This window comes from Pelophylax lessonae (genome assembly GCF_965119305.1).
Source record: "Pelophylax lessonae genome assembly, chromosome: 3".
Classification (NCBI taxonomy): Eukaryota; Metazoa; Chordata; class Amphibia; order Anura; family Ranidae; genus Pelophylax; species Pelophylax lessonae.
The window spans coordinates 319,635,223-319,923,580 of record NC_138770.1 but is presented as its reverse complement, the minus strand read 5'-3'; the positions used below and the strand labels follow the sequence as shown (position 1 = coordinate 319,923,580).

Below are 288,358 nucleotides of genomic sequence, written 5' to 3'. Positions count from 1 at the left end.
AGCTGAAGCCAGCGCGATCCTCTTCTGCGTCCTCTTCCGTCCTCTTCGGTCCCACGATGCACTGCACCGGCCCCGCCGTCACTTCCGGGGCTGCAGAGTCATCCCTGCACAGCTTCTGGGCATGCCCAGAAGCTGTTTAGCAAGGTATGACACGCCTGCACCAGAACTGACGTCGGGGCCGGTGCAGGTGTATTGATTCCTGGGAGCGATGACGTTCAGCTCCCAGGAATCATTGCAAGCCAGGAAGTGACGACGGGCCGTGGCTGCAGAGGGAGGAAGAGGAAGTAAGGTGAGTACATTTTCTTCTAAAACAAGGTAAGTAAAAAAAAAAAAAATTGCGATTATCCATTTGTTTTTCAGGTGACCCGGAGCAAGAAGATGGACGGAAGTTACATTTTAGGGTGGAACTCCACTTTAATTTTCAGATCCTCTGAGATGGGATCTAGATCTGCACATACATTAAATTCTCTCTCTCCAGTGTCTTTCCTCCCTCTTGGTCTCCTTATATCTTTTTTAAATTATTTTCATAGATTTTTTTTTTCCAAGTTCATTGATTTTTTTATTTAAATTTTTATCTATGTATACTATCATTGTGTAGTTTGTGGATATTAAGTGGCACATACATGGGTCTCCTTAGTATATACTACAATTGACTCAACCAATTAGGACAATGAATGGGTGGAGCCTGTGATATGTAGGGTCACTATAAATTTCAAAGTTTTGTGTCTAAATGTAGTCATGACTAAGGCCTCATAGGCTGAAACACGTCAACTGATCTTATCAGCAGTTGTGTTCTGTGGTTCCTGAATAAAGATGAAGATTTTTTAAGAGCAGCTACCGGTGTGCAGATCATCTTTCTACATATGCACACAGTTAAACGGCTGTAGATCGGGCACCCGGGAGCTCTTTTATTAGTGAGCTGTATGGGTAGTAGAACTTCTGTTTGCATATGCTCTTATAGGCAGAAAAAAAATACCCACAAGCTCACGTTTTTGAGAGGAGCTTTCAAGCAGAAAGGACAACTAAGTGCCCAAAAAAGCGCAAAAAAAGTTTGAAAAAAGCATGAAAAAGTGCAAAAAAATCAATAACGCTAAAAACTGCAGGAAAAATAGGAGAAATTAGCTGAGGGATGAGTTTGTGAGAGGAGCTTTCGAGCAGAAAGGACGCCTATGTGCCCAAAAAAGCGCAAAAAAGTGTGAAAAAGCATGAAAAAGCACAAAAAAAGTCAATTAAGCTTGAAAATGCATAAAAAATAGGAGAAATTAGCTGAGGGATGAGCTTGTGAAAAAAAAAATGCTTCAGCTCAAAAAAGCTCAAAGAAGCTCAATAAAAATGTGCAAAAGAGCACAAAGTACAAGCTTCTTCAAGCTTAACATGTCTTTACATAGAACGTTCTGTGTGTGAAATACAACAAAGAATCTCCAATAGATCTGTTTGGGAAAGCCATTGCTGAATTACAAACAGGGGTTCTCGGATTGCCAAGTTATTGAAAAAAGGTGGGGGGCAGACTGGCAATTTACAGCAATGCTTGAATGAAAAACTAAAAAAGCAAGCAGGTAGGGTGTACTTCTTCTTGTATGTGTCTAAAGGTTTAATTTTCGCCCTGTATTTCTATGGTCTTATACAGTGCCTTGCGAAAGTATGCGGCCCCCTTGAATTTTGCGACCTTTTGCCACATTTCAGGCTTCAAACATAAAGATATAAAACTGTAATTTTTTGTGAAGAATCAACAACAAGTGGGACACAATCATGAAGTGGAATGAAATTTATTGGATATTTCAAACTTTGTTAACAAATAAAAAACTGAAAAATTGGGCGTGCAAAATTATTCTGCCTCTTTACTTTCAGTGCAGCAAACTCTCTCCAGAAGTTCAGTGAGGATCTCTGAATGATCCAATGTTGACCTAAATGACTAATGATGATAAATAGAATCCACCTGTGTGTAATCAAGTCTCCGTATAAATGCACCTGCACTGTGATAGTCTCAGAGGTCCGTTTAAAGCGCAGAGAGCATCATGAAGAACAAGGAACACACCAGGCAGGTCCGAGATACTGTTGTGGAGAAGTTTAAAGCCGGATTTGGATACAAAAAGATTTCCCAAGCTTCAAACATCCCAAGGAGCACTGTGCAAGCGATATATTGAAATGGAAGGAGTATCAGACCACTGCAAATCTACGAAGACCTAGCCGTCCCTCTAAACTTTCTGCTCATACAAGGAGAAGACTGATCAGAGATGCAGCCAAGAGACCCATGATCACTCTGGATGAACTGCAGAGATCTACAGCTGAGGTGGGAGACTCTGTCCATAGGACAACAATCAGTCGTATACTACACAAATCTGGCCTTTATGGAAGAGTGGCAAGAAGAAAGCCATTTCTTAAAGATATCCATAAAAAGTGTTGTTTAAAGTTTGCCACAGGCCACCTGGGAGACACACCAAACATGTGGAAGAAGGTGCTCTGGTCAGATGAAACCAAAATCAAACTTTTTGGCAACAATGCAAAACGTTATGTTTGGCGTAAAAGCAACACAGCTCATCACCCTGAACACACCATCCCCACTGTCAAACATGGTGGTGGCAGCATCATGGTTTGGGCCTGCTTTTCTTCAGCAGGGACAGGGAAGATGGTTAAAATTGATGGGAAGATGGATGGAGCCAAATACAGGACCATTCTGAAAGAAAACCTGATGGAGTCTGCAAAAGACCTGAGACAGGGACGGAGATTTGTCTTCCAACAAGACAATGATCCAAAACATAAAGCAAAATCTACAATGGAATGGTTCACAAATAAACATATCCAGGTGTTAGACTAGCCAAGTCAAAGTCCAGACCTGAATCCAATCGAGAATCTGTGGAAAGAACTGAAAACTGCTGTTCACAAACGCTCTCCATCCAACCTCATTGAGCTCGAGCTGTTTTGTAAGGAGGAATGGGCAAAAATTTCAGTCTCTCGATGTGCAAAACTGATAGAGACACACCCCAAGCGACTTACAGCTGTAATCGCAGCAAAAGGTGGCGCTACAAAGTATTAACTTAAGGGGGCTGAATAATTTTGCATGCCCAATTTTCAGTTTTTTATTTGTTAAAAAAGTTTGAAATGTCCAATAAATTTCAATCCACTTCATGATTGTGTCCCACTTGTTGATTCTTCTCAAAAAATTACAGTTTTATATCTTTATGTTTGAAGCCTGAAACGTGGCAAAAGGTTAAAAAGTTCAAGGGGGCCGAATACTTTCGCAAGGCATTGTAAATACACTGTATTTCATAAGGGGGTTTGAGATGTTGAATAGGTACACAGTCATTTATTTTCGCTGTGATTAGTAAGACCAGTTTAAAAGGAAAGGCATTTTTTTTTTTTTATCAGATAACAATGTATGTTTTTTCATTAAAATTTTCCTTTTTTGTCAAAGCTTTTAGGTCTGCCTGTGGTATGATACATAAAAGAATGTATTAAAGCAGTGTTATGGTTATGGCAACCAGTTATTACTATTATTTTGTGTTATTAGTGTATATGGGTACTTTGTATTATTCATGGAAGTGTACAAAACAGACTGTATAATTCCGCTCTGTTTCCAAACAATGATTGGGACAGTCTGGACTTGTTCTGCTCTTGTTAGTGCTCCTCTGTAGCTTTTGTTCATTAGGTAGTTCAGATCATTTGAAGAAAGATTATACCTCCATCAAGGCTTATATCTTCCTGAAGGGGATGCAGTCATACCAGTTAATGTTGGTAAAACAGCTGTCATTCATGTTTATAATAATGGTATTATGTCCAGGTGTACAAATACAAGATATCAAAATTTTCCAGAGCACATTTATTTTGTCATGGGAGTATAATTCAGTGGATCTAACACGTTCATATTGATGGGAATGAACTTTTTGAAATAGTGAACAGAAAAAATAGGGTGGCTTTTGAATCGGTTTACAAATTGACCTAAATAGTTTTAAACACTAGAGAAGATTTAAAGGAGTCTCCTGCTAGTCATACACCGCTAAATGATCAATTCCCCTATCCAAGCTAAACAGCAGGGATGGAGGAATCCCTATTGCTAGCTGTTTTATTCAGTTAAAGCTAAAGTGTCCAAAGATGGTCACATTTGAAGTGAACGTTTCTGCTATTAATGTCCTTTGTATGTGCATTCAAATGGGTAGACTATACAGTAATCCCCCCTCCATCGCGGGGGTTACGTTCCGGACCCACCCGCGAAAAGTGAAAATCCACGAAATAGAAAGACCCTATTTAAATACACCCTAGGCATGTTTTGTTAACTTTTTAATAGCATTTAAAGGTCTTTAAACAAACGTTTAAGCAATAAAAACACATAAAAGATAGAGAGAGAGCAAGAGCATTGTAAAAACACAAAACTATTGTGCTAACAGTACAGTACTGTATACTGTACAGTAGTAAAAAAATACTGTACAACTGCACTGTACTGTACAGTATAGAGAGAGAGCAAGAGCATTGTAAAAACACAACTACTGTACTGTATTGTGCTAACAGTACAGTACTGTACTGTGTACTGTACAGTAGTAAAAAAAAGAGTACTGTACAGTACTGTATAGAGAGAGAGCAAGAGCATTGTAAAAACACAAAACTATTGTGCTAAAAGTACAGTACTGTATAATGTACAGTAGTAAATAAGAGTACTGTACAGTATTTGTACAGTACTGTACTGTACTCAGCAGAAAAGAAGATGACGATAAGCAGCAAATAAGAGCAGCTACTGTCCTTTTGAAGGCGCAGGTTCAGCAGGCGCTTCATTTGGTGTAGGTGGGTTGTCTTCTTGCTGCTCCATGACCTCCACTTCTACATCAGAGGTGCCTGTGGAGGTACTTGGGGTGGATGTGGCCTTCTTCTGTTTTGTGAAGAACATAGTTATAGGCAGTTGCTGGGCGTGTTTCTTCTTTTGGGCGAGGAGGTTCTTGTACACCTGAATGCCTCCATCAATGCTGTTTTGGAACTGCAGTGAACGAACCATGTCAGGATCCCAATCAGCTAACATCTGTTTCAGGTCATTGGCCGTACGCATGACCCTGCCAAGGCGCTCAATTGACAAGCCTTCCTCTTCTTCCTCCCCCTCATGTTCCTCCATTTCCTCCTCACTCGCTGACTTGGTGAGTTCTGTCAGATCCTCATCGGTTAGTGGAGCTGAATGGGTTTCAATTAGGTAATTGACATCGTCCTGGGTCATATCCTGAAAACCTTCACCTCCTAGCAACTTCGCCAGCCTAATTGATTTGTCCACAGCTGAATGATGAACTTCGTCAGGAGAGAACCCTTCATATTCATGAATAATTTCTGGCCAAAGCTTCTTCCAACAGGCATGCAGGGTCTCCTTCTTCATCTCCTTGAGGGCCTTTTGTATGTTCTCCAGACAAGTTGCAATGGTGTAATTATGCCAGTAGTTCTTCAAATTGAAATTATCATCATTGTTCATGGATTCAACAAGATGATTCAAGGAGTTGCGAGTGTACAGAGCCTTGAATGCTCGTATCACACCCTGGTCCATAGGTTGAATTAAAGACGTGGTGTTGGGTGGAAGGAACTCAACTTGCACTCCTTCGTACGATAGATCCATGGCATGGCCACCTGCATTATCCATCAGCAGAAGCACTTTAAAATCAAGGCCAAGTTCGGCAAGGTAGACCTTGACGGCTGGGATGAAACAATTATGGAACCACTCAGTTGTGAGGCGTTTAGTCATCCAAGCCTTAGGGTTATGCATCCAATAGACTGGTAGCTGGTTCTTGTTTTTATGCTTCAATGCTCTGGGGTTCTTGGCCTTGTAGATCAGGGCTGGCTTGATCATAAACCCAGCAGCATTTCCACACATAACCAAGGTTACTCTGTCCTTATAAGCCTTGAATCCAGGGGCTCGGGCTTCCTCCTTCATGATGTAAGTCCGTTTGGGCATTCTCTTCCAGAACAAGCCGGTCTCATCCATATTAAAGACTTGCTCTGGTTTGTACCCACCCTCCTCGATGAAACTCTTGAAGGTCTCATTGGTGTACCTTTCAGCAGCTTCTTTGTCGGCAGATGCAGCTTCACCTTGCAATGAAACACTCTTCAACTGATAGCGTTTCTGGAAGCGGTCAAACCACCCCTTGCTGGCAGAAAAGTCTCCTGATGAAGATGTACCTGTACTAGAAGTAGAAGGCTGATCAGGATTGTCGTTGTCTGACTGTTCGGCTGCTGCAGAGCCTTCTTCAGAGCCTCCTTCATTGGCAAAAGTGTCGTACAGCTTCTTTGCCTGTGTCCTGATGATGTTACCATCCAATGTGATGCTTTTTTTTCTGCAATCTTGGATCCAAATGGCCAATGCAGTTTCCATCCTAACAATGGTTTTATTGCGGGAAGAAACAACTCTTTTTGCAGCTTGGTTTATGGACAGTGCAGCAGTTGCCCTGATATTCTTGTCATCCTTTTTGATGTATCGAATCGTTGATTCATTCATACCATAATGGCGGGCTACAGCAGCATAACTCTGTCCTTCCTTTATCATATCAAGAAGTTTCACCTTCTCCTGAATTGTAAGGAACTTCCTCTTCTGTTTTGGCTCGCCAGAAGCCTTAGCCTTAGATGATGGGCGTTTGGGTGGCATTCTTGCGGGCATTCTTGCTTGTAGTTGGCAAAGGAGCACGGAGCACATCTGCACATGCTCCGAATCGCGTTACCGCCCCCTCTAACGTCACCGCGCTCGGTGCGGTCCACGAGCGAGGCATGCGTTCCACCACAGCCTCGCTCTGATTCTCTCATTCACCGCTACATAACCGCAAAATGGCGAAATATTACCGCGATATCCGAATTAATGGGTCCTAATTAGAATAGCGCGAATTACCGGGACCGTAATATCCGAATTAATGGGTCCTAATTAAAATAGCGCGAATTACCGGGACCGTAAAAACTGAACCGCGATGGAGCGGGGGATTACTGTATAGATATATAGGTAAATAGACTATATAGGTAAAGCTCGTTTAGCTGTACCTCTCCTTTGGATCGCAGGAGTGCAGTTCGTTTTGCACTCCTGTGACCCGTTTTCAGCAGAGAGCAGTCTGAATCTGCTGACGTTACAGATGTCATTCCAGGCACCACGTCATCACGACCACCGGAGATGGGATCCGCAAGGTGCCTGGACCAACACCTGGCTCAGCCTCTCAGTGAGCCACTGAGAGCCTGAGCCGGCCACTCCCCGCCCCTCCACAGCCCAGCGCTCCAATGAGTGAGGAGGGGGCAGATCAGAGAGCTACTGTTGGTGATCAAGGGGTTAAATGTAAGCCTAGGGGAGAGATTCTAACTGTGGGGGGGTTGGGCTTGTGAAATGATCACAGAGACATGCGATCCTATATAGCAGGATCACATAGTGTCTGCGATCATTGCAGGCAGAAGGACGGACGGCTGTGTTTACATCAGCCGTCCGTCCTTCTCTGTCAGCAGGGAGAGATCGAGGGTGTCAGGCGGCAATCGGAGTTGCCTGACTCATGTGCCAGCTTCCCCGCTACTCTCCAGAGCGAGAGCCGTACATGTACGGGGTTTTGCCCAGGAGCGGCTGCCTGCCACAGTACATCTGCGGCGGGCAGTCGTCTAGTGGTTAAAGTGGTTGCAAACGCTTACATATACCTAGAAAAATTAGTAGCCTAAGGTGATACACCGAGATTAAATAAATCCTCCTAAATCAGTTGTACCAGTTTATCTGCAGCCATCTCTCCTCTACAGCTACTCAAAGTACAGAATTGATACAGCTTGCCTGAGCTTTCAGAAATCAGGGGGCTTCAGTGAGAGCTGATTGGAGGAAAGTGACACCCTTTGTGAGATGGGGGCCCTTCACACAATCTACAGGAATGGAGCTGAAGTTCTCAATCACAGGCAGTGTGCTGGAGCTCCCTATCCCGTCACCTTTTTTTCTTTTGGTATCAGAAAAACTTGTCAGAAACGACTCATGCTGATATCAAAGGAAGGAGGCAGCAGACAGAAATGACACTTGTTACAAGATAATTGGACAAGCTAAAGTTTGAAGCTGACTGGCTACCATGCACAGCTGTACCAGATTTTGAGTGCTCCAGGTTTAGTAGATTTCCTCCTTAATCCTGTGGATTGAGACAAGACACACTATAGAGAGATATGCTTTTTATTCATTTTTCATGTCAGAGGTTTACAACCACTTTAAATAGAAAAATAGGTGCACCAGCTTCACAAGAAGCACATTCACAAGTCAGCTAACTCGAGTGTTTTGGGATGCCCAATATACTCAAGGTTTTATCGTGATAGAAAATGACTAGCACTATGTATAAATCAGGCCATACTGCCACATGTCTATTACTATCAGTAATAGCTATTCTATCTGGCATAAGAAGTAAAGGAGACATCCTCTCTACCAGATTTTCTTGTTAGAATATAAACGAATGCATTCATGAATTATTTTCTAAATTAATTAGAAACTAAGACTTGAGCCAGGAACTGCAGCCTTGACGTTCTTGCACATGGTTTCCAAGCTAAGGTACACCAACCCACTGCTCAAAATCACTTACTTGCTCCAAAAGTGAACATGTGATATGCTTAAACTTCGAAAAGCTACAGGTTCACTGAACTGCCACCCACCCCATCTGCAGATACTGTCCTCTGCAACTCATTTAGTAGCTGAACATGAAGAGAAATATCTGGTACTTTTAAAAATGGGGAGCACGTGACTCTCTACCCTTCCTCCTTTTGGGTGATAGCACTGGTGTTTGACGATTTGCAGCTAAGTCACCCAGCACTGTTACATAAATGCAGGGAGAGAGTCTTTAGACCTGTATAAGCTCCATTAGCTCTTCACTCCACATAATTAATTGAAGTAGTGGGGGAAATTAAATGAAAGGTATGTGGAGATGGGGAGAGCCACAGTTAAACAGATGTAGTACCCTCCTAGATAGATTACTAAGATGTTAGGTAAATTGTTTTTTTTTTTTTTTTGTTCCTCTGTAATCAGTGGAGCAGAGCAGCTATTGATTGCTTTGGGCTGTTCTAGATCTCACAGACTGCAGGATTGATTGTTTCTCCCTGCATTCTAGTGGCTTCTGGAACATAGTGGGTGGGAAAGTTGAATGAACAGCTTAAATATTTATTCTGCTTCAGCCAGTCCCTGGGGAGGTGTGCTCAGTAAGTGGCTGGAGAGGCATATAAATAGGCTGAGCTTTAGAACTGCAGAGTCTATCCATTTGGAGGGATTCCACCTGCAGCAGTTCTGATTCAAGCTGATATTCATAAAGGTCCCGGCTGTGGCATACCTGGGTGACCTATTTCTAAATGAAGCTAAGGATCTGGTCTGGAGAGCTCACTGAAGAGTGCCCTGTAGAAGTTGGAAAGGGTCTAGTTGTCCTGTGGCATTGTGGGCAATAACTTCTCCCTCACTGAAGAGTGTCTGGTGGATACTGAAAGGAGGTTTCCTGCTAACCTGTGACCAGACTTGTATAAAGTACTCAAAATTTCTACTTGAGTAAAAGTACAAGTGCTCGATCAAAAAGTCACTTGAGTAGAAGTGGAAGTGCTCGCAGAAAAAGTTACTTAAGTAGAAGTACTAAAGTATTCAACATTTTTTTTACTTAAGTATTGCAAGTAGTTTTTTCAAAAAATTTGCTACTTAAGTACTAAAAGTAAAAAGTACCAGTAGTTTTGAAAAAAAAATTATACTCAAGTACTGAAAGTAGAAGTACAAGTACTGTGTTATGTAGTTATTAAAGAAAGAAGTCAAAAGTTTGAACATCATATTGTTTTTTATTATTTCAAATGATTTATTCAAATGATTAACCTAAAGGACAATCACAATTCCTTAGGCTGTAACTTTTTGTAAACAAAAAACAGATAAAGTATGTCCCTCCCTTCCCCTTTTAAAGCATCCACCTTTTAAAGCCATGGGTGGTCTCCTTCCTGAGCTTCCTCACTCTCACAGCCAGGCAGATCACTTGAAGTTGAAGGGCCAGGGGTGGAAGGTAGTGTTTGTGGTTCGTCCATCTTTTCAGCTGATCAAAAGGCAGAACAGGAGCATGCGCAGTCTTCTTAATCGCGGTTTGATTTGATTTGCTCAATTGATGATGATGTGCCAGGCCAGTCTCATCAAACCTACAACGCTTAAAGTGAAAAATGCATCAAAAACTACTAACAAAGTGGCTGTGCTAAAAATGCTAATAAAGTGCCTGCAATTATATATATATATTCTTCTTGTATTCAAAATTATCGCCCACAGTATCAAAAATAAAGTGACATGTCTGTGCTAAATGCAGTGCAAATTATTCCCACAATGTAAATGTAATTCATATAAAATATATATGACAATACCACAATAAAATAAGTTGTGATTGTGAATAAGTTAGGTGCAAGTTTAAGTGTGTAAACTAAACTTTATAACGAAAAGTCCATAACTGAATTCCAGTGTGCAATCTAAGAAGTGCTTGTCACTTGCTGTCAGATGCTTCCACCTTTCTTCTGTGATCTGCTCAAGTAAAGTGGTGGACTGGATAGCCTCTCTCTCTGCCTCTCACCTTAGTAGCACTGGCACTGCACTGGTTCAAAAAGCTGTCTATATTATTTTCCTTATAAGAACTTGTCAGAACATGCTTCCACCACCTGTCCTTCACACTAGTAGCGCTCATTTGCTTTGCTCAAGTCAAGTGCCACTGCCAGTGGCCACTGCAGTGCAGGCACAGCCGCACAGGCAGAGGCAGGCTGCAGGAAGCACAGGCACCACCACAACACAACACTTATGGTCCATGGACCATGGATGGTCGGATAATCATCATAGCCGTCAGTCTCACTCTTCTTGGTTCAAAAAAGCCACCCATGACCCGTGTGTATATAATATATTAATATTTTAGATTGATTATTTGATTCTCAAATGGCACATTTGCCATGGCAAAGATTAGGCCCTCTCCACGGTCCACCTCACTCACCTCATAGAGAAGAAGATGAGATAACAAAGAAAATGCTCAGAGTCCTGCTCCTGCGTCCCGCCGCCCGTGTCACAACTCCTCTCAGTAAGTGCCCTAAGGGGTGGAGTCTGAGTGACACACAACACGCAAGAGGCAGAGACCTCGAGCGGGAAGACGGCAGCATGGCTCCTCCTGTGCGGTCTTAACTTGATGATCATGACAGTGATTCCGCAGGCCGCGGCACGAGCGAGGCTGTGGGATTGATTGAATTGAGCTGTGCTGCCTACTGCTACACGCTACCTACTACTAAATTGTGAGTCAGTATATTTTATTTCATTTTTATATATAAAAGCGGTATTGTTGAGCACTACTAGCCACTAGATCTCCTGGCTGTCACTTTGTCACATGTTGGGGAATCACAGCGGCTCGGCTCCAGAAGTGGCGGGTGTCCCCGTCATCCTGCCAGGGCCGCCAAGAAGTTCATCAACTAATCTTAAGTTATTAATATCTTATGAGGAGAGGACCAATGGGATTGAGAATTGAAATAATTAAATATATATGGCTTTTTGAACCAGTGCAGTCAGTGCCACAGTGCCACCCAGACGCTATCCACCAGTGCCACCACCATTAAGTGTGTTGGTTCGGTCACTCGAGCACTGAAGGAGGTGGAAGCATCTGACAAGTGAAGTGACACTTTAGATTTGCACACTGGAATTCATTTATGGACTTTTCGTTATAGATAGGTTTACACACTTCAACTTGTTGCACGCACCTGACCTAACTTATTTCATAACTTATTTTATTGTGATTTATTGTCATATTTTATATGAATTGAATTTACTGTTACATTGTGGGAATAATTATTTTCACTGCATTTAGGCTTTAACACATTCATGTCACTTTATTTTTGATACTGTGTGGAGTGTGGGCAGGGCACTGGGGGCAACGATGATATATCGATTGCACAGGCACTTTATTCGCACAGCCAAGTTGTGTTTGTTAGTAGTTTCTTGATGCACTTTAAGCACTGTATCACCATTTATTTGTTTGTTTCATATTTTCTTTTTATTGGAAAGATTTGGTATAGCAGCTTTTATTATACACAGCCTTTATTTTCGTATGCGCTGATTTACAAATGACATTATACACATTTTTTTGAGCTTTATGCAACCTGCCATCTACTGTTCTGGCAGTGGTATTTTTTTAAAAGTAACGAGTAACTATGCAGCACAAAAAAAAAATACTTGAGTAGAAGTATCGAAATCATCAAAAAAATGTAGTGAAGTAAAAGTAGAAGTAGGAGAAAAAAATTATACTCTAGGAAAGTACAGATACCGCATTTCGGTACTTAAGTACAGTACTTAAGTAGTTCTACTTCGTTACTATACATCTCTGCCTGTGACATTGTGAGTGCGGACCTGAGCTCCAGACCCCAGTGACTGAATGCTGGTGTCCTTCAGGTGAGAATGCCAGTGGTGATTCTGGCTGAGACCGTCCTCCCAAGGTCTCAGTTCTGGCTATCTTACTTTGCTCCTGGTGTAAAGACTTTTCAGAGAAGCTTAGCAAAGTGTAGTGTGTCCTCCTGTTTCACATGGTGCCTCTGCAGTATCCCATACCACACTATACTCTCTTCAAGTTTATTCAGCAATAAATACATAAATATATCCACTAGACTGTTTATTGAGCCAGAGTGCAGGGCTGCTATTAGAAATCACAGGGCCCCATACAGCCTGCCTGACAGGGCCCCCCTTCCCATGTCCGAAAGTGACTGAGGACATTGTAACAGGAAGTCAGCTAAATCTGGGAATGTAGTCACAGGAAGGAGATACATTTCTACCTGATTTAGAAAGTCCATTAATTAATTTAGGGTGTTGGCTACAGAGCTAGCCAGCAGGAAGTTGAAAGGCCTTCACCTGTTCAGAATGAGGAGATCAAGGACTCTATAATTTGTCCAGAGAAAATCTATTGACTGCTGCCTCCAGAAGCTGTGTCCTGAAGCCATGTGGGCTGGGAGCAGGAGGACAGTCAGCGTGTGCCTCCCGACAGGATGTGTGGGCCTGGGAGAAGACCCCCCGGAGTGATGTGTGCCCGGGACGGTAACCAAGAGTGAAGACGTCTCAAAGGTGAGAAGACGAAGTGTTGTTGATGTGAAAGAAAACAAAGGGACATGTTCAATGGACAATGTTTGTGCTGTGTGAAAAGCAAACAAATGGACATTTGAGTGTCTGCTGTAGGATCAGCAGTGTCGGCCCAACAGTAGGTTGGGAAGACTTCTTAGGTAGGTTCCAGCGTTAGAAGGTAGCCGCCCACAGAGGCAAGGATTTATTTTGTTTTATTTTATTTTGATGTTTTTGCTGCATGCACTTGTTTGAAGAATAAACCTGTTGTTTGCAAGCACTTTTGGGCTATTTCTCTGTGAAAACGCACCCCCCAAGGAGTCATCTACACCCGCCACCGAGCTAATCCCTCACATATGGTGGAGGTATGCAGTGGGCAGAAGCAGCAAGATCCCTGCAAGGAAGTGCAAATGTTTGATGAACTTTGTCTGGTGCATGAGATTGCACAATCTATGTGTGCAGGAGAGAAGATCCTGACAGAAAAAAAAAAAAAAAAAAAGTGTTTTAAAGAGACAGCGGTCTCAAAATTATTTGATGAACTTTGTTGTGTCTGGTGCAAGTGACTGCACAAACTGTGTGTGCAGGAAAAGAGATCCTGCAAGAGAGAGAAAAACTACATGTGTTGAAGAGACAGTGGTCTGAAAATTGTTTGCTGGACTGTGAAAAATTTGTTTGTGGAGTTATTGAAGATGGGGCGGTCCAAACGCCTGAAAAATGCAAAGATAGATGAAATGAGAGACCGGATTCTATGGATGGAGGGGATGTTGCCGTCTGAACCAGCCCCATCCATGCCTAAAGAGAGTCTACTAAAGAGGAAGGTTGTTGTCCCTAGCAACACTGATGAAACTGCTATGGAGACGCAGTGTGCTCAGATGAAAAGTAAGCTCAAAATGGAGGAGATGTTGAAACATCTGATTATATCAAATGCAGCTCAACAGCAAGCAAATGCAGCTCAACAGCAGGCAAATGCGGATTTTCAGCAGAGCTTTGCAGCTCAACAAAAGGCTCATCAAGAGAGCATGGCAGGCTGGAAACAGAGACGCCAGCAGCCAATGGAGGCCATCGGTTTGGAGGAAACCGAGTATGTGTGCAGGGCTGAGTTGGATGCCTTGCAACGGAAAATGGAAGAAAAGGAACAAGCCTTGGAATTGCTTAAAATGGAGCATAGAAACTTGCAGGAAATGAATGAACTACTCAAGTCTCATGTGTTACAGTGGGAAGAATCCACTGCTCTTCTTTTGGTCGAGTTGCAAAAACGCAGAGAGACTATAATGGAGAAAGATACCATCCTCATGGAAAAGGAAAGTGAAATTCAGACTTTGCAGAAGCAAAGTATGGCTGATATGTTGGAGTTGCGTAATCAGCTGAAAAAAAGTCTTCAGTCTTTGGGAGCTACAAAAATAGACCTGCAGGAGTCGCAGGAACAGAATGTTGCTCTGGAAGCGACATTGTCTCTCAGCGACAAAGAGAAAAGTGAAAGAGAGGCTAAATTACTGAGTACTGTGTATGAGCTCACTACTTTGAGCAATGTGGTAGATGAATGGCGTGCGGACTGTGAAAGTTGGAAAGGGGAAGCCCAACGTGTCCAGCAGCAGTTAAAGGAGAAAGAAGCCTGTGTGGCAGAATTACAATCTCATTCCCAGAAACTAGCCAATGAGGTGAAGGCTCTTATGCAGGGAAAAGGAGATTGTGAACATAAGAGGGAAAAAGTAGAGGCACAGCTTCTGGAATCGCAAGTCAAGGTGTCAGAAGGTGACCGATTGTGTGCTAAGCTGTCAGAGAAGGCAAACCGACTGCAGGTTGAGTTGGACAATGTTACAAATCAGCTTTCTCAAGCAGACAGCAAATCTAGAGAAATTGCGGAAGATTTTTCTATCTTGGAATCGCAGCTGCAAGACACGCAGGAACTCTTACAGGAAGAGAGGTGTCAAAGGCTGAGTTTTAGCACAAAGCTCAAACAAATGGAAGATGAGAAAAATGGCTTCCTGGAACAATTAAAAGAGGAGGCGGAAGCAAAGAAAAACCTATCAGAGCAAGTCGCAACATTGCAAGCTCAGATAGCGGATATGAAAAAACGCATGGAAGAAAGCGTTGGTTCATTACAGTGTGTTGAAGATGTGAAAAAGAAGTTTGATCAGATGCTTGGTGAAGAGAAGACTGTGTCTGCAAAATATGCAGAAGAACGCGCACGTGCAGAAACGGAGGTGCGTGATAACGAGAGCAAAGCCCTGTTCTTGGCTCGCTCTTTGGAGGAAGCTCTAGAGTGTAAGGCTGAACTAGAAAGTGTTAAACAGCTGCGTACAGAAATGGAAGAATTGGTCAGCTCCAAGGATGATGTTGTGAAAAGCGTTCAGGAGCTAGAAAAGTCTAAGCGAGCCTTAGAACAGCAAGTAGAAGAGATGAAGATTCCGTTGCAGGAACTGGAAGAGGAATTCCAGGCAACAGAGGATCTGTCCCAAAGAGGGGATAGTGTGCCTGATGCAGTTTTTAAAAGGATCAGTGTTTTGGGGTCTGTCCTGAGTGAGCCTCAGAAATGTGACGACATGTGGCTTGAATCACCCCTTTGGAATAAACCGTTCCTTCAAAAACTTCAAGCATTGGAAAATGTATCATTAGAACTTCAGCAAACAAAGGAGCTGAGTAAGAAATGTGGTGATTTCTCAGTTCAGGCTGAAAACCTAGTGGAGAAAACTAAGGCTGTTGGTGAAAACGTGAAGCAAATGAATAAGTGCCTTTCAGGGAGTGTTTCCAAAATGGAACTGGTGAAAGACGGGTGGCAGAAGTTTGATCGTGATCTTGAGATGCATTCCATGTGGAATTCAGATAGAGAAAAAGAACTAGGTGACCTTGAGCGGTCAAATAGTTCAGCAGAAAGTGCATTGAAGAAACCTGTAAAAGAATGTGTTGCAGTTCCATGCTTCTTCACTGATGCAGAGAGGAGGTCTATAATGGATACCACCCAGATCGCTGGGTTCAACTGTGTTGTTGCCTTTGACCCCTATGTTGGTGGAAGGAAAGTTGATGATGTTCTGGTTGGCTACTTCTGTGAAGAGTTTGGCAAGAAATATAAACTGAATATCAAATCAAGTAGTAGGCCTTTACTGCGACTCGCTCAGGAGGGCGAAAAGTTTAAGAAGTTGATGAGTGCAAATGCTTCAGATCTGCCTATGAATATGAAATGTTTGAATGATATTGATATCTCTGGGAAAAGGAACAGGGGTCACTTTGAAGAAATGTGTGACAGCCTGTTGTCTCAATTGGAAAATCCTCTGCACAGCATCTTAGAGCAAGCAAAGCTCAAGAAGGAAGATCATTCCCTTTTACAACAAAAAGTCAATGATTGTGTACAGCTGTATGGAGAGGCAACTCAAGTCACAGAGGGATGTCAAGAGTCCCTACTTGGAACAAAGCTTAGTGAAGCAAAGGTTCTCAAAGTTTTGTGGAAAACATTTATGGATTGCAGAGAGAGGCGTCTTAAGAATGTTGAAGACATTAAGACTAGCCCAATTGAGTTGCCTATGGATCACGGTCCTCCATGGTGGATTGGACAGACGGTTATGAGGGACAAGCTGTCTGACATTTATGAGAAAGCTGTCAATGAAGATGACAGAAACGAGAAGGAGCAAAATGATGCCAAAAATGCAGTTGAAGAATGTGTATATGAGATGAGAGACAAACTGTGTGGCATTTATGAGAAATCTGTCAATGAAGATGACAAAACAGTTTCATCCGGAAGCTTGAGGATAATAGGAGGCTTATCAGTGAGTCAGCAGTGCCTGACACATGCGTGCCTGGAAATATGTGTCCCAACCCTAGGGTTGAAACAAGAGGGGGGGGTATGTAACAGGAAGTCAGCTAAATCTGGGAATGTAGTCACAGGAAGGAGATACATTTCTACCTGATTTAGAAAGTCCATTAATTAATTTAGGGTGTTGGCTACAGAGCTAGCCAGCAGGAAGTTGAAAGGCCTTCACCTGTTCAGAATGAGGAGATCAAGGACTCTATAATTTGTCCAGAGAAAATCTATTGACTGCTGCCTCCAGAAGCTGTGTCCTGAAGCCATGTGGGCTGGGAGCAGGAGGACAGTCAGCGTGTGCCTCCCGACAGGATGTGTGGGCCTGGGAGAAGACCCCCCGGAGTGATGTGTGCCCGGGACGGTAACCAAGAGTGAAGACGTCTCAAAGGTGAGAAGACGAAGTGTTGTTGATGTGAAAGAAAACAAAGGGACATGTTCAATGGACAATGTTTGTGCTGTGTGAAAAGCAAACAAATGGACATTTGAGTGTCTGCTGTAGGATCAGCAGTGTCGGCCCAACAGTAGGTTGGGAAGACTTCTTAGGTAGGTTCCAGCGTTAGAAGGTAGCCGCCCACAGAGGCAAGGATTTATTTTGTTTTATTTTATTTTGATGTTTTTGCTGCATGCACTTGTTTGAAGAATAAACCTGTTGTTTGCAAGCACTTTTGGGCTATTTCTCTGTGAAAACGCACCCCCCAAGGAGTCATCTACACCCGCCACCGAGCTAATCCCTCACAACATAGATTTATCAGTCCCTTTCTCTGTAGCCTCAGCTGCAAAGATGAATGAATAGGAAGCACTCCCAGACTTCCTGCTCATTCACAAACTGAAGCATAATAAATACAGTTTACTATGATTCACTGATGAATGGGCACATGAGTGACTGGTAATGATCGTTCACTGTGTTCATTCAGGAAAGAAAGGGGTCAGTAAATTACATATTTACCAGCCCCCCCCCACTCTCCATCTTGAAACACACCCCTGTGTGCCCCCAGTATCTTCCGGTAGGAGAAGAGGGAAGCTGGCAGCACTGCGGGGTAAAAGGGCATACAGGGGGGCCTGGACAGCAGATGAAAGGGGCACATGTTCTACAACCAATCCCCCTGCAGTGCAGCCAGAGGGAGAAAGAAAAGGAGAAGCTTGCAGTGCTGCAGGGGGAGGTAGACAGTGGCGGCCGGTCTATAGGGGGCGCAGGGGCGCCGCCCCCAATCTCCGTGGCCAATAAAAAAAAGGAAGGAAAAAAATACAATTTTTAGCCCTCTAGGGGCGCCGGACTAACTGGTGGCTATGGGGGGGTGGGGTTTTGCACCCCACGTGCTTGAAGCAGACCCGCCGATTGGTGGCCTTCTGGGGGTCATCAAGGAGCAGAGCAATGCGCCCCGACACTCCCCACTTTCTGGATATCCTGGCTGTGATTGGTCCAGTCTCCAGCCTGGACCAATCATGGAGGACATCCCGGGTGACGTCGCGTGGGGGGCGGTGTGTGTGTTAGTCACGCACCGTCCCGACGTCAGAGAAGATGGCAGCGGGCGGCGCGCATGGAGGAAGAACCGAAGAAGACGTCCGTCAGAACGCATGGAGGAAGAAGAAGTCGACTCCCGGGCAGCCAGGGAGTCGGGATGGTGACGGGCGGCGCATGCAGGACGAGGACTCGGAGGAAGAAGACGTCCACGGCAGTGGCACCAGAGGTAAGTGAAGTCTCAGGGGGGGGGGGGGCGCGCACGCATGCACGCTGGTCTCTGCTTTGAAAGGGGCATGTATACTGGTCACTACATTGAAGGGGGCATGTATACTGGTCACTGCATTGAAGGGGGCATGTATACTGGTCACTACATTGAAGGAGGCATGTATACTGGTCACTGCATTGAAGGGGGCATGTATGCTGGTCACTGTGCATTGAAGGGTGCATGTATACTGGTCACTACATTGAAGGGGGCATATATACTGGTCACTACATTGAAGGGGGCATGTATACTGGTCACTACATTGAAGGAGGCATGTATACTGGTCACTGCATTGAAGGGGGCATGTATGCTGGTCACTGTGCATTGAAGGGGGCATGTATACTGGTCACTACATTTAAGGGGGCATGTATACTGGTCACTACATTGAAGGGGGCATGTATACTGGTCACTACATTGAAGGGGGCATGTATACTGGTCACTACATTGAAGGGGGCATGTATGCTGGTCACTACATTGAAGGGGGCATGTATACTGGTCACTACATTGAAGGGGGCATGTATACTGGTCACTACATTGAAGGGGGCATGTATACTGGTCACTACATTGAAGGGGGCATGTATGCTGGTCACTACATTGAAGGGGGCATGTATGCTGGTCACTACATTGAAGGGGGCATGTATGCTGGTCACTACATTGAAGGGGGCATGCATGTTGGTCAATACATTGAAGGGGCATGTATGCTGGTCACTACATTGAAGGGGGCATGTATGCTGGTCACTGCATTGAAAGGGGCATGTATGCTGGTCACTACATTGAAGGGGGCATGTACTCGCGTCACTGCATTGAAAGGGGGCATGTATGCTGGTCACTGCATTGAAAGGGGGCCTCTCCTGTGGGGTTTGTGCTAGGGGGCCTGTACTGTGGGGTTTGTGCTAGGGGGCCTGTACTGTGGGGTTTGTGCTAGGGGGCCTGTACTGTGGGGTTTGTGCTAGGGGATCTGTACTGTGGAGTTTGTGCTAGGGGGTTTGTGCTTGAGGGGTTTGTACGGGGTTTGTGCTTGAGGGGTTTGTGCTGGGGGGGTCTGTACTGTGGGGTTTGTGCCACTCTCAGTCAGTGTATCCCATAATAGGGTGTCTCTCACAGTATATCCCATAATAGGGCCCCTGCTCCCTATTATGGGATATACTAGTACTGATGGACCCCTTAATATGTGATATATTGGGAGAATTTGTTCACGCAAGCAAAATACAGGCGACAAAATGGGTGGAGTCTATAAGGGGTGGGGCTTCTTAGAAATGGGAGGGGTCAAAATGGAAGGGCGGGGTCTTGTGCCCCACCATCTTAAAACTTCACCAGCCGCCACTGGAGGTAGAAGACGATCAGTGTTTGCAATAAGACAGTAGAGCCGGGCCTCCTGCTCAACAGGTGCTTGGGCCCCCCTTTTGAACTGATGGGGCCCAGGCCTTATCAGCAGCCCTGCCATGGTGTATGGACTGTTACTGTGTGCTTGCCTGCCTCTGCACTTTTTGGGAAAGAACCGGTTACACTCAGTGGCTCCTGCGGGGGTAGCGATACACAAACCTGCTGCTGCAGGTACATAGGAAGATGTTTAGGATGGAGAGTGGAGGCAGGAGTCAGTAGATATGTAATTTACTGGCCCCTTCCTTTAGTAAAATGAACAGTGAGTGATTGGTACCAATCGTGCCTGTGTCCATGCATAACTGAAGCAGTTGCAGCGTCCCACTCAGGACACGTGGGAACTGCAAATGTATTACTACTTTGTCATTGCTATATTTTGCAAGTGCATTGCTACATTTGTTAATCCCTGTTCATAGGCTGGTCAAGTGTGCTTCATACTTCCCACCACAAGATGGGGATAGCACCACTTTGGGATATCTATCCCAGCTCAGGTTTATCTGTGGTCAGTGTTCAGTTCAGGAAGTGAGTGTACAGGGAGAAAAGCTCCATGTGAAGGTGACAGAAGGTCAGTCCAGAGAGGGACAAATTGGAACTGCTAAAATCAAAGGGTAAAAGCCACCAAACGGCAGCAAGACCTTTGAGAATAAAGGTGAAGGATTTCTTAGCCACTGGCAATCTCACCAAATTTCCCTGGATTCAAAAGGTACCAGAAGCCAAATCACTTACAAGTAAGCATTATACTGAACCACAGCCTGAGTAAAGACCTACCAAAACCTATTAACAGTGGATCAGCAGAATTCCTCTATTTACCCAGAGACTGTATTCTATCTGGATGTTTATGCTGCAATCAAAACCAGTCACAGTAAAAGTTGTGAGTTGTATCCTACCACTGTCCACCTCATTCTTCACTATTGCTATCACAACTGGTTGTACCACCATTAACGGTACTGGCGTCACGACAAATACCATCAAGGGACCCAGCCACCACAAGCACTCTAAACACCCCTGTCATCACGGGCACCTCAACCACCATCTTGGCTGGCATTTCCCTATCACAGAGCATGCCCCGGAGGATTTCATGCTGTCTTCCTCTTCACTGTGCGACCAGCCCAGGGAGGCTTTCTGCTAACCGTGAGTAAACCGATGAACTGTATTATTTCTGTCTCTCATCGGCCCACCGTGCACCTCACGTGTCACCCCTGTGGTTCTGGCTCGTCGCATAAAAATTTGGCGTCATGAACAGGATCTTAACCCCTGCGCCTTATCTAAAAGACTGTCGCATCAGAATAAGCCCCTTTGCTTTATTGAGAGACTGTTTACTTATTGCATGCTGTGTGGGGCCACAGAACTGTTTAAACTGTTTCAAAGTCGCATGGAATTGTTATCCCAGTTATCAGCATAAAAAATCGCAGCATCCAAAGAGAGGAAATCAGACATTTGTGTGTCAACAAAACTGCTTGCTGTATTTGAATTGACTGTTTCTATTCACTTAAAATGGCTGCCGGAGGCCTTCTTGTTCAAAAATGTCTGCGCCATCACTGTGGATAAGTTAGTGACACTCCCTGAAGAGCGGGAAATTTTGGTGCCACCCATTTATGCAAAATTGTCTGGCCAGCCCGCCTTACCTTTGCTGTGTCAATCCTGGGAGGAGAGTGTGACAAACACACGCCCCAGAAGTCACGAGACTTCGCATGCGAGCAAGAGAAGAGAAAATAATCGCATTGCTTGCCATCCTCCAAGCAGTAATCGCAACCTGTCAGCTGCCTCTACTAACTATAAGGAGCACTAATAGCCGGAACTTTGCCAGAGACCCAAAATCAACATTGCTGCAGCATTGTATTCAGCTGACATTAAATTCTTAAAGGGACATACACCCGCAAGACAGCGGTCGCCCATAGCAACACCGCACAAAAAGTGTCTAAAAACGCATTTGATTTGCCTAACTATAATTCACCTGCTGTCACCATGTCTGTGCAGGAAGATGACGTGTAGCCTGACCTCAGCGGACCCCCTGCAGTAGCCGCAGTAAGTCGCAGTGCAATACCAACCGCTGCAGCACCAAGCTTAATGCCTTTAACCATGCCTTATTATTTTGGGGCCCCCTGGTTCCCACGATATTCTGGAGAAATTCATACTTTAAGGGACTTTAAAGAAAAAATTCTTGCTGTGTTCAGATTGTACCCTGTATCCTCAGAGCAACAGATGGAGATTCTTCTTGCACAATTGGAAGGAGCTGCGCTCAGAGAAGTGAAATCTTGGCCAAGCTCAGAGAGAAAGACCATGGAGCAGATTTTTGAACGTCTCTACACCACCTTTGAACCCAGAACCGTGTCAGAGGTCAAGATGAGGTTCTTCAGCAAGAAACAGCAATCTGGTGAGTCACTCAGAGACTTTGCATTATCTTTGCAGGAAGCCCTTAGAGCTGTTGTCCAAGTAGACCCCCGTGAGGCAGAGAATCAGGACAAAACCCTGAAAGAACAATTTATTGAAGGCGTCAATACAGACAATCTAAAGAGCCAACTAAGAATGTTAGCCGCCCCCAACATCCAGGAGCTACCTTCTTAGATTTTAAAGAATTAGCTATCAGCATACTGGGAAAAAGCCCACCAACAGAACCTGTTAGATCTGTTGAAGTGCCTGTATCACAGCTGGTTACCCCTGCAAAGTCTTTACCTATAGTAAGTCAGGCAACCCAAGCTCCAGTTCCTGACGCAGTTGCCACCTTGACTGAGCAAGTCCATTTCCTGACTAAAAGTCTGGAGAAAGTCCACCAAAAGTTGGAACAATGGGAGAAACCATTAATGCTAGAGGATGAGAAACCTGTGTCCAGAAGACTCTTCCCCTCTAATTATAGAGAGACTTATTCCAGAAATTCTGGCGGACGCCCCCCTGACCACACTAGTACCCCTAAGCGGCCAATCTGCACGTACTGTCACAAACCAGGCCATACAGAAGCAACCTGCTGGCAGTTAAACGGGAAACCCCCGAGGCCAAGGACCACCCCTCGGGAGGTAAACCAATAGGTCCAGAAGATCCCCACTGGATGCCAAGATATGTAGGATCCTGTCCAGAAGTGGCACTTCAAATAAATGGAGTTCCTTTTGTTGCCCTAGTTGACACCGGATCCCAAGTCACCACTATCCAACAAGCAGCCTTTGAAAAATACTGGGATCAAAATCAGCTTACCCAGCCTCCAGAATCCTGGCTGAGTCTCATAGCCAGTAACGGCAAACCCATACCAGTACATGGTTATTGGGAACCTACCATTCAAGTAGGAGGAACTACACTTCCTCGACAAGGCCTTATTGTGGTACGAGTCAGAGACAATAACCCTAACCCTCCAATAGTCCTAGGAATGAATGTCCTCAGGAACTGTTATGTTGAGATGCTAGAAGCCTTGCACCAGTTAGTGCCTACTGCCTCTCCTGATTCTAAGAAGGTGATCCAACAAACCATCCGTGTACTAAATGCGCAACAGAGATTCACCAACGAAAAAGGAGAAATTTGCTGTGCCCGCATCCGGGATAAGCAACCTGTGATCCTCAAACCCAACACAGAAACTCTCTTGTGGTGCCGAGCTGTAGTCGGAATTCAAGGTCAAGACTACCAAGCCCTGGTAGAGCCTGTTGTTTTGGAAGACTATCCTCTAGTTAGAGCTGCAAGGAGCCTAGTAACCGTCTCTGAAGGTAAAGTGCCTATACGACTCCTAAACTTGAGTGATAGCAGTGTAACACTAACAAAACACCGTCCTATCGCACAGCTAATCCAAGTCACTTTTCAAGATGTCATCAGTGTGGCTACAGCTACCACAGAAGAAATTACCAAGAGACAGAACCCACAGGACAAAAATGTAAACACATCCTGGTGGAAAGAACTTCATGTGGGAGATGCTTCCACACCAGCAAACCAAATTGAGGGAGTACTAAAAATTGTGAAGGAGCTTCACCGTGCCTTCAGTAAGCATTCCACAGACTATGGAGAAGTGGATATCATCAAGCACTCCATCCCTACAGGTTCACACCCACCGATCAAGGAAAGATATCAGCCTATACCACCAACTATGTACCAATCCGTAAAGCAAATGATCCAAGAGATGAAGGACTCCAATGTCATTAGAGACAGCCATAGTCCATGGGCTGCACCTCTAGTTCTTGTCCGTAAAAAGGATGGTAACATCAGATTCTGTGTGGATTACAGAAAAATTAACCAAATCACCCACAAGGATGCTTACCCTTTACCACGCATAGAGGAATCTTTGACAGCTTTAGGATCTTCAGCCTACTTCTCTACCCTTGATTTAACCAGTGGATACTGGCAAGTACCAATGGCACCTGAAGATCGTGAGAAGACTGCATTTACCACTCCTATGGGCCTATTTGAGTTCAACTGCATGCCTTTTGGACTTTGCAATGCGCCCGGAACTTTTCAAAGATTAATGGAGCGTTGTTTAGGACACAAAAATTTTGAAACCGTCCTGTTGTACTTAGACTATGTCATCATCTACTCCAAATCTTATGAAGATCACTTGAAACATTTGGCCGAAGTTTTTCAAATCCTCATTAAACATGGACTCAAAGTCAAACCATCTAAGTGCTATCTACTAAAGTCAGAAGTCAAAGATTTCAGAGAAGATAGCCGCAGTCCGAAATTGGCCTACTCCTACTACAGTGAAAGAAGTGAGGAGTTTTCTCAGTTTCGCAGGATACTACAGACGCTTTATTCCTCATTTTGCCCAAATTGCGGGGCCAATACTAGAACTTCTGAGAGGACATCCTAAGAGGTACCAAAAGTCTCCAATACCAGTTGAATGGAACACAGAAAGAGAAATTGCCTTCCAGCTCCTGAAGAAGAAGTTCACAATACCACCAATCCTAGGCTATCCAGATTACCAGCAGCCATTTCATCTTTACACAGATGCTAGTAAGAAAGGTCTGGGAGCTGTCCTGTCGCAAGTACAAGAAGGTAAAGAAAGAGTTATTTCCTACGCTAGTAGATCTCTTAGAGGTACTGAAAGAAACGACCAAAACTATAGTTCCTTCAAATTGGAATTCCTCGCACTCGTGTGGGCTGTTACAGAAAAATTTAAAGATTACCTTGCCGCAACACCATTTGTGGCCTTCACAGATAACAACCCGCTAGCACATCTTAATACCGCTAAGTTGGGAGCATTGGAACAAAGATGGGCCTCACGCCTAGCTAACTACGATTTCACCATAAAATACAGAACAGGAAAAGCAAATGAAAATGCGGATGCATTATCCCGTCTGCCTACCCAAGAAGACCCTACTACACAGGAAGATGTTTGGGAAGAGGTAGAAATGCCAGCTTTTTACAAAAATTTTGCCCAACAAGACATTATCACCATCAAAGGAAGAAAAGTCCTTAACCTTCAACAACAAGTGGATCCAAGATCCCAAGTGGACAAAGAAAGGTGGATCAAGCTGCAAAATGAAAGCAGAGTGTTGGGAGAACTGCAAGATTTCTTCACCAGCGGAAGAACACCTGAAAGAATTTGCAGAAGAAATGCTGATCCAGAATTGTCAAAACTTTGGAGACACAGAAAACATCTCTTCCTACAGAAGGGCCTACTATTAAGAAGAACTTTAGACCCAGTTACCTGGGATCGTCTATACCAAATCTTAATACCACGCCGAGATGCAAGAATCATTCTTGAAATGTATCATGACCAATCAGGACACTTTGGCGTGCAGAAGACAGAAGCCACCATCCGTAGAAGATTCTACTGGATTGGGATGAGAGGAGACATTGAACAGTGGTGTCGAGAATGTTCCACCTGTGCTGTTGGAAGAAATGAAAAACATGATCAAAAAGCACCCTTACATCCCATTGTAAGCCGAACACCGCTAGAAATAGTTGCAATTGACCATGTGAAGCTGGAACCAAGTCGCTCAGGTTACACATACGCCATGACCATCATTGATCATTATACCAAATTTGTTGTAGCTGTACCTGTCAAGGACTTGACTGCTAAAACAACTGCAGATGCCTTCTGGAAACATTTCCTATTGCCATATGGATGCCCAGAAAAAATCCTTACAGATCAGGGATCTGCCTTTGAGTCGCAACTCTTCAAAGAACTGTGTACACTTCACAATTGTCAGAAGATCAGGACCACAGCCTACCACCCCCAAGGGAATGGACTTTGTGAGAAAATGAACCAAACTTTAATTGAGATGTTAAGAGCAGTACCACCTGCTACAAGAAGTGATTGGCCTACTCTATTGCCTCAATTGATGTACACCTACAATAACACCATTCACTGTTCTACTGGGTATACACCTTACTATCTCATGTTTGGCCGACAAGGAAAACTACCTGCTGACCATACTTTGGGCGTACAAGTGCCTGATGCAATCAACCCTCTACCAAAGACTGATTGGGTGAGTGAACACCAAAGACGTCTAATTGATGCACAAGAAATTGTTCAACATCGCATGGAACATGCTCATGAAAAGCAACAAAAAGATTATAACCAATCTGCCAAAGCAGAACCTCTCATAATTGGTGACCATGTGTGGTTAAAAAATGACCATCGCACCAGCAAGTTAGATAGCAAATGGGAGAGAGAACCTTACACCATTACAGCTATTCTCAATCCAGAGACTCATACTTATGAGATCACCAAAGAAAACAAATCACGTGTAGTACATCGCAATCGCCTTAAGTTATGTCTCAAGGAAAGTACTCAAGAAGAAACTCTTCAAGAAGAAGCTGTCCAAGAGGAAACTCAATCCATAGAACCAGAGCCTACAAAATCATCTGATTCAGAGAATCCACTACAGTCTTTTGGAAAAGCATTATTAGACTCTGATCCTTTACAATGGTTCCTTACACCATGGCTCAATATCTTAGTGCCTGCCAAGACCAATACAACCGCACATCAACCAGAGGAGCTATCTCAAGAAGTGTCTACTACAGCTCAAGAGACACCAAGTTCCCTTGAAACAAGGCCTGTAGAAACTCAGCCGCTACGAAGATCTGACAGGACTACAAGAGGACAACCACCTGTCCGTTATAAGGATTTCCTACACCAGCAGTCGAGAAGACAACTACCAGCCCTGCCATCTCATCGTTGAATGCATCCTTACATCGTCTGAAGTTCCAAAGTGAGAAGAAGACGTACTTGTGATGTCATGTTCATTTCCTTTAAAGGACTTTTTAAAAGGACTACTTACCTACTGTTTTGCAACGTTCAAGCCTGCACCCGGAGATGGACTTTCACGTACCTGAGCCTCCGTGCTATTCGTCTGTTGACATTTTCCTGTGCCCAGGGAACGGACTCATACCCTGTGAGCCTCCTGAGATGTTATTTTTGTTTTGTTTTTCCATCTCATCGTGGACTATTCTGGTTTTGCCATACATCACCAGTCTTCAGAGGAAAAACTACACCCCTTTTTGTCACATTTCGTTGTTACCTGAGATATGTTTGCCTAACCCATTTTACTTGCAGATACAAGAAGTACAAGAATGGGGTTATGTTGTTATTTCCTATGCATGCATGCTTTTCCCTTTCTCTTATATCTTACAGGAAGACACAACATCGAGTCAAAAATGTGTCGAGGTCGACACACGTTTTACCATGGGGGTATGCAGCGTCCCACTCAGGACACGTGGGAACTGCAAATGTATTACTACTTTGTCATTGCTATATTTTGCAAGTGCATTGCTACATTTGTTAATCCCTGTTCATAGGCTGGTCAAGTGTGCTTCATACTTCCCACCACAAGATGGGGATAGCACCACTTTGGGATATCTATCCCAGCTCAGGTTTATCTGTGGTCAGTGTTCAGTTCAGGAAGTGAGTGTACAGGGAGAAAAGCTCCATGTGAAGGTGACAGAAGGTCAGTCCAGAGAGGGACAAATTGGAACTGCTAAAATCAAAGGGTAAAAGCCACCAAACGGCAGCAAGACCTTTGAGAATAAAGGTGAAGGATTTCTTAGCCACTGGCAATCTCACCAAATTTCCCTGGATTCAAAAGGTACCAGAAGCCAAATCACTTACAAGTAAGCATTATACTGAACCACAGCCTGAGTAAAGACCTACCAAAACCTATTAACAGTGGATCAGCAGAATTCCTCTATTTACCCAGAGACTGTATTCTATCTGGATGTTTATGCTGCAATCAAAACCAGTCACAGTAAAAGTTGTGAGTTGTATCCTACCACTGTCCACCTCATTCTTCACTATTGCTATCACAACTGGTTGTACCACCATTAACGGTACTGGCGTCACGACAAATACCATCAAGGGACCCAGCCACCACAAGCACTCTAAACACCCCTGTCATCACGGGCACCTCAACCACCATCTTGGCTGGCATTTCCCTATCACAGAGCGTGCCCCGGAGGATTTCGTGCTGTCTTCCTCTTCACTGTGCGACCAGCCCAGGGAGGCTTTCTGCTAACCGTGAGTAAACCGATGAACTGTATTATTTCTGTCTCTCATCGGCCCACCGTGCACCTCACGTGTCACCCCTGTGGTTCTGGCTCGTCGCACAGTCTATCATTTATTCAGGGTCCCAGCTGTGGCATAGCCCTGGCTGTGGTAGTTAATTTGATTTGCACTTGTGACAGACACTTGTCAAGTGCCAACTATGTCTGCTTTTTCTGCCCCTTTCTCAATTTAAAGAAGCTGTACCATCAGTTCCCCAATGAAAAACTCTGTGAATGGAGGACGAGTGGATGAAATAAAGGTCCATCTCCTCCAGTCACAGAATGCTTTTCATCTTTGGAACCATTGATGTATGCAGCCTGTTTTATTAGCGTGTGCACCCCAGAGCACAAACTCACATGTGTAAATATCAGCAAAGCAGTGGACGGTGTCAGTAGGGCAGTGGACGGTGTCTGTAGTTTTTTGTTTTTATAATTTTTGTAATTATTTTTTACCATATTATTTTTTTTACAGTTTTTTTAGGTGCCCCATTTGGGAGCTTTGGTAAAATATCAGGGGTCTAAACAGACCTCTGATGTCTCACTTTTGAGACCAAGAAAAGAATTGAGGACAGAAATTCCCCAGTCCCTTTCTCTGCAGCTTCAGTTGCACTGGACAGTGAAGGAATAGGAAGTGCTCTGTGCTGAGAGACTCCTGTTCATTCACAAACTTTAGTTAAAATGAACACAGGAGCGATCGATACAGATCATTTACTATGAACATTCAGAAAAGGAAGGGGCAAGGAAATGAAATACTTACTGGTCCCCTGTTCACCATCCTGCAACATCCCCCGCAGCGCTAGTGGGAGAAGAGAGAAGGGAAGCTGGCAGCACTGCAGGGGGAAATGGGGGCTCCAGGAAGCAGGGGGAATCGGCCCTGCACAGGATGATTAGGGTGTGCCCAGACACACCTGACACACCCTGGGCGCACGCCTATGGTGGTAACTGATAATATGGCTTCTCTGAATTAAGTATGAGGGTGGAAGGGGTTGACATAGTGGGCACTTGACGAGTACCTATTACAGGTGCAGCTACTCACATTAACCCCTGCAGCACAGAAATATCACTGCTGTGGGGTTATCCGGGGCAGAGAACTTTAGATTTCAACCAAAGACAGCAGCCACTGGCACAGGGGACACTCTTAGTTCGTAAGTTCTGTTTCACTAAAGAAATTTCACTAAACCTCAGCTTTGATGTTTCTGGCTAAGGGTGTATTCACACTGGGCATGGTTGAACTGAGTTCAACACCCCCCCACAGGTTTGTGCTCATACTGTGCCATAAGGAAGCGTTCCCAGGCATGCTTACGTCATTGCCTCTGCCAGACAGACCTCAGTGATCCCTGCTTCTGTGCTCAGTGATCTATGAAGAGTTCTGTGCTCAGGCACGATTTGCATTGAAGCGAACCGTACCAGGCTCTATGTGAACTGTGCCCCTCACCACCTCTTCTAAGTTTTCCCAGGCATACACTCACACCACACAAGCGAACCAGACCAAGGGGGTGAACCGTGCCCAGCTACAGTTAAAACTGCCAGTGTGGGTAAACCCCCCAACAGATGGCAGAGGCAGGCATACATTCAGGTTTCTAATGTATGTTCTTAAAAGAAAAATGTGTTTTCCCTTAAGAAGAAAGATTTGAACCTCACTGTAAATAGATGTACTCTGCTAAAGAATTCATATAAAATGAAATGTGTATATATTTCCTTGCGTCCTGTACTGTAATGTTTTTCTGTGTTAAGTACGGGTCAATGGAATGTAAAGCCTTGAATGGTTTTGCTGCAGTCCTTTCTAGGAGGCCTTTCCAAAGCAAACTGATTAATAAAAAAAAAACAATAATAAAAAAGTCCAGTGTTGAAGGCAGCATTAAAGAAACACTCCCTGCTAACCCCTTCAGGCTACGTTTGGCTGGATTTATCCAACTTGCTCTGCCTTTGTCCTCGGAGAGCAGGGAATGGGTGTCACTCTGTGCTGTGGGTAAAACAGATGGAATTGAGAGATAAAGGACAGGAAGGAAATTAGGAATTGATTCTTTTATCTGATGGGATTCTTACGCATGAAAAGAGATTTTACTACAGAAACGCACAAGTTGCAAAATTCATGGTTGAATTGTAAACGTGCAGTCTAAACAGACCTTAAAAACAAGATTCCAAAGACAAACTAATGGTGTGACAACAAGAGTGGCAGAAAAAGCACCCATTGCCAGGCCCCAGGGCCCTGGAAGCCCATTTATGACTCTGGTTGAAAATATTAAATTCGTGCCTTTGAAACTTTTATGTGCTGTGTTAATCATGTACAGTCTGTAGAAAAATAGTTCCTCAGAACATTATTTTTTGACATCATTGAGTCAAATAATTTTGCCCTTAACCACTTACCCACTGAGCACTTAAAGCAGAGTTCCAGCCTAAACACACTCACCTGTCCAACGGTCCAGCGATGCGGCCGCCCGAAGCCTCGCTCTTCTCCCTTTCTGCTCTGCGGCGCCGGCATCATTGGTGTGGGCACCCGGCTGTGACAGTTTGCGGATTCACAGCCGGGTACGCACTGCGCATGCGCCAGTTGCGCTACGCGTTGTGATTGGCCAGCAATCTTCTGGGACTTCTGACATGTCCCAGAAGATTGCAGGGAGGGAGGGGGAGAGGAGAACTCCAAGCGGAAGTAGGAGCGGGTACATGTCAAAACTAGGTACCCGCTCCCCCCCCCCCCCCCCAAAAAAAAAATTACACGCCAAATGTGGCATGTCAGGGGGTTAGGACTACCTAAAGCGGAAGTTCCACTTTTGGGTGGAACTCCGCTTTAAACCCCCTTTTTAACAAGACCCATTTTCAGCTTTCACTGCTCTCACATTTTGAATGACAATTACTCAGTCATGCAACACTGAAAACACTGTACCCATGTGAAATTATCCTCCTTTTTTTTTACACAAATATAGCTTTCTTTTGGTGGTATTTATTCATCATTGGATTTTTTATTTTTTGCGCTATAAATGAAAAGACTGAAGACTGAAAATCTTGCAAAAAATAGCATTTTCTTTGTTTCGGTTTTAAAATTGAGCAAATTTAGTATTTTTTCTTTATAAATTTTGGCCAAAATGTATACTACTACATATTTTTGGTAAAAATAACCCAAATAAGTATATAATATTTGGTCTTTGTGAAGGTTATAGAGTCTAGAAGCTATGGTGCCAATCGTTGAAAATTGATCACACCTGATGTACATGTTCTTGAGACACTAAGGCCCCTTTTACACAGGGGAGTCCATCGGCAGACTCCGTTTTTCTCAGCGGGGGATCGATCTGCCGATCCCCCCGCTGAGCAAGCGGATGGCAGCTCTGTCTCCACGCTGTGTGTGGAGACAGAGCTGTCAGGTCCCTGCTGATCTCTATGGGGGAATCGGATGGGAATGGACCGTCTGTCCGTTCTCATCCGATCCCATCCGATCTGATCCACTGGCCAGATGGAAAATAGGGTTTCCATCTGTCCAGATTTGTCGGATTTGATCGGATGTCAGCGGACATGTCTCCGCTGACATCAGATGCCCCATAGAGATGCATGGGGCATCCGTTCAAAAAAATGGACAGGCAGATCTGAAAGGTCCGACTGTGTGAAACGGGCCTAACAAGCCAGTTAAGTACAAGTTATTTCTCACACACTGTATAGGCATGCTTGCAACTACACCCCAAAACACATTCTGCTACTCCTCCTGAGTATAGCAATACCACATGTGTGAGACTTTTACACAGCCTGGCCACATACAGAGGCCCAACATACAAGTAGCACCTCCAGGTGTTCTAAGAGCAGAAATTACACATATAATTTCCTGACAACCTATCACACTTTTGAAGGCCCTGGAGCACCAGGACAATGGAAATGCCCACAAAATAACCCCATTTTGGAAAGAAAACACCCCAACACATAATCTAGGTGGCATAATGCATCTTTTGAACATGTAATTTTTTTCCACAAGTTTTTGGAAAATGTGGAAAGAAAATGAAAACGCAGTTGTCCATTTATAAGATATTTCTAACACATAGCATGTACATAGCAAAAATGACACCCCAAAATACATGAGTATGGCAATATCTCATGTGTGAGACTTTTACACAGCCTGGCCACATACAGAAGCCCAACATGCAGGGAGCACTGTCATTTCCTGACTACCCATTACACTTTTGTGAGGCACTGTAGGGCACTGATAAGCACTGTAGTGGCACTGATGTGGCACGGATGAGCATGGATGTTGCATGGTTGTGGAACTGATGAGCACTGATGTGGCATGGAAAAAAAAACTCCTGACTTTACAACCACTTTAAAATTTTGTTCAGATCTGCTATGTAATTGGAATACCGGATGTATTAAAGCGGATCTTCACTATATCTGAGCACCACAAACAAAAGTCACTATTTAATAATTTTTAATATTCAAAGAAAACTCCCCATATCCATCCATGTCTCAATGCTTTATTTTGTTGAGAAATCACTTTGAAAAACTCCCCCCTAGCATTTCTGGCCATGGCCATCTTGAGTAAGGGAAAATGAATCATGTAGCATTTATTTCTTGGAATTCATCTGCCCTTAGCTCAAGCATGCATGCAGGAGTGTGCGCTTAGCTGAGAAAACCCCTCATCCTCTCCTCCCCTCCTGGAGACTCCTGGGATGTATAACATCATTTGCCTGGGCAAGAAACCAGAAAGTAAGTGAAGAAATGTAAAAAAAAAGTCTAAAACAAGTAAATGTGATATAATTTCAAATCTATTTACTAATGCTAGCAGCAGAAGGATTAAAAATAATCAATGTTGATTGGGAGAGTGAAGTTCCACTTTAAATATGGTATTAACCTATTTATGCCTAAGTTTGACATTTTTTTTAATTTGCACATAAAATTTATATGTTACTTAGAGCAGTAGGATATATATAACTCTCGCATCATTACTGTTCTAATATTGGAACAAGATGCAATAATGGGCTAAATATTTTTCATTATAGTATGTATGATTTTTCCTGAATGAAAATCACATTCACAGTTAGGATGGCCCATAAAAGTGCTTGATTTTCTTTCCTACCACCACAGGTTGTTGTGGGGAGCCTTCCGGGCTGCCATAACACTATAATTACTGCTAGTGACTATAGCTGCCGGCAGTAATTGCATGCAAAAATCCGACAGGCTGGTTGCATCCATGTATGGGGAGGATGATTGGGTACAATCATCCTCCCCATACATGGATGAAAATTTGGCCAGTACTTGCAGAACGGCCCAAATTTTAACCCATGTATGGCCTGCTTTCTTTTATTTAGCCAGGAACATATTCCTCTATCCACACAAACCAGGTGGATGGAGGAATTTTCCCACCAGGGCATTTTATAATGACAACTGCACCCGTATCTGTCAGAACACATTGATCGAGAAAAGGTTTCCAACATGTCCCTTCTATAGAAGTCAATCAAGCGATCAACTTCTGTCAAGCAGGGACGGCCACACACTGATCAAAATTTGGCTGGTCCAGCAGGATCCAGTTGATATTCCCTGCAGCCACTGGTCGAGAAAAACACATCCCTAATTGACATCTGGCCGATTGTGGATGGCCATACACTTATTGAAATTTGGCCAGTCCCTGCAGGACCCGCGAGATCTCGATCAGTGTATGGTCAGCTTAAGATTTTTTTTTTTGTTTTTTTTTCCAAGAAGAAATTTCCATCCTAATTCTTTGAACTTTCTCCTCACTATGGTCGAAAATGAGAATTAGAAAATATAATGAATGTTCTGATGTTCTGAAAGTGAAATTTTGGATGCAAACAAATTTCTGCTGGGGTATGGTCAGTTTTATGCTTAAAGCAGAGTTCCAGCCTTTTTTTTTTTTAACTAAAAAACACCCCCAAGATGGTCTCATGTTATCTAATACATTCCGGCATATATACTATATGTGGTCTTTTTTGTTAAATAGTTCTTTAAATAACTCACCTTGACCTCCTTAGCAAAAGCACTCCCATCTTAAGTGCGAGCATCTGAAGCCCGTTTGTTGCTCCTTCCGGGATACGGGGATGCTGGCCACCCAGCATGCTCCTCCCAATCTCGCGCATGTGCAGTGCGTACAAATACCGCAATGCTAGAAGCAAAGGCTGCCCATTAACTCCTGGGATTGATGACACTTATATCGCACAAGCCAACAGGTGGCCAGATATGACATAACTTGCTGTGGCGACGTACAGCGGAAGTGGACCTTTCTAATGGCCAAATAAGGTAAACAGCTTGGAAAAAAAAATTACAATAATTACTGTAAATGTAATTAGCAGTGTGTTGGGGGGGGGGGGGGTGAATTTAAAAAAAGTGGGTGGGACATTGTTAGGCATTCATGAAGATAGCCAAAGCTCCCACCATACCATTATTGATCTCTTATCTTTTATATTACGCCAAAAAAGAAATCCTACTAAAACGGGCCTCACTGACCCCTCCAGGGGTTTCCTCCTGGGAAGCTTTGGTGGATGTGGCCCAACCCACGTATAAAATTACTTATATAAAAAGGGGTTGCCCATAGAAGTATGACAAAGTTTGGTCCCCCTGGACCTCTAGTTAAGGTGTTAATCCGTACTTCATGTAAGCTATAGAGATGAGGTGCACTGGATGGGGTGAAGTATTGGGTGGTCCGACCTCTGTCTCCTTCTCTCCCCCCCCCCCCCGTTCTCCCTCGCCGCCTCCCCTTTCCATTGCACTTCAACCTTGCTGCTGGAAATGTGATCGGTGGGTGTTGCACCTTCTGTGCTATACTGCTGTTTATACTCTTGGTATGATTACTGTGTTTTTCTTGCAATTATATTTTCTTCTTGTATGTTTGCTATTTGCTGGCTATGCCAGGCATTGTACCATGTCATTATGTATGTCTTTATACTGTAATGCAATTGGTTTCAATAAAGCACTCCTGTTTTGTTAAAAAAAAAAAAAAAGTGGGGGAACTTCGCTTTAAATGGAATGTTCTTTTCTCAGAGGTTCATTTAATACATAAGGGACCATAGGAGCTTAGATAATTCCAGTGGCCAGCCATTTTCAGTAGGATAGCAGCTCAAGGTGGTATCTAATGTTCAGGAGCAGACTGCTTCCATTTAAAAGCTTCCTTTATTTTTCTTCGAGCATCAGGTGTAGAAAGCTTTTGTTGTCCAGAGATAACATTTTACAGAATATATGTTGTAACACTTATCTGACTAAATTAACTTTCTTTTTTTTTTTTTTTTTTTTTTTTTTACATTAAAGCATGCTTATTGCATTTTTAAACAAATATCATAAATATGAAAGGAAGCTGGTTCTGATAAATAACAATCAAGTATAGCAATAAACATTTGCATACAAATCTCAATCAAAGTAACAGAACATAGTCTATGAATGATCAGATGAATCATACATAAACAGTATAGTAAAATCTCTGTTTACCCTAATGGGTTCTAGCTGTAAACAGGCGCTAGTCAGTATAATGACAACATTACCAAAAACAGTTCCATAAAATAGAAATAGAGAAGACTGTGAATACTTGATGTTACTAAATTACCAGCTTTTGATGGGAGATTTCTTCTGTTATGACATTTATTGTTCAAATGAATAATGTAGTCTGTCACTTTTGTTGTCTCTCTGCATTTATTTGAATTTGCGGACACCTTTAGTCACTTTGGGAAATGAATGAAGTGTTAACCATTTATTTTCTACGGTATTTCCTGCGACAGCATCACGATTACCACCTTGAGGTCACCAAACGTTTTGAGCAACAAAAATCCTGGTACTTGTGGATGAGTGCCTGGGACAGTGGAGATAAGGAAAGCAGTACAAGTCTCAACATTTACAAACTAAAAACTATTTATTTTGCTTCTTCTGGACACTTTTTGCCATTTGTGACCTAATCGTGCGCAACAACGTTAGGGGCAAGGGAGTGCACAACACATTAAAGTACAGTATATGTGAACTCTCACCTTATAAAACAAGCCATTCAATTTAAAAAAAAAGAAAAAAAAAAAAGAAAGGCAAAACATTTGTGTAATATATATAAAAACCATTATAAATACCTTTTCCTGATGCCAACATGACAGCATACTTGTGATATAACTCCGCCCCTACATCCACCCACAGAACCTGTTTGAATCTATAAAAGGAAATGTAGCACAACCTCCCCCATTTATACGTCTTGAAGGCCATGCTAAATGCCTATGAAGACATCTTCAAAGCAGCAGGGTGGTTTCCACAATGCACCTGCCTCAGGTGCTACAGAGAAGATCCACGGGCTTGTACATCAATGGACTTCGACGGAATAAAGGTCCATTGTAATCGGGTTTGATAACACATTTTAGCCCTCCCTGTTTAGTTCATTATTTATCAAATGTATGCTGCCATTTTGGCATCAGGAAAACGGAAAATTGTATCAAATACTTACCGTAATTTTCCTTTCCTGACACCAATCCATGGCAGCCTACAATCCATGGGAGGTTGCTCTAGATTTTCTTTATAGATTTAAACAGGTCCTGTGGGTGGATATAAAGTGCATACGGAAATTATTCACAGCGTTCACTTTTTCCACATTTTGTTATGTTACAGTCTTATTCCAAAATGTTTTAAATTAAATTTTTTCCTATAATACCCCAATACCCCATAATGACAACGTGAAAAGAGTTTGTTTGAAATCTTTGCAAATTTATTAAAAATAAAAAACGAAAAAAAAATTCCATGTACATAAGTATTCACAGCCTTTGCTTAACCACTTGCCTACTGTGCACTTAAACACCCTTCCCATCCAGGCCAATTTTCAGCTTTCAGCGCTGTCACACTTTGACTGACAATTGCGCGGTCATGCTACACTGTACCCATATGAAATTTTTATCATTTTTTTCACACAAATAGAGCTTTCTTTTGGTGGTATTTAATCATCTCTGGGTTTTTTATTTTTTACAAAAAAAAGAATAAAGACAGAAAATTTTGAGAAAAAAAAAAAAAAGTTTTTCTTATTTTCTGCGAGTAAATTTTGAAAATAAATTTTTCTCCTTCACTGATGTGCGCTGATGAGGCGGCACTGATGGGCACTGATAGGCTGCACTGATGGGCACTGATGAGGTGGCACTTATGAGGTGGCACTTATGGGCACTGATGAGGAGGTACTAATATGCCGCACTGATGAGCACTGATAGGCGGCATTGATAGGCGGCACTGATAGGCGGCACTGATAGGCGGCACTGCTGGGCACTGAGAGGTGGCACTGCTGGGCACTGAGAGGTGGCACTGCTGGGTACTGAGAGGCGGCACTGACGGGCGGCACTGATGGGCACTGAGAGGCGGCACTGATGGGCACTGGCGGATGGCACTGATGGACACTGACGGGTGGCACTGATGAGCACTGATGGGCGGCACTGATGGGCAGCACCATCAGTGCCCATAGTGCTGCCAGTCAGTGCTCATCAGTGCCTAGATGAGCAGGCACTGATGGGCACTGACTGGCAGCACTATGGGCAATGATTGTGGGCATTGATGGGGACACTGATGGCGGGCACTGTTGGGGGCAATTTGTGTATGTTTTTTTACCTTTTAGTAATCAGGGCACTGGTGATCAGTGCCCTGATTACATGTCTCTGTGTCCCTGGCGGCTGACGGCTCCCCCTCCTTCCTCACACTGCAGGCTCTGTGTGAGGAAGGAGCGCCGGCGATGAGAGATGATCTCATATGTTTACATATGAGATCATCTCTCATTGGATGGTCCGATCACGTGGTGAATGGCCGCTGTGATTGGCCATTCACCACGATCTGTGATCGGCTGTGTCCAAGGGACACGGCCGACACAGATTCTCCCCGATGCGCGCTCGCGGGAGTGCACGGGGAGCCTGCTTCTGGGAGGCCGTTTAAAAACGGCCTCCCGAAAATTCGAGTCCGCGCTGCAGCCGTATATAGGCTGTAGCGCGGATGGGATGTAGTTAATGCATTGTTGAAGTAGCTTTGGCACCAATTACAGCCTCAAGTCTTTTTTTCAGTATGATGCTACAAACTTGGCACACCTATTCTTGGGCAGTTTCTCCCATTCTTCTTTGCAGGCCCTCTCAAGCTCCATCAGGTTGGATGAGGAGCGTCGTTGCCCAGCCATTTTCAGATCTCTCCAGAGATGTTCAATCGGGTTCAAGACTGGGCCACTTATGGACATTCACAAAGTTGTCTCATAGCGACTCCTTTATTAGCTTGGCTGTGTGTTTAGGGTCGTTGTCCTGTTGAAAGATGAACCTTTGCCTGTCTGAGGTCCAGAGCACTCTGGAGCAGGCTTTTATCAAGAATGTCTTTGTAAATTGCTGCATTCATCTTTCCCTCGATCCTGACTAGTCTCCCAGTTCTTGCCACTAAAAACATCCCATTAGCATGATGCTGCCACCACCATTCTTCAATATAGGCATGGTATTGGTCAGGTGATGAGCGGTGCCTGGTTTCCTCCAGACATGACACTTGCCATTCAGGTCAAAGAGTTCAATCTTTGTTTCATCAGACCAGAAAATTGTGTTTCTCATGGTCTGAGAGTCCTTCAGGTGCCTTTTGGCAAACTCCAGGTGGGCTGTCATGTCCCTTTTACTGAGGAGTGGCTTTCATCTGGCCAATCTACTATACAGGCCTACAGAGATGGTTGTTCTTCTGGAACATTCTCTTCTCTCCACGGAGAAACAGAGTGACCATCGGGTTCTTGGTCACCTCCCTGACTGAGGCCCTTCTCCCCTGATTGCTCAGTTTGGCTGGGTGGCCCGCTCTAGCAAGAGGTTGGTGGTTCCAAGCTTGTTCCATTTACGGATGATGGAGGCCACTGTGCTCATTGGGACCTTCAATGCTGCAGAACTTTTTCTGTGCCCTTCCCCAGATCTGTGCCCCAATACAATCTACAGTCAATTCTTTGGACTTCATGGCTTGGTTTGTCCTCTGACATTCACTGTTAACCGTGGGACCTTATATAGACAGGTGTGTGCCTTTCCAAATCATGTCCAATCAAGTGAATTTACCACAGGTGGACTCCAATCAAGTTGTAGAAACATCTCAAGCATGATCACTGGAAACTGGATGCACTTGAGCTCAATTTTGAGGATCATGGCAAGGGCTGTGACTACCTATGTACATGTGATTGTTTTCAATTTTTGATTTTAATACATTTTAATATTTAATAAAGATTTCAAAGAAACTTCTTTCAGCTGTAACATAAAATGTGGAAAAATTGAAAAGCTGTGAAAACTTTCAGGATGCACTGTAGGGGCGGAGCTATATCACATGTATGTTGCCATGGATTTGTGTCAGGAAAGGAAAATGACAGCAAGTATTTGATACAATTTTCATTTTTTTTCTTCTTTTTTTATAAGTGATTACATGTCCTCTGTTCTCCGCTGCAAAAAGAGCCCAGAGAACTGGGGGAGGGGACACAGCAGCACACTGGTCTTCCCAGTGAATGGCTGTGCAGGGGGAGCGTGTCAGCACAAGTCTAATCATTGTAGGAGAGCATACTGAGTTCCCAGCACAGCCAGAAAACTGACCACACTGTGCTCTCATGCCTAGTGTGACTAGTTTTTAATAGGAGAGCAGAGGTACAAGGTATTTCACACAAAGGAAGTAATGCAAAGAGAACAGGATACTTTTTCATACAAGTACATGGTACAGAAGGCACATATCAGGAATATGAAATAATGGGGTAACATATTCTTTAAGAACAATCAAAGATTTACCAAACATGACTCCATCTATCCTATCTCTTGTGTAAAAAATATACAAAGTATATTCCATGCGCCAAGGATAATAAATTGTGTATACAAATAACCTAGGTACCTAAAAGTAAATAGATGGAAAAGCAGCTGCTGTAGGATAAAGGGTAGATTGGAAAAGATTGGTCTCATGAGAAGGCCAAATGCAGCGCTTTCTAATGTATAGCACTATCCATACCAACCTCTGTGGTAAGTATAAATAATCAATAAATAAATAGTGGTATAAATAATGGTTATAAAATCAGGTAAACAATTAAAATTAAAATTGATAGATCATCAAAACTTCCAATAAATAATCAAATAAGTGCCATAGTGTGCATAAGTGACTTGGTGAATAATAGATAAAAATTAATAATACATGATAAAGACGAAAAACATATATGGAGTATAAAAAGTCCAGAGTAAACAGTGACTGTGGTGCTCAAATATTAATAAAGTCTTCAGTAAAAGTGAGTCTTCAAATAAGAATTCGAAGGTGCAGGTGCTCAGACGTGATTGGCCGTATCATCGATTCCTTGCCTCGTGTGAGTAAATAGATTGGATCACTTACCGGATCTTGTGGATCCTATATGCCATATGGCATTAGAACCACTCGAGCTTAATAACCCCCTGGGCTGGATTGGTTTCCTCTTTCTAGTCCTATGGGCTGGTACCGGCTCCTATAGGCTCTGAGGTACACGACCAAGTGTGGTGAGGAAAGGGAAAAAAAGGCTCCAGATAGTGTAGTAGTTTTATGATCCATATAGTTTATTACCCATAAATCGTGTTCAAATGCAGTTAAAACATCAAATCCCTGGTGGTCAGCGGTGCGGGCTGCGCGTCCTCCTCGCAGAGTGGCGAGCTAACTTCCGGCTTGCGTTCCACCTAGGTAACGTAATGACGCTATGCGGTCCAAACTGACGCGTTTCGTCACTTCCGGGGACGTCCTCAGAGTTTGGAATGCATAGCGATGAACGGGATAATATAGTGGTAGTTCCGCCCCTATCTCTGCCCTTAATTATGCAGCCGGAAGGAAGAGGAATACGGAGGTGTCCCCACAGACCTAATTGATTCAGTGTATGGCCGATTCACCCTCTAATGTAACCCATGGGTTATAATTTTGTGGTGGGATTACAAAGGTGGATTTACAGCCGCACAATACATGAAAAACAGAATATACTGCGCTTAATCAGACGAACAAAATCAGACCACGATAACAGCTGCCAGCATAAAAAAGTTGTTGTACCCCAACCTCAGACAGAATTAAAACAAAGTATGCAGCGCTTAATACAGTGATCATAAAAATCAATGTTACTACTGATGATATTGCATAATTATAGAGAGTCCATAGAAGAAAGGAGTCCAATAGGAGGTCCAAGATGCGGGTGAGAAGATCAGAATGAATAGCCTCCACCAAACACCAGTAACAGTGGCCTCTTACCAGAAATGTGTGATCCCCATTACAGGGATCTCAGTACACATTGACAGGAAGTCATCTCCTTTCACACTAGGTCAGACCAAATATCACCTCCACAGGAAATGCCTCTAGGTGTATAAAGCCAATCCTCTCATGGACATATTAATGTCACCATCGGCACATGTAAGAAGAAAAAACTCCTCATGGTGCAGTATAGCTTAACACAGGTAATATTTAATGGAAAGAGTCAATAAAACACTCACATTTATAGTAGATAAGCCAGGCATCAAGGTAAATATCCTGAGGGGATCTTGCAAGTAGAATGTGTGATAGCTATAGCCAGATGTAATCCTAGTCTCCCAGCAAAGGAAGGAGGACGCTGCAAGGATGTTACAGGGCAAACAAGGCCAGTCCCCAACCAGTTTCGTCAGAGCGTGACATCATCAGGGGGCGCACAATACATATATTGAGAATATATTAAAACAACTGATCATATTATTACATATAAATAGCAAAAGTATTTGTATAAAGATTAATGATAAATATATAAATATAGAGTTTATGAAAATAATTATAAATTAAAATTGCCCAAGATATACAATTAGAAGAACTAATTAAATATCCCCCCAGAGGCTATTTTAATTTATAATTATTTTCATAAACTCTATATTTATATATTTATCATTAATCTTTTATACAAATCCTTTTGCTATTTATATGTAATAATATGATCAGTTGTTTTAATATATTCTCAATATATGTATTGTGCGGCTGTAAATCCACCTTTGTAATCCCACCACAAAATTATAACCCATGGGTTACATTAGAGAGTGAATCGGCCATACACTGAATCAATTAGGTCTGTGGGGACACCTCCGTATTCCTCTTCCTTTCGGCTGCATAATTAAGGGCGGAGATAGGGGCGGAACTACCACTATATTATCCGGTTCATCGCTATGCATTCCAAACTCTGAGGACGTCACCGGAAGTGATGAAACGCGTCAGTTTGGACCGCATAGCGTCATTACGTCACCTAGGTGGAACGCAAGCCGGAAGTTAGCTCGCCACTCTGCGAGGAGGACGCGCAGCTCGCACCGCTGACCACCAGGGATTTGATGTTTTAACTGCATTTGAACACGATTTATGGGTAATAAACTATATGAATCATAAAACTACTACACTATCTGGAGCCTTTTTTTCCCTTTCCTCACCACACTTGGTTGTGTACCTTGGAGCCTATAGGAGCCGGTACCAGCCCATAGGACTAGAAAGAAGAAACCAATCTAGCCCAGGGGGCTATTTAGCTTGAGTGGTTCTAATGCCATATGGCATATAGGACCCACAAGATCCGGTAAGTGATCCAATCTATTTACTCACACGAGGCAAGGAATACGTGATACGGCCAATCACGTCCGAGCACCTGCACCTTCGAATTCTTATTTGAAGACTCACTTTTACTGAGGACTTTATTAATATTTGAGCACCACAGTCACTGTTTACTCTGGACTTTTATACTCAATATATGTTTTCGTCTTTATCATGTATTATTAATTTTTATCTATTTTTCACCAAGTCACTATGGCACTTATTTGATTATTTATTGGAAGTTTTGATGATCTATCAATTTTAATTGTTTACCTGATTTTATAACCATTATTTATACCACTATTTATTTATTGATTATTTATACTTACCACGGAGGTTGGTATGGATAGTGCTATCCATTAGAAAGCGCTGTATTTGGCCTTCTCATGAGACCAATCTTTTCCTATCCTATCTCTTGTTTGGTAATCTTGATAGCATATAAAGTGGCCATTATGTTGCCTCCCATAGCAAATTTTAGCATGATTTATTTACTTAACCACTTCAATACTGGGCACTTTTACTCCCTTCCTGCCAGAGCCAATTTTCAGCTTTCAGCGCTGTCGCACTTCGAATGACAATTGCGCGGTCATGCCATACTGTACCCAAACAAAGTTTTTATCATTTTGTTCACACAACTAGAGCTTTCTTTTGGTGGTATTTAATCACCACTATGTTTTTTATTCTTTGTGAAATAAACGAAATAAAGACTGAAAATTTACAAGAAAAATTTTTTTTTTTTTTTTCATTTATAAAATTTTGCAAATAAATAAAAGTTCTTAAATTTAGGCCAAAATGTATTCTGCTACATGGTGAAAATAATCCAAATCAGTGTATACTCTTTTGTCTGTAGTAAAATTATAGAGTCCACAATCTATGCCTCCTTTCACACGGCTCGCTCTGTTGGCAGACTCCGTGCTGCTCAGCGGGGGATCGATGCACTGATCCCTGCTGAGCAGGCGGATGACACCTCCCTCTCCGCTCTGTGTGCGGAGTGGGAGGTGTCAGAGCACCGCTGCTCTCTATGGGGAATCGGATGAGATTGGACCGCCTGTCCGCTCTCATCCGATCCCATCAGATCTGATCCCCTGGACGGATGGAAAATAGGGTTTCCATCTGTCCGGATTTCATCTCATTCACTCATGTTATTAGAAATTAAAAGGCAGCAACTACAAATACTGTAGCTGCTAAATTATAACAAATCAGTATTTACCAGAGTGTGGATTCCAGCTCTGTCTTCCCTGGTGCCAATTCTTCACCAGGCTTCGGATCTGCAGCACAGCCAGCTGTGATTTTGTGATGTCTCACACTTTGCTCCTCAAAACCATGCAACACTGTGAGCCTCATGGGATCTGTGACGTGTCCCAGGAGGCTGCGTGCAGAGGTGTGTGTGGGGGGAGGGGGCAGCTAACTTCATCCTTGCCTGAGCAAAGACTAAGGCAGTGGGAGTGGTTGCTGTAAAAACAAAGGTACCTGCTCCCAGGAAAAAAATTAAATTTTTTAGGGGGTTGGGGGGGGGGTATTCTGCTTTAAATGACCACATGACACAAGGGTGGAGCTTATTCAAAAGGCATCATCATTCCTGTGTGCTTGAGGCATAAATATCCAGCCCTGATTGCACAGGGCATCCTTGGCATCCATGGTTTCATTATTGCCTGGTACCAAATGATTAAAATTGTTCAACAATACTATTGTACAAATGGTTGTTTAGAATATTGTCCACCATATTTTCAATTGTTTCCTTATTCAAAACGAAGAATCAAATTAGTGTTGAACTACTGGACAGCCAGACCATCTCATGACCTAAGTCTGTCAGGGCTAGAAATCCTGAGTGTCCTCCAAACTCATCTCCAATATGAACTTTGAAGCCTCACTTTTTATACTCCAGTGGTTTGTTGATGGGGTCATTCCCCATACAGCAGCTTTCATGAGCTGTGTGGTATGAAATACCTCAGTTTGCAGCTCATTGGAGCACAAACAAAAGGCAGAAGTTCAGAGTACAGGTTAGAGGTTAGGGTTGAGCTCAAGTGTGTTCACATACCAGTTCAATCCCACCAGAGCTATTCCTTCATGAAGCTGTCACTGCGGACTGCCACTCATAAGTGGCCGAGGCATTCGTCGCCTGGCAGCCGCATGTATACATGCCTTTTGTATATGTAGCACCCTCTAATGTGCTCAAAGTGTTAGTTTATGACTCACGGTAAGTTATGTGAGTCAGAAATTGGGTCGGGTACTGCAAGTCAGGCTGGATTACTCTACAGAGGCAGGTCTCTGGTACCTCCCTCTGGATTTAGAAGCTGGTAGAAGCTTCTTGAAGTTAATGGGCGGAGACCAGGAGGTTCTGATCTGCATACTTGACAGAAGCTGGCCAATCCCCAGGAAGAAAGTCATGGCAGGGTGGTTATCTCAGCGCTTAAATATGGTGGAGCCATGCCAGCGGGGAAATCAGTCAGGTGGAAGATAGAGTGCTGAGGAGGCTGTTAGTGGTCTTGGAGGGAACCCCTGGGTCTAGAGGGGGCCCTGTCTCCAGGCTGGGCTCGGGCTGGCTTGGAAAGATCCTATCAGCATTAGAGTTTGAGGAGGAAATTAGCCTAAAGAGCAGCAGGGAGCAAAGAGAACATAGTAAGTACATTAGCACACCCAGGGATTCACAAGGGGAGAGACTGCCACATGTAGCAAGCTTTCAGGACATCGCTGTGCTTACCTCTTTATTCCTTGCCCTGGGAGATCTTCGGAGCAGCCAGGTAGGGAGGTAGACATTCAGCCAGGAGGGCAGGGAGTGCCTGCAGACAGTGGAGATGGAGATACTCCTGCAGGCAGTTTTAAGCATGCTGTGCTATTTTTCTAAAGGGGACTAAGAGCTTCTAGTCCTCAAGGGACTTTTGCCACTGATCCTTAAGGACTGAGTGTGTCTAGAAAGGAGAACAGTCTAGGATCCTTACCTTGAACAAAGGAAATTGTTCCCATTCAATGTTTTCAGTCAAGTTGGGCATCCTATAACCCTTCCACCCCATCCAAGTTGATATCCCTAATAAAAACAACAAAACCAAGCCCAGAGACCGATTTCTTGTGTCTGGATGCAAGTGGAAAATGTGTGTTGCCTGGCTTTGCAGGAATAGGGCAGCCAGTTACCAGCACGGGTAGTGCTACATTTACAGTGTGTGCAGCTGTAGGAGGGGGAATGTCTCGGCCACTTTTGATTAGCAGTCCGCAGAGACGGCTTCATAGAGGGATAGCTCAGGTGGGTTCAGCTTAGTATCCAAACATGCCTGAAATCATCCCTTTAAGGCTGGGTTCACATATGTGCAAATTGGATGCGGGTTTCTCCGCATCCAATTTGCATGACATGCGAGTGTAACCGACTCTCAATGGAGCCAGTTCACACAGGTCCGGGGCTGCTGTGGAGCAGATTGCAAAAGGGTCCTGTGCGTGTTTGGGACCAGACCCTAAGCACGAACCCACGTCCGCACATATGTGAACTTACAGATGAGTTAGCAGAATGCCCAGGCCCACCTCTAGTTAGCACCTGTATGACAGTCCTCTGTCTCTCCATGACTGGCAATTTAATCATATTTATCGTAGCCACCCCATTTCCATTAAAAAAATATTGTTCTACTTTTGCTAGCAATGCATGCAAACATTGCTAGCACAGTTGCACAAATGAATAAATGGACAGAGTCCAACAAATCCCTGCGACATTAATTGCAAACATGTTTTAGGCAGTGTTCACACATTATGGTTCATATAACATGGGCTCTCTGTTGTGCATTGTGTAGGGGAGGCGTGATGCGTTGTTACAATGCATCACACTGCTTACTTGTTATAAATGTCATAAAAAAACAATTCCTTCGCTTATACGCTCAACAGCGCATTGTTGTGGTGTGTTGACATGCATTGTGCTACATAAAAATCAAGACTTCCTGCCTTTTTACATAACACACACCAACCCAGTTGTATTATGTAAAAGAAAAACAATTGTTTTCGGTGTATCCTTCTATTGAGCCTGCGATGATCAACGCTGATCAACTCACCTTAACACATCTAAAAGAAACCAGCACTGAGAAAAAAACAGAGACTCCCAATAATAACCTCTTTGCTGGATATCTGACTGTCATGGTTTAGTTAGTCTGCAGATCAGGGGATTTAGAGTAAAGTAGAATTCCTAGTCTACATACTTTTCCGGGTCAATTACTGAATTCATAGCATCAGCGTAACTGCTAGGGATCTAGTATTTTCAAAGGAGAAGTACTCCCCATACATCCTCAGCACAGATTTTCTTCAATCAGTTCTTCAGTCTCTATAAATTACAGTGATAGCTACAATCTTCTGGGTTCTGTTCAGGTTCTATGCAAGCGCCTACCCTACAACACACTGACCACAGATGGTCACTCACTTGGTACCAGTCATTCATAGAACACCTTGTATTTCCTTCAGCGAATACACATGTGCAGTTGCGCTGCACGTCTTCATTGGCCGGCAATCTTCTGGGACCTCTGACAAGTTCCAGATTGCAGGGAGGGAAGGCGACAGGGGAACTTACACTTGGGACGCCGCGGCGGCAAATGTGGCATGTCAGGGGGTTAGGAATACTTAAAGTTGAACTCCGCTTTAACCACTTCAATACAGGGCACACTCTTCCCCTTCCTGCCCAGGCAAATTTTCAGCTTTTAGCACTGTCACACTTTAAAGGACAAGTGCATGATCATGCAACACTGTACCCATATTAAATGTTTATCTTTTATTTTTTTTTTTTAGACAGATAGAGCTTTCTTTTGGTGGTATTTAATCGCCTCTTTATTTTTTATTTTTTGCTGAACAAACAAAAAATTATTGTAAAAAAAGCCTCCATTTGTTATACAATTTTGCAAATACAGTAAGTAATTTTACTTCTTCACTGATGTGTGCTGATGAGGCTGCATTGATAGGCACTGATAAGGCTGCATTGATGGGCACTGATGAGGCTGCACTGATAATCAGCATAAATGTCCCCTGTAACTGGAAAGCTGGTTATTGGCTTTCCTTTCCTCAGACACTGACAGCACTAAGGAAAGGAAATGCTGATAACTGCCATTTGTTTACATGTGATCAGCTGTGATTGGACACAGCTAATCACATAGTAAAGAGCCTACCTTGTTGGCTCTTTAACCTAATGGGTAAAGCGCTGTGTCAGTGGACACGCACGAGCAGCGTGATGCGAAGAACGTCATATTACATCCAGTCAGAATGGTAAAGCCACCTGCTTTAGGCTGGGAGGGAAGTTGTTAATCTATTTTGCATTATTTTGCAATGTATGGATGTTCCTTGTCATACTGATCCTGGTTTGTATTATTGCTTCTAACTTTGCACCTGTTTAGTAAAATGCAAGTTACAAGTACTCCATGTCTGATTATTTGAATGATTATCTATTCTTAAAAAACTTACACAAAGGAAATGTGTGAGCAATTTCATATTGCTTGCAGATAATGTGGAGTGCACTGCCAGCTTTAACCACTTAAGCCCCGGAAGATTTTACCCCCTTCCTGACCAGGGTTTTTTTTGCTATTGTTTTACTGCGTGACTTTAACGGACAATTGCGCGGTCGTGCGACGCTGTACCTAATTTCACGTCCTTTTTTTCCCACAAACAGAGCTTTCTTTTGGTGGTATTTGATCACCTGTGCGATTTTTTGATCATGCGCTATAAACAAAAAAAGAGCGTAAATTTTGCAAAAATAACAATATTTTTCACTTTTTTTTATATGAAATTCCCCCAAAAAAAATGTAAATATCAAAATTTTTTAACATTTTCGGCCAATTTGTTTTATGCTACATATGTTTGGTAAAAAAAATTGCAAAAAGCGTATTTTGATTGGTTTGCGCAAAAGTTATCGCGTTTACTAACAAAGGGAAAGATTTTTGTCATTTTTGGTGTTTTCTTTTTAACGAGTAATGGCGGCGATCTCCGATTTTTTTTTTTTGCGGTACTGCGACATTGCGGCGGACAGATCGGACCCTTGACTGACATTTTTGACACTTTTGGGGTTACCAGTGACATTACTGCAGTAATCAGTGCTATACATATGCACTGTTACTGTAAAAATGACACTGGCAGTGAAGGGGTTAACTGTATTGGAGAGGGAGGGGTTAAGTGTGTCCCAGGGGCGTGTTTCTAACTGTGATGGGACAGGTCTCCTATTGTAAAAACAGAGATCACCGGTTCTACGTAGTAGAACCGTCTGATCTCCATTTTTACACAGGAGAGAATGACAGGCGGCTTGTTTACATAAGCCGCTCTGTCTTTCTCCCGCTCTACCGACGATCGTAGTGTGACCGGCGGACATCGGGTCCGCCGGTCACACGCGCGGACTCCTCCGTGAATGAGCCGGGGCGGGCGTGCGCTCGCCCGCTATTGGCTCAAAAGCCGGTCACAGGCTAGCGACGTAGATCTACGTCACTCTGCCTGGCCGGGGCTGACTGCCGCAGTAAATATACTGTGCGCAGTCGGCAAGCGGTTAAAGTACAACCATTACTGCAGGGTATATGAGCGATCCCTGCACAATGTTGCATACTAAAATAGAATACTTACAGTAGAGTAAACCATGGTAATTTTATCCAGTAAATATCCATGCTCTATGTTACCTCATGTCTTTTAGATTGTAAGCTCTAACGAGCAGGGCCCTCTAGTTCCTTCTGTTTTGAATTGTATTGTAACTGTATTGTCTTCCCTCACATTGTAAAGTGCTGCGCAAACTGTTGGCGCTATATAAATCCTGTATAATAATAATAATGTCCATGTCTTCCACCCTTCCTCTGCTCTCAGTTCAGGATCCTGTACTAAAGTAGTACGATTGATTACATAGTACACCAATCCAGCCATTCACCACGTTCCAAATTCTCTTCCATACGCTTTACCTAATCAGTTGTCAAGTATTTAGGTCTGTAGCTGAGAATTTTGCTTTTCTTCTTTTTTTTTTTTTTTTTATTTCATCTCCCCAAGTCTATTTGTGATCCTTCCCATGAAAGGTTGAAGGATCACAGTACTTATAAATATTTTTTCCCACCCCCCTAGACCAGTGATGGTGAACCTTGGCACCCCTGATGTTTTGGAACTACACTGCTCATGCACTCTGCAGTGTAGTTGAACATCATGGGAAATGTAGTTCCAAAACATTTGGGGTGCCAAGGTTGGCCATCACTGCCCTAGACCTTAACAAGTAATGAACCCTTGCAATGCAAGTATTTTCACTTTTTCCAGAGTAAGGGTCCTTTCACACGGGCGATCAGTTTGTCAGTTTTTCAGGCGGACCTGTTCGGATGCTCCATGCATCCCTATGGGGCGGCGGATGTCAGCGGAGACATGTCTGCTGACACCCGCTGCTATCCGCTTCCGATCCTGTCCGTGAAATCCGGATGGATGGAAACCCTATTTTCCATCCGTCCAGCGGATTGGATGGGATCGGATGAGAATGGACAGGCGGTCCGTTCTTATTTGATTCCACCATAGAGGACAGCAGGGATCTGACAGCTCCGTCTCCGCACACAGAGCGGGGATGGATCTGTTATCCGCCTGCTCAGCGGGAACATTACTGATCTGCACACTTGTACTGGGTCAATATCTCAGTAAAAAAAACCCAGAGAGCTAAAATAATAATTTAGATAATTTTCGAAACAATGACCACCTTCACATTTTCTTTATTGCTGTAATGGCAGCCCAGCACACAATGCAGTATCAACTAAAAGAAACTGCACTACAGCACACCCTAGTGCATTGATGTGATTATGCATGACCTGCAGTGCGTTAGGGTTGCCTAGAAGAAATGCTGGTACATTACATACACTTTTACATACATAGGGGCTTGTTAAAGATCCATTCAAAATGAACGGGCTACCTTAAATAACAGGCATTAGCTGTCAGAGCTTCCGAAGATGTCACACATTGATGACGAAACGCTTCAAGCTGTGACGCACGTAGCCTCATTCTAGTGGTACCTGGAACGCATATCGTACACTACCCGGAAGCTCCGCGTCACAGGTGGACGGACTATCACTGGCGTCCATAGCCGGTTTCTGTGGTAGTGCTTACTGAGCGATTCCTATTATACCTATCTATTTAGCTGTACCACCAATTTTATCTTTTTTGTCGCATTCATATATGTTTTTAAAAATAAATACGGATTTCTAATTTATACTACACTATGAGGAGCGCGATTTTTCTGCCCCACCACATTTACTGACAGGAGCAACCAGGACCACCCGGACACGGATGGATGGGACCCCAGTGGACATCCATCACATAAGCTCTACTGACCCACTTGTCGTAAGGCATTGGGGGTCAACACCTTCTGGTGAGTTTGCATTACCTACACTATATTGCAGCAGCACGGAGGGTGACACCACTATTGCACTGACCGTTTTTTGGACACCATCCCTACAGCTACAGGCTTTGGACTAATTGGACACTTATCACCTTATATCACCAATTATTTCTACCAGTTTTACTTTTTGGACTTTAAGAAAATTTAAAAGTCTACTTTTTACATGCTTATTTTTTACTATATTATTGATGCTAATATAAGACTTTATTTATTTATTTATTTGCACAGTCACTATATGCACTGTTTAAGCACTTTTGTAGGGTATATGTTGAAAGGGTATATGTAATTTACCCAATAGGGATAGGTAGCTGAGAAGTTATCTATCACGGCTTTAAGAGCAACTGTGTTTTTTGCAAACATTTTGATTTAATATACCACCCATCACAGATATTACTAATTTTGTTTTCAGGATATGCGCTGTGGGTAATACTAGTATTAAATTCACTTTTAGTGTAATAGCTTGGCCTAAATCAGCCAGAACTGACAGCAGCCGCTAAATACATGTCAAATACATATAGTGTCCATTCACACTTCTGTAAACTGGGTCCGCATCCGTTCCACAATTTAGCGGAACGTTTACAGACCCATTGATTTTCAAGTAAGTGTCGGCCAGTACAGGCCCCAAAATTTAGCCAACAGGCGTTCACCTGACAGCAAAGAACTTTGTATTCTGTGGCTGGAGGTACATTAGGCATTCACAGGATACAGAAGTAAGTGTCGGCCAGTACAGGCCCCAAAAATTACCCGACAGGCGTTCACCTGACAGCAAAGAACGTTGTATTCTGTGGCTGGAGGTACATTAGGCATACAAAGCATACAGAAGTAAGTGTCGGCCAGTACAGGCCCCAAAAATTAGCCCACAGGCGTTCACCTGACAGCAAAGAACTTTGTATTCTGTGGCTGGAGGTACATTAGGCATTCACAGGATAATTAAGTGTCGGCCATTACAGGCCCCAAAAATTAGCCAACAGGCGTTCAACTGACAGCAAAGAACTTTGTATTCTGTGGCTGGAGGTACATTAGGCATTCACAGGATAAATAAGTGGGAGAGAGGATGAGGAGGGTGCAGAAGAGGAAGGCTGAGTGAGCCACTCAACCAAGTCTGGTGCGTCCTTTGACGTAATCAAACGCACCTTCTGCAACTTCCCACTTTGGCTCTGGCCTACTGCTCCTGCCCTACCCCTATCACCCCTGCAGAAGGGCCTGCCTCTTCCTCTGCCTGTCATTTTTTAAATGACCCTGTGACAAAAGTCTCTAGAGAAGCGCAGTATATGTGGAAGAAGGTATATAACACCCCGCTTCAATCTGTCGTTTTTAGGGGCCACTGGTTTATCACACCAGTTATAATACTTTTTTTCCAGTAACATTTGTCACTGTTTGTAGCAGAGGGAACGCAGCAAAACTGGCAAAATTTCTGCATTACCCAAATACACTATTATGAAAGTATATTGTTATATAACACCCTGTTTCAATCTGTAGTTTTGGGGGGCCACTGGTATATCACACCAGTTATAATACTTTTTTTCCAGTAAGGTTTGTTTCTGTGTGTAGCAGAGGGAATGCAGCAAAACAGAAAAAAAATTCTGCAGTATCCATATACACTATTATGAAAATATATATAACACCCCGCTTCAATCTGTCATTTTTGGGGGGCGACTGGTATATCACACCAGTTATAAAACTTTTTTCTAATTGCGTTTGTCACTCTTTGTAGTTGTAGTATCGCTGCAGAACCGCTCACCAGTCACAATGCTGCACAATACAAATCCACTATAATATGCTTTCTATATTAGAAAGTATATTATAAGTGTATTACACCCCTATATACTGCACACCAAACAATAGTACACCTATACCAGACCTAAAAGGACTTTTGTGGACCTATTAGCTAGCGATTTGTGTCACTAACAGTCTGTCCCTGCTCCACACAGCAACCTCTCCCTACGCTGACAAAAGACAGAATGTAAAATTGCAGCCAGATCAGGTCTATTTATAAGGTAGGGGGTATGTCCATGTGCTGAAATGTCTCAATTGGCTGTCCTCTACCACCTGATGGATGTGTCATGGGTCAAAGTTCTTCACAATGTAAAAGAATATGGCGGTCGCGAATATCGCCATATGTTCGCATGTTCAGCGAACGAGCAAAGTTCGCCGCGAAACGACTGCTGGGCGAACCCGCAAGGCCATCTCTATTGCCGAGTACACACTAGAAGTTTTTTTTTTTAATTCAACCTAGCAGGCTGAACATAAAAGAACAGAAAGACCACCATACTAATTGAAGTTAATGCGGCAATTTCCCCTGCTATGCCTTTGTGTTCTGACAGGGGGACTACGTGTCCGCCAGAACACGCTGATCAGTCATTGGCTGCCAGCATTGATCAGATGCTGGTTTTTCCGATCATTAGACCAGCTTCTACCAGAAAGACAGCTGTACACATTGACCAAATGTCAGCTGGTTTCTGTTGAACCAGCTGATGTCGGCCTATATTTGGCTCCTGTGTAACCAGCGTTAGTTCCCTTCCCTTTAGATTTCATCTTCTACTTGGCTTTTTTCCAGTGTGAGTCTTTTGCCATCTTGATTGGCCAGTGCAGGATGACGTCATTCCTGCACATGCCGGAGAGTCCCTCATCCTGGTACACTGCCACTGTGCTGAAAATGTGAATAGGATTCTGGATAAAATGAGAATCACAATTTTTTGCTTAGAATAAAGATCACGATTCTCGGCGTAACATCATCTTTTACATTATACAAAAAAAAGGGGCTAACTTTACTGTTTCATTTTTTTAAATTCATTAAAGTGTATTTTTTCCTCAAAAAACTGTTTTTGAAAGACTTCTGCGCAAATACAGTGTAAGGTAAAATATTGCATCGATCGCCATTTTATTCTTGGCTACATTCACACCTGAGCGTAGCGTTTTCGCGCGTTTTTTACCGTGATTTTTACCGCGATTTTTACCGCGATTTACAGGCGTTTTTTGTGCAGGCGTTTTTTGATTGAATAGATACCAATGGAAAACGCCTGTAATCTGCCCAAAAAGAAGCTCATGTACTTTTTTGAGCGTTGGGCGTTTTGCTTACAGCGTCAAAACGCTCAGATGTGAACAGGGGCCATTGAAATGAATAGGATTTGTCTTGTTGGGCGTTTTGAGAGCTGATCCTAGAGCAGAAAAACTCCCCAAAACGCCTAGATGTGAACGGAGCCTTAGGGTCTCTGCTAAATAATAAATAAATAAAAATACAGTATCTCACAAAAGTGAGTACATCCCTCACATTTTTGTAAATATTTTATTACATATTTTTGTGAGTGTACAGCTTGTATAACTGTGTAAATTTGCTGTTACCTCAAAATAACTCAACACACAGCCATTAATGTCTAAACCGCTGGCAACAAAAGTGAGTACACCCCTAAGTGACAATGTCCAAATTAGGCCCAATTAGCCATTTTCCCTCCCCGGTGTCATGTGACTCGTTAGTGTTACAAGGTCTTAGGTGGTAATGGGGAGTAGGTGTGTTAAAGTATGTGTTATCGCTCTCACTCTCTCATCCTGGTTACTGGAAGTTCAATATGGCACCTCAATATGGTTCAATATGGCCTAGGCTGTAAGAAGATTGCCAAGACCCAGAAACTGAGCTGCAGCACGGTGGCCAAGACCATACAGCAGTTTAACAGGACAGGTTCCACTCAGAACTGGCCTCGCCATGGTCGACCAAAGAAGTTGAGTGCACGTGCTCGGCATCATATCCAGAGGTTGTCCTTGTGAAATAGACATTTGAGTGCAGCCAGCATTGCTGCAGAGGTTGAAGGGGTGGGTGATCCGCCTGTCAGTGCTCAGACCATACGCCGCACACTGCATCAAGTTGGTCTGCATGGCTGTCGTCCCAATAGGAAGCCTCTTCTAAAGATGATGCACAAGAAAGCGCATAAACAGTTTGCTGAAGACAAGCAGACTAGGGACATGGATTACTGGAACCATGTCCTGTGGTCTGATGAGACCAAGATAAACCTATTTGGTTCAGATGGTGTCAGGCGTGTGTGTAGGCAACCAGGTGAGGAGTACAAAGACAAGTGTGTCTTGCCCACAGTCAAGCATGGTGGTGGGAGTGTCATGGTCTGGGGCTGCATGAGTGCTGCCGACACTGGGGAGCTACAGTGCATTGAGGGAACCATGAATGCCAACATGTACTGTGACATACTGAAGCAGAGCATGATCCTCTCCCTTCAGAGACTGGGCCGCAGGGCAGTATTCCAACATGATAACGACTCCAAACACACCTCCAAGACAGATATTCAAAGGAAAAAGTATGACTGCACTCAGGAGTAGATAAACTTGAAGTGTTTATTCCTATAAACTACAAACACAAGTGCATCACACAGACATGGGACAGGTCCCATGTCTGTGTGATGCACTTGTGTTTCTAGTTTATGGGAATAAACACTTCAAGTTTATCTACTCCTGAGTGCGGTCAAACTTTTTCCTTTGAATATCTGACTACTGGACGGCGGATCCAACCGACACCTGAGTGCTTTGCCTCACCTGAGCGTCTGTTTTCTGTGTTGCTTGTACACCTCCAAGACAACCACAGCCTTGCTAAAGAAGCTGAGAGTAAAGGTGATGGACTGACCAAGCATGTCTACAGACCTAAACCCTATTGAGCATCTGTGGGGCATCCTCAAACATAAGGTGGAGGAGCGCAAGGTCTCTAACATCCACCAGCTCTGTAATGTCATCATGGAGGAGTGGAAGAGGACTCCAGTGGCAACCTGTGATGCTCTGGTGAACTCCATGCTCAAGAGGGTTAAGGCAGTGCTGGAAAATAATGGTGGCCACACAAAATATTGACACTTTGGGCTAAATGTGGATATTTTAACTTAGGGGTGCACTCACTTTTGTTGCCAGCGGTTTAGACATTAATGGCTGTGTGTTGAGTTATTTTGAGGGGACAGCAAATTTACACTGTTATGCAAGCTGTACACTCACTACTTTACATTGTAGTAAAGTGTCATTTTCAAACTGTTGTCACATGAAAAAATATATTAAAATATTTACAAAAATGTGAGGGGTGTACTCACTTTTGCGAGATACTGTGTATATATATATATATATATATATATATATATATATATATATATATATATATATATATAGCGTTTGGCAGTTCTAAGTAATTTTCTAGCAAAAAGTACTCATTTTAACTTTTAAGAAAAAAGTGTCAGAAAAAGACTTACAGTCCTTACAGTCTTTAAGAGGTTAAACGGCCCTACTTTACAAACAAAGGTTAATTCCTTTGATATGAAAGAAGGAAATGATACATTGTAAAGCATTGTGTTTATAGTTATCTAACAGCCTTAACAATGTTGATAAACATTTGATGGAGGCTCTTTTTTTTTTTGACAGCTGTGAGTTAGCAGCAAACAGCTCTGTAAGAATCGAGGAGCCGTTTTAGGCTCGGTTCACATTTATGCTATGCGGGAACGCTGTGAATATGCAGCGTGATCCCGCATCGCATCCGCACATCTGGCAGTTCACACTGCCATATGCAATACGCAGGGGGTGTCAAAAAATGTTAACGACACCCCCAGTTTGATCGCATATCGCAGTGCGATCTGACAGTTTGCACAGGATCGGATCGCACAAGTGTGAACCACTGTGCTATCCGATTCTGAGGCGGCTCAAAAAAAATGCCTCCTGTGCGTGTTTGGTGCGGATGTGCTGTGAATTCAACCATACAAAGTGTATGGCTGAACTCGCATCCTCACAGGAGATCGCATGTAATGAAGGAGCAGTGCGCTCCGAATTTCATGCGATCAGCGCATCCGCACTAATGTGAAAGATCATGAGGGGGGGGGGTGAATCGAGATTGTGATTTTTTAACTATTAATCATGCAGCGCTAGTAAATAGTGCTGCGTATGCACAGCTCTGTTTAAATTCTGCTGTAAAAGTATTTTATTGCAGAGGAAAAATTGTATGTCTCTTCTGCAATAAAGAGCTTGCCTGTTGGAAAAGGAAATTGCTTTTAGGTCCACTTTAAGAGTTTAAAATATACTCCTATTGTGACTGTTTAGACACCCTTTAAACTTTTTCTGTCACTTTTGCAGGACAGTTTACGCTACATGGAAGGAAGTTATTGCATAGAGCTATCCATTATCACTATGCAATCCTCTGCTTCCCCAGCAGAGAGTGCTCCCCTATGCTCTGGCAGTGAACTGTTGTTCAGCATCCTTAACCTATTGCATTGGTTCAGCTTGAATAATTTCCCCCATCCCCTGAGTGCAGCAAATTAGCTTATATATTTACCTTCTTCTTTGATTCAGTGATTTCGTTGTGCGGACTATGTGCACATACAGTATCTCACGAAAGTGAGTACACCCTTTACATTTTTGTAAATATTTTATTATATCTTTTCATGTGACAACACTGAAGAAATGACACTTTGCTACACCCCTAAGTGAAAATGTCCAAATTGGGCCTAATTAGCCATTGTCCCTCCTCTGTGTCACGTGACTCATTAGTGTTACAAGGTCTCAGTTGTCAATGGGGAGCAGATGTGTTAAATTTGGTGTTATCGCTCTCACTCTCTCATACCGGTCACTGGAAGTTCAACATGGCACCTCATGGCAAAGAACTCTCTGAGGATCTGAAAAAAAGAAGTGTTGCTCTACATAAGGATGGCCTAGGCCAGTGATGGCAAACTCTGGCACCCCAGATGTTTTGGAACTACATTTCCCATGATGCTCAACTACACTGCAGGGTGCATGAGCATCGTGGGAACTGTAGTTCCAAAACCTCTGGGGTGCCAAGGTTCGCCATCACTGGCCTAGGCTATAAGAATATTGTCAAGACCCTGAAACTGAGCTGCAGCACAGTGGCCAAGACCATACATAGGTTCAACAAGACAGGTTCCACTCAGAACAGGCCTTGCCATGGTCGACCAAAGAAGTTGAGTGCACATGCTCAGCTTCATATCCAGAGGATGTCTTTGGGTAATAGACGTATGAATGCTGTCAGCATTGCTGCAGAGGTTGAAGGGGTGGGGGGTCAGCCTGTCAGTGCTCAGACCATATGCCACACACTGCATCAAATTGGTCTGCATGGCTGTCGTCCCAGTAGGAAGCCTCTTCCAAAGATGATGCACAAGAAAGCCCACAAACAGTTTGCTGAAGATAAGCAGACTAAGGGCATGGATTACTGGAACCATGTTCTGTGGTCTAATGAGACCAAGATAAACTTATTTGGTTCAGATGGTGCGAAGCGTGTGTGGAGGCAACCAGGTAAGGAGTACAAGGAAAAGTGTGTCTTGCCTACAGTCAAGCATGGTGGTGGGAGTGTCATGGTTTTGGGCTGCATGAGTGCTGCAGGCATTGGGGAGCTACAGTTCATTGAGAGAACCATGAATGCCAACATGTACTGTGACATACTGAAGCAGAGAATGATCCCCTCTCTTCAGAGACTGGGCCACAGGGCAGTATTCTAACATAACAACCCCAAACACACCTCCCAGATGACCACTGTCTTGTAGAAGAAGCTGAGGGTAAAGGTGATGGAGTGACCAAGCATGTCTCCACATCCAAACCTTATTGAGCATCTGTGGGGCATCCTCAAATGGAAGGTGGAGGAGCGCAAGGTCTTTAACATCTACCAGCCCTGTGAAGTCGTCATGGAGGAGTGGAAGAGGACTCCAGTGGCAGCCTGTGAAGCTCTGGTGAACTCTATGTACAAGAGGGTTAAGGCAGTGCTAGAAAATAATGGTGGCCACACAAAATATTGACACTTTGGGCCCAATTTGGACATTGTCACTTAGGGGTGTACTCACTTTTGTTGCCAGCGGGTTAGACATTAATGGCTGTGTGTTGAGTTATTTTGAGGGGACAGCAAATTTATACTGTTATACAAGCTGTACACTCACTACTTTACATTGTAGCAAAGTGTAATTTCTTCAGTGTTGTCACATGAAAAGATACAATAAAATATTTACAAAAATGTGAGGGGTGTACTCACTTTTGTGAGATACTGTATTTTTTACAGTAAAAATGTCCCCACCTTGTCCTTCAATTAGACCTCGGTGACATGTCTATGGTATAAATCATAATCTGTAGAGACTTCAGAAACCTAACATAAGTGTTGTTCCCAGTTTTTATTTTTGTGATCTCACAGTATTTTTTCTTCCTGTCCTGTATTAGCAACACTATAATATGTTTAATAATATTGTCTTATCATTCTTAAATCCCCATTCACACTAAGGCGACCTGTGAGGCGACCTAGTCGCCTCACAGGTCGCCGTAGGTCGCCTTCCATAGGGAAGCTGCGGACCCGTTCTAATAGGAGCGACACAAGTTGCTCCGACTTAGAAAAAAGGTCCGGAGCTTCTTTGGGGCGACCCGGAGCGACCGTCATAAACTTCAATGTTATGAAGTCCGTGCTGGCCGCTCCGAGGTCGCGGCGCGCTGCTCGCACCGCGACCTCGGAACGGGGCCTGACACATTTATTTACTCTACAAAGTCTCAACATATTTTGCAAAACAGTTAGAGCAGGGGAGTAGAACTCAATTTCATTGCGGGCCGCATCAGCATTATGGTTGACCTCAAAGAGCCGTTTGTATCTGTAAGACTATAAAAATTAATCCAGGTCTTTTTTTTCTCCTCAGAGAATAGGTGCAGGAACTCAACCCCCCCCCCCCCTCCTGTCGAACCACATCGAACGATTGGTGTGGCCAAATTGCAGTGGGAGGGGCAATAAATAGCAGGAGTGCATTATGTTCGGAGTTCAGGAATGTGCTATGCACAGAGTGCAGAGTTCAGGGGTGCGTTGTGCACAGGGTGCAGGTTTGAAGACTGTGCTACATACAGAGTGCAGGGTTTAGGGGTGCACTATGCCCAGTGTGCAGACTAGTCCAGCTCACTTTCACAGGCTGTCCTCATCTCACTTCCACCCCTCCTCAGCTCTCACCTCTGCACCTCTCCCCCATTACCCACATCTCCCTCCACAGACCTCATCTGTCCCCCTACCCCCAAATCTTCCTTGCATCACACGTACCCGGCCCAGCTCCTTTTGGCAGCGTAAGCAATCACTGGTCGGCATCTGTGCAGCTGGGCAGAGATGGGGATCACAGTGCAGCTTACTACGTGATGCTCCATCCCACAATGCACTTGCATTCCCATTGTCCCCGCTGTGAGTACAGGGCAGGCAGGGATCTGTTAGAGCCAAAAGAAAAGCTGTCCTGGTAAACACAAAAAGCTTCTGTGTTTACAAGTGACAGTGGTGAGGACGGAGTCAACGGTGAGAGCCAGATGTGACAGAACAGAGCACATTTTGGCTGAAAAAGGCCCTGTGGACAAAAGTCACATGAAATGGCCTGAGGCGACTGATTTGGCCTGCGGGTCTTGTGTTTGACACATGTGAGTTAGAGGAATGGGTAATGCAAAGAGTGCAGGGATCAGCAGTGGGTAACATACAGAGTGCAGGAATGGGTAATGCATAGAGTACAGGGATGAAGAGTGGGTAATATACAGAGCACAAGGATCAGGAGTGGGTAAAGTATGAAGTGCAGAAGTGGGTAATGCAAAGAGTGCAGGGATCAGGAGTGGGTAACATACAGAGTGCAGGAATGGGTAATGCATAGAGTACAGGGATGAAGAGTGGGTAATATACAGAGCACAAGGATCAGGAGTGGGTAAAGCATGAAGTGCAGAAGTGGGTAATGCAAAGAGTGCAGGGATCAGGAGTGGGTAACATACAGAGTGCAGGAATGGGTAATGCATAGAGTACAGGGATGAAGAGTGGGTAATATACAGAGCACAAGGATCAGGAGTGGGTAAAGTATGAAGTGCAGAAGTGGGTAATGCAAAGAGTGCAGGGATCAGGAGTGGGTAACATACAGAGTGCAGGAATGGGTAATGCATAGAGTACAGGGATGAAGAGTGGGTAATATACAGAGCACAAGGATCAGGAGTGGGTAAAGTATGAAGTGCAGAAGTGGGTAATGCAAAGAGTACAGGGATCTGGAGTGGGTAATAGGGATGCACCGAATGTTCGGCGGCCGAACATTATTCGGCCGAAAATAGAAAAAATAGCAATTTCGGTTTTCGGCCGAATAAGTAAAAAGGCCGAATAAATTTGTGCCGAACAATGTCAGCGGCGGTCACTAAATGGCGGGCCGCGTGATGCTTCCGCCCGGACCGCAAGCCCGCTACCTAGGAGTCCTTCAGTCCCCTTCCTCATTGCGGCTCCCTGCTCACACGCCACCGGTGTCCTGTCCGGCCGCAAGTAGGGGGTGTGACGTCACGCGCGCGTCCCGCCCCCTGCTCCTGACTGCAGCTCCTTCACACTAGGTCCAGCGAGCGTGACACTATGTGCACGCCCCGCCCCCCTGTTCGCGGCTTTTGGCTCCGACCTGGCTGCAGTTCAGGTATGTGGAGCACATTTGGGGGAGAATACGGTAGCTGCACAAGCATTAGTGTGCAGACTGGCATATTTTGCCATATGTTGCCACTTGCCATGCTCATTAGAGTGCCCTATAAAGTGCCCCTTAAAAAAAAAAGAAAAAAAATGTGCCCAACAGAGTGCTCCCTTGACATAAAATGTGGCCATCAGCGTGCCCCTTATTTTATGCTAAGGGACATGCTGATGAGCATATTTTATGTTAAGGGGCACTCTGATGGGCATATTTTATGTTAAGGGGCACCCTAATGGACATATTTTATGTTAAGAGCAACGCTGATTTAAATGTTTTGTTTTGCCCATCAGAGTGCCCCCTAACATAAAATATGCCCATCAGCGTGCCCCCTAAAAATTGGCAAAATAAATGGAAAAAATGCGAAACACCGCGTTCAGGGATCAGGAGTGGGTAATATACAGTTTGCAGGGATCAGGAGTGGGTAATATACAGTTTGCAGGCATCAGGAGTAGGTAATATACAGTTTGCAGGGATCAGGAGTGGGTAATATACATAGTGCAGGGATCAGGAGTGGGTAATATACATAGTGCAGGGATCAGGAGTGGGTAATATACAGTTTGCAGGGATCAGGAGTGGGTAATATACATAGTGCAGGGATCAGGAGTGGGTAATATACAGTTTGCAGGGATCAGGAGTGGGTAATATACATAGTGCAGGGATCAGGAGTGGGTAATATACAGTTTGCAGGGATCAGGAGTGGGTAATATACATAGTGCAGGGATCAGGAGTGGGTAATATACAGTTTGCAGGGATCAGGAGTGGGTAATATACATAGTGCAGGGATCAGGAGTGGGTAATATACAGTTTGCAGGGATCAGGAGTGGGTAATATACAGTTTGCAGGGATCAGGAGTGGGTAATATACAGTTTGCAGGCATCAGGAGTGGGTAATATACAGTTTGCAGGGATCAGGAGTGGGTAATATACAGTTTGCAGGGATCAGGAGTGGGTAATATACATAGTGCAGGGATCAGGAGTGGGTAATATACAGTTTGCAGGGATCAGGAGTGGGTAATATACAGTTTGCAGGCATCAGGAGTGGGTAATATACAGTTTGCAGGCATCAGGAGTGGGTAATATACAGTTTGCAGGGATCAGGAGTGGGTAATATACAGTTTGCAGGGATCAGGAGTAGGTAATATACAGTTTGCAGGGATCAGGAGTGGGTAATATACATAGTGCAGGGATCAGGAGTGGGTAATATACAGTTTGCAGGGATCAGGAGTGGGTAATATACAGTTTGCAGGGATCAGGAGTGGGTAATATACAGTTTGCAGGGATCAGGAGTGGGTAATATACAGTTTGCAGGGATCAGGAGTAGGTAATATACAGTTTGCAGGGATCAGGAGTGGGTAATATACATAGTGCAGGGATCAGGAGTGGGTAATATACAGTTTGCAGGGATCAGGAGTGGGTAATATACAGTTTGCAGGGATCAGGAGTGGGTAATATACAGTTTGCAGGGATCAGGAGTGGGTAATATACAGTTTGCAGGGATCAGGAGTAGGTAATATACATAGTGCAGGGATCAGGAGTGGGTAATATACAGTTTGCAGGGATCAGGAGTGGGTAATATACAGAAGGCAGGAGTGTGTGACAGAGTGTAGGGGTCAGGAGTGTGTGACACACAGAGTGCAGGGGCCAGGAGTGTGTGACACACAGAAGGCAGGGGTCAGGAGCGTGTGACACAGAGTGCTGGGGTCAGGAGCGTGTGACACAGAGTGCTGGGGTCAGGAGTGTATGACACACACAGTGCTGGGGTCAGGAGTGTATGATAGACAGAGTGCTGGGGTCAGGAGTGTATGACACACACAGTGCTGGGGTCAGGAGTGTATGACACACAGAGTGCTGGGGTCAGGAGTGTGCGACACACAGAGTGCTGGGGTCAGGAGTGTGCGACATACAGAGTGCTGGGGTCAGGAGTGTGCGACATACAGAGTGCTGGGGTCAGGAGTGTATGACACACAGAGTGCTGGGGTCAGGAGTGTATGACACACAGAGTGTTGGGGTCAGGACTGTATGACACACAGAGTGCTGGGGTCAGGAGTGTATGACACACACAGTGCTGGGGTCAGGAGTGTATGACATACAGAGTGTTGGGGTCAGGAGTGTATGACACACAGTGTGCTGGAGTCAGGAGTGTATGACATACAGAGTGTTGGGTTCAGGAGTGTATGACACACAGTGCTGGGGTCAGGAGTGTATGACACACAGAGTGCTGGGGTCAGGAGTGTGCGACATACAGAGTGCTGGGGTCAGGAGGGTATGACACACAGTGCTGGGGTCAGGAGTGTATGACACACAGAGTGCTGGGGTCAGGAGTGTGCGACATACAGAGTGCTGGGGTCAGGAGGGTATGACACAGAGTGCTGGGGTCAGGAGTGTGCGACATACAGAGTGCTGGGGTCAGGAGTGTGCGACACAGAGTGGTGGGGTCAGGAGTGTGCGACATACAGAGTGCTGGGGTCAGGAGTGTGCGACAGAAGGCAGGGCTCTGGGGCCTGTGTTTACCTGGCTAAGCATTACTAAGCTGAGTATCTAGTATTGCCACCCCAGCCTCCTTGGTGTCCCTGGCTATGAGGGTGGAGGGCTTGCTTCTAATATGTGAATAGTATGGTGTGGGATTTCAGCATTGTGAAGATAATTGTGTTAGAAGAGTTCCCATGCATGTGTACAGGCCGCTTTAGGCTGAGGTGTTGATGTGTGTCGTTGTTCCCCTGCTCTGGGTAGACGTAGATTTGGTGGCCGCTCTATATATAGCTCTAGCCAGCAGCGGGCACCAATGAGGAGGCGCGGTAGCGGATAGGAGAGCAGGGATCGGCGTAGACAGTCCATAGAAGTTTCTCGGTGTAGAGCAGAGTGTGAGTATAGAAGGGAAACAGGACACCTCAGCTCTCCTTCCAATGCCATCCTAGCCCCCCTCCTCCTGTTTACATGTCCTCATTTCATGACCTCCTTTTTGTTTCTCCTCAGATCCCATCAGTGAGGGTCGCCATCTTCCCGGACACAGCATGTAGATGAGGTGAGTGCTGAGCCCTGACCCCCCCCCCCGGCTGTGACGTCACCGGGGTCCCCCTCATTCCATGCATTGTTCTTGTATGTCCTGCTGTTATCATATTCTCATCTCTCCTCCTCCTCCTCTTCTCCCTCCTCCTCCTTTCCCAGCTCACCCCTCCTCCCCAGGACGATGATGATTACTTCCAAGAGAAGTGGAGTGAGCGGTGAAGGTCTCTGGTTTCCAGGATGGAGTTACTGCTGTGCCCTGTATAAAGTGTAACTGTGTGTTGTGTGTGCTGCCTGCACCTCATCATTCCTCCCAGTACACAGGCCAGCCTGGGAGTCCTGCACCATGTGGAAGCTGAACAAGAGCAAAGTTCTCATAGAGGATTCACCTGATGAGGAGAACCACACTCAGCCTGAGCAGCAGGTAATCAATACACTACCATCCTCACTTCATGTCTGCCCACTGCAACTACTACTACACACCGAATAAGGGGGGAGGGACAGTTACAATTCAATACAGGAGGGTCCTGTGCCTGGGAGCTTACAATCTAAAGCCAGATATAATACAGGAGGGTCCTGCGCCTGGGAGCTTACAATCTAAAGCCAGATATAATACAGGAGGGTCCTACTCCTGGGAGCTTACAATCTAAAGTCCGATATAATACAGGAGGGTCCTACTCCTGGGAGCTTACAGTCTAAAGTCAGATATAATACAGGAGGGTCCTGTGCCTGGGAGCTTACAATCTAAAGCCAGATATAATACAAGAGGGTCCTGCGCCTGGGAGCTTACAATCTAAAGCCAGATATAATACAGGAGGGTCCTGCGCCTGGGAGCTTACAATCTAAAGCCAGATATAATACAGGAGGGTCCTACTCCTGGGAGCTTACAATCTAAAGTCAGATATAATACAGGAGGGTCCTGCCCCTGGGAGCTTACAATCTAAAGTCAGATATAATACAGGAGGGTCCTGCCCCTGGGAGCTTACAATCTAAAGCCAGATATAATACAAGAGGGTCCTGCGCCTGGGAGCTTACAATCTAAAGTCAGATATAATACAGGAGGGTCCTACTCCTGGGAGCTTACAATCTAAAGCCAGATATAATACAGGAGGGTCCTACTCCTGGGAGCTTACAATCTAAAGTCAGATATAATACAGTAGGGTCCTGCGCCTGGGAGCTTACAATCTAAAGCCAGATATAATACAGGAGGGTCCTACTCCTGGGAGCTTACAATCTAAAGTCAGATATAATACAGGAGGGTCCTGCCCCTGGGAGCTTACAATCTAAAGTCAGATATAATACAGGAGGGTCCTGCCCCTGGGAGCTTACAATCTAAAGCCAGATATAATACAAGAGGGTCCTGCGCCTGGGAGCTTACAATCTAAAGTCAGATATAATACAGGAGGGTCCTACTCCTGGGAGCTTACAATCTAAAGCCAGATATAATACAGGAGGGTCCTACTCCTGGGAGCTTACAATCTAAAGTCAGATATAATACAGTAGGGTCCTGCGCCTGGGAGCTTACAATCTAAAGCCAGATATAATACAGGAGGGTCCTACTCCTGGGAGCTTACAATCTAAAGTCAGATATAATACAGGAGGGTCCTGCCCCTGGGAGCTTACAATCTAAAGTCAGATATAATACAGGAGGGTCCTGCGCCTGGGAGCTTACAATCTAAAGCCAGATATAATACAAGAGGGTCCTGCGCCTGGGAGCTTACAATCTAAAGTCAGATATAATACAGGAGGGTCCTGCCCCTGGGAGCTTACAATCTAAAGCCAGATATAATACAAGAGGGTCCTGCGCCTGGGAGCTTACAATCTAAAGCATCCTTGTCCCAGAGAACCCCCCCCCCCCCTCCCTTGCTAAAATCCATTGCATAGAAATCAGTGGGGAAAATGCCCCTCACAATGTTGGCCAGTAAGGAGCATGCCTCTTCCTTTCAGTGGTGCTCAGAATGGCACCTTACAGGTCAGTGGTGTCATGCTGCAAGCTCTAAGTGGCATTAGCGCCCAAACAATTTTACCTGTGAGGTCAGTTCGCCACACAGCATTTTTCAGGAACCGGGGCTGTGTTTTTGCGGTACACGTGTAAGGAAGCGCGTTGATTTCAATGAGCTGCTGCCCTCTGCATGACAAACATAGCAAAGTAGCTTGTGCAACTTTTTGGAGTGTGCAGCTTTGTGCAATTTATTTGTTATTTTTTATTTATACAATGCAACAGTCAAATTTTATTTGCATGTTTCCTAAACATAAAATCACGCAATTTTACACACATTCACAATGCAGCCTTAAAGCGGTGTTCGTGCCTGTTCACACCACAAAAACATTCTCCAGATCCATTCCGCATGCATTTCTGCATGCGCAAATTAATGCGTTTCAGAATGCATTCTGGATACTTTTTTTTTTTTTTTACTGTACTGGGGTTCAGTGCTTTTTTTTAATGCTTTCTACTGCATTCCAGTTCTCTGCAGGCAAAAAGCATTATATACTTTTTTTTTTTTTATTTTTGCACTGCAGTGGTGTGAACTATGCCATTGGGACCCATATAACCTATTTTTTTCATGTGTTTTTGATGCTGAAAAAAAAAAAAAAAAAGCACAGCGCTGCATGTGGTGTGAATGGGTCCTTTAAACCCAAAAGCAAACCTTTATTATATTGCTTCTTACCAATTCTCAGATTTGATGGCTGCATTTGTTTTTTTCCTTTTTTAGTCTTTCTCATTTCATCTAGTGATCTGGCCAGTAAGTCTGTTTTTCAACAGGACAAGTTCTCTTGCAGATGTATCAGTTGCAGGAATGGGACAAACGATTCAACACTGGCAGGTGTGCTTACAATATTCAGCTTTTGTTCATGTAAAGCCTTTATCCTAAGAGGAAATACTGCTGTAACTGATTATAAAGTGTGAACTGGACTTCAGCTTCAATTTGTTAGTGTATTTAAATCTGCTCGTACATATAACATTACCCTTCCTTAAAGGGCCGTACACACTATAAGATTTTCTGAAGACTTTTTCCTTCAGATTTACCTTTTCTATGTAGTGCAAGGGCCTGCCAGGTTGCATACAAATTGAAAGGGTTTAGGTTTGACCTCATATTATATGGTTTTGGTAAGTCTGAAGGAAAAAGTCTTCAGAAAATCTTATAGTGTGTATGGCCCATTAGACTGACAATGCTGCTGTCTACTGTGCCTCCTTTTCTCATTCTCCCACAGTTGTGTTTCACTAATACAAGAGGTATTACTAGCCAGATCACCTGGTGAAAAAAGCCTATTACATTTATGGTTTTGGGTTTATTACCACTTTGAGGAAACCCAAGAAAATTCTAGAGCAATTCTGGTTGAGAATGGCTGATGTGAAGGGGGTGTGATGGTGTTTTTTTTTTTTTTTTATTAATCTTTCTCTTAAATGCGATAGCTGTCACCTGAACTTGACTTTTAGAGATCTACCCGAATGGTAGTCATACAGATGGCAATATTCTGCTATTTCACTACAAATCGGTGACCTGGATCAAGGCAATCTGCCACCAATAGTAAAACAAATATCAGGAACTTATTAAAACTAGAGCAGACAGAATCTGGAGCAGCTGTGCATGGCAACCAATCCGCTTATAGTGTTAGCTTTGAAAATAAAAGCTGGAAGCTAATTGGTCATCAGGCACAGTTTCTCTAGATTCTGCCTGCTCCAGTTTTAGGCTCGGTTCACATTTATGCGATGCGGGAAGGCTGCGAATTCGCAGCCTGTTCCCGCATCGCACACGCACCCCCGGCAGTTCACACTGCCATATGCGATACGCTGGGGGTGTCAATGTAATCTTAACGACACCCCCAGTTTGATCGCATATCGCAGTGCGATCGTGCAGTTCGCACAGGATGGGATCGCACAAGTGTGAACCGCTGTGCGATCCGATCCTGATGCGGCTGCAAAAATGCCTCCTGTGCGTGTTTGCACCGGGTGCGATGCGAATTTAGCCATACAAACTGTATGGCTAAACTCGCACCGCACAGCTGATCGCATGTAATGTCGGAGCAGTGCGCTCCGACATTACATGCGAACCCGGCACTCGCACAAATGTGAACCGGGTCTTAGGGTCCATTCACACTAGAAACTGCACATCTACTGCACGTTTTTTCCTTGCACGTATGCATGCATTTGATGCGTGTTATGTGCATCTACATGCAGTTGACATACGTTTTTCTATCTGCATTTGCCCTTTGATGTCACCGCTTTCTTTCACTGGTCTTCTATGTGCACTGTGATGTGTTGCAGTGTGTTTGCATGCATTTTTGTGCGTTTGTGGTGCGGAAAATGCAGTATTCTCTACTTTTTTTTTTTTTTGACTGCACTGCAATAATGTGAACTATGCCCACAGGATTACCTTGATTTTTTTTTTTTTTTTTGATTGTATATGCAGTTGGAGTGCAGTCCAAAATGCAGCCAACTGCATCCCACTGCGTTTGGTGTGACTGTGCCTTAAGTAATTTCTCCCCATAATGTCTTGATACCACGGATGGTGGTAGGTTGCATGATCCATGTGTTGATTCATTTTTTAATCAAGAAAAAGTTAAATTAGTTGTATGACAAACTAGGAGCACACTGGGACTAATCGCAATATAGCTCGTGTGTGTTTCAGTGTGCAGCGCATTAATTGAAGTTCTCTCAGAACACTTTGGTTGGGGTGTAACAAGTTAAATACTGTACATTCATATCAGTCATTGCCCTGAAGGAGCTTCCAATCTAAGCTACCTATCCTCTCGCATAGATACATACTAGGGTCAATTGGGATAGGAGCCAGCTAACCTACCAGCATGTCTGTGGAGTGTGGGAAGAAACCGGAGTAGTCAGAGGCAACCCATGGAAGCATAGGGAGAACATGCAAACTCCATGTAGGTAGTGTTGTGGTTAGGATTTGGTCAGAGGACTCCAATACTGCACCGCAGAAGTGGTGACCAGTAAGCCACAGTGGTCACCAGTTTGGGTCCAATGGCTGTTGGCAGCTTACACAGTTATTCAGGGATGTCTCATGAGTATGACTGACTAGGTACACCCACACTAGAAAAGATCCTTTTGCTTTGTGATACAAGGATTTGATTGCCACCTGGTAATTGGAAACCTGCATAGAATCTACTTGATGACAAGGGTAGAAAGGGGCTCAACACCGCACTCTATATGTTAGAACTACAAGTCTGGAAGTTGCAATAATAGCCAGTATAGAACCACAAATACCAACATTCAGATAGCAAAACACAGCAGGTAATGAACCACGTCTCAACCATGCAATAGAAGCACACCGTATTTATAGAGCTAAAAGTATTGGCACTGCACACAGCAAGTTTTAGGGTACATGCACACAGCTGTTGTGACACTACTGACATTTTCGCAGGATCAGGCTGTGCAGAAAGAAGGTGTGTGTGTGTGTGTGTGTATATGTATATATATATATATATATATATATATATATATATATATATATATATATATATATATATATATATAATATATATACACACACAGTATCTCACGAAAGTGAGTTTGCCCCTCACATTTTTGTAAATATTTTATTATATCTTTTCATGTGACAACACTAACGAAATGACACTTTGCTACAATGTAAAGTAGTGAGTGTACAGCTTGTATAACAGTGTAAATTTACTGTCCCCTCAAAATAACTCAACACACAGCCATTAATGTCTAACCCGCTGGCAACAAAAGTCAGTACACCCCTAAGTGACAATGTCCAAATTGGACCCAATTAGCCATTTTCCCTCCCGGTGTCATGTGACTTGTTAGTTTTACAAGGTCTCAGGTGTGTTAAATTTGGTGTTTTCGCTCTCACTCTCTCATACTGGTCACTGGGAGTTCAACATGGCACCTCATGGCAAAGAACTCTGAGGGTCTGAAAAAAAAGAATTGTTGCTCTACATAAAGATGGCCTAGGCTATAAGAAGATTACGAAGACCCTAAAACTGAGCTGCAGTACGGTGGCCAAGACCATACAGCGGTTAACCAGGACAGGTTCCACTCAGAACAGGCCTCGCCATGCTCAACCAAAGAAGTTGAGTGCACATGCTCAGCATCATATCCAGAGGCTGTCTTTGGGAAATAGAGGTATGAGTGCTGCCAGCATTGCTGCAGAGGTTGAAGGGGGGGGGGGGGTGTCCGCCTGTCAGTGCTCAGACCATACGCCACACACTGCATCAAATTGCTCTGCATGGCTGTGGTCCCAGAAGGAAGCCTCTTCTAAAGATAATGCACAAGAAAGCCTGCAAACAGTTTGCTGAAGACAAGCAGACTAAGGACATGGATTACTGGAACTGTGGTCTGATGAGACCAATGAGACCAAGATAAACCTATTTGGTTCAGATGGTGTCAAGCGTGTGTGGCGGCAACCAGGTGAGGAGTACAAAGACAAGTGTGTCTTGCCTACAGTCAAGCATGGTGGTGAGAGTGTCATGGTCTGGGGCTGCATGAGTGCTGCCGGCACTGGGGAGCTACAGTTCATTGAGGGAACCATGAATGCCAACATGTACTGTGAACACTGAAGCAGAGCATGATCCCCCCCCCCTCCCTCCCACAGGGGCAGTATTCCAACATAACAACCCCAAACACATCTCCAAGACAACCCCTGCATTGCTAAAGAAGCTGAGGGTAAAGGTGATGGACGGGCCAAGCATGTCTCCAGACCTAATCCCTATTGAGCATCTGTGGGGCATCCTCAAACTGAAGGTGGAGGAGCGCAAGGTCTCTAACATTCACCAGCTCCATGATGTCATCATGGAGGAGTGGAAGAGGACTCAAGTGGCAACCTGTGAAGCTCTGGTGGACTCCATGCCCAAGAGGGTTAAGGCAGTGCTGGAAAATAATGGTGGCCACACAAAATATTGACACTTTGGGCCCAATTTGGACATTGTCACTTAGGGGTGTACTCCACTTTTGTTGCCAGCGGTTTAGACATTAATGGCTGTGTGAGTTATTTTGAGGAGACAGCAAATGTGTGTGTATGTGTATATATCTCCTGACATGTTCTGTAAATTGCTTGTATTTACACCTGTTTTAGATGCACAAACCTTTGTAAAGCGAATAGATGCATAAAATTCTACTTCCATTGCATTCAATTTGCATGCATAAGCGCACATAATACATGTATTTATACATGCTTATATGAAAAGATGTGAATTCTGCTGACCTAGGATGCAGATTTTTCTATTTTGATTTTATGAATCTGATTGCAGTGCAGGTTAACTGATCTTCATAGACAGTGCATGACCCTGAAGAAACTAGTAGAACTTAATTTAGGTACTGATTAAAGCGCTGTGTTTTTGGTGGCCATGTGAATGAGCCCTTAACCACTTTACCACCGGAGGATTTTGCTGTCTTATGTCCAGGCCACTTTTTGCAATTCGGCACTGTGAGAATTTAACGGACAATTGCGCGGTCGTGCGACGCCGTACCCAAACTAAATTTACATCCTTTTTTTTTCCCCCCCACAAATAGAGCTTTCTTTTGGTGGTATTTGATCACCTGTGCGATTTTTACTTTTTGCGCTATAAACAAAAAAAGCGTAAATTTTGAAAAAATAACTATTTTTCACATTTTTTTTTTTTTTTTTATATATGAAACTTCCCCCGCCCCCAAAATGTAAAAATATAATTTTTTTTTAATTTTAGGCCAATTTGTTTTCTGCTACCTATGTTTGGTAAAAAAAATCACAATAAGCGTAATTGCGTTTACTAACTAAGGGAAAGATTTCTGTCTTTTTTTTTTTTTTTTTTTTTTTTTTTTTGCGGGACTGCGACATTGCGGCGGACAGATCGGACCCTTGACTGACATTTTTGACACTTTTGGGGGGTACCAGTGACATTACAGTAATCAGTGCTATATATATATATATATATATATGCACTGTTACTGTAAAAATGACACTGCAGGGAAGGGGTTAATTTTATTGGAGAGGGAGGGGTTAATGTATGCCTGGTGCTTACTAACGTGTGGCGGGAGGTGACTGAGTGACACAGGGACAGATCGCATGTTCAGCTATGCTGAACCCTGCAATCTGTCACTGTCTGTCACTTAGGAGATCCGCCCGCTCTGTTTACACAAGCGGGCGGATCTCCAAACTCGATTCCCCGACGATCGGGGAAGAGCAGCGGCGATCGCCACCGCTCCTCCCCTGGCCTGACTCCCGCTGTGAATGAATACAGTGGGAGCGAGCCTCCGGCGGCGTGTGAGCGCCACCCACAAGGGGAGGAGTCCAGCGACGTAGGTCTACGTCACTGGACGATAACTAACCACTTTGCCGCAGTAGAGCTCGAGTGAGCGGTCGGCAAGTGGTTAAACTACAAGTCCCAGCCACACCCACAGGCCCTGTACCAGTAAAATTTGTCTTTATTTTTCAAAACTTTAAATGTACAAAAAAACAGGCCATATTGGCCGATACTGATATGAGATGGCCAAAATATTGGTAACAAAAAACCGATATCGGTCGATCCCTAGTCAGTACTGTTTTAGGTGTTTGGCCACCATAATGGTAACAAAATTCCCATAGAAATCTTGTCCCAGTTTTTTAGAAGCACTACTTCTATCTGCACAGTAAAAATCTGCATGTTCTATTCATTACAAGACATTTATTGCTTTGTGGGCAGTCTAAAAATGATTTTTGTTGTACAAGCTGCCTTTGAAATCGTGCTCATGCACATGGATGCATTTTTTGATACCTGGGACTTCTAGGTGGTGCATACACCTGCTGCCAGCAGAATGTCAACATCAGTGACAGAAATATGTAGCAGCTATGGGCATATCTGAGCAGTACTCATGTACAGATCCGCATGTGTATAGAGATGTATGCTTGAATGTGAACTTTCTGGGTTTGGCGCATATGACCCTGTACAAGAGTACTGCTCACATGTGTGTACAGCTGCTGTATATTTCGGCCTGTCTTGGTTTTGACAGGTTTCTGTCTGTGTGCTGTACACACCACCTGTGACTTCTGAGTAGCTTAATTTGCCCTTCCTTCCCTTTTTTTATGCTGTACAGGCAAATGTCTATGTTCATGTAAAACGTGGACTTTGGTGTGCTCCTTCAGTCAATATTGGTTGAGATTACTTAGTTGTCTTAAGGCTGGTACACACTGGCCGACGAATATTGGTCAGTATCGGCCAGTGTACAGCAGCCTGTTGGACAGAAGCTGGCCTATCGTCTGGCTTCTGTCGAACAAGCATGCTGGAAAACCAACAGCTGATCAGCGCTTGCAGCCAAGGGCTGTGAGCGCACACCAGTGTGTTCTGAATGGCGGCGGGGCTGTCAGAACACAATAGCTTAGCAGGGAGATCGCTGTACTTGCATTGCATAGTACAGTGAGCTCCTTCTTCCTTTTTTTTTTTTTTTTTTGTTCAGCCAACTGGCATTACAGTAGCTCGGCTCATGAATTACTTAGTTGCCCCTGCTCAGCTCACTGGTAGTGTTCCTGGAAATTGATATGTTGCCAGTGACAACAATGATATTCTGCAGTTAAGTTTTTTCCTATATTTTCTCACACATTCTAATTTAGTATGTTTGGCCTTAGTGGTTTCATGCAATAAATGTTGTGATGTCACAAAAGTTACGCAGCAGCTAACGTACTTGTCACGCAGAAGGCTTCTAAGCTCTTTGAATGATCTTGTTGTTGTACAGTTTACAGTGTAAGCAGACTTGTGTATAGTGTTTAGTTAGCTTGGAGTACAACACAGAACATGCTTTGATGCCCCAGGCAGCAAGGGACATGACTTTCCCAGTGTCTCTTATCTTGGGCTGGTAGCTAATGTGTTATCACTTGTATATCAGTCTCAGCAATACTCAGGAGATACACACCACATGGCTGTATTGCTATACAAGCTATTGTTGTGGAGATAATCTTTTGTAAACACACCCAGCAAGTTTAGCAGTCCTATTTTCTTCTGAAACACATTATAAAATATTGGTGTTTTTTGTAGAGGCAGGAAGTGCTTCGTAGTAATGCTACATCATTTATTAGGCCCTGTTCACACCTGATCGGTTTTCAGCTTGTATAACGCTCAGCTCTCAAGCTCAAACGCCCAACAAGCTAAATTCCATTAATTTCAATGGCCCCTGTTCACATCTCAGCGCTCTTGTCGCCTGAAGCAAAATGCCTGAAGCTCAAAAAAAGTACATGAGCTTCTTTTTGGCAGAGAACAAATGTTTTCAGCCCCATAAACTTTAATAGAAACGCTTGACTTGAGCAGAAAAAAAACGCTTAGAAAAATCTCAAATAGCAGCTCTCCACCCCTAACTTCCTTTCCCTCTCCTCCTCCTAGTGCTTTCTATTGGCTAAACAAAAATGCTGTAAAACGCTTGTAACACACGTCTAAATTGTTTTAAAAAAGCTTTAAAAAATGCCTGAAAAACTCAAGTAAATCGATACGCTCAGGTGTGAATGGAGCCTTAGTGTAGGTGTGCTTTTTTCACTGTTTTGTTCTAGACTTGCAATCTTAAAGAGAACCCGTTGGGACCAATGGCATAGTTGTTGCAGCCATTCTTCATGCTCTGAAGAGCTATAATCTTCAATATGCCCACTCTCTGCTGCTTACAACTTTGAATGGGCACCCTAGAGAGTGATGTTGTATAGCTACTATGCTGTGTTTCTTTACTTTTTTTTTTTTTTTTGGTCATGAAATGGTTTCTTTAAAGCGGATTCCTCACTTTAAAAAAACTGCCCTCAGTTGGTAAAAATATGTAGGTTAAAAAAGAACTTGCAGTCTTTCAGTCTTTTTATTTATCATTGCCTTTTTTCATTCTCCCTCTCTTCTGCCTGTGCCCCACACTCCTTTGCTGCCATTTTACCAAAGCAAATGTCATCGGCAGATTCCTTTTTGCCCTGGCCCACTGCTTGTATGTCTGCAAACTGTAATACTGTACATACTTTAGACCAGGCATGTCCAACATGTGGCCCAGAACCACAGGCAAAATGCGGCCCACTGCCCCCTGGAAATTTTATTTTTTTTTTTTGCTGGGGAGGAAGGAAGTCGAGTCGGGGGCACGGCCACAGTGGCTTCCAACTAACTGTAGGCAGAGGCTGCCTCGGAGCCTCTGTCAACGATAGACAGCACATTGGTGACGTCTATCATAGGAGCCGGTCCAGGAGGCAGGACTTCGTATGACAGCGGTCGCCGGGTAAGCAGGAGATCCCTGCTCTGTGTAATCCAGCGGCTCTCCTCTCTCTTCATTGCAGACTGCATTGGATGGGCACGCACTGGTGAGGCTTCATTGGATGGGCACTGATCAGGCTGCATTGGATGGGCACGCACTGGTGAAGCTGCATTGGATGGGCATGCACTAGTGAGGCTGCATTGGATAGTCATGCACTGGTGAGGCTGCATTGGATGGGCACTGATCAGGCTGCATTGGATGGGCATGCACTAGTGAGGCTGCATTGGATGGGCATGCACTAGTGAGGCTGCATTGGATGGGCATGCACTAGTGAGGCTGCATTGGATGGGCATGCACTAGTGAGGCTGCATTGGATGGGCATGCACTAGTGAGGCTGCATTGGATGGGCATGCACTAGTGAGGCTGCATTGGATGGGCATGCCCTAGTGAGGCTGCATTGGATGGGCACTGGTGAGGCTGCATTGGATGGGCACTGGTGAGGCTGCATTGGATGGGCACTGGTGAGGCTGCATTGGATGGGCATGCACTGGTGAGGCTGCACTGGATGGGCACTGATCAGGCTGCATTGGATGGGCACGCACTGGTGAAGCTGCATTGGATGGGCACGCACTAGGCTGCAAGTGCTGTGCGATCTCCCGTCTGCCGCAGGAGACTTAGGATGTCTGCAGTCAGTGACAGGGCCGCTGCTTCCTGTATAGTTCCAGCTCTGTCACAGGCGGAGTGATATTAAATGTACTCCGCCTGTGACAGGAGCCATACAGGAAGCAGTGGCTCTGCTCTCTACTGCAGCCTCTGCTTCCTCCAGCAGTAACCAATGTCATGACCAGCAGTAACCGCCAGCAGTAACCACACCAGCAGTCTGCAAAATAAGTAGAAAAGTTATGTGCATTAGCATGTGTAAATTGTTGCAATATGTTTTTTTTAATAACTAGTTGTGTTTTGTCATAATATGTCATGTCCTTATTCTTACATGTATGAAGGACATGACATTTTCTCAGGTCGCCTTTCAGGACAGCACCTGGAGAGAGAGCGCAGCTCCACCCAATTCACAGGAAACACTGTAAGATAAAAACTCCTCCTCTTCCACCATGCCTCAGTCATTTGTGTTTCCTCCTCCATGGTGGAAGCATTGCAGGAGCTTGGTGGAAGGGCTGCGCTCTCTCCAGGGGGAGAGGAAAAGTTTGATGCCCATTTTTGTTGATGTATATCGAGGACCATCCCAGCTCCCCTCCCTGAGTACAAAGGGGGTACGCTCCGGAGCCACTGACCTCTCTCGCTCAGGGGAGCAGAGACCCTTCGGAAGATCCTTGTCCGGGTGTCGGGGGTCCGCAGTTCGGCTGCTTAACCGGCAGCAGGCGGGGAATCGTTTTTTCGTTTAAATTTCCCGCATTTTTCGGATCCTGATCCCGGGGACGCGTGGCGTCAATTCCGGTGGACGAGACTTCCGGAGGGGCGTGACGGCTCTAGCTCCGGCCGCATTCGCAGGGGTCAGGAGGCAGGTCGAAGGTCGGTGCTTCCGCTTCCGGTCCACAGCGGGGGACGCGGGAAAGCAGCATTTGAATGTACAAACATTTGGAGAGAATCTGTCAGCACGCTGCACCTTTTCTGACATGGAAGAAAGGATTGCAGCATCGGTGGAAGCAGGCACCGCCAGCACCGGCCAGGCTCAGGTAGGAGAGGTACAGTGGTGCCTCTTTCCCTTACTATTGAGCTTTATTGGGTTTTCTGTTTTGCCTCCTTGGGAGTCCTGCCCTGCAGTTACTGAGTATACGGTTCTCGGTCTTGCAGGATATGTGTTTCTGGGAATCTTGTTACTTTTAAAGTGGGTCACTGCTTTGTTAATCACTAGAGTGGTGGTTTTCTTAAATGCTTCATGGGAATTCATGGTGGCTTCTCTGTTTATTAGGTTAAAGCCACAGTGAAAACCAGAGCCCCAACACCAAGAAGGAAGTGTCCTTTGTGTTAAAACCCACTTAAGAGATTCCTGGTGAAACCCCTCTGCAGTTTGCAGTAGTAATTTCTTTGGGTGTGGTCGATGCTCATAGGCATGAGTTCAAGGCCCAACCATGATAACACCTTGTGTGCTCACAGCTGTGTGTCATTATAAAGAGACTGTTCAGCTGAATAGGGAATTTATCCATTTATGGCACCCTATCCTCAGATTACCAAACAATCGGTGCACTTCTAATCACTGTATTAAGTGTTTCAGAGGATGAAAGGGCGAATGTGCTCTTGTTCCTCAAAAAGTTCAGAGTGGCTGAATCCTCTAGATATAAATTGTTAAAGATCTGGGAGCGATTTATTCCACGTTTGAAATGGCTATCCATAATGGAAAGGGTCTTTCCGGGCCATAGGGTCCTTACAGGGTCCTTTGGAAATGAATTGAAGGACCCAGAGGGGTCTCTTTCTTTTCTAAAATCTCTAAAAAGGTTTCCCTTTGAAGGGGATCAGACACATTTGTGGAACACAAAAACCCAGAGGCGGTTTTCTCACAGGTGTCTTGTCGCACGGATGGCATTTGAGGATATGGGGATATTAAAGACGCCATGGATAAAAGGGCAGATTCTATCCTTAAGAAGGCTTGGAATTCTACTACATCCAGCCTAAAGCCGGCCATGGCCTCCACGGTCGTAGCCAGAAATCTAGAGTGGTGGCTCGACCAGCTCAAGGGACATATGGAGGCTGGTGCATCAAGGAAAGATCTCCTGGAGTCTTTCCTGCTGATCCTAAAAGCAGTAAATACATGGCTGAGGCTTCTGCTGAAACGATCATAATGTCTGCCAGGCGGCAGCCCTCGTCAACTCTGCTCGAAGGGCAGTTGGTTGAAAAATTGGTCGGGAGTTTCAGCCTTTAAGGCCAAACTTTGTGGTTTGCCCTTTTCTGGTGACTTGCTTTTGGGCCTGAATTAAAAACAATTCTTTGACAGAACGGCAGATAAAAAGAGCCTTTCCGTCCAAAAATAAATCGATCCCAAGCAAGGGATTTCGTCCTATCCCGCAATCCAACAAAAAGCGTGAACAGGACCAGAGACCCAGATGGGCCTCTCAGAAAGGTAAGGGAAAAAGTGGAATTCTCTTTACCTCCTGACAAGCAGACCCAAAGCAAGTGACAGCTGCCTTCCAGTGGGGGGAAGACTTTTAGGGTTCCTCCCACGGTGAGAAGAAGTGTCCGCAGGCCCCTTTGTAAAGAACGTTGTGGCATAGGGATACTCCTGGAGTTCCTGGAGACTCCTCCAAGCAGATTTTTTGTTACTCTCAAGGGATCCGGAATGTCTTGTCAGCATGGCCGAGTGGTCTAAGGCACCAGACTCAAGAGTTGTTTCTTCACCTTGTGTGGTGAAGCTTCCTCAATCATGTCTCTGTGGCAAGAGCTGATTCAACAGGAAGTACTCTTTCAAGTTCCCAAGGAGTAACAAGGCCGTGGGTTTTTATTCACACATTTTTCTGGTAAGGAAACCCTCAGGCAAGTATCGGATGATCTTGAATCGGAAGATTCTAAACAGATCTATCAGGTACAAACATTTCAGGATGGACACCATCTACTCGGGGACCAAGCTGCTGTTCCCAAACTGCTTTTTGGCATCTCTGGATTTGAGGGTTGCTTATTTACACATTCCAATACATCGAGACTACCAGAAGTTTCTGAGGCTGGCAGTAAATCTGGGGGAATCGGTCTGGCACCTGCAGTTCAGAGTCCTCCCCTTCGGTCTTTCATCCTCTCCCAGGGTGTTCACCAAAGTGATGGCAGACGCCCTAGAGTCTCTGAGGCTGAAGGGTATTTCCACTGTCCCATATCTAGACGATCTGCTAATATTTGCAGAATCCAAAAGCCAGACGTTGGGACACCTTCAGGAGACTCGGGACCACCTCAGGGGTCTGGGGTGGCTCAGGAATGTGGAGAAATCCAGTTTAATTCCATCCTAACAGATAAAACTTCTCGGGTACAGGATAGATTCTGTCGTCCAAAAAAGTCTTCTTACCACAAGAGAAGATAGTGAAGACCCAGAATGCGGGGGCCCGGATGCAAACCAATCATCAGGTTACAGTCAGGTCAGCCATGGCAGTTCTGGGCTTGCTCACAGCTGCTATCCCTGCTGTACAATGGGCAAGGCTACATTCTCGCCTCCTCTAAAGAGACATTTTGCAGAAATGGTCACATCTGGACCCTCTGGAGAAATTTGTCAAAATTTCCACAAAAGCAAAAAGGTCTCTGTGGTGGTGGGGGAATTCCAGAAATCTGGAAGACGGTCTGCAGTGGTCCTTCCATCCGGACAAACTTCTGACCACGAACTCCAGTGCCTGGGGCTGGGGAGCCCACTTAGATGGTCGGACAATGCAAAGGACATGGTCCAAAACAAGGCCAGGAGGTCATCCAACACAGCGGGAGTTGAAAGCCATTTTCCTAGGTCTTTGGTCTTTTCAACAGGCAGTCAAGGGCCATCATGTCCAAGTTCTCTCGGACAACATGACAGTGGTAGCTTACGTGTCAAAACAAGGAGGCACAAGAAGCAGGCTGCTTTTCATATCTGGCAATCCAGCTCTCCTGGGCGGAGAAAAATCTTGCCTCCTTGACAGCTGTTCACCTAAAGGGATCACAAAATCTTCTGGCAGTTTTACTGAGCAGAAGAAAAGTACTGGAATCAGAATGGAGTCTGAACCAGGAAGTATTTTTGGAGATGGTGGAAGCCTGGGGACTTCCCCAGATAGATCTGTTTGTTTGTCAACAGAACGCCAAGGTCCAAAGATTCTTTTCCCTCCACAGGGAAGATCAGGCCTGGGGCTTGGATGCTCTAGCTCATCCATGAGACTTCCCTTTGTCTTATGCATTTCCTCCGTTTCAACTAATCCCATTAGTTCTCAAGAATTTCAGGGAGGAAAAGACAAGTTTAATCCTGATCACACCTTTTTGACCAAAAAGGCCTTGGTTTGCTCCCCTGGTGAATCTGGCCTCACAGCCTCCTTGGAAGCTCCTATCCAGGAGAGATCTACTAACACAGGGGAACCTGATTTATCCGGAGTTTGACCGTCTACAACTGACAGTGTGGTTTCTGAGGAATGCCTCCTAAGAGCCAGAGGCCTGTCGGAAAATGTCATCTCTACCCTTCTCTCCAGTAGAAAGAAGGTGACCAGGGACATTTATATGAAAGTCTGGTAAAAGTATAACTCCTGGTGTTCCAGCAACAGCTTTGAGATTAAAAGTTAGTTTCAGTGCTGAAGTTTCTCCATGAAGGAATGGAGAAAGGACTGGCAGCCAGCACTCTAAAAACGCAAGTGGCGGCTCTTTCAGTTTTTTCGAAAGGACATTGTCCCAAGAGACTTTAATTAGAGAGGCTTCTCTGAAGAATTTGGTTTTGAAAACTATCTTCCTGATAGCTATTACCTCGGCCAGAAGAATTAGTGAAATTCAGGCCCTTTCAGTGTCAGACTCCTTTCTGACATTTTTTTCAGATCGAGTTGTGCTGCGTACAGACCCAGCATTTCTTCCAAAGATTGCTTCATCTTTTCAAGGTCACAAGAAATTGTGTTACCAACCTTCTCCTCAACTCCTAAGAATACTCGTGAGGAATCCTTTCACACATTGAATGTGAGGAGATGTTTGCTTCAGTTCCTCCTCGTAACTAAAGAATTTAAAAAATCAAATGCATTATTTGTTGTCTTCTCGGGATCTCGCATAGGAGAAAAAGCATCTAGGAGCACTCTAGGCAGATGGCTCAGAGGGGCTATTGAGCAAGCTTGTGTAGCTCAAGGTGAAGAACCTCCAGAAGGCATTCTAGCACATTCCACAAGGTCTGTGGCAACCTCATGGGCTGAAAGGGCCGGTGCTTCGCCTGAACAGATCTGCAAGGCAGCTACCTGGTCCAGTTTCTCAACCTTCCTTAGATACTACAGGTTGGACTTGTTGTCAGCTCAGGATCAAGCCTTCGGCAGAAAGGTTCTGCAGGCAGTGGTCCCACCCTAAGTGTAAGTTACTCGCTTATCCTCTCCAGGTGCTGTCCTGAAAGGCGACCTGAGAAAACCTTAGTTACTTACCGGTGACGGTATTTCTAAGAGCCTTTCAGGACAGCAGCAGCTACCCCCCCCTGGTTTTTTGTTTATAATCTTTTGTAAATGTTTAACCTGCGGTAGTTGTTTATGTTCTATTTTTTCCAGCATGTCGGAGGTTACTCTAAATGACATGGTGGAAGAGGAGGAGTTTTTATCTTGCAGTGTTTCCTGTGAATTGGGTGGAGCTGCGCTCTCTCTCCAGGTGCTGTCCTGAAAGGCTCTTAGAAATACCGTCACCGGTAAGTAACTAAGGTTTTCTGGCTGCCTAAGTCACATGTGCTAAGGGTGCAACTATCCCCCAGCATATAACTGTAAATATCCCAGCATGTGCAGTGTTTCTGACTCCTACCACCATGACCACTTCAATCACTGAAGTAGTCATGGTGGTTAGAGTGTTCCTTTAATATCTCTCAGAAGAAGTAAACATCTGTATACTGATTCCATTTCATTTGATCATCCTCTAGTTGTGTTAAATTAGTGGGGGGGGGGGGGGGGGTGGGCGGCGCGGGAAGGGCGCAGCTGCGTTTTATTACTTATATACCTTAACTGTTGTATATATTTTATATGCGGCCCAAGAAAATTTCTCTACACTCAATGTGGCCCAGAGAAGCCAAAAGGTTGGACACCCATGCTTTAGACCAAGCCATGCACCCCATCTTACACATGTGCCATATGACATTACATTCATCTGTTTGGAAAAAAAAAAAAAACTTCCACTGATATCGCAGGGATGGTAGTTTTCTAACAGATTATACTAATTTTGTATGGTGCATGTGCAACATGAGGGGTGTGATTATACAGGATTTGTATAGCACCAACAGTTTATGCAAATCACTTTACAATATAAAGAGGGACAGTATGATTACAGAAGGAATAGGAGGACCCTGCTCATTGAGCTTACTATAATTTATCTACCGAAGACACATTAACCCTGACACGAAGGGCAGCCATACATGAACTGAATTTCCAGTCATGTATGGGCTGGTCGGTTGTACAGAAGTTTGATTTATAAACAGACTTTTTTTTTTTTTTTTTTCTCTTCTACAAAGTCACTGTAAAGATTCATTGCATCCCTTTTTTTTAATTTGTTTTTTTTTTTTTCTTTACAGAAGAGAAAATAATAGTCCTTTCACATAAGCTTTCTAATCAAGTCTGCATTTTCAGTTTTTCAGGCAGGCCAGATCAAAAGCACTGTGTAAGGCCCAGTACACACGATGGGCTGAAAATTTTGGCCAGTGTGTACAGCTGTCTGTCCTACTGAAGCTGGACTAAACAATCAACAGCTTCTGTCAAACACGCATGCTGGAAAACCAGCATTTGATCAGCGCTCTTAGTCAATGGCTGTGAGTGCTGATCAGTGTATTCTAATGGGGGGGGGGGGGGGGGGGGGCAGTCCTGCTGTCCGAATACAATGTTTCAGTGGGAGAGATCGCTGCATCAACATTACTTGTGTTGGTATGGCAATCTGTCAATTTTTTTTTTTTTTTTCTTTCTTTTTTTTTTTTCGTTCAACCTGGAAAAAAAACTTGAAAGTGTGTACCCAGCTTAAGGCTGCCTGTAGAGGAGTTGTTTTTATTATACAGGATTAATATAGCACCAACAGTTTGCGCAGGGCTGTTTTTTCTTTTTTCAGTTTAACCAGCAGGATTACTTTACTATTACTTTATTCCCCTATCCAGGTGCTTGCTGTGAATACGGGGAATCCTCCCCACTGTGCTATTGTACTCTGACAATGGGGGGACTTCTTTGCCATCAGAATTCACTGATCAGCTATAGCCTGCAGCAATGATCAAGCATGGAAAATCTGACAGGGCAGTTGTACAGAAGTCAGTAAATCGACTTCTGTACAACCTCCCTGCCCATACATGGATTGAACATTGGCCGGTCTCTGCAGAATAGGCCAAATTTTGATCCATGTATGGCTGGCTTAAGGCTACGTTCACATGTGGGCGTAGCGGATCGCGGGAAGAATCGCCGCAATCCGAAAATCATTGCAAATCGTGGGACGCCTGTGCGATTTCCGCCTGCTGGATCGCGGTAACATTGCACAAACAGAATCGCGGGACGCATGGCGCCCAAAAAAGGTACAAGAGCTTCTTTTGTGCGTCATGCGTCCCGCAATTCTGTTTGCGCGATGTTACCGCGATTCGGCAGGCGGAAATCGCGGCAACATCGCACAGCGTTTGGGGTGCCATTGCAAATCACGGGCATCGCACAGGCGTCCCTTGCTTTGCAATGATTTCTGGATCGCGGGCAGAATCGCAGTGATTCTGCCCGCGATCCGCTACGCCCACATGTGAACGTAGCCTAAAGGTCACCATACACAATACAATCAGATTGTAGAATGTCTTTACAACCGACCTTTGATCTAGGAATACTATGAAATATGATAACCTGCCTAAACTATCCAAACAATTTGTATCCAATCAGGCAGCCTCTTGTATTACATACTTGTTAGAGATAAAGGATATTGTACTGTCGTATTGTAGTGTGTGGTGAGGTAAATTTATGGAAAGGCAGATGTAACCCAACGTGCATCTAAAAGGGAAAAAAAAATTGGAAAAGGTCTGCATCCTTTTCCCTTTTTCCAGACAAATTGGGACAGTCTATTGTAAACAGATGCCCATAATTTGAACACGGGTCAGGACATTTTTGCTGATAAAATGGAGAAAAAAACTGAGCATGCACAGATGTCTCAAAAGTTCTGCTCTCATCCAGCAGGAGACCTCTGTTCCCAGCTGAATGAACCGGAGAGTGCTCAAGTAAAAATACCCATACAGGGGAGGCTTATCTTGTAATTGGCTATCACAGTCATTGTGTTATCAGTTCCTTGGTCTCCATGCTGGGGGGCATGCGAACGATCGAGCCTGTTGCCAGCAGAAAGGTATGAATATACAGTAGTAGGAAAAGAATTAGCCGCACATCCAGGGATTCCAATAGGTTTCAAATACCTTTATTTCCAAAAGTTGCAAATGATGACACCAAAGACACCAGCATGAAGTCTCGTAGACGCGTTTCACACATACATCTTGTGCTTGATTAAGCACAAGATGTATATGTGAAACGCGTCTAGCACAAGATGTATATGTGAAACGCATCTACGAGACTTCATGCTGGTGTCTTTGGTGTCATCATTTGCAACTTTTGGAAATAAAGGTATTTGAAACCTATTGGAATCCCTGGATGTGCGGCTAATTCTTTTCCTACAAGTGTTCCCACGGAGGCGGGCCGGGGCCAGCACTCTACTGGATATCCTATCTCCTGGCAATCACCACACATTATACACCTGGAGCAGTGTCTTTCCTTTCTTCAGTATTATGAATATACAGTATGTGGCAGCATAGCATAAGGCTTAGTCCATGCTGCCACATATATGCTTATAGCTTGACAGGAGGGGGTTAAAGGGTCACTTTTTAGAAAAAAAAATAAATGCACATTTTTTATTTTTTTGCAGGTAAAAAAAAATGTGCATTTATTAATTTTTTTGTGGTCTGTAAAGCACTGCACCAGCGATTAGCAGATTTCATGCAGATCTGTCAGTGTGTTTGCCTGCACATCGCGTAGGGGCAAGTCGATACATTGACAGGAAAAATTGATGAACTACCACGCCACTCCACAGTGCCGTGGTAGTTCATTGAGAACTACAAGCCGACAGCTGCAAAGGCTGTTGGGGCTTGTAGCTCATTCACACACAGAGCTGTGTGAATGAGCGACGTGTCGTGTGGTCGGTCCCCTGCACTGCTGCCTCGATTTCAAAAAGTGACAACTAGTGCGGGAAACTTTTCCTTCAACTGCTGTCACGGTGAGGGGGGGGGGATCGGGCAGCATTGGGAACATATTACATGTTCCACCCTAATAACGGGTGGAACATGTAACCTGTTCCCAAAGGTAAATGTATCAATTAATGCAACATTTTACAATTAAGGCCCAGCTCCAGGCTACAATCTATACTTCTCCCATCCCCGAAAGCAGGATTTAACTTCTACATTTTAAAGGAGGAGACTTATAATAAGGTGTCTGAAGAAAGGACTGTCTTGCTTTGTTTTTGCTATATGGCAACAATTTGTGTTCTCAAACAAACAAAATATTTGCCAGCCTGCAAACAACTCTATTGGACCTGTCTAACAGTACTGTAAGCGCCGGTTCACACTACCGCGACGCTACTTTAGGTGGCGACCTCCGAGGTCGCAGTGCAAGCAGCGCGCCGCGACCTCGGAGCGGCCGCCACGGACTTCATAACATTGAAGTCTATGGCGGTCGCCTCCTGGTCGCCCCAAAGAAGCTCCGGACCCTTTTTCTAGGTCGGAGCGACTTGTGTCGCTCCTATTAGAACGGGTCCGTAGCTTCCCTATGGGAGGCGACCTGTGAGGCGACCAGGTCGCCTCACATGTCGCCCTAGTGTGAACCGGCACTTAGACAGGGTCAATTGGGTTGTTTTGCAGGCTGGCTGGTAAGTGTGCTGGGAAATAGTTTTTGTGGGTTGCACTTCCATTTGCACCTTGCTGTACAACAATTTGAATTCTGCCTCTGCAATGTGGAAGAAGGAAAGGCATAATTGGATGCAGTGTGACATCACATGTTCTGCTTTTTTGAATTCTTTACATATATTTTGGTCCGCTTATGGCCCCTTTGTCATGGGGCGGACCCCATTTAGCAGACCCGTTTGCTCAGCAGGGGGTTCTCTCCACTGATCCCTGCTGAGCAGGCGGATGACAGCTCCGTGTCCGCTTCGCTAGGCAGAGTGGACACAGCCCCCTCTCCTCTATCGGGGCAGTCAAATGGAATTTGACCGCCTGTCCGTTTTCTATCCGACCTGGTCGCCTGACGAATGGCGAACGTATCCCCATCCGTCTGTTTTTGGCAGTCCAGATCTGATGTCAGTGGACACGTCTGCTAATATCCGATCGGGTCTGCCTGAAAAATAAACAGGTGGACCCGATCGGAACGTTCGTGTAAAAGGGGGTCTTTGTCTTCTGTCGTTCACGCGAGATAAGGCTAGCATCAGATGTATCTGCTTAGTACTTGAGCTTGTGTTCCCCCTTCACAAGTCTGCATGTGTATGTATTGATTGTTCAAAGAACAATGCTTCAGGCCATGTTCACACCTGAGAAATGTGAAGTTTCATCAAAAGTGCTGCAAAGCTCCATACTATGACTTCCATTATATTCCGACTGTGGTGTTGGATTAAGCTTGTCACTCTAAAAAGTATACAAGCTTCTTTTGGGTCAAAGTTGTGCATTTTGGCCCCAATAGGTTTCAATGGAGTGCCTGGAAAAATTGAGCTTAAATGTGTGTTTTTCGTTTACTTTCTTGCTTGGTAACTAGCTTTCAGGTGGGTAAAAACTTCCCCCAAAGCAGGCTATGGTTGCAGGAAAGAAAATAACTAGATTCCCCTATCAATACAGTGCTGGAGGAATCCCTCCCATTGAGCTGTTGTGTTGTCCCTGGAAGGGGGTTGCAAGGAGCTGTCCTTGTTGGGAGAACACAGTGATTACTGCTAGCAGCTATAGCTTCTGGCAATATTTGCATGCTAAAAATCTGGCATGCCATATGTACCCATGGATTGACTTGGATATAATCAGCCTGCCCATAGATGGATCAAATCGTGGCCAGTCCTTGCTGAAACGGCCAAGATTCCATCCATCTATGGTCTGTTTAAGATGCAACACACACATTTCTGTGAAAATGCTCACTTTATCAGAACTAAACTACTCGTGAATATTGCCCATAGCAGGATTGTGTCACTAAACAAAATATCTTAATGAGAAATCTCCATTGGATGCTGTCTGTAATCAGTCTAGGTTCAGTGACACTTTGCAAAGTTAACATATTCTATTACTTTAGTAATACATCAACCCCACTGTATCCTCATTTTGTACCTATTACAGTACATGTGTTTTTTTTTTTTTTTCTCTCCAGGTACAAGACAGTTCAGATGTTGCATAGTGTTATCTTCCAGTTATATGATCATTCACTTTCTAGAGTTTTTTTTCAAGTGGTAGGGCAACAGACCATCTAAAATATAACACTTAAAATGTTATGAGACCAAACTCTGTGCCCGAGGCTCTGCCAGCTATACATATTTTTATACATTCAATTCCAGCATGTCTAAGGTTGGCGCACCCTTATTCATCTTTTCAATTCCAGCATGTCTGCATGACCTGTGTATAATAAACAGAAAACCTATTCCTCTTCAATTCCAGATGTGCAGATTGGGTAGCTTTTGTTTTAGCTTTTGGCTCCCTTTCTAATTAGACGCATTTTACGCCTTGTTGGCTCTGATTTGTTTTGACATCCTGTGATAAGCTAGTAAAAAGCAGAAATGTGAAACGATGCTGCCGATTATAGGTGAAACCCATGAATTTAAATTCAAGCTTTCAAAACCCCTTATGTTATTTTTGACTGGTGTGATGAGCTAGGGTGGTCATACACACCCTAAAAGAATATGCAAAGCCACAGCAATCAGATTTTGTGGGTAAAAAATAGTGAGTTAACATGTACCTATCATGGCACAAATAGTTTTTATCCACAACTGGCCACTTGTGGTTTCATTTCTTGGCCAAATATGAATCCAGTTTACATCCCCTTACATTCTTCTTCTTGCCATAATACAACATGTGACTTTTTGGCTAGGCATTCATGATTTGGGGCTATTCAGTTTAATACTTCCTTTAGCCCCAGGCAAAAGAGAGGGCTTGATAGGCATAATGAAGTCATTTAAGATGCTAAAGCTGGCTATAGACTGTTAGAATCTTAGAAAAGGTTAGAATCTCCCCCAGTTCAGCAGGGATCAACTGAGATTCGAAGTATGGGCAGGTTGAATGTACCCAAGTTGATCAATTGATCGATCAGTCTGTCTGAGTGACTGAGTCAGTGTGTGGAGTGGACTGTCTGTCTGTCACTAGTGCCTCCCCTGGAGCTGGAATCACTGACTGGAGTCTGGACTGGAGTGGAGTCAAGTGTGAGACAACACCACCACCAAACGACCAGGAGCCAAGGCCTGCTGCAACAGCAACAACAGGTAAGGAAAGGGCAGCAGCACAATTTACAAACACAACACCACAGACCACACCACTGTCACCGCTGGGATTTGTGGTTCTGGGTGGCCTCCGGCAGAGCAGTCACTTCTGGCTTAGCAGCAGGCAGGCAGGCCGCAGGCGTAAAAAACGGATAACCGCTACACACTGTCACTGCTAGAAAACATGTGCCATGCCAGTTTGCTTGTTGCATGTGATGTGACAGCCAGGTGCACATTTTCAACGCTGTCACATCACATGTAACAAGCAAACTGGCATGGCACATGTTTTCTAGCAGTGACAGTGTGTAGCTGACTGTTTTTTACGCCTGCGGCCTGCCTGCCTGCTGCTAAGCCAGAAGTGAACAATGCTCTGCCGGAGGCCAGAACGGTTCTTGCCTCCGGAAGAGCATTGTTCACTTCTGGCTTAGCAGCAGGCAGGCAGGCCACAGGCGTAAAAAACAGAAAACAGCTACACACTGTCACTGCTAGAAAACATGTGCCATGCCAGTTTGCTTGTTACATGTGATGTGACAGCGTTGAAAATGTGCACCTGGCTGTCACATCACATGTAACAAGCAAACTGGCATGCCGCATGGCACATGTTTTCTAGCAGCAGTGACAGTGTGTGTGTAGCTGTTTTCAAAACAGCTACACACTGTCACTGCTAGAACATGTGCCATGTAAGGAAAGGGCACAAAAACAAATACAACACCGCTGGGATTTGTGGTTCTGGCCTCCGGCAGAGCATTGTTCACTTCTGGCTTAGCAGCAGGCAGGCCGCAGGCGTAAAAAACAGATAAGTCAGCTACACATTGTCACTGCTAGAAAACATGTGCCATGCGGTATGCCAGTTTGCTTTTTACATGTGATGTGACAGCCAGGTGCAGATTTTCAAGTTGAAAATCTGCACCTGGCTGTCACATCATATGTAACAAGCAAACTGGCATACCGCATGGCACATGTTTTCTAGCAGTGACTGATCTGAGGTGTGATAGTGCAGGAATTGGGGTGATCTGAGGTGTGATAGTGCAGGAATTGGGGCTGATCTGAGGTGTGATAGTGCAGGAATTGGGGCTGATCTGAGGTGTGAAGGTGCAGGAATTGGGGCTGATCTGAGGTGTGAAGGTGCAAAGCTCACTTGATTTCTTACTATTATTCAAGCGGTTTACAGCAGTTACTTTATATGAAGTTGACAGTTGATTTTTATGTATCTGGCACTCCCAATTTCTTTGAAAACACTGTGCCCAAAAAGGTGGTCTACCCCTTGATTAGAGTAACCCTCATCTTGTGCTGCTTCATAATATTTTTAGGACTCAACCATCAAAACAGGATTTAAAGTACCGTATATACTCGAGTATAAGCCGAGTTTTTTCAGCATGTTTTTTCATGCTGAAAATGCACCCCTCGGCTTATACTCGAGTCACTGACTGGAGTGTCTTTTTAAAAATGGCGCCGCTCGGCGCCGACGTGTCACTGCGCATGTGCCGCATGCCCGGAAATAGCCGAACGTGTTCGGCTTTTCCCGAGCATCGGTAGCGCATTTGCGGTGACGTATGGCGGCGCCGGGTGGCGCAATATTTAAATCGAAGACGGCGCCTCACCGACCGGTAAGTGAGGTGCCTCCGCAGCCCCTGTATTTCCTCATGCAGTGCTGCGGGCATGGTACAGGACATTCTCCTGTACCATGCCCGCAGCACTGCATCTCCTGTGCCATGCCTGTACCTACTGTGCCATGCCTGTACTTACTGTGCCATGCCTGTACTTACTGTGCCATGCCTGTACTTACTGTGCCATGCCTGTACTATGCCTGTACCGTGACCGTACTATGACCTGCGCCATCTCCTGTACCATGCCCGCAGCCCCTATTTTGTGTCTCGTGGTGGTCCAGTAGCTGCAGCATTTCCCACCCTAGGCTTATACTCGAGTCAATAAGTTTTCCCACTTTTTTGTGGCAAAAGTAGGGGTCTCGGCTTATATTCGGGTCGGCTTATACTCGAGTATATACGGTAAGACAAAAAAAAAACAGCATCATATGGCAGCTCTGATGTAAATTGGACCCAGTCTGTCAGATTAAACTAAGAAAGGTACCGTAATCGAATCAACACATCCTGGAACATTAAATCCCGTCATCAACCATCCCGACGAACGTCACACCCCCCCCCCCCCCCCCGGGCTGCTCAGTCCAAAATGCCTGGGCCTATTTTTTGTCCCAGTCCGTGCTTGACCCCACAGTTGGATTACCTCCCACTACTTGGACAGGAAGTAAAGGAAAATCTCCCCCTCCCAGATGAAAAACCTGACAAAAAAAGTTTTTTTTTCCTTTTTAGTTCTAGATTTGTTTCTTGCGTACAGCTTTGGGCCATCAGGGTGCCCAAAGGTTCCCCTCTCCTATTACATCAGGGCACCCAGGGTACATTAGGAGGTCAGTAGGAGGAAGTTCCATCCTCCCTACTGCTCCCTCTGAATGCTGGGATGGGAAGTAAGCACTCAGTTGGTTGCTAAAATGCCAGGCGGTCCTAGCAAGGAACCACCAAAGATGTGGGCAGTGGCGGTGGGTGTAGACTTTGTTGGAGAAATAACAGGCTATACCACCCAATAAAAGGGATTGTATACCAGCGCTATGGAGTTGTACTGAATCAGGCTCAAATGGTGGTGTAAGCTGCCTCCAACCTACCTCTGAGGCAGTAAAATAGAAAAAATGCAAAAAAGTTGGACCCGGCGCTACCACTTTAAATCGTGCATGTGCAAATTAGAAAAAGTGCATATAGTGCTAAAGTGCACCCAATAAGATATAAAATATAAAATATATGTATAGTATATAAAGTGCTACGTGCTATTTATGGGCTGTGCTTAGTGTGCCACATTGTAAACATCATATGTTGTACATATAAAGTGCCGAGTGCTGATGATGCCAAGAACCACGTGTAGTGATTAAGGAGACAAATAAACAAGCAAAGTTATGGCGTTGGTGGATGCCCCACCAGAAACACCGCTGCTTACCGCACTCTCTCGGCCAATGCCTCGACACTTCCTGGTCACTAGAATAAAGGATAAGCCTCCATTGCGTAGCATATGTTATGTCAACCAAAATAACGTAGCATCCACTCACAGTTAGGGAGTTCACTTTCAGCTTGAGAGGTGTTCGCCGGACCGCTTCCGCGTTCCACCGGCTCAAACCACCGTTCCCGGAAGTGACGTATTGACGTACACAAACCACGCCCAAGCTGAAAGTGAACTCCCTAACTGTGAGTGGATGCTACGTTATTTTGGTTGACATAACATATGCTACGCAATGGAGGCTTATCCTTTATTCTAGTGACCAGGAAGTGTCGAGGCATTGGCCGAGAGAGTGCGGTAAGCAGCGGTGTTTCTGGTGGGGCATCCACCAACGCCATAACTTTGCTTGTTTATTTGTCTCCTTAATCACTACACGTGGTTCTTGGCATCATCAGCACTCGGCACTTTATATGTACAACATATGATGTTTACAATGTGGCACACTAAGCACAGCCCATAAATAGCACGTAGCACTTTATATACTATACATATATTTTATATTTTATATCTTATTGGGTGCACTTTAGCACTATATGCACTTTTTCTAATTTGCACATGCACGATTTAAAGTGGTAGCGCCGGGTCCAACTTTTTTGCATTTTTTCTATACCACCCAATGCGCAATTAGCTAGCTGCCCTATTCTCTCAGGCAGTTGTCCTGCCCACTGGCGTGGATGGACAGGACAAATACGTGTTCTAAGATAGATACACTGTGGTTTCATCTCTTAGACAGGACTTTTACTTTTTCAAAAGTTTTTAAAATGGCATACAAGTTCAGTTTAAATTTAGTATGTTGAAAATACACAAGTGCAGTGAATAAACATTTGTCCTGGACCATGAAGAAATAATTTTTTTTTCACTGGGTACAATGGAGCTTTTGTCAATGTTCTTGTTGCACTGACAAGCATACAGTATACTTGGTTGTTAGAATAAGAAGATTATGAAATGCAACTTTCAGCCAACAGTGCTTTAAACTTTAGATTTCTCAATGTATAATTGTGCTAATCTTTAAGCCATCTACATTGTGATCTGGACCTGGCTGAGTCTGCCCAAGACCGATAACTCAGATTTGCATTGACATTAATTATCCTGCATCACCAGCAACAATGTCACAGTAACTAAAAAAAAAAAACAGAGACCATTGCTGTTACAAACCCTTTACAGATCAGTGCTCTCTACATTACTGTCCATATTTGTTTTCCACAGCTTGATACATTATATAAAGCCATTGAAGAGGTTACAATAAAGAGATACTCAGCCCCCGTTCACACTAAGGCGACCTGGTCGCCTCACAGGTCACCGTAGGTCGCCTTCCATAGGGAAGCTGTGGACCCGTTCTAATAGGAGCGACACAAGTCGCTCCGACTTAGAAAAAGGGTCCGGAGCTTCTTTCAGGTGACCCGGAGGCGACCGCCATAGACTTCAATGTTATGAAGTCCGTGGCGGCCGCTCCGTGGTCGCGGTGCGAAGTAGCGTCGCGTGTATGTGAACGGGGGCTAAACATGCACTGTTTAAATTACAATATCCCTTCTATGTCTGTATGTGGATGATGGCACTATAATTTTCATTAAATAAGAATCAAAGTACCTTTTTCCTAATCAATATACAGTTATCACATGGCCCAGCTCTTTCCCAGCCTTATTGCAGGGATACATAAACAGGAGGAGTTTCTAGTCCTCTGCTACTGGTCACATATTGAAAATGAAAACGGACCGCCTTTGGAATACAGGGTAAAAATAAATATTTAAAGTGAAAAAAATGATACCGGGATGATGCCTGTAGGTACAGGCATCATCCGGGTATATCCACTGACTGTTTTATACACAGGCGCAATGACATCCACAGGGTAAAAACCTTTTTTTTTTTTTTTTTTTTTTTTTTTTTTGTCTGAATGAAAGCTTCAGCTTGCATTTGATTTTCAACCACTTAGGTTGGGCCAGTTAGGCCTTGTGCACACTGGACATTTTTAATGCTTCTGTTTAGGACATCTGTCCTTGCCACTAAACGCCCTTGCATGTTAGTGTATGTGTCCATGCATGCATGGGCATTTAGCAGAGTTTACAGACAGGATCGTATATAGGAGCAGAAACGTTTTGGCAAACAAAAACGCTTGATGTGTGTAAGAGCCGGTTCACACTGAGGCAGTCCGACTTGCCGGGGCGACCTGTGAAGTCGCGGTGCACAGTGCGCACCGCAACCTCGGAGCGACATGCACGGACTTCATATCATTGAAGTCGATGCAGGTCGCCCCAAAGTAGTACAGGACCCTTTTTCTAAGTCGGAGCGACTTGTGTCGCTCCTATTAGAACGTGTCCTGTGCTAATCTATGACAGGCGACCCACGGCGACTTGTCAGGCGACCAAGTCGCCCCAGTGTGAACCGGCTCTAAATGCGTGTTAATGCTAGGGTCATTTGGCGCTTGAGAATTCATTATTTCAATGGTTAGAATAAATGATTGTTCTGGCCAATAAAAGGAATTAATGCCAAGCGGTTGATGGGCCTAAACACGTTGTGCGCGTTTAGAAGCATCAGGCATTTTTCTGCCAAAACGCTGCTGCCAGGATGAAAGGCGCTTTGGAGAGATGGCCAAACATCCAGTGTGTGCATGAGACCGAAGTAATAGTTAAGCGGTCAATCATGGCTGGATTTGACAGATAGCCTTGCAAAGTATTGCCGGGTATTCTAAAGAATAGACCTTTTATTAATTTATCTTTAAAATTGGTATAATGGGAAACCTTTGTATAAAGATTGCAGGTGATAAGGGGATATTTCAAGACACTTATGTCTTTCAAATTTACCAGGATGTTGGGATATTTTGTGTGTGCTAATAATCCTTTTAATGTTATATAATATATTGTGTTAAAATGGAACTATAGGCCAACTTTTTTTTTTTTTTTTTGGATATAGTAAGGGAGGATTATATACCCTGTCAATTTTTTTTTTTTTTTGGGGGAGATTGCCCTTCACTTCCTGTTCCATAGCCAAAGTGAGAGGAAGTCTTTGCAAATGAAGGGAATCCCTTGGGGACCCCCAGGTCATCAGAACTTTTGTTCCCATTAGGAAAATTTCACCTCCTATTTTTCTGGGGACAACCCAAATTGTGTGATTTTCTTTCACTTTCGTTTTAAAAATTTGAAAGTGGACAAAAAAAGAATAAATCTCCCTAACAGGCACAGACAGCAATTAAAAAACCTAATAGGTGTTCTAATCCATCCCCACTCTATCCAAAGCTAAAAAATAAATCAAATTTGCATTCAGTTATACTTGTCCATGTCATTATCGTTGTAAAAATGTTAAAGGTCAAGAATGCCGTATGCTTGTTCAATATTTTTGATTTTAATATAAAAAAGTACAAAATAAGGGGCTTCAGGTAAGAACATTGGAAACCTATAGGTCCATGTCTCTGAACACTGAAGCATGCAATAACAAATACAGTGCAAAAGAAAAAAGCTTTGTTTGAAGAGCTACAACAGACAGAGAAGTGGAAAATGGTAACATACTATAATCAGTAGTGCTATCACAAGGGTCCTGGCTCCCTACAATTATGGCAATAACCACTCTGTATTGTAGGGAAGGGAGCAGAGATCAAGAGGGCAAAGCTTTGGCAGAGGGAATGAAAAGAGAAGTGGGGAGGGAGGAGTGACAGTCGGGGGACAACCTCAGCCCAGTCCAGAGACCCTGACCATGGCCTCTCCAAAATTTAAAGTTCAAGAAGGCGATGGTCAAAGTTCCTTGAGAGAACCAGGGATCCCAAACTCTGTGAAATGTAGCCATATGATTTTCATTGACCAAGGCCCATTGCATGTGAGAGTTATCTATTGGAGATTGGTAACGTGTCAGACAACCATGCCTTTACTATTGTCTGCTTTGCAAGAATACCATTCTTAAAAAAAAAAAAAAAAGGAAAATGACCCTTACTGCCTAACCTTCCTTACTTCAAGTACACAACTGCTTGCCACAATTTTCATATCCCATGGATGAAATTCTCTGCTGGCTGATTTCCAAGAGACTATCTATGGGACCATCCCCTTGAGAGTCTCCTGTCAGTAGGGTCAGCAAGCTATGACACAGGACTGACCATTAAACTGGAACTCAGCCAAAAGTTGCTTTCATTTATTTATTTAGTTTTTCTTATCTGTACTGATGGGCCATTGAAAGGGGGGGGGGGGGTCAGGTGACCGGACTGGAGCGGCCTCAAAATAGGTTATTACATACATCTTTCTTACACAGGTTAGGTGTTAGGAGCCGATAGGAACAGTTTTAAGGCTTGTTAAGTGTAATCTGGAATTTCAAGTGGTTGTAAACCCTTATATTTACCCAGTGAAGTGAGTGACCTCAGATGATATTCAGAGATTAAACAAAGCCTCCTACATAAGTTGTATCTGTTTATCTGCAGTCTTCTCTTTTCTACATTCATTCAAAGTTCAGAAAATAAAGCTGGTCTGTCAGAAAAAAAGGGGGTTAAGAGATTAAATGACTCTGGAGAGCGCTGAGAGCTGATTGGAGGGCAGGGACACATTCCCTTCAGCGAATAAGAAAAGAGCTCATCTCTGCACACAGGAACAGAGCTGAGGCTGTCGGTCATCTAGAGATCCCTCCCCTGTTGCCATTTTTCTCTTGGTTTCAGGAAAACGTGTCATTCATGCTGATATCAGAGGAACAAAGCAGCAGACACTTAGTGCTCCTAATTGAGACAAGTACTCAGGGCCGCTGATAGGGGGGGACCACCGGTCCTTCTGTAGGGGGCCCTGGCCCTGTCACTTATCAGGGGGGCCCGGCCGGCAGCTTCAGACTTCATGTAGAATGTGACTGTGTACAGTCAGTTAGTGTACATAATATACTGTTCCCTGCCAGAGTCCTGGGTATTCATATTCCCTGCTGGGCTGTGGGGGGGCCCCATCTGTTCCCCTCTAGAGCAGAGAGATCGCTACAGCCTCTGGGGACTATTTTTTTAATTTCGGGCGTCCCCACGGACTTGCACACACTTTCTTGTAATGTGAGGAAGTCCCGGCTCTGTAAGTCCCCACTGCTGGCCTGCACACTGCCTGACTTCTTTAGCCAGTAAGTGCTGAGGGAATCAGGCAGAAGAGTGCTGGCAGGCTAGGGGCAGCTAGTTGGAGCCTGGAACTGGAAACGATCCGTGCAGGGCAGGCACACAGATGAGTCCTTGTGTGATCTCCACTCAGCAGCTTGTCCAGCAGTGCAGACACAGAGGGATCTGGCATAAGTCACACAGGAAAGGTACAGTCTCATGACATGACACAGCACACACCTTTCCCCATACCCTGGTTTATTGCCTATTTTAATATATATATTATATTATATCATATTATATTATATATATTTATATAGCAGGGAGCAGCCAAATATGGTGATCATTATCATCATAATGACAGTCACACTCACACAGTACAGGTGCTTTGAGCCACAGAGCCTGTACTGTGTGATTATCATGATGATAATGAAGATCATCATTGAAGAAAGAACAGTGAAATGCATATATATATATATATTTTTTTTTTTAAAGGGTATGTTTATTAAACTTTTGTAGACATTGCAGCAACAACAAACACTCAGGCTCGGTTCACACTTGTGCGATGCGGGAAGGCTGCGAATATGCAGCCTGTTCCCGCATCACATCCGCACAAGAGGCAGTTCACACTGCCATATGCGATACGCAGGGGGTGTCAATTAAATGTTAACGACACCCCCAGTTGGATCGCATATCGCAGTGCGATCTGACAGTACGCACAGGATCGGATCGCACAAGTGTGAACCACTGTGTGACCCAATCCTGATGCGGCTGAAAAAAAGGGTCCTGTGCGAGTTTGGTGCGGATACAGTGCGAATTCAGCCATACAAAGTGTATGGCTGAACTTGCATCCGCACAGGAGATCGCATGTAATGAAGGAGCAGTGCGCTCCAAATTACATGCGATCTCCGCAGCCGCAATAATGTGAACCGGGACTTAGTAAGTGGTAAAACAAAACTTGCAAAACAGGGCAGTGCACCGAGGCGCAGCTCAGACAAATACAAACAAAAGAAAGAAAGAAGAGAGATCCATTTATCCATGACAACAATGCTTAATGAAAGACCAAAATGGTCCAGCCGGCCATATATGGTTCGAATCCCGGCAGGTTCAGCAGGAACCAGCCGAGATTCAAACCACCTATGGACAGGCAGATTGTACCCAAGTTGATCCACTTGATAGACTTGCATACAACCAGCCTGTCAGATTTCACATGCAATTATTGCTAGCAGCTAGCAAGTAATCATTGTGTTCTCCTAAAGGGGACCAGGTGGCAGAATCATTGTTTTCTCCTGACTATGGTTGCAGGAAATAAAATCGCATTATCTATGGCCTGCGTTAGGCCCCTATCACATTGGATGGACTCCGCTTTGTTCAGCGGAGGATCTCTCTACTGATCAGAGCAGAGTGGGCAGATGACAGGTCCATGTCCACTCAGTTTATGCAGAGCAGACATGGACAGAGCCCACTCTACTCTATGGCCAGTGGGGTGTAAATGGACTCCATTGTCTATTTACACCCGACCACCTAGATGGAGCAGGACAGACCCCCTTAGGGTTTTTTTATCGGACCAGATCAGAGGTAGGCAAGTTTAAACAGACACAAGTAGGTTTACATCCGCTGCTCCATAGAGGTAAATTGAGGGTCTGATTGGGTCCACCCAGGGCTGCCAATAAAGGGGGTACCATCGGGCCTCCTGTAGAGTTACTTATCAGGGGGGCCTGACCGTCAGCTTCCGACTTTGTTTCGAAGATAACTATCCCTGGAAGACAAAGCTGCATTTTTTAAGGCAGGTGGGCGGGGTCATGGGTGGGGTAAGGGGCGGGCTTTTGGGGGCCCCATCAGATAGACTGTACGGGGCCCCGTGATTTCTAACAGCTGCCCTGCAAGTACTATAAAGGGATATGCTTTGTTCATATTTCATGTCTGAAGTTTATAACCACTTAAAGTCAATCCTCTCAAGATGATTACACAAATGTTGGTCACCTATTGACCAAATGTAAAAAGGATTTCTTGATTAAAAAAAGAAGATATCCCAGCTGCTTCAGACCCTTCTATGTACAAGATTATCCCTTTCATAATCCAGTGATCTCTTTTCCAATGGAAGGAAGAGAGGAAAGATCCCTGGTGCCCCACATCCACAAAGTCCTTTTAGGGGTATGAGCGTGACAACTTAAGCTTGGGCTTCCGCCAGCCCATGCTAGGGGCGTGGCCTGGGGGGAGCCCAGGCTGCGGAGGCTTCTCTCATACCACCATAGGACTCTGTGGATGTGCATCACCAGGGATCTTTCCTCTTTTCTTTCCAGTGACTACAGGAGCAGGGAGGAGTGGCACTCCTGCAGTGGATGCAGCATCACCCACACTACTCCCCATAGTAGACGAGCCTGAGCGGCACACTAAACAAAACGTGGGTAACAGTGAATCTCTTTTCAAGGTTTGCTTTCAATTTTCCTGGTTGCTATCAGTAACATGAAGACTCTGATTCCTAGGGAAAAATAGACCGTTCCTGTTTTTATTTTGTGACTATGAGATCCAATGTGCAAATGCAGCAATTGTATGGTTTGCCAGGGAACTTTACAGTCTTATTGAGGTAATTATTGATCATAAACTACAAGGCTGATAGATCCTGGCAAGGATAATCTCTTATTACCACATTACACTTTGGAGACTTGTAGTGAGGATCTTTTCAGTGGACCTCGTTGTCCTAACATTAAACCTATTCAGGATTACATGATTCTGGATTTGTTTTTATACTATGTCTATGTAAGCTATGTTGACATGAGTGACTAACCACTTTGTAAATGACAGTGGCAGGAATCTGAAGCTGTTTTTTTTTCCCATCTGTGAGAGGCCTCCTAACCCTTTACACCTTAACGACCAGTCGGTGATGGCCACAGCTATCTGTTTTTGTGCAATCACGACATGTAATCACTGGCTGTGTGAACTGCCTCGGATAACTAGCTAGTAGCGATAGCAAGCCACTGGCCAATAAAGGGCAGTAAAAACAGATTCCTGCCGCTGTCGTTTGCACTGGGCCAAAGTGCCTGTGGGAGTATAGCCTACCTTTTTGTTTCTTGTACATTGTACATATTATGATTAGCATTTCAACCAATTACATGATACAGTGATTGTTACATAAAAACAATATAATAAAAGCTAGCGTGAAATCAGTTTTTTCGATGTATGGGGTTTATATGGATGTCTGACCGATAAATGGTTCAGCATCATTGCATCAGAAATGTGATTGTGGATTCAGTAGATTTCATAATTAGCCAGTGGCTCATAAACATGCTTAAAACGGAACTAAGGTCTCAATACTTACCTGTCCAACAGTCTTTCCCTGAGGCCATCGTTTTCGGAGTGCCGGTCTTTGGGCCTCTTCATTGGATGGCGGGGAATGACGTCACTACTGTGGATGTGCAGAAGCCCATTTCCCCCATCGACACACTCGTAGATGGAGGAATGCTCCCCGCTAAGCTATTGTATTCTGACCGTGGGAAAACTTCCCTGCTGTAAGAATACACTGGTCAGCACTGCCGACTATAGCTACTGGTGCTAAATGAGCAGGGAAAATCCAAAAAATCCAACAGGCTAGTTGTACGGTAGTTGATCTGTCCTACTTTTTTTTTTTTTTCAGCATACACTGCTCGCACACCCCACATTACAGTGGTTTAAACTGGACACATAAGAGACATTCAAACTATTTGCCTTATTTTACAGTGGGACTATGCTGGAATAGCTGGCTAATGCAGTCCCACCACAAGCACAATTAAACCCATCAATCTATTGCAGCCAAGGAAGCTGCCATCTTATGCCTCGTACACACGCAACGATTATCGGCCGACCGATCGGCCATCTTTTGTCCAGTGTTGTTGTGTTGGTTGAAATGTGCTCTAGACTGCACACGATTTTTCTCGGCCAACAAAAACCAACTTCAGAAGTGATGTCATGTGCTGGTTTACTTTCCGTGTGTTTTTTCTTCTCTGAGCATGCCCAGTCTTGCTCATCAGATTTTTGTCTGCCGAAATCTGTACTGACTGACGGAAAATTGGCCGTTCTGTTGACGGCCAACAAAAATTTTATAGCCTGCACACCAGATTTTGTTCGGCCGAAAAGTCGGAGTCGGTTGTCAAAAGCATCATACTAACAAGCCGAAAATCGGCCGAACGGACATTGGCCGAAAATTCACTGCCAACTATCGATGCGTGTGTACGAGGCATTAGCCTCTGTTTGATCTGCAGATGCATGGGATGGGACCAGTCATTGATAGCTTAACGTTTCAGTCAAATGCAAACCTTGGCACACTTGTACCTTTAACAGCTCTAATAAGTCTACTGTATGCTGGTTTTTTTTGCCCAAGCATATTACTATTCTAATAAAGACACATTTTTATTGCAGCACGGAGCTAAAAAATCTAATTCTAAGTCAAAATGAACAGACTACAGAACTGGAATTTATAATACCAGCGGGCACTGAGCTTTTCGTGGCTTTACTGAAGTAAAATGATGTCATGCATGACATGTCACATGCACATTAGTGAATGTGTATGCTATGAGTTGAATAAATGTCCAGACTATACCTCATTTTCCCCATAGGACATGCATTAGCGTGCGCTCCTGACAAACATTACCAAACAGTAACATTCTTCCAGAAGAAGCTCGTTATTCAGTTTGATGTATACCTCTTCTTTGGAAGCCTATGGAGTAGAAGCATAGGTTTACTTATTAACATAGTTCTGTTTAATATGTATTTAGTAATGCCAAAGGCTTCTTTAGATTTTTGTCTTTAAAAGATGGAATCAGTCCTCCCAATTTCCTGCGATAGAAGAGGACAACCTATTTTAGTGTCGAAATGAAGGTAGCACGCAAATTTGCTACACCCCTGTGTTTTTTTTTTTTTTTTTTTTTTTTTACCTAAATTCCCCTAGACCTTTTCAGACAGAAATAAGACAGGCAATCAATCACAAATCGCTTAAATTGATTGTAAAGGATATTTTTTTTAATTTTAAATATAAAAATGTTCTACTTGGTATTGCACAGAGCGGTCTCTTGCCACCTGTTTAGAAGTCCCCCCCCCCCCCTCTCTGCTGGTGCTGTTTGCTTTTACTTCCTATGAGTGCCCCCACAGCAAGTCATGTGTTGGTGTGCAGGCGCATTCCCACGAGCAGCAGCGCTGTAGCTGGAACAGTGCTGGATCAGCAGAGGCCTCGGGTAAGTGTTTAGGAATGGGGGGGCTTTTTTACCTTTAAAGGTAACTCCACTTTAGTGGAGAAAAAATCAGCAAATAAAGAAAAAACAAAATATAGCGTATACAATTGCGACACAAATCCTATTGTAATTAAATGTTATTAAAAAATTACCTCCCCTTTTTCAATCTGCAGCTGTTGTAATTTTCCGAAAATGCAATGCAATATGGCTACCTGGAGCTGTTCTGTACACAGAATGTGTACTGACCACACCCCGGAAACATAATTTCCTGCTTGTCATTGGCTAACCAATTTTCCCAGAAGTCTTCCGAAGATACAAGTCAGATTTCTGGTATCCCCTGCAACAAAAATGTAATTTTTGGTGAGATACTCCCAATAGGAACACGTCTAAAGGGATGCAGGTCCAGCAGATTTCCTCATTCAAGCCCTGCAGCTGCCACAGCTGATGGATAATTCTGAAACCACTCCAATTTGACCCACTTGGCACAGAGGAACAAACAGTGATTTCTTCAGAATAACAAAAGGTAGGAAACTGCAACAAAGTTTCCCTGCAATGTACATAGATCATACAGAGGGGAATGTTTTTTTTTTTTCTCAACAAAAGTGGAGATATGTTTTAATGCAGAGAATGCATTAAAGCGGAAGTACAGCCTAATACCTTAAATTCTCCCCTGCAATCATTTAATGTGAGCTGCGTTTAGCCTTGTGTCAAAACGAAATCTATGTTCTTGGTGTGAGATTGAAACTGTCTCACAGCCGGAACCCAGCACTGTGTACTGTATGTAGCTTAAACGACATGCAGTACTTGGAGCCAGTGCAGCATATAGTTAAGTATATAGTTCATTTAGAACAGTTTGGTCGAAATAAACTAAGTGGCAGGAGACATGGAGATCAGCCTTAAAGCTGAATTCCCCCAAAAGTGCAAGTTCCGCTAGAAGGACTCCTCACCCTTGCATGCCACATTTGACATGTCATTTTTTTGGGTGGGGGAAGGGGGTTCCTAGCTTTGACAGACTCTCACTTCCGCTTGGGCCGCCCAGGCGACTTGAGTAGGAGTTCTCTCCCCCCCTCCCTGCCTGCAATCTTGTGGGAAATGTCACGAGTCCCAGAAGATTGCCCGGCCATTGAGGAGGTGCAGCGCACACTCGGCTGTGAAGCAGCAAGCTGTCCCAGCCAGGTGCCCACACTTGTGATGCCAGGGTCAGGGAGAAAAAAAGAGGGTTAGGGCATCCACATCGCTGGATCATGGGACAGGTGAGTGAGTGTGTGTTAAAGGGGAGTTCCGGTCTCAAAAACGACTTTGGGCCATCCGCATGCTCTGTGTCACCTGTAAAAAAAAAAAAAAAAAAAAAAAAAATGGATAGTCCCGATTTTTTTTTTTTTTTTCTTTTTTTTACTTACCTTGTTATTGAAGAAAATATACTTATCTATCTTCTACTTCCTCCCTCTGCGGCCGTGGACCGTGCTGTCACTTCCTGCTTGCATTGATTCCTGGGAGCTGAACGTCGTCGCTTCCAGGAATCAGTGCGCCTGCACCGGCCTCGCTCGTCACTTCCGGTGCTGGCGTGTTATTCCCTGCTAAACCGCTTCTGGGCATGCCCAGAAGCTGTGCAGGGATGGCGCGCCTGCCCGGAAGTGACGAGCAGGGCCGGTACAGTGCATTGTGGGACCGAAGAGGATACGGAAGAGGAAGCAGAAGAGAACGCACTGGCTTCAGCTGCCCACACCTGAGATGGCAGCGCTGGAGAAGAAATTTTCAAGGTAAGTATTTCTTCTAAAAGTGTGACCTGGGACAGTTCAGAGGCTATCTATTGTGGCATGCACTATACCCCTACATCCAGGGGTATTTTTAGTGAAAAATAGTTTCCCAGGCCGGAACTCTGCTTTAAAATAAGTCGGCAGCAATACTTTTTGTAGCCGCTGACTTTTAATAAACACAAAAACGACTGGAACTCGGATTTAAAATGTTTAGGGTTTACAGCAACTTTAATCTAATGTATGCATTTTAGCAAACTGACCCTTAGGGCTCATGCCAACTAAAGCTCAAAGAAGCTGCTTCTACAGGCTTTTGAGCTTTTTTTTACCCTTTTTTTGGCCTGGAAATTCCCCTCCATGTTAGCCAATGTGTCCATACACACTATGGCTTTTTCGGGCGTTTACAGGCAGGAAAAAACCCCCCACCCAACTTGCATTTTTGAGAGGAGATTTGAGCAGAATAGACGCCTAAGTATCCAAAAACACACGAAAAAGCTCAAACGCACAAAAAATAGGAAAGCAAAGCTGAGGGGAGGGTTTGTGAAAAAAATGGTTATGCTCAAAGCAGCTCAATAAAGTGCAAAAGAGCACAAAATAGCTCAAGCTTCTTTAAGCGTTTAGGCAGAGAAGTAAAAGCTCAAATGTCTATAAAAGCTGATTTTTTTTTTTTTTGAGCTGCAGTGTGCATGAGCCCCTTACTTTACCTATCTGTAAACCCAAACTCTATCTTCTCTATAAACATGTTAAAGGGTAATGCCCTCAAAACCACATTGTTTATGTATACTGTATACCATTAGTATGTTGTATACCCAGTTGGCAAAATGCTAAAGTGTGTTTTCTAAAGCTTATTGTTGTTTTATTTCCATTTACAAACATCTGCAATTACTTGATTCTGGCAAATAGCATTGTTTTCATTTTGGACAAGTAGAATGCCATTGAAAATTCTTGATTGTGTAGTCTGGGGCACACATAGCAACGAGGTGATTTCATCTCACTTGTAAAAACCTTGTGCTGATCCTTTATGAGCTGATGTCATTCATCATGTTACATTTGCTCAATTCCATTAATCAATTATTTATCACATGTTGGTTTAAATTATTAATAAAAGACACAAAAAGCTAAAATGTGAACTTAATTTAGAGAATTCTTGTTGATTCCACTCTGCATTTATTAATAATACATCCTCTCCCTGTTTTACCATTATACCAGTCACCTAAAAATGCCTCCATGTTTTTTTTTTTTTTTTTTTTTTTTTTTTTTTTTTTTGGGGCTGTTTCAGTGTACTCAGTGGATGTGTGCAGCACTTATGCAGTGTCCGTGTACTCAGTGGATGTGTGCAGCACTTATGCAGTGTCAGTGTACTCAGTGGATGTGTGCAGCACTTATGCAGTGTCAGTGTACTCAGTGGATGTGTGCAGCACTTATGCAGTGAAAGTCCTAGTGAAATATCGGTTTAATTCAGCAGTGCTTCTACTAAATGTTATGGTTCTCGCCCTCTAAAGAACTCCTACATAGCCCATTTTTGACCAATTCCACGCCCATGCTCAGATATGTTGCTTTTAAAGCTTGGACTATGTATGAGTGCTCTAGAAATTGGCTGTCTGCTGGTAATCCCATTTTTTAGTTGTCATGTTTCCCATTTTGGCTTCAAAAGTCTAAACCTTTTGAAACCTTGGTGGCTCTGTGGGTTGTAGTTGATGACTGATGCCCCATACCTTCAGTATCTCTTCAATCTGAGATGTTAGCAGAAGCTAAAATGGTTTATTGAACCTGTAGAAACGTTCATTAGCCCACAGGGTTATAGCCTGCATGCTGGATATTACTGCACAGCAGCTCCAGGTATTTAAGGTGGTTATTTTCAGTCTCAAATCACATTGTCCAATTACATACTATAAACTGGTGTAATGCTACTATATTTTGAGGCAGGTGCCTGGAAAGACCATTTTAACATTAAAGGAAAGCCTAGAAGGTTACGGTTTTTTAACACATTGTTGTAGTTTAATCCCAGTGCTTAATATGGAAAAAGTCTTTTGATCCTCAGCATACAGAGGGACTGAGACCATGGGACACTCGCTGCTTCATATCTACTTTATCTCTGCTTCAAATCACAAATTCCAGCTGGATCAATGAGGTAGATCTAAAGCCTTCAGCAGCCTTTGGTCTTTTTCTCTGCTTTTATATGCTGTCAAACAGCATCCTTTTTTTTAAAAAAAAAAAAGTGTTTTGCTGTGAATACATGAGAATACACGAATCGGAGTATAAAGCGTTTTTTAGTAAACACAAGATTATATTGAAAATGTTCAACTTTTTACTATTGAAAATGCAGAGTGGGGCCATACATGGATCAGTTTTTGTTGATTGAAAAAAGTAAACGAATTCCCCCCATTCACACAAGCGAGGTGAGCGAAGGAATACTCTGCATTATTTTTTGTGATCTGACAGGGGGACTCCTCCACTGTCAGAATACACTTATCAGCGCTGATTTAAAGGAAGACTTTCCAACAAGCCATTTTGAGAGAAGTCTATTGAACAGGAACAGCTGAGGATGAATAGAAATTTGTCCAGTTCAGCAGGGACTATCCATCTGTGGCCAGCTTTAGACACCGTCGTAACACAGTCTGGCCAAAACTGTCAAGAATCGGCTTATGATCATCTAATGTCTATGGGTACTTTAATCCTTTCAGTGCCATCTGTCACTGGGGTTGCTTATGCTTTTTTGTATCCGTGCCAATTGACTTTCATTCATGACTGTACTGCGATTAAAAGTATTCTATTTAGTCTCTGGGAAATCAAATGAGTTTTGGCCTAATGGCCTAAATATAGTTTCTGATGGTTCTAATATTACTAAAGAGGCTATATCTGATTTGGGATCTTCAACTGCAGCATAAATAGGATGTACCAATCTACTGTAATGTAGTACTTGCATGCATCTGCTATCTTTCCATTACATATACAGACAGCTTAGGGCTGGCATATGTTTGGCCACTTAGTTTCTTCTCTCCCTCAAGCCAGTAGTTGCCAAGACTAGCATGGAACGGTTTTCTGACATACAGCACTTCAGGTCTGGTTATATACAGAAAAGAAAGGGGCTTCCAGACACAAAACCGAGATCATAAATACTCATCTGGTATAAAATGTGGTGGTCTGTTCTAATTAGTATCGCATAAGAATCAACAATTGCTTGCTCAGTGATGCCATATTTTAACATCAGTCTGGGGATGCAAAACAAGCAGATGGGGCTTTCTTCAAATACAAACGCTAATCACATTAAGGGCCCTTGCACACCAGAAGCTGCACATTTTCCTGCATTTCCACATGTGCATTTACATGTGTCTGCAGTGCATTTTTTCCCCAAACATTTTGGCATAAGGAAGGGCAGGTGATCAAAGAGGGCAAAGTTGTTTTTGTTTCCAGTATCTCAGCTAACATTGATTTTTGGATTGTCAATGCAGTGGGAATGCATTTCAGAATGCATCCTACTGTATCTGGTGTGAATGGGCCTCAAGTCTAATTTACTTAGGAGTGCAATATAACAGAAGGAACAATGGCTAGCTCAGTGATACCATATTTTATGAACTCATCATTTACTCGCCTATATTATATAGGCATATAGAAGGTCTTCAGATTGACTATACAGTTGCAGTTAACTAAAGAACAATAATGAGCATTTCTAAGAGGTGGGAATGCAAATGACTACATCTAACATCTTCCACCATCTGAGTGTGATGGGTCACCAAATATTTCCATTTCTAAGACAAAAAAGGTAGAAAATGTTCATGGTGAATATGCTCCATTCAAGTCAGAAAGCTGATTGTTGTATGTCCTAGAGCCGTCATGATTTAAACCATTGCAGGTGATGGAATAGGTCATTTTGAGTAAAATTAGTTGTCGCTGCTAACATTTCATTCTAGACAGACATTTCTAACCCAGTTGGATATTGTGGTTCTGGTTGTTCAACATGACTGCTTTTTGCCACTAGTTCTCATGGTCTTTGGCACAGTCATTTTATATAGATCTCATGTACAGTCCAGCAGCAAGTGATAAAATAATTATTGCAGGTTCTCACTGGTCAATATACACGAGCGCCACACAGTTCTATCTTTGTAAAAGAGGCATTTGCAAGATACTGGGCAACTGACTAGATATCTGCAGCAAGTGTTCTCTTTACATGTATGCTTGATCATAGGTTTGGTGTCTATACATGATCAACATCTTGGGTCTTGCAGACAAATAATTTATCTAAAATAAATGCTTCACAGGTCTCCTCAGGGGGACTGGCATTACAGCATTTATTTAACACAGCTGACTGATCGGTCAATAAATCCCGGTCTGTTTGTATAGTCTTATCATCCAATAAACAAGACACCAGCACAATGCCGTCATTAACTACAGTGACAATAGTTTTCTGCAAGGTGTACAATTGGTCCAGTACAATGAAAGGAAGAGAAATGTGAAACACTGAGCAGGAAATGAGAGATGACGGTAATAAATGCTGGAATAACAATATGGAGCAAAGAGCTAGATTATTAAAGATTATAAGGTCAATGAAATGTTGTTATTTATCAACTACCAGTTGCTTATTCACCATCAATGCATTCTTTTCTTACTGCCATCTAGTCTGTGGCTAAGGACATACAATTCCCTATCCCTGCATTGGTTACATATACCGCATTTTTTATTTTTGAGGTGTAATTCATAAGGATGTAACAATTGTTATTTGTTAAATGGTAATATCAGCAGTGACCACAAATAGCAATAGAAAATGGCAGCTATAAAATAACAATGACAAATAACATGTTATAGCAAAGTTAACTGATCCTAATGCTGGCCATACACTATACAAAAAATCGTTCAAACTCCTTTTCAAAAAACGAACACTCAGCCATGAGAGCAAACAATAGTGCCATCATGTAATGACAAATCGTTCAATAGACCTAAATGAATCCGTTTTTTTTTTCACATATACCTAGTGCATACAGTTTGGTTGAGAAACTCATTACCCTTTCAATTTATCGTTTGTTGGACAGAAAATTTCCAAACTTGTCCTTGGTTTTTTTTTTTTTTTTTTTTTTCAGCTCATAAACATCACAACTAATTAACGATTCGTGCCCATTAACTGGCCGAAAAACAAAAGAACTGTTCAAATGACAGAATTTCGGCCGATTTTTCGTATAGTGTGTGGCCAGCATTAGTCTATAATCGGCAGATTGGTCCTGTGTTTGAGTTGTGCCTATTCTTCAGTAGCCATCTGGCTCTGCTACCTTTCCTAATTATTAGTGAAACTTTTCTTGGGATACTATTGAATTCTCTCCAATGGCAAAATCAGAGATCGGCAAACAAACTTTGCAGCATCTTTCTGACTTTGGGTCGAAAACTGATTGTCATCAAAAAATATATAGCACAATACTTAGGCTTGTTTTAGGCTACATGGGTAATTGCGTAGTTTGCCTTGTTTCAACTATACACAAATATCCACCTTCTAATAATAAAAAAGCAGATTTGAACCTGCACTGATATGAAGGTTTTTGTTTTTAATGGTCACTGTCACTATTTGTGGTCTATCTAGTATAGTTGCACAGGGATACCTTTCGGTCACATTAGAAGAAGTTGTAAGTATATGTAATGCCAATCACTATAATCTTGCATATACTGTGTGTGTGTGTGTGTGTGTGTGTGTGTGTGTCTGTATTTGCCGGCGTATAAGACGATCCGCTAATTTTACAGTTAAAACACAGGTTTTGGGCTATACTCGCCATATAAGACTACTCCCCCCCCCCCCCCCCCTCCTTCTGAGGCAACACCATTTTAAAAACATCAGATTTGATTTAAATACCTTAATTTTAATTCAAATGCGTATGACTTACCGGTACTTTAAAATACTTCAAAATCCTCATGTTACTACTTGTTGGCCGAGCCATGATAGGGTATTGTCTAGCAGTCGTTTACAACCACTAATCTGTCAGCCCAAAACGAACATCCCTAATCTCCCAGCTGGATGTGTGGTAATATTGTATGTACTGTAGTTTCGGCTACATACAGTATACCACGCTGAGCCAATCACAGTGAGCGCTGTATTCTAGTATTGAATACAAAGCCTGCTCGGATTTGCGGAGTCAGATGTTGTAACATCATCAGCCCCCCTCTCTGAGTCTGCAAATCCGAGCAGACTTTGTATTCAATAATAGAATACATCGCTCACCATGATTGGCTCAGCGCGGTATACTGTATGTAGCCGAAACTACAGTTCATACAGTATTACCGCACATCCAGCGGGTTGAGAGATTAGGGACGTTCGTATTGGGCCATGTAAAGCAGTCATCACATTTTTTATGCTCTGCGTATAAGACAACACCCCCCTATTTTTGGGGATGTTTTCAAGGTTAAAAAGTCGTCTTATACACCGGCATATACGGTGCGTGTATGTGTGTGTGTGTATATATACTCACAAAAGTGAGTGCACCCCTCACATTTTTGTAAATATTTTATATCCTGTAATGTGACAACACTGAAGAAATGACACACTGCTACAATGTAAAGTAGTGAGTGTACAGCTTGTATACCAGTGTAAATTTGCTGTCCCCTCAAAATAACTCCACACACAGCCATTAATGTCTAAACCGCTGGCAACAAAAGTGAGTATACCCCTAAGTGAAAATGTCCAAATTAAGCCCAGAGTGTCTGCATTTTGTGCGGCCACCATTATTTTCCAGCGCTGCCATCTAGTCAGCGCTGCCATTGAACCCTCTTGGGCATGAAGTTCACCGGAGCTTCACAGGTTGCCTCTGGAGTCCTCTTCCATACATCATAGAGCTGGTGGATGTTGGAGACCTTGACTCCTCCACATTCCGTTTGAGGATGCTCAAGAGGGTTTAGGTCTGTAGATATGCTTGGCCAGTCTATCACCTCTTTACCCTCAGCTTCTTTAGCAAGGCAGTGGTCGCCTTAGAGGTGTGTTTGGGGTCATTATCATGTTGGAATACTGCCATGCGGCCCAGTCTCAGAAGGAAGGGATCATGCTTTGCTTCAGTATGTCACAGTGCATGTTGGCATTTATGGTTCCCTCAATGAACTGTAGCTCCCCAGTGTCGGCAGCACTGATGCAACCCCAGACTATGACACTCCCACCACAATGCTTGAGTGTGGGCAAGACACACTTATCTTTGTACTCCTCACTGGTTGCCACCACACATGTTTGACACCATCTGAACCAAATAAGTTAATTTTGGTCTCCTCAGACCACAGGACGTTGTTCCAGTAATCCATGTCCTTGAGTATATAAACAGAAAAATGGGGAAAGATCGACTTTAAAGGCACAATTTAAAACAAAAATACACATTTTATTGATAACCATTTACATAAAAACACATGATAAGATTACAATGTTAACAGCATGAAGATATAGTTAGTAGACCAGTTCTGACCGTAAAGTCAGAGCCAGTGATATAAGAGAACCTGAGAATATCCCATCGCAGGGATGGAATATGATGTAAACTGGCTAAAAGCTGTACATATTCTCTATAACCGAAATGTATCAATAAATATCCAAGTAAGAAACAAAGTTCATTTACAGACAGTATATTGAACCATATGAATGGGTAGTACAAACATGGATTTAACAAAAATATATATTACTACTGTGCCAAGAGAGCCCTGGACCATAACCAACCATTACTTAGTCTGCTTGTCTTCAGCAAACTGTTTACAGGCTTTCTTGTACATCATCTTTAGAAGAGGCTCCCTTCTGAGAGTATAGAAATGCAAACCAATTTGATGCAATTAGTGGCATATGGTCTGAGCATGGACAGGCTGACCCCCAACCCCCCCCCCCCCCCCTTCTGCCACCCCTTCAAACTCTTGCATAAGCCCTCATATGTGAAGACAACCTCTGGATATGACGCTGAGCATGTTGCACTCAACACCTTTGGTCGACCATGGCGAGCCTGTTCTGAGTGGAACCTGTCTTAAACTGCTGTATGGTCTCAGTTTCAGGGTCTCTGCAATCTTCTTATAGCCTAGGCCATCTTTATGTAGAGCAACAATTCTTTTTTTCAGATCCTCAGAGTTCTTTGCCATGAGGTGCCATGTTGAACTACCAGTGACCAGTATGAGAGAGTGAGAGTGATGACACCAAATTTAACACACCTGCTCCCCATTACCACCTGAGACCTTGTAACACTAATGAGTCACGTGACACAGGGGAGGTAAAATAAGTTATTGGGGCCCAATATGGACATTTTCACATAGGGGTGTACTCCCTTTTGTTGTCAGCGGTTTAGACATTAATGACTGTGTTGAGATTTTGAGGGGACAGCAAATTTACATTGTTATACAAGCTGTAAACTCACTACTTTACATTGTAGCCAAGTGTCATTTCTTCAGTGTTGTCACATGAAAAGGTATAATAAAATATTTACAAAAATGTGAGGGGTGTACTCAATTTTTGTGAGCTATTGTGTGTGTGTGTGTGTATATAATATAATTTATACATTTATTTTTTACTATTGCATATTATGGTGGAAATTATGGCTTATGAATCTCTTTTGTAGCAAGAGTGTAGACTTTGAATTCAGCACAGGAAACAAATGTTGAATTGCAGGTGTTAAAAGTAACAAAAATAAGACGCACAAAAAAATACAGCGTGATAAATGTCCTAAAACAAAAAAAAAAAAAAAGCAAGTCTTTGTTTCACTTATATGTAGGATCTGGCACGAGTACACATCTCTCTAAGTCAACAGTTTGGAAGTCTTTACTTTGATCTGGCCAGCTTTATGCTTAGTTATTGAGGAAGTGTTGAGACATGTAGAGATGATAGAGATGTACTGACATGCTCTACTGACATGCTCCTGTCTACTTCAAAAAGTGGCTGCATGCATGAAACTTCCTTTCAGCTGGGGTGTTTGTGTACTGAGCTACTGTTTTGACTAATGTTTTCGGAGGGGGCTGTGCTTTTCCCTCTAGGGCACTGCAGTTCTATGCTTTCTCCTGTTAATGCATACATGAAAGTGTAACTTTGGTTTCAGTAGAGTAGACTAACCTAGAAATGTGACCTTAGGGGACGGATAAAGACTATTCTTTCTGCAGGATGATTTAAGATATGTAAAAACTTGTTCACCCACAGTTCAGTAAGATTTAATTCTGAAATAGGCTTGCCCTGGATTTACTTGGTTTAATTATAATATTGATTTATATAGCACTGACCTATTCCACAGAGCATGTGGAACGTTTACCATTCACCTCAGTATTGCCAGGTCACAGTGCTATTTTGTATAAAAGAATGGTAAAAGTAAGCATATTTCCCTGATATTTGTACAGAGTACATATATTAGACTAGTGAGCTAGCAATCTAAAGGGCTGTACTCACGGGCCCAATATCAGGCAGGATCAGGAGAAACTGGCATTCGGCCTGTGTGTACGGCAGCCAGTCTGCCAAATATCAGCCCAAAGTGTACCAGGCTTTAGTTTGGAGGTTATCTCTTTGCTAGAAAAGGCCAACATTCACTTCTAGGCTGACAGAAGTGTATATATTAAATAGAGTAGAATTTTAGAGAATTTAGCTTCTTATTCAACCACTTGAGGCGGTTACAAGAAACTTTGTGGACATATCACCAACATTTAGCTTTTTCTTTCCCGTGTCTCCTCTCTCCATCACTATTATTGGCAATTACTGGCTATTGAAATGACAGACGGGAATTGTTTTGAATTCTATAGGCAGAAGTGGCTGTAAAATTCAGCCGCTTCTGTGTAAAATTAAACTTTGCAGTCTCTAAGTGTCACAGTAATACTGTACAGTGTATTGTGCTACACAGAAAAATTGTTTGGGATGCAAAGAAAAACCCACAAATAACTTTTAAATGAAACACAGGACTCTCTGAAAATATGCGGTGTGGCTGTTTCAAGATGCACAATAAGGGGGCACTTAAAAGATGGGCTGCATGGTCGAGTCGCCAGAAGAAAGCCATTACTATGCAACTGCCACAAAGTATCCCGCTTGCAATGCGCCAAACAGCAGAGACAAGCCTCAAACCTTCTGTCACAAAGTCATTTGGAGTGATGAGACCAAAATTGAGCTTTTTGGCCACAACCATAAACGCTACATTTGGAGAGGAGTCAACAAGGCCTATGATGAAAGGTACACCATTCCTACTGTGAAACATGGCGGGGGATCGCTGATGTTTTGGGGATGTGTGAGCTACAAAGGCACAGGAAATTTGGTCAGAGTTGATGGCAAGATGAATGCAGTATGGTATTAAAAAATGCTGAAGGAAAATTTACATTCGTCAGCCCGAAAGGTGTGCATGGTACGTACTTGGATATTCCAACATGACAATGATCCTAAACACAAGGTTAAGTCGACCTGTCATTGGCTACAGTAGAATAAAGTGAAGGTTCTGGAATTGCCATCTCAGTCTCCTGACCTCAATATCATTGAGCCACTCTGGGGAGATCTCAAACATGCAGTTCATGCAAGGCAGCCCAAAAATTTACAGGAACTGGAGGCTTTTTGCTAGGAAGAATGGGCAGCTTTACCATCTGAGAAGGATAAAGAGCCTCATCCACAAATACCACAAAAGACTTCAAGCTGTCATTGATGTTAAAAGGGGCAATACATGGTATTAAGGACTGGGGTATGTAAGCTTTTGATCATTTGGGTAGTTTCTGTTGTCATGATTTAAAAAGAGTAAACATAGTTGACTGAGTGATAATAAATGGCTTCAACCAAACACTAACCACGAGTGAAAGATTTTGTGTTAGCATTCATATACTCTGAAAAATGGCCAAGAAATTAATAAATTGTGCCAGGGTATGTAAAAATACTGGGAGATTATAGTCTGGTTAGATGAGCTCAAAATTTAACGATTTGGATGCCATAATGCACACCATGTTTGGAGGTCAAATGGCACTGCACATCACCCCAAAAACACCATACCAACAGTGAAGTTTGGAGGTGGGAACATCATGGTGTGGGACTGTTTTTCAGCATACGGTACTGGCAAACTTCATATCATTGAAGGAAGGTTGAATGGAAAAATGTACCAAGACATTTTTGATAAAATTCTGCTGCCATCTGTCAGCATGATGAATATGAAACAAGGGTGAACATTTAGCAAGACAATGATCTCTCAATTGGTTTTAAAAAAGAGAAAATAAAGCTTCTAGACTGGCCCAGCCAATCACTTGACTTGAACCCAATAAAAAAATCTATGGAAAGAACAAAAGGTCAAAGTTCTTAGAAGAGGCCCATCGAACCTTCAAAATTTTGTTTGTAAGAAAGAAAGGGCCAAAATCACACCTGAGCAATGCATGTGACTAGTTTCTCCATACAGGAGGCACCTTGAAGCTGCCATTACCAGTAAAGGATTTTGTACAAATTATTAAATACATTTTAGTTAGCATGTTCAATACATTTACCTGTGTTATTCCATTTTATTACACACAACTTAATTTATGAACTTATTTGTTTTGGTTTCTTTGTTAGTATTGATTGCATAAGTTGTTACCAACATGTAGTGACAATTTCATGTCAATAGCACCTTTTAGACTCGATTCACACTAGCGCGACTTGTCGCGCTCCCTCGCGGTCCATTGACTGCTACAGGACCCATTCTAATAGGAGCGACACAAGTCGCTCCGACTTAGAAAAAGGGTCCTGTACTACTTCGGGGCGACTTGCATAGACTTCCATTATGTGAAGTCCATGCAAGTCGCTCCGAAGTCCTGGTGCATGGGAATGCACAAGTCGCCCCCGAAGTAGTACAGAGTCGTACGCCCCAGTGTGAACCGAGCCTAAGAAATAGCCACCGGGTCTCTGCTTGCCTGTTTTTAAGGGCCCCCTGACACCTGTGTGAAATGTTGCCAATAGTCCCATTAATTGAAGAAGGACCCACTAAATTATACTTTACTGTCCTAGATATATTAACATCCAAATAAAGAAATAGTGTAAACAAATTTATATAAAATCATACAGTTTTTATTCACAATGCGTTAAAGAAAATACTGCAATTGTGGCTAATACACAGTATCTCACAAAAGTGAGTTCACCCCTCACATTTTTGTATATGTTTTATTATAGCTTTTCATGTGACAACATGGAAGAAATGCCACTTTTGCTACAATGTAAAGTAGTGAGTGTACAGCTTGTATAACAGTGTAAATTTGCTATCCCCTCAAAATAACTCAACACACAGCCATTAATGTCTAATCCACTGGAAACAAAAGTGAGTGCACCCCTAAGTGAAAATTTCTAAACTGGGCCTAAGTGTCATTATTTTTTTGGCCACCATTTTCCAGCATTGTCTTGACCCTCTTGGGAATGAAGACTTTGCACTCCTCCACCTTCTGTTTGAGGATGCCCCACAGATGCTCCATAGGGTTTACATACATAGGGCACTTACATGGTGGTAGAAATTTACATAGAATAGCCACAAATGTATTAAAAGCAGACAGTGATATCCTTTGCAATGGCCGAGAGAGATTATGCTTCAATATTAATTCGTGCCGCCTGTGAAGTCCAGCAAGACCTGGCAGATGGCAAGGCAAACAGAAAGATGTGGGTGGCCAGACAAAGTCTACCAGGACAAAAAATTGGGAAAGGTTACCCAGGAAACCGTTTTTAGAAAGAAAGAAAGAAAGAATAGTAAATAAATTTATGAAAAGACCTTAAAACAACTCCCTATATATTTAGAGTTTGGCAGCACCATATAGGTCTATTAAGTCTCCCAATCGGTTATCATTACAGATTATAGATTATAGCCCGAGTCTCAGTCAATTCTCATTACAGATTTAAAGATCGATTGTAGCCCAATGAGTCTCATAATCCATTATCATTACACATTGGAGTTAGTATAGGTATTATGTACCCAAAAGGGGGTAAAATCTCAAACCGGCTATAAATGGCCCAAGCCACACTCCAGTGAAGGATGTAATACAGAGGATTGCTAATACACCAAAGAAAAATATTACCAGAGGCTAGAATTAATTTTTTTGCCTGGTCAATAAAGGGTTTAGAGAGGTATGTATAGGAGCCACACACAGCTACTCTCCTGGTTCTGGAGGACGGATGGGGGGATAGTCACCTTAATAGACTGCGATCCCTGCTGTGCACTACACATTGGCTCCTTATATGCATGCTAAGAATTATGCATATGGGGTATCAGCCACATGAAGTTATTCATTTTGTTGTTGAAAAGTAATCAATTGATTGTCTGATCAGTTCATTTGGGTCATCTGTGTGTTAGGGTAGCTGTGAATCAATGCTTGTTAGCAGATTGACAAGTCAAATGAGTTCTCTGGTTGAGCTAATTCATCAAGAGGTGGTCAGTATGGGTATGCCTTACCTCATCCACTGGTTTGGATGGAAAATAGTAAGATTATAAGGTACATATTATTGCCAGTCTGTGGAGTAGTTTGTGTTCATAATGGACAAATTCACAGCGGTGGTCGACTATACAGAATGCCTGATTTGACCATGTTTATAATGCCCCCTAGCATGTGTCCAAGCCGTTCTCGTAATCTTTCTTCCTGACAGATGATTTAGCAACATGCTTAAAATATTTAGAATTCCTTACATATTGCTCTTTATTACTGTTCTTTTTAGCAACACAGAATTACAAATTGCTTCTACAAAGTAGTACAGTAATACTGTTTTACTTGGAATTTCTGTGGAAAGGGTGTACATTGGTTATTTTACATAACCAAGTTCAGAGTATTGTGCAGTAATACATTAGAACCACTAAAAAACAGGGATTCATTAGTCTGTCTAAACCTTCTTCTTTTTTTTTTTTTTTTTTTTTACGAAAATAATTTTACTTGTTTGTAAAGAGAACTTCATAGGCCATGCCAGATCGCTTAAGGCAACATGCATGAGATTTGCTGCAGACGCCATCGGCCTAAAAAAGAAGCTGTCTGTTGATGATGTAATACTTAAAATGGTGGCACAGGATTTGACAGAACAATGGGAGGTGGATTTTTTTTTTTTTTCTGTACTATATGGCAAGGTGATAAGACTATTTGGCTTGCTGAAAAAACTGCAATTTTTTATGTTGTGCTTTGAATTAATGGTGAAGTGGTAGAAGGTTCGCTTTAATGACCTTTAGACTTCATTCACACTAGCGCGACTTGTCGGTCGCCCGCCATTGAATAGTACAGGACCCGTTCTAATAGGAGCGACACAAGTCGCTCCAACTTAAAAAAAAGGTCCTGTACTACTTTGGGGCGACCTGGAGGCGACTTGCATTGACTTCAATTATATGAAGTCCGTGCAAGTGTGCACCGCGACTTCACAGGTCGCCCCACCAAGTCGTGTCGCCGCAGTCTGAACAGGGTCTTAGCAGAAAACTGCAGAAAAACTGAAATTGTTTGGCTAATTGTTGTAAATGGATGCCACTGTGCTTCTGTTTGTAAACAGACAGAACTAGCACGTGTTTGTGTGTGTGTGTGTGTGTGTGTGTGTGTCAAATATTGCATGCATTGTAAATATTGTACGTTTTTTGTTGAGTCTGATGGGCACCAGATACCAACGAGGAGGACCTCATCATTAACCTCTGGGAGTCATAATAAGTATTCCCCTATGTACTCAAGAGGTCCATATGTTCCAGTCCTTCGCTCTGAGACCAGGTCTACCTCCCAAGCCAATCTATGACGTCGTTTGGTAGACTGCAGAGAATAGTTGGTATAGTGCTGCAATGCCACCTACCTGTGTCTCACATGCGTCTGTTTTCAAAGGGACTTGCCCAAGATGGTTAAGACAGTGCTGGAAAATAATGGTGGCCACACAAAATATTGACACTTTGGGCCCAATTTGGACATTTTCACTTAGGGGTGTACTCACTTTTGTTGCCAGCGGTTTAGACATTAATGGTTGTGTGTGGAGTTATTTTTGAGGGGACAGCAAATTTACACTGTTATACAAGCTGTACACTCACTACTTTACATTGTAGCAAAGTGTAATTTCTTCAGTGTTGTCACATGAAAAGATATAATAAAATATTTACAAAAATATGAGGGGTGTACTCACTTTTTTTTGAGATACTGTAGATATCTCTAAAGGACCATCTGAGATTGCATATACAATATGAATGAAAAAATGTATATAAAAAAAATAAATGCAAAATAAAATCCAATGTGACTGCGCCCAACACCAATTGTATAAAGTGCTTCTCGCTGCATAGATCTAATTGCTTCACCACGGGTGCTCAGAGGGTAGATGGTAACTCACCAGAGGTGTTTGACCCCTTTTTTTTACAGAAGGTCAAAATGCACTTTTTGGAAAACCAGATTGGTTCCTGAGCTCACACCATTCCACTCCAATGGTACCTCGGGTTAAAGCTAGGCAGTGAGGATGTACTCCACCAGGGACACAAAGCAGGATTTTATAGTGTAGTATATTTATTGATGTTTAAAAGAAGGCATAATAAATGTATTGCACTCACATGTATCAGTGCCTAAGCCTGGCACTAGCTCATCCCATGTGACTTTTACCAAGGCCCAATATTGAGGATGCTGACAGGCCACATCTGCACATGCTGTAGACCCCTTGTACCATCTACGCTCTGAGCACCCGTAGTGAAGCAATTAGAATTTATTGGTTATATATATATATATATATATGTCATTTTTTTCACTCCCATTATATATGCAGTCTCAGATGGTCCTTTAGAGATATGTATGTTTACTTATGAGTACACACGGTGAAGCGCCATTACCTTTTACTCACTTTTTTTTTTTTTCCCGTGTGAGTGTTCTTGCGGAAGGGAGAGGGTAAGAACCTCCTTGTCAGGTTCTGATTGCTTGTATCTTTGCTGGGGGAGATTTTCCTCACACTTCTGTCCCAATTGGCAAATCGCTGGGAAAGGGTATGAGAGGAAATCTTATTGGGAGATGGTGAGCAATTTTAAATCTGATAGATGTCTCCAGAACAAGAAGCAAAGAGAAACCTTAAAACATGCAAGACGGGTAAAATTGTGACAATTCTGAAGATGCTAGTATATGGACCAACTGGGTTTAATTAAGTTTGGGTCCGACCTTTGAATACATTTTGTAAATCAGTGAAGTCAGACGTTCTTCGTTGCATGTTTATGTCAGGTATTAATCACAAACTTATTAATGTGAAACTCTAAGAATTATCTTTATTGCTAGCGTACATTGGTTTAGCTTCACACAATATAAGTATTCATATCTTATATCTGGAGGGCTGTTGAAAACCAAAGTATCCCATACTTTATACATAGCTGTGATCTACCAGGTCCTGCTCAAGCAGCCTCCCATCTGCACACTGACAATAGGGTATTGCGTGACTACAAGACTAGATGACCTTTATTAGTTATGCCCTGGTTTTTTTTTTTTTGGGGTGCTGGCTTTTTAGAAGAAACTGTTATTTTGGGCATTTACGCTAACTTTAGTTCACCTTGCAATGTTAGAAAGCAGACATGGTACACTTACATTTTGTGCAGGAGAAATCGTTTTGTGGCTTTTTCAGATTTGGATTTCTCGGTGTCTCTAACTACTGGCTTAGTAGCTCAGAGTGAAATCTAAATTATGTGAGGTTGTGTGTCACTTCCTTGGTCACATGATAGATAATTATGACTCGTTCATCATGGTTTCTTTTTCCATTGCACATGATTGGTAAAAGGATCTTAGAGGGAGGTAGCTCATCTCTGCAGTAAAGAAGGCTTAGTGGTCATTTGGTGAGCTCTATGCGGAATGATATGGAACAAAAATAAATGATATCCTGAAATGATAGAAAACCATGAAGATCAGGAATAGTACATTTCTTTTGAAAATAGGCTTTAATGGGGACCTTTCGGTAATGTTAAGTGGTCTGCGTTTATGAATAAGGTAATGACATGTCACAATACATGTCAGTGGTATAATCTTCCAAAGAAGTTAAAAAAAAAAAAAAAAAAAAAAAAAAAAAAAAGTTACTCCAAGCAAGGGACAAGCAAGAGAAGAGATTTTACTAAGCGTATGTAATTATACTGCTGCAGGCCAGAAGGAAGCAAGACGAGCAGTAAAATGGGTTCTGAGGGAGGAAAGTTGAATTAAATCAGTAATTGCATAGAGACCAAGGTGCTGTTTTAGGCTGGATACACATGGGCCAAATATCTATCAGCCAACATTCAGTCCATGTGTACAGCTATCTTTCTGTCAGAAGCCAGTCTAAGGACTGGCTTTTGTCCAACTGACGTTTGGGAAATGCAGAATCCTGCCAGCGTTCACAGCCAATGGCTGAGAGTGCTGATCAGTGTGTACTGGCAGAAGGGGAAGTCCCCAAAGGCACATTGGGGTAGATTGCTGCACTAACATCATGTGTTTTTAGTAAGGTAATCTGACTTTTTTCTTTTTTTTGCTTCCAGCCCACTGGGTTGAACAAAAAAAACTTTACATGTGTAGCAGGCTTTAGAGGCCTTGTTAAAAACCTGCTAACTCTGCCATTGGAACTTTTTATATAACCTTTTTAGATTAAAAGGAACGTGTAAGGATAGAAATATAGGAGACAATAGTTGATTTATTTTTTAATGTACAGGGTAGTTCTCTAGATCTTGGCTTTTTTATTTATTTATTTTTTTTTTTTTTAATCCGCTCAAGCATACAGAAAAAGAGCTCATAACTTTCCCAGTTGCCTGCGTATTTCAGGTAAACCGCTTTCTAGGTAGTGAAGCTGAACTCTGCATCAGAGCCCTGGGACCCTGGACAGTTTTCAAAAGTCAGCAATGGCAGCTTCCATTTTCCTCTCTTAACAGATTTGCTTTAGGTTGGGTTCACACTGTGCAGAGCGGCTGGCAGCAGGGGTCCGGTGCGTCCCTGTTCACCGTTTCCGTTGTCAGACCTGAAACAGACCAGAAGATGCACAGGACCCTTCTGCAAACCACTCCGCAGCCTTCCCGGAGATGTGTGAAGCAGGTTTATTAAGAGCCGGTCATACTTTCCTGTCATTCTAATTGGATGCGGGGAAATCCACATCCAATTTGCAATAGTGTGAACCCAGCCTTAAGATTCTTTTCCCTGTAATGACAAGTGACAGGTACACTTTAAAACCCGGAGGCTTAGTGAGTTTTCCTTGGTTTTCCATGTCTATAAGCTGGTAACGTTAATAATCACTAAGCTGTTGACCAGAAAAGGTTTAACAGCATGACCTAAAGCACAGTGTTTGAAAAAATGCTTTCCTAATTGGATAAGTGCTAAATCACTTTTTCTCTTTTTAGAGCAAGGACCAGCTGCTCCAAGCTGACCTGCAGTCTCCTGTGTCACAGCTTGCTACAAAGGTATGTCTCGCTGGATTAATTCTACTTAACATTGTGTTCCCTTTTTAAAGGCTGGACTCCACATATTTTTTCCATTGCCTATGTTCATCATTCCTTGCTTTGTGTGAGTGATAGCGCAATTGTTTTCTCAGTTTAAGGCTGCTTGCAATCCTCTCCTTGGTTGAATCTGATTACTCAAAATTCCCTACAAATTTGCATCTCCAGGACTACTTACCATGCCCCATTTCACACTATGTCTCTGGGCGGGGGCAGCCATCTTGGTTTAGGCAGGACTTTGCTTATTCATCTCAGAGCTTTCCCCCTGATGACTAGTAATATGATGACTGACTGGTAGGTTATGATTTAGAAACCAAAAGCAGAAGTACAAAAATTGCATATCCACTGAATGAATACAGCAGAAGCAGGGAAATGGTTGCACTGTAGGTACTCAGGTACAGCTTCCCTCTAATAGGAAGAACAGTGAAGAAAATAACAGGGACAATGACAAATCACTCTCCTGCTCTTTTGAGAGTAGCAGTCAGAGGCCGCGGTGCCTTAGATCAGTGGTCCTCAACCCTGGCCTACAGGGCCCACTAACAGGCCAGGTTTTCAAGATAACTGAAATACATCCCAGGTGATATAATTTGCTGCTCAGTGATTGCAGTACTCTAGTCTGCATCTCCCCAAGGTAATACTTAAAATCTGGCCTGTTAGTGGTCCCTGAGGACCGGAGTTGAGGACCACTGCCTTAGATGATATCTGTTCTGCAGATTTATAGTAGTTGGGCTGCAAAGCAAAAATGTTGAGGCACCAGTATGATGCTTTTGCACACACTCTTGGCTGCTGTAGCAGCCTGGAATGTATGCGAAATTTTTCAGCTGACTGCCGGCTTTCTTGGGTAAGTAATTCTAAACACTTCTTTGCGTGGGGCAGTGTCACATCCCTGGCCATGGTTCATTACAGCAGTGATCTGCTATAGGCAATGGCTGGTTAGAACAAATCTGCCGGAGTCTCTGCGTTGACAAGAAATGCTGTGACATCACTAATGTAAACACAATGTACAAGCATTTGGTTTACGTTCACTTCTACGTCTGTTCCTTTTTGAGACATTTTAGCTTTGGAAGCCCAGGAGATGGTTGTTTCAGCTCCAGGTCTTAGTGCTGGGCTCTGCAGATGCCTCTGGGTCTGGGCACCATTTCATTAAATAGCCTCTGTCCCTGCCTTGGTACCACAATTTGTCAAAGCAGATGTTGATTACCACTGAGATTACTGGCAGTTGTTGTGAAAGCTTGGAAAACACCCTGTGCTGATTAGCATCCTTAAATGACCATAGTTCCATTGCCACCACTGTGTTTCAAAAAAGGAAATTACTTGATTCCTCCTGCTGAGCCCTTGTATTCAGAAAATATTTAAACAGGCTGGTTGTACACAAATTGATCAGTAGATTGACTTATGTACAACCAGCCTTCCCATACATGGATTGGAATTTGGCCGATCCCTGCTTAACCAGCTGAATTGCGATCCATGTATGGCCTGCTCTAGTTATTTCTTTGCTCCTTTTTGTCAGTTTAGTAATGCTTTATCTGTGTCTCATCTATCCAAAACAATGTGTTCCAGAATTCTTCTAGCTGATCTCTTATCTGGGATTTCTATTTATGGGGACAATGATAGTTTTGCGTCACACCATGTCATTTTTATAATTCCAATGTGAAAGCATTAATTTATATTAGACTCATTTTGGCACAGTTGGTGTATTTGAGATTTAAAGCTAAACTATCACCAACATGCAACAGTACATTTAGGTTTCATGCATGCTGGACGTTTTTGTGACAGCTTTTACATGCGTCAGACTTTTTTTCCCTGCCTTTAAACTCTCCTGCATGTTAGCCTAGTGTCCTTGTACACATAGGTTTTAGCAGCGTTTTGTGGCAGGGGCTTTTAGAGGCAGAAAGAAAAACCCCACTGCTTGTGTGCCCAGGAGCAGCAGAGTTTAAGGCCCTGAGTGTTTTTCAGCTCGTAAAATGCTGATCTTTGAAGTTTCAAAATGCACAACAAGCAAAATCCCATTCTTTCCAATGGCCCCTGTTCACATATGAGCATTATGTCGCCTGAAGCAAAACGCATGAAGCTCAAAAAAGTACATGAGCTTCTTTTTTGGCAGATTACAAGCTTTTTTTTGTTCGATATCAATGCCTGCCTCCAAACACCTGCAAAAAACGCCTTAAGACGATACGCTTGGGTGCGAATACGATACGCTCAGGTGTGAGCCTAAACAAAAAAATGCTTGATGCTTGTAAACACGTGTTAACGTGTCTAAATGCTTGTTAATGCTAGGTGTGTTTTTAGTGCTCAAGCGTTTAATTTATTTCAATAGCCAGAATAAATATATTTTCTTGACAATGAAATAAATTCATGCTGGGCATTTGGCGCCTGTAAATTCACCTTAACACGACATTGAATGCTATTTTAAGGCAGCTAACAGATTGGTAGAAATTGCCTAGGACAGTTATCCGTTTCATGGTTATAGGGTACTTTTGAATTGCAGTTCTGATTCCATGAGGTAATTGATAATGCAGTGGGATGTTACATACTGGCCTACATGTTCTGTTGTACTTTGGAATATATTACAACTTACCTGTATGATGTACACATTTTGTTTGCTGATTTACTGGCTTTCCACTATACAATTTGCTGTCTGTGTAACGTATTGCCTTGTATTACCATTTTTCAATAAAACTCTTTTTTTGATCAAAAAAATAAAAAATGCACCTTACGCATTACACACTCTTACAAGCGTCGGGCATTTTTCTGCCATAACGCTGCTTTTTAGGAGAGTTTTTTAAAACATCCTGCGTGCATGATGCCTAAAAGTAAAGTGTGTGTGTGTGTGTGTGTGTGTGTGTGTGTTTTTACACTTCATCTTCCCTAAATTTTAATGATTGCATTTTATATACAGGTTTGCAAATGTTGGCCTTAATGGACATCTGTATATAAGAGAATTTACTCCACTTTGACTACTTCACATAATCCTCTCTGTTCCCTAAAGACAAGTGCTCCTGTCTGTGTTTTTATAAAAAAAAAAAAAGCCACCTTTACCGTATTTTACAGCGATTCCTGGCGATCACATGACCAGCTGGCTCTCTCCTCTCCCCATCTGACCGATGCTGAGGGCAGGGCCGAGATTCCTTTGCTGGCAAGAGGAGAAGAGGAGAGAGAGAGCCAGCCGGTCACGTGATCGCCAGGAGCTCTGAAATATGGTAAAGGCTGCATTTTTTTTAATAAAATGGAGACAAGAGCACTTGTCATCAGGGAACAGAAAGGATTCTATAGGACAAGACAAGTTATAATAGCAGTAGGAGAGGGGGTGGGTACTAACACAGGAGGGGGGAGAGAGCTGCGGATGACGGAGATATACCGTGGTCCATTTACAGAGGGGAGGGTAGAAACTGGCAGGATCAGCCAGGTTTTTTTTTTAGGCGTTAACAAATGTTTTTTTTTTTTTTCCCTTCCTTGGGTTAACACTGCTGTATAATAGGTTTTAAGATGCGGGATCTTCTTTTTTTTTTTTTTTCTTTCTTTCTTGGGTTAACAAATTCGCAAGCCTGCTGTTGGCACGTTTAGCGTTTTATAAATAGTTTTATTATTTTTAGTTAGGGCAGGTCTAGTTCTAAGAAATCAGCTAGGCTATGTTCACTAAGGGCTTGATACAAAAAAGTATGTTGCTTTGGCCAGCACTGCAATGGCCCTCCTAGTAGAAGCCACTGAAGTAAATGGCTAGTGTGGCCTGAAAGGAGTTGTAAAGGTAGGTTTTTTTTATCTTAATGCATTCTGTGCATTAAGATGAAAAGCCTTCTGTGTGAAGCAGCATCCCCAGCACCCCCTAATACTTGCCTGAGCCCCATCTCTGTCCAGTGATGTCAACTAGTCCCTCGGCCGTCCAGGACTCTCCCTCCTGATTTGCTGAGACAGTCGCGGTGCCATTGGCTCCTGCGGCTTTCAATCAAATTCAGTTAGCCAATGAGGAGAGAGAGCGGGCGGGGCCAAACTGCAGCTCCATGTCTGAATGGATACATGGAGCTGCAGCTTGGCTCGGGTGCCCCCATAGCAAGTTGCTTGCTGTGGGTACACTTAACAGGAGGGAGGGGCCAAAGAGGGACCCGAGAAGAGGAGGATCTGGGTTCCTCTGTACAAAACGATCTACATAGGGCAGGTAAGTAGAACATGTTTGTTATTTAAAAAAAAAAAGATTTTACAATTACTTCAAGGATGCAAACAGTGTTCAGGTCCAGGTGTTCCTAAAAAATGCAGAAGTGTGTGTTGAGCTGTTGAACTTGGTACATTCTTTTAGACCCCTCAGCTGCCAATTTCAATAATGCCTTGGCCCCTATTCACACTTGAGTGCCTGTGTAGCCAGAGAATTTAGAGCCTTTTTTTTTCGCACCTTTTGTGTATTTGTTTACCATCATTCTTGTAGTACAGGTGCAGAATCACACATTTTTTGCCACATAGACTTTTTAAGTGTGAGCACCTGAAGAATGTGTGATACCATGTTTTTTAAGCACTTCCTATGGGACCAGAAACTCGTTCCTACCCCAAATAAACTCCTGTTCTTTTTTGGAGCTTTATGCAACATGTGAAACAACTTTCAGGTGTTAACAGGCCTATTTAGAATAATGAGATTCTTCATCATGAACATTGTCGTGCTTCTTGAACTGTGCAATAAAATGCTCAGGTGTGAATGTGGGCTACGATGAGTGCTGAAGTATGGCCATTGGGGGCAGTATTACAAAGGAGGAAGCTGGTCCTGCATATAGAATAAGCAAAATATGGGTGTTCACCATATACCAACACTATATTCATATAAACTATACACATAAAGGGTTATAAAACACAAATTTATTGGTAAGAAAATACTGCAGCTTTTTTTCATAAAGGCTTGCTGTGCCGTAGATCTGTATATTGTTGGTAAATTCACCTTTGCACATGTGTTTAAAATTATCATTAGCTAGGCTGATGGAAATTTTATGTGTTCTCATGTGCCTTTTACATGGACAGATCAAGCTCCCTGCACTTTTATGTGCTGACATTCTACCAGACTTATGAAATGTTTGTTAATTTAAGTTTTTACAAATTTTGCAAATTTTTACAACCTTTTTACAATTTTTTGGAAATAAAGGTGAACTCTGGAACTCTGGCTGTGAAAAATGCTCTGTATACCCCTCCACCTCCTGGATATTCTATAGCTTTTCTTTTTTTTTTTTTTTTTTTTAATACTTTCCAAGACCCACATACATTTACATTTAATCTGTGGTTCCTTGATCTTTTGAGGCAGAGGTTTCTGTTATGGCAACTGGAAGTCTTGAATTTGCTCTGTTTTCCGGTTTCCATGCAGCTGATTTTAGCAGGCCATTTCTGCAGGTACTGCCCCATGCCATATTCATCACATGCCTCTTTCACATACTGTCCAGCATCATAATCTCCTTACTCTACCCCTGCACACGAGGCCTGCTGTCATACCTTTACACTCATCCCCTGCACTTACTGCCCAGTGTCAAAACCTTCCCACTTCTCTCCTACATACTGCCCAGTGTTATACCCTACATCCTTCTTTTCTACACAGTCCTCTGTCATAACCATAGGCACTTCTCTCCTACACAAATTGCCCAGTGTTATAACCTCCGGCACTACTCTCTTACACATACTGCTGAGTGTCCTAACCTCTAGCACTACTCTCAAGTACATACTGCCAAGTGTCATAGCCTCCACACACCTCTTCCTTTACATACTGCTCAGTGTAATAACCATTGGCACTCCTTTCCTGCTGCCTCTAAAAGTGATCCTGTGTTGAATGCGCCCGCAGGACTAAGTTTATCGGACCCTGAAGCGTCCACAGTAAAAAATGCTGCCAGATCACCGGTATGTAACGTGTGTGTGTGTGTGTGTGTGTGTGTGTATATATATATATATATATACTGTGGATGGTCGGCAAGTGATTATTCGCTTAGTTTCAAACATTTACACAATACAAAATGTTAGGCTAACACCCTTTTACCAAATCCACATTCTAAAAGTCAACGCTGTCTTTGTCACTACAAAGTCCAGCTGTCACACAGCTACAAAGTTTGGATCATGTACCCCCATGTGTTATGTAACATATCAAATAGGACATTCCTGAATTTGGGGTACCTAACCAAATCTGGCCACCCACTACGTAACTTCTAATGTTGCATATACAAAAGGTTACGAAGTCTTGTAAACCAAAACCTGCTTTCCCTGACTGGATGGATATGGGTTTGTTGGGTTCGGTATCCTTTAAGTATTCAGTACTATTTGTGTGTATGTGTTCTTTTGTTTGAATTTAATTTAGATCTGAATAGAGAGGACTAAGCAATCAGCCCTTTTCACTGTAACTTGTCTTATTTTTGGTGCAGAATAAACTAACAAGTGTTTCCTGATAGGGGAAATCGACTGTAGAGGAAACTTTGGTGAACGCCCTATTCTTAGATGTATTCATCATGGAAGCTTTAATGTTTTGTATTCTTTTACTAGCCAAGTGCTTTATCATGATTTATTATGTTTACTTAAGACGTTAATTTTATTTTGTTTCCTTTCCTGCTAATTACTTGATTATCCCATTATTCCATTGACCTTAAAGAACACATCCACTGTAGTGAACATGTTGTTGGGGTTTTTTTTTGTCCTTTTGCTCTGTCCATTTGAAAAAAGCAGGACAAACACACGTTGCCAAAGCAAAGAAGAATGTGATGGGAAATGGTCCGCCACATAATATCCTTGTGAAGTTTTCTGTAGAAATAGAGGCTGCCCAATGTGGAGCTTTTGTCTGTAACGTTGACATTCCTTTTCATTTCTAATAAACAGCTTCTCTTTGGTTACTGTCTGGCACAAGTGCACCTGTATTGGCCCTTACAATACTGTTAACAAGGGACTCGCATACAGGAGGAAAAGCAAAGCATAGGTATTTTTGAACATAAAAACTTTTTTTTTTTTTTTTTTTTACTGGAAAATGGAAGCAGGACATTGCTAGGGCAGATTTACCCATTTTAAGCCATGATGCTTTGTATTGCTGTACACCGACTGTAATGTCTGTATTATCCCCCTGATCCCCTATTTCCCCCTACTAGCTGTCAGTCTGAAAAAAAGCTTGCCCAGCCGGGTCCTACATTCACTGTATTCTGTAAATAGGAAAACTACAATTCCCGACAGCCTTTGTGGCTGATGCTAGTAGTTCTCAATTAACTACCATGGCGCTGTTGAGTGCTCTGGTAGTCCATTGATTCTTCTTATCGGTGTGTAACTGCCTGCCCGTACAGTGTATGGGCAGACAGCTCACACTCTACAGGAGTCTTGCTTGGCATCAACGATCTGCTGATTGCTGGTGCAATGCTTACCAGGCACACTTTTTTTTTTTTTTTCTTTTCACCTGTAAAAATGTGCATTTATGATGTATTTTTTTTTTCTTAAAGGTCGACTTGCATTTGCCTGTATGCTATATTAAAATTAACAACACTCTCTAAATATACAGTGCCTTGCAAAAATATTCACCCCCCTTGACTTTTTACCTATTTTGTTACATTACAGCCTTAAGTTCAATGTTTTGTTAATCTGAATTATATGTGATGGATCAGAACACAATAGTCTAGATAGAGCAGAACACACGTTTGTGAAGTGAAATGAGAAAAATATATGCATAAAACTATTTTTTAGAAATAGAAAACAGAAAATTGGCATGTGCGTATGTATTCACCCCCTTTGTTTTGAAGCCCATAAAAAGCTCTGGTGCAACCAGTTACCTTCAGAAGTCACATAATTAGTGAAATGATGTCCACCTGTGTGCAATCTAAGTGTCAAATTATCTGTCATTACATATACTCATCTTTCCTGGTGCCTCCATGGCAGCATACTAGTGATAGAGCTCCGCCTCGACTCCACCTTCAGGATCAGTGAATAGCATAAATTAAAAGGTATAGCCCCCCCCATCATTCTCCTTTTTTTCCTCATACCTCTTGAGCAGTGAAGATGGCAGTATGTCCCTACCTCTGCCTGTGAAAACGGGCAGCTTCCACCGGGTTCAGCCTCTCCCGTGTGCAGTCCCTGTTCTTGGGCCGCTAAACGCGCTAATAAGACTGGGAACCCCTTCTGTGGATCTTCTGGGGTCTGTGAGTAACGGCGTTTCCTAACGTGGAACAAATATGCCGTCTTTTCTAAAGATATATTTATATGCATATATAAATACATTTGTGTTGATACGTATGTATATGGAAATCATTACATATGAGGTGGAAGTTATGGTGGCAGAAGGATCAGCAGTCTGTCCTGGCTTTTCTGTTTTGTCTACTATGGTGTGTTTGTTTCCTGTACTGGCTCCCCTTTAGGTAGAATTTTCCCACTATTTATTCATTTTAATATGCCTGCTTTTATTTAAGCTGTACCTGGGGTTTGTGCCTTGTATCCTTTGTTAGCATTTATTTTCCTTTCTACCGAGGGTTTCCATGTCGGGTCCTGGGGCCGTGGCGTCCTCGTGTCTCGTTCGCGCCGGTCGCGCTGTGATGACGCGACGGTCGGCGCATGCGCATTGACTCCCGATGCGGCCATTTTTTCGGTGGGAGCAGCGGTGCGGCGACACGTCGGGTTGCGGCGGCGGCGGCTGCGCATGCGCGGTAACTTCGCGGCGGCGGCGCATGCGCGGTAGAGATCACGGCGGCCATTTTGCCGTGGTCTTAAAAAAAAAAAAAAAAAAAAAGAAGGGAAAAAGGACAAATAAAATATAGATTAATGATAATTTAAAACAAGTACATTTTTACAAATGATTATATCAGGAAACAGACTGGGGAGGTTAAATTTGGCAATGGATTAGGGACAGCATACTTGGCTGTTCCCTTAAAGAGGCGGTACTAAAAAAAAAAAGAAAAGGGGGGGATCCGATTAAAGGCTTTCCTGTATCCTATTGGTACCTCGGTTCAGGTGGAGGTGGAGCTTGAGGTATTTAAGGCAGGAAGTTTAGAGTGGTAGTGTCTTCGGTTTCAGCTAGCCTTGCCCTGCAGACCCCTTTTGTTTGCTCTCACTCGGTAGGTAATTTCAGGCTGTCGTTCTTACCTTTCCTTTATATATATGTATATATATATTTGTATACATATTTTTCTTTTATAATTTTTCCCTTTTCAGCTGATCCTTTTGCCCTTACCATGAGTCATTCCTCACGAAACCAAGATCCACCTGACCGTAATAGGTATGGGACCAACTTTTCGTGAGTATTAAAAAAAAAAAAAAAAAAAAGAGTGCGCCATTGACATCCATTATTTTTGGTTTGTCATAGTCCAGTACCATCGAAGAGATCTCAAAAGTCATCGGGAAGACGGGATGACCACAGTCCTGATCGCAGGTCACATTCCTCAAGATACCCAGAGAGATCAAGATCCAGAAGCCGTTATCGCTCTCCTTCACCACATTATTCTTCGAGAAAAAAGTGCTGGTCTTGTGGCGCGGAACCCCTCCCGAGAAAGCTGGTCTGTAAAGACTGTCTCAGGGATTATGCGGCCAGTTGTGACACGGAGAGCCGCCAAGTAGTTGATCTACTTAAACAAACAATGAAGGACTCAATTTCAGAGCTGATGTCCACCATCCCAGCTCGTCCTATACCACAGGCTTCTCAGCCACAGGAATCGGATCCGGTGATCGCAGGTCCTTCCGCTATCACTGTTAGCGCAGTTCCAGCCACTAGAGATCCTTCCTCGGAGGAACATTCGGACAAATCTTCAGATGAAGAAGAGCCTTCAGGTTTCAACTTTGCTTTAGTTCAGCCGTTTATTCAGGCGGTTAAGCAGGCCATCGCCTGGGATGAACCAGCGGAAACCCGGCCTAAGTCAAAGTCATATTTCCCTTTTCTCAAGAGGAAACAAGTCGCTTTCCCTTTAATGGGAGAAATAAGGGAAGTGATTGAGAATGAATGGAGTAAGACAGATAAAAAATTCTCCTTCAACAGAGTGAATAAATTTTATCCGTTGCCGGAAGAAGGAATACAAGCCTTATCCTCCATGCCAGTAGTGGATGCAGCGGTGGTGCGTCTAGCGAAGAACATGACCCTTCCAATGGAAGATTCAACTTCATTTAAAGATCCATTGGATAGGCGCATTGATCTTGACCTAAAAAGAGGCTATCTGGCCGCAGGGGCAGCTTGTAAGCCCGCTATTGCGCTGACTTCAGTCTCAAGTGCCATTCATTCCTGGACTGACAACGTTGAGACAGCTCTGCGACAGGATGTCCCTAAAGAGGATATTATCAAGTCACTTGAGGAATTGAAGTTAGCGGCAGACTTCGTGGGAGAAGCCGCCATTGACACAATTAGGTGCGCCTCTCGTTCAATGCTCCACTCAGTGATGGCTAAGAGGGCACTATGGTTGAGGCCTTGGACGGCTGACTTGGCATCAAAGCAGAGCTGGTGCAAAATACCTTTTGATGGTAAATCGCTATTTGGTGAAAGATTGGAGAAGGCCATTTCCAGGGTCACTGGAGGAAAGACTGGTATTCTTCCACAAGATAGGAAGGAACGCAGAACAAGGGGTTTCCTCTCAAGGTTCCGCCAGTCAAATTCTAGAGGCTACAGACAGACCCATCCATTCAGGGACAATAAGAGGCCCTGGAAAGGTACCCAGTCTTCCTTTCTTGCATCCAGAAAAAATAAAAATCTCACTACCCCACAAGGGGAGACAAAGTCCTTTTGACGCCAGAAAAGAAGTGACCGATCCAGTGGGAGCCCGACTTCGCCACTTCTTACCAAATTGGATGACAAAATGCCAGGACCCTTGGGTCCTTTCTACCATCCGTTACGGTCACTTCTGGACATTCCAACAGCAACCACCTCGGGCGACTTACAAAAAGACGACACTACCATCATCCCCACAGAAGGCACAGGCCTTAAAGGACTTTCTAGTTTCACTTCAACTTCAACAAGCGGCGGTACCGGTACCCTATGGGGAACGCTTCACAGGTTTCTATTCAACCCTGTTCCTGGTGGAGAAGAAGACAGGGGGTTGGAGGCCGGTTATAGATTTGAAAGGTCTAAACCGCTATATTCATCTGGAAAGATTCAAGATGGAGTCTTTACAGACAATAATCCAAACAGTACAGCCTATGGATTGGTTGATATCTGTGGATCTGCAAGATGCCTACCTACACATTCCTATACTTCCCGCCTTCCAAAAATATCTAAGGTTCGCAGTAGGTCATGTCCACCTACAATTTCAAGCTCTGCCTTTCGGCCTGTGCACATCCCCAAGAGTCTTCACAAAGGTCTTGATATCGGCCCTTGCCCCCCTAAGGGAGAAAGGATTAAGAGTATATCATTACCTGGACGATATCCTCCTCCTAGCCGACTGTCCACGGAAATTGATTCTCCACAGGGACATTCTACTACAAACCCTGAAGGATCTAGGGTGGTTAGTAAATCGGCAGAAGAGTCAACTATCTCCAACCCAGGTGATGGTATACTTAGGGGCAGAATTCAACACGGCCAGAGGCACGGTCTCTCTACCCCAAATGAAGGCAACAGCAATAATTCAAAAGACACTTCATGCCATAGGAAGGGACTACATGTCAGCTTCACAATGTATGAGTCTGATCGGCTCAATGTCTTCCTGCATCCCTCTAGTGCCATGGTCACATTGGCACCTGAGGTTCTTTCAGTCGGGATTCCTGTCCCAGTGGCGCACACGTCAACTCTCGCAAACGATCCAGATAACATCGATAATGCGCAGAGGCCTTCATTGGTGGACAGATCCGGAGAATCTCGCCAAACCTCACCATCTGGGTTCTCATTCCTGGACCATGATCACATCGGATGCGAGCAGCCAGGGATGGGGAGCGCATTGCGAAACAATACAGATTCAGGGGAGATGGTCCTTTCCGGTGAAAGGCTTGGTTTCCAACATTCTGGAGCTGAGGGCGGCATTCATGGCACTAACCTCACTAGCTCCTCAGGTGAGGGCGCAGAGGGTCCTACTACGCCTAGACAACAGGGCAGCGGTTTCATACATCCAGAAGCAGGGAGGAACCCGCAGCAGGACCCTCCTGAGGGAAGTAGAGCCCATTATGATCTGGGCAGAAAGGTATCTGGTGGCCCTCAGAGCAGCCTATCTACCAGGCAGATTGAACACAGTGGCGGATCATTTATCAAGAGACTTCGAGGACACCAACGAATGGGCAATACATCCGCACATTTTTCAGCAGATCCTCAGCCTATGGGATCTCCCACAAGTAGATCTATTCGCAACTCCAGAGAACTCCAAGCTCCCGAGTTTCTTCTCACGTCTCCCTTACCCGCAAGCGGAGGAAGTGGATGCTCTGTCCTGCCCATGGCGGTTCACGACAGGCTACGCCTTTCCACCACGTCCCCTAATTCACAGGTTCTTACTGAGATTGACGAGGGAACCAGTACAGATACTGGCAATCCTTCCGTATTGGCCGAAGAGGCCTTGGTTTCCATTGGCCCTACGCATGAGCGTATGCTCCCCGATCAAGATTCCCCCCTTTCCTCACCTACTATCACAGGGGGGGAGGTTCCATCCAAGACCACAGACTCTGAACCTTCGAATATGGCTGTTGAGAGGAGGCGGTTTGAATCCTTAGGATGCTCCCAGCAAGTCATCAATACTCTCCTCAAAGCCAAAAAGCCAGCAACCAATTCCGTATATGCTAAGATCTGGAATAGGTTTGTGTCCTACGCGGAAACAGAAGAATTTGATCCCATCACGCCTTCTGTTTCAAATGTATTGGCCTTCCTTCAGTCTGGCCTAGACAGGGGTCTCGGCTTGAGTACACTTAAAGTTCAGGTGTCAGCGATTTCAGCGGCAACCAGCATCAGATGGGCAGATAATCCGCTGGTAATCACCTTTCTCAGAGGAGTTCTTAAGATTCGTCCTCCAAGTAGAAGTCCCTTTCCTCAGTGGGACCTTCCTCTGATTCTGGAGATGCTGTCCAAACACCCTTTTGTGCCGGTGGAGCAAATTTCGCTATGGAACCTGACTTTGAAGACAGTTTTTCTAGTGGCGATCACTTCCGGCAAAAGAATTTCAGACTTGCACTCCCTAGGAATAGGGGAGGAGCATATATCGTTTTTTCCTGACAGAGTGGAGCTACGGCCTCTTCGAGGTTTTACTCCGAAAGTGACTACACCAGACAACTTAAGTGAACCATGGGCATTACCAGTCTTCTCAGATTCGTGTCAGGAACTAGATGTTCCCAAGATATTAAAAGCCTATCTGGAAATGACAGCAGCCTTCAGGAACTCGGAAAAGCTTTTCGTGATTCCTTGGGGTAAAAACAGAGGAAAGGAAGCCTCAAAAAGGACCTTGGCATCCTGGGTAGTCAAGACCATTCAAAAGGCCTATACTGCACAAAACATGGATGTTCCTTCCAGAGTGAACGCACACTCAACAAGGGCAGTGTCAACTTCATGGGCAACGAGAGCAAACGTCTCATTGGAGACAATATGCAGGGCGGCATCTTGGTCGTCACAGCACACGTTTCTCAGACACTATAGAGTTGATCCAGGGGCCCTAACGACGGTTGAATTTGGAAGACGAGTTGTTCAAGCAGCAATGTCTTTGTCTAATTAAACTTTATTTTTTGATTAAGCATTATCCCACCCGTGTAAGCTAGTTATTTATCACTAGTATGCTGCCATGGAGGCACCAGGAAAACGGAAAATTGTATCATACTTACCGTAATTTTCCTTTCCTGGTGCCTATCCATGGCAGCATACTATCCCTCCCTCGGTTTTCCTATTTACGGAGAATGATGGGGGGGGCTATACCTTTTAATTTATGCTATTCACTGATCCTGAAGGTGGAGTCGAGGCGGAGCTCTATCACTAGTATGCTGCCATGGATAGGCACCAGGAAAGGAAAATTACGGTAAGTATGATACAATTTTCCGTTTTTTTTGAAAGGCCCCTGAGGCTGCAACACCTAAGCAAGAAGCACCACTAACCAAACCCTGCCTTGAAAACCAAGCAACTCTCCAAACAAGTAAGGGACAATGTTGTTGAGAAGTACAAGTCAGGGTTATAAAAAAAAAAAAAAATATCCAAATCTTTGATGATCCCCAGGAGCACCATCAAATCGATCATAAACAAATGGAAAGAACATGGCACAACAGCAAACCTGCCAAGAGGCGGCTACCCGGCAAAACTCACGGACCGGGCAAGAAGGGCATTAATCGGAGAGGCAGCACCAAGACCTAAGGTAACCCTGGAGGAGCTGCGAAGTTCCACAGCAGAGACTGGAGTATCTGTACACAGGTGGACAATAAGCCGTACGCTCCATAAAGTTGGTCTTTATGGCAGAGTGGTAAGAAGAAAGCCATTACTTTCAGCGAAAAGCAAAATAACACGTTTTGCGTTTGCGAAAAGGCATGTGGTAGACTCCCAAAATGTATGGAGGAAGGTGCTCTGGTCTGATGAGACTAAAATTTAACTTTTTGGCCATCAAAGAAAACTGTCTGTCGCAAACCCAACACATCACATCACCCAAAGAACACCATCTCCACAGTGAAACGTGGTGGCAGCATCATGCTGTGGGATGTTTTTCAGCAGCCGGGACTGGGAAACTGGTCAGAGTTGAGGGAAAGATGGATGGTGCTAAATACAGGGATATTCTTGAGCAAAACCTGTACCACTCTGTGCGTGATTTGAGGCTAGGGCGGAGGCTCACCTTCCAGCAGGACAATGACCCAAAACAAACTGCTAAAGCAGCACTTGAGTGGTTTAAGGGGAAACCTGTAAATGTGTTTTAATGAACTAGTCAAAGCCCAGACCTCAATCCAATAGAAAATCTGTGGTCCGATTTAACCACTTTACCACCGGAGGATTTTGCTGTCTTCCGTCCAGGCCACTTTTTGCGATTCGGCGCTGTGCGACTTTAACTGACAATTGCGCGGTCGTGCGACGCCGTACCCAAACAAAATTTACGTCCTTTTTTTCCCCACAAACAGAGCTTTCTTTTGGTGGTATTTGATCACCTGTGCGATTTTTAGTTTTTGCGCTATAAACAAAAAAAGCGTTTATTTTGAAAAAATAACAATATTTTTCACATTTTTTTTTATATGAAATTCCCCCCAAAAAAAATGTAAAAATCAAATTTTTTTAAAATTTTTGGCCAATTTGTTTTCTGCTACCTATGTTTAGTAAAAAAAATCGCAATAAGCGTATTTTGATTGGTTTGCGCAAAAGTTATTGCGTTTACTAACTAAGGGAAAGATTTCTGTCATTTTTGGTGTTTTTTTTTTTTTAACGCGTAATGGCGGCGATCTGCGATTTTTTTTTTTTTTTTTTTTTTTTTTTTTTTTTTTTTTTTTTTTTTTTTTTGCAGGACTGCGACATTGCGGCGGACAGATCGGACCCTTGACTGACATTTTTGACACTTTTGGGGGTACCAGTGACATTACTACAGTAATCAGTGCTATATATATGCACTGTTAGTGTAAAAATGACACTGGCAGGGAAGGGGTTAATTTTATTGGAGAGGGAGGGGTTAATGTATGCCTGGTGCTTACTGACGTGTGGGGGGGGAGGTGACTGTGTGACAGAAGGACAGATCGGATGTCCAGCTATGCTGAACACTCCGATCTGTCAGTCCCTGTCACTATGGAGATCCGCCCGCTGTGTTTACATACAGCGGGTGGATCTCCAGACTCGATCCCCGACGATCGGGGCAGAGCAGCGGCAATCGCCGCTGCTCCTCCGCTGGCCCGACTCCCGCTGTGAATGAACACAACGGGAGCGAGCCTCCGGCGGCGCGCGAGCGCCGCCCACAAGGGGCGGAGTCCAGCGACGTAGGTCTACGTCGCTGGATGGGATCGCGGCACTTTGCCGCAGTAGCCTCAATGTAAGCGGGGCTAAAGTGGTTAAAGAATACTGTTCACAAGCACAAACCATCCAACTTGAAGGAGCTGGAGCAGTTTTGCAAGGAGGAATGGGTGAAAATCCCAGTGGTAAGGTGTGGCACACTCAGAGACTTATCCAAAGCGACTTGGAGCTGGGAGTGCCACAAAAGGTGGCTCTACAAAGAATTGACTTTAGGGGGGTGAATAGTTATGCACATTGACTTTTTCTGTTATTTTGTCCTATTTGTTTGCGTCACAATAAAAAAAAAAAAAAACCTCTTCAAAGTTGAGGGCATGTTCTGTAAATTAAATGATGCAAATCCTCAAACAATCCATGTTCATTCCAGGTTGGGAGGCAACAAAACATGAAAAATGCCACTTACATACTTTTGCAAGGCACTGTAAATCGGCACAATCAGTCATATCTATGGGAGGCTATATGCAGAACCTAGGCTGCTCATGTGAGAACAACAAATTTCTCTTTCATTCACTGACTGACATAGCTCCATGTCTTCTAGACCATGGGCTTATGCTGCTCTCTCTTCAGGAGTTGGACTAGGCGGAAACAATTTTGGCTACGCTCCTAAAGCAGTCCTTACGGTCTTCCCAGTCTGGCCTGCAAGCTTGACCCAAGTAATAGCTCCCAAGTTAGCCGCGACATAGCACCACTGGATGGGGGCTGGCCGGTGAGCGAAATGCCTCACGAGGTCGCATAGCCCTGGTCACGACAACAGTCCCGATCATGAGTCGCAGCATACCTAGGGCCGTAGCACCTCCATTCCAAGATGATGCGGTGGACTGCTGGGAGTAGTGCCTGCCTAATGCCATGATGTGGTGAGTAGTGTCCCCCCCCTATTTTTTCTTTTGGAATTGCTGGGGTGATCGTGGGTCCTCTCTGGGGATGGTAGGCCCCCCTCTGTGTCCTCCCTCCCCCTCACCTTTCCCCCCCTCTCCCTAGCGGGGTTGCCCTGCATCGGTCCCCCTCACCTACATGGGTGTAATTTCGGGTGGGAGGGCTTTAGTGATGTTGGGCCGAGGAGCGGTAGGTGTGTGTCACTGTCGGCCCCCCTTTGGTGATGCCTGTACCTTTGGTGCTGCAGGGGGGGTCCCCTTCTGGCAGATGCTTATTTCCCTGGGGTCCCGGGTCCTGCACAGCTGCGTGTGGCGCTGCCATTTTGCCATGGATGCGGTTTCCTGGCTTCGGCGGCCATGTTTGTGTAGTAAAGCGGCCGTGTTTTTGGTTTCCCATTGAATATCGCAGTGGCCATTTTCTTGTAGTCCGAGTACAGTGATGTTCTGCGGGGGGCCTCTAGTGTCTGCGCTTTCTCTTCGGTCGCAGTCTGGCAGGCTGTTTGGCGCTCTCCGGCTCTGGGGTGGTGAATTTTAGTGGTTATACGGTCCTTCCTCTGCTATACTGCTATACATAAAGTAAAGAAAGTAGTGTAGCGCTAAATCCATTATATCACATGTGAATGCAATAAACATAAGTGAATATCATATGCAAAACGAACAAGGCATAATTATAAATATAATAATTTGTGATAAAAGTGCACAAAAAGTCCAAATAAAATTAATGTGAATTCTCATCCAGGGAGGAGACTTATTTGACAAAGTTCCTCTTGTGACAACCACAGGGAAGTGTAGGCAGGGGACACCACTGTGCAATAGTATAGGAGGCAGCTTACCAGAACAGTATGGCCAATCAAGTTAATTAAATGGCCTCACAAGTATATAGGTACAGATGGGCTCCAGAATCACCAAACAGCACCTGGGAGGTAGTAAGGCTGTAACAGCAGTCCTTTGGGGAATACAGTGTCAGCTGAAGGGATGATCCCGTGCTCCACAGGCAGCTCACAGCCACCTTCTTAGTATATCCACTAATGCTGTTTCAGACAGCATGCAGCTTGTTGAGCTGTTCTGTCCATATAATGTGATCCAGCAGGTGGACAATGATTTCCACACCAGATCTCCGCCTTGGCCATATTTTTCCAAAGGCAGTTGGCTGCGAAGTCCTTGGTTCACACTTTTTTGCAGGGAGTTCGCCATCTGGCTCCTTCGGTGCAATCCCTGGTACCTCCGTGGGATCCCAATTTGGTATTGTTGGTGCTTCAAAAGCCTCCTTTTGAAAACCTTCAAACTCCCTCTGCTTACTCTGTTGCAGAAGATGGCCTTTTTAGTTGCTATTATTTCTGCATGTAGGGTGTCGCAGTTGGCTGTGTTAGGTCGGTCGCCTTACCGGATGATTCATGGGGACCAAGTAGTATTGCGACTTTGCCAGGCGTTCCTTCCTAAGGTTGTCTCTGGGTTTCATTTGAATGAAGATATTGTGTTACCATCCCTATGTCCGAAGCCGAGACATTCTAAAGAAATTGCTTTACATTCCTTGGATGTGGTCAGGGTAATTTGGGTGTACCTGGCAGTGACTGAACTGATTCGGAAATCTGATTCTTTGTTCATGCGGATGAACCTCGTAAGGGGCAGGCCGCATCTGCTGCGACCATTTCCAAGTGGATCAGGCAGACAACGGTGCAGGCCTATTCTTTAAGGGTCAGGTTCCTCCTTTCCCTGTCAATTCTATGAGGGCGCTTAGTGCCTCCTAGGCCTTCCATCATCAGTTGTCAGTGGTTCAGGTGTGCAAGGAGGCTACGTTGTCGTCTGTACACACATTCACAAAGTACACACATTCACAGGTGGATATACTTGCATCTTCGGATGCAGCGTTCAGCCGCAAATTTTTGCAGGCTGCGTTTGCAGAGGCTCCTGCCTCTTGATGGTGTAATTTTTTTTTCCTGGTGATGAGCTTCAGTTCCTGGTTGAGCTCCCGTTTTTACATGGTTGGCTATGTTTACCCTTGTTGGGAATTTATACGTATGGCTGTATTTTTCCCACCCCTCATGTTGATTCTGCTTTGGGACATCCCAATGGTCTAGAAGACATGGAGCTGTGTCCGTCAGTGAACGAAAGGGAAAACTGGAATTTTGTCTTACAGTAAAATACTTTTTCGCTTAGGATCACTGACACACAGCGCCTGCCCCTCTGTTGGGCTGAGTTACAGTGCCTTGCGAAGTATTCGGCCCCCTTGAACTTTGCGACCTTTTTGCCACATTTCAGGCTTCAAACATAAAGATATAAAGCTAATTTTTTTGTGAAGAATCGACAACAAGTGGGACACAATCCATGAAGTGGAACGAAATTTATTGGATATTTCAAACTTTTTTAACAAAAAAACTGAAAAATTGGGCGTGCAAAATTATTCAGCCCCCTTAAGTTAATACTTTGTAGCGCCACCTTTTGCTGTGATTACAGCTGTAAGTCGCTTGGGGTATGTCTCTATCAGTTTTGCACATCGAGAGACTGAAATTTTTGCCCATTCCTCCTTGCAGAACAGCTCAAGCTCAATGAGGTTGGATGGAGAGCGTTTGTGAACAGCAGTTTTCAGTTCTTTCCACAGATTCTCGATTGGATTCAGGTCTGGACTTTGACTTGGCCATTCTAACACCTGGATATGTTTATTTGTGAACCATTCCATTGTAGATTTTGGTTTCATCTGACCAGAGCACCTTCTTCCACATGTTTGGTGTGTCTCCCAGGTGGCTTGTGGCAAACTTTAAACGACACTTTTTATGGATATCTTTAAGAAATGGCTTTCTTCTTGCCACTCTTCCATAAAGGCCAGATTTGTGCAGTGTACGACTGATTGTTGTCCTATGGACAGAGTCTCCCACCTCAGCTGTAGATCTCTGCAGTTCATCCAGAGCGATCATGGGCCTCTTGGCTGCATCTCTGATCAGTCTTCTCCTTGTATGAGCTTAAAGTTTAGAGGGAAAGCCAGGTCTTTGTAGATTTGCAGTGGTCTGATACTCCTTCCATTTCAATATTATCGCTTGCACAGTGCTCCTTGGGATGTTTGAAGCTTGGGAAATCTTTTTGTATCCAAATCTGGCTTTAAACTTCTCCACAACAGTATCTTGGACCTGCCTGGTGTGTTCCTTGTTCTTCATGATGCTCTCTTCGCTTTAAACTGACATCTGAGACTATCGCAGTGCAGGTGCATTTATACGGCGTCTTGATTACACACAGGTGGATTCTATTTATCATCATTAGTCATTTAGGTCAACATTGGATCATTCAGAGATCCTCACTGAACCTCTGGAGAGAGTTTGCTGCACTGAAAGTAAAGGGGCTGAATAATTTTGCACGCCCAATTTTTCAGTTTTTTAGTTAACAATGTTTGAAATATCCAATAAATTTCGTTCCACTTCATGATTGTGTCCCACTTGTTGTTGATTCTTCACAAAAAAATAGTTTTATATCTTTGTTTGAAGCCTGAAATGTGGCAAAAGGTCGCAAAGTTCAAGAGGGCTGAATACTTTCGTAAAGCACTGTATGTATTCTTCTGTCACTGCTTGTTACAAACTGAAGTCCTATAGCAGGAAGTGATGGTATACCCCCTGGGACTGCCTCAGGGGCGTAGCCAAAATTGGTTCTGCCTAGTCCTACTCCTGAAGAGAGCAGCATAAGCCCAATGGTCTAGAAGACATGGAGCTGTGTCCATCAGTAAACCTCAGAGAAAAGGATTTGACGATAAGACAAAAATCTAGTTTTTACATTACACTGGCTCATATGCCTTACTGGTATGGGCAGTCTGCATTCCATATGTGATTCGTTAGTATGGCCCTAGTTTCACTTTACCATCACCCTTTCTAAACAACCTTCAGAACTGAAAAAAACCTGTGAAAAGCAAAGCCTTTTACCATCTTCCAGCATGTTGTTTTCTCCAGCACTGCAGAGCAACATAAGCTCATGTGACAGAAGGAAGAATTGGGTCTTCAGATTATTCGTTACCTTCAAGTAATTGAGCTGTCTTTGCCTTCATTAACGTTTATTGTTGTAAAAAGTGACAGGCTTTAATTACTCCCTCATGCCTGTGTAGCTGTTATTTATAGATCAATGTAATAACACTTTTTTAACTTTCAAGTCCACTTTGACTATTTTTTGTTTTACGAAACGGCTGTAGGGATGTATCTTGTAAATGTACTTGTTGCAGTTTGCTGCATTATGTCCTGCTTTAGCTGTTTGATACACATATAAATTGGTCTGTGATCTTTTGTTACAATGTAAGATTATTCTGAGAAGTTGCACTTTTTGGGACTTTCATTATAATAGGTCAGTTACTGTGTTTTTAAGGAATAACTTGGGCACATGTACTTCTAGTTTAGTTTAGTTTGCTGTTAGGTTTAGCCTCATGTAAGCTGCTGCTAATAAACTGATCTTTAGGCGTTTTTTTTTTTTTTTTTTTCCAGCAGCCCCTGAACTCTCCTCTGTCCATGTACACTGAGTTTTTTTTGTAGTCATTTTGGAGGCAGTTGCGTTTAGTGGCATTTTTTTTTTTAAAGCAAAAAAATATGTTCAGGATGGAAGTTTATTGGCATTTGAAACGCCAAATGCTTGTAATAGACATTTCTAATAGGGAAACCTTTCTGACCATTTGCAATAGGGAAAAACCGACTCGGAGAGATTTTTCCGTCCTTGTAGGCATTACTGAACAGTACGATCGGTTATTTGCAAAAACTCTTCCAAACAAACTCTCATGAACGCCGGTAAATTTGTCATGTAAAAGTGGTAAAATGGAAGTTTTTTAACGTAGTTTACTAGCTGTCAAGTTCCAGCATTTAGAAGAGGTTTTCCATGTCCAGTGTACATGAGCCCGTAATCTACTGTGTCACCTTGAGGCTAACACGTTATTTGTCCTAAAGTGGATTATAATAGAATTTCGGACACCTTTTTGGCACAAATTCAGACTATGGACTCCTAGCTGTTCGGTATTCCTTTGCATTTCACACCCCTCCTGTAGAATTTAACTTGGTGTATGGCTGATATAAAGCTGTAAATAAAGTGAAGTTGTGGTCAATAGCAACCAGTTGGATATCATCCTGCATTTACTTACCTGTGTCCGAAAACCTACAGCTGGATTTTTCTTTTTTTTTTTTTTTTTCATCTTTATTTTTTATTTTTTTTATATATATGCACATTGATTGCATGTTAAAATGGATATATAATTACATACAGGAGAATTCATCAAAACTGAAGCAGCAGTACATGGCAACCAATCAACTTCTATATTTGATTTTCAAAGCTTAACTGAACAAGCTAGAAGGCAGATAGAAGCTAATTGGTTACTATGCATTGCTGCTCCAGATTCTGTCTGCTTCAGTTTTAATAAATTCCCCCCAATGTGCAGAAGATTGATGCTATAAATCGCAGGTAGTCTGAAACCCATCAGTATTCCATTAAAGCCAGTCGATTTTCCTCCTTAGTGTATTTCTGTTATTAGTGGAAGTGCCAGATAAGGATTCAATATTAACCCCCGTACACACGAGCTGAATGTCGGTCGGCATTGGCCAGTTCAATAGAAACTGGCTGACATTCAGCCCTTGTGTACTGCAGCTGGTCTGCCAGAAGCCGGCCGTTCTTCTGGCTTTAGTCGAAGGGGAATTGCAGAAAAAGGTCTGCTGACCAGCTCCTGGTCAGCTCTCTCAGCCAATGGCTAAGAGCGCTGACCAGAGTGTCCTAACGGGGGGCGTCCCCCTGTCAGAACCCAGAGCCTCTTATTAAACCTCATTTGCCTGTGGCAAATGAGGTTTAATGTTGATAAATGTAAAGTTATGCACTTGGGGGCTAAGAATATGCATGCATCATACATACTAGGGGGAGTAGAACTGGGGGAACTCATAGCGGAGAAGGATCTGGGTGTTCTGGTAGATCCGAAGTTTAATAATAGCATGGAATGCCAAGCTACAGTTTCCAAAGCAAGCAAAGTCCTTTCTTGTGTTAACAGAGGCATGGACTTCAGAGAGAGAGATGTCATTTTGCCCCTGTACAAATCATTAGTAAGACATCTGGAATATGCAGTTCAGTTTTGGGCACCAGTTCTTAAAAAGGATATCGGGAACTGGACAAAGTGCAGAGAAGTGCAACCAAACTGATAAGAGGCATGGAGGAGCTCCGCTATGAGAAAAGATTAGAGGAACTGAATTTATGCTCTTGAGAAGAGGAGTTTAAGGGGGGGGATATCATCAACATGTATAAATACATAAGGGGTCCATTAAGTGAACTTGGTGTTGCGCTATTCGCTTTAGGTCCGGTTCACACTGATGCGATGCGGGAAGGCTGCGAACTCGCAGCCTGTTCCCGCATCGCACACGCACCCCCGGCAGTTCACTGCCATATGCGATACGCTGGGGGTGTCAATGTAATCTTAACGACACCCCCAGTTTGATCACATATCGCAGTGCGATCGTGCAGTTCGCACAGGATCGGATCGCACAAGTGTGAACCGCTGTGCGATCCGATCCTGATGCGGCTGCAAAAATGCCTCCTGTGCGTGTTTGCTGCGGGAGCGATGCGAATTTAGCCATACAGTTTGTATGGCTAAACTCGCACCGCACAGCTGATCGCATGTAATGTCGGAGCAGTGCGCTCCGACATTACATGCGAACCCCGCACACGCACAAGTGTGAACCGGGGCTTAAGGTCAACACAGAGGACAAGGGGGCACTCTTTATGTCTAGAGGAAAACAATTTGTCTCCAAATACAGAAAGGTTTCTTTCCTCTAAGAGCTGTGAAAATGTGGAATAGACTCCCTCCAGAGGTGGTTCTGGCTAGCTCACTAGATTGCTTTAAAAAAGGCCTGGATTCTTTCCTGGGTGTACATAATATAACTGGGTACTAATATTTATAGGTGAAGTTAATCCAGGGAATATCAAATTGCCTCTCGGGGATCAGGAAGGATTTTTTTTCCCCTGCTGTAGCAAATTGGATCATGCTTTGCTGGGGTTTTTTCCTCTTCCTCTGGATCAACTGCGGGTATAGGATTGTGTATATGGGATTGTATGGTTGGGTTTTCTTTACTGTTTTGTTTTTTTTTTTTTGTTTTTTTATTGGTTGAGCCAGATGTCTTTTTTTTTTCAACCTGACTAACTATGTATCTGTAGCATAGCAGCCCACGTGACTTCTATAGGGTCCAAAAGAACAGAGTGCCCGTTATACAGAGAAGGTGCTATTCCCTTCTGTCTATAACTATACACCTTTTTTTTTTTTTTAATGTGCTTGTTAAGCAGAGGGAAGAGGTGGTTGATTAATGTGTGAATTTATGAAGAGATCAAAAACCTGTTTTAGTTATTATTATTATTATACAGGATTTATGTAGTGCCAACAGTTTGCGCAGCGCTTTACAATGTTAGGGCAGACACTACAGTTATAATAAAGGAAGGAGGAATAGTAGGGCCTTGCTCGTTAGAGTGTAATAGTAAAAGTTGTTTGTATACAGTGGCAGTGCCCTAAATGTGAACTACAGCTAAAGCTTTTCATAATTTTAGCATAAGAAGGGGTTAAAGAAAAAAAAAGATATATATATAATATATATGTGTGTGTATGTATATGTGTATGTATGTATGTATGTGTGTGTGTGTATATATATATATATATATATGTATATATATATATATATATATATATATATATATATATATATCTTCTTTTTTTTTTTTTTTTTTCCTCCACTGTTCTTCCTAATTATGGAGATTTATCCCCACTTCCTGCAATGTATCTAGTACAGGAAGTTAAAGAAAGATTTCCCAGTTGAGGATACAAATTGCAATTCAAAACTACTACAACCTGATACTAGTAAACAATGAGATCTATGGACAATTTAGCCATCAACCAAGGACAGTTCAAATCTAAACCTGTAATAAAGTCATTCAAAGTATTTGTACTGGGCATACAAGATGAGCTTGTTTGAACTCAAATGCTCTAACTGCATCTAGATCAGTAAATGCTACAACTTGTCTGAAGGCAGGGAAAATGTGGTGGTTCTTAAAGCGGTTGTATACTCGCCTAAAAGAAACCCTGCAGTAGACTGGCATAATGAGCTAGTATGCATACTAGCTCATTATGAAATACTTACCTTAAAACGAAGCCCCAACACACTCACCCGATCGCCGCTGAGGGAGCCGTCATGTTCCCTCGGCATCTCTTCCTGGTTCGGCGGCTCCGGCGCATGAGCGTGGGAGTTACTTTCCGGCATAGAGCTCTGAAGGTCCGCCGGACCTTCAGAGAGCATGCGCCGCGGGTTTGAGGCTGCATGCCGGACAAATATCTCCTAAACCTTGCAGGTTTAGGAGATATTCATTATACCTACAGGTAAGCCTTATTATAGGCTTACCTGTAGGTAAAAGGTAAAAAGTGGAGTATACTACCACTTTAATTGGACAGCAAAACAATACGCTAACTAAAGCCTCATACACCTAAGCATATCGGACAAATGATTGTCCGCTTTTTCTTTTTTTTTGCACGCTAGTCTTGTATTGAAAACCGGTAGGTTTACTTAAGTTATGAAAATACTTATTTGACAGAATACCAGTTCGGAAGTGATTGTAATATATTATATTTCATTTTCGAGCACATGTCGTCCTGGTCACACGATTTTTTTTCATACAAATACCATACTAATTAAATCCTTAATTCTGGTATCCTACAAGGAAAATATTCAAGCTTATCCCCTTGGTTATTTTGGTATGAACTGTCCGTGATTGTCTCTCGAAAGAAACCGATTATACAGTTGTTCTCAAAAGCAGTATTTTTCGTCTGATTTTCCCATCGTATGTACTAGGCCCCTTACACATAGGGCCGCCCCCCCAGGAGCAATAGGTCTCTCCTTATGTTTTAGTGTACCTGAGAAGGGATAAGTGCAGCATCCAGCCCCAAATATGCCAGGTGGGTGTGTAAGCAAGGTCTAATTGGTGCCATGGAGAAATTACATTACGGCTGCTCACTACAGTCATGTAATTCTTTAGCTCTGCATACAAAACCTTTTGAGAGGCTGCCCACACTGTCATGTGATACATAAGGTCACTTGCAGGCTGGATGTCAGTCGTCAGCCATTAGGTGGCAAGAGCTTCATAAATCTACTCCCTGGCCGTTTCTCTGGCAACATAAAGCTGTCATAGCAATGTGTAAAGAATTACATGAATCTCTTTTGGGAAAATAAGGTTCTCATACAGCGTTTCATTAGTAGAGAACAGCTCTGATGGCACTCATGCAGTTCCCATGGTACTTTAAGGTATCGTGTAGCTTTCATAATAGTCTCTTAGGTAATCTTCCAACATCATACTACTGTTTCTGGTAGGATTCTGTTCTCCTAGATTTCTCTTAGGATATGCCAATATTATTGCACTCTTTAAAGTATTGTATAATTCTCATAGCACGCTCTGGTAATTTGACACTATCCCTGCACTTGTTGAGAAAATCTGCATATCCCGTGACCCTCTGGTTCAGTGGAAGCACTCCAGTAGTGATATCAGCTAACAAACCTTTGCTACTTACCAGTTATAGGCATTTTTTTTTTTTTTTAAAGTGATTTTTTTTTTCTTTGTTCTTAACCGTGGCAATATATAACCTAGTAGTGTGTGTAAGCATAGAAGTAAATGCTGCCCATACGATATGCATGGTGCTTCTGGGATGCATATTTCAGAATCTTTTCTTAGTGTTCCTAAACCCAGGACCGCAGCTGCATTCAGTACACAGAACATGAAAATGCAATTATTTTAGTAAATATAAACTGCAAAATACCTTTTCAGCAGCATATAGAAGTCTTGTGACTTCCTTGAGTGTCTGGTTAAAGCTTATAGGAGGAGTTTCCATTCTGCGCTGACAATCCTATTAGAATGTAGGACCCCTGACCCTCTGTCTGGACAGTGCTGATTGGCCCTGTGCTGATCACATGCACCCTCCCAAGAAAAAAAATGGAGTATAAGAGCCGGTTCACATAGGCGCGACTCGACTTTGCCGGGCGACCTGTAAGTCGCGGTGCGCAGCACGCACCGCAACCTCTGGGAGACATGCACAGACTTCATATCATTGAAGTCAATGCAGGTCGCTCCAGGTCGCCCCAAAGTAGCTCAGGACCCTTTTTCTAAGACGGAGTGACTTGTGTCGCTCCTATTAGAACGGGTCCTGTGCTAATCTATGGCAGGTGACTTGTCAGGGGACCAGGTCGCCTGACAAGTTGCCCCAGTGTGAACCGGCTCTAACAGATAGATGTATAACATAATGAAGTATAAACAAAGAGTAGAACAAGCACTCTTTACTGCATATACAGACTGATTTTACTGTTACTGTGGGTTTAGTAACACTTTAGGCAGCAGAATAGCACTAAGGACAGTGCTATATACAAAATATTTTTCAAAATGTAAAAGTGGAAGAAATGCCTAACTCTAATTATACTTAAAATGTTCCCCTCCCCCTCCTACCAATCCTGCATACCCTATTTACATTTTTAATCCACTCTGGTCTGTTCACTGAATCCTGCAGCTTCAAATCCCCTGTATCAGTGAGACACTGCTGCAGGGGAGAATAGAGAGTGGCAACAATGGCTGGGCTATTGGTGAAATCACAGCTTCCAGAATTGCACAGGTGAGCTGAAACCATGGAATCACGTGACCAGATTGGATTAAAAACATAGATTTCAGATGTTTTTATATAGGGTAGGTAGGAGTGGGGTGGGGTTATTTTATAAGTGTGCTTTACTACCACTTTGCATATAAAACCATTTTTCTCTAGCGCTCATTGACAGACGTAGTCCTCGGTGATACACCACCTTCGGGTTATGTTGCCTCCACAGGAGTAGGACTAGACAGGAAATTAAAAAGCTCTGGCCACACCCCAGGGGCAGTCCCAGAGGGTATATCCTCTCTCTCTCTGCCTCAGCAAATCAGTTATTTTCTGTCTAGTTAGGAGTAAGGACCTAGATACCTTGCTGGGATCTTAGGTCCTGGCAAGAATTTTTTCTTAAAGGATTTTTTTAGACAGCTTTTTTTCTCCAGTGTTCCTGTGAGATCTTCAAGCAAGAAAGCTGAACTGGGCGACGGGCTGGATGTTGAGATCCGGTGGTCACCCCAGTTCAGCCTACGAGCGCGTGCAGGCCATAGCTCCGCGCTGGGTCGGCCGCGACAAAGTCCCATTAAAGGACTGTCCACGCGAGTTAAACGTCTCGCTGAAACGCCAAAGACCATGAGTCACGGCGTCCGTATCGGTCGACAGCCCTCCCGCCCCGGTGGAGAGGGGTACTGTCAGGAGTTGGTGCCCGCCTGGTTCCGGTATGGTGAGTAGTATGTTCCCCCTTTCCCCCTGACGGGTTTTGTGGTGAACGCGGGCCCCTCTCTGTATGGTAAGATAGAGTCCCTTTCTATCCTACAACATGACACAGATCCTCCTACTTTGAGTGTGATTTTATGTGTGCAAAAAGCCAGGAGGCTTGGTTTGGGAGCTAACAATCTAATTGTATACATGTTTTAAAGATGTAATCTGTGGCATTCTGGGAATCTTATGGGTTAAGAATAAGCTACCTACCAGTCAGAAGCCACGGACATGTAGACTGCCTTCCTAATCAGATCTCCAGCTATTAGCAGGCCTCCCGAACGGCCATGCGGTCCGCCAGGGCCGGTACCGCCAACCACGCCATATCCCCATGCAGTGAGAGTGTTGTGTGCCCTGCAGCACACCGCTATTCAGTACGGGCCGCCGCCTTTTTTTTTGCTGGATCGCACGAGCCGCCATTTTGGCGTAGCCTCGTGTCTCCAGCATGGGGGCGGCCATGTTTGAGGTGATCCAAACACCTCGTGGAGCTTGGGGGAGGCGCCGGAAGGCGTACAGAGGGGCGGAGCCGCCTCCTTTCTGCCTGGGCAGCCAGCCAAAAGACTTCCTGTTTGTTAAGACAGCGCTGTAACCTGTTGCAGTTAAACTCTGAGCATCAAGTGGTGAGCCTGGGGGTCTATCTCTCTCTCTCTCTCGATCGATAGGGATCCCTAGCAGGTAACACTAAGGGGCTTTTGTGGCGCTGGGGGTCGAAAAAAAAAAAAAAAAAAAAGTTTTATTTTTGAATTATATTTTCCAGGAAGTAACTGGAGTTATCATGGACCCTGCCACACATATTCCCCCACCTGTTTCCCTCGAGGGGGCCACGGGACCCGCCGGTGCACAGAGTATAGAGTCATTTACAGCAATTTTGGAGTCTATGGTGGCTCGGGTGGAGGCGGCCTGTCAGGGACGGGGGTCAAGGAAGCGACCCCCGCCTACCCCTATACCATCTGACACCTCTGACTCAGATTCAGAGGTGGTCACGGCAGTTGCAGGTTCCTCTGCAAGGGCTGTTATCCCAGGTAAAGCCCCCTCAGACAGTGAGGAGGACGCTTCTTCTCCTGCTATTATTCAGGAAGAAGCATTGGTGGATGCACTAGTTGTGGCAGTGCAGGAAACCTTAAAACTTGAGGCTTTACCGGCAGAGGCAACTGAAACAGAGATTCCCTTTGGTACTAATAAGCCCATCAAGACGATGAAGGCTTTTCCTGTACCTAAATGTTTCGGTAATCAGATTAAAGGAGAATGGGAGCATTCTAAACGTACCTTTACTATTTCCAAGCGTATTGCTAGACGCTATCCGTTTGAGGAATCCATCATTAAGAAATGGACGGTACCACCAGTCGTGGATCCGCCTATTTCCAGGCTGAATAAAGCCACGGTTATTCCAGTGAAGGACACTTCGTCCTTTAAGGATCCGGTGGATCGAAAGATGGAAGCAGAGTCCCGCACCATCTTCTCTCTGATAGGGTCAGCTTTTAGACCAGTAATTGTTATTGGTCTAGTTTCCCACACACTTACGGAATGGGCGAAAATGGTACGCCAAGATCTTAGGGGAAAAGATATTCCCCAGGAGACATCTGATTTGATGGAACAGATTATACAAGGGCTACAGTTTATCTGTGACGCAGCCTTGGACACTACTCCCCTATTAGGGCATGCATCTAAGACAGCGGTGATCCTCAGACGTGTGCTGTGGTTAAAATGCTGGTCAGCTGACCTAGGTTCCAAGAAGACCTTGACAAATCTCCCCTTTCAGGGGAATCGTCTATTTGGGGCCAACCTAGATGAAATCATTAAGGATGCCACTGGGGGCAAGAGCACTTTTTTGCCACAGGCTGCTAAAGCTAAGGGACCTCGCAACAAGCGAGGACCTTTCTTTACCGCCCATAAAGGGCGCCCGGCTGGTACTAGCGGGAAAGGCAAGACTCCTCCAGGAGGGTTCAAGAAGGGCTGGTCGGACAAGCAAAGGACCAACCCAGCCAAACCCGAAGCAAAGGAGTACACAGCCTGAAGGTGCGCCCCCACCCGGTTTCAGGGTGGGGGGACGTTTTCACCGGTATTCAGGACATTAGATCGAGCATCAACCACTACTACCGGTGCGATTCTTCCCTTCCAACATTTAAGTACTACAGGAAGCGGTAATTACCGTTCCCTGAATAGATCTTTTCCTTTACCCTTTCCTAAGATTAGTCCCGATACCTCACAGGAATCGGATCTGGTTGACCAGATAGGCCAAGTAGCCTCTAGTCGGGTGACTTCGGTCCCTGAGGTTCAACCAGAAAAGATCACCTTTCCTGATAACTATCAGGTATCTGATAAATGTGTGGGAACAGAAAACGACCAGACTTTCTCGGATGGTCGGGGCCAGATACCTCTAGGGACGCCTGGTTCAGACCCAATCAGCGCCAGTGGTCCTAGAAATTCTAGGCTGGCCTCCTCAAGCCGGCCTGGCCGACTTGGACATGTTAGTCGTAGACGTTCCGTGGGAACTTCGTCTCAGGGAGTGTCTGTGGTCTCAAGGACCAATTTACCATCATGCTTTACAGTCGCTGGGTTTAATGGCCTGGCCATTGAGACCCAAGTACTGAAGGACAGAGGTTTGTCAGCTTCAGTCATTCCTACCCTTATTAAAGCAAGGAAAGCGACTTCCAGCAAAGTTTATTATCACACATGGAAAACTTCTATTGCGTGGTGCGAATCTTTAGGATTTCCTCCACGTACCTATTCGGTGTCTCGAATATTGGCTTTTTTGCAACAAGGGGTTGAGCAGAAGCTAGCCTTGAGCACCATCAAGGGTCAAGTTTCAGCATTAGCAATCTTCTTTCAGAAGCCTTTAGCTACCAAATCCTTGGTGCGGAATTTCATCCAGGGGGTGCGGCACCTGGCTCCTCCAGTCCGCGCGCCCTTACCGCCTTGGGATCTTAATTTGGTTTTGTCGGTTCTACAGAAACCTCCTTTTGAAAACATCAGGGAGATTCCCTTGCTTACTTTATCCCAGAAAGTGGCCTTCTTGGTGGCTATTACTTCTGCTCGCAGGGTGTCAGAACTGGCTGCATTATCATGCCAGTCCCCATACCTAGTGATTCATAGGGATAAGGTAGTACTTCATCCTAAGCCATCTTTTCTTCCCAAGGTGGTTTCAGATTTTCATCTGAATGAAGATATTGTACTACCTTCCTTGTGTCCTCAGCCCAAGCATCATCGGGAACATGCGTTGCATTCCTTAGATGTGGTTCGGGCAATCAGGGTATACCTGAAAGCTACGGAATCATTCCGTAAGACGGATTCACTTTTTGTGATCACGGATGGCCCCAGAAGGGGTTTGCCTGCATCTGCCGCGACCATTGCCAAATGGATTAGACAAACGGTGGTACAGGCTTATTCTATTAAGGGTCAGAGTCCTCCGTTCCCTGTTAGGGCGCACTCCACTCGAGCGCTCAGTACTTCCTGGGCCTTTCGCCATCAGGCGTCAGTGGTCCAGGTATGTAAGGCGGCCACCTGGTAGTCAGTACATACCTTTACAAAATTCTATAAAATTGATGTGACGGCATCGGCGGATGCCTCATTTGGCCGCAAGGTTTTGCAGGCCGCAATTTGAGGAGACCGGTGGTCTACCTCGAGGGTTTTTTTCTGTTTGAAAAAAAAAAAAAATTGTTTTCTCTTTTTTTGTTGAGTCTCATCATTAAGGATGAGCATTGTAAACTTCTAGTTGGCACCGGTTGGGCCTTCTAGATTGGGATTTGATTTCCATTTTCCCACCCCTCAGTTGTGATACTGCTCTGGGACGTCCCGAAGGTGGTGTATCACCGAGGACTACGTCTGTCAATGAGCGCTAGAGAAAAATGGATTTTTGTAAAATCTTACCGTAAAATCCTTTTCTCTTAGCTCATTGACAGACGTAGTCCCCGCCCCTCTGTTTTTTTGAGTTGGGTTAAAATCTCTAAAGACTGCTTTTTCACATAACTGATTTGCTGAGGCAGAGAGAGAGAGGATATACCCTCTGGGACTGCCCCTGGGGTGTGGCCAGAGCTTTTTAATTTCCTGTCTAGTCCTGCTCCTGTGGAGGCAACATAACCCGAAGGTGGTGTATCACCGAGGACTACGTCTGTCAATGAGCTAAGAGAAAAGGATTTTACGGTAAGATTTTACAAAAATCCATTTTTGAAATGATGTGCTATGACTGTTGAGAAGGATACATTATGGAATGTATCCTTTGCTGTGTGTTTACTAGTGTACAAATTAGTCAAAGCAGTATTTTATGTTCAAAGTAGGATATATTAATATTTTGAGATTCTCTGCAAAATAAATACAGCCAGAAAAAGCACACATTCTTTTTACCTGTCTAGCTACAGTTACAGTTGCTTGGTGACTGCCCAGTTATTTCAGTGTATGCCCAGCAATCCTTGGCTAACAATGAAATACTTCATAATTTTCCAGCCCCTTTAATGAAGTAAAAATATCCAAAGATGGAATGTTCTAACCATACCTAGGTTTGTGGAATGTTTCTGAAATATGACCAAATGTTTGGATAAAATATGGATAGGCTGCTTATATTAGAATCTGGGGAAATACCATATATATTTAAATTATTGAACATAACTGTATCAATAATAGGGGCAGTGAAAAGCTATTTTTAAGTTAAATGTTTTTGTTTTTCCCAAGCTGACCGCATACAAAGTGCAAATAATGAATAATGTGTTATCTGGTTCATCAAAGAGATTTCATTGTTTTTTTTAGCTAAGAGCAGTCAGAAGAATGGAAAGAGATCTGTGATTGGTTGAAGTGAGCATGTTGCTTTTTTTTGCCCCATTCCATAAGGCATTGTAGATACTGGCTTCAAAAGAGGGAACTCCCCACTCAAAGGACTGAGACACTGCATGCCTACATACAGGCAGCTAAAGTTAGCCATGTGCTTTGCTATGCCAAAATAAATATGGGATGGGGTGCCCATTAAAGCTGCAGTATCGGGGGATGTGGAGACTTAAGTAAGCACCTTCTATTCCCTAATCTTCCCTTCTGATTCTATAACCTTTTGGTTTACTACATGACAAGTTTAGTTTTAATTGGTTATATGAGCTCTCTTCTTCTCTCTCTTTACTGCAAAGCAGTTTTGGATCGATTATAAAAAAAAGGTGATCCCATTCCCTCTATTCTCAGCTGCATAAGAGATGAGGGAGGAGAAGCAGCAGTACACTGAACTTGCCAGTAAATGGCTGTGCAGAAAGGGGGGAGGGGTTGTCAAGACAAGTATGATCATTGGAGGAGAGCAGGTTGGATTCCCAGCATAGCTAGATAACTGACCACAGTGTACTCTCCTGCTTAGTGTGGTCAATTTTTAATAGGAAAGCAAGGGGACTAGTAGGAACACCAGGGATTTCACACAAAGGAAGCAACACAGAGAACAGGATACATGCTCATACAAGTACATGGTACAACAGGCTCATAAAAGGAATATGACGTTTTGGAATAACAGGCACTTTAAGGCTGTGAATGAAAACTGGCACATTGGTTCGTGCTATAACCAAACTGCCAAGCCAAATGTGAAATGGCTGGTGTTATAACTGATCACATGGGCAGCATCATGGCAGCTGCAGATCAAACCGAGACAAAGATGGCAGCTTAGGAGTGTATAATTCAACTTTAAGACATATTACATTTATCAGCAGGCCACTGTACAAATAATGGTTTTGAAGGTTAACTTGAAATGTGACCCAGAGTCACACTATTGCTATACATTATTTTACATTGTGAGCTTTTTAAAGGTATCCATAGACAAAAGAATGAAAGGTGCCTGTTTTGGTAGTGATCGCCTATCTATAGGGAGCCCTCAACCCTGCCCAGCTGTCTGCTGCTATTCAATGAAATATTAAAGTGATACTAAACACAAACTGTTTAATTTACATTATCCCTTCTATTTCTGCATATGGCTGATGGCACTGTCATTTTTTTTAGAGAAAAAAAGGGTAAAAATGAATCCGATCAATAAATTGTTTAAATTGTCACACACATATATATTTGCGATCAAATCGTTATTATTTTTGTGGCAATAACATGGTGTGGGTGAATTTCTGCTAGTCACAAGCTATGTCACGCCCCTGCATCTTGGAATAACCGTGACGTGAAGCCACTAATCTACAGGTAATATCCCCCCCCCCCCCCCCCCCCATTGTATTTAGCTGGTTAGTGAGCATGGAGGAGGAGGGGTCGGGAGTGGGCTGTCATTTACCACTGTGTATACACCCACTAGGGTGACCACATTTCCTAACTGCAATTCAGGGACACTTACTTTATTAGGCCTCCCGGACTAAATAAAATGCCAGGATTGGAAGCAGTGCTTGCGAATAGCGATATGATCGTGTATTACACGGGACGATTTTGGTTCCACAGACCAACAACACGCATGCAGAATTGCAGATAAGGAAGTCAGAGAAAAGTCAGAACAGTTCTGACAGAACTCCCGATCTGCATGCTTGTTTACCTCAGACAACACAGAAGCAGCATGAGAGCCAGGCAACCACCATTTCCACAGCTCAGCAATATGTTTTGTTGGTGTATGTGTTTTATATGACCAGCCTGGGACTTTCCTCCCTGCATATATGGGACTGTTCCTTGTCATTCACCCTGCAGGACTTGGCAGCTTTATTTCCTGTCACATTATGTGACATTATGCACCCTGTACCCCGCCACTGCTGTGTAAGCGCCCTGCGGACATGCCAGGAGGACTGGTGTCAGACATTTTATTGAGAATTGGGTCAGTGTGTGGCAGCAGACATCCATTAAAATGTTTAACTTACATTTTATGTCCTCCTCTTAAATGCTGATAACGGCCAGCCGTTGGAGACAGTTACAGGAGCAGGCTGAGTTGAGCTGAGGCGGCCCCGCACAGTAGATGATCCCGGGCCGGCTCCGGCTGACGTCACCGTCGTCACGTGACTCTCTCTCGGCCGCGCACTGCGTGCAGCAAGGCAGGGGAGGAGCCAGTGAGCCACACACACTGATTGGACAGACACAGCACAGCAGAGAGCAGACATTCTATTCATCCTCTGCTCACTGCTCTCGTATTGGCTCGAATTGCAGCCCGCCCTCTTACCTCCTCTCCTTACTGAAAACTTCCAGCCGCCGACAAGTCTACTAGTTATCACCGCCACAGCTGCCATTACATCATTCCTGAGGGGGCCAATCACCTCGCGGCCTCGTGCACTTCCTCTTCCTTTCTATTCTGCCGGTTCGGTGGGGGAGCGGAGCGGCAGTGCGGCAGCAGCGGCACGTGTTCTCACGGTCGGCGGACATTCCGGGACACTGCATTGTCCCGTAATGAGGGTGACCGGGACCCGGGACAGACTCTCCAAATGCGGGACTGTCCCGGGCGATCCGGGACACGTGGTCACCCTATTACCCAGGCGCACTACCAGGGGAGTGAAACCTGTCGAATATTTGCACTTCCTCTTCCTTTCTATTCTGCCGGTTCGGTGGGGGAGCGGAGCGGCAGTGCGGCAGCAGCGGCACGTGTTCTCATGGTCGGCGGACATTCCGGGACACTGCATTGTCCCGTAATGAGGGTGACCGGGACCCGGGACAGACTCTCCAAATGCGGGACTGTCCCGGGCGATCCGGGACACGTGGTCACCCTAACACCCACATGTGACTCTATATCACATGGGCTGCTCAAATCCGATAGGGAGGAAGTGCAAAGCATAGAAACTCACAAAACTGAGCATGTTCAGAGTTGGGACACCGACAGAAGGGGGGATAGAGAACAGCAGGATTAACCAGGTTTTTTGCCCAAATATAGATAGTGAATCTCCTAGTGACTGAGTGAGTATGAACAGCATGTAATACAGCATTTAGGGACATTTTAAAGTGGTTGTAAAGGTAGAGGTTTTTTTTTTTTTTTTTTTTTTACCTTAATGCATTCTCTGTATTAAAGTATAAAATACCTTCTGTGTGTAGCACCCCCCCCAGCCCCCCTTATACTTGAGTCCAATCTGGATCCAGTGCTGTGCCTGAGAGCAGCAGCTCTTTCCATTCTCTGTCTCTCCTCACTGGACATGGAGGCAGCAGCAGGGGCCATTGCCTTCTGCTGCTGTCATTCCACCAGTGAGCAGGGGGCAGGGCAGAACTGCTCTGTGTGTGTCAATTTACACTCGCACAGCTCAGGATTGAGCCCACACGAGTGCCCCCGTACCAGGCGACATGCTATTGTGACACTTGGCTGGGGGGAGGAGCCAGGAGTGCTGGCAGGGGACTCCAGAAGGAGGATTTGGGCTGCTGTGTGCAAAACCATTGCACAGAGTGAGTAAATATGACATGTTTGTTAAAAACAAGACAATCACTTTAATTTGACTAGTTAGAATTTTTTGTGCAGTTGCTATTCTACCATCTGCAGATATGCAGTATCTTCAGCCAGCACTGGGCCTTTCCTCCTCTCTACCTTCTCTATCTACAAAAACAAGAATGTTCTGCCAAACAGAAGATTAGATTGTATATTCACATCCAGCAGCCATCATAGGTCTATAGGCAGCAGGAGAGACTACAAGGACAAAGATTAATCCTCTGTCAATTCTTACACAACTATTGTCCAAATGAATGTGATATTTTAAGTAAATTGGATACATATCTGTGAATTCTTGCATCTGTTCAAAGAGAAGTGAGTTTTTACATGTTGACAGAATTAAAGAATGAATGTTGTGGTGCAGTTAGGTGCCAAGCACTACACTAATCTCTGAAGAAACAACTAACTTTGCTAGGATTAGGTTTACTTGTATTAGTGAAAATCACATTATTTCTTTTAACCCAATGTCGCAATATAACAAAAGTTTTATTGGCTGACATTCATTACTTCTCCATGTTGCACGAAAATAACACCCATGATGGTAAAATATATTTTCTGTCTATAAAATGTTCTCATACCAGATTTAAACAATAATATAATATAAAGTAGACCTAAAAATTGGCGTGGACCTAAACTCTCTCAATCAACCTTAACTATTTTTAATCCTTATGCTTCAACTTGAATTGATAGGAAGGTAATATTATATTTGTTTTTTAACCTTCCTTTTTTTTTTTTTTTTTTTTTTTTAAACCCATTTATTTAGTTGCTTTCTAGTTTTTGGCCTAGGCCAGATAATGTTTTATATCACAGGAACCTTCATGGGCAATTTTTTATTATTTGGTGGAGGAGATGTATCAGGCCTGCATGCCTGCGTTCAGGGCAGATGGATTCCAGGAAGTAAATGCTACATGAATCATTTGCCCTTACTTAAGAGGGCTACAACCAGAAATGCTAGGGGTTGTTTTTCAAAGTGATTTCTTAACAAAATAAAGCATGGAGACATGGATAGATGGGTGAGTTTGCTTAGAATATTAAAAATGAATTGAATAACTGTGTCAGTTTGTGGTGCTCCAATGCAGTTATGTTTTGCTTTTAATGTTCGCTTTAACCTTTTTGACCTGTTTTGGGCCAGATCACTTTTTTGATTGTGAAGAGACAGTTTTTTTTTTTTTTTTCATTGTATATGTGCTATTAAATCCACATTACAGACTTATAGCGGTAATAAACCCTAAAGAAAACCTAGAATATTGAATCTTAACCACTTGCCGACCGCCGCACGACTATCTACGTCGGCGGTCAGCCCCTCACAGGCAAACTAACGTAGGGCTACGTTGCTTGCTTGTGAGGGTCTAGGGAGCGAGCGCGCGCCCCCCGGGGCGCGCTCCCGCTCCCGCGTGGTCACGGACCCCCCCGCGCGTGTGACCAGCGGACCCGATGTCCGCCGGTCACTCGGCGATCGGCGGGGGAGAGGGAGAATGTCAGGCAGCTTGTGTAAACAAACTGCCTGTCATTCTCTTCGCTGCAAAGACACTGATAAAACGGATCTGGTATGTAGATCCGTTGATCAGTGTCTTTACAGCTAGAGCCACAGCCAATCACAGTAGAAACCACGCCCCTAGGGACACACACAGCCCCTCCCTTCCAAATAAAGTTAACCCCTTCACTACCAGTGTATTTTTACAGTAACAGTGCATATATATAGCACTGATTACTGTAGAAATGTCACTGGTAACCCCAAAAGTGTCAAAAATGTCAGTCAAGGGTCCGATCTGTCCGCCGCAATGTCGCAGTACCGCAAAAAAAATCGCAGATCGCCGCCATTACGCGTTAAAAAAAAAAACAACAAAAATGACAAAAATCTTTCCCTTTGTTAGTAAACGCGATAACTTTTGCGCAAACCAATCAAAATACGCTTTTTGCGATTTTTTTTTACCAAACATAGGTAGCATAAAATAAATTGGCCGAAAATTTTTAAAAATTTTGATTTTTACATTTTTTTTTGGGGGAATTTCATATAAAAAAATGTGAAAAATATTGCTATTTTTGCAAAATTGACGCTCTTTTTTTGTTTATAGCGCGTGATCAAAAAATCGCACAGGTGATCAAATACCACCAAAAGAAAGCTCTGTTTGTGGGAAAAAAAGGACGTCAAATTCGTTTAGGTACAGCGTCGCACGACCGCGCAATTGTGCGTTAAATTCACGCAGTGCCGAATCGCAAAATACCCCCTGGTCGGAATGGGGGTAAAATCTTCCGGGGCTTAAGTGGTTAATGTGAAGTGTACATCTTTTAAGCACTGCACATAAACCAATTGAAACCCTTAAACAGTAGCAATGCTTACAGTTATGGAAAGAACTCCCCCCAACGTATAATGCAAGTACAGTCTTTGTAGTGAATATCCCAGGCAATAATCAGTCAGGGGGCCGTGCCAGGACAAGGTCATCTAGAGCCAAGGGCGAACATGGCGAACTGCCCCCCCCCCCCCCAAGATTTATAAGCATCATTTGTCAACAAATGTGCCCCCCAACAAAAAAACAAAAGAAAAAGCACTAATCTGCATGCTTACTCTCTCCAAGTATAAATTTTCCCCCTCCTCCCAATACAAAACCGCTTCTACGAAAAACTCCTTCCCAGTATGAATCTTGGCCCCAAGCCCAAATACACTCATTCTTCATATGCCCTCAGCACAAATCCACTCCCCCCCCCCCGAGAATAGCCCCCCCTCCTAGTAAAAATCCTCCCTAATCCCCCATCCTACCATGCTTCGCCCCCCCCCCCCAAAAAAAATCCTGCTCTAGAAAAAACTGCCCCCGCCCCCCCCCCTCGTCTACTAACACAAATCTTTACCTCGCACCACAGTGCCCAGGACACCCGCTCTGTTTGCCCACCCCTTGGGACTGGATATTAACGGAGTCTGTCCTTAGCCCCCTTTCACACCACTACCCCTGTTTACAGTGTCCACAGTCCCCCCTTTACATCACAGTTCCCCCTTTTAAATCAGGGCTTTGTGCATTGTTTAAAGAGGTTGTAAACCTCAGAATTTTTTTTCTAAAAAAACAAACACCTGTAAGACAAACGCATAATGAGCTAGTATGCATCGCATACTAGCTAATTATGAAATACTTACCTTAGAACGAAGCCCCGAAGTGCCGACAGCTCACCTCTCTCATGGGTGACATGTTGTGTCGCCCTTCTTTCGGATTTGCGGCATCTGGCCATCTGATTAGCTGGAGCCGCAATGACGTCACTCCCATGCATGCGCACGGGAGCCGACGGTCACGGCACGGGGCACTGAAGGAACGGCACAAGTGGCCGTTCAGAGCGCATGCGCCAGTGATGTCACTGGCTGCATGCAAAGCAAATATCTCTCCTAAATGGTGCATGTTTAGGAGATATTTACAGTACCTATAGGTAAGCCTTAATATAGGCTTACCTATAGGTACAAGTTGCAGAGGAGGGTTTACTTCCTCTTTAATAAGGACAGACACAGGACAGCCTCACTCTCAAGCCTGGTACACCTAGCCGGCTATACAGTTATTCCTGCAAAGAAATTTGCTCAATTTCCCCTCTTCCGGGCCATTGTCGTCTCCTGGCTTGGGGAAGCCATCCCCGCCAGTAGAAGACAGTGATGATCGCTAGCATTTATAGCTGCCGCTAGCAATATTCACAAGAGAATCGGGCAGGCTGGTTCCCATGTTTTTTCAGTTGCTTTCTTAAATAGGAACACTGGTTGTATGAGCGTTCGTGTTATAAAAAAAAAAAAGAGAGAAGGGTTGCCCTTGTTGGCATATTTCAGCGATATAATTTTGACTTAACTTCTATTTTATCTGCCCGTATAATTTTTGTACCTAGAATGCCGCAATGCTGCAACTTGGGACATGTCCAGGAATGTGCATGTGGTGTTCCTGGCCTGTTTACCAAGTCTTCCCTGCTGAGCTCAGTCATAGCACACAAGATAGTTCAAAAATAATTCTCTCATAGCCATAACATAATAATCACATCAATTGTTGTACAGGAAAGCTTCATGTATGTAATGTCCAATGGTAGTTATCATGTGAAGGAATTTCAAATATCAAATATGTGAAAATTGGGTTCTTTCCACTGACTTGAGCAGGTATTTGACTACTGTCTCTGGTCACTAGAGCACTGATTTGTAGCAAAGACTAAGAGCACAAATGTACTAGTAAAAGGATGGGTATGGGGGGGGGGGGGAGTATTAATGGGTCACTTACAATTTGACGGTTTTGTCAGAAAACTGTTTTGTATTTCCAACTTTTCTCATCAGTGAATGAGGGTATATTTTAACTAATTGAGCTTTGAAAGATTTACACCCCCCCGCCCCCCCCATTTGACCAGGCCATTTCTTGCAATACGGCATACTGAGTTTTCATTTTAATTTTTTTGCAATATAAACCAAAAAGGACCGACAGTTTTGAGGAAAACTTTTTTTTTTTTTTTTACTTTCTGCTATTAAACCTATCCAATTTAAAAAAAATAAAATCTATTATCTTTATTCAATTTAGGCCAATATGTATTCTGCTACATATTTTTGGTAAAAATCCCCAATAAGCGTATTTTGATTGGTTTGCGCAAATGTTAAAGCGTCTACAAACTATGGGATATTTCTATAATGTTTTTTTTTTTACTAGCAATAGCGTCAATCAGCGGCTTATAGCGGGACTGCGATATTGCGGCAGACGGTCGGTCACTAGCCGACACTTTTTGAGGACCAGTACCACTAATACAGTGATCAGTGCTAAAAAATAGGCTCTGTCACTGTACAAATGACACTGGCAGGGAAGGGATTAGTGATCCTAAATTCTCGTGTGTTTGTTTTTTTGTTTTTTTAAATAACAAACATGTTATTTTTCCCCTGCACTGTGTAATGGCTTTGCACAGAGCAGCCCAGATCTTCCTCTTCTCGGGCCCCTCCCTCCTGCCAAGTGCCCTCACAGCAAGCCACTTGCTATGAGGGCACCTGAGCTAAGCTGCTGCTCTGTGTGTCCATTCAGACACACAGCCTCGGCCTGGCCCCGCCCCACCCTGCTTCCTCTCTCTCCTTATTTGCTCAATGACTTTGACAGCAGGGGGACAGCCGAGTCTCTTGTGCAACCTCTCTGCATCGAGTTTGGGCTCAGATAAATATGAGGGGGGATGCTGCACACAGAAGAATGCATTAAGATAAAAAAAAACTTCTGCCTTTAGAACCACTTTAACATCAGGGGTGATCAAAGGGTTAACTGTGTGTGTCTAGCCAGGGTTTCGGTGTACTTTGGGAGGTGGTTTTTCTAGGGACAGACATGGATCCTTGTCCCTGCTTTGCAGAGACACAGGATCCATACCTTCCCTGCTGACAGAACGGCAGTCTGCCTTGTTTACGTAGGCAGACCGCCATTCTGCCCCTGTACCGAATGATCGGTGGGTATCAAGTCTGCGGTACCTTCCGATTTAGCTCCCACTGTGTATAATTACAGCAGGAGCGAGAGCCGCCAGTGGTGCACATTTGCCCCCTGCTACCCGAAAGAGTTGGATCACATGCGTGTGTGTGTGTGTGTTCCAGCGCAGAGATACTGCCCTGTAGCAGTAAACTACTGACATTCCAATCTATATTTGCCAATGTCCATCCTTTAGGTGTCACTAAACCCACATCATAAACTATTAATAAATGCTGTATTACAAGCTGTTCATACTCCCTATGGGATTTGTTTTCTGCAATAACCTGGTTGATCATGCTGTTCTCCATCTCCCCCTTCTGCCTGTCCTCAATTCAGCTGGGGATTTTGCAGCTGTGGTGGCAACTCTGCACATGCTCAGTTTTCAGGGAGTTTCTATACTGAGCATTTCCTCCCTATTGCATTTGAGCAGCCTATGTGACTAAAGAGTCACATGTGGGTGTGAACACAGTGGTAAATAACAGCCCACCCCCTCCCTCCTCCTCTTCCCTGCCCACTAACTAGCTAAACGCAACAGGGGTGGGATATTAAATGTAGATTAATGGTGGCTTCACCTCCCTCTTATTCTAAGATGCAGGCGGGGGGTGACAGCCTGTGAATGGCAGAAATTAGCCCCCACACTGTTATTGCCATAAAATAATAAAGTTTTAATTTCAAATATATATTTGTATGACAATTTAACTGCTTCCCGCAAACCGACGTACCTATACGCAGACATGTATAGTAACTAAGTAGAACTACTTCACTACTGTACTTAAGTACTGAAAGGCGGTATCTGTACTTTCCTAGAGTAGAATTTTTTTCTCCTACTTCCACTTTTACTTCACTACATTTTTTCGATGATTTTCAATACTTCTACTCCGATATTTCTTTTTTGTGCTGCATAGTTACTCGCTACTATTACAAAAATTACCACTGCCAGAACAGTAGATGGCAGGTTTCATGGAGCTCAAAACATGTGTATTATCAGCACATATGAAAATAAAAGCTACTGTATGTATAAATGCTGCATTTGAAATAATAAAAAACAATATGATGTTCAAACTTTTGACTTCTTTCTTTCATAACTACATAACACAGTACTTGTACTTTTACTTTCAGTACTTGAGTAGCAATTTTTTTTTCAAAACTACTGGTACTTTTACTTTCTGTACTTGAGTAGCAAATTTTTTTAAAAAACTACTTGCAATACTTAAGTACAAAAAATGTTGAATACTTTAGTACTTCTACTCAAGTCACTTTTTGATCAAGCACTTGTACTTTTACTCAAGTATGGGTTTCGAGTACTTTATACAACTCTGCCTATACGTCAGCTTGAAGTGGTTATACCGGGTGATGCCTGCAACTGCAGGCATCGCCCCGTTACAACCACTTCAAATTAACGTACAGGTACATTGCAGGCAGCTGCAGGCATCACCACGGTACAGTTTTTTCGAGCCGGCAGTTGGCTTTCAGGATATAACTACCAGCGAGTGCGTGCAGACTGCAGCTCCGCGCTAGCTCAGCCTCAACATAGCCCCACTGGATGGGGGGGCTAGCCTGCGAGTTAAATGTCTCGTGAGGGCTCATACAAACTGGCTTTGACCCTGCCGACAGCACCCACGTAATGAAGGAGTGGTGTCCTTTCTGGAGCAGTGCCCACCCTGTTCCTGGTGTGGTAAGTAGCTGTCTCCCCTCTACCCCGGGAGGGTTTTTGGGTAGACTAGGGCCCCTCCCTGGAGTGGTTGAACCCCCCGGGTTCCCCTCCTTCCCAACTGCGTCTCCCCTCAGCTAAAGGATAAATGGGGTGCAACACTGGCGATGGGGGTGGAGGAAGGGGGGCGCCGGTGCCAAAACTTTTGCTCCTTGAGGGGGATGGGCCTGGTGGGGACACCTGCCAGGGCTCCCCTCCCTGTTAGGATCTTCTTTCAGGCTTTGGAACCCCCAGGAGCCATGTGGCACTGCCATTTTCATGTAGCCTTGTGTGCTGCAGGTCAGCGGCCATGTTTGTGAAGCCTCGGTGGCCATTTTCTAATGGTTTCCCATTGAAAATGGCAGTGGCCATGTTTTTGGAGTACAGATGGGCAGTGATTCGGCGATGGGAAGTTCTTCCTCGGCCTCTAGTGTCTAAAATAGCGCTAATTCTCTTCCTGGTCGCCGCGTGGGTGCAGATAGCTTGCTGTGAGCTGACCGGTGGTGGTGAGTCCCTGGTGGGGTAGTCTCTCCCTCTTACTGCTATACAGCAGTAGTGCTGTGCTGGGCCTTGTGGTACAGACAGCATGGTGGGGTGTCCCTTGCAGTTTTACACTTTGTTGTGCGGATTCTCCTATCCTTTCAAGGGGTCTCTAAGGCATTCTTCACCACCTGATCCCCTCTGAGGCTGCTGGGCCCTCAGGGGCCCCACAACTGGCTGCACTGACGGCGGTCCTGGTGTCCAAAGTGGATTTGGTCCTGGGAAAATAGGCTAACAAAAAGCGTCCCCCACCTTCACCTGCTTCCTCCGTCTCATCAGATCCTGGGTCTGATTTGCCTGCCGCAGATGCTAGGTACCCTTCGGGGTCTGCGTCCATGCACCCTGCATGCTCAGGTAGTGAGGATGATTCCTCTGTTCCTCTAGCCGCACATGAAAAGGCGCTAGTGGATGCCCTGATTGTATTGGTGCGGGAAACCTTACATATGGAAGATTCGACTAACGCAGCATGCGAGGAGCGGGTCACCTTTTGGCACCCACAGGTCCTCCAAAGCAGCAAGGGTGTTCCCCTTTTCTGCCGCCTTTGACGATATTGTCTCAAAACAGTGGGGATCCCCAAAACGCACCTTTGCAGTCCCTAAGCGTTTTGCAATGCGGTAGTCTTATGAGGAGTCCCTCTTAAAGAAATCGATGGTACCTTCTGTAGTGGACTCCTCGGTTTCCAAGTTGAATAAAACCACCCGCTGGAAGAGTCCCTGGTTTTCTCTGATCAAGCCTATAGACGGTCAGAGGCCTTGACCCGCCATATGTTCACTATGGCTGGGTCAGCACTTGCGCCGATGTTTATCCTGGTGTCACAAGCTATGACTGAATGGGCTAAAGATTTTCGCCGGGACATGGAGGAGAAGCAGCTCCCTCCTGACTTTGTGGAACTGCCGTATCAGTTGGTCCAAGGACTGCAGTTCGTCTGTGATGCACCTGTGAATGCAGATCCCCTGCTTTCTAGACTGTCCGTTTCAGCAGTGGTCCTGCTTCGCATTATTTGGCTGAAGTGCTGGTCTGCAGACCAGGCTTCTTAGAAGGCCTTGTCTGATCTTCCATTCGTAAGGGATCATCAGTTTGAAGCTTTCTTGGATGACATCATCAAAGGCCTCACAGGGGGAAAGAGTACTCTTGCTCTTCAGGCTTCCAAGGGTAAGGAGTCCCATCTCAGACGGGGTCCTTCTTTTTCTGGTCACAAGCAACCTTTTCATCTCTCAGGACAAGGGATCTAAAGCCTGTTAGGGCCTCCAGTGGGGGTTCCAAGAAGTCTTGGTTAGGCAAACCTAGAGCGGGGTCTGCCAGGACTGTGAACAAAAATTCCTCCGCAGTCCCCTTCAGCCTCCGACAGAGGCTAGCGTGTTGGAAACAGTTCCTTCTAAATCGTGCCCATTTATGTTGTACAGCATAATGCTGTAATGTGATTTTAAAAAGGTGGGGTAGGGGGGGTTCTTTTTGATACGCAATGTATATATGGAAAAGCAATAATATTTGGAAGGTCAGGAGAAAAAAAACAGAGGTATTTTTTATCTTGCATTGGTTGTTATCTTGTTAGTAAAAATAATTGAAAACAAAAAATTCCTCCGCATGAAAAGGCGCCCTCACCCACATTAGAGGTGGGGGGATGTCTTCACTGTTTTCTGGATCCGTGTGATTCAGGGCAATTCGGTCCACAAAGTAATTTGATCCGGCTACAAGATCGAGTTTCGATCATATCCGTCGGCAAGGTTCTTCCCTTCCAACCTGCACTTATCCCCAGATCGCTTAAAGGATCTCTATGGGGCAGTGCAAGACCTGTTACTTAAAGAAGTGATTGTTTCGGTTCTGATGTCGGAACGTTTTCAAGGTTTCTTTTCAAACCTGTTTACGGTTCCCAGGAAAGAGGGCAAGGTGCGTCCAGTTCTGGACCTCAAGGCACTAAACTGCTTTGTGCAGGTACAGAAGTCCTGAACGGAATCCATTCACATGGTGGTGTCCCTACATCAGGGGGATTTTCTCACATCCATCGACATCAAGGACGCTACCTTCACATCCCCATCTGTTGCCCATCAGCGCTTCCTTCGCTTTGCCTCGAGCGAGGAGCGTTATCAATTTGTGTCGTTACCCTGTAGTCTTGCCTCCGCTCTTCGGGTGTTCACAAAAGTGTTGGCCCTGGTGCTAGCATTGCTGCGTCAGCAGGGGATAACGGTACTGGGGTACCTGGACGACCTGCTTTTTATGAGCAGAGTCTTCGACTGCTCTGTTGGCCTACTTGGAGATCACTCTACAAACGCTGAGGGAGTTCGGTTGGGTTCTGAATCTTCAGATGTCTGCTCTGGTTCTGTCCACGTGCCTAGAATATTTGGGACTGACTCTGGCTTTGGCATCGGCCAGAGTGTTTCTCACTCTGGCAAAACTTTAGAAGTTACAGGAGGCGATCCGGCTTCTGCTGTCCAGCAGAGGGTCATGTCTTTGGACATGCATGTGGGTGCTGGGCCTAATGATGTCTACCTTTCGAGGCCGTTCAGTTTGCACAGTTCCACACGAGATCTCTGTAAAAAGAGATTAAGGTGAAATGGAACAAGGATCCTCAGTCTCTGGACAATCTGATCCTGTTGAGCCAGAGCATGAGGGGGTCCCTGGTTTGGTGGCTTTGCTCTCCGGCTCTTCTCCAGGGAAAATCCTTTCTTCCCCTGTACTGGAGGGTTGTCACCACGGATGCCAGCCTATCCGGGTGGGGAGGTGTCCTCGGCACAGTGTGCTCAAGGGGTCTGGACTCTGGAAGAGTCCAGGCTACCGATCAATGTACTGGAGCTCCAAGCAATCAGGCTTAGTCTGGCTCATTGGACAAATTGTCTCTAGGGGTGTCCAGTACGGATTCATTCAAACAATGCCACGGCCAGGGCTTATGTCAATCACCAAGGGGGCACAAAAAGTCTCCTGGCAGCTCGGGAAGTAGCCGGAATTCTAAGGTGGGCAGAATGGTCCGTTCCAGCCATCTCTGCTGTGCACTTTTTCCAGGAGTGGAAAATTGGCAGATGGACTATCTCAGTCGACGGGTTAGACCAAGAAGAATGGTCACTTCTTCATCCAGAGGTGTTCCGTTAGTTGTGTCTCAGATGGGGGATTCCCAAGGTGGACCTGTTGGCCTCTCGTCTTAACAGGAAAGTACAGAGGTTTGTGGCACGGTCTCGGAATCCTCTAGCCGACGCCTTAGTGGCTCCCTGGAGTCCTTATTGTCTGATATACGCCTTTTCTCCTCTCAAAATTCTGCTGAGACTCCGGCGCAGGATAGAGGCAGAAGAGATTCCGGTCATCCTGGTGGCTCTGGATTGGCCCCTCTGGTCTTGTTACGCCGATCTGGTATGGCTAGTTGCCGAAGCTCCTTGTAGTCTTCCTCTCAGGAAAGATCTTTTGTCTCAAGGACCGATCTTCCATCCTGCTTTACGCTGGCTTTAACAGCTTTATTGTTGAAAGCTAGGTGCTGAAAAATAGAGGATTGTCTGATTCAGTGATTCCTACACTTTTAAAAGCTAGAAAGTGTACTTCCAGGAAGATTTACCATTGTACTTGGATAACGTACCTTGCGTGGTGCGAGTCTCTTGGAGTTCACCCTCGCTCTTTTTCGGTGACTTGGATTTTGGCATTCTTCCAGCGAGGGGTTGAGCAGTGTTTGGCCTTGAGATCCATCAAGGGCCAGGTTTCAGCCTTGGTGATTTTCTTTCAACGTCCATTGGCCACACACTCCTTGGTGCGTACCTTTCTCCAGGGAGTGAGACACTTGGCTCCCCCTGTGCAGTTGCCATTGCTGCGGTGGGACCTTAATTTTTGGTGTTGTCAGTTCTTCAGAAACCTCCCTGTGAAAATATTCAGGAGATTCCCCTGCTTGCGTTGTCCCAGAAGGTGGCCTTTTTAGTGGCTATTACTTCTGCGCACAGGGTGTCTGAACTGGCGGCACTGTCTTGTCATTCAACTTGTCTAGTGGTTCACAGGAATAAGGTGGTTCTTCGACCATGTCCGTCGTTCCTTCCAAAGGTGGTCTCAGATTTTCATCTGAATGAAGACATTGTGTTGCCCTCCTTGTGTCCTAAGTCTAAGCATCCTAAGGAAGTTGCCTTGCATTCCCTGGATGTGGTTCGGGCAATCAGGGTGTACCTGGCAGCTACGCAGTCGTTTTAGGAAGTCAGACTCAGTTTTTTCTCACGGATGGACCTCACAAGGGGTTGGCTGCTTCTGCTGCGACCATTTTCAGATGGACCAGACAGACTGTGGTTCAGGCCTATTCTGTTAAGGGTCAGGTTCCTTTCCCTGTCAGGGCGCACTCTACTTGGGTGCTTAGTGCCTCCTGGGCCTTACGTCATCAGACGTCAGTGGTGTAAGATTGCAAGGCAGCCACCTGGTCATCTGTGCACACATTCACAAAGTTTTATAAAGTGGATGTATTGGCATCTGCGGATGCTTCCTTTGGCCGCAAAATTTTGCAGGCTGCTGTTTAGAGGACCTGTCCTCGAAGTTGTTTGGTTTTTTTTTTTCAGGCAAGCTCAAGTTCTCAGTTGAGCTCCATGTTACCTGGTTGGCTATGTTTAGCCTTGGAAGTTTTGTTTTTCTGCTTTTCCCACCCCTCATTGACACTGCTTTGGGACGTCCCTACGGTCATGAAGATGAAGAAGAACTCTGTCAATAAAAGGAAGAGAAAATGGGATTTTTGACTTACCGTAAAAATCAATTTTTCTGATGTTCATTGACGGACACAGCACCCGCCCCTCTTTGGAGTTGGGTTTTTTCTTTTGACACTGCTTGTTACAAAACTGAATACCTATAGCAAAAAGTGGGAGTATACCCCCTGGGACTGTCCCATAGTCGTGCTCAAGCTTTTCTCTGCCTAGTGTCCTACTCCTTTAGGGGGGGAGTATAACCCTACGGTCATGAAGATGAAGAGCTATGTCCATTTTTCAAACAAATCTCATTTGAAAGACCGCTGCAGAAATACCGCGTGACAAAAAATATAGCAACCCCCCCCCTGCCATTTTATTCTCCAGAGTCTTTGCTAAAAAAATATATATAATATTTGGGGTTCTAAGTAATTTTCTAGCAATAAATACTGATTTTAACTTGTAAACAAGAAGTGTCAGAAATAGGCTTGGTCCTTAAGTGGTTAAAACCGTTTATGGATATTTATTTTTACACTACATTCTAAAGGATGTTTTTGTTCATTTTGAACATGTGACCAGCAGCAAAGAACTAGAAGCTCCTTCAGCTTGGGTCCCCTGCAGACAAGCTGGAAATGAGCTGGGTCATGTGATGGCTGTATATCCATTAGGAAAAAGGTACTTAGATGTGTTTTTTTTTCTTAATTCAAATAATTACAGTACCATCATTCATATAAAGAAACAGAAGGGACAATGTAAATTAAACAGTGTGTGTTTTAATATCACTTTAAGGACCATTATTCAGATTTCCATTTTCACACTTTAAACTGACCATATAAATTATTTCACTTTTAATCCAGGACTTGGAATATGCATGGAGACTGGTATTCTAGAACATGGGGAGAGAACACTGTGCTGCGGTGCTATCACTTGTGGCTGGCTTTGTGAATATAAATTTGCTGCTAATAAAGGATCAGAAACTACTAAACAAACAGCAATTTCACACAAAACTGTGTTAAGCCAGGTACACCCAGGCCAAATGTCTGGAGACATTTGCCCGTTAAAAAAAAAATTCGGACATTCGACCTGTGTGTATGTGGGTCTGTCTGACAGAAGCCGGCCGTGCATGCTGGAAAACTAGCAGCTGCCGGACGCCCGATCAGCGCTCTCAGCCAATAGCAGAGAGCACTAATCGGCGTGTTCTGGTGGGGGTGAGGTGCCATCCCCCTGTCAGAACACTATAGGTCAGCGGAGGAGATCGCTGACTTCACATAGTACAGCGGCTCCAACCTGAGCTGACATTTTTTTTTCTGTTCAACCTGCTGGGCTGAATGGAAAAAAAACAAATAGTGTGTACCAGGCTTTAGGCTTTTAGAAATGTCCTATTTGGTTTAAGGTACACTGCTCTGCCTCCTTTAAGGATTGAAGGATTAACTCGAGTGTCTTCACAGATCGGTTTATCCCATATCAGACTTCAGATTTTCTTTCAAAGATCTGTACCCTGACCAAATGATCCAGTCAGATCAATTTGCTTGGGGAGATCAGATTATGTGATAAGATGATTAACCTTACCTGACTTAAGCAGATGTCTCTAATCTTATATTACACATTTTGGTGGTTTAAACAGCAGTACATTAGTACCAGAATTTAATTGACTGATTTTGATAGGTAAACGACTTTAATATATTTAACCTGATTCTGAGGAACAAATGCAGTTTTACTTGTTGTTCTGCAGACTAATTTGCAAAGCATGAGTATATTCTCTGAGGAAATGTGCAACTTTTTAAATTTGTATTTGGGGTTTTAAAGTATTGTTTTGCTGGGTCATTATTCACCAGACCACATTACTGTTTATATGTATGGAGTGTAGCACTGCCCCTTAAATTAAGAGCTGCTAGATATTCACTCTGTGGGTCCCCCTGGTTACCAGCGCACGGCCATAAGCAAATGCAATTTTTTATCTCCTCTTGGCTCACAATAATCAGTCCAGGGGTATTTGGTTGTTTATTTTATATTGGGGATAGGAGAAGGAAATAGTGGGATACTCCAATTAACTATTCACAGTATTATAGGACTTCTATCTTCTCTACTTTGCTTTTTAGATGTGGAAGAGCCAGGCTGTTAATTCATCCTGCCACTTTGGATGAATAGGAATTCAGTCTCTTGGTTCCTTCAAGACGACTTGATGGACAATCTCTTAATCTTCAGGACACTCTCCCTAGTATCTTCTCTCTCTGCTGACACCCGTCCTCTGACTATCCTATATGCAGGGGTGGCCCCCTCAGGTCAGGCCCCTTGACAAGAGTCCCTGTACTCACGATACTGCAGTCACAGGGTCTCCAGTGTCTCCCCTCTGTCAGCTTCCTTGGACCTCTGGGTTTAGCTCCTCTCAACCACTCCTCTGGCCCGCAGAACGACCTCCAGCACCCGCATGGCATCTCTACAGAGGGGGAGGAGGCAGCCGCCCCCTCCCTCTGGGACTCCGCTCTCAACGAAAGACCCCTCAGCACATGTTCTCCTGGCTTTTATACAGTATCCAAAAATGCACAAGGCGACCTGTCCTCTGCCAATCATCAGGACTGTATCAAAAGCCTATGCACCCATTCATCAGGTTTCCTCCCACTGTCCAACATTCCTCCCTATTGGATCAGCGTGAAACACTATCCAGACTGAATTAATCAAATACGTAACACAATGAGCAGACCTCACAAACAGATCCTGCTCTTGGGTAGTCAGAGAACAATATAGATTTACCTGCAGCCCCTCTGGTAAGCAGACAGGGCTCAAAACTATACTCTCACTAGCACCTACCTAGGAGTGTGCTACAGGAGTATGAAAATCAATGTGGTTGACTGAGGGCTTGATGTAAGGAGGGAGCACATGTGCACACAGAGCAATATGGCCTGGTCCCGAAGCTCTAGCACTCTTCTTTCTCCACCTCTGCAATTTAGCAGTTAAGACACACAACCAGAAGTTTCTAATTGGAGCTTAGTTTGTGGTCACTAGAAGAATAAAATTGGCTTAGAAAAGAGGAGACCATGACATTACCAACTTTATATACAAGAGCCAGGCTGTGGATCAAGATGAACTCTTAAAACTAAAAACACATTGAACCTTATTCATTTGATTGCTTTAAAAATGGGATTCCCCTATATTGCGCTAACTGGAAGCATTCCAGAACTTTCCTGCTTTTGGGGAACCAGTCAGTGAGATTACTGCTACCTTTAACAATAACAGCATGCAAATCGATGCACTATAAGACAAAATACAACTTTTGGAGGATAGGCAGAGTTGGATTATCACTTTCCCTCACAAGAACAGCCTGAAAATGAACGTGGACATGAATTCCAAAAGTGAAATTTTGCTATCTTGTAGGGAATATCTAGATATCTTAAATCTACATTTTGTTGTGAATGCCACCTAAAAAATAGAAGTGCAATTCCTGGCATGATTGCGGGTGTGTGTAGACACTTCTGTACCCACAGCTTCATAGCTTAATATCTGCTACTTGGCACTGCTAGGCTTATGAGATTTAGTGATGTCATTGCAGTGCTCTTCACTGTTCTCTTTGATTTCTATGCTTCTGCCTAATTCATTTTGTGCTTCCTGTGTGCTTTTTTAATATCATCCCACCAGTCATCATATTACACTGCTTAAGGGGCAGCCCTGATATGAGCAAGCAAAACCCTGTTCCTCTACCACAGTGGCTGCCTCCACATAGAGACAAGACAAAACAAGGAATGCCAAGTTGGTATTTGGGGAAAAGATCAGATGCCGGGAGCCCACTGGCAATTTGATGATTAGACCTTTACCCTCTGCTTTGCTTTTTGGGCACAGCCTCAGTAGTTCAGTTGTTTTATTAAGGTGTTCCAGAATCCTTTTAGGTCTGGACAAATACTTATTCGAACTGGTTACAAAGTATGTCTTGGGGGGCCATATACATGGGCCAAATATCAGGCCACATTGGCTGGTTCAGTAGATACCGGCCGATATTCCGCACAAGTGTACGACAGCCTGTCTGACAGAAGCTGCCCGTTTGTCCGGCTTCTGTCGAAGGAGCATGACCAAAGAAGGTCTGCCGATCAGCACTCTCCGCCTTTGCGACTGGTGTGTTCTGGCGGGAAGGCGGGCATCCTGTCCCCCTTTGGGAACACAACACCTCAGCAGTGGAGATCACTGTACTTGCATCACATAATTAGTACAGCGGCTCCATCCAAGCTCTTCATTTTTTATTTTTTTTTCATTCTGCCTGCTGGATTGAACAAAAAAAAAAAATGAATAGTGTGTACTAGGCTTTAGAGTTTGAATCTTACCTTCTGTGCTTGGGCTGAGCACATAGGGTCTTCCTTCCTAGACCATGCCCAAATGATCTCTCCAGGACCAATATAAAATGAAAACATGACTCTGGGGAAAAAAGTAGTAATTATGGAAGTGACTCATAAGAGCCCTCTAGCATTTTGAAATATGCCACTTTTTGATCATTTTGTGTTCATTGTTTTGAAGAAATGTAACTTCAAGCCAGTCACTGAGATCCTGAAGTCTGAACACACATGGTGTCAATGATCATGATCACAAACCGATTTAGGGTCAGTCTGCAAAATCATGTGTGTGCTTAGCTGCATGTCCGCCCATGTGATTGAATGACAAGCTGATGGGAGTCATTTGCCCGCAGTTAGGGACAGATGAATGTCACGGAGTGCAGAAAGATGCATCCAGGCTTGGACCTCTCTCCCTAACAGGTAAACATGGCATGTGCGGATACATGCGGACAGTGACAGCTCCTCTCAGCCTGTCATTACTTTGTCCAGGCTGAGCGGCAGCCATTGTTCATACATATGTCATTCCAACCTCAAAAAGTTGCCGATTCTTGCTGCTGAAATTCAGTGTGTATTCTTAATTGGTGTGTAAGGGAGCCCCTAAAATAGTGCGGTCTTGGTCAATAAAAGGTGATTATCGGTAAATACCATAAAATAAATTTCACTTCAAACCTGAACTCCAGGCAAATTGCTAAATAGACAGTTGAAATACACATGTGGAATTATTTTTTTCTCCCAAATTATCTGTGTCCATCTATTCCTGGGATTTACACAGCACAGCCAGTCCAGGTAGCCTTACTTATCCCACTGCAGTTAAAGTAGTATTAAACCCAAAAGCAAACCTTTTATTTTGCAGTTTACAAATTCTTAGCTGTGATGGCTCTATTAGTATTATCCTTTTTTATGCTGTCTTTCATCTAGTTTCATCTGGTGATCCAGCCAGCAGGTCGGTTGTTTTTCAACAGAAGTGTTCTTGCAGTTATGAAGATGAGGCAAACCATTTACCACTAACAGGGGTGCTTACAATGATCAGCTTTTATTTATGTAAAGCCTTTATCCCAAAAGGAAAAAAGGTTTGTTGTAAATAAAGTATTAGCTGGAGTTCAGTTTCTGTGTGTTAGTGTGTCTAAATCTGCTAGTACTTCTAACATACCCCTCCCCCCTGAAAACAGGGGGAGGGGGGCCTATTAAAAAAAAAAAAAAAAAAAGCCAATACATATAATGAGATAGATATAGATATAGATATAGATATATAGATATATATATATATATATATATATATATATATATATATATATATATATATATATATATATATAGATATATATAGATATATATATATATATATATATATATATATATATATATATATATATTCCATTTTAAGTTTTGGGTTTATTGTTTAATAGTGACACAACTAAGCCACCTTCCTGTCTCCAGACTGTGTTTGGACACCAAAGAAGCAACTCTCTCCTTTCAGAGTCAGTGCCCTGTCTGCACATGTGTGCAGGACAGCGGATTGGCTCAGTGTTCTGCCCCGCCATCTCCCAGTCTACATTATATTGAACAGGAGGCTGAATTAGTCTAAACTTGGTATTTATGCTACTTGCATTAAAAAAAACATTTGATTATTTTTTTTTTAATTGCGTTAGATTATAGTGTTAATATCTTCCTGACGTGAAAAGCACATTCTAGCACTGGGGTTTTCTTCTGACCCAATGAACAAACTAGTAAAGAATTTTATCTTTATCAAATACCAGCACACATTCAAGCAAAATTAAGTAAACAATTTTTGCTTCACTGCTGAGTTTAGCCCACTGTTTTGACACGGTATCATTAAGGTAAAATTGTTCAACATGGTGTCGGGAAAACATTCTTGTTAAAAGAAAAAAAAATGTTATGAAGAAGTAAACACTCTAACAGTATATGGGGAGCAGCATTGTTTTCAGGAATTCACTGTGTTAAGCTATTTTCATGCTTCATATTCTGCATGCCATTTTCCTTTATTTGTAGACCATATGTGTGCATTTAGTTAGATGAAGAGGGAAGACATTATTCATGCTTTTCATTAACTGCTTTGGTCATGGAATTGCCATGATTGTGTGTGCAACACATTAAATGCTTTCCTGATTAGAGAGTACTTTATCTAATTTTCAGTAAGGTAATGGCCCCCATCTCCAACTACTGATTTTATGAGCAACACATGCTGTCAACCTGTAGAGTATATACACTGCTCAAAAAAAAATGAAAGGAATCCTTTTTATTCAGAGTATAGCATCAAGTCAATTAAACTCCTGGGGATATTGATCTGGTCAGTTAAGTAGCGAGGGATTGTTAATTGGTTTCAGCTGCTTTGGTGTTAAATTAACAGGTAGATGGGTATCATTGAGACCACCCCCAAAACAGGAATGGTTTTACAGGTGTAGGCCACTGAAATTTTGCTTCCCCTCTCCTCTTTTCTGACTGTTTTTCACTAGCGTTGCATTTGGCTAGGGTCATTGTCACTGCTGATAGCATGAGGTGGTGATACCTGGACCCTACAGAGGTTGCACAGGCAGTTCAACTCCTCCAGGATGACACATCAATCTATGCCATTGCCAAAAGCATGGAGGAGATTCCAGGAGACAGGCAGTTACGCTAGGAAAGCTAGACGTGGCCATAGAAGGTCCTCAACCCATCAGCAAGACTGTTATCTGTTGCTTTGTGCAAGTAGGAACAAGATGAGCACTGCCAGAGCCCTACAAAATGACATCCAGCAGGCCACTGGGGTGAATGTCTCTGACCAAATAATCAGTAACAGACTTCATGAGGGTGGCCTGAGGGCTCGACATCCTCCAGTGGGCCTTGTGCTCACTGCCCAGGACTGTGGACCTCGATTGGCATTTGCCATTGAACACCAGAATTGGCAGGTCCGCCACTGGCAACCTGTGCTTTTCACAGATAAAAGCAGGTTCACCCTGAGCACATGCGACAGATGTGAAAATGTCTGGAGAAGCCATGAAGAATGTTATGCTGCCTGTAACATTGTTCAGCACAACCGTTTTGGTGGTAGGTCAATGATGGTCTGGGGAGGCATATCCACGGAGGGATGCACAGACCTCTACAGGCTAGACAATGACACCCTGACTGCATTTAGGAATCAGGATGAAATCCTTGGACCCATTGTCCGACCCAACGCTGGTGCAGTGGGCTCTGTGTATCTCCTGGTTGCCAAGCATCAGGGCATGCTTCTAATGAGATGACGGATGGTGTCCTGGGGTATTTCTCGTAGTTTGTATGGCCCCCACATGCAAAAAAGCACGTGGGGGCCATACAAACTACGAGTACCATTTTGAGTTGCTGCAATAAAATTTTAGCAAAAGGGACTAGCCAGCTTAATTTCTCTAGCGCTCATCGACAGACGTAGTCCTCGGTGATACACCACCTTCGGGTTATGTTACCTCCGCAGGAGCAGGACTAGACAGGAAATTAAAAAGCTCTGGCCACACCCTAGGGGCAGTCCCAGAGGGTATATCCTCTCTCTCTCTGCCTCAGCAAATCAGTTATTTTCTGTCTAGTTAGGAGTAAGGACCTAGATACCTTGCTGGGATCTTAGGTCCTGGCAAGAAATTTTTTTCTAAAAGGATTTTTGGACAGCTTTTTTTCTCCAGTGTTCCTGTGAGATCTTCAAGCAAGAAAGCTGAACTGGGCGACGGGCTGGATGTTGAGATCCGGTGGTCACCCCAGTTCAGCCTACGAGCGCGTGCAGGCCATAGCTCCGCGCTGAGTCGGCCGCGACAAAGTCCCATTAAAGGACTGAACCCGCGAGTTAAACGTCTCGCTGAAACGCCAAAGACCATGAGTCACGGCGTCTGTATCGGTCGACAGCCCTCCCGCCCCGGTGGAGAGGGGTACTGTCAGGAGTTGGTGCCCGCCTGGTTCCGGTATGGTGAGTAGTATGTTCCCCCTGTTTTCCCTGACGGGTTTTGTGGTGAACGCGGGCCCCTCTCTGTATGGTAAGAAAGAGTTTCTTTCTATCCTATAACATGTCACAAATCCTCCTACTTTGAGTGTGATTTTATGTGTGCAAAAGCCAGGAGACTTGGTTTGGGAGCTAACAATCTATTGTATACATGTTTCAAAGATGTAATCTGTGGCATTTCTGGGAATCTTATGGGTTAAGTATAAGCTACCTACCAGTCAGAAGCCATGGACATGTAGACTGCCTTCCAAGTCAGATCTCCAGCTAATAGCAGGCCTCCCGAACGGCCATGCGGTCCGCCAGGGCCGGTACCGCCAAACACGCCATATCCCCATGCAGAGAGAGTGTTGTGTGCCTGCAGCACACCGCTAGTCAGCACAGGCCGCCGCCATGTTTTTTGCTGGATCGCACGAGCCGCCATTTTGGCGTAGCCTCGTGTCTCCAGCATGGGGGCGGCCATGTTTTAGGTGATTCTACACCTCGTGGAGCTTGGGGGAGGCGCCGGAAGGCGTACAGAGGGGCGGAGCCGCCTCCTTTCTTCCTGGGCAGCCAGCCAAAAGACTTCCTGTTTGTCTAAGACAGCGCTGTAAGCTGTTGCAGTTCAACTCTGAACATCAAGTGGTGAGCCTGGGGGTCTATCTCTCTCTCTCTCGATCGATAGGGATCCCTAGCAGGTAACACTAAGGGGTTTTTTTGTGGCGCTGAGGGTCAAAAAAAAAAAAAAAAAAAAGTTTTTCTTTACTTTGAATTATATCATCCAGGAAGTAACTGAAGTTATTATGGACCCTGCCACACAGATTCCCCCACCTGTTTCCCTCGAGGGGGCCTCGGGACCCGCCGGTGTAGTCATTTACAGCAATTTTGGAGTCTATGGTGGCTCGGGTGGAGGCGGCCTGTCAGGGACGGGGGTCAAGGAAGCGACCCCCGCCTACCCCTATACTATCTGACACCTCTGACTCTGATTCAGAGATGGTCACTGCAGTTGCAGGTTCCTCTGCAAGGGCTGCTATCCCAGGTAAAGCCCCCTCAGACAGTGAGGAGGACGCTTCTTCTCCTGCTATAATTCAGGAAGAAGCATTGGTGGACGCACTAGTTGTGGCAGTGCAAGAAACCTTAAAACTTGAGGCTTTACCGGCAGAGGCAACTGAAACAGAGAGGCCTTTTGGGACTAATAAGCCCATCAAGACGGCGAAGGCTTTTCCTGTACCTAAATGTTTTGGAAATCAGATTAAAGGAGAATGGGAACATTCTAAACGTACCTTTACTATTTCCAAGCGTATTGCTAGACGCTATCCGTTTGAGGAATCCATCATTAAGAAATGGACGGTACCACCAGTCGTGGATCCGCCTATTTCCAGGCTGAATAAAGCCACGGTTATTCCAGTGGAGGACACTTCGTCCTTTAAGGATCCGGTGGATCGAAAGATAGAAGCGGAGTCCCGCACTATCTTTTCTCTGATAGGGTCAGCATTTAGACCAGTAATTGTTATTGGTCTAGTTTCCCAGACACTTACAGAATGGGCGAAGATGGTACGCCAAGATCTTAGGGGAAAAGATATTCCCCAGGAGACATCTGATTTGATAGAACAGATCATACAAGGGCTACGGTTTATCTGTGACGCAGCCTTGGACACTACTCCCTTGTTAGGGCATGCATCTAAGTTAGCAGTGATCCTCAGACGTGTGCTGTGGTTAAAATGCTGGTCAGCTGACCTAGGTTCCAAAAAGACTTTGACCAATCTCCCGTTCCAGGGGAATCGTCTATTTGGAGCCAACCTAGATGAAATCATTAAGGATGCCACCGGGGGCAAGAGTACTTTTTTACCACAGGCTGCAAAAGCTAAGGAACCTCGCAACAAGCGAGGACCTTTCTTTACCGCCCATAAAGGACGCCCGGCTGGTACTTCCGGGAAAGGCAAGACTCCTCCAGGAGGGTTCAAGAAGGGCTGGTCGGACAAGCAGAGGACCAACCCAGCCAAACCCGAAGTAAAGGAGTACACAGCCTGAAGGTGCGCCCCCACCCAATTTCAGGGTGGGGGGACGTTTTCACCGGTATTTAGGACATTAGATCGAGCATCAACCACTACTACCGGTGCGATTCTTCCCTTCCAACATTTAAGTACAGGAAGCGGTAGTTACCGTTCCCTGTATAGATCTTTTCCTTTACCTTTTCCTAAGATTAGTCCCGATACCTCACAGGAATCGGATCTGATTGACCAGATAGGCCAAGTAGCCTCTAGTCGGGTGACTTCGGTCCCTGAGGTTCAACCAGAAAAGATCACCTTGCCTGATAACTATCAGGTATCTGATAAATGTGTGGGAACAGAAAACGACCAGACTTTCTCGGATGGTCGGGGCCAGATACCTCTAGGGACGCCTGGTTCAGATCCAATCAGCGCCAGTGGTCCTAGAAATTCTAGGCTGGCCTCTTCAAGCCGGCCTGGCCGACTTGGACAGGTTAGTCGCAGACGTTCCGTGGGAACTTCGTCTCAGGGAGTGTCTGTAGTCTCAAGGACCTATTTACCTTCGTGCTTTACAGTCGCTGGTTTTAATGGCCTGGCCATTGAGACCCAAGTACTGAAGGACAGAGGTTTGTCTACTTCTGTCATTCCTACCCTTATTAAAGCAAGGAAAGCGACTTCCAGCAAAGTCTATTATCACACATGGAAGACTTATATTGCGTGGTGCGAATCTTTAGGATTTCCTCCACGTACCTATTCGGTGTCTCGAATATTGGCCTTTTTGCAACAAGGGGTTGAGCAGAAGCTAGCCTTGAGCACCATCAAGGGTCAAGTTTCAGCATTAGCAATCTTCTTTCAGAAGCCGTTAGCTACCAAATCCTTGGTGCGGAATTTCATCCAGGGGGTGCGGCACCTGGCTCCTCCAGTCCGCGCGCCCTTACCGCCCTGGGATCTTAATTTGGTTTTGTCGGTTCTACAGAAACCTCCCTTTGAAAACATCAGGGAGATTCCCTTGCTTACTTTATCCCAGAAGGTGGCCTTCTTGGTGGCTATTACTTCTGCTCGCAGGGTGTCAGAACTGGCTGCATTATCATGCCAGTCCCCATACCTAGTGATTCATAGGGATAAGGTAGTACTTCATCCTAAGCCATCTTTTCTTCCTAAGGTGGTTTCAGATTTTCATCTGAATGAAGATATTGTACTACCTTCCTTGTGTCCTCAGCCCAAGCATCATCGGGAACATGCGTTGCATTCCTTGGATGTGGTTCGGGCAATCAGGGTATACCTGAAAGCTACGGAATCATTCCGTAAGACGGATTCACTTTTTGTGATCACGGATGGCCCCAGAAAGGGTTTGCCTGCATCTGCCGCGACCATTGCCAAATGGATTAGACAAACGGTGGTACAGGCTTATTCTATTAAGGGTCAGAGTCCTCCGTTCCCTGTTAGGGCGCACTCCACTCGAGCGCTCAGTACTTCCTGGGCCTTTCGCCATCAGGCGTCAGTGGTCCAGGTATGTAAGGCGGCCACTTGGTCGTCGGTACATACCTTTACTAAATTCTATAAAATTGATGTGACGGCATCGGCGGATGCCTCATTTGGCCGCAAGGTTTTGCAGGCCGCAATTTGAGGAGACCGGTGGTCTACCTCGAGGGTTTTTTTCTGTTTGAAAAATTTTTTTTTGTTGAGTCTCATCATTAAGGATGAGCATTGTAAACTTCTAGTTGGCACCGGTTGGGCCTTCTAGATTGGGATTTGATTTCCATTTTCCCACCCCTCAGTTGTGATACTGCTCTGGGACGTCCCGAAGGTGGTGTATCACCGAGGACTACGTCTGTCGATGAGCGCTAGAGAAAAATGGATTTTTGTAAAATCTTACCGTAAAATCCTTTTCTCTTAGCTCATCGACAGACGTAGTCCCCGCCCCTCTGTTTTGGAGTTGGGTTGGGTTAAATTCTCTAAGCACTGCTTTTTCACATAACTGATTTGCTGAGGCAGAGAGAGAGAGGATATACCCTCTGGGACTGCCCCTAGGGTGTGGCCAGAGCTTTTTAATTTCCTGTCTAGTCCTGCTCCTGCGGAGGTAACATAACCCGAAGGTGGTGTATCACCGAGGACTACGTCTGTCGATGAGCTAAGAGAAAAGGATTTTACGGTAAGATTTTACAAAAATCCATTTTTTTTCACTTTCCTTTTTGAGGGTGTCTTTGAGTTCAGCGCTCTGTAGGTTGATCATTTTCATTTCCATCAAACAATGTGGAATCCTTTCATTCCTAACACATTACCCAGTCCATATCAGTATAGATATCCAACATATTTTTCCCCATTGAGATCTGATGTGTTTTCAAAGTCTTCCTTTAATTCTTTTGAGCAGTTTACTATAGAATTCAGAAGTCTTTGTCCTGTTTGAAACCAGCATACGTGCATTGGGAACTTTACATGTGCAGGAATAAGGTGTGAAGGCCAAGTACTCTGATACTTTATTTTTGGCCCATGACAACCTCTTAGCATATTTTTAGTAGTTTCTGTCTAAACACTAAGACAAGCCAAAGATTATAAAATGTTCTTTATTTTCTTCCACCATGGGAGGAAGGAAAGGAGATTGCTCAATTCCCCTATCAACACAGTCAGTGTTGATGGGAGGAATCCTGCAGCGCTATTGTGTCATGCTGGCAGGGAGCATTCCCTGCTGGGAGAACACAATGATCACTGTTAGCATCTATAGCCACCGGCAGTGATCATATGTAAAAAATCCAACAGGTTGGTTGTACTGTAGTCAATTGATGAATCCACTTCAGTTCAATCAGCCTGCCCATAAATGGGTTGAATTTCGGCTGGACCTTGCTGAACCGGCCAAGATTTGATACATCTATGGTCACTTTAGTTCTTTGTTTTGTATCTCCGCTTGTTTACCTCACCTCCTACAGAGGCTGTTATGGTTCATCCTTTTTATACCCTAGACACTGTAATATGTACATACTACAAGGTAATCTATCAATAGAGATAGGAGAGAGAAAAAGGACTTTTTAAGGTGCAAGAAACCTCTCCGAAAGGAACAAACAGCATTATGGTATGTTTTAAAATATTTCATTTATTCTCGCCATGTTAAAATTTTCACATAAAAACATTTCTCATAAATGAATAAATTCCAACACCGAAATAGCAATTCTGTGAGGGACAAACGCCTCCTTGCCCCTCCAACGGTAATACAGGCAGCTTCCAGCCTATAACAGTAGATCAACTCAGAATAATGTGCTGATACATTATTACAAATCCATCAGTGGTACCATATGCTGATGAGAGGTGGGAGGACTTGTCGAAATTGGGGCAGGAAACTGAGAACCCAGAGACATGCTAGCAGAGAGAGGGAAAGAGGACATCCAGGAGTGGCAGATTGCGGGCCTGTATATCTGTTCTCACCACTATAATATCCCACTGTACACATGTCATTTTAAGGTTCTCCCCAGGGCTCTTTTCTTAGACCGTGGCATGCATACTTCTCTCTCCACAGGATTGGACTGATCCAATCTGATACTACTGATGAATTTGTAATATTGTCGTCATTTTATTCTGAACTGATTTACTGTTAAAGGCTAGAGGCCACCTGTATTATTGTTGGGGTTTAAGGTGTGTTCTTCACACCACAACTGTTCCTGTGTGGGGATTTATTCAGCTATGAGAAATATTTTTATGGAAAAATTGTAATATGGTCATAATGATAAATGAAATGTTTTTAACCATATCATGTTGTTTTTCCCTTCTTGAGAGGTTTCCAGACCCTTATGGGGCTGGTTTACACCACATTAAAAAAAACACTGCCTTTGTGATCTGCTGCAGGTGCCAATACATTGTTAACTGCACCCTAAACATAGATCGCAAATAATCGCATGATACCAAAGTACCATGCACTTTGGTGCAAGGTGTTTTTCAAAAGTAGCGCATGCACTACTTATTGTGCAGTCCGGTGTGATTTTGAAGCTCATTAAAATGAATGGGCTGCCAAATCAAACACTGGATTTCACCGGAACATAGACCACGTTCCTGTGTGATTCTGGTGTGAACTGGCTCTGAAAGTTAATTTTTGTTCCCCTAGAGAAATATGTGCTTTCATTTTGGGATGTGATGCTATCCTATACTTGCCTCTGTCATTTATATACAATATTGACCTACTACAAGGTACCCACAGGCAATAGATTACAGTTTGTCTTAATAATTTGGAAACGATAAACAAATGTCTGTGGGTCAGCTCTAGATAGTTGTGAATGGGCATTCTTTTTGGACTGGTGTCCAAAAGGTATGTGCATCTTCCTTTAGCATAAACATAAAGGGATTGAAATTCGGGTGGTTTACCAGGACTGGACTTGATCCATGTGTGGCATTCCCCGTTTGACAGAAGGTGTTGAATGGACATGCTGGAAAACTTTTGTTGATCAGCAGTTACAGACTCTGATCAGTACAATCTGACAGCGGAGAGACCTATATGTTGTCCAGGTAGGGAGAATTCCTCTCTCTCCGCCTAGTTTTGTATGGATGGAGAAAATGTTTTTGTGTGTGTGTATATTATATAATTTATTTTTTTAAGATTTTATGGCTAGCTTTAGCTATCCTCCACCGTCTACACAGAAATGCTCATGAAAAGCATTGCTATTAATGGGAAAAGTTGGGCCACAAGACAGTGGAATTGGAAAGTTACATTTGACTGTGCATTCATGTGTGTCTGGCTTTAGTCCACTAAGCAATGTAAGCAGTAGTGTAATAGGCTGTGGGTGAGGACTCCATGTTACTGCATGGATGATTTGTAAATGTCTTCTGAAATCTTAATTTCACCTTTTTTGTTTTAGGATTACAGGGCACTTCCACAACGACAACTAGGTGTAATGCTCACCATGGAGATTACATAGAACTTGAGTTGTGCACGTATAATGTGATCAAAAACGATCATTTTCCAGAACAATGTGTCCATGATTATTTATTCTTGCAGTTTGTGCGTTCGTGTGCTAGGCAGGCACTGCATAATTGTAAGGGTAAGAATACTACGATTCCAGCCAGGGGAAGTGTTTGCTTACATCTCAAAATACATATACTCTGTGTTTGCACCCAGTTTGGCTGTCATTAACCAGATGGCAAAGATTGATTTAGGATGCCCTACCAACATTTATTCTTGCCTTTGTTTAGTTGCTAGAGATATAGAATTAGTCCCTTTTTGGGCCATATTTCACTTACTATCCAGTACAATCCCTAATTTTTCATGCTGTGGTATGGAATCCCCTGCCAAACAATGACTGAATTTATAATAAATTGGTTGGGATAAACCATGTACCCTTCTATGGTCCATGGATTAAAAACGTTAATATTGGGCTCAATCAGCAGGGAATAGAAATTGGTCTACAGTTTTTTTCTCCTTTTACACTTTTATTCTTTTTACTCTAGAACATGGGACTCCCAACTGTTCTGACTTCTGACTTCTGACTTTACACTTAGGATAAAAAGACTCTGTGCAGCAGCCTCCCTAGCACCCCCTAATATTTACCTGAGCCCGCCCCCTCTCTATAAAGCGATATCCACAATTCCCTCAGCTGTCCAGGAATCTCCCTCCTGATTGGCTAAGACACAGTGGTGCCATTGGCTCTCGTGATTGTCAATCAAAGTCAGTTAGCCAATCAGGAGAGGATGGGACCGAACTGCAGCTCTGTCTGAATGGACACAGAAGATCAGGCGATTCAGGCCGCACAGCGGGAGGTAAGCGACGACCGCGGCCTGGACAGGGCTAACACAGGCCGCGGCCGCCGCATACCTCCCACTGTGCGGCTGTGCCTCGGTCACCTCTTGGTCACATCACCTACTGCTGCAGCCTGTCTGAGGCGAGCTGTGTATTACACACAGCTCAGCCTCCAATCCTCGCACGGTGACAGATCCCTCCTCCCTGCAGGGATCGTCAGCTCCTCCTCGCCCGCCCTTCTCCTCCTCCCGCCCTGCCCACACTCCCCGGGGATGTGTGGGCTGGAAGTTTAACGAAAAGTGCAGACAGTGTGAGGTAAGGTAGGTGAAGTCTCCTTCAAAAAAATGTTAGGGGGGTCTCTGATGTGGGGGGCTCTGTGTGAGGGGCGCTCTCTGATGTGGGGGGCTCTGTGTGAGGGGGGCTTTGTAAGGGGGGCTCTGTGTGGGGGGGGCTCTGATGTAAGGGGGCTTTTTGTGGGGGGGTCTGTGATGTAAGGGGGGCTCTGTGTGGGGGTGGGCTCTGATGTAAGGGGGCTTTGTGTGGGGGTCTGCGATGTAAGGGGGGGCTCTGTGTGTGTGTGTGTGGGGCTCTGTTGTAAGGGGGCTTTTTGTGGGGGGTCTAATGTAAGATTGGGCTCTCTGATGTGGGGGACTCTTTGTGGGGGGGGCTCTGATGTAAGGGGGCTTTGTGTGGGGGGTGTGTGATGTAAGGGGGGCTCTCTGATGTGGGGGGCTCTGTGTGGAGGGGGGGGGCTCTGATGTAAGGGGGCTTTGTGTGGGGGGTCTGTGATGTAAGGGGGGCTCTCTGATGTGGGGGGCTCTGTGTGTGGGGGGGGGTGGGCTCTGATGTAAGGGGGCTTTTTGTGGGGGGTCTAATGTAAGTGGGGGTCTCTGATGTTAGGGGGTCTCTGATGTTAGGGGGGCTTTGTGTGTGGGGTCTCTGATGTGTGGGGGGTCTCTGATGTAAGGCGGCTCTGTGAGGGGGGCTTTGTGTGGGGGTTCTCTGATGTGAGGGGGGATTTGTGTGGGGGGGTCTCTGATGTGAGGGGGGCTCTGTGTGGGGGGGTCTCTGTTAAGGGGGTCTCTGATGTGACTGGGGCTTTGTGTGGGGGGGGTCTCTGATGTGAGGGGGGCTTTGTGTGGGGGGTCTCTGATGTGAGGGGGGCTCTGTGTGGGGGGTCTCTGATGTGAGGGGGGCTCTGTGTGGGGGCTCTCTGATGTAGGGGGGCTCTAAATTAAGGGGGACTTTGTGTGGGGGGTCTCTGATGTAAAGGGGGCTCTGTGTGGGGGGTCTCTGATGTAAGGGGGGCTAAGTTATTAGTGATCATAAAAAAGAAAAGTCAAAGTGGAAAAAAGGTGCAAGAAAATGCGCGGGGGGGGGGCGCCACAGGATTAGCTCGCACAGGGCGCCTGAACACCTAAGGCCGGCCCTGCTTGGTTCCCTTTTAGGAACCGTTTTAAAATGTGTCTGAAGATCTTTAAAGGTATATAGGTGAAATTATGTGTGAAGCATCCCTTCAATAAAGTCATTTGGCTGAAGTTCTGAGTATGGCCAGACACAAGTCTGTTAATTGTCCTTTTAATATATAAATGAAATCCAAACATATTCCCCCACTACTGCCTTTGATATGAGATCATATGGGTTCAATCTGGAGTCAAATGGTTAAAAAAAATGTAATCCAGGTATGTAACCATTAAAATAATGACATTTATTTTAACATACAACTAGCATAAAAACCTGAATGTATCTTAATATTGGTTTCCAGTATGCTTTAAAAACCGCAATATCCCTGCTTTTGGTTTGCTCAGTGCTGTTCATCTAATTTTGTGACAGAAGGGGTAACCATATCATTGTGACTTGCTGAGTAAGAAAACAAGGCTGGAAATTGCAGCAATAGCAGATCTACATTTCTGTCATGGCAGGGTCTTTTTAAGTTTTTTACCACTGAAGATCTGTTACTGTTCTGCTGTTTATGCTCATTATTATCCAGTGCTAATGCCCTTATGATATTCCATTGCTTGACATAGCGAAGCAACTAGTAAGCAGGCCACAGCTCTGTTTCATGCTACCAGATGAGTTCTGCAATGGTTCACAATTCTGGCATCTGCTCTATATACAGTTCTGAAGAAACTCTCTATGGAAGCTATATAATGTTTAAATACTTCCAAGAATATCTCCCAATAATCTCACATTCCATTTTGTCTGTTTATATTGCAGTAATCTTTGTTCAGTTTTAATAAAAAGCAGCTCTACTGCACTGCATGTGTAATACTTTGGATTAGGAATTTCAGGGGCAAGCTGCTCACTTGATTTAATCTTTATAGACTTTTTCTGTTACCCCGTTACAATAAACAGTAGAATATTTGACAGCACAAAATGAGCCCAATATTAAAATGGTTTGAAATCTTGTTATCTGGTCATTTATATTAAATGACACCTTGGGCCTTGCTCAGGGAAAGCTGTCTTCAGCAACCCATAGCAACCAAACAGATTCCACCCTGTCCTGGAAGAAACGGCAGGACCTATAACAGTTGGAGTCTTATTCATTTGTTAGTCTGCTGAGACAATTTTATAAATAAATCTCCATAGTTTATTAATCTTTTACTTTATGTAAGTATAGGTATGCAAGCATTTTTGTTTCCTATCAGATATCATTAATCAGGCACGCATAAACTGAAACATTTTAATCCTTTCCAGTCTTAGGCAGACGCAGAAACTGGCTTTTTTTTTTTCCCGCCTAGGTCACCCTTACATACAGTAACGACTGCTGGGAGTGATTGAAACAATGAAGCAAAAGTTAGATTGACTGCTGTGAGCAACACTTGGGCCTCTTTCACGCGGCCGCTCCGTATGTCCGTATATCACCCCATCCGTTTGCGGGTGATATACAGTACGGACATAATGCATGGCAATGGGATTGCGGATGTCCTTTTTTTTTCATTTTTTTTTTTTTTTTAGGTCCTGAGTCTCCTTGTGCAGATTTAATTAATGCATTCAGGTGATGTCTGAACTATCTAAGGCCCCCCCCATCCCTGTCCAGGGAATTGATTTACCTAGGTATGATTCGAATTCTGACCAGGGTGGTCCTTCTTTGGACAAACTTCAGGAACCACAGGCCATGATTCACCGGCTGCTGTCACGCAGACAGTTATCTCTCCCGATTTGCATACAGGTTCTGAGTCTGGTGGTATACATCTTCAAGACAATTCGGTTTGCACAGTCCTACATGCAGCTCCCTTAGCAGGTTCCGCTTCACAGGAGGATACCGAAGTTCGTGGCAAGGTCACAGGTTCCTCTGGCAGACACAGCAGGCGTCCAAAGCCCATGGTAAGGCAAGTATCCTTCTCGGCTCAGGCTTCTTCTGTGGTTCCTGCGAGGAATTAAGGAAGAGGATCTTCCAATCATTCTGGTGGCCGTAAACGTCCCTTGGGGGCTTCCTCAGAGAAGACCAGTTGTCCCAAGGGCTGATCTCCCTTCCTGCTGTACAGTCACTGGTTTTAATGGCATAGCTATTGAAAGCCAGGTACTGAGAGATAGAAGTTTGTCTGGATCAGTAATCCCTATTCTGGTGAAGGCGAGGAAGTCGTCTTCTAGTAAGATACACCATTGTACATGGAAAGCGTACATTTCTTGGTGTGAGTGGATTGGCACTCATCCTCAATCCTTTTCTGTGTCTCAGATCTTAACGTTTCTTCAATGGGACGTTAAGCAGAAGTTGGCCTTGGGTACCATCAAGGGCTAGGTGTCTGCCTTGGCAATCTTCTTCCAGCGACCCCCCTAGCCACGCACTCTTTAGTTTGTACCTTCATTCAGGGTGTTCGACGTGTGGCTCACCTGTACTTTCTCTTTTGCGCCATGGGATTTAAATATAGTGCTTTTGGTTCTCCAGAAACCTCCATTTGATAATATTCGGGAGATTCCCTTGCCTACGTTATCCCAGAAGGGGGCATTCTTGGTGGCTATTACCTCCCCCTGCAGGGTTTCAGAGTTGGTGGCGTTATCCTGTCGCAGTCCCTATTTGGTGGTCCATAGGGATAAAGTGGTTCTTCGTCCCTGTCCATCATTCCTGCCCAAAGTTGTCTGACTTCCATTTGTTTGAGAACATTGTATTGCCTTCCTTGTGTCCCAAGCCAGGTCATCACAAGGAATTTGCCTTGCATACCTTAAAGGTGGTTCATGCGATTTGGGTGTATCTGACAGCTACGGTGTCTTTTTGGAGGTCAGACTCGCTTTTTGTGGTTACGGACGGACCAAGGAAAGGGTTGGCCTCTTCTTCGGCTACCATCTCCAGATGGGTTAGACAGACGTTAACTCAGGCCTATTCAATTTAAAAGTCAGGTTCCTCCTTTCCCTGTCACAGTGCTTTCTACTCGGGCGCTGAGTACTTCTTGGGCCTTCCATTTTCAAGCATGAATATCGCAAGTTTGCAAAGCAGCCACTTAGTCGTCGGTGCATACTTTTACAAAATTCAGCAAAATCGATACTATGGCATCTGCAGATGCTTCTTTTGGCCGCAGAGTTTTGCAGGCTTCTGTTTAAGAAGGGCTGTTCCCTCTCATGGGGTGTTTTTTTTTTTTTCTTTACATTTTTATTTTTCAGATTGGGCTCCTGTGACCCAGTTAAGGCTCTTGTGTCCTGGTTAGGGCTCTTATTCTCCCTACCCCTCATTTTCATTTTGACACTGCTTTTAGATGTCCCAGTAGTTATGATCTATGGAGTGCTGTATCCGTCGATGAATGAAAGAGAAAACGGAATTTTTGTAAAAATCCATTTCTCATTGACGGACACAGCACCCATCCCTCTAAGGAGTTTTGATTCTTCTAAAACTGCTTGCTACTAAACTGATTACCTAGAGCAGAGGGGGGTTATATACCAGCTGAGGAAGGCCCATGGGCGTAGCCAGGTGTGTTTTTTTTCTTCTGCCTAGTCCTACTCCTAGAGAAGGCAATTTAACCCAGTAGTTATGATCTATGGAGCGCTGTGTTTGTCGAACTCCGAGAATTGGATTTACGGTAAGTACAAAAATACCATTATGTACTTTGGGGAAAATGCAATTGTGCATTTTTTAACCACTTGCCGACCGCCGCACGACTATCTACGGCGGCGGTCAGCCCCTCACAGGCAAAGTGACGTAGGTCTACGTCGCTCGCCTGTGAGGGTTTAGGGAGCGAGCGCGCGCCGCCGGAGGCGCGCTCCCGCGTGGTCACGGACCCCCCCGCGCGTGTGACCGGCGGACCCGATCGCCGCCGGCCACTCTGCGATCGGCGGGGGAGAGGGAGAAAGTCAGGCAGCTTGTGTAAACAAGCTGCCTGTCATTCTCCTCTCTGTATGAGAGATGATCACATGGATCTACTATGTAGATCCATTGATCACTCTGCATACAGTTGAAGCCACAGCCAATCACAGTTAGAATCACGCCCCTAGGGACACACACAGCCCCTCCCTCTCAAATAAAGTTAACCCCTTCACTACCAGTGTATTTTTACAGTAACAGTGCATATATATAGCACTGATTACTGTAGAAATGTCACTGGTAACCCCAAAAGTGTCAAAAATGTCAGTCAAGGGTCCGATCTGTCCGCCGCAATGTCGCAGTACCGCAAAAAAAATCGCAGATCGCCGCCATTACGCGTTAAAAAAAAAACAACAAAAATGACAAAAATCTTTCCCTTTGTTAGTAAACGCAATAACTTTTGCGCAAACCAATCAAAATACGCTTTTTGCGATTTTTTTTTTTTTACCAAACATAGGTAGCATAAAACAAATTGGCCGAAAATATTAAAAAATTTTGATTTTTACATTTTTTTTGGGGGGAATTTCATATAAAAAAAAGGGGAAAATATTGCTACTTTTGCAAAATTTACGCTCTTTTTTTGTTTATAGCGCGTGATCAAAAAATCGCACAGGTGATCAAATACCGCCAAAAGAAAGCTCTGTTTGTGGGAAAAAAAGGACGCCAAATTCGTTTAGGTACAGCGTCGCACGACCGCGCAATTGTCCGTTAAAGTCACGCAGTGCCGAATCGCAAAATACCCTCTGGTCGTTTAGCAGCCAAATCCTCCGGGGCTTAAGTGGTTAACAAGGTGGTGTGAATGGACAGCTCATGGGCGAGGCTCTATCTCCTGGTACTTTTTTTTTTTTTCTCCATTACTAAAAATAAATGGGATTTTACTTGCTTCAGAGTTCTGAAAAATGCTGTTTACAGGCTTCAGTAAAACCATATAGCCGCTTTATAGCTTGGACCCTTTGTTTTAAGTTATAAACTTGGTAGAAATGAGTAGTGCATAGGTAGTATTGCACTTGAGCTATTTTGGGAAAACCGCACGTTTTGAAAGCAGTATTGAAGTATTGAAAGCGATATTATCAAAGAAAGACCTTGGTGGTCTTCTTTATTAGAATGTTCCAGCATACAAACAGTGCAGTGTGTAATGATTATGTATTCTCTACTTATATGATGCAGGTAGAGGACCACCAGGCACCCCCCTACAATCGCTTTCATTGCATCCAACCATAGGGGTAGAGATGGATGGACATATCTGTCACCATCAATAGGCGGCAAGAGGTGTACCCACCTCATCTTTGCTACATTGATTGTCCTTTCTTGATGAAGCCAAAGAGCAGATGCAGTGTGTGTGTGTGTATGTAGTCAAAAGTATGTTTCCTTTCCTTCATGGAACTGAACATACATGACCCTCAAATGTTCATGCATAGCCTTTTTATCATAATGGTTTCTACATGCATAATTCTTTTTTTCTGTGTTACTGCTCTGCTGTTAATCTGTACACAGGACAGTCGTCTCATACAGTGTTCAAATTGGTTCCACTGTTTTGTTTAACAGGGCCATGTATAGCCACCCTTTCAAAGTCTTCCATAGCATGCAGTGCCATCTGGTGTTTGCAACACGATTCATATCATTGGGCATGAAGAACAGCCATGAAGAAAGTGTGAAGAACAGTAGATGGGTTGTGTTGCCTACTTCCAATTGGGTCATACGATGAGTTGTTACTGCAGAGTGTTTACCTTTTTTAAAGTACTTTTTTTTTTTGGCTACAAAACTTAATATTTTTATATTTTTATTTGTGGTTATAGAGATTTGTAGATTCAGCAATAAAGGAAACACGCTGTATTCAACGAATGGCCTAGACCAGGGTTGCTCAACCTGTGGCCCTCCGATATGGCCCTCAACGTCAAACTTGAATGCAGGAGTTTTGTTGTGCTTTTTGAAAGTACCTGCAAGGGATATAGAAGTCTATGGAAAAGAGCAGTTCACCTTCAGGAAAGCCGCAGGTGCACTTCTCTCCATCTGCAGCACATAACTGTGAAAGTAGCCTTATAGGTGGCTCAGGACGGTTAGAGCTCATTTACATATACAGTGTTTGGCAGTAAAACCTCATAGCTAAAACATGTTTTTATCACACACCCCCCCACGACTAATGTAGTGTCAGCTTGCTCATCAAAAGGTTGAGCACCACTGGCCTAGAACTTAAGTGGTTGTGAGTAGAACAGTAAAGCACATGCATTGTGTGGCTATACAAAGGATGAAGCAGAGCCTGCAAATATAGGGAGTAAATGTGGTGGCTGTAGGTTAAGACCAAAATTAGCACAAGTGTATATCCTTACGGTCATCCAGAGGATCGTTAACACTTGTATATGAATAAGCAATTGAAGTGTCTTTCCCTTCAAAGTGTTAGGCTAGGTTTTGCATGGGAGTTCTTCATAGTCTGCATCAGCCTGCTAAGCACAGGAGCTATGAAGAGAAGACACAGCCATGCTGTTCTCTATAGGGCTGTCAGATGTAAACTAACCGCCTGTCCCTTTCCAATCTGACTACCATCTGCTCTTTTTGACGGATTGGATTTGGGTGTCAGCTGACATGCGCCGCTCCATAGAGTGCTATAGATGGCCTGATCAGGTCCACTAGAAAAACCTAGAGGTGGACCAGAGGCGTAACTAGAACCTTCAGGGTGCAAGAAACCATGAAGGGCCCCCCGGACCTGTATTTTTTATCATTTTATTTTATTTTTTTACAATGTCATTGACTAAGACTCTGTCCATTCAGAAAAGGAAGTAGCTGGTAAATTACATATTTACGGACCCCTTCCTGGGTCTCTATTGTGACACATCCCCTGCAGCAGCCGGCAGGAGAGGGAAGGGAGAACAGTGGGGGGGAACCAGGGAAGCACACAGGGGCCCAGAGACAGCAGAACACAAGTGAACTGGATAGGAGGACTGGCAGGGGCAGCATACAGAGGAACCAATCGCCTCCATTTTCCTCCTGCAGCAACAGGAGGAAAAAGAAGGACACTGCTTTCTCTACATGCTGCCCCCGTCGCCCCTCCTATCCAGGTGTACAGGGGAGCTGCACAGGCCCCCCGGAGCATGGGGCCCGGGTGCAATTGCAACCCCTGTAGTTGCGCCTCTGAGGCGGACCTGATCAGATAGCCCATGTAATCCAGCCTTAAAAAATGTGATAGTATAGTATAATCTTGTTGGTTATCTACTGTTAAATGCAGAAATACAGCTCCTTTTTTTTTTTTTTTTTTCATAAAAAATTAGCTAGTTTTCTTTATAAATACACACATATCAAACCTTTGAGTCTTAAGCTGACCATACATGGCTTGAAATTCGAAATTCACCCGATTATCGGCCAATATTTTGAACTGTGGGTGATCCTGTCTGCACCATTCTCGACAAAAAGTTGATTTTAAAATCAGAGGAGCTAGGTGGAAAGTTGTTGGCAAGGCAGTGACTGCATAAAGTCAGATTGCGTAGATTTGTGGATTTAGGCAGCCATAGGTGCTGTGGCTGTATGAATGCAGTAGCTGGCAGTGTAGATTCCCCCGTTTACCATGTTTATTGCTGATAGGAAAATTGTTCGATATCTGTTGTTTCGACTGCAGGGCTGAATGAAAGAAATGTACAGTAAGAGTAAGTCTCCATTCACACTAGTACGACTTGTCAGGCGACTTGGTCAGCCTGACAAGTCACGCACCGTCGCGGTCCATTGACTGCTACAGGAACCGTTCTAATAGGAGCGACACAAGTCGCTCCGACTTAGAAAAAGGGTCCTGTACTACTTCGGGGCGACTTGCATAGACATTCATTTTATGAAGTCCGTGCAAAAGTTGTGCCGAAGTCGCGGTGCACGCGACTTCACAGGTCGCCCCCGAAGTCGTGCCGCTTCAGTGTGAACTGGCACTAAGACTTGCCTTACCAACATGTTTTCAAAATCTATAATTGATTTACATCGTCGACCATCTATTTTGATGCAACTACAAAGGTAAATTGCACCTATATTGTTACTGTACGTTCTAGTTAGTGATGCGATCAGTGACATTCTCTGGTAACCACTCCTCTCATGCCTTTCAGTAGCTTCTCATCAGATAATGATGCAGTCTCATTACAATGACAGCCTGGATATACACAGCTTAACAGATGCCATGGGTGCTTTCAAAAGACCGATCCATAACACCACAGGAGCAAATAGCAGAGAAAGCTTTAGTTGGATGTGATAAAGATTATAAACACAAATGGATGTTGCTAAGTTACTCCACTTTCAGGACTGACAATATTGAAAACACATTACAGTAACCTTAGAGTCTGAAAGCTACCTAGGATAATTGTATCCAAAATTAAAGCAGCATCTTGTGTACTGCATAATTACCTTCACAGTTAGACATTTTATGTAAGTGGAAATACATGTGAAATAAAATATAAACTTGGCAATAAACGGGAGTAAAGCTGTTACTTGGTTAAAACTCTCCACCTTGGAAAAGTATGAGCGTTGCTTGGGGAATACATCCAGACCTGACATGACGCTGGTCCAGTGAATTGGAAGCACAATGTAATGTCACGTATACACTTCAAAGTGCTTTATTGTGACACATGATTACTCAATTTTGTAATTGAAAAGGCTACGAACCTGGTTCAGTCTCATGGAAGAGCAAGAGAAGCTTTATGAGCCATTACAATCCTTACAAAACCTGAACTAAGCCTAGAACAAAGTTGCTACTCCCAATCAAATCAGTGAAATAAGTCCAAATATTATAAATAATGTCCATAATCATGCAAAACCATCCCCACACCATGTGGAATAAATCTTTTGTGCTCTAATTGTGGATCTCCAAGTAGTGCAACACTGGTCACCATCTTGACAGTAAGAATTGCGCATTGACTGCTAATCAATTGACCTATAAGTTATTAAAAGTCAACCAGCGCTGTATAACCACTTCTGGACCGGAAGGTTATACCCCTAAAGAACAGGCCATTTTTGGCGATACAGCACTGTTTTACCTGACAATTGCGCGGTCGTGTGACGCTGTACCCAAATAAAATATATGTCCTTTTCCCACAAATAGAGCTTTCTTTTGGTGGCATTTAATCACCTTTTGCGGTTTTTATTTTTTGCCCTATAAACAAAAAAAGAGCGACTGTTAAATAAAATGATTTTTACTTTCCGCTATTAAACACAGCCAATTAAAAAAATTGAAATCAAATTTTTTCAACCATATAGGCCAATATGTATTCTGCTACATTTTTGGTAAAAAGAAATTCCCAATACGTGTATATTAATTGCACAAAAGTTATAGTGTCTTCAAATGATGCAATATTTTTTACTAGTAACGGCGGCGATCGGCAATTTTTAGCAGGACCGCGACAATGCAGCAGACAAATCTGACACCTGACACTTTTGGCACTTTTTGGGGACCAGTGATATTTATTACAGTGATCAGTGGTAAAAAAAAAATGCACCGTCACTGCACGAATGACACTGATAGGGAAGGAGTAACATCAGGGGTGATCAAATGGTTGTCCCTAGGGGGTGCTTACTAACTGTGGGGGGGTTACACTGACTGTTGGAAGACCTAGATCCTAGTTCCTGCTTGGCAGGAACACAAGATCTCCATGTCCCCTTGCAGAACGACTCTCCTTGTTTACATAGGCAGATCGCCGTTCTGCCTCTCCGAGCATGATCCGGGTGACCGGCGGACATCAGGTCCATCGAACTCGTTTATTGACATCCCTGCTAGCCAATCACCTCGCGATCGCCCCTCTGGTGGCGTGTTTGCGCCATCTAGTGGCTATTAAAACTACATACAGGCAGTTCACGCAATAGCACCACTTTGGCAAGTGGTTAATAAACCAGGGATATCATCCAAGCTGATTGTTTCATTCTTCAGTGGTCCCTCTAGGATCTCAACTTTTCTGTCATCACTCCAGGAACAGTCACGCCATCAGACATACCAGAAAGATGCTATAGTGTTGTAATCTTATTTATCCAGAAAAAAAAAAAACCCTAAAAAAACAGGACTTGACAACTTTGCTTTGTATCCAGGAGCCAGCTAAAATGTTAGGTGCCAGTTTTTTTTTTTTTTTGACTAGTAGGACCTTGTTTTCAATGACCGAGATGGCCAACTGTTGATCTCTAAAGAGGGTTGCTGATAAAAGGGGACTCTGATTTAAGGGGAATGCTAATATGAAGAGACTCGTACTGCTTAAAAAAAAAAAAAAAAAAACTGGTTTTACAAGTAGGTTAAAGTGTTACTAAACCCAGGACCCTGCATTCACTATATCTGGTCTCCTATAGTACACAAAACATGGAAATGCAATTATTTTAGAAAATAATTAGAAAATACTAAATACCTTTTCTTATCAGCAGTATATAGTAGTCTTGTGACTTCTATTAGTGTCTGCCCGAGCACTAATTAAAGTTTGTAGGAGGAGTTTCCCTTCTCCCCTGATTGTCCTATGAGACTGCAGGACTCCTGTCCCTCTGTCTGGACAGTGCTGATTGGCCCTGTGCCAATCACATGCATCCTCCGAAGAAAAAAAAAAAAAAACTCTAGCAGTACACACCAAACGGAGCATGTGCAGAGTGCCTTCAAGGCTCTGTTTTATCAGGAGATGGATTGAGGACAGTGGAAGAAGGGGAGGATCAGAGAGAACAGGATGAAACGGCTTTTTTTACATAAGTGTGCAGTATTGACCCCTTAGGTTCCACAGTAAGTATAACAAGCATGCTTTACTGCATACACAGACTGATTTTACTTATTAATGGGGGGAATACTGCGCTTCAAGGATAGTTTATATACAATATAGGAAGGGGAAGATAATTATAGTGTTAAATATGTGAAAAAATATATTAATTAACCACTTTACAACCGGAGCATTTTGCTGTCTTACGTCTGGGCCACTTTTTGCGATTCGGCGCTATGCGACTTTAACTGACAATTGCGCGGTCGTGCGACACCGTACCCAAACGAAATTTACATCCTTTTTTTCCCACAAACAGAGCTTTCTTTTGGTGGTATTTGATCACCTGTGCGATTTTTTACTTTTTGCGCTATAAACAAAAAAAGAGCGTTTATTTTAAAAAAAATAACAATATTTTTAACATTTTGTATATGAAATTCCCCCCAAAAAAGATGTAAAAACCAATTTTTTTTTAATTTTTGGCCAATTTGTTTTCTGCTACCCATGTTTGGTAAAAAAAAATCACAATAAGCGTATTTTGATTGGTTTGCGCAAAAGTTATTGCGTTTACTAACAAAGGGAAAGATTTCTGTCATTTTTGGTGTTTTTTTTTTTTTTTAACGCGTAATGGCGGCGATCTGCGATTTTTTTTTTTTTTGTGGGACTGCGACATTGCGGCGGACAGATCGGACCCTTGACTGACATTTTTTACACTTTTGGGGGTACCAGTGACATTACTGCAGTAATCAGTGCTATATATATGCACTGTTACTGTAAAAATGACACTGGCAGTGAAGGGGTTAATTTTATTGGAGAGGGAGGGGTTAATGTATGCCTGGTGCTTACTAACGTGTGGGGGGGGAGGTGACTGTGTGACACAAGGACAGATCCAGGGTTCAGCTATGCTGAACCCTGAAATCTGACCCTGCCTGTCACTTAGGAGATCCGCCCACTCTGTTTACACAGGCGGGCGGATCTCCAAACTAGATTCCCCAACGATCGGGGAAGAGCAGCGGCGATCGCCGCCGCTCCTCCCCTGGCCCGACTCCCGCTGTGACTGAAAACAGCGGGAGAGAGCCTCCGGCGGCGCGCTATAACGAGCGACGATAACGAGCCACTGTGCTGCAGAGCCCAATCACCACCCCCTGTACATATTTTCACCATAAAAAAAATATTTGCATTTTTGTCTCTCCAGTCCTGGTATTTACTTCAGTTCTGCCAGATAGCAGAGTCAGGCTGCTGCCCTGACTTTTTTTTTCTACCTTTTTTTTTTTAAGTAATAGGCCTCATGCACACTGGATGTTTTTGACGCTACTGTTAGGATACCGTTACTGTATTTTTTTCTGCCTCTAAACTCCTGCACACATAGGCTCTTAGCAGTGTCTTGTGGCAGGGGAGTTTAGTGAACAAAAAGCCAGTGCCAGCGCATTTTGGAGCAGCTGCGTTTTGGTAAAAAAAAAAAATGCTGACCGCTCCTAAACTCTGCTAAACGCCGGTGCCCAGACGAGGCTGCTGGTGTCCTTAACCACTTAAGCCCCAGAGGATTTGGCTGCTAAAAGACCAGGGGTTTTTTGCTATTTTTTTTTTTTTTTTTACTGCGTGACTTTAGCGGACAATTGCGCGGTCGTGCGACGCTGTACCTAAACAAATTTGACGTCCTTTTTTTCCCACAAACAGAGCTTTCTTTTGGTGGTATTTGATCACCTGTGCGATTTTTTGATCATGCGCTATAAACAAAAAAAGAGCGTCAATTTTGCAAAAATAACAATATTTTTCACATTTTTTTATATGAAATTCCCCCAAAAAAAATGTAAAAATCAAAATTTTTAACATTTTCGGCCAATTTGTTTTATGCTACATATGTTTGGTAAAGAAAATCGCAAAAAGCGTATTTTGATTGGTTTGCGCAAAAGTTATCGCGTTTACTAACCAAGGGAAAGATTTTTGTCATTTTTGGTGTTTTTTTTTTTTTTTAACGCGTAATGGCGGCGATCTGCGATTTTTTTTTTTTTTTCGGTATAGCGGCGGACAGATCGGACCCTTGACTGACATTTTTGACACTTTTGGGGGTACCACTGACATTACTGCAGTAATCAGTGCTATATATATGCACTGTTACTGCAAAAATGACACTGGCAGGGAAGGGGTTAACTTTATTGGACAGGGAGGGGTTAAGTGTGTCCTAGGTGCGTGCTTCTAACTGTGCAGGGACATTGCTATTGGTGTAAAAACAAAGATCAACAGTTCTACATAGTAAAACCGTCTGATCTTCATTTTTACACAGGGAGAATGACGGGCAGCTTGTTTACATAAGCCGCTCCGCCTTTCTCCCTTCACAGGAGCGATCGTAGTGTGACCGGCGGACATAGAGTCCGCTTGTCTGTGAACGAGCCGCGGCGGGCGCGCGCCCGTCTGCAATTGGCTCGCAAGTCAGTGACAGGCGAGTGACGTATCCATACGTCACTCTGCCTGGCCGGGGCGGACCGCCGCAGTATATAGTCGTGCGGCGGTCGGCAACCGGTTAAAAAAAAAAAAAAAAAAAAAAACAGTGAATAGCTGGTTGTAAAGGAGCTACCCCTCTATATAAAAGTGTGAGCTTGGCTTCCCAGGGCAATATAGGAGCCTGATACAAGTAAAGTATAAGTATGTACACCTTTTGCCTTTTAAAAATGCAATTATCTTTTAAAGAACACATACCTGCATGAATTGAATGTTTAATATCTGCCTGGAGCTCAGCTTTTAAGCCTCATGCACACTGCTGCTGTTAAACTCATGTTTTTGGGTGTTTTTTTTTTTTTTTTTTTTTTTTTTTTTGACAGCCCTTAAACTCCCCTCTGTTATCCTATGTGTCTCTGCACACATGTACGCTTTTAGCAGTTTATCAGCAGTTGCCTGATGTCCCAAAAATTGCTTTCAAGAACAGTTCTTCCGAGCACAAAAAACGCTGAACGTTTAAATGCTCATAAATGCGCTTAAACTCTAGGCGCATTTAGCACTTCAGCGTTTCTTAATTACAATGGCCAAAATAAATACATTTCTGGCCAATGAAATAAACTCCCAAACTCAAAACCCCTTTAAAAAATGCAGCTTAGGTGAGTTTAGAACGCTGTTTTTCTTCTGTCAGGATAAACAGTGTTTACAAGAAACCAGTGTGCATAAAGGAAACATAATGGATACTAGCTTGCGATATCAGGGTGTTCAATTTTATTGTAAATATTCTAGTTAGCTTGTAAATTTGCTGCCCATGGCTGTTCCTTAGGGTCCTTTCACACGGCCCGCATCTGCTGACGGAGCCGTTCTGCTCAGCGGGGGATCGATCCGCTGATCCCCACTGAGCAGGCGCATGACGGCTCCGTCTCCGCTCTGTGTGCTCCTGTTCTCATCTGATCCACTGGACGGATGGAAAATAGGTTTTCCATCCGTCCGGATTTCACGGACAGGATCGGATGTGGATGGCAGCGGGTGTCAGTGGACATGTCTTCGCTGACATCCACTGCCCCATAGGGATGCATGGAGGATCCGATCGGGTCTGCCTAAAAAACTGACAGGCGGATCTGATTGGATCGTTTGTGTGAAAGGACCCTTATACTGGGAACTTGATAGGAATTAACTCTGATCCTTTGTCAAATACCAGTTTTATTTCAAAATACAAAAAAATGTTATCTTGAAAAAATGTAGCTTTGATGTTTTACTTATGTTAACTGTATATAAAGTTGGAAAACCAAGTTTTTAAACTTTTTTTTGAAACTGAGACTTTTTCACATCATATGTTATGAGACCTACCTGACATAGCAACATAGGTATTGATTTACTGAGTGAATGTACATTGCATTGACATGATGACACTTTGCACCCTGATTTTGTCTTTGTAGATCTGATTACCTTCCAGTGTAACTGCAAGCTTGATCTGGGTTTCCCACAAGGATTGGCAACAGAAGCCTACTAGTTTACTGGCTTGGGTTTACACCCCTGCCACAGAAAGGCAGACTGTATGCAAGCACTCATGCATTTAGTGACATCTGAACAGCTAAAACTACTTTCTGCGCGATATCCTACTCGGCCGGCACAGTGACTTTTCGCTATTCTTCCTGATCAAGTCAGACCCCAAAAGGGTACGGAATAGCATATATATATATATATATATATATATATATATATATACTATTCCATTAAAAAAAAAACATGCTATTTATTTCAGCATCATAGATTTCACGGAATGAATGTGCTGCGCCTTGCCTTTCTTTACCTTAAAGTGAAACTAAAAAAAGAAGTGTTAATTCATTCACATATGTATATCATGCCACTGGATTTTGGGTTCTTTTAAAATGCTTTTTTAAAAGTACCCTTTTCCTGCAGTGCTGCTTTGTGGTCACATGATCATTCCCTGTTCTTTGGCATCTGCAGGGAAAGATCTTTGGTAGGGGCTTCTATTACACCTGCTGATATACAAAAAGAGCCTAAAGTGGTTGTAAAGGCAGAAGGTTTTTTTTATCTTAATGCATTCTTTGCATTAAGATAAAAAACCACCTGTGTACAGCAGCCCCGCTGTTACTTACCTGAACTCCCTCTCGATCCAGCGATGTTGCAGGGGAGACTTGGCTGCCCGGGACTCTCCCTCCTTGCTGGCTGAGACAGCAGCGTGGTGCTATTGGCTACCGCTGCTGTCTTTCAAAGCCAGTGAGCCATTGAAGAGAGAGGGGATGAGACCAAACTGCAGCTCCATGTCTGCATGGACACACAGAGCAGCGGCTCGGCTCAGGTGCCTCCATGGAAAGCTGCTTGTTGCGGGGGCACTCGGCAGGAGGGAGGGGCCAGGAACGCTGGCAAGGGACTTAGGCTGCTCTGTGCAAAACCATTCAACAGAGCTGGTAAGTATGACATGTTTGTTGTTTTTAAATTCTAAAAACAGAGACTTTAAGATCAGTTTAAAATGGTTCAAAAGGCAGATGATTTTTTTTTATTCCTTTCTGTGTGCCGCGCCCCCCAACACTTGGGCTTCATTCACATTTGTGCGACCTGTCATGCAAGTTTGGACATCAAAGTTGCATGACATGTCGTTCCCCCTATTTTCCAATGATAACCATTCGTATGTGCACGACTTAAAGTTGCAGCAACTTCTAAGTAGTTCATGCACTACTTTGGTCTGACTTTAATGCAACTTGAGGGCCATAGACTTCAATGTTAACTCTCAGTAGTTGCATGAAAGTCGTACCTGGAATGTTATACAATGCAACTTGTGTGCAACAGTTGTCCATTATCACTGCTCAAAGCCAAAGTCGTATCCAAGTTGCTCCCATCCAAAGTCGGCACACCTTTGGAGTCGAACAAGTGTGAATGGAGCTTTACTGTAGCCCCATCTCAATCCAGCCATGTTGCAAAGAGCATCGGCTGTCTGGGACTCTCCCTCCTGATTGGAACCCCCTGCTGTCAGTCAAAGTCAGTAAGCCAATGAGTAGAGAGAGGGCTTGGGTGCCCCCATAGCAATCTGCTTGCTTTGGGGGGCAATTAGCATGAGAGAGGGGCCAGAAGCAATGGTGAGGTACCCAAGAAGAGGGGAATCTGTGACAACCACAACACAGAGGAGGTAGGTATAACATGTTTGTTATTTTTAAACAAAAAAAAGCAACACTTTAATATTACTTTAAGCCTAGTACACACTATCAGGTTTTTTTTTTTTGTACAACCTAGTGGGCTGAATGAAAAAAACTGAAGAGCTCGGGAGGAGATCCTGTACTAATATTCCAATGTTGGTACATTGATCTCCCCCCGCTTAGCTATTGTGTTTTGACAGGGGTTTTGACATTTCTCGTCCATGTATATAGCGCAAAAAATAAAAACCGCAGAGGTAATCAAATACCACCAACAGAGAGCACTATTTTTAGGGAAAAATAAATATTTTGTAGTATAGTGTCCCATAGAAAAGTTGATTCTAAAAAGAAGGTAAAGGTTTTCTGACAAATTTGTTGGGGTGTAGTCATTTATGCTAAACACTGTTCTGTGTTCCCATAGGAGAGATGTCTTTTCACTTCTTAGGTCAGTGACACTATAAGCATTCTATGAAAGGTTTTAGAAGAGGGGGAAGGCCCAGCTTTAACAAGAACTTCTCTCTCATTTACGTTTAGTGAGATTTCCTCTGTTTTCTGCTTCTGGTGACGGCAGTAACAACGTGACAGACCTTTTTACTGTCTTACTCTTTTCAAAACAAGGAAGTTGCACCTTGATGGTCAAAAATGAAGGATTTTAGATTGATCTATACAATTTGATTGAGTGCTGCCAAGGATTGCTTTACAAGATGACCTGACTTCCCAAATACAGGGATAAGAAAATTATGTTCGCATTGATACTTCTATTCGTTGTTACTAACAATTTTTCAGTAGATTTGCATAGCTTTAACATATTATTTTATACAAGAAGTATTTAAAGCTGAACCGAGCTATAGAGAGCCCACATTGCAGGGTAGAAACATACCTCTGCTCGGCTGCACCCCATCCTCACACGTGTTGCAGTTGAGCTCAAGGTGGGCTGGCATATTCATCTTCACCTCTCCGAGGTTGGCCTCGCCCCCTCTCCCAGTCCCACCCAATCCCTGAGAGGCAGGTGCCACCTGACCTCTTCGCATGCTGAATTTATTAAAGAGGAGGAAGCAGGAGGAGGAAAACTATACTATTAACATCTGTGTTAAGCTGGCACTGTGACAGTGTTTTATTTTACAGAACAGTCTGCTAGACTGGCTGCTGTCTGTGACATCGATTTATTTTTCAGGATTTTGCCCAGAGCAAAGTCTGCCCAGGACATCAGTCAGTTTTTTGTGAATGTTTCCCAGGCTGGCCACAATTCACCCCCCCCCCCCCCCCCCACGATGTTTGAAGGGCAGTAAACTGGCCATTTGTTTGGAGACCTCTGATATAGGTGAACTATTCTCTGACCGTAGTTGAGATTCTGCTTAGCCAATGATATACACACAGTTGTAAGCCTGCATAACCAGAATGATGATCTCCTTACATGCTGCTGCTTCGCCACCTACACTAGATAAAACGGAAAAGAATCACCCCCTTTAAATTAATCACATTTTGTTGCTTTGCAGTCTGAAATGAAGACGCAGACCATTTTTGTTTTATCCAGCTGCAACTTAGAACATCCAAGTGAAAGATATAACGCCAACATGTCAGAAAAAATAAATAAAAAACAGAATGACAGAGTTGGAAAAAGGGACCCCCTTATGCCAGTATTTTGTTGAACCATCTTTTGCTTTAATTACAGCCTTTAGTCTGTTGGAATATGTCTCTCTTAACTTTGCAATCTAGACTTTAGAATATTTGCCCACTCTTCTCTGCAGAACTGCTCAAGTTCAGTTAAATTTGATGGTGACCGTTTGTGGACTGCAGTCGCCAAGTCATTCCACAGATTTTCAATGCGGTCCAAGTCTGAGCTCTGACTTGGCCATGCAAGGACATTCACCTTTTTCTCCAACAACTGTGTTGTCATTTTAGCTGTGTGCTTTGGGTTCTTGCCAGAAGGTGGACAATGGGAAGAAGGTTTACCTTCCAACATGACAAAGGGCAGCAGATTTTCCTCGCTCCAGTGCTCCAGTCCATGTTGTAGAGAAACACCCCCATAACAGGATACTACCACCTCCATGCTTTACTCTAGGAATGGTGTTTTTAATTTGTGAGCTGTATTGGATTTTCACCTGACATTTTGATTGGTGTTGAGGCCAAATAATTAAATTTTTAGTCTCATCTGACCAGAACCCTTTTTTCCATGTGGCCTCAGGATCTTCAAAGGTGCATTTCGACAAAGCTCAGTCATGACTACATGTGGCCTTGAGGTTTCTTGAGCTTTTTTTCTTGCAACCTTCCCATACAAGCCACATTTGTGGAGAATTTGTGATTATTGTTGTCATGTACATGCAACGATCACTCTTTGTCATGAATTCCTGCAACTGCTTCAGAGTTGCTGTAGGCCTCTTGGTAGCCTCTCTGACCAGTTTCCTTCTGGCTCTTTCATCCAGTTTTGAACTACGACCTGATCCAGGGAGGGTCAGTTTTGTATCAAATACCTTCCACTTCTTATGCCTGGTACACACTACAAGTTATTTTATTTATTTATTTTTTTTCTTTCAATCCGAAAAACCATCTGACAGCTCTGGCCGGAGCCGCTGTTCTAACTAATTGAAGTTAGTACAGCAGTCTCCCCAACTGAGCTGTTGTGTCTGAGGGGGGACAGCCTACCACCCCTCCAGAACAAGTCTGATAAACGCTTTCTGCCATTAGCTGAGAGCGCTGATCAGGAGTCATTCGGCTGCTGGTTTTCCAGCATGCTAGTCCGATAGAAGCCAGCCAAACTTTTTACATAAAAAAAAAAAAATGTACTTTTATCTGACAGGTTGGTGTTATATCTTTCACTTGTTATTAGTTGCACAGAGTAAATACAGCTGGATAAAACCAAAACTGTGTCTGTCTTCTTTTAAGACTGCAAAGTCACAAAATGTGATTATTTTAAAAGGTGATTTTTTTTCTATACCCACTGTACCTGCCCATTGTTACAATGCTAAGGCCCTCCTTGTGCTCTCCTCTCTCTGGATATGTCAGTTGTAACTTCCAGTCACATACAAATTTTACATGGATAGAACTATGCAATGCAATAATACCTGATCAGTTCACATTGCATAATCATCCCATCTCAATCTGATCTCTCCGTGCAGTTTGTCATAAAATAATATAGATACATTTTGGAAAGCTTTGCTAGCACAATTTCAAAATGCGTGTAAAGATTGTGTAATTTAGAGCTGGACTAAAGATTGTTTGTTTTTTTTTTTTTTCTTTATTTTCCTGGAGTTATCCTTTAATGATCTGTCATATGCAGTCCCGTAATACACATCAAAACATTATGCCTGTCAGTGAATTCCTGGAAAGAGATCTAGTGGTTTTCATCCCTCCTTGTCCTTTCTTCCTTCCCGGCCATTGTGGGTGCTGTTTTTCACAGCATGCAATAATCAGACACTTGGCAGAAGATGTAGAGACAAGCGTCTTCGGTCTTCACAGCATGAATGAGCTTAGGAGAGGTTTATTCTGTATAGTTCAAGTATTGTCAATTTTCCGCTGCTTGCAGGAAGTAAAGGAAGGAAGCATCCCGAGTGCACATATAGCAAAGGGAGCAGCTCAGCTATGTCAGCCAAGCCACAACTGACAAAAGGTTAACCTTTATAATTCACAGATATATTCTGTAAGAGGTGCAGAAACGTACTCTAGTGTTATAGATTTGCTTTCATATCACCATGCTGCTGACTGTAACCTGACCTTATGTATAAAGTTACTTTGCATTGAAATGGTCATTGAGTTTCATACAGAGGCCTGTATTTGGCAGCGTATTATAGCTTGCTTTACATTCTTGCACCTGTACAAAAAATGCATTTGTGATGGTCATAGCTAGAGACAACTACAGAATTAAGCCTTGCACACACCACTAGTTTTCTTCATTCAACCAAGCAGGTTGCACGAAAAAGAAAAACTGACCACTGATGTTACTCAATCCGATGTTAGTGCAGCGATCTCCCCTGCTGACCCATTGTGTTCTGACAGGGGGTCAGCGCAATTCCCCCGCCAGAACACATCAGTCAGCGCTCTCAGCCATTTTTCGGTCATGAGCCCTCGACTGAAGCCTGCCGAACAGCCAGCTTCTGTCAGACAGGCTGCCATACACACAGGCCGATTGTCGGCTGGTCTCTAGTGAGCCAGCTGACATTCGGCCCTTGTGTACTAGGCTCAGGATTTGCAGGGCTTTAAAGCTGAGTTCTAGCCTCCCCCCCCCCCCCCCTTAAATAACACCCTCACAATGGTTGCAGTTTATACAATATATTCTGGCTTATTTATTCAATGTCATCTTTTTTGTTATATTGGTAAGCAATGTACTCACTGTCACCTCTGTAGCAAGTGCGCTCCCATCTTCAGTGTGGGCATCTGAAGCGCGCCCGTAGCTCTTTCTAGGATACGGGGCTGCTGTGCTACCTCCATATCTCGCACAAGGGCAGTGTGTGCAAATACCACGATGCTAGAAGCGTAGGCTGCCGATGGGAATAATGACACTTATCCCATGAGCCAATGGGCAGTTGGCTATGACGTACATCGCTGCAGCGGGTTACAGCAGAAGTGGACCTGATTAATGGGCAAAAAAAGTAATGGGCTTTAAAAAAAAATATTTTTTTTTCACTTTTGTTCATTGATGGGACTCAGCTCCTGATTCTTCTTAACCATTGGGTTATGTTTCCCCTACAGGAGTAGGACACTACATAGTTATAGTTACATAGTAGGTGGGGTTGAATAAAGACAATAGTCCATCCAGTTCAACCTGTGTAGGTGTGTGTGGCCGTAATCTTCTCTCATACCCCTGAATGTTCTGATTCTTGAGATGTACGTCTACGAGTCTTTTGAAAGCCACCATACTTCCCGCAGAAACCACCTCTTGTGGTAGAAAATTCCACAATCTTGTAGCCCTAACAGTAAAGAACCCCCCTCGTTGCCTGAGGTTAAAACGCTTCTCCTCCAGTCGCATTGTATGCCCTCTAGTCCTCATGCAATCCTTCAGACTGAATAGCTTTTTTTCTATGCTGAGATCACCATTGAGATATTTATAAATTGCTATTGTGTCCCCTCTCAGGCGTCTCTTCTCCAGGGAGAATAAATGGAGCGAATGCAGTTGCTCTTCATAATTAAGGTCCTCCAATCCCCTAATTAGTTTAGTTGCCCTTCTCTGGACCTTCTCCAGCTCCAACACATCCCTCCTGAGGACCGGCGACCAGAACTGAACAGAATACTCCAGATGTGGTCGGACCAGAGTTTTATAAAGGTGTAGGATTATAGTTTTATCTCTGGAATACATCCCTTTCTTTATGCATGCTAATATTCTGCCGGCTTTGGCAGTTGCCGCTTGACATTGCATGCTATTGCTTAGTCTATCCTCTACCAGGACTCCCAGATCTTTCTCCATTTTTATTCCCCCAAAGGTCCCCCCCCCCTAAAGTGTATTGTGCTTTTATACTTTTAGTCCCCAAGTGCAAAACCTTACACTTCTCCACATTAAACCTCATTTGCCATGTCGTTGCCCACTCCGTTATTTTGTCCAGGTCATCCTGTAGGATATCTGCTTCATGCTGTGCAGTTATTGCCCTGCCCAATTTTTTGTTGTCTGCAAAAACTGATATAAAGCTACTGATCCCGTCCTCAATGCTATTTATGAAAAAAATTGAACAGGGTTGGTCCCAGGACTGAGCCTTGGGGGACCCCACTTACCACCTCAGACCAGTCGGAGTATGCGCTATTTATTACCACCCTTTGGACACGCCCTTTTAGCCAGTTCCGTATCCAAGAGCAGACCTTGCGGTCGATGCCTGCAGACCTTATTTTATAAATTAAGCGCTTGTGGGGAACTGTATCAAACGCCTTAGCGAAATCCAGGTACACCACATCCACTGGTCTCCCCCTATCTAGCTCACAGCTCACCTCCTCGTAGAATGTTAAGAGATTGGTTTGACAAGAACGCCCATTTGTAAACCTGTGCTGTTTACTGCTGCTGATGTTGTTGTCTTTAGCAAACTCTACGATATAGTCCCTTATCATCCCTTCCAGAAGTTTACATCCTATCGATGTCAGACTGACAGGCCTATAATTTCCTGGGACATGCCTCTGCCCTTTTTTTGAATATCAGTATCACGTTAGCTTTCCTCCAATCTCCTGGTACATTTCCTGTCATAATACTGTCAGCCAAGATCAGGAACAGTGGTCTAGATATAGTCTTACTAAGTTCTTTGAGTACTCTCGGATGTACGCCACCCGGGCCTGGTCATTTATTTGTGTTAATTTTATCCAGCCTTTCCCTAATTTCACCCTCTGTTAGCCATAGCAGCAAGTCCTGTGTATTACTACTAACCATACAGTCATGGTCAGTGTACCCCTCCTTTTCCTGAGTAAAAACTGACGAGAAAAAGGCGTTCAGCACGGTTGCCTTTTCAGTGTGCTCTGTAACCATCCTCCCATCATCGTTAATTATGTGTGCAATATGCTCTGCCCTAGCTTTTTTGCTGTTGATATATTTAAAGAATTTCGTTGGGTTCTTTTTACTATCCTCCGCTATTTGTCTCTCAAAGCTAATTTTAGCCATTTTGATTTCGTATTTACATTTCTTATTTGCCTCCTTGTATTGCTTGAAAGCCGATACTGTGCCCTCTGATTTTATATTTCTTGAAGGCCAATTTTTTTCCCTTAATACGTTTTTTAACATTACGGTTTAGCCAGCCAGGTGTTGCTTTGTCTCTTCTAAATGTATTTCCCATAGGAATGCACTGTGAGATGCATTTGTTTAATATGTTCCTAAAGCAATCCCATTTTTCCTCCGTGGTCAGTGTTCCTAGGGTTTGGCCCCAGTTTACCCTTTCCATCATGGAGCACAATTTGGGAAAGTTTGCCCTTCTGAAGTTTAGGGTTCTTAAGTTCCCCACTTGCCTTGTTATATTGTTATTTACGCTAAATGTGATCATCCTGTGATCGCTAGAGCCCAGGTTGTCCTGGACTCCTACCTCTGAGATTAGGTCTGGGTCATTTAGTGATGAATAGATCCAGGACTACATTTTCTCTAGTAGGAGAATCCACCAACTGAGACATGTAATTATCCTGTAAGGTTTCCATGTATAGACAGGCCTTCTGTGAGTGTGTAGTACTAGTCCCCTCTTCCCAGTCAATGTCGGGATAATTGAAGTATCCCAATACGATGACTGATCCCAGTTTTGCCACTTTTCCCAATAGTGATATAAATTCCAGCTCTACCTCCTCCCTTTGGTTAGGTGGCCTATAGCAAACCCCCACAATTACTTCTTTTCTTCTTCCCTGTGGAGTTCTACCCATACGGATTCTAACTCCATACTCATCCCTTCTTGACATAGAGACATACCCCTCCCCCTCTTTTTCCTACCCTGTCCTTCCAATACACCGAATACCCTTGGATATTGGCCAGCCAGTCATGTGAGGGGTCGAACCAAGTTTCCGCTATTCCCACAAGGTCTATGTCCTCCTCATGTACTAAAATTTCCAACTCATCCATTTTATTAGCTAGGCTCCTGGCATTTGCATATACCCCTCTGTTTTGTGTAAGTTGATAGTGAATGGTGATTTTTTTTTTTTTATTCCTGTTCGGTCTGAGGTTTTCCCGCACAGACCCCCCCCATTGACGTTATGGAACTACTGTCGCTGTTGACTCTAATACTGCCTTCTGTCCTTTGCTCCCTCCTGACTGACTCTACTTCTGAGCCGTCTCCTAGTTTAAAAGCCCCTCCAACTTGGTGGCCATCTTTCTCCCCAAAAGAGCTGTACCATCCCCATTAAGGTGCAGCCCATCCTTACTAAAGAGCCGGTAGCCGACTGAGAAGTCAGCCCAGTTCTCCATAAACCCAAACCCCTCCTTCCTACACCAATTCCTCAGCCACTTGTTAAGTTCCCTAATCTCCTTCTGCCTCTCCTGTGTGGCTCGAGGTACCGGCAGTATTTCAGAGAAAACCACCTTGGAGGTCCTATTCCTCAATCTATTCCCTAAGTCCCTGAAATCCTTCTTTAGGATCCTCCACCTTCCTCTTACTTGGGTCATTAGTGCCCACATGCACCATGACCGCTGGGTCATCCCCAGCCCCGCCCAATAATCTGTCTACCCGATCCGCGATGTGCCGCACTCGAGCGCCCGGTAAACAACATACTGTCCAGCTACCGCAATCGTTTCGACGGATTGCCCTTTTGTCCTCTTGATGATTGAGTCCCCCACTACCACAACCTGTCTAACCTTTCCTGAATCTCAGCCCCCCTTCATCCTGGAGCTGCCACTCCCCTGGCAGCTGGGGGAGGGCGCCTGCTCCAGCACTGCCACCCCTGAGCTGATATCCCCCTCAACCTGCAACTTGGCAAATTTATTAGGGTGTACCAACTCAGGACTGGCCTTCCTGGCACTCATCCCTCTACCGTTCCTAAAAGTCACCCAACTGCCTACCTCTGATGCCTGCGTCTCCTCTACTCCTCCCTCCTCTATGCCAGCGCCTGATGGGTAATGTCCAAGCTCCTTTCCAGGTTGTTGATGCTACGCAGTGTTGCCACTATGTTTTCTAGATCCAGGATCTGGGCTTCCAGAGAAACAAGTCGCACACATCTTGCACAGCCGTATTCGCCCTTGATTGGTTCATCAAGGAACGCATACATGCAGCAAGAAGTGCACTGAGTGGCATCCCCAATCCTGTTGGACATTATTACCCTCTACTCTATGGGGATAATTAGTAACAACCTACTATTCCTTACCTACTCTACCCCTATCTGGTACTAAACCTGGGGTACTTACCAGTCGCTAAGATACTTACCAGTCGCTAAGATACTTACCAGTCCTCCCGGGTACTCAGTCGCAGAGCACGGTCAGTGCCTAAAATATCCAAATTAAGGCTAGAGGGTGATTCCTCTGCTCCTCTAGCCACTCTTAAATAGGCGCTGGTGAATGCACTGTTTGTGTCAGTGCGTGAAACTTTAAAAATGGAGGTTGCTGCTGACTGCGCATGGGAGGCATCGGTTCCTTTTCGCACCCACAGGCCCTTCAAAGCGGCGAGGGTGTTCCTCTTTCCGCTTACCTTGACAACATTATCACAAAACAGTGGGGTTGTCCAAAATGCAGTGGTTGCTAGGCGTTTTTTGTTTATGGTCTCCTTTATGAGGATTTACTGCGTAAAAGGTGGGCGGTCCCACCTGTAGTAGACTGGTTCGGCAATTAGGCCGGTAATTACTGTTGCCCTGGTGTTGCAAACTCTGACCAAGTGGGCTAAGCTTTTACGCCGGGACCTGGAGGGAGAATAGCTTCCCCCTGTCTTTTCGGAGCTGGCGAACCAGTTGGTCCAGGGGCTAAAGTTTGTCTGTGATACCTTTTTTGGATGCGGCTCCTTTGATTTCTAGGCTGTCTGTATCAGTGGTCCTTTGGCGTATTATCTGGCTGAAATGTTGGTCTGCGGACTAGACTTCTAAGAAGGCCTTATCTGATCTCCCTCTTGTAGAGGATCGCCTGTTTGGCGCATCCTTGGATGACCTCATTAAGGGACTCACAGGGTGGAAGAGAACTCTTCTTCCGCAGGCTATCAAGGGCAAGGAGCCCTGTCGTAGACATGGGCCATTCTCGGCTCCTAAGAGGCCTCTTTGTCTCTCAGGATCTCAAGACAAGGATCCAAGAGTCAGGGCCTCCCCTGGAGGTTCCAAGAGGGCCTGGTCTGGCAAACCTCGAGCAGGCTCCTCCAGACCTGTGGACAAGGCTGCCTCTGCATGAAGGGGCGCCCTCCCCCATATCTGGGTGGGGGGGACTTAGTTGGTTTCCGGATCAATGGACCCCCCTGGTACAGGAAAAGTGGATCCACGAAGCTTATTTCCCTTCCAACCTGCACTTGTCTCTTTGGGACACTGCAAGACTTGCTACTTTAAGGGGTGATTGTTCTGGAACATTTTCAAGGTTTTTTACTCAAGCTGCTTTACAGTCCCCAGGAAGGATGGCAAGGTACGTCCAATTCTGGACCTCAAGGTGCTAAGCTGCTTTGTGCGCGTACAGAAGTTCAGCATGGAGTCCATTCACATGGTAGTGGCGTCCCTACATCAGGGGGATTTATTCTCCCTTCTATCGACATCAAGGACTCCTACCTGCACATTCTAATATGTAATGGTCACTAGAGCTTCCTCCATTTTGCCGTGGACGAGGAGCATTCTCCGTTTGTGACGCTGACCTTTAGTCTCACCTCTGCACCTCGTGTCTTCACAGGAGTGTTGGCCCCAGTGCTGGCATTGTTTGAGTCAGTGGGGGATCTGGGGTACCTGGACGATCTTCTGCGAGCAGAGTCTCTGACTGTTCTAATGGACTACCGGAGATTGCTCTGCAAACTCTGAGGGAGTTTGGTTGGATCCTGAACATTCAGGAGTCTGCTTTGGTTCTGTCCTCAAAAACTGGATTATCTGGGTCTGTCTCTGTACTCGGCCTCAGCCATAGTTTTTCTTCCTCGGGAAGACACTCCAGAAATTGCAGGAGGCAATTCAGCTGCTGTTCAGCAGATGGTTATCCCTATGGGCTTGCATACGCGTGCTGGGCCTGATGGTGTCCACCCTTGAGGCGGTCTGTATGCACACTACTACACAAGATCTCTGCTAAAGTTTCTGGTGAAATGGATTAAGGATCCATGGTCTCTAGAGGTGGCTTTGCTCTCCAGCTCTTCGACAGGAAAAATCCTTCTCCCCCTGTACTGGACGGTTGTCTCCACAGAAGCCCGCCTGTCCTGGTGGGGAGGCGTCCTCAGCACAGATGTGCTCAGGGGGTCTGGACTCTTGCAGAGCCCAGACTACCTATTAGTGTACTGGAACTCCGAGCGATCAGACTTTGGCTCATTGGACAATCGTCTTAAGGGGTGTAAAGTACGTATTCAGTCAGACAATGCCACGGCCGTGGTCTATGTCCATCACCAAGGTGGCACAAGAAGTTTCCTGGTGGCTCCATAAGTAGCCGGCATTCTAAGGTGGGCTGACTGATTTTGTTCCAGCCCTCTCAAAATTGTCACAACTCCTGTGCGGGATTCAGGCAGAAGGGATTCCAGTCATTCTAGTGGCTCCAGACTAGTCTCGCCGGTCTTGGTATGCTGATCTGGTACGGCTGGTCACCGATGCTCCCTGGGGACTTCCTCTCTGGGAGGATCTGCTGTCCCAAGGACCAATCTTCCATCCTGCTTTACAGTCGCTGGCTTTAACGGCTTGACTGTTGAACATCAGGTGCTGAAGGATGGAGGTTTGTTTGAATCAGTGATTCCGAAACTTAAAAGGTAGGAAATCTGCCTCCTAGGAAGATCTACAATCGTACGTGGAAGACGTACATTGCTCGGTGTGAGTCTCTCACCGCTCCTTGGTGGATCGGATTATAACCTTCCTTCAACGGGGTAATTGAACAGAATTTGGCCTTGCGTACCATCAATGGCCAGGTATTGGGTTTTGGCTGCCTTTTTCCAATGACCTTTAGCCACACACTTCCTGGTGCGTACCTTTTTTCTTCAGGGTGTCTGACATTTGGTTCCTTGAGTGTGGGGTCTGTTGCCGTCCTGGAATCTTAATTTGTTGCTTTCAGCTCTACTGAGGCTTCTCTTTGAAAATATTCGGGAGGTTTTCCCTGCTGACGCTGCCCCAGAAGGTGACCTTCTTGGTGGCTATTACCTCTGCATGCAGGGTGTTGGATCTGATGGTGTTATTCTGTCGTTCACCTTATGGTGATTCTCAAGGATAAGGTGGTGCTTTGCCTTTGTCCGCCATTCTTTCCTAAGGTTGTCTCTGTCTTTTGAGTGAAGACATTGTGTTTCCTTCCCTGTGTCCCATGCCTAAAGATTTGAAGGAAATTGCCTTGCATGTCTTGGATGTGTACCTGGCAGCTACGGAGTCTTTTTTAAGAAGTCACTCTCAATTTGTGCTCACGGACGAACTTCACAAAGAGTTGTCCGCTCCTTCTGCAACCATTTCTAGTTGGATCAGATGGTGGTTCAGGCCTTTCTTTCCCTGTTTAGGAGCACTCTACTAGGGTGCTTAAGAAGAATCAGGAGCAGTGTCTGTCAATGAACAAAAGAGAAAATGGGATTTTTGACTTACTGTAAAATCAATTTGTCTGATATTCATTGACAAACACAGCACCTGCCCCTCTATGGAGTTGGGTTTTTTCTTCTGACACTGCTTGTAACAAAATGGAGTACCTATAGCAGGAAGTGGGAGTATATCCCCTGGGACTGCCCCATAGGCATAGTCAAGTTTTATTTCCTGCCTAGTGTCCTATTCATGTAGGGGGCAGCATAACCCAATGGTTAAGAAGAATCTGAGGCCGTGTCCTTCAATGAACATAAGTGAAATGGATTTTATGGTAAATCAATAATCCCATTTTTTCATTCCGAACATTACTAGCACTGTGATCAGCAACGCCGAACTTCAAAAATTGGGTCGAACTCTGCTTTAAATAAATCTAAGGCTCCTGTTATAAAGTATAAGGATGCTACCATAAATATTTTGTAAGCTATTCCTATTCGTTTTTTTAATCAGATTATGTATAGTTTGTTCTTTTCCAGTAAGTCTGCTGGAGTCTGAGACAGCAGATAGGAGGAAAACAAATGCTGTTTTGTGCTATACAAAATGTCATGCAAAATATTTTTCAATACCCAGCAGACTTGTGAGTTGGGAGAAGGTGGTATGCAACTGTATATGAGGTACAACTCTAGGCAAACTGCTAAATAAAAAAATTGAAATAGAGATGACCCATTAATGAGAACTTTTTTGGTTACAGTAAATACCATAAAGCCATGATAGAGTATATTGAATGAATGAACTACATTCTGTGGGGTGTGAAGGTGAGAGGCTCGGAGCTGCAGCATTACTAAAATACAAAAGAATGGATTTATGCCAAACAAGGAGCTTCAGCAAGTGTCAAATGTCAACGTTAACTGCATATGTTTAGCTTCAAACGTTTACTGTGGTGACGAGGTCTCTTTAATGTTAAATTAAACAATACAGGGTCTATGAAGTGCTAAGTGGGTTTTGATCCCATGCACAAAAAAAATGAAAAGGAACACTATGAAATAATAAAGTTATTTTACCTTAACTTAAGAGCTTTATACTTACCTTCTCTGTGCCCTGCTATTGGTCCCTTATCTCCTTTTCTGGGGTTTCCCTCCGGTACTGTCTGCTCCTTCTTTTATCAGTGTTCCTCCATAGCGAGCTGCTTACTATCGGGGCTCATGTGCAGGCTTGCTCCCCAGCTGGTCTGTGTGTCTATAGACGCACACAGTGCAGCTCGGCCCCACCCCCTGCTCCCTCTTCACTGGATTTGGATATGTGGATACACATTGTGTGAGGTGTGTGTGTGTGTGTGTGTGTGTGTGTGTGTGTATAGTGTATATTAGGCGTGCCGGGTTTCGGTAATGCATAAGCACATTATTGTTATCGTGGGCAGTTTAAAATACTGTGTTTTTTCCCGGCTCATGCTCGGCCAAACCATTTTGTCTGTACAGGGGTGTCTCTTTATGGATATCATGCCTTTTATTGTCTTTATTCTAGCTCCACTTTTTTTATTCGGCGGTCCTATTCTGAAATATAGTGTCTTGTGGTCATTTTACTGAATTTAGAGGTTTCGGCGGAGCTTTGTGGTAGTGGTCACCTCCCCTCCCAGAGGTGGAAGCACCCTCTAATGATAATGGTAGCGTCGCGGCTACTTCCTTTCCTTTCTGAGCTGGAGCAGAGCAGCAGCCATGAGGTGAGAGCCTGGGAGGATTGGGGGAAGATGGGTCAGGGTGGGCTGGAGAGTGGTGGGGAAGGGATGGTGACCCCCCCCCCCCCCGGGGAGGATGGGGGGAGAGGTTGTGTGACTAGCTGTGGCTCGGGACTGGGAATAGTATGCTGTGTGTGGTATAGACCTGTGACGTATGTCAGTCTGCAGCCTTTATCACTCCTATATTGGGTCTGACCGCACCAGGGCCCTGTGTGACTGCAACCAGTACAGATGTTACCTGTAATCTTCACTGTATATACCGCCATGTCTTCCCGTCTATGGATCGTACTGTTAGTAATAATGCAATCTTGTGGTTCTCTCCTTACTGCTGTCCTATCATGGTATCCTCTCCATTAGAAGATCTGTGATGGAGCGTGAGATCCATTCACCTCATGTCAGTGATGGAATGGCCCACCACTGAAGAGTTCTGCATGTCACTTAACATGAGGGGGAGTTTACTAGGACTATCCCTGAGGACCTGTCTGTTCCTGTTCTTGTGACAACCCAATATTTGTGTTCCTGTTCTAGTGTAAACTCAATATTTGGGATTTTCTTTAGCTTTCAATGATGACCGTAAGGGAATCCCCACCAATAAAAACCTAATCGCATCCATCTCCGATATATGGATATAAAAAAAAAATGCCAGTTTATATACCATAGTTTGTAAATGCTATAACTTTTGTGCAACCCAATCTATATGCGCTGCTTGGGATTTTTTTTAACCAAAAATATGTGGCAGAATACATATTGGCCTACATGTTTTTGAAGAAATTTTGATTTTTTTTATTTTTTTTTTTATTTTTTTTTTTTTTTATTGGATATGTTTTATAGCAGAAAGTAAAAAAAATATTGGGTTTTGTCAGCTATTTTTTTTGTTTATAGCACAAAAAATAAATGCAGTGGTGATCAAATACCACCAAAAGAAAGCTCTATTTGTGGGAAAAGAAATATTATTTTATTGGGGTACAGCGTTGCTTGACTGCGCAATTGTCTGCTAAAATAACACAGTGCCGTATTGCAATAAATGGTCTGGTCATGAAGGGGGTAAATCTTCCAGAGGTCAAGTGGTTAAGGTAAAAAAAACCTTGTGGCTTTTTAGAATCACTTTAATTATTTGTATATCTTGTATTTGAGTTTATACTTAACAGATTGAACATATCAGTACACAGTAAGGAGAGCTGCTTTGGGCTTCATTCATACCAGCAGCTCCAAGGTGCGTTAATGCACAGTGTACTAAAATAAGTCATGTTAATGCACGGAGCGGTCACATGGTTAGCAAATTCATACTACTTTTGTAGGAATGGCATAGTAACTGATTTAAACTGTTGCAAACACATGAACAAATGCAAGATGCGAATGTATGTAAAGACATACAAACCAAATAAAAAAACTGGTTTGTTGATAAGCCATCTATTCTTAAAGATTACTCGCACATCCGACATTTACAAACCCAAAGAAGAACAATGGGTTCTACTGGTATTCGTATCAAATTCACTAGTAAACTCATTTTCCATTCAGTTTCTTTCCCATTACCTAATCCGCTATAGAAAAGGAGAAAAGATAACTTGTATTATTATCACAGTAGAATATTATTCCTCGGTATGTGAAAAATACTTGTATCTTGTGCTATAGGGAAAATGTTTTATCGGAAAAAAGCAAATTTTAAATAAAAACAGGTAAAGAAGCATTTAGGTATAACTAAACCCAAGATCCTACCAGTTGTTCAAAAGTGTGGCTGAATTAACCTTCTTTATTCAGGCTTGCTCCTTTATTTTCCTCGGATGACCCTCTCAGTGAAACACTTTTTTGGCCTAGGCATACACTTAGAGTCCTTTTCACATGGATGGTCTGATCAGGTCTGCCAGTCGGTTTTTTTTTTTCAGGCGGACCTGATCAGACCCTCTGTTCACCCCAATGGAACAGTGAATGTCAGCGGTGACATGTTCGTTGACACCTGCCGCTATCTGATCCGATCCTGCCCACCAAATCCAGATGGATGGTGAACCTATTTTCCCTCCCGTCTGGAGGATCAGTTTACATAAGGTCGATTTCCCCATAGGGTAGAGCAGGACTCTGTCCTTCTCCGCCCTGCACAGTGAGAGGAGATGGACCTGTAATCCGCCTGCTCAGCGGGGGATCAGCAGAGTGATCCCCCGCTGAGCAAAGCAGAGTCCGCCGACTTACTCATTATGCTTTGTCTATTAGGAAGCAGTGTTACCCCAAGCTGCTCTTCTGATTTAGTCTGCTCATTTCAACATTTGGGGGAGGTGTTCTGTAGTCCAGCAGGGGAGAACTCGGGGAGGCCTATTACCTACTTTGGATTTTAGTGCAGTAATGGCAGTGTTCCCGCCACAGGAAACTAGAAGCTTACTTGATTTCTTTCAGTTCAACAGCCATGTTTCTTTACTTTAAGTGTTGGTGAAGAGGCTATTGAAATGTATGTGTATAGCAGATATTTACTGAAGGTTTTTTTTTTGCTCAGATCTACACTTTGTCTGTCTTTTATTCTGCTCACCTCTTGGGTTTATCTTCTCAGTGTAACTGAAAGTACATGTGAGAGGAGAGCAGAACAAATGAACCTTTATTCCTTTGCTGTCTGTAGAAGAGGTATAGTTTCAGTCTACGGTGTCTACATTGCTCAACCAACTGTACCACACTTTAGAAAATGTTTAAAATTCAGCAAGGCTGTTATTGTTGTCTGTTCAAAATGCTTCTTTTTTTCCAAGATGCTATAAAGGTTCCAACTTTTGAGGATGATCATTTTCCAGGCTGCAGAATAAAGCACGTACTGTTTGACTGAATGTTGATTCTGGAAATAGCCTGTATCCCACATACTTAAAGTGTAAATGAAAAAATTCTGTCCCTTACTCTTGAGTGGCATCAATTCACAAATCTCCTTTATGTGTATAAGACCACATTATATAAATAGTCTTTTTTTTTTTTTTTCCAGGTTCAAGGTGCCAGTTTTCGAGGCTGGAAGGATGTTACTTCCATATTCAACAAAGATGATGAACAGCAGCTGTTAAAAGGATCAAAATCTCCTAAGTCTAAAGCGTAAGAACAAACCATAGAAGATGCTGTCTTTATTCACTAAATAGAGCAATAATAATTGTGCAAAATCTGGTCGCTCACTGTGACCAATCAGAAAGTCTCTTAATTGGGAACTAAACGTTACTGAATTCTCATTGGCTTCTGTTGGGTTTTCTGCACTTTGCCTGTTGTCATTTTTATTTGAAAAAAAGTCCCATCTAAAATTGATATCTTTGTTTTTAGTTAATGCTGCAGAGCTAAATCTTCCAACACTTAGGCCTCTTGCACACTACAGCTTGAAAAAGCTCAGTAAACCTTCTTTTATTTTTTTTTTTACGGAGCTAAAATACAGCCTATTAATTGTAATGTGCTTATGCATAAACAAGCGCCGTGCATTCTTCAGTAAGAAAAAAACAAATCTGCTTTTTTGGTCAATAATTTACGCCTTATGCACGCAAATGCAAACAAATTTGCGTAAATATCCATTTACATTTTGTCCCAAACAAAAGTGCAAGAAGTTTTCGTGCATTTGCGCAAAATTGTGTGAATGCATATACGCTAAAATACGCGCAAATGCATACAAAAAAAAAAGTCTGAAAAATTAGATGTTTTAAACAGGAGTATCATGTGCAAGAGACCCTATGGACACTCTGTTGGTAAAATCTCCCAGTTCCTGGGTCTGCCTACCTTCTGTGGCTATTATAAGGACTCTTCATTTTCCCTGTTGTTTTTTTATTTCTTTGCCATTATTGAAATACGAGAGAAGACACTGTAACAATAAAGAGTAAATGGGAATACCCAAAACTGTATAGACAGGAACAGTTGGAAATAGGGTCTCGCTGTTGGATTATCCAGGAGAAATATGAAACGGAGGCCTTTGACTAAATCAACCTTTTTAGATTCTGAGCTTCTGCCTGGTAAATATTACTCTTGGTTAGATTTTTTAAAATTCTTCTATTATGCTATTACTCAAAAAGCTAATAAAACACGTAAATAAATGTTCGCACCTTTAAAAAAGTAGTAGTTTCTATGTGATGGTAAACTTCAATCCAACCTAAAAAAAAAACCCGAACTTGGCACCTAAAGGTAACTCCCAAAGTGTATGCAAACCCCAACAATGGACTTCTCCATTTGCTCTCTTGTGGTCTAGTACATATACCAATAAAAGTATTTTGTTCTAACCGTATAAGTGGAAAAAATACATTTTGATCGTGATAGACATCCAATTAGCTTGCAAAGTCCTGTCTTCTCTGATTGTGCTTCACTTTTTTGCCCATTCTTAGTCCAGGCCTTCCCACCATTTATGAATTCCCCCTATGTTAACCCAGCCAAAAACTGCACAAGGTGGAAGGGTTTACATGACTGTACCATCTGAGTCCAGGAAACAGGTGTTTAACTTTTAGATGCTTACCCCACCTCAAAAAAGGACACTTTAACCCCCTTCCTGCCCAGGTAATTTTTACGTTTCCAGCAGTGTCACTGTCTCTGAATTCCCCAGTCATGCGACGCTGTACCCAATACATTTTTTTATCTAAACTTTCTTTTGGTGGTATTTAAGCACCACTTAGTTTTATATTTTTTGCTATATAAATTAAAAAATACAAACATTTTGAAAAAAAAACAAGTTTTTCTAAGTTTCTGTTATAACATTTTGAACCTTATCTATCTTCATAAATTTAGCACACATTTTTCTCTTCTACATTTCTTCGGTAAAAATAAACCAAATCACTGAACATTTTTTGGTCTGAAATTTAGTGTACAACCTATGGTGTGCATATTATGTGTGTATATATTATTTGAATATTGATCAGTCCTATCCTATTTTTTGAGGTCCTAAAATGCCAGAACAGTACAAATACCCCCCTTTTTGGAAAGTAGACAGTCCCAAGGTGTTGAAGCATGTTTTTTAAGTTGTATTTTTTTTTTTTTTTTTTTTGTCATTTCTTGGGAAAATAAGAGATTAAATACAATTTTTTTAAATTTATTTTTTTGTCATTTTAAGAAGTTATGTCACACACAGCATAGGCATACTTAAAATTACACCCCAAAACGCATTCTGCTATGCCTCCCGTGTATGGAGATTGGAGATACCACATGTCTAAGACTTTTTCACAGCCTAGCTGCATAGAATGGCCAAAAATCCAAGGAGCACCTTTGGGCATTCAAGGAGTATAAATTGATCATCTAATTTCCTAACTATTATCATTTTGGAGGCAATGGAGCACCAGGACAGTGGAAACACCCACAAAATGACCACCTTTTTGGAAAGCAAACTCTATTTTCTAACAGGCTTAACAAGTCTTTTGAAAATTGTCACTTTTTTGCCACAAGTCTTTTTAAAAACAACAATTATTATTATTATATATTTTTTTATAGACCAAGTTGTCAATTAATAATATATATATCATATGCATACTTAGAATTACAACCCAAAATCCATTCTGCTACTCCTCCCAACTATGGCAATACCTCATGTGAGACTTTTTCAACGTTTGGACTGATTAGATACCAGACATTGAATCTTGTGTATCTCACAAATGATCTAACTGTATCAAAACTAATGTACAGTGCCTTGCGAAAGTATTCGGCCCCCTTGAACTTTGCGACCTTTTGCCACATTTCAAGCTTCAAACATAAAGATATAAAACTGTCATTTTTTGTGAAGAATCAACAAGTGGGACACAATCATGAAGTAGAATAAAATTTATTGGATAGTTCAAACTTTTTTAACAAATAGACTAAAAAATTGGGCGTAAAAAATTATTCAGCCCCCTTAAGTTAATACTTTGTAGCCCCACCTTTTGCTGCGATTACAGCTGTAAGTCACTTGGGGTATGTCTCTATCAATTTTGCACATCAAGAGACTGAAATTTTTGCCCATTCCTCCTTGCAAAACAGCTCAAGCTCAGTGAGGTTGGATGGAGAGCGTTTGTGAACAGCAGTTTTCAGTTCTTTCCACAGATTCTCGATTGGATTCAGATCTGGACTTTGACTTGGCCATTCTAACACCTGGATATGTATGTTTATTTGTGAACCATTCCATTGTAGATTTTGTTTTATGTTTTGGATCATTGTCTTGTTGGAAGACAAATCTCCGTCCCAGTCTCAGGTCTTTTGCAGACTCCATCAGGTTTTCTTCCAGAATGGTCCTGTATTTGGCTCCATCCATCTTCCCATCAATTTTAACCATCTTCCCTATCCCTGCTGAAGAAAAGCAGGCCCAAACCATGATGCTGCCACCACCATGATTGACATTGGGGATGGTGTGTTCAGGGTGATGAGCTGTGTTGCTTTTACGCCAAACATAAAGTTTTGCATTGTTGCCAAAAATTTCGATTTTGGTTTCATCTGACCAGAGCACCTTCTTCCACATGTTTGGTGTGTCTCCCAGGTGGCTTGTGGCAAACTTTAAACGACACTTTTTATGGATATCTTTAAGTAATGGCTTTCTTCTTGCCACTCTTCCATAAAGGCCAGATTTGTGCAGTATACGACTGATTGTTGCTATGGACAGAGTCTCCCATCTGAGCTGTAGATCTCTGCAGTTCATCCAGAGTGATCATGGGCCTCTTGGCTGCATCTCTGATCAGTCTTCTCCTTGTATGATCTGAAAGTTTAGAGGGACTGCCAGGTTTTCGTAGATTTGCAGTGGTCTGATACTCCTTCCATTTCAATATTATCGCTTGCACAGTGCTCCTTGGAATGTTTAAAGCTTGGGAAATCTTTTTGTATCCAAATCCGGCTTTAAACTTCTCCAACAGTATCTCGGACCTGCCTGGTGTGTTCCTTGTTCTTCATGATGCTCTCTGCGCTTTAAACGGACCTCTGAGGCTATCACAGTGCAGGTGCATTTATACGGAGACTTGATTACACACAGGTGGATTCTATTTATCATCATTAGTCATTTAGGTCAACATTGGATCATTCAGAGATCCTCACTGAACTTCAGGAGAGAGTTTGCTGCACTGAAAGTAAAGGGGCTGAATAATTTTGCACTCCCAATTTTTCAGTTTTTTTATTTAACAAAGTTTGAAATATCCAATAAATTTCGTTCCACTTCATGATTGTGTCCCACTTGTTGATTCATCACAAAAAATTACAGTTTTATATCTTTGTTTGAAGCCTGAAATGTGGCAAAAGGTCACAAAGGGGCCGAATACTTTCGCAAGGCACTGTAGTTGAATAATCACCTCGGTACAAGTGGTCAGGGAATAGCTTAGTGTAGTGTCACCTATAACAGTCCCTGTAGGTGTAGGTGATTGCCCCCCCAAAAATGTCATGTTAACTAGCAAGGACATTAAGGAGGCTAAAGAAAGGAAGAACAAGAGAGTTCCTGTGGTTCTAGGAGTGTCACAGATGTGCAGGCAGACACATGGCCAGCAAGCACGCAAAGGATCAGTCCAGGCAGCAGGAAAAAAACATGGTCAATAAACAGGCCAGGGCTAGTATAGGGGGCAGGAAGATTGCACTGGTGTGGTGGTTATAAGGAACACAGTTGCTGGCATACACTGGTCTGGTGACACTGGGGCTGGTGTGGTGGTGGTCAGGAAAACTGTTGTTTGCGGTACTGGTCTGGTGTGATGGCAATCAGAAACGTAGATTCCAGCTACACTGGTCTTGCGACACTAGCTGGTGTGGTGGTAAATGGAAAATTGTGATTAGCTGCACTATTAGGGCTAATTTACACTTGAGATTGAGGGTGGTTGAACCACCCCTAAACTCCTACCCCCTTTTAGATGCAGAGGCAGTGGCTAGGGTGTACCCATGGCTGCAATGCTTTGTGTTACAGCTGTGGCCTCCTCCGTACTTCTGCCGATTATGACCCATGCAAGTGAATGAGGTTGCTTGTGTGACGTCCAAGGGGTAATGTAGGTGTTGAGGAGGCAATACAAAACTTCCTTACCTCCTATCAAATGCTCTGTAAAGAGTGATCTGAACATGAATGGAGTCCTTATGGTGACACTGTGATTACTGTGGCAGTCATCAGGGACACTGTAACTAGTGTAGCAGTGATTAGAGACACTCTACACCATCCCAGCCTTTCACCTGGCTGGGATGGTGTAGCCTCCGGATTCCTGCAGCAACAATCTGCAGATTTTTTCTGCTGGAATGATGGTGTTCTGCAATCAGCAGCAGGCTGAGACAGATGACTGTGTCCAGGGCCGGACATCTGTGTCTATCGGCAGCTGACTGTTCTGTGTGTGGGTACATGCGAACAGCAGCCGCTGTCAGCCTGTAATTGGATTAAAAGGGATTAAAAGGGCTGAGCGGGCACTGCTGACCACATAACCCAGTCATTTCTGCAGCAAGAATCCGCAGATTCTTGGCGCAGGAATCCGGTGGGCGGCACCGACAAAGGGGCCTAACTGGTGTGAGGGTCATCAGGGACATTGTGACTGGTGCAGCGATGAAACTGATTAGGGACACTGACTAGTGGCAATATGTAAAAAAAAAATATATAAATATTTTTAGGTTTTTTTTGTTTTTTTTACATACCCTCACAAGAGTAGTGCAGTGTTACCATAGTGACACTGTACTATAGGAAGGTGATCAGGATTTTGTTTTTTTTACTTGGATTGCTTGTTACAGTGATGTCCTTCGGCAGAGGATGCAGCTGAGACCCCTGAGGTCTCCCCTGCTATCCCCACTCTTTACGGGTCCTGGGATAGTGTGTATCCTGCCCTGGTAGTCTGGAGGGTTCCCAGAGTAGGAGACCCCTAGGTGCATGCCCTACTGTTTGCAGTGTGGGTATAGTGCAGGGGGGTCCCAGTGCAGAGACTGGTGTAGAGTGCGCAGTGGAGTCTCCCCCCAAACGCGTCAACTACCTTAGGGGTGGGTCCCCTTGCAGAGGGTGCAGTGTTGCAGAGGGTGCAGGGGAAGATCCTGGCAGCATGCTTCAGTGTCTGTAGCTGATGGCAGCCATTTTCCCTTAGTCTGGCTGGTGGCCAAGTTTAAGTAGCCCGATGATGTCACTGGGCCATTTTCGCTTAGTCCGGGAGACGCTGAAGACCACCAAAGCTCCTCCTCCTCCTCCTCAGTTTCCTTTTACTGTGCCTGGGACATTTGAACAGGGATGGCTTCCATGATGATGCTGGGTTCAAATTCTGTACGCTCCTCTGGTTAGTAGGTTGAGTCCTTAGGGGTCCCTGTTATCTCTCTCTCTGCTGATAGGTACCCTGAGCCTTGGGGGGGATCTCCTTTTAGTGGTGCCAAAAGATTGTTTTTGTACTGCAAAGTCATCTTTTCCTTATGGAGCCTCAGGGTCACATTTCCCCTACTGACCCCCTCATGGAGGTGGCAGGTTCCTTGGACCCCCAGCTTCCTATGGTTGCACTAACGGCGGTCCTGCAGTTCTTGGTTTCCCAGGTGGAAGTGGCGTGTGGGCAAAGGCCCAGGAGGTAGTGTTCCCCTGCTCAGCCTGTTTCATCTGATTCTGAGCCGGATGCCGCCGTGGACGTGGCCTGTCCAGGGGGGCTTAATATCACCCCCCAGATTCATCCGATAGTGAGGATCATTTCTCCATGGTAGACTCATTTATCACTGCAGTGCGTGAGACTTTAAAAATAGAGGATGCGGCTGATGTAGCCACGGACTTGACTGTGTTTGGTACGCATAAGTCACCTCGCACTCCAAAGGTGTTTCCTTATGTGCCTTATTTTGACAGGTTTTCCTGTAAGGAATGAGAACAAGCAAAATGACCCTTTATGGTCCCCAAACGTTTTGCTGTATGATGCCCTTTTGAGGAGTCACTTTTAAAAAAAAAAAAGTGGACTAGTCCACCCGTGGTGAATCCTCATGTGTCCAGGTAAAATCTTTACCATGATCCCAGTAGAGGATACCCTGTCCTATTAAAGACCCGGCTAACAGGAAAGCAGAGGCTGTGGCATGCAGCATGTTTACTATGGCTGGTTCAGCATTGCGGCCAGTCTTTTCCTCAGCCCTGGTGTCTCTAACTGAATGGGCTAAGCTTTTGTGCCAGGGCCTGGAGGTTGAGCAGCTGTCCACTGCTTATGTTGATTTAGCGGACCAGTTGGTCCATGGGCTGCAGTTTATTTGTGATGCAGCTTTGGATACAGCTCCTGTGCTATCCAATCTTTGTTTCAGCGGTGGTGATTAGGCGTGTGCTGTGGCTTAAGAATTGTTTCGCAGACCAAGCCTCTAAGAAAGCTCTCATTGATCTGCCCTTTCAAGGCGATCGCCTGTTTGGGGCTACCCTGGATGACATCATTAAGGGTATCAAAAAAAACCTAGCATACTAAAGGACTTTACCGGTACCTTAAAAGCACATCTAGTGCAATTTTATTGATCTACAAAGGGAATGTTCATAAAAGCATGTAAATAAGAGCTACATATACAGGTACTAGACACAAAACTCTAAATCTATTTAGGAAATGCATAATTTCCAAACAATTGAACTTATCTGTCCACCCTGCTGCCATCAGGTGGTGGATTATCTCACCATAAATTTCATTTGACGCAGATGCGTTTCTCATTATTGGGGTGGGGGGACATTTTTGCAAGGACATCCAAAATTTTTTTCTTTTGAGGATACCCAGAAAGGAGGACAACGTTTTTGTCCTTTTTGGGTTTTTTAGGTCCTGAGTCTCCTTGTGTGGATTTATCTTCTGCATTCAGGTGATATCCGAACTACCTAAGGCCCCCCCCATCCCTGTCCAGGGAATTGATTTACCTAGATCTGATTCTAATTCTGACCAGGGTGGTCCTTCCTTTGGCACAAACATCAGGAACCACAGGCTGTGATTCATCGGCTACTGTCATGCAGACAGTTCTCTCTCCCAATTTGCATACATCTCACTGATCTGCCCTTTCAAGGCGATCACCTGTTTAGCGCTACTCTGGATGACATCATTAAGGGTCTCACGAGGGGTAAGAGTACCTTCCTGCCACAGTCTAGGAAAGGGAAGGAGCCTCGTCACAGATGGTGGCCATCCTCGGCACATAGAAAATTATTTCGTGCTTCTGGGACTGAGAATATGGGAAAAAGATCTTTCAAATCTTCCCCGGGAGGTTCAAAGCAACCTTGGTATGGTAAGACTAGAGATAGCTTCTCCGGACCTGCAGACAAGACCCCTTAAGCATGAAAGTCTGCCCTCATCCATTTTGTGGGGTGGAGGGACATTTTCGCTGGTTTCCGGCCCGGTGGACCTCTTTTGTGATCGTCATGGAGGTCCGTGAAATGTTTCTTTTGGGGGTACCCTGAAAGGGGGGACAAAGTTTTTGTTCTCTTCAGGTTTTTTAGGTCCTGAGTCGCCTTGTTCAGATTTAATTCCTGCAAAGGTTCAGGTGATGTCCGAACTGCCTAGGGTCCTCCCTATCCCTGTCCAGGGAATTGATTTACCTAGGTCTGATTCTAATTCTGACTAGGGTGGTTCTTCCTCTGGCCAAACTTCAGGAACCACAGGCTGTGATTCTCCGGCTGCTGCCACACAGATAGTTCTCACTCCCGATTTGCATACAGGTTCTGAGTCTGGTTGTATCCACCTTCAAGACAATTCTGTTTGCACAGTCCTACATGCAGCTCCTTTAGCAGGTTCGGCTCCACAGGAGGATACTGAAGTTCATGGCGAGTTCACGGGTTCCTCTGGTAGATTCCACAGGAGTCCAAGGGCAATGGTAAGGCCAGTGTCATCCTCGGCTCAGGCGTCTTCCGCAGTTCCTTCGAGGGATCGAGAGCGAGGATCTTCTAAATATCCCTGTGGCCGTAAACGTTCCCTTGGGGGCTTCCTCTCAGAGAAGACCAGTTGTCCCAAGGGCTGATCTACCATCCTTTACAGCCACTGGTTTTAAAGACTTAGCTATTGAAAGCCAGATACTGAGGGATAGAGGTTTGTCTGGATCAGTGAATCCCTATTATGGTGAAGGCGAGGAAGTTGTCTTCCAGCAAGATATACCATTCTACGTGGAAAACATCCATTTCTTGGTGTGAGACGATTGGCGCTCATCCTCGATCCTTTTCTTTGGCTCAGGTCTTAACCTTTCTTCTACGGGGCATTGAACAGAAGTTGGCCTTGAGTACCATCAAGGGCGACATGTCTGCCCTGGTAATCTTCTTTCAGTGACCCCCTAGCCACGCCCTCTTTAGTTCCTACCTTCATTCAGGGGGTTCGACAAGTGGCTCCACCTGTACGATCTCTTTTGCCACCATGGGATTTAAATTTAGTTCTTTCGGTTCTCCAGAAATCTCCATTTGAGAATATTCAGGAGATTCTCTTGCCTACGTTATCCCAGAAGTTGAGATTCTTGGTGGCTATTGCCTTGGCCTGCAGAGTATCGGACTTGGTGGCTTTATCCTGTCGCAATCCCGATTTGGTGGTCCGTAGGTATAAAGTGGTTCTTCATCCCTGTCCATCATTCCTGCCCAAAGTTGTCTCTGAATTCCATTTGAATGAGGACATTATGTTGCCGCCTTTTGTGTCCCAAGCCGGCTTATCCCAAGGAATTTGTTTTGCATACCTTGGATGTGGTTTGTGCGATTTGGGTCCTTTCGAAGTCAGACTTGCTTTTTGTGGTTACGGATGGACCAAGAAAAGGGCTGGCCGCTTTTTTAGCTACCATCTCCAGATGGATCAGACAGATGGTGACTTAGGCCTATTCCATTAAAGGTCAGGTTCCACCATTCCCTATTACAGCGCATTCTACTTGGGCACTAAGTACTTCTTGGGCCTTCTGTCATCGGGCATCAATATCGCAGGTTTGCAAGGCGGCCACTTGGTCGTCGGTGCATACCTTCACAAAATTCTATAAGGTAGATACTTTGGCATCTCCAGATGCTTCTTTTGGCCGCAAAGTTTTGCAGGCTGCTGTTTAATAGGGGCTGTTTCGTCCTTGAGGGGTGTTTTTCTTCAAGGTTTTATTTTTCAGACGGAGCTCCTGTGACTCAGTGAAGACTCCTGTGTCCTGATTAAGGGCTCTTATATTTAGCCTAGGGTTATTTTCCCCACCCCTCATTTTCCTTTTGGCACTGCTTTTGGACGTCCCAGTATTTATAATTTATAGAGTGCTGTGTCCGTCGATGAACAAAAGAGAAAATGGGATTTTTGTACTTACGGTAAAATCCTTTTCTCTGAGTTTATCGACAGACACAGCACCCACCCTTCTAAGGAGTTTTGATACTTCTAATACTGCTTGCTACTAAACTGATTCCATAGAGCAGAGAGGGGGGTTATATACCAAGCTGAGGGCGGCCCATGGGCGTAGCCAGGTGTTTTTTGTACTGCCTAGTCCTACTCCGGGCGGAGGCAATATAACCCAGTATTTATCATTTATGAAGCGCTGTGTCTGTCAAACTCAGAGAAATGGATTGTACTGTAAGTACAAAATTCTCATTTTTTTTACCTTCCTTTTTTTTTTTTTTTTTATATATAGAGGTTTTTGGGGGGTTTTATTTGTTGCTATAAAAAGTAAAAAATACCAAAAATTTTAAAAGACATGTTTTCCAACTTTTTTTGTTTAAAATAGGTGTCCCAGTACAATAAACCAGAAATAAACCCATTTTGGAAAGTAGATACCCCAAGCTGATCTCCTTTTTGCCACATGTTTGCAAATTAAGAAATATACTGGCATTTAGGGTTTAAACCAGGAGTTTGGTAATGGTGTAGTAGATACATTAATGCACAGATCCTACATAGAGGGATTAGGCGGTGAAGGTCTTGATGTACTGGTCACATACATTTGGAGAATAGAGATGAGGGGTTTAATGCTGCTTCGTATGCATTTTATTAATTTCCCATTAATAACCTACAAGGATACTTCTCTTTCCTCTGTTGATTCAGAGTTCGGTACACACCAGGGGCTGAACAGCCATCTGAGCTGCTTTCTCCATGACCAATCATAAACAGCCCTGATAAAATAACCGTCCACCAATCTGTTTAGGGTTACTGGTAGCAAATGGGTTAGAAGATAAAAGTACAGTTGGAAAAATACAGTGGGTATAGAGAGAGAGAGAGAGAGAATCCCCCACTTAAATCACATTTTGTGGCTTTGCAGCTTAAAATGAAGACAGACAGTTTTTGTTTCATCCAGCTATATGTACTCAGTGCAACTTATAACATCCAAGTTAAAGATAGAACATCAACATGTCAATTAAAAAAAAAAAAAAAAAAAAATATCAAAAACAGAATCACTGAGTTGGAAAAAGCATCACTCGCTTGTGTCGGTATTTTGTTGAACACATTATAGAAGGACATGATTGGTTAATTTTTCATGTCAGAGGTTTACAACCACTTTATATGTAACTATTTATTTGTAGATTTCTGACTGTAAACTGTCTAAAAATTAATGTTTAGTGTAATGTAAACTGTCCCAGGGTTTTCCCAAGGGGCAAATGTTTCCCATTGTTACTCTGCACCAGACTGCCTATTCTACAATAACAAGTTTACGCTTGTCAATAGGAATGCAATTAGGTTATGGGTTGTTATGGCCTCAATGTAACTTTTGTAACTAGTGTTTATCCTCATTATTTACAGAGTTTCCTTGAAGACAAAAGAGGAAGCAAAGACAGAGAAAAAATCCGGGTTCTGGGACAGTTTGGCAATAAAACAGAATGTTCAACCAAAGAAAGCAGATGAGATTGAGGGCTGGGAGCCCCCCCAGATAATGGTGGAAGAGGACCCAACATTTACAGAAGAACCTCTAGATGATAACCACTCCTGGCCAGGTTGGGAAGACGAAACGAAAGGTTCATCTAAGTACACAAATCTGACTAGTCCAGGGAATTCATCTAGGTGGAGCATTAAGTCAGCTGGCAAACTAGTTAGTATTAGAAGGCGGAGCAAAGGTAACCTGACTGAAAGCTGGGAAGAGCTAGAATGACCGCGTTTGCAGTTTCACATTATGCAATATCTTCAACGAGGGTAGCAGGTTTCAGAAGTTCTATGCTGTCATTTTTTACCAAAATACTCCTAAGTATTGAATAGCTATGTACTTTTATATTTATTGGAGGCCTACACTAAATTTTGCACTCATGTTCTTCATTTTTAAATTAGAAGTAAAAAAATAGTTCACTTTTCTCTCCGAGAACCCACCTGAGAAATGTTGGGGTGGCATTACTTGTGCCTACATGACAGTCCGAAACCTGGCTATAGTTGGTTTCACCAGAAACAGTAATTCCTTAGTGAATGTATACACTGGCTATAACTTAGACTGCCTTATACTGTTACCAGTAAAGGGTAAACTTTGCCTTGCACATTAACCTGTCAAGTGCCTGTATTTCACCTTGATAATGTATTTGTGATGCACAGCTTAATTTATTAATAAGTTAATTTTTCCTGTTTCTGTTGCTTTTATGAAAAGATTGTTGTTTTTAAAAGGTAGCCTTTGTAGGATGAAATTGAAGTATGTGTTTTGTGTAGCATTTTATTTCCAGCTGTCTGACCCTAATTTCTCCAGCCAGTAAAGTACAGAGTGTACTTCACATTAGACTATTGTATTATGCCTACTTGCATACAATCTGTATTGAACTGACCCTGTAATTTAGGTTTTGACAACCTTTTGCTTTCAGGTGTCTTGAAACAATAAGTAAGGCTCAGTTGGGCTATTGTATAGAAGAAAAGTGATAGAAAATGTGTTGTCTATTGCAATCATTCTGATGCTACACTTCTAACAAATAAGATTTGTGAAAAAATGCATGCATGTATCTGGTAGCCGTAGACAACTCAGAAGTTCCTTTCGCAGTTTTTATTCAAACTGCCTTACCATTCTTTGCTATCTAGTGTTCAAAAGCATTATACGTCTTAATGCCCCCAGAAAGAGAAGACTTGTCTTAAAGTGAACCTGAGCCAGAAATATGCACATTAAAGTATTTAAATATGTTAAACAAGAATTTAGCAAGTACATATTTTAATATGTTAAATAAAAAACAAAAAAACTGTTTAAGCAAGCATTAAAAGCATTTTAAAACAAAACCTAATTCATATCTGTGGCTATAGGCAAAATTCATTTTAAAGTGGTTGTAAACCCACTTTGATGACTTTTACCTATAGGTGCTGTAAATATCTCCTAAACGTGCACCGTTTAGGAGAAATTTACATTGCATGCAGCCGATGATGTCATGGGCGCATGTGCTCTAAGGAAATGGCCGCCCGTGCCGTTTCTTCAGAGCCCTATTCCATGACAGTAATACAGCCAGAGTCGGCAGACCCGGAAGAAAGACTGGTGAAGATGGATGCGGCCGGCAGCAGGGACAACACGGGCTTCGTTGCAGCTAAGTGTCACATAATGTGCTAGTATGCAATGCATACTGGCACATTATGCATTTACTTTGCAAGCAAGGAAAAAAAAAGGAAGAGTTTACTTCCTCTTTAAAGTTCATAACAGTGGCACTGAAGTGATTGTAAACGATCACCTTGTAAAACAATTAAGCTTAAAATAGAAATGAAAGGCAAAACATTTTTGTATAGATATAAAAAATCATCATAAATATTTTTTCCCCCTTTTTTTTTTTTATAATTGATTACATTCCCTCTGTTCTCAGCTACATAAGAGCTGAGGGGGAGAAGCAGTAGCACACTGAGCTTCCCAGTGAATGGCTGTGCAGCCTGTCAGGACAAGTCTGATCATTGGAGGCGAGCACACACTGATTTCCCAGCATAGCTAGAGAAATGACTACACTGTGTGTTCTCCTGCTTAGTGTGGTCAGTTTTTAATAGGAAAGAACAGGGACTGACAGGATGACCAGGGATTTCACATAATGGAAACAATACAAAGAGAACAGGATACTTTCTTCTACAAGTACATGATACAGCAGGCAGATATCGGGAATATGAAGTGTTGGGGTAACAAACGCTTTAACTGAATTTTTGCAGCCTGCCTGTCCTCAAATGTACACACACACAGCCGCTGTTTCTAATCTATTAGAAACTGACTGAAATCGGGCTTTAGAGATTTATTTTTTTTATCTTTGAGGATGATTTATTTAAATTTAAAGTGTTTGTAAAGGCTGAAGGTTTTTTACCTTCATGTATAGAATTCTGCTGTGTGCTGCTCCCCACAGCCCCCCTTAATACTCACCTGAGTGAAAGAAAATCCCCACCCCCCCCATCAACACGATCAGTGTTAATGGTGGAATCCCTCCTGCTGAGCCATTGTTTTCACCCCGCGGGGAGTGCCGTCCCCGCCGTGAGAACACAATAATTATAGCCGCTAGCAATAATTGAATGTAAAATAAGAAAAACGATCTAATGACTTGGGTACATTCAGCCTGCCCATACTTGCTTTGAATGATAATCGGTTCCTTCTGAGCCAGCCGAGATTCAAACCGTCTATGGCCATCTTTTGAAGTCGCTGGAGAGGTCATTGATGGCTTGTTATGAAGCTCTTTTACATTTTGCTAAGTCACAATTACTTTAATGTCTATAGTCTGGGTTCAGCTACACTTTAGGTCTGTGATCAACTAGAACTCCTGTATTCATGTGATTGATGTGTATAGATGTGCTGGTTCTGCATCTGTTACTCAGTGTATACAGGAGCAATACGATCATTGGTGCTGCCGCAATCATGATGCATGAACTCACAAGCTCCTTCAGTATGGCAGATAGTGTTAATTTTGCATATGTTCAGTCGCTGTAGTAACCAAATGATCATTGATCAGCCTACAGTACATGGTTGCTGTAGGTTACTAAAATTTGGAAATTGCTACAGTTTGTGCTGCCTCACTGAATAAGCTTATATTTTTCAAAGTGATTCTAAGAAGATTGTCACCATGGCACATTGAGGAAATGGCCCTTCCCGCAATGTGCATTAAAAATGTCAGAATGTGATAGTTCTAGAAATACCAGGGAGCCACTGAATGTCTACCTCTGCTGTAGACCAAAAAAGTCAGAGGATTTTTAATGTGTTTTTGTCTCGTATTATGTAAGAGAATAAAGTTTTTTTTTTTCCTGCATGTGAGACTCCTTTTCTTTTAGATGATATTTTTGTATATATAGGATGATAAAACATCTTTTTATTAAAATGAAGAAAGAGTACTATTATTCAAGCTTGTCAAGATTGCTAGTTGTTGATACGCATGGTAAGTGACTGAGACTTTACCAAGGTGAAATCAATTCGACTTACATGTTCAGTCAGTAAGTCCATGCATTGTAGCATTCATTCTGTATGTTTAATGAACTGTTTTTTGTTAGAATCATTGTTTAAGTAACTGAAAGATGTTCTTTGTATTTTTTTTTTTTTCATCTTGAATAAAGAATCCAGTTGCACCAAGAACAGTTACATTTTTGTGTGAATTCTTGTAATATGGGGGTGATTTCTAGCTTAGATATTGGGTACCTTTTTAAACAGAAATATATGTAGACCATTGCCTCCTGCAGTCTTAGAGCACTTTCACACTGGTTCCCTTCAAACCTGCCAGTTAAATGCCTATGCGTATTGGAGCGTTTTCGCTGGGCTTTTGCAGCATTTGCGGTGTGGTTTTTAAAGGACGTGTCTCAACTGCACCAAAAAACACTTAGCAGGGGTGTTTTTTTTAAAGTGGTTCCTTCCATTCATTCCAATGGGTAGGAGCTTTGTTTGTTTTTTTTTTAACTCCCCAAACATGCTCCAAAAATGCTGAAAGCAGGATTTTTTACTTCACAATGGAAGCTCACTGCCCCAGTGTGAACACATTCATAGATTTTAGGGGGAAGCATTGTTCTTGAGCTTTGCAGGTGCTTTTTTTTTTTTTTTATATACGCAAAAGCGCTTAAAAAAACTCAGTTTGAAAGCAGCCTTAATTTTTTTTTTTTTTAGAAAAGGTATTGTTTTTTGTATTAATACCTTTTTAAAATTCCAAAGGCTTGGTGCAGTTACAGCAATGCGTAGCCATGGAGGAATTATTTTGCCTAAAATGAAACTTCTATGGCAGTGGATTTTCTATAGTTTGATTTCAGACTTACAAAAGCGGCGACCAATTCAAACAAAAAAGATATGGATTTTATGGAGGTACTCTGTATTAGGGTTTGTTCTAAGCCCCCTCACGCAAATAAATGTGTTGAAGTGCAAATGCTACAGGCTAAAAAGGCAGCATACAAAATTAGAAATCAAAAATATAAATGGAACTACAGGTGCACCTCCAAAAAATTAGAATATCATCAAAAAGTTGTGAAGTGTGGTTATGGTGAACAGTATGGGCAAACTATGTCCAAAAGACAAAAAACCTCATAAGCACCAGCCCAAAAGAATGGAAATAGGAGAAAAAAGTAGGTGGGCTTTTTCAGTGGTGGTTCTCAAGGGTATACCATAGCATATCGCACACACAAGTCTTTTATATAAGTTTAAAAATAAATGTTCTTATTTAATACATACTGTTTGACATATCAGAGAGAAAAAAGTAAAGAACCTCCATATGCTATATATAAAAACAAGACTTACTGTATGATCTCTACTTGTATGACACATACATAACATACATCATGATGTAACAGGTGATTAAATTACACAAAAATCGCCAACTTGTTTCGCAGGATGAACTGCTTCTTCAGGTCGTCTTATCTGTGTTTAAATCACAAACATTTAATCTATACATGGACAGAAACAAACATAATGAAAATTATGTTTCATCATATACACGTATGCATATTCAATGCTTCCTATCCATTGGTAAAAAAATAAGAAAAAATTGATTAAAAATGACAATAATATACCTCAACTCACGTTCGATGTGTTCCAGCTAGGAAGAGACCGTAACTGACACTTCACCTTGCTGACAAAAGGCAGCAGCAAAAGCCAATCCGTAAAATAAATTATCTATACAGAAGCAGAAAAGAAAATACACTACCAGCCAATAGCAAAGCACCACTCAATTACCAAAATAACACCATAATATTAAACAAGACACAAGACCAAATATAAATGGATGCTAGTATACTGACCTGTATCAAGGAAGCCAAGGCAATCCGCTAGCAGGAGATGAAAATAAAAAATGCAAGGAAAAAGTTCACACTCCAAATGGGTCATCAGTCTAAAGGTGCATAATCACTGTAAGACAGAGTTGTCTATAATTAACAACTCTCACTATCACCAACAGTATTATCATGGACCCATCAAGCTCGTCATGTAGTCCTTACCTTGATATGCTAACTGTCCAATAACCAAACCTCAAATAAGCTAATTGTTATGCCACAGGTATCAGCAGAAATGGTGTCTGGGTCTCCCGAGAGTCCATTCCTCCAGCTAGAAAACCGCCACACAGACCAGCCCTTAAATAGACAAAAAAGGTGTGGTCACTGGAGAGCTGGGTGGACTCTCTCTCAGATGGCCATAATAAAACAGTAATTGGTTGGCGCTATATAAATCCTTTATAATAATTGTAAACCAAGCCCAAACTAAACCAATTAATCCCTGTTGATAGGATGGGGAGGGGCCTATCGGCGGCATCAGAATCACTATCCACCTCCATGACCGCTGTCTAGCGTGGCAGTACAGGCGCAGCAGTCTCCCACATCGAAGTCCATACAGCGTTGGAAGTGACGCCAGTCCCGTTCGGCGGTGGAAATTACGTCAATCCCGTGTAGATGGTTGTCAAACCAAATCCAAAAGTGCGTTCCTGCATGGCTCAGTGTGCTTCCCTATTGCCGTGCAGCCCAGGCAACAACTAACAACCCGACCAACCCACCTCACCTGAAAAGATGGGGGGTGGGGGGAAACAACAAAGAACACCCGCACATACAAATCCAGAAGGGCTTCCATTATTATTGGGTCAAAAACAACCAACCATCCAAGGGTGAATACTAACTTAGTTTAAAATGACATCCTATATAACACAATCAAAAATAAGACCAAATGAGACCTAACAACGACACATCCAAAGCAAACCAAGGAAAGGGAAAAAAAAATAATTTTTTAACCATTTTATACCAAAAGGTGTACAGTCTACAATTGAAGGCGCATACTACTAATCTGGGTAGTAGAGTATGAAAGAAAAGGAGCATAGCTTACATATCCGTTTAACCCAGGGGGAATCATCAAAAAGTTGATTTATTTCAGTAATTTAATTCAAAAAGTGAAACTTATATATTTCATATAGATGCGTTCCACACAGAGTGATATATTTCAAGCATTTCTTTATTTTAATTTTAATAATTATGGATTACAGCTAGTGAAAACCCAAAATTCAGTATCTCAGAAAAAATATCAATATTGTGAAAAGTTTAATATTGTAGACTCATTGTGTCACACTCTAATCAGCTAATTAACTCAACCTGTAAATGTTTCCTAAGTCTTTAAATGGTGTCTGGTTCAGTAGGTTACACAATCATGGGGAAGACTGCTGACTTGACAGCTGTCCAGAAGACAGTCATTAACACCCCTCTACAAGGGGGGTAAGTCACAAAATGTCATTGCTAAAGAAGCTAGCTGTTCACAGGAGTGCTGTATCCAAGCATATGAATGGAAAGTTGAGTAGAAGGAAAAAGTGTGGTAGAAAAAGGTGCACAAGCAACTGCGATAACCGCAGCCTTGAGACGATTGTGAAGCAAAGGCCATTCAAGAAATTGGGGGAGATTCACAAGGAGTGGACTGCGGCTGGTGTCAGTGCTTTAAAAGCCGCCACCACACAGACATATCCAGGACATGGGCTACAACTGTCGCATTCCTTGTGTCAAGCCACTCTTGAGCCAGAAACGACGTCCGAAGCACCCTACCTGGGCAAAGGAGAAAATGGACTGGACTGTTGCTCAGTGGTTCAAAGTCCTCTCTTCGGATGAAAGTAAAATTTGTGTTTCATATGGAAATCAAGGTCTCAGAGTCTGGAGGAAGAGTGGAGAGGCACAGAATCCACGTTGCATGAGGTCCAGTGTGACGTTTTCACAATCCGTGATGATTTAGGGAGCCATGTCATCTGCTGGAGTTGGTCCACTGTGTTTTATCAAGTCCAAAGTCAGCGCAGCCCTCTACGAGGAAATTCTAGAGCACTGAAGGATTCTCTCTGCTGCCTAGCTTAATGGAGATGCTGTTTTCAGATTCCAGCAGGACTTGGCACCTGCCCACACTACCAAAAGTACCAATACCTGGTTTAGGCAGGTAAGGACCGTCCACCACAGTTTTACTGCAGCAGGCAGCCCCCCCCCCCTGTGCGAACAGACGTAGGACTGTCGGTCACGTGCCTGCTGCTCCCACCCACACTTGACAGCAGGCACTCCGATGCATGGGGCTGGTGGCTCCGACTGCCGCCGGCCACCCACTATCACTCCCTGCTGAGAGAGAACGGGCAGCTGTTGTAAACACAGCTGACCGTTGGTCTCTCTGGAATGATAACAGAGCGCCTGTGATCCTTCTATAGGATCACAGGTCTCTATGATAATTTCAAAAGCCCTTTCCCCCTCACAGTTAAACACTTCTCTAGGCTCACATTTAACCCCTTGATCACCCACTGTGTTAACCCCTTCCCTGTCAATGTCTTTATTACAGTAATGGTGAATATTTTTAGCACTGATTACTGTAGTAATGTCACTGGTCCCCCAAAAGTGTAAAAAAATGTCAGTTAGGGGTCCGACCTGTCCGCCGCAATGTCGCAGTCCCACTAAAAATCGCTGATCGCCGCCATTACTAGTAAAAAAATAAAACAATGACAAATCCATACCCTAATTTGTAGACCCGATAACTTTTGGGCAAACCAATCAAACACATTGTAATTTTTTTTTTTTTTTTTTTACCAAAAATATGTAGCGGAAAACAAATTGGCCTAAAATGATGAAAAAAATTAGATTTTTACACTTTTTTTTTTTTTTTTGGGGAATGTTATATAGCAGAATGTGAAAGATCTATTTTTTTTTTTTTTTGTTTTTTTTTTTCAGAATTGTCGCTCTTTTTTGTTTATAGCGCAAAAAATAAAAATTGCAGAGGTGATCAAATACCACCAAAATAAATCTCTATTTGTGGGGAAAAAAAAGGACATTAATTTCATTTGTGTACAGCATCGCACGGCCGCGCAATTTTCCATTAAATTAATGCAGTGCCGAATCGCAAAAAATGGCCTGGGCATTAAGGGGGCAAATCCTTCCGGTCCAGAACTGGTTAATGATCATGGTATCACTGCCTGACCTAAACTCCATAAAGAATCTGTGGGGTAGTGTCAAGAGGAAGATGAGACACCAGACCCAACAATGTAGATGAGCTGAAGGCCACTATCAAAGAAACGTGGGCTTCCATAACACCTCAGCAGATTCACAGGCTGATCGCCTCCATGCCATGCTGCATTGATGCAGTAATACAAAATATTGAGTGCCTAAAATAGTAATGAATAGAACAATAGTACCAACTTCCAGAAAAATGTCAATATGAGAATGGGGTGAAAGGGTAAGTGGGGCCTCAAACTCCCCAATTGTGGAGGTACTCACTGGGAAGAGGGGAATGGGAAAGGAGTGTTGGCTGGATTTTTGGGTACCAATAACTTTGTGATTAATATAACTAGGATATCATTGTTAAAAGATATAACTTTATTAAATAGACAAATGACAAATAATTAATTTACAGCAATATTACATAAATAACATACAACTGACACAATTGGTGTCAGCTAAAAATAGCTTGGGATGTGAAGTGTAGTCGGAATGTCTCCACAGTTTTCTCTACATGTTTCGCGGGCAAGGCCGCTTCTTCAGGAGAATATGATATACAGTCAGGTCCATAAATAATGGGACATTGACATAAATCTAATATTTTTGGCTCTATACACCACCACATTGGATTTGGAATGAAACCAACAAGACGTGCTTTAACTGCAGACTTTCAGCTTTAATTTGAGGGTATTTACATCCAAATCAGGAGAACGGTGTAGGAATTACAACAGTTTGTATATGTGCCTCCCACTTTTTTTTTTTTTCAAATATTTTATTTGTTGAAAAGGAAGAACAGTCGAGAAACAATCTGTAATGCATACTTTACAGAAATGTGCAACAAACATAGCATTGAAATTAGAAGCAAACTATAACATCAGATCAGTGGACAATGAGGGTCCTGGCGCAATCGTTGGGCCCAGCCCCGGTACCGGGGAAAGGGCCATCATATCCTACCGGAACCATAAGTAGCCAGGCACTACCTCGGACATGTGGAAGAACTATAGCTGGGGAGATAAACTTTCCCGGCTGTCGTTCCCCGATTTTAACTAGAAGGTAGGACAGATAAGTAAGAACAGAGCCAGAGAGGCTGAGCGAAACTCAGAAAAGGTAAGGAAAGATGGCGAGGAGATAGGGATGGGAGGTGGAAGGGCTGAGAGGAAGATAAGAGAAAAGAACAAAAAAGGGGGGGGGGGAGAGGAGCAGAGGGGGAAGCTCCCTGCATGGATAATCCCACAGGCACCTTCAGGGTGGAGATTAACCACACATCAGAGACCTGCCCCTGTCAGACAGTATAAAGACATTCCAGTAGCCCCAGATCTTCTTGTAGCGTTCCCTGCGATGCTGCCTCATAAGGGTGAGGTCCTCCATTCGGTTGATTTCCTCCATCCTGTGCATACAGTCCCTAATGGTTGGCACCCTGGTCATTTTCCAAAGCATCGGGATGCAAGCTTTTGCCGCACTTAGTACGTGGGGAATAATTAATTTCTTACATTTCAAGATCGGCATAGAAGAAACTTGGAGAAGGAAGAATTCCGGAGTATCCGGGATAACCCGGTCCGATAGCTCTCCCAGGAGAGTCCGGACATCCCGCCAGAAGGAGCGTAGTTGGGAACAGGACCAAAAGATATGAAGTATCGTGCCTACTTCACTCTGACATCTCCAACAAAGGTCCGTCGTGTCCGGGAAGAGCTTGTGTAAGAAAGAGGGAACTCTATACCACGAGTAAGGATCTTGTAATTTAATTCCTGCAGTTTCGCGCAGGTCAGCGTTTTCAAAGCCAGGGCGTATACTTTCAGGCGTTGCCCCGGGGTGAGATGCAACTGAAGATCCCGCTCCCACCTGCCCACTTCAGGCAGGACATAGTCCTCCTCCGGGGTGAGCAATAAGCTATAGGATTTGGACAGCGTACCCGGCAGACTCCCGCTCCCCACGCAGTACTCCTCAAACGGAGTGAGGTCCCGAGCGAATGACGAGGGATCCGGCAAAGAGCGAAGGTAGTGGTGTACTTGGGCGGCGTGCCAGAACCCCAGTCGAAAGGAGCCATCACCCGACATCAGTTCCTCTATTGTCGGCCACCGAGATCCCCTGAGGAAGTGAACGGCCTAAGAGATACCCCTGGTCACCAGCCCGCGGAACGCTGGATCCTCCATCCCCGGGGAAAACTCTGGGTTACCCAAGACCGGATAAAGTGAGGACGTCTGCGTGGAGATGGAGGGGTGGGACAGGAGGCGACGAGCGGTAGCAATCATCACGCCAATCGTAGGGTGCGCCCGGAGGCCTCGGGGAAGGTCCCCACCGACCCATGGCAAGCCCTCCAGGGAGGCGGCGGTCTGCCCCCTTTCCAATTGTACCCACAGTTTACCAGCACTGTGTCTCCGCCAGTCAATTAGCCGGCCAAGGTGGACCACTTGGTGGTATCTAGCCACATCAGGGAGGGCCAGGCCCCCAAAGTGCTTCGGCAGAGTCAACTGGGCACGAGAAAGCCGAGGCCTCCCGTGGGCCCAGATAAATTTCAGGAAGGCGCTATGGGTTTGAGCAAAAAAAGATGCCGGGACCCTCACAGGCAAAGCCTGCAGCAGGTACAGGATTTTAGGGAGGATCGACATCTTGATCAAGTTGCACCTTCCGAACCAGGAGTGCAGTCTGGTATTCCAAGACTGTAGCAGGCTACGAATATGGGTCAGGAGGGGGGGGGGGGGGGGAGTTCAACTCATAGATTCTAGACCGATCCGAAGGGATCTGGGTGCCGAGGTACGTCAGAGCTCCCTGGGTCCATTTGAAAGGCAAAGTCGAGGACAGGTGTGCCAAGAGGGGGGCCGAAATGCCCACCCCCAGTGCCTCAGATTTATGAAAATTCACTTTCAAGTTGGAACACAGGCCGTATCGTTCCAGTTCTTTCATCAGGTTGGGTGCCGAAATCGCCGGGTTCGTGATGGAGAAGAGCATGTCGTCGGCATAGGCCGAGACTTTGCATTCCAAGTCTCCAACCCTGACTCCCGAGATGTCGGGGTTGGCCCGCACTCTACCCAGAAACGGCTCCAAAGAAAGAGCGAACAGTAACGGGGAGAGAGGGCACCCCTCTCGGGTACCGTTGGAGATGCTAAAGGGGGCGGAGAGCACCCCATTGCACTTCACCTGAGCCGAAGGACAAGAGTAGATATGCCCTATCCAGGACATCAACGTGTCCCCAAAGCCCATCGTAGACAGCATGAACCGCCAGCTGACGCGGTCGAACGCTTTCTCAGCGTCCGTATTGATCAGCACGCAGGGCGTTTTTGTCGACTGGGCCACGTGGATGAGGTTCGGGACCTTAAAAGTGTTGTCCCTCGCTCCTCTAGAGGGAATGAAGCCCACCTGGTCCAAGTGGACCAAGTGCTTCATATGCTGGCTTAGTCGATTGGCCAGTATCTTCGTGAATATCTTCAGGTGTGCCTCCCACTTTTTAAGGGACCAAAAGTTGGGACAATTGGCTGCTGAGCTGTTCCATGGCCAGGTGTGTGTTATTCCCTCATTATCCCATTTACAAGGAGCAGATAAAAGGTCCAGAGTTAATTTCAAGTGTGCTATTTGCATTTGGAATCTGTTGCTGTCAACTCTCAATATGAGATCCAAAGAGCTGTCACTATCAGTGAAGCAAGCCATCATTAGGATGAAAAAAATAAAACAAACCCATCAGAGAGACAGCAAAAACATTAGGTGTGGCCAAATCAACTGTTTGGAACATCCTTAAAAAGAAAGAACACACCGGTGAGCTCAGCAACACCAAAAGACCCGGAAGACCACAGAAAACAACTGTGGTGAATGACCGAAGAATTCTTTACCTGGTGAAGAAAACACCCTTCACAACAGTTGGCCAGATCAAGAACACTCTCCAGGAGGTAGGTGTATGTGTGTTAAAGTCAACAGTCAAGAGAAGACCTCACCAGAGTGAATACAGAGGGTTTACCACAAGATGTAAACCATTGGTGAGCCTCAAAATCAGGAAGGCCAGATTAGAGCTTGCCAAACATCTAAAAAAGCCTTCACCGTTCTGGAACAACATCCTATGGACAGATGAGACCAAGATCAACTTGTACCAGAGTGATGGGAAGAGAAGAGTATGGAGAAGGAAAGGAACTGCTCATGATCCAAAGCATACCACCTTATCAGTGAAGCATGGTGGTGGTAGTGCCATGGCGTGGGCATGTATGGCTGCCAATGGAACTGGTTCTCTTGTATTTGTTGATGATGTGACTGCTGACAAAAGCAGCAGGATGAATTCTGAAGTGTTTCGGGCAATATTATCTGCTCATATTCAGCCAAATGCTTCAGAACTCATTGGACGGCACTTCACAGTGCAGATGGACAATGACCCGAAGCATACTGCAAAAGCAACCAAAGAGTTTTTTAAGGGAAAGAAGTGGAATGTTATGCAATGGCCAAGTCAATCACCTGACCTGAATCCGATTGAGCATGCATTTCACTTGCTGAAGACAAAACTGAAGATAAAATGCCCCAAGAACAAGCAGGAACTGGAGACAGTTACAGTAGAGGCCTGGCAGAGCATCACCAGGGATGAAACCCAGCGTCTGGTGATGTCTATGCGTTCCAGACTTCAGGCTGTAATTGACTGCAAAGGATTTGCAACCAAGTATTAAAAAGTGAAAGTTTTATTTAGGATTGTTAATCTGTCCCATTACTTTTAGTCCCTTAAAAAGTGGGAGGCACATATACAAACTGTTGTAATTCCTACACCGTTCACATGATTTGGATGTAAATACCCTCAAATTAAAGCTGAAAGTCTGCAGTTAAAGCACGTCTTGTTTGTTTAATTTCAAATCCATTGTGGTGGTGTATAGAGCCAAAAAGATTAGAATTGTGTCGATGTCCCAATATTTATGGACCTGACTGTATAAGTTTCTACTAGAGTCTAGAGGGTAAGACAAGAAATAAATCAGAAACAAGAACATATATGACCGAGGCATGGAAGGTCTTTGTACTGAGTATGGGGAGAGGTATTAGCCTTACCTGTGGTCACTATAAAGCATGAAAACACCAGAGGGAAGAGCAGAATCACCTATACTCTCACCGGCGGGTATGGGAGACCTTGGTTACAATGTATAATGATGCGTGGGTTAGGAATATAAATATATCAAATTGATATGTCAATATATATATATATATATATATATATACACAGTGGGTACGGAAAGTATTCAGACCCCCTTAAATTTTTCACTCTTTGTTATATTGCAGCCATTTGCTAAAATCATTTAGGTTCATTCTTCTTCCTCATGAATGTACACATAGCACCCCATACTGACAGAAAAACACAGAATTGTTGACATTGTTGCAGATTTATTAAAAAAGAAAAACTGAAATATCACATGGTCCTAAGTATTCAGACCCTTTGCTCAGTATTTAGTAGAAGCCCCCTTTTGATCTAATACAGCCAGGAGTCTTTTTGGGAAAGATGCAACAAGTCTTTCACACCTGGATTTGGGGATCCTCTGCCATTCCTCCTTGCAGATCCTCTCCAGTTCTGTCAGGTTGGATGGTAAACGTTGGTGGACAGCCATTTTTAGGTCTCTCCAGAGATGCTCAATTGGGTTTAAGTCAGGGCTCTGGCTGGGCCATTCAAGAACAGTAAGCTGTGTGCTTAGGGTCATTGTCTTGTTGGAAGGTAAACCTTCGGCCCAGTCTGAGGTCCAGAGCACTCTGGAGAAGGTTTTTGTCCAGGATATCCCTGTACTTGGCCGCATTCATCTTTCCCTCAATTGCAACCAGTCGTCCTGTCCCTGCAGCTGAAAAACACCCCCACAGCATGATGCTGCCACCACCATGCTTCACTGTTGGGACTGTATTGGACAGGTGATGAGCAGTGCCTGGTTTTCTCCACATATACCGCTTAGAATTAAGGCCAAAAAGTTCTATTTTGGTCTCTTCAGACCAGAGAATCTTATTTCTCACCATCTTAGAGTCCTTCAGGTGTTTTTTAGCAAACTCCATGTGGGGTTTCATGTGTCTTACACTGAGGAGAGGCTTCCGTCGGGCCACTCTGCCATAAAGCCCCGACTGGTGGAGGGCTGCAGTGATGGTTGACTTTCTACAACTTTCTCCCATCTCCTGACTGCATCTCTGGAGCTCAGCCACAGTGATCTTTGGGTTCTTCTTTACCTCTCTCACCAAGGCTCTTCTCCCCCGATAGCTCAGTTTGGCCGGACGGCCAGCTCTAGGAAGGGTTCTGGTCGTCCCAAACGTCTTCCATTTGAGGATTATGGAGGCCACTGTGCTCTTAGGAACCTTAAGTGCAGCAGAAATCTTTTTGTAACCTTGGCCAGATCTGTGCCTTGCCACAATTCTGTCTCTGAGCTCTTCAGGCAGTTCCTTTGACCTCATGATTCTCATTTGCTCTGACATGCATTGTGATCTGGAAGGTCTTATATAGGCAGGTGTGTGGCTTTCCTTATCAAGTCCAATCAGTATAATCAAACACAGCTGGACTCAAATGAAGGTGTAGAACCATCTCAAGGATGATCAGAAGAAATGGAAAGCACCTGAGTTAAATATATGAGTGTCACAGCAAAGGGTCTGTATACTTAGGACCATGTGATATTTCAGTTTTTCTTTTTTAATAAATCTGCAACAATGTCAACAATTCTGTGTTTTTCTGTCAGTATGGGGTGCTATGTGTACATTCATGAGGAAGGAGAATGAACCTAAATGATTTTAGCAAATGGCTGCAATATAACAGAGTGAAAAATTTAAGGGGGTCTGAATACTTTCCGTACCCACTGTGTATATATATATATATATATATATATATATATATATATATAAAAGAAAGGAGCAAGAGAAGAGAAGAAGGGAAAGAGGAGGGGAGGAAAAGGAAGGGGAGAGGGAGTGAGAGAAAGGGAGGGGGGGAAGAGGGGAGGGGGGAAAGAAAAAGCAAGACGGGATGTGGGAAGGAGGTAAGAAAGGGGGGGGGGTTACCATGCAAGAAGGAGAAACAAGGAGGTAGAAAAGAAATGTATATCATCTTACAACATCACATACCAAGTAAAAATTCAGGTAGAAAATCATATAGATGCAACAAAATCCACACAGAGAGGGCCAGAGGGTGCCGATTCTGGGAGCCTACATATAAATGGCTATTTTAGGGAAAAAGACGTAGTCTGGGGACTATCAGGTCAGACAAACCATCTGTCTAGGTCCCTTAAGTTAAGATGACTTCTGTTATTACTGTTCAAAAGCCTCTGATGGAAGCAGGTAAAACAGATCCCACAATAAGGAATGACTAGGTTTCCAGGGAGGAAGCTCCTGTATAATGCAGGGGTAAGGTCCTGAAAGACAAGAAAGATATGGGTGGATAAGTCCAGTTAGAGTCTAGAAATCCCTGTTAGGGATAAAGAGTGTTGCTGAACCCAAGTCAATATAATTACCTCATCGGTCACCTCACAGGCATCCTGTGTGGAGTATAGATATGTATAGTATGTTGGCAGCGCCGGCTATTTATGTGTCTCCAAGCGTAGCAAACCTCAGCGGCCAACGCTGCGGCGTATGACGTTGCACGCCTAGTCCCGCTGTTAGTGCGAATGCGCCAATGATGGTGCCGGCGCACTCCGCCGGATATTCGGCGGTGATTGACGGAAGTGATCCGTCAGCACAGGGGACACATACCCGCCGGGGAGCACCGATCCCGCTTTGTACCCTCAGATGATCATGCCTAAATAACCACAGGAATAAAGAAACAAATATTATCAACATACAGCATGTATTTGAAAGCCCATGATATACTAATATATAACATGCATATAGAGAGATACAAATGACAGCAGATAACGTTCAATGCACATATATATCAATATATACATTTTTATGCATAACATTGCATATATAAGGTACAAATAAGACCAACAGAATTAGTCCTGAATATACATGGATATCCATTGGCAAGGATGAAGGAATATAATGAGTTTCACTTTTTTTAATTTAATTACCGAAATAACTTTTTGATGATATTCCATTTTTTTTTTTAACTGGTATGGAGTGGCAGCAGATCAGCTTTAAGCTGATTTCTATGTAATTCAATGTAGCCATATTACATAGAACACAAGCCCAGTATGAGTTTGCCTACTAAAATCTGTCCTGTGTAATTTACCATCTCTCTGCTTCCTGCATAACAAATCATGTTTATAAGTCCAAGATAAATATGATTTTGGTAGATAGGTTAGAGACATCTTGACATTTTTTACATCAGGGATGCTAGACCTAGAAGTCTGACCTGTGTGCAATTTTTTTTATAATGCTAAACTAAGTTCGTTAAATTATATTTCTTATTTGCCATAGCAACTATTATTTAACCCCTTCCGTACCGCGTCATGTAAAATGACGTCGGCACAAATCCTTTCTCGATCCGGGCCGACGTCATATGACGGCGCCCGGATCTCCCCGCTACTGCGCGCCCCCGGGGGCGCGCAGCGCGGCGATCGGGGGTGAGGCTCGTCCCTCGGACTGAGCCCAACCCTGATCAAGGTAAACAGCCAATGAAATTGGCTGTTTACCACGTGATCGGCTGTGTCAATCACAGCCGATCACATGAGCGGCTCCAGCGCGAGCCGCTCGTTCCTTCCTTAATGCGCGCCCCCGGGGGCGCGCAGCGCGGCGATCGAGGACGAGGCTCGTCCCTCGGACAGAGCCCATCCCCGATCTAGGTAAAGAGCCAATGAAATTGGCTCTTTACCACGTGACCGGCTGTGTCCAATCACAGCCGGTCACAAATGTCATCAGAGAACACGGTAACTAGCTGTCACCGTGTTCTCCTCCTCACACACTGATCCTGTGTGAGGAGGAGAGTGTGGTAACAGCTAGTTACCAATCATAGTGCACCCCAACCACACTGATTGCCCCCCCCCCCAATAAAGAGCACCTGTCACTAGCCCATCAAAGTACCCGAGTACCTGTCACCAGCCCATCAGGTACTCAGATGACAGGTACTCGGGTACTCTGATGGGCTGATGACAGGTACTCTGATGGGCTGGTGACAGGTACTCGGGTACTCTGATGATGGGTACTCGGGTACTCTGATGACAGGTACTCGGGTACTCTGATGACAGGTACTCTGATGGGCTGGTGACAGGTACTCGGGTACTCTGATGACAGGTACTCGGGTACTCTGATGATGGGTACTCGGGTACTCTGATGACAGGTACTCGGGTACTCTGGTGACAGGTACTCTGATGGGCTGGTGACAGGTACTCGGGTACTCTGATGACAGGTACTCGGGTACTCTGATGACAGGTACTCGGGTACTCTGGTGACAGGTACTCGGGTACTCTGATGACAGGTACTCGGGTACTCTGATGACAGGTACTCTGGTACTTTGAGTACCCGTCATCGGAGTACCCGAGTACCTGTCACCTACCCAACAGAGTACCCGAGTACCTTCCACCTGCTCATCAGAGTACCTGACACCTGAAGTACCCGAGTACTTGCCACCTGCTCATCATTACCCATCACTACTCATCAGTACTCATCAGTACCCATCAGTACCTATCACCTATTAGTATCAGTACTGATCATCCGTACCCATCATCAGTACAGTATCAGTATCACCTATCAGTATCAGTACTACTCATCAGTACCTATCACCTGCCTGTCACCTGCCCATAAGAGTACCCGAGTACCTGTCACCTGCCTATCGGAGTACTCGAGTACCTGCCACTTGCTCATCAGTACCAGAGTACCTGTCACCTGCCCAGCAAAGTACCCGAGTACCTGTCACCCTTCATACAGCCACCATGTCTAAGTCCAAAAAGGTTAACATACGTCGTCCGTTTAAACCTAAATACCGGTGTTATGGCAGCAGATAGCTGCCATAACCCTGGTATTTTTTTAAACGGTGGACGGTTGGCTTTCCGATAAGGGTGGTCCCAGCGGCAGATTCGCCGCGGGATCACCCTTCCGGGGTGGCGGAAGAGGTGCCCCCCCCTCCCACTGCATTCTGGTCCTTTTCCCCGCTTACCGGACCCGCCGGCAGCGGGGAAAACGATCCGGTCCCAGATCCTCACAGACAGGATGTCGAGTGAGGGCAAGCTTGCCCTCACTCGACTCTATGGTCTTGGAGGACCGGAGCTACGGCAAACGTCGTTGCCTAGCAACCAGTTTAAAGGTCCCTTTTTTTTTTTCATTTTATTTAATTTTTTTTTAATTTTTTTTTTTTATTTTTTCTATCTTTTAGTGTACTTGTGAGATCTGAGGACTTTTTGACCCCAGATCTCACAAAAAAGAGGTCCTGTCGTGCCTTTTTCTATTACAAGTAATGTTTACATTTCTTGCAATAGAAATAAAAATGATCAATTTTTTTTTTAAAAAAAAACAGTGTAAAAATAAAAAATAATAAATAAAATAAATAGTAAAAAAAAAAAAAAAAAAAAATTAAAGCGCCGTGTCCCCGCGAGCTCGCGCGCAGAAGCGAACGCATACGGAAACCCCGCCCACATATGTAAACAGTGTTCAAACTACACATGTGAGGTATCGTCGCGATCGTTAGAGCAAGAGCAATAATTTGAGCCATAGATCTCCTCTGTAACTCTAAGATAGCAACCTGTAGAAATTTTTAAAATGTCGCCTATGGGGATTTTTAAGTACCAAAATTTGTCACCATTCTGTGAGCGTGCGCAATTTTGAAGCATGACATGTTGGGTATCTATTTACTCGGCGTAACATTATCTTTCACATTATGGAAAACAATTGGGCTAACTTTACTGGTTTCTTATTTTTTAATTAAAAAAAGTGATTTTTTTCCCAAAAAATTGCGTTTGGAAGACCGCTGCGCAAATACGGTGTGATAAAAAATATTGCAATAATCTCCATTTTATTCTCTAGGGTCTCTGCTAAAAAAAAATATATAATGTTTTGGGGTTCTAAGTAGTTTTCTAGCAAAAACAACTGATTTTAGCTTGTAAACACCAAATGTCAAAAATAGGCCTAGGCAAGTGGCTAGGATGCATGATGATGCTCCTTGGATGTTTAGGCCCCTCTATATGGCTAGGCTGTGAAAAAGTCTCACACATGTGGTATTGCCATACTCAGGAGGAGTGGCAGAATGTATTTTGGGGTGTCATTTTTGCGATGTACATGCTATTTGTTAGGAATATCCTATAAATTGACAACTTTGTGTAAAAAAAAAAGTTTTTATTTTTTTCCCACTTTTTCCAAAAACTTGTGGAAAAAAATGACATGTTCAAAGGACCCATAATGCCTCATAGAATATACGTTGGAGTGTTTGCTTTCCAAAATGGGGTAATTTTGTGGACTTTTCCATTGTATTGTTGCTCTAGGGCCTTGAAAAGTGTGATAGGTAGTAAGAAAGTTTTATGTGTATTTATGCTCCTAAAACGCCTTATGGTGCTACTTGGACGTGGAGTCTCTTTTTGTGGCCAGGCTGTGTAAAAGTCTCACACATGTGGTATCACCATACTCAGAAGGAGTAGCAGAATGAATTTTGGGGTGTCATTTTTGCTGTGTACATGCTATGTGTTAGAAATAGCTTATAAATTGACAACGTTTTGGGAAAAAAAAAGAAAAAAAATGTTTTCTTCATTTTCCCAAGAATTGTGGGAAAAAATTATAACTTCAAAAAACTCACCATGCCTCTTACTAAATACCTTGGACTGTCTACTTTACAAAAAGGGGTCATTTGGGGGGTATTTGTACTGTCCTGACATTTCAGGGCCTCAAGAAAGGAGATAGGCCATCAGTACATCTGGTGTGATCAATTTTCAGTAATTGGTACCATAGCTTCTAGACTCAATAACTTTCACACAGACTAAATAATATACACTAATTTGGGTTAATTTTACCAGAGATATGTAGCAGTATAAATTTTGGCCCAAATGTATGAAGAAAAATTAATTTTTTGCAAAATTTTATAATAGAAACTAAAAAAAAGTGTTTTTTTTGCAAAATTTTTGCTCTTTTTTTGCTTATATCACGAAAAAAAAACCCCAGTTGTGATCAAATACCACCAAAAGAAAGCTCTATTTGTGTGAAAAAAATGATAAAAATTTTGTTTGGTTACAGTGTAGCATGACTGAGCAATTGTCATTCAAAGTGTGAGAGTGCTGAAAGCTGAAAATTGGTCTGGGCAGGAAGGGGGTCTAACTGCTCTGTATGGAAGCGGTTAAAAAATCAAGAGCCATTGAGAGCTGAGCATTAGTCACAATGCAGAAAATTATTGTTATAGCAAATAACATCCCCTTTATGAGTAAATGGAGCATATTGATAAGGGACGATATAGGCAGATAAGTAGTTGAGAAAACTAGAATAACACAATTTTCATAAGTTTAAAAAAAATACACAGGTTGTGCATGTATAACATGCATGAGGAGATAAGTTGAAATGTGGACAAATGCTATTGAGCCAATATATTTAGAATTTGAAAAACAATTGATGTTCGAGGGTGGAAAGCAATGTGGTGGTGTAATATTCAAAATGGTATAAAACTAACAATGGTGTTCCACAAGGATTTAAATTAACAAGGGTTCTTTTCAATCTGTTAATGGTTTGATGGGTGGTGCGGCAAATAATTTTGCCATTTTTGCTAATAACACAAAATGAAATGAAAGTATAAAATGTCTGTAGGAAAGTGGCATATCACAGAAAGCATTGTGATGAACTATAACAAGGGCAAATGCAATAAAAAGTTTAACATGTGCCAAATAGAACAGGGAACAGTAAGAAACTCTTATCAGGTTTGTATATCTATATAGCCCTTTATTTTCTGTCCAAGGATAAATCTCACCTATAAGAATAGATAGACATCGACCCTGGTCTGCAGTCTTATATACAATAAATGCTCTTTTTTTCATACCTCTTTCCAATGAGATCCCAAACACTGCCTACTGGGTCTAATGGACGAGGAAGAGGATACTTTAGCATTGCAGGTACCTAGGGTATAAATAGGGGTCTCTTTTTGGTTTATAAACTTACTACAAAGGTGGATTGACCCATTATCCCCAAATAATTTAACCTGATTAGAATAGTTAATATTTTAATAAGAGAAAAACTGATATATAGAGTACCAGACATGGCTGAGTAGCAAGGTTTGATAAATCATAGTGTGATTGGCTCAACACTGAGCATAGCACCAACTGCATTAATATTATATAGGTTGCTTTCTTGACATTATCAAATCTTTTGGATAGTGAAACTATCCTTCTGGCCTGTTGGGCCGAGATCTTAATCCCACGATCTTTAGCCTTCCCATTTAGTTTCAATTATATAGTAGGATACATGCCCACAGGAAGACCTAAGCAATATATTTTCTATAACTAGCAATAAAACAGAGCTTGCACTAAAAAGGATGAATTAACAATCATAAAATAATATAATAAAGTATGCATGTGCAGAAAAATATAACAATGAAGATATAAAAAAAAAAAAAAATATATATATATATATAAGTGCAATAGTGCTCCAAAATGTCCACAAGGTGTACAAAAGTGCTTGATAAAGAAAGTGCTGGAGTGCTTCAAACCAATCAAGCAGTGCGGGGTGTTTCATTCCCCTCCCCAATCCCCACTCACCAGAAACAATGGACCCTCAGCTATTTCAGTCTGGGGGGTCAAAAAGGCTTGAAACTGGTGAGATGAAACCTTGATCCACCTATTCGAAGATACCACTCTCACTGTACATCGCTTTACAAAGGGTCTTTGGGGCCTCAAAAAAAGTAGACAGCCAACATAGTGAAGTCCATTTGGAAAAGTTTAATTGTTCATAAAAAATATTACTCACAAGAAACTGCGTGCAGAAACAGCATGTAGAGAAAGACACAGCTCTTCTGGGAATGCCATCTAGCATCCGTTCCACGGAGGACAGGAAGTGACGTCAACGGTTAGGGCGTAACCGGAAATACGTCAATGCGTTTTGCCCCACCTTCCAGGGCGTCATCAAAGGACATCCTTGTCCACCACTTTGAATCCCCATTGGTGAGTGGGGATTGAGGAGGGGAGTGAAACACCCTGCACTGCTTGATTGGTTTGAAGCACTACACTTTCTTTATCATCAAGCACTTTTGCACACCTTGTGGACATTTTGGAGCACTATTGCACTTAAATATATATATTTTTTGCACTTTATTGTTGATATATATTTCTGCACATGAACACTTTATTATATTATTTTATGGTTGTTAATTCATCCTTGTTTGTGTAAGTGCTGTTTTATTGCTAGTAATTTATTTCTGAGTGTTATACTTGGTAAACAGCAGCTGCACATTTCATCACTTTTATCTTATTTTAATGCTTATACCTAGCCCGGGTTTATTTTAATAATACTTTAATATATTTTCTAATCACTGCTTAGATGTTATATTGCTGATATATCAGCATAAATATGATATATATATTAATATCAATTTATTATACAGTATATTGCATTTCTCTTTTCAAGGTAGCGTGCTTTCTTCTGGGAATTTCCTGCAATTTTTTGCAGGAAAAATATATATCTGTAGTACTCTTAATTAGCTATATGTAGTCCTACCAGCATGTACTCAAGTCAGATAGCATTCACCATAGGGAATAGAACAGAGGAACTCCGGTGAGCTTAACGGTGAATTCCTCATGTCTGCCCAGCAAAGCTTCAGTGTTCTGTGATGCTGATATGCCATTTCCACTGTTCCTATAGGTGAGTACCGTTTAAATAAAAAAAGAGTTTTATCATGCTACACTATAGAGTTCTTCTGTTCCATTCCCTATGGTAAATGCCATCTAGCTTGAATTTGATGGAGCTGTGAGTGGCTGAGACACTGTTCTAACTACTGGTGGAGTGCCTTTGAGCTAATAAGCGTTCTAAGACCTCATATGCTCTGAGGCCTTAATTTCTGGAAAGCAGAGAGATTTACAGAAACTGGTGCAGCTGTGCTTGGTAACCAATCAGCTTCTAACTGCAGCTTGTTCAATTAAGCTTTGAAAATAAGACTTGGTTCACACTGCCATGACCTAAAGTGCGACTTTGACAGTCAACTTCTTGATTTGCTGGTGACTTGAGTACTTTGATACGGCTTTCGGGAATTCCTGGGTAATCTTCCTGTAATGTCAGATCCAAATCAAATCAATGTAGACAAGGATCCAATTTCCATTAAAATCTATGGGCACAAGTCATGTAAAGATCCCCTTGAAGTAGTACAGGAAACCTTTCTAAAGTCGGAGGGACTTCAGAGTGTTAATTAACCACTTTACCACCGGAGGATTTTCCTGCTTAACGTCCAGGCCACTTTTTGCGACTTGGCACTGCGTGACTTTAACTGACAATTGCGCGGCCATGCAACCCTGTACCCAAACGAAAATTTATGTCCTTTTTTTTCCCACAAATAGAGCTTTCTTTTGGTGGTATTTGATCACCTCTGCGCTTTAAATTTTTTGCGATATTAATAAAAAAAGAGCGAAAATTTTGCAAAAAAATTGACATTTTCTACTTTTACAGTTAAAAAATATCCAATATATTCAATTGTTGTCATATATTTAGGCCAAAATGTATTTAGCTACATGTCTTTGACAAAAAAATTCTCAATGAGCGTATTTTTAACCGCTTTAAGACCGGAAGATTTTACCCTATTCCTGACCAGGCTATATTTTGCGATTCGGCACTGCGTTACTTTAACAGACAATTGCGCAGTCATTGCCATGCTGTACCCAAACTAAATTTATGTCCTTTTTTCCCCACAAATAGAGCTTTCTTTTGGTGGTATTTGATCACCTGTGCGATTTTTAATTTTTGAAAAAAAGAGCAACAATTTTGAAAACAAAACAAAATTTTTTACATTCTGATATATAACATTCCCCAAAAAAAAAAATTAAAAATCAAAATTATTTAACATTTTAGCCCAATTGGTTTTCTGCTACATATTTTTGGTAAAAAAAATCACAATAAGCGTATTTTAAATAGTTTGCGCAAAAGGGTTTGCGTTTACTAACTACGGGAAAGATTTATGTCATTTTTATTGTTTATTTTTTTTTTTTACTAGTAATGGCGACGATCTGCGTTTTTTTTTTTTTTTTTTGCGGGACTGCGACATTGCGGCGGACAGATCGGACCTCTGACTGACATTTTTGACACTTTTGGGTGTACCAGTGGCATTACTACAGTAATAATCAGTGCTATAAATATGCACTTTTACTGTAATCATGACACTGGCAGGGAAGGGGTTAACACTGTTGGTGATCAAGGGGTTAAATGTATCTCTCACTGCTTACTGACGTGTGTGGGGGGAGGGGATTGTGTGTCACAGACACAGATCGCAGGTTCATCCTGTAATCTGTCACTGTCTGTCACATAGGAGATCCGCCCGCTTACACCAGCGGGCGGATTTCCTCACTCGATCCCCATCGATCAGGGAAGAGCGGCGGTGATCACCGCCTCTCCTCCCCTGGCCCGACTCCCGCTGTGTCTGAACACACCGGGAGCGAGCCTCCGGCGGCGCCTGCGCGCCGCCGAGAGAGGGGAGAGTCTGGTGACGTAGGGCTACGTCACCAGACGATAACGAGCCACTTTGCCGCAGTAGCAGCCCAGTGAGCGGTCGGCAAGTGGTTAAAGGAGAAGTATAGCCAAAGCTCGTTTGGCTGTACTTCTCCTATGGATCACAGGGGTCCAATTTGTTTTGTATTCCTGTGACCTGCGTTTAGCAGAGCCGACTAAAGTCTGCTGACGTCACAGAAGTCGGTCCAGGCACTGCGTCATCACGGCAATGGAGCCTGGATCGGCCAGGTGCCTGGACCCACACCCAGCTCAGCCTCTTAGCAAGCCACTGAGAGCCTGAGCCGGCTGCTCCCCGTCCCTCCACAGCTCAGCGCTCCAATGGGGGAGGAGGGGGCAGAGCAGAGAGCTCTGCTCGGGGAGCTGTCAGAACCGAGTGATCGGCAGTGTTCAATCGCTTGTTTCTCATTGTAGAGGTGTCGGGGACAGATGCTGCATCCACCTAGGTAAGTTTTAATCTAAAAAAAAAAAAAAAGCCCAAACCTATAATTTTCTTTTAAGACCGCTTTCATTGGCTAACATAGGATTTCACCAGACATGCGACTTGGTGTCTTACAAGCCGGATCCCAAGTTACCACAGTGTGAACCAAGACAAAAACCTAGAAGCTGGTTGGTTACTATGCACAGCTGCACCAGATTCTGTGTGCTCCAGTTTTAGTAAATCTCCCACATTGTGTGTTTCTTAGTGGTGGAACACTGAAGGTTGGGATTGAAGAATAACACAGCATTGATAATACTACACTTATGTTTCACACTTACCTACGGATGAACACTTTTTTTTTCTGTGTTTCTCAGTATTTCAAACTGAAGTTTGATGCCAAAGATATTTAATTTTTTCACTTGGTATTGCAAGGGGCTGCGCAACACCTTTTTTTCCACTGATTTTTGAGGTATTGCTGTGATCAGATGCCAGTGGTTGCTTCTGTTTTGCACTGATATGTGATATTCTATGCTTGTATTTTTGCTTCAATTTTGTGCGAAGCACCATTTTTCTTCCTGCATTATGTCTGGAAAGTACTTGGCATCCTGAATTTCTTTCAATAATCAGGTGAGTTTTGGCATGTCCTTTTATAAAGTGCTGCAAAGATCTCTAGTGGATTACAATTACCACACCTATGTTACACATTAGGAAAAGCCAAGTACAATCCATCCAAGTCTGATTTTTGAGCCTCCACCACTTTTTTCATTTAAATCTACTGTAAAGTCAGACCTATTGTCCTAGCTATTTCTTCAAGACAATGCTGTGCTTTCCTATGGAAAACTCAGGAAGCTTTATTGTAACATAAATCCTGACTAGGGCATAGATGTTAGAAGTAGTATACAAATGTGCAATAATCACAGTCTTCCTGTATAACATAAAGAGAGAGGGGCACTTGCTCTTTTTCTTTGTAAGTCTTATATTTAGCTTTACACCCTCAGGGAACATGCATCACCTTCCTCTCTTATCACCTCTGTGCCCCAGGCCACATTTCCTGGCTTCCTATGTGGCTGTTTTATTTTGCACACCCCACCTCTTAGCCCTTTCTCCCTGAGCTCTCTTCTGTTTTTTGTCTGCTGCTCTGCCAACATTTTTTTCACTGTGATTTTTAACCACCTTAAAGAGAATAATTTTCCTGATCTGTTCTTGTTCTTTAAACTATCCAACACCTCTTCTTTCCCTATCTTACTTTTGCTGTTCTCCTCCTATGTCCATTCTCCACAGTCCCTTCTCCAACATTGTAGATATACTATGCCCTCCCACTTCCTCCCTTATATCTATGAACTGCTCCCAATGCCTCCCCTTTCTCAGGTTCCAAACACAATTTTCTCCCAGTTAGCTTTTCATCCTTAAGCCTGTGATCTGTTCCTGTTGGCTTCCCAGTTCCCCTTATGGTCTTACAATATTCATCCATAATCTAGTCTCATTGACACCGTGTCCTGCAGATTGCATCACAAAGCCTACCTCTTGTCCACTTTTCATTGTGGTTGCAGTGGACCAGTGTTAATTTCGTCGACTAAAACCAACTAAAACGTTTACGTTAACTAAATTAACACAATTTTAGTTGACTAAAATACGACTAAAACTAAAACAATTCAGATGACTAAAATACGACTAAAACTAAAATAGCATTTTAGTCAAAAGACTATAACTAAATCAAAATTTGCTGCCAAAATTAACACTAGTGCATGCTCAAAGCTTAATACCATAAATAATAACATATTAGATTTTTCACTCCAGGACCAGCAGTAGTATATAATGAGTTTGGAAATAGTAGAGAAATGCTTAAATAATGCATTACATATTACAATTGAACTACACCCATATAGATGACTAAAATGAGTTATAGTCGACTAAAATGTACTGGAGTTTTAGTCGACTAAAATGTACTGGAGTTTTAGTCGACTAGATACGACTAAAACGAAAACACTTGCAGAAGACTAAAATGGGACTAAAACTAAAATGCCATTTTAGTCTTAAGACTAAAACTAAATTGAAATTTGCTGCCAAAATTAACACTGCAGTGGACAACGCCACCCAACACACCATAACGTCTCTGATATGAACAAGCCCTAAGTGTGCAGATGTTTTAAACTTGAGTAATAGAAGGTGATGTCACAGCAATAGTTGCCTGTACTACACTGAACTAATGATGATTTGTACCCTACTGTGTTATCCCTTACCAGCCAATCAGAAAGCATCTTAAATTTGAACCTGCTGAATTGCAGAAAGCTAAAGCTTGATACACACTATACAATTATCTTTGGATTTTTTCCTTTAGATTTACCAAAAACCATATAATATGAGGTCAAACCTAAACACTTTTAATTTGTATGCAATCAGGCAGGCCCTTGCACTCCTTAAAGGTAAATCTAAATGAAATCTAACAACAAAAGTTGTATAGTGTGTATCCAGCTTTAGTTACGCTGTGGATAATTGAATAGCATTGTTCTTGTGGGAGAAAGTGCCTTGAGAGAAGTAATAATGGCTTTGATTTAGTTTTCACACCTCTTGACCCGTGCACACATTTCTATATAGGCATGCAAGGATTAGGAACCTATTTGTGTTAAAAAAAAATAAAGTGCCCTTTCAAGAAGAACAGGATTAAAATGCTTGAAATTCAATCGCAAAACTCTGCCTTTGCGTTTGAAAGTTGAACAACCTGCAAATCTCCACACTGTTTGGAAATCTGTTTCTACTTCATCCCTGTTTACAATAACAAACCCAAATTTATGGTGGTGTAATGTTCTGCCAATGTCCAGAGAAGAATTTTCGACTTAGCTGTTCTAAGTGAGATGGGCAGTGGCAGCATTCCCAATGCACTGCAGGTGTCATAAACTGATGTATGACAGCTGTAAATGGGAACAAAAGCGTTGGCTGCAACTTGGTGCATTCCACATCTGTGCCAGATCTTAGAGCAGCAGAAGTTCTTCTCTACATGGTTAGTATTTACTTCTAATATTTCCTTTTTGTTTTATCTGTACCTCTGGATCCTGTTTCACAGGTTTGGATTGCAGTTTAATTCAAAAAGAAATCTCTTAATTCAGGGCTTGACAAATTTGATTTGAATCTAGAAGCCAGTTTTTTTTTTTTTTTTTTTAACAAATCTTATGGGTGGAACATGCAAAATTTTCCCGAAGGTGAACTTATCCTTTACCCATTCACAGCCAGAGCCGTTTTTGCATATTTTGTTTTGCACGTTTAAAAAATCATTTTAGGCCTGAAGATTACTTAAAACCCTCAAACATTATATATTTTCTGAAAGCAGACACCCTAGAGAATAAAATAAGGATAAATCTAGTTTTTTTATGTCCTACATTTCAGTAAAAAACACATTTTTTAATTTAATTGTAGGGGGAACAAAAACACAATAAATTACCCAATTTTCGGTAATATATAAAAGCTGAGGTTGCACTGAGTAAATAGCCAACATGCCAAACCTTAAATATGTCAGTACTCTATATTTTCCATAGGCGAAGCTTTAAAAGCCACCTAAAAGTCAGTTTAGCATTACTAAGGAGATCTGGTGCTAAAATGATTGCTCTCATTCTGGTGTGTGTGGGGATATGTAACGCGTATCCCAATCTACATTTTCAGGTGTGTGGGTTTATGGTTGTACAGTACATGCGTATATGTGGGGGTGGATGGGGATTTTATGTGCTTGGGTATAACTTACATTTTTTACAATTAAAAACATTTTTTTTTTCTTTTTTTTCCCATCATATAGGGAACAAAAAGTTCTCTATGTGATGATTTATTTTTGGCATATCGCACTGCATTACATTTCTTTCCGCTATGCCAGTCCTAGGCCCGCAGATGGGCAAGCGGAGCCCGGGATACACAGCAAGGGGGGTGTGGGGAGCATTCGGACGGCAGCCCAGGCGCTAAAATAAAACTTCTTGTTGTCATGGCACCTGGGGTTTATCACTCCCTATCTTAATTTTTGTATAAATTATTCTTAAAGAGATTACGGAGTCCTTTTTTGTATACTTTTTGTATACTTTTGAATATTGCAATTTTTCCTTGACTTATTTTCAAATGCTCATATAAGGAGAAAATTGTGGAACAAATAAAAAATCATCAGTCATTTGTGCATTAATTCTTCATAAGCCGTGTGAATGGGTATGTGGCATGAGTGTATCCTTTGCTTAAAGCAAAAGAATAGTTTTATTTCTTTATTTTTTTACTTTTACTTTACTAACTGACCTGCCATACTTCTACTCTTATAGATACCCTAAATTTTGCAGTCTTCAGATTGGTCCAGTGACCCCACTTCCTTTTCTTCCTCAGTGGTGGTAGTATATGGTCTTATCTCATAGACTGAATGACGCTAATGTAACGATAGTTACAAAGTTTCCTTATTGTTAAAGTTGTTTAGGTCTTTTGCTACAACTGATGGGGGTTTGTCTAAAAGCCTGTTTGAATACTGTGTCTAATTGCCATTATACATTACATTATAAAAAATATTGGGATGCTTGCCTTTACACGCACATGAAATTTAATGGCATCCCAGTCTTAGTCTGTAGGGTTCAATATTGAGTTGGCCCACCCTTTGCAGCTATAACAAAATGTCTTGGTATGCTGACGCCTTAAGAGTTCCCTTCACTGGAACAAAGGGCCAAGCCCAACCCCTGAAAAACAACCCCACACCAAAATCCCCCCTCTACCAAATGATAAGGTCCAGTGCACAAAGCAAGGTCCATAAAGACATGGATGAGCGACTTTGGGGTGGCAGAACTTGACTGGCCTACACAAAGTTCCGACCTCAACACGATAGAACCCTTTTTGGGATGAATTAGAGCGGAGACTGCAAGCCAGGCCTTCTCATCCTTCCAGCATCAGTGCCTGACCTCACAAATGCTTTTCTGCATTAATGGTCAAACATTCCTATAGAAACACTCCTAAACCTTGTGGGACAGCCTTCCCAGAAAAGTTTGAGCTGTTATAGCTGCAAAGGGTGGGCCAATTCAATATTGAACCCTACAGACGAGGGGTCGACCAATTATCGGCAAAGCTGATATATCGAGGGCTGATATGCTCTTTTCCCAATATATCGGAATCGGCCCCGGAGGTTACCGATATTGCTGATATTTCGTGAAAGTGCATGTATGAGAGTGATGCGTGCAGCTATAGGCATCACCCCGGTACCGGCGTCCATAGTCAGTTGTCTTGTAATTACAACCGATGCGGCTGAGAAGCCGCTCGGCTGTCATTACAAGGAGCGGGAGGGGACGTACCGCCCGCCGCCTTCCGCGGCTCACCGGGTCTTCCGTCCCACCGGGAGACCTGGGCAACCAGCCTGCATGGCCGCCTAAGGCCCGATCAAGGCCACATTCGGCTCTGATCGGGTCTCCTTGCAAAAACCCGGAAGTGATGTCATGAGTGACATCACTTCCGGGTACTGTCTGGCGCCAGATTTAAAAAACTGACCGCATTCAACATTTTTTAATGCTTTTAAGTGCAGAAGAGGGGTTTGGGGTAATTTAGACCCCCAGATCCCTCCACTAAAGTACCTGTCAAAAAAAAATGTTTTAAATTTACAGAAATATCTGCCAATATTGGCCGATACCGATATGCATTGGCCAAAATATCGGTATCTTCAATGAAAAACCGATATCGGTCGTTCACTACTACGAACTAAGACTGGTATGCCAATAAAGTTAATGTGCGTGTAAAGGCAGACATCCCAATACTTTTGGTAATATAGTGTACATGTACACTATGGCTCCATTTTGTGTTAATTCCCGTGTGGATATTATTTAAGATTTAGTACAGACCCAGTAGCTAAATAATAGCTACTAGCAATCTGGGTTTTACCAAGAAATTGGATATTTTGGGGAATTCCACAGGCATTGGACAGTGTGTTGGTAGTCCTTACAATTTATACTAGTAGGAATCATGCATGGTCAGGAATATCTTTTTTTTATTATGAGAAAAGCAATGTAGCCCTATATATAATTTAAAATTGCTTTGCTTTCCTAATTTTGTTTAGAATGTATTTTTCGAAAGGTTTAGTTCCCCTCCAGAAATTTTACTTTGCCCATAAATGGGAAATCTTTGCCCCATTTTGCCATGGGTAATCCCTATAGTGATTTGCTAAATAGTTTGTTTTGGGCTGGTAAAGTGTTGATATCGAAAACGTCGAGGCTACCAATATAATGTCCAAGAAATTAGGTTGCCATATTTGTGATGGGTCACTCATCTGAGATTCCTAGTTACTCTTAAGATTGTAATGTATCATATACTTACAGCTTAATATCTGGAATTTTCAAGTTTTGAATGTTTGTTTGTGAAAACAATCAGTAACTTTTCTAGGACCCTTGTTTGCCACTGGATAAAGACTATATATTCCCATGTAATTATTCCAAATGGGCAGATATTTAAGTGTATGGAGTAGGAGTCCCATTTTTCTTTAACCGCTTATACGTCACTAGCCTGTGAGGCTCTGGGGAGCGAGCGCGCGCCGCCAGCGGTGCGCTCCCGCGCGGTCACGGACCCCCCCCCCGCGCGTGTGACCGGCGGACCCGATGTCCGCCGGTCACTCTGCGATCGTCGGGGGAGAGGGAGAAAGGCAGGCAGCTTGTGTAAACAAGCTGCCTGTCATTCTCCCCTGTGTAGAAACACTGATCATACGGTTCTACTATGTAGGACCGTTGATCAGTGTTCCTACAGCTCAAGCCACAGCCAATCACAGTTAGAATCACGCCCCCAGGGACACACACAGCCCCTCCCTCTCAAATAAAGTTAACCCCTTCACTGCCAGTGTAATTTTTCAGTAACAGTGCATATATATAGCACTGATTACTGTAGAAATGTCACTGGTAACCCCAAAAGTGTCAAAAATGTCAGTCAAGGGTCCGATCTGTCCGCCGCAATGTCGCAGTACCGCAAAAAAATTGCAGATCGCCGCCGTTACACGTTAAAAAAAAACAACAAAAATGACAAAAATCTTTCCCTTTGTTAGTAAACGCGTTAACTTTTGCGCAAACCAATCAAAATACGCTTTTTGCGATTTTTTTTTTACCAAACATATGTAGCATAAAACAAATTGGCCGAAAATGTTAAAAAATTTTGATTTTTACTTTTTTTTTGGGGGAATTTCATATAAAAAAATATTGTTATTTTTGCAAAATTGACGCTCTTTTTTTTGTTTATAGCGCGTGATCAAAAAATCGCACAGGTGATCAAATACCACCAAAAGAAAGCTCTGTTTGTGGGAAAAAAAGGACGTCAAATTAGTTTAGGTACGACTGCGCAATTGTCCGTTAAATTCACGCAGTGCCGAATCGCAAAATACCCCCTGGTCTTTTAGCAGCCAAATCCTCCGGGGCTTAAGTGGTTAAGGTTTGTTTGTATCTTTATTTTTACTTTTGTTGAAAGCATGACACAAAATTTGGAAACAGTGAGACAAGTTACGGTTTTGCTCTTTGCCTTGAGTAGTTGTTGAACTCAGTCTAGTTATTTATACATAGATTTTCCTCTGTCAAAATGACAGTACTAAAAAAGTGCCCTGTGCTTTATGCTAGCTCTACGCTCTGTTAGAATTTTGAAAAGCAGCTATTAGTGGATCTTCAGACTGTTTTGCTAATTAATAAAGCAAACGTCTATACACATTTCATTTTTTAAATTCACCAAATAATCTAACTGAAACTGGAACATTACATTCCATCCACAAGTGTATCAAGAATGTAATTTATAAACTACACATTCATCATGAATAGTAGCACGGACTGGGTAAGTCTAAAGGAGAAAACACTCTAAATGCAAATTGAAGTAAATGTGAATTCTCCTGTCTTTGTATTCCTGAGCTAAGATCCAGTCATTTTATATCATTAGCAAACTAATTAGAATGTACTGCGCTGCCTATATGTTCCACACACTTTGATGGGGAAATGTTTAGCCTGGTACACAAGTTGAGGAGGACTAGTTGGACAAATATTCAGTTAGTGAGAGGTTCAGATTAGTGGACCGTGAAAAAGGGACAGGAGGAAGATTATAGCTTTCCTAGCCATTAGAGTTGTGCATGTTCCAATGAAAGAAATACCTCTGTCTTCCCAGCGGACGTAGAAAATAGCCTGGAAGGCTTACTCACCTTCTAGCCACTTTCCCTTTTTCCAGGGTAAAAACATGCCGTCCCACTGATTTCAACATATAAAACCAAGTTGCATCAATCAGAGTTTGTCCTGATTGTATTTTACAGACCAGAATATAATATATATATAAATACTGTTCATGCAGCACACAGTACAAATGACTACCTGACTCGGTCCTACTGTAAAAGTATGATAAAAAAGTTACATGATAGACTACACACCTCTGACGTATGTTGCAGCGCACCAAAATGCATGGTAATTCACTACCTGCATTGTGGTGCAATGCGTCTGGAGAAAAAAAATAAAACTTGCTTGCCCATTGTCTTTTGGGTTGATAGCCATTTATTTCAGTGGGCTGCTTTAATGCAACGCATTGGCGTCTTAGCATTGGACGCCATCAGTATACATCTATAACTGCTATGTGTCATAGGTGAATTACTCCCTCTTCTGGCAGCAGGTCTGCCTTAATTAGGGGACACCTATTTCCAATTAGCAATTAACGTGACTTTGGGAGATACCTGTGGTTGTGGTTGAGCTGACACACACACATATATATATATCCCCAAGTTTGCCGACAGTTCATTTAAACTTAGGATCCAGGACACATCACATGTTGCTTACTGCATTATTACATGAGGCAGAGACTTAAGGTATCCACATTCTAAGCATTTCGCTGTATACTTTTTCTTTGAATATACTATACCTATTTACTTTCCGGTTAATCCTAGTGATTCTCATGGAGTATTTCTTTATCCATTCCATTTTTATTTTTATTTTCTCTATTCCCCTTTTTTTTATTTTGGGCTGTGGAAAGTTTTTTTCTGTTCCACCACTTACACATGCCTTTCTACCATTTTTTTGTATTTCAGACACTCGGTTTTTTGTTTTTTTCACAGCAATAATACAATGCAGGTAACAATAGGGTTGGACAACAATTTCCTCCCTTTTAATTTGAATGTATGCGATTTTAGTCGACCAATAGATTATTGGAACATTTATACTTTTTTACAGAGTTTTTGGCATCCGCTCCTGAAGAGTGGTATTAAACCACGAAACGCGTAGAGCTAAAAGGATGTCATCAATTTTTCAATCATATAGGACTCCATCGCTACATAATCATTTTTTAATGTTTGATTACCTTTTGAACATGTATTGTATTTTTGTATACACGATTCAGACTAGGTCCATGACTGCTGCAGCAAGTTGATGATTCAGCATTCATTGCCATGTTGTACCCTGCAGATTATCTATAATATGGCAACAATGGAATAATTATGGACTGTGTGGTCTATACGAAGTGCCATTAGTCCCTATACTCTTGATATATACATATAATTTGTGTACCTGCACATATCAGACTGATCCAAGTGTTTTGATTGTGTTGATTATACATAAATTGATATTTCACATGTTGTACTTTGTTAATTGCTGGTGTATAGCAATAAAATGTTTCCATAGCTCACATTTCCCAGCGTTCTGGTTTCCACCTCCTCTAAAGTCCCAACCTTTTCCTCTATTTAAAGCGGAGTTCCGGGCACAGAAAATTTTTTACAGTAAACATACCCCCGGGACAGTCAGGGCTAGTACATTCCACAATGGCTAGCCTCTGATCTGTCCCGGTTCGCACTTAACTGCAAGAGGAAATACTCGCTTATAAAATTTCTTCCACAGCGTTGCCATCTCTCTTGTGGGCAGCTGAAGCCGGCGCGATCCTCTTCCGCGTCTTCTTCCGCGTCCTCTTCTCCCAGAATGCGCCTGCACCGGCCCCTCTCGTCACTTTTGGTGCGGCGCCGCATTCCTCCACAGCTTCTGGGCATGCCCAGAAGCTGTTTAGCAGGGAATGCGGCGTCGCCCCGGAAGTGACGAGCGGGGCCGGTGCCGTCGCATTGATTCCTGGGAGCGATGACGTTCAGCTCCCAGGAATCAGTGCAAGCCCGTCACTTCCTGGCTTGCACTGATTCCTGGGAGCTGAACGTCATCACTCCCAGGAATCAGTGCAAGCCAGGAAGTGACGGCGGAGCCGCGGCGCAGAGGGAGGAAGTGAAGAATAGGTGAGTATATTCGATCTACAATTACAAGGTGAGTACAAAAAAAAAAAAAAACCTAACTATCCAATTCTGTTTCAGGTGAAGGAGAACAAGCGGACGGGCACAAAAAAAAAAAGATCGATTTTGTGCCCGGAACTCCGCTTTAACGCACATTAACTCATGACACAATGCAGTGACGGAGTTTGTTGAATCCTTCATGACATCCAAAAATTCTGATATTAAAATTGAACCCACTGAAGTCTATGTAGTGTATGTTCAATCTGCACAGAATTTTGCCACAGATACCAAATTTTGAGATCACATATCTTGAATGTGTAATAGATTTCTTTCTTTTTTTTTTTTTTTACCTTTAGTCTGGCTTAAATACAACAGCAGCACCCCAGTCAGATTCAACTCAAAAAAAAAAAAAAGTTGTTTTGGCAGGAACACCTGCTTTATTACCGGGCTGAAAAAATGTGAGCCACAACAGGCTGAAAAGTTCCATGTAAGTTTACTCTTCAAAAAAGATACATCTAAACCACTGATTTTTGTGCAGCAGTTTTTTTTTTTTTTTCTCAAATATTTTTATTGAAAATTTCCAATTTATAAGCCTCAAACAGAAGCCGAAAGGGGTAGATTTACATAGCTTGTATCTTACCCACTACCAACATTTTACTGCATTGATATCATGCAATTTTAATCACATTAACATATATGTATATAGGTAACTATTACCAAATGTTTCATTTATAGTGGAAGGATGTATGAGCAATTTGGATTTAACTGTTAAAAAAAAAAAAACAGACTGAAAACAGAAATAAAATAACATAAAAGACAAATCCTTTATATTCGTAATAATATAAAGTAATAGTAACTGTTGTTCACTGATAGTATTGTGGTTCACTATGTTGAAGATCCTTTGGTCACTTGGTAGAGTTCTTAGTCTGCTTAGAAAATTGTTCGCTTTAATGTACCATTGCCTGTGTGGTGGGAGCGCTCCCAGCTGTGTTCCCGGGCATCGAACGGAGCCAGGCCGCCCTGTGCTTCCCTCACCAGCCACAGGGACCCCTGGAAATGTCCTCGGGAAGAAATGGCGTCATCAGTTGCGATATTTCCGAGTTTGAAAATGAGTGTTCCATAAATCTTTGCCATCGGTTAAAGAAACTTTTTGTTAATATCTTATGTTAATGTGTCCAGTTTTTCAATACACAGTAAGGATTTTTGTAGTTAATTTGGGAGCAGTTGGTGATGTCCAGTATTTAATATAGTTTTGCGAGCCGTCAACAAACGTAATGAAGACCATAATAGTATTGTAACTGGTGTTAAGGATGTTGAGGAGGAGGAAGGGCCAAAACATTAAAAAAGACACATCATAGGATCCTTGTCAGTTTGTATCCTTGATATAGTATGTATGTTGTAGTTTAGAATTTGGTCCCAGAAGGTAGATATCTTGGCACAGCTCCCATCTTGGCACCCACATTCTATGAAGTAGTGTGGGTTGTATGGTGGCACACCAAGAACAAGTTGAGTCAAAGGGACCTGATTGATCATTCAAGAAGGGCATGAAAGCTCGATGTAGTAGGTTGAATTGTGTTTCCCTTCAGGTTTCACTAGTTATTCAACTGCAAATTTTTTGATACCCTCTGAGAAGATTATTATCTAATGCCTTGTCTGGAAATTTCTTAGTTTATCATTTTCAATAGCAAGTATCTGTGATGAAGTTAATTGATAGTTTAACGGAGAATAAAGGTCACACATTGAGTATCGTTGACGTTGTATTGCATGGTCTATTAGAGATTGCTGAAAAGGGTCTTTTTTCGAATTAGAATAAGACTTGATATTTTTTGTTAGTTGATTGTAATAATATCTATGGTCTTCTGGTAGTTGAAATTCTGTAGATAACTCTCTAAAATATTTTAGTTTTGATGGTAAATGGACATTTGAAACATCGGCATTGGTTTCACTGTCTGTTTTTGGCTTTCAATGCAAAGAAACATATTTAAAGATTATTAATGGCAGTTTTAGAGTTCTCCTAATTGTTTGCCATGTGACAAGGGTGTCCCATAAAAGTAGATTGTTTTGTAGCTTATCAGGTAGAGTTTTAGGGTTGCAATGCAGTATTGCTGAATCTAGTGTCTTATTTGAATAGTTAGAATTTTTCTACTATCCAATCTATACCAATCCTTAAAAGGCATGCCATTAAAAGTGTTTCTAAAATGTCAAAATGTGCACAATAACATGTCAAACCACAATCCCATATTCCCTCAAACTCCCTCTCATATACCCTAACCAATTCTGGACCGGAAGGTTTTCCCCTTTAATGACCAGGCCATTTTTTGTGATACGGCACTGCGTTACTTTAACTGACAATTGCGCAGTCATGCGAGGCTGTACCCAAAAAAAATTGATGTCCTTTTTTTCCACAAATAGAGCTTTCTTTTGGTGGTATTTGATCACCTCTGCGATTTTTATTTTTTGCGCTATAAATAAAGAGCGACAATTCTGAAAAAAAAAACATTTTTTACTTTCTGCTATATAACATTCCCTATAAAAATAAAGAAAAATAAAAATTTTTTTGTATTCTGCTACATATTTTTGGTAAAAAAAAATCCCAATAAGAGTATATTGATTGGTTTGCGCAAAAGTTATTGTGTCTACAAACTAGGGGAATTTATGTAGTTTTTATTAATTTATTTATTACTAGTAATGGCGGTGATCAGCGATTTTTAGCGGGACTGCGACATTGCGGCAGACAGATCGGACACCTAACTGACTTTTTTTTACACTTTTGGAGGGACCAGTGACATTACTACAGTAATCGGAGAGCAACAGGGAAATGGTCTGGTGCCATCTGTAAAACACCTCCATCCCAAAATCAAAAGAGAAAAAGGAAAATTGGCCCAAAGGACTTTAAATGAGGTGGGTACATGTGGCTGAAATAACGAAAAAGATGAATGAATGGAAAAAATAACCTTTATTACAAAAAATTGCAGTAGGTATAAAGATGAATACCATCATGCGCCTTGAAACGCATGAAATGGCAAACTAAGTTAGAGGTCTTGCAATACATAGTTGAATAAAAATAACATACATATTGGTATACATGGTAGTACAATACATCTTGGTCTCAAAGGTAAAAACATGATAATATAATAACATGACATAGAAGTATAATGCATCTTGGTCTGGTGCGTTTCACAAGTTAAATTCTCGCTTCTTCAAGAGTAAGTGCATTGAAAACATATCTAAAAAACAAAAATAAATATTGGAGTACAACTTGAAAATAATGAAAAAAGCCTGAAAGAATTCTGTAAGTAATAGGGAACTCCTTGGAGTGCCCAATACTCACAGACCAGTTGGACTGGAGTCAGAGAATAGACCCCTGTGCGGTGGTGGTGGGATGAGTCTGACCCGGGAGCTGAAGGGTCCCAGCGGACAATGGACCAGCGGAGGGGCCCATGGGAGGTAAGTATGTAGAGTAAAACCGTGAGCCTTCCATGTCTGACAAAAATATATGAATAATAGCAGTATGGGTGTGAAAATATATATATCATATGTAGTAAAGTAATGAGATATTATGCAAGATACAGGAATGGCTGGTAAAGTAGTACTGTGGGGTGACAAAAATAGTAATGTTGAGTGAAAATAATGAGAAGGATGAAAGAGTGTGCATGAAAAAGGTGGGACAGACCTGACACCAGACAGTAGAACAACGATGGTGATGAGGAAAAGAAGGGTGGGCATAGATGAAAGAAAGTGTGAAAAGTGCCAAATAGACCAAAAAAGCCAAGGATAGAAGGAATGAAACAAGTACTTACCATGTTAAAGAAAACTGGTGACAAAAAGCAAGTGTGGAATGGGAAGAAAAAGTGTGCCAACTGCCATCCTTCCCATGGGTGTCCCCAGCAGGTATCGTCCGTAGGGCCCTAACATCATGTAGCGGGTGAAGCCGAGACGAAAGGCATCTACAACCTCATGGGGGAGAGGGGCGCATGACCGCAGACCTCCCCCATATTGCCCATAGATGTAATGGCACGTAACTTGACAACACTGTGCAGGTGCGCCGGCGTGACACAAAACATGACGCCGATGTATGGGTGGACCTGTCGGACGGGAGAGAAGGGCGGGTACAGCAAAGGAGGAAGTACCTCTCTCTTCCCGGGACAAAGACATCCACCGAACCACCCGACCGAGGCCCATCAATGAAACCAGTATAGTAAAAACCTCCAATGTGAAATATCACACTAGGGGAAAGAAGTAAGAAGTATTGGAGATTGAATGCAAATTACATAAAAAATAAAGAATAATAAAATAAAAATACACATATAAGCCAAACAAAATACCAGCCCTGATGATAGCAGACCATTGTGGGCACTTGTGGGTGTCTTCCACCCGAATTATGTAGCAACAGGGAAATGGTCTGGTGCCATCTGTAAACCACCTCCATCCCAAAATCAACAGAGAAAAAGGAAAATTGGCCCAAGGGACTTTAAATGAGGTGGGTACATGTGGCTGGAATAAAGAAAAAGATGAATAAATTGAAAAAGTAACAACAGTAATCAGTGCTAAAAATATGCACTGTTAGTGTACTAATGACACTGGCAGGGAAGGGGTTAAAACCAGGGGTGATCAATTGTGTACCTGGCGGCTGCTTTCTAACTGTGTGGGGGATAGACTTTTGGAAGGAACACCAGGACCTGCGTTCCTAAAAAGGAGGAACAAAGGAGCCTTGTGTTCATTGCTGACAGAACAGCGGTCTGTCATGTTGACAACGGCAGACCGCCATTCTGTCTCCACGGGGAGCGATCGCAGGTGCCTGGCAGCAATCGCAGACGCCGCCCCTGCAGATCAGCTTCCCCTCTGGGGAATGGGTGCGTGCGCACCCCCACAAACGCTTCCGCGAAGTGACGTTTGGGTATGTCATTTCATGGGAACCTGCCACAGTATATGTGTGGCAGCTGGTCGGTAAGTGGTTATTTATATTCCAAGGTGTATAAAATATAGACTTTTGTTATGTGCTTGGTAGAAATTAGCTAGTCTGAAGAGCAAGCACCTAAAAAGGGAACAAACAAAGTGAAGAAAGCATAAGGGCCTTTTTTTAACGTATCTGACAGTCTAGTTGTGGTCAGCCCACCCTTCAACAATGCAGAGAGAAGGGCAGGCAGCAGCAAAAAGCTAAGTGTTGTAATCTACGATCAAAGGCTGCCTGCCCTTCCTCAAATCTTCCATGGCAAACACAGCAGAGATGCAGTCTAAAGAGTTTTGCGGAGTTTTTTTTTTTAACCTCATTAATAGTGAATCACAGGAGGCAACGAAGTGGCTGAAGCACACCTTTCTCTTTTTACTCCTTTCAGTCACAAAGCAGCCACTTTCCAGAAAGTACTGCTATTGCATCCTTCTCCTCAAGAATGCAGAGCAACCACTTTATTTTAACAGTGTTTCTAATGCACCCTTTTCCTATTTCTCAAGGATGAATAGCAGCCACTTTATTTCAAATTACGGCCTCCCTAGGCTGACAATTCTGCAGTCCAGGCTTTGGCCAGATCCTACAGTGAAAACAAAAAATTATTTTTTTTTTCTTCTGTTAACATAAAAAAAGAGGTTATACTTACCTGCTCTGTGCAACAATATTACACAGAAAGTTTGTTTAACCCCCTCTTCTGGCAGTCTTCCGCTGGTAATGTCATTGTCTCCCTCCTGTGTGCGTGTTCCCGAGTCAGGCTGTGTTCATCCATAGATACACACAGCGCTGGTAAGCCATGCCTCTGTTCCCTCCTCACAGATTTGACTGACAGCAGCAGGAGCCAATGTGACTCCTGTGACACAAGGAAGCGAGGAGGTAAGGTAGATGTGAAACAAGAAAGTGAGGAAGTAAGGTAGATGTGAAACAAGGAAGTGAGGAGGTAAAGTAGATGTTTACAGATGAAAGTGGGTAGGACAGATAATGTTTTTTTTTTTCCTTAATGCAATGAATACATTAAAGTAAAGAACCTTTTGACTTTAGAACCACTTTAAGGATTGGCAAGCTTCAATATATTTTATACATTTGAGGGTGCAGATCAGCCACTTGCCCTTCTAGTGCTGCTTAAGTGCCAATGAAAAAAATCCCCTGAATGGCCATCATTTCCAGTATCTTCATTTAAGCTTTGCCAAACGCCATGTTTAAGTAAGTATGTGGTCTTTGCTACACCACAGTTTCAGGTTCTTAGCTGCCATTCTTTTCCCAGAAGGCTATATGCTGGCTGTCGTTTTGTACAGAAAACCATGCCTGCCTTCCACCAGTATGTAGAATGTCATGAGGCATGGTGCCAACAGTTTGCGCATTGCTTTACAATATGAATGCAAATATAGGGAGGAAGAAGAGGGTTGGAGTGCTGGCGGTGGGGAGAAGGTTGGGATGCTAGCAGAAAGGAGGGGAGTTGATGTGCCGATGGTGGGAAAGAGAGAGGATTGGGGAGCAGTGATACGGAGGAAATTGAGGGTGACATTAGGGTTCTTTTCACCCCTCCCCCATTCTTTATTAAAGAAAAAAGCTAGGTCCCAGGCCTGCACCACCTTGTCCCCATGCAAATATACAAAAATGCTGCCTGCCCTTCCACAACACGGGGAAAGCAGGCAGCAGCAAATGAAGGGGGGAAATTATGTGAGCAGAAGGAATGGCAGGAGCAACAAAAAAAATAAGCGTAGGCTGCCTGTCCTCCTTAAAGTTTTCCTTTGATGATCAAACAAACCAGAAAGGCAGTCTGGAGGAGCATGTCAACTCCCATAGACTGAAGATTGTGTATGTTGAATTTCTGGCAGATATATACAACAATTTTTACATGTTTTATCAATTATCAATAATTTTATCAATTGCATATTTACAACATTTGTTTTGTTTTTTTTTTCCATTTTTGTATATACAATTTTTAATTGTTTTGCCTTTTAATTCCATCTTTGCTCTGCTGCAGGAAATATGAGCAGGGGCAGCGATACAAACTGGGTGCTACTTTTAGGCTGGCCATACACTATATAATTTTCTTGTTCAACTTCCCTTTAGATTTACCAAAACCATGTAATATAGGGTCAAACCTAAACACTTTCAATTTGTATGCAGTCAGGCAGGCCCTTGCACTACATAGTTTAAGGTAAATCTAAAGGAAATTGAATAAGAAAATTGTATAGTTTATGGCCAGCCTTAGGAAAAGGAAGTCTCACTACTTGTGACTCACTACCACCTTGGCCCTATGCAAAAATACATGTAGGACTGCTAGCTCAGACATTGGCCTTGTAGATGAGAATAAAAAGAGGAATTAACTTTGATAATGCTTAGAGCCAAATCCTGGGCCAGACCCAGCTATTTTTCCAGGTATCACTACTACTATTTTTATTGTTTTTGCATTATGCACAGATTCATTTTTTAACTATTTTTTATTGTTAATTCTTACATTTTTTATTTTTCCCTTATACTGCTTTCTCTGTCTTGGTCAAGCAAACAAGGGCAGGACTTCTATCAGTAGCACCTTTAAAACCCCTGAAGAAGTGTAGTCTGCGAAACACACTGGTATACAGAATCCTCTACCCAATTACATTTATGCTTGTCTCCTGTTTATTAACTTCTACTTGAACCATTTATGGAGGGGGTCCCCAACTGTCAGGCTGTGAACCGGTGCCAGGCCATGGTCTGTTTGCAGCCATGCTGCCAAAGCTACATTGATCTTGGTGCGACGGGCGAGCAGAGGAATGGCATGACATCATCTCTCATCTCCTGCCCTGCATTACCACTGTTCCACCCTCTCACAATAGGATAGAACAGAACACAGCAACTGTGCACATGCCTCTTTCCCACTCTGTCGGATGCCAGAGCGCTGGGGAGAGGCTGCATGAAGAGGGTGTGATTTCTCTGCAGAAGGAAAAAAAAAAACTTAAAAATTGGCCTTAAATTCTTAGTGACAAGCTGCATCTGGTATTTGTTTGGTGGCAGACTAGAGTGACATTCTACATCTGGTGGCAAGATAGTGGGAAGTTGCATCTGGTGACAGGTAAGGGTGGCAGCTGCATCTAGAGGCAGGCGATGGTGGCAAGTGATACGCTGCATCTGGTGACAGGTGAGGGTAGCAGGTGATAAGCTGCATCTGGTGGCAGGCGATGGTGGCAAGTGTCATGCTGCATCTGGTGGCAGGTGACGGTGACAAGTGGCACGCTGCACCTGGTGGCAAGTGACATGCTGCATCTGGAGGGAGGCGATGGTGGCAAGTGACACGCTGCATCTGGTGGCAGGCAAAGATGGCAAGTGACACACGCAGGGCTCCCACTGATTCTGCATTCTGAGCTATTTAATTTTATATTACAATGTAGTGATAGAAATAATACACCTAAATCATCCTGACACCATATCAACCATGGTGTGGTAATAATTAAAGCACTAACACCTGCCCTAACAAATCCCCCGCTGCTCCCAAAATATCATGTATGAAGAAAAAGACTAGAAACCAATATACCCCTACAATTAATGAAAACCACAATACCACTCCCTGAAGAAAAGCCCCATTTTTAGCTGTCATTATTAGCCCTTGTAAGCCTGCTGGCTATATTGCAACAAAATCTTTTAGCCAAATCTGCACATAAATTTGTTGGGAATGCTAATCTCAAACTTATGGTAGCAGGTGTAGATCGGTTCTCTCTCTCTTCGCCATGCCCTCCCTTAACCAATGTGCTCTTCAACCCCCTCCTCCCTGACAGTCTGTTGCAGACCCCCGTATTGCCTTGGGCAGAGGCACAGTCAGGCCTTTTTCAATTGCGCAAAGTTGTTCATCCAATCACCCGCAGGATTTTCGCGCCTTGCAGACCTGCAGTCCAAATATCGCATTCCTAAGCATGCCTTCTACTTGTATCTCCAAATTAAAAAAAATTTTCTTTGCTAATGCCCTCATTGGTTTTATCCAAACCCACTGCAATTGAACTCCTTTTCACTCAAGGCCCACACCAACCTCACCTTATCTCCTCTATAAGATTCTCCACGATGCCACTCCAATATCCACAGACTCTCACTCCTATATGAGTAAATGGTCCTCCATCCTACAATGTTCTATCTCCCTCCCAAATTGGGATAAAATTTGGTCGTCTACGTCCAAGATCTCTAGATATGTGGCGCAGAGAGAGACAGCCTATAAAATACTGCTATTTTGGTATAGGACTCCGGAAGTTCTCCAATGCAAAAACTGTTCTCTTCCCCCCTTGTGTTGGTGCTGTGGCAAAGCTAGAGGTACACATTTTCATATTTTTTGGCAATGTGAGCTTATTGAACCCTTTTGGTCCTCGGTAATGTCCCTTTTCCAACAGGTACTGGATTGCCTTTTGCCGTTGGACCCGCTACATTATCTCTTGGGCCTTCCCTTTCACTCCATAGGGAAATTTTCAAACAAACTTTCTTCTTTTGTTTTGCTGGCAGCCAAGAGGTTAATACCGCTACATTGGTTGTCTATTTCCCAACCCAATCTAACTCAGTTATTGAAGGTAATTACTGATATACGTAGAATGGAATATATGACGGCATTGGTGGGGGGACACCATCCCTCACTTTAATATGGGATGCTTGAGACACCTCCACTTTTGGCTCCCCTTTGGGCCCAAACCTTGATAGAGGCTGCATGGGATCCTACTCCCTCTTCACATTATTCGCCCCTCACATCCCATGGCTTAGCTCCCCTTGTGTGACTTGTGGCTTTCTGTTATCTAACCCAAATAACCCTCAGGTCATACTGTTATAGGTTTTGTCCTTGCTACTCTTTGCTCTTCCTTTTTCTCTACCTTCTTCTCCTCTTTGTCTTTCCTTTCTATCCTTTTCCTATTATATGCAATGCTTAGGCTCTTCTGAGTCACATTTGTTCTTGCTACTGTATATTTCTACTGTTGTTTGAAATGTCCCTTTGGGATTTATTTTTGTACTTGTTTTCAAAATTTTCTCAATAAAAAAAAAAAAAAAAACTTATAGTAGCAGCGAACCTGAACCAACTTTATCACTGAAGGGTGTTCTACTTCATGCTAAAATAAGCTCTTATGCAGGTCACACATGGACATTTCATTTTGTACATGAACAGAGGTGAATTAAAGATCAGACTGCAGCCACCAACATCACATGCTGTTTTTGAACTTCCTTGTTAATCCCATGATTAATGAACTAGTGAAATGTAGCTCCTTCTTAACTTAAACAAGTGGAATGCGTGAAGATGGCAAAATAATTGAAACTGACATTCCTAAAATGGCTAGTGTTCCTGTACCAAAGGAAGCTATGACTGGTGATTGTTATAAAATGTTCATCCTGTTCCTGAAACCATAGGCGTAAGGAAGTTAGTTTTCTATGTTAGCAATGACTCTCCAGCAAAAAGTCTATTTTTTTAAGGTGTGAACAATTTCTTTTGTTGCTTAATTTTGGTCAGTTACAAAGACTAGAAATAGAACATATTTCTGTCATCCCAATGGATCAACTTTATGTTTTATTGAGAGTTGACCTATTGAAGCTGCAGCTGCTGTCAAGGCTGTAACTGCAAGGAGATCTCAGTAAATGAGGCCTGCATATTTCATTCTAAATAAATAAAAAAAATAAAATAAAAATAAATTTATATATATATATATATATATATATATATATATATATATATATATATATATATATTTTGCCCAAAAAATTAGAGAAACACTTTTTAATCAGAGTTTAACATCAAGTCAATAAACTCCTGGGATATTGATCTAGTCAGTTAGGTAGCAGAGGGGGTTGTTTTTCAGCTGCTTTGGTGTTAATGAAATTAACAGGTGCACTAGATGGGCAACAATGCGACAACCTACAAAACAGGAATGGTTTTACAGATGGAAACCACTGACATTTTTTTCCCTACTCCTCTTTTCTGACTGTTTTTTTCACTTGTTTTGCATTTGGCTAGGGTCAGTGTCACTACTGGTAGCATGAGGGCGATACCTGGGACCCTATAGAGGTTGCACAGGCAGTCCAATGCCACCAGGATGACACATCAATATGTGCCATTGCCAGAAGGTTTGCTGTGTCTCCCAGCACAGTCTCAAGAGCATGGAGGAGATTTAAAGAGACAGGCAGTTACTCTAGTAGAGCTGGACAGGGACATAGAAGGCCATTAACTCATAAACAGGACCGGTATCTGCTCCTTTGTGCAAGGAGGAACAGGATGAGCACTGCCAGAGCCCTACAAAATGACCTCCAGCAGGCCACTGGTGTGAATGTCTCTGACCAAACAATAAGTAACAGACTTCATGAGGGTGGTCCGAGGGCCCGGTGTCTTCTAGCAGGCCCTGTGCTCACTGCCCAGCACCGTGGAGCTTGACAATTGCCATTAAACCCCAGAATTAGCAGGTCCGCCATTGGCACCCTGTGATTTTCACAGATGAGAGCAGATTCACCCTGAGCACATGTAACAGACGTGAAAGGGTCTGGAAAAGCTGTGGAGAATGTTTTGCTGCCTGTAACATCATTCAGCATGACTGGTTTGGTGGTGGTTCAGTGATGGTCTGGGGAGGCATATCCATGGAGGAATCTACAGACCTCTCTACAGGCTAGGCAAATGCACCCTGACTGCCTTTGGGTATTGGGATGAAATCCTTGGACCCATTGTCAGACTCTATGGTGCAGTGGGTCCTGGGTTCCTCCTGGTGCACAACAATACCCAGCCTCATGTGGCGAGAGTATGCAGCCAGTTCCTGGAGGATGAAGGAATTGATACCATTGAATGGCCCCCCACGTTCGTCTGACCTAAATCCAGTAGAACTTCTTTGGGGCATTATGTTTTGGTCGATCCGACGCCGCCAGGTTGCACCTCAGTCTGTTCGGGAGCTCAGTGATGCCCTGGTAAAGATCTGGGAGGAAACACCCCAGGACACAATCTGTCATCTCATTAGAAGCATGCCCCGATGTTGTCAGACATGCATAAAAGCACGTGGGGGCCATACAAACTATTGAGTACCATTTTGAGTTGCTGCAATTAAATTTCAGCAAAATTGACTAGCCTGCTGCATTTTTTCACTTTGATTTTCGGGGTGTCTTTGAATTCAGCCACCTGTAGGATGATAATTTTCTTTTATATCAAACGATGTGGCGTCCTTTTGTTCCTAACACATTACTCAGTCCATATCAGTATAAATATTCAGCATGATACCCATTGAGATCTGACGTGTTTTCAAAATGTTCCTTTATTTTTTTTTTGAGCAGTGTATATAGTGTGTGCGTGTGTGTATACAGTATCTCACAAAAGTGAGTACACCCCTCACATTTTTGTAAATATTTTCTTATATTCTTTTCATGTGGCAACACTGAAGAAATGACACTTTGCTACAATGTAAAGTAGTGAGTGTACAGCTTGTATAACAGTGTAAGTTTGCTGTCTCCTCAAAATAACTCAACACAGCCATTAATGTCTAAACTGCTGGCAACAAAAGTAAAATGTTCAAATTTGGCCCAAAGTGTCAATATTTTGTGTGACCACCATTATTTTCCAGTACTGCCTTAACCCTCTTGGGCTTGGAGCTTGGAGTTCACCAGAGCTTCACAGGTTGTCACTGGAGTCCTCTTCCGCTCCTTCATGACGACATAACGGAGCTGGTGGATGTTAGAGACCTTGCACTCCTCCACCTTCCATTTGAGGATGCCCCACAGATGCTCATAAGGGTTTAGGTCTGGGGACATGCTTGGCCAATCCATCACCTTTAACCTCAACTTCTTTAGCAAGGCAGTGATCATCTTGGAAGTGTGTTTGTGGTCATTATCATGATGGAATACTGCCCTGCGGCCCAGTCTCCGAAGGGAGGGGATCATGCTCTGCTTCAGAATGTCACAGTATATGTTGGCATTTATGGTTCCCTCAATGAACTGTAGCTCTCCAGTGCCAGCAGCACTCATGCAGCCCGCTGCAGAGACTGAGCCGACAGTTCCCACCACCTCCACAGCCCAGCACTTCAGTGAGTGTGTGTGTGTGTGTGGGGGGGGGGGGGGGCTCAGGGAACTGTGGGAACCAAGCAATCAGCAGTGTTTGATTGCTCAGTTCCCAGTCTTCGAGCCGGCAAGGGACAGATGCAGCATCTAAGCTGCTAAGGGCTTAAAATAAGCTAGTATGCATGGAGTCTTACATTGAGCATATATAAAATATTTACTAGGCCAAACAGAGAGCAGTAGGGTGTAGAAACCTAACACAACTGTTGAGATTTCTCCTTTTATCATGTTTCAGTTATTAGAATAGTTAGAGTTTATTTCTGATTTCTTTGCTTTACTGCATTAGACATTAAATAAACCCTCCTGGGCTCTTACCCTCAAATTTGCTGAAAGATGCAAGCTGCTAGAAGTAGACAGCACAATACCAGGCTGAAAAGTCTCTCACCAGCATAAGCCTGATTAAATATTTGTTTTTCATTTATGTTTCTATTTTGCTCTGCACTCTATTACAGCAAAAAAGTTAGCAGGAGTTGTTTTAGTACAGTGTCAGCACAATTAAGTTTGGAAGGTTTGACCATAACTTTTCTCAGTGTTCATCTTGTACCAGTAGTCATTCATTCATATTCTAAAGGTGTGCTTCTGCCACATACTATTTCAGACAGTGTGCCATAGGATAAGATACAAGACTTTGTTTCATATATTATATATTATGCCAACCCAGCAGTTTTCAGAAGTTATGTCAAGACTGAGTGAATGTACTTTACTTTTATTTTCCTTTATTTGGTCACCAGTTATCTACATTGCTTTAATCAAATAACCATTAATATAAGTGAAAGGTGGTATGAGAGTATATGATGTACAAACTGCACTAACCCATGGCAAACCAGATTTTGCCTTTTATTGGTATTATTGAGGTCCCTTGCACCTGAAAACAGTGATACACAGAGGATGTCCTGGGACTCACAAACATACATCTTTTTTGAATTTTCTTACTTCATGACTCCCAGTAGCTGTGGTTAGAATAAGGTGAGAGGGTACATTTCAGGACTGTGTAAATCAGAGGTCTCCAAACTGCAGCCCCGAGGCCAAATGTGGCACTACTTCCTCCACTGATTCAAGGCACTCTCTCACTGATACCAAGAATGGGGCACTATTGCTACCATTGATACCATTGATGGGGCACTTATTCTCCCACTGACACCAACAGTGAGGCACTATTCCTCCCACTGACACAAATGATGGGGCACTTTTCATCCGACTAACACTAATGATGGGGCACTGTTCCTACTGACACCAATGGTGGGGCACTATTCCTTCCCATGATACCAACAATGGGGCAATTTCCTCCCCCTGCACCAATGATGGGGCACTATTCCTTTCCATGATACCAACAATGGGGTGATATCCCCCCAGCACCAATGATTGGGCACTATTCATTTCCATGATACCAACAACGGGGTGACATCCCCCCCCCCGCACCAATGATTGGGCACTATTCCTTCCCATGATACCAACAATGGGGCGATTTCCTCCCCCTGCACCAATGATGGGGCACTATTCCTTTCCATGATACCAACAATGGGGTGATATCCCCCCAGCACCAATGATTGGGCACTATTCTTTCCAATGATACCAACAATGGGGTGATATCCCCCCCCCCCCCAGCACCAATGATGGGACACTATTCCTTCCCATGATACAAACAATGGGGTGATATCCCCCCCAGCATTAATGATGGGGCACAATTCCTACCACTGACCCCAACAATAGAGCACTGTTCCTTCCCATGATACCAACAATGGGACACTCTACCTTCCCATGATACTTACAATGGGGCAATATCTCCCTCCTTCATTAATACCAATGACGCCAAGGAATTTTCTACTCACGCTGGACAGAGTCAGGCTCCTCCAAAGTCTGGGGGACAGTAAACTGACCCTTTGTTTAGAAAGTTTGGAGACCCATGGGGTAAATGTTGCTTCCACCCTAACATTGGGGATTACCTTAAGTGGACCTTCGCCCTAAATATAAACTTACTTTTCTCTGCCTCCCCCCCCCCCCTCAGGCTGTCCCCTAAGTATATTATTTTTCCTAATTTCATACAGGTTTTGTGCCAAGGAAAGAATGATATTCGCCTCCCTCCCCTCCATTCCCCCAGCTTCTGCACTTGCATAGATGAGCTGCAGGGCTTTAGGTCTGGGCAGAGCCCTTCAGCACATCTGCACACATGTGGGGTTTTTTTAGACATGCATGAAGATGGAACAATAAGACCCCATTCAGACTAGCGCAACTTGTCAGGCGGCTTGTCAGCCTGACAAGTCGCGCTCGGTCGCTCGCCATTGATTAGCACAGGACCCGTTCCAGTCGCTCTGACTTAGAAAAAAGGTCCTGTACTACTTTGGGGCGACCTGGGAGCGACTTGCATAGACTTCCATTATGTGAAGTCCCTGCAAGTTCCACAGGTCGCCCCTCAAAGTCGGATTGCGCCAGTCTGAATGGGCTGTTATGCAGGTCTCAAACTCGTGCAGGATACTCCCTTCCCCGTTTGTACACATATGTGCCACAGGGCTCTGCCCAGACCCAAAGGCTAAGCAGAGCCCTACAGCATATTTGCGCATGCACTACAGTAACAAAAATGTTGGTGCCAGGGCGGGGTATCGTAGGGCAAAAAGTTAAAGCCGATTAAAGTACTTCTTTAATTCCACTGATTTTAAAATTAGATTATCGTTGTCAGCTTTGTGCACATAGCTGCGTACAACAGAGGACAATACATAGCTCAAATCCATATTGCTAAATGTGGTCCTTTATAAGACTTGGAGTTTGGGGCCCCATGAAAGGTCAGTGGATTTGTCTTTGAATTCCTCAGATCCTCTAGTTATAATGCTCTTAACCACACACAATTGAAAATACAGTTGGAGCAATTAATACTTTAAAAGATCAAACTGCTCCACCTAGAGGCAGTATGTCAAATGATGTATTGTAATAAGATTTCTTTCATTTTTCATATGTACTCCTTGTAACTTCTTGGATTTGGCATGAACAGAAAGTTTCAAAACAAATTTCTCACTATCTTGCAGTAGGCTTGTAGTAAGAATATAAACCTACATCGCTGAAAAGTAGATATACAGTATGCCAAATTCACAGAGTGAGACAAATAAGCCTTTAGTATTTTTACTTTTTAAAACCTGGTTCACTAAAATTTTAAGACTCTGATGACATCAAGAGTTATTTGCGTATGGAGCATGGGTTCATTCAGTGGAGCACAGGTGAGACATGAAAGGTCTTTTAGACCCTGCATGTCTTAATAAAGAGAACCCGTCACCTAAAAATCATCAAATAGGGGAAAATGTTATTTTTTATTTTTGCAAAAAATAAACTAAAACCCAAGCACATAAACCCCCCCCAATTTTTTTTTTTAAGGCCCTACCCCACCCCCACATATACGCACATACAAACGTAAACGCATTCGACGGGGGCGCCTATGCATGAAAATGTTGATTGCGATACACATGTTACATATCGCCACGCACACCAGAGGGAGAGCAATAATTCTAACACAAGACCTACTCCATAACACTAAAGTTATAGTGGGCTTTTGAAGCGTCACCTATAGAAAATATAGGGTACTGAAGTTTGTCACCATTTCACGGGTGCACACAAATTTAAGGTTGGACATGTTGGGTGTCTATTTACTTGGCGCAACCTCGTCTTTTATACTTTACTAAAAATGTGGTTAGTTTATTGCGTTTGCTTGCCCTAAAATTCACTGTAGCAATATTTCCAGGCCTTGAGCCTGATGTGGGTCTGCCATTGTTACCGGTGACAATTCCAACACATTTAAGTTGTGAACCCAAGTGTGAGAATTGAGACATTGACCACTCCGACGTCTTTGGTTGGTTTTGTTTATTGTATTTTTGGGATGGGAGAAGGGAATGAGTGCGATACTCCTCTGGCTCAACTAGGTTAACTGGGACTTTATACAAAAATGCCTGTTGGCTTCCTGACGCTTGAAAATATTGCTTTGTTGAACTAGTGCTGGAACCTCGACTTTAACTTGTTTGTTGACCCCTGACACTCGATTTAGCTCAAAAGTCACTGAACAGCTCCCTTCAACCCTTCACTGGCTGAGGTAGCTCCTTGTCACTGCTTGTGCTGCTGCAACTCTTAACTCTGTACACTGCACTCTGTACACATTAGCTCTTCAGGGCCTAACCGCTGGTGCCCCCTCTAACACTTCAGGGTCCTCTCACTAGGCACCCCTTTACAGCTAGTTGACTCCTGGATCCCTGGAACCTTCTCTGGAGTGGTCCCCTCTACACTTGGCAGACCCCTAGGGGCAGTTCACAGTACTCACGACCTTGGCAGGCTTTCCTGGAACTAACCCCCTCTTCCTCCACTGGTCCTCAGCACACTGGTTCCCCTCTGCAGCTCAAGTCAGTGTTCTCTGGATTCCCAGGCAGCCACCCGGAACACCTGATCCTTCTGACAGGAGGAAAGACAGCCATACTCTCCCTCCTGGGACTCTGCTTCCCGCCAAAGACGCTGCGTCATGCGTTCCCCTCAAACATATACCCTCTCCCAGAATCCTCTGCGGCAGAATCTGCTTTCTGGGGTAGATACAGGCCTGAATGTGTCTGATTGGATTTCCTCCACTGCCCAATGAGAATCCTCTCATGGAGCCAGGGGGGAGACTCCCCTCTCAGCAGACACACCTGGAAGACATGACAGGCCAGATAAAATTATGGCCCTGCTGTTAGGCAGCCAAGGCCCACTATACTTTTACCTAGCACCTACCTGTAGGGCGCTACAACACTTTAGTGTGTTTTTTTTACTGAAGTTTTAGTGAACCATTACGGTAATAACATGTGACATAGAAAATTGTAAGTGCTTCTATTTTATTCTCTAGTGTGTCTGCCTTCAGAAAATATATAATGTCTGGGGGTTTTTGTGTAACCTTCAGGCTGAAAATTATTTTTTAAACGTGTGCAAAAAATCGCAAAAATGGCTTTGACAGAGAAAGGGATAAGTATAGGTACACCATACAAGCGGACATTTAAGTGCGAAATTTAGACAGATCAGGTTATCCTGCTTAAAGCAAGCAATGCGATAAATGACCAGACTGTCTAAACTTGTTCTTTAGAACCTGGGAGTAAGAGAATGCCTCTATAAATGATAGTTACTAAAAGAAAAGAAAAAATGCACTGATTCTTAAGAACCTATTTGCACTCGGCAAAATGCACGTTTGCTTCTGCGTTTGGGATGCCATTAGCAATTAAAGGCACTGAAAGCACAACTAGTTAATTTTAGGTGTATAAAGGTTGCAATACACTATACAATCTTTTTGTACAATCCCTGTACAAGCATCTTGATTTACCAAAATGATATATTAGGAGGGCAGACCTATCTATTCAATTACTCTGTATCCAATTAGGCAGGGCCTTTCACTACATAGTTGATGGTAGTTCTAAAGATTGTACAATCAGATTGTATAGTGTATGGTGAGGGTTACAGGCTTCCAGGGACACACTTCTCCAGTTTTTAATACTACAGCTCTGCTCTACATAGCCTGTTATGTGATTACTCAGCTCCTGCACACTCCTGCTCCTTTGCAAATGAACAATCTATGGAATATGAAGTTAACGTACAAAATGATTAATCAGTAGATGAAGATGCTGGCAATGTATAAAGGGAGAACAGGGCTCACTGACATTGCCTGAATTGGAAAAGCATGAAATTGCAAAGGTGGGCTGAAGTAATCTCCTGGAGGGGGAAGACAGGTATAAAGGGTGTGTATTATTTAGGTCCACTGCTTAGTTCATTAACCGCTTGCCGACCGCCCACCGCAGATATACTGCGGCAGGCTGGCTCGGCTGTGCAAACTGCCGTACCTATACGGCGGTTCGTGGGATTGCTATTCGGGGCAAGTGCGCACCGCCAGAAGCACGCGCCCGCCCCATTATGAAGCAGGGAAGCTGATCCATGGGACCGGCAGATGCGATTGCCGACAGGCACCCGCGATTGCTCCCCACTGAGAAAGAACCACGGTCTGCTGTTGTAGAAACATAAAAAGACAAGGCGCCTCTAAGTGCAGTAGGCTCTGAGTATTTATTAGGTTAAAAGCATAAAAGCACTCACATTTGGTAAGTATGACATGGGCATAGCAAAGATCTGTCTGGAGTCTTCCTATCCGCTGTGCTGAGTGGTTGCAATGGGGACATCCGGTGATCCGCTTCCTGTTAGCTTCCGAGGTCTGACAAAGGAGCTGAGCCCCGAAACACGTAACCGACCACCACCCGCTCTATTGGACACCAGCCGCTGCGTCCACATCCTGCCTTCAGGAAATCTCATGCCAACCAAGCTGAGACACAGCCAAAAGGACGCATCTACAGGAAGCGGATCACCGGATGTCCCCATTGCAACCACTCCTCACAGCGGATAGGAAGACTCCAGACAGATCTTTGCTATGCCCATGTCATACTTACCAAATGTGAGTGCTTTTATGCTTTTAACCTAATAAATACTCAGAGCCTACTGCACTTAGAGGCGCCTTGTCTTTTTATGTTTATCACTTTCAGAGTAGCTTCTCCTCTCCAGTGCTGCCGAAGTGCAGTGTCTCACCTAAAGCCTGCTGTATTCCACAGGAGCGCCCATACAACAAACCCTTTTCTCTGCTGTTGTAGAAACACAGCAGACCGTTGTTCTCTCTGGAATGAACACAGAGAGCCTGTGATCCTCCTATTTAGGATCACAGGTCTCTGTGTTGATTCCACAAGTCCCTCCCCCCTACAGTTAGAAAACACTGCCTTAGGCTCACACTTAACCCTTTGATCATCCTTGGGTTAACCTCTTCTCTGCCAGTGTCCATGCATATTTTTAGCACTGATTACTGTAGTAATGTCACCTGTCCCCCAAAAGGGGCAAAAATGTCAGTTAGGGGTCCGATCTGTCTGCTGCAATGTCGCAGTCCCATTAAAAATCGCAGATCGCCGCCATTACTAGGGAAAAAAAATAAATAAAAAAGACGTAAACCTTTCCCCTAGTTTGTAGGCGCGATAACTTTTGCCAAACCAATC

At 43.4% G+C, this 288,358-nt stretch overlaps 1 protein-coding gene across 1 annotated transcript; it reads left to right on the top strand.

The window, feature by feature from the left end:
* The first annotated feature begins 64,860 nt into the window (after positions 1-64,860).
* Positions 64,861-234,040, top strand: TDRP (testis development related protein). Its single transcript, XM_082252158.1, has 4 exons — positions 64,861-65,095; positions 122,142-122,201; positions 221,111-221,214; positions 232,677-234,040. The coding sequence occupies exons 1-4, from the start codon at positions 65,018-65,020 to the stop codon at positions 233,020-233,022; spliced, it is 588 nt and encodes a 195-aa protein (XP_082108284.1). The 5' UTR covers positions 64,861-65,017; the 3' UTR covers positions 233,023-234,040.
* The last annotated feature ends 54,318 nt before the right edge of the window (positions 234,041-288,358 follow it).

Bases quoted from the DNA above. Each gene is read 5' to 3' on its own strand.
- TDRP (XM_082252158.1), top strand. From the start codon at position 65,018: ATGTGGAAGCTGAACAAGAGCAAAGTTCTCATAGAGGATTCACCTGAT. The intron at 122,202-221,110 runs GTATGTCTCGCT...TTTTTTTTCCAG, and splicing joins TGTCACAGCTTGCTACAAAG to GTTCAAGGTGCCAGTTTTCG. The intron at 221,215-232,676 runs GTAAGAACAAAC...CATTATTTACAG, and splicing joins AAATCTCCTAAGTCTAAAGC to AGTTTCCTTGAAGACAAAAG.